This window comes from Leopardus geoffroyi, chromosome C1 (genome assembly GCF_018350155.1).
Source record: "Leopardus geoffroyi isolate Oge1 chromosome C1, O.geoffroyi_Oge1_pat1.0, whole genome shotgun sequence".
Classification (NCBI taxonomy): Eukaryota; Metazoa; Chordata; class Mammalia; order Carnivora; family Felidae; genus Leopardus; species Leopardus geoffroyi.
In genome coordinates this window covers 13,013,444-13,296,585 of record NC_059328.1, presented here as the reverse complement: position 1 = coordinate 13,296,585, position 283,142 = coordinate 13,013,444, and the positions used below count along the sequence as shown (strand labels likewise).

General features: G+C 56.4%; 1 protein-coding gene and 2 long non-coding RNA genes across 5 annotated transcripts; 2 read left to right on the top strand and 1 right to left on the bottom strand.

Annotated features, from left to right (window-relative positions):
* Positions 1-43,185: 43,185 nt before the first annotated feature.
* IGSF21 (immunoglobin superfamily member 21) lies at positions 43,186-274,792 on the bottom strand. Of its 3 annotated transcripts, none has more exons than XM_045475840.1 (10): positions 274,339-274,792; positions 172,552-172,664; positions 118,076-118,197; positions 78,655-78,773; positions 55,490-55,605; positions 52,337-52,811; positions 45,213-45,298; positions 44,650-44,842; positions 44,215-44,253; positions 43,186-43,421 (listed from the first exon to the last, which is right to left on the bottom strand). In XM_045475840.1, exons 1-10 carry the CDS (start codon positions 274,406-274,408, stop codon positions 43,348-43,350), a joined length of 1,407 nt encoding a protein of 468 aa, XP_045331796.1. In that variant the 5' UTR covers positions 274,409-274,792; the 3' UTR covers positions 43,186-43,347. The 3 variants fall into 3 exon arrangements, with proteins under 3 accessions (XP_045331796.1, XP_045331798.1, XP_045331799.1); XM_045475842.1 differs by lacking the exon at positions 274,339-274,792 and adding an exon at positions 190,682-190,763; XM_045475843.1 differs by lacking the exon at positions 274,339-274,792 and adding an exon at positions 172,750-172,769.
* Positions 115,496-117,601, top strand: LOC123597276. Its single transcript, XR_006712057.1, has 3 exons — positions 115,496-115,609; positions 115,760-115,914; positions 117,390-117,601. It is a non-coding gene; the product is annotated as an uncharacterized LOC123597276 (long non-coding RNA).
* LOC123597277 lies at positions 118,172-121,759 on the top strand. Its single transcript, XR_006712058.1, has 2 exons — positions 118,172-119,194; positions 120,329-121,759. It is a non-coding gene; the product is annotated as an uncharacterized LOC123597277 (long non-coding RNA).
* Positions 274,793-283,142: the final 8,350 nt, after the last annotated feature.

The following is a 283,142-nucleotide window of genomic DNA, read 5'->3' as shown; positions in this document are numbered from 1 at the left end:
ACCACACCGTGGGCCTATGGGGATGGCCGTTTTCCCCTGTAGGCCAGGACCCCGCTGGGTTTGAGTCCTGGCTCTGGAAGATAGGGGGCTGCTTAGTAAGGCTTCATGTCAGCGTTTGTAGAAAGAGAATGGGAACAGTCATACTTGCTTTCGAGGGTTAAGAATTCAGCGAGTTAATATAGGGAAAGCTCTGCAAATAGAGGCTGATAGGTAGGAAGTGTTCAACTAACGTTAACTACTGTAATGGTGGTGGTGGGGACTGCCACCCGTCGTTCAGAGAACATTAAGGCTCAGAGAGGTTGAGTAACGTACTTCAGGTGAACCAGCTCCTAACAGATACAAATGTGCCTCCACATCCGTTTCTTCCTCAACCCAGAAGGCGTGAGCATTCCCAGTGGCCAGAGAAAAGTTTAGATGGAGGAGTGAGTGGGAGTTCCCACTTCTCTTGGAAATGCTAGGAATTCTGCCCCCCACCAGGGTTCTGAGAAGTTCCTGCAGGTGTGAGAAGTGATTTTGGTTCTTTCCTGGGAAAAGCTGGGCCAGTGTGTGTGTGCGTGTGTGCGCGCGTGTGCACGTGTGCAGGTGCACCCATGTGTGATCGTGGTGGCGGGGAGAAGCTGTTCTTTGTTTCTCCGGAGACAGAGCTGCCCGGCCAGAGCGGGCTCGATGGCAGATGGCGGGCAGGGCAGGGGCCTAGCCGACCGGCGGACCGCTGCAGACCTTTTCAGTGTCTATATCTGGGGTTGCTGTGCCCTCTGGGCCCCTGGATCCCAACAGGGGCTGGCTCTTTGTGTCGGCCAATTTCCAACTGTTAGATGCACCCCGGGGTCACGCCCCCAGTGGGTGCCCAGGGCAGGCAAACTCATTTCAGTATTAGCTGATGTCGGAGAGGATTCGAAAGTGAAATCTGTGGTAAGGAGGGGCAAAAATTAAGTTCATCGAATGCATTTCAAAGCCAAATAAAAATGGCTTTTGGGTCCTCTCCTGTTTTTGGATTATCCTTGCCTGGATTCCCATCTGCCTGCATGGATTATCCGTGTCTGTGTGAACGGATGTGTGTGGTTCCTGGAAGGGCTGGGGAGGGTAGGGCTGTGACACCAGGCTCGGCTTCCTTGCCAGCGCAGGGCCCAGTGGGTGAGGCAGGTCAGCCTCTGTTGGCAGCCGGATTCTGTCTGATGGGCTCGGGCGAATGGAGGGAAATCAGGGTCCTTTGATGGAACTCCGGGTGCAGCAGCAGAGAGGGACTGATTGGAAGGAAGAGGCATCTGTTCGGAAAGGCAGGTTGGGGAGAAGAGAAAGTCTAATCAGGCCGTGGATGCTGAACTCCTCCGGGCTGGTGCTCGCCAGGGGGCAGGGGAAGGGACAGGAACTTCTCCAGGCAGAAGGAACTCCTTGCCACCGCCGTGGCGAATCTACTGGTGGGTGGCTCAGGGGGAGCGGAGAGGTATGAGCATTTACTCTGTGCCAAACAGCGTTCTAAGCACCCTGCATACATTTTCTCATTTAACTTCCAAAACAAGTCTATTGTTACCTCTGCTTCTCAGACAAGAAAACCCAGGCAGAGGGAGGCAGTTTGCCAGGGTTACAAACTGGGAAGTGAGGGATGCTGAAGGAGGGCTGAAGGCTGGGGAGAGAGGGGTGCTGCTAGCAGGAGGGAGTGGCTTATGCGGAGCCGTGGCGGCGAGAGGGAGCAGCACCGGGACAGAGAATGCAGCGGCAGAGTATGGGGAGCAGAGAGGCTGGGGCAGATCCCCGATTCCTACCTTGAAGGGAGGAGGACAGTCTGGGAGGGGCAAGGGGGAAGAACCCCAGAGCTGAGTTATACTCTGGGAGGACAGCAGGCTAGGAACACAGGTGGAAACTCCCCGGGCCCCAGCTGGCTGTGAATTCTCCCGGAAGCTGGGGACCTAGCTTAGACCTCCAGGGAAGGGGACAGCCCCAGGGAAGGGGAGAGGTTGAGGGAAAACTCCATCCCCCCAAAGCAGGGGCAGGCACGGCTCCCAGTGTTGTATCACTAGAAGGGGTCCTGCCGCTTTGCTGTGTCCCCAAGAGGGGAAAACGCTGGATCCAGGGATCCAGTCCTGGGATCTAAGCAGACAGGGAAGGCTCCCAGCCTGGTCACCAAGAGCCCCGGAGTTCGAGAGGTCTGGGGTCCAAGCCAGGTTTCCCCGCACATGAGCTCTATGATCTTGGGCACATAACCGAAGTTCTCTGAGCAGACTCTAGAACATCTGTAACACGGGGATGATAATGCTGTGGTAGATCTCGTTGGCTGCCTTCCCCAAATCCACTGCCCCCTTTCTTCTTCTTAAGGACACTCCTGTTTTGTTCAGGGATTGATCGCTCCTTGATGAAGCCCGTTTCTAAAGGGGAACAGACCCTATCCCCAAGACTAGGCATATATGACCCTATTAGAGTCATCAGACACAGTCATGGTTTCCAGTAATTGGTTAGGAGTCCGCGCTTAAGCTGATGAGCACCCCAATGGGTGGTCCTGGAAGACCGGAGGAAACATTTGGGGGTGGGGAGCGGCGGGTAGAGACTCTCTATTTCTCTGTCTCCTGGGTGGGAACAGGGAACCCTCTTGCTCCCAGTGCTGTGTGCAGTCATTGCACGCCTTTGAGAGAAGCCGGTCTAAGAATAAGTCCCACGCTTGGAAAAGGGCCGGGCTGAGGCATCCATAGACAAACTGAGCCAGCGCCCTGGTCGCCCTATACCTGGAACCCACCCAGCCTCCTGACCCCATTATGTGAAATAGAAAAGTCCTCATTGTTTAAGCCAGGCTGGAGTCTGTTTTCTGTTATTGCAGCCAAAAAAGAACGCAGGTGCATTTCTCCAGGTTGTTTATTTGTATTTTCATTTATTCAGTCAGCGAGTGTTTATTGAGCACCTACTAAGAACCAGACAACGTACTAGCCACTGGGAAGGCAGCGTCCCGCATGGGGCTTCCTCTCTGCCTGGGAGGGGCAGATTCAAAACGAGGTGGAACAGGGAAAATCTCAAGTTCACAAAACAGGCTGATATCTGAAAGGCTGAGAAGGGCATTGAGGCAGGGGCCCCACCACCATCAGAGACAATGACCAGAGCAGCGTCTCGGAGGAAGCCGCTTTCAATGTTGAGTAAGAAGGAGCCGATAGAAACCCAGTCATGGAAAGCCTTGTAGGTCACGGTGAGAGGTTTGGATTTGTTCTGGGGACACGGGAAGGCCTTGGAACATTCCGAACAGAGGGACGGCGTGCTCCGGGGTGCATTTGTAAGCGATCACTCTGGCCGCCATGGGGAGGTGTGACACTACCCGAGGGGAACGACAGAGGCAGGGAAGTCACGGACAGCGGCCGCAGAGGAGACAAAGGCGGACAAAAACATCGGGATGTATTTGGAGGCATAAACACCGCATTTCCTGGTGGACTGAAGGTAGGAGGCAGGAGAAGGGATGAACTGAGTCCTCGGGGTTTGGGTCCGAGCAGCAGGTGGGGGTGAGGATGTGGCAGAAGGAGCCGGTCTTCGGAGAAGATACCAAGAGGCCGTACCTGACGACACAGCAGAAATGTCTATTCTCTGCCTGCTCTGCATCTGTCAGAGAAGCCGGGCTGTGCCCGGCAGGGGATTTTAGGCTCCGCCTGCGAGGTGGGCTCCACAGGGGCCAGACCCAAGTGTTGGGCTTTTGCCACGACCCGGAAGGAGAAGAAAGAGGAAGAAAAGCCAGCAGCTCAGGGGGAGGGACTTGGGGACACGGGGAGAAAAGCCATACCAGGAATCCTCCGGGGTGGGGGGGGGCGGTGAGGACAGCGGAGAAGTTAAGGGTGGCTGCTGTGGTCCACGTGTCCTGCTGCTGGAGACACGCAAAGGATTTGAATTCTTTTGAAATGACCTTTGGGTTGCCGGGCTGGGTTCCTTCGGTCTTGGCCTTGGCGTGAGACTGGACCACGGCGGCTGGTATTTTATTAGGGTTACGGGCGTAAGCCGGGGCCAAGGGGTGACTGATATCACTATAGAGACGCTTCCCAAACTCGAAATGGGGGTGGGGGGGGGAAGCGTGGAGCAAACACCCCCGGAGCCCACACCTCCCGATCCTTGGTGGTGGGTGTAGTTCTGGGCTGACTCTGAAGGGGAGTCCATCCAGTTGTGCAACACCCTGACCTCCCCCTGCTCCTGGGAAACGTTGTCCCCCTCTGACACACACACACACACACACACACACACACACACACCCCCCAAAGCCTTAGCCTTCCATGTATAGGAAGAGGTTGTCCCCAGGAGACCATTTCTCTCCCTGCAGGTCGATTAAGATGAGGACCTTAGGCGCCCCTGAGTGGCTCGGTCGGTTGGTTGAGCGTCCACCTTTGGTTCAGGCCGTGATCTCGTGGTTCATGAGTTCAAGCCCCACATCGGGCTCGATGCTGTCAGTGCAGAGCTCACATCAGAGCCTCTGTCCCCCTCTCTCTGCCCCTCCCCCGCTTGCGCTCTCTCAAAAAGAAACACACATTTAAAACAAACAAACAAACAAAAAGATGGGGACCTCAGATCAAGGTGGAGGGCGGGGCTGGGAGAGGGAGGCAGCCTGGGCGTGTGTCTGAGGGGCAGAGCTGGGACTAGCGAGGGCAAGTGAGGCCTGTAGGCTCTAAAACGTAAGCAGGCACCCACTCTCGGGCCCCGAACCCGAGAGTGAGTACCTCCCTGGCTCTGTATGCCGGATGCCTCACGTGCCCCACCCCAGTCCCCGCCCTGCCGCCGGGAGAAGAGAGGCACAGGGAAATAGGCCCCCACTGCACCCCTACTAGTTTCTTGCCAGCTGACCTGGGGAAGACACACGTCTCTCTGAACTTTGGTTTCTCTGTCTGCAAGTCGGGGTGCTGATGCCTACCTCTTAGGGCCCTTGTAATAGTTTCTAACTAATGGGACGGCCCAGGCAGCAATCGAGAAACCCGGGAGGTTGGGATTATTTTCCCATTTTACAGTTGGAGAAACCGAGGCAGAGAGAGGTTAATTGACTGGCCCAGGGGTGCACGGCAGCAATCACGAAACCCGGGAGGCTGGGATTATTTTCCCATTTTACAGTTGGGGAAACCGAGGCAGAGAGAGGTTAATTGACTGGTCCACGGTGCACGGCCGCAATCAAGAAACCCGGGAGGCTGGGATTATTTTCCCATTTTACAGTTGGGGAAACCGAGGCAGAGAGAGGTTGACTGGCCCAGCGGTGCACAGCCTGAGAGTGGCATGGCTGGGCCTTGAACGCACACTCCCAGCAACTATCGCGTGAGGTTTCTCTCCCTGAGGCAGAGAGAAGGAGAGCTGGGAGGGACGGCCTATGCCAGGCAGCAGGGGACGTTGGAGGTGATCAGGGATGGGGTCCCCAGGGACGGGGCCCTCCCGAAGACAGGCTGGGGCGTTTTGTTTTAAATGTACGATTTACTACTATTCAGGGACAGTAATGGTGAGGTCACCGGATCAGGGGGTGGCCTCTGCTGGAAGACAGTCACAGATCCCCAGAGGAGGGGCGCGCCCCCCAGGCCTCAGGAGGAAGCCCCAGGGCGGTCAGAGGGCAGCCAGACAAAGGGAAAACACGGGCCAGATGCTTTATCATGGTTTTCGCAGGAAGGGATGGGTGAGGCAGGCCAAGCAGGTTTAGGACTGGCCAGTGGGAATCATTCCAGCAGACTCTGGGGTGTAAGGAATGTTTGCCTGGCACCTGGCCCAGGGGGATTGGGGCAGGGGTGACGTGTGAGAGCCCCATGAAGGAGGGGGTGGGGAGTATGGCTCTGGCTCGGTTGGCGCACGTATGAAAGGCACACGAGGAAGGGGCCTTGTTTGCTCCGTCTAGGAATCCGCTAGCCCTGTGGGGACCTGCCTCTCTGCTGTCGGCAAGGCCCCCAGGGCGTCAAAGCATCAAGAAACGAGGGAAACTGGAGGAAGTAATAACACATAGTTGACGCTCGTTTCTGAGCTGGGAAGCGCTTGCTTGTTTGGAGAGTACGAGAAGGAAAGAGGAGAAATGTTTGCGCTCTAGAAACACCTGTCAAACGAGGCGCTTAGCAGCTCCCGAGCATTCGTTAGGCTGAGCGCTGCTGGGAGGGGAGGGAGGCAGCCAGGGAAACAGAGGCACACGCGGCCCCAGGCTGCTGGTTCCGCTGGATCACAGCTTTGCCAGCCACTCACCGTGTGCCCCGGGCTGGCAACTTACGCACCCCAAACTTCACATTCAGGTCGGCACTGGGGTCGTGGTTCTGGAATCTGGGCCAGACCGCCTGGGTTCAATTCTTAACATCTACCGCTTATTAGCTTGGTGACCTTGAGCGAGTTGCTAAACCTCTCTGTGCCTCGATTCCCTCACCTGTAAGAAGGGGATAACGATAGCATCAGTCATACAGGTGGTTGTAATGCAAAGTTAACACGCATAAGGCATTTTATGCGTCTATGGGATACAAAGCCCACGGTGGCCCCACACGTATGTTGGTGGCTGTCATCATTAGCCGTGCAGATGGCCGTCACTGATTTGGATATTCATGGTGGCACCACGGGACAGGGTGGGGGGCGGGGGTGGTGGTGAGAATCCAATTTGGTGACGCATTCAACCAGGCGCAGAACGAACATTCCGTACATGGGAACTAACTTTACTGTTATCCTGCCGACACTTTACAATTAGTGTTGCCCTAGTAGAAGTAATTCAAGGGGCTTCTGTCCCTCAGTCACCCAAAGCCGGTGTCTTTGGACCGCTCTTTCCTCTTTAAAGGCTCCTTGGGTGATGCCCTGGCCTTTCCCACCAGCAGGACCCCCCCCCCCCCGCAGGAACCGCTCTCAGCACCCCCTCCCCTGCACCCTCCCAGAGTGGGATCGGAAGCACGGGCCAGTCAATTGCCTATTCATGCTCCTCGAGTCCTTATTAATGTAGAACCTTCCAGAGCCTCTGAGCTCTCATCAGAAAATGAGGAGCAGAATGCCCAGCTGGCCAGGGAACGGTGGGGATTTAGGAGAGATGGGAGGCACACACAATGCCCGGCGCCTGGCACATAAGAGCTTCAACACATGTTCTCTTGAAAAAAAAAGCAAGCAAGCAGGCAAAAGTGCTCTGTAAACAATGGTTCTCTGATTCTCTGCCAACAGAGGGATTGCTTCGCTAAGCAAGTGGAGAGGAGACATGGGGTCCCTCCCGGGGAGGTGAGGAAGGCACCCAGTTTGGCTCTGGTTGGGCATAGTGGGCTGCAGCCGGGCTGGGCCGGGGGGGCTCAGAGGGGGTGGGGCTGGGGCAGAGGGGTGCGGGCTGGGCCATTGGGGTGGAGGGGCTCAAGGGGGTGGGGCTGGGGCAGAGGGGTGCAGGCTGGGCCGTTGGGGTGGAGAGGCTCGGAGGGGTGGGGCTGGGGCAGAGGGGTGCAGGCTGGGCCTTTGGGGTGGAGGGGCTCGGAGGGGTGGGGCTGGGGCAGAGGGGTGCAGGCTGGGCCTTTGGGGTGGAGGGGCTCAGAGGGGTGGGGCTGGGGCAGAGGGGTGCAGGCTGGGCCGTTGGGGTGGAGGGGCTCAAGGGGGTGGGGCTGGGGCAGAGGGGTGCAGGCTGGGCCGTTGGGGTGGAGAGCCTCGGAGGGGTGGGGCTGGGGCAGAGGGGTGCAGGCTGGGCCGTTGGGGTGGAGGGGCTCAAGGGGGTGGGGCTGGGGCAGAGGGGTGCAGGCTGGACCGTTGGGGTGGAGGGGCTCAAGGGGGTGGGGCTGGGGCAGAGGGGTGCAGGCTGGGCCGTTGGGGTGGAGGGGCTCAAGAGGGTGGGGCTGGGGCAGAGGGGTGCAGGCTGGGCCGTTGGGGTGGAGAGCCTCGGAGGGGTGGGGCTGGGGCAGAGGGGTGCAGGCTGGGCCGTTGGGGTGGAGGGGCTCAAGGGGGTGGGGCTGGGGCAGAGGGGTGCAGGCTGGACCGTTGGGGTGGAGGGGCTCAAGGGGGTGGGGCTGGGGCAGAGGGGTGCAGGCTGGGCCGTTGGGGTGGAGGGGCTCAGAGGGGTGGGGCTGGGGCAGAGGGGTGCAGGCTGGGCCGTTGTGGTGGAGGGGCTCGGAGGGGGTGGGGCTGGGGCAGAGGGGTGCAGGCTGGACCGTTGGGGTGGAGGGGCTCAGAGGGTTGGGGCTGGGGCAGAGGGGTGCACATCGGCCTCCCAAAGCAGGAAGGTCTCTGCCCGGCAGCCAGGGTGGGGTCCGGGTGAAGATTCCAATGTCCAGGACCCAGGGTGACGCTGAGGCCCAGTCACTTCTGCATCCTGAGGTTGGCCAAGGAGATGTGGCTGCTCCAGGAAGGGACCGCGGGCCCCCGCACGACAGCGCTGCTGAGACAGTGGGCTCGGAGTGGGGACCCGAGCTGGGAGCAGTCACAGCTCCAGTATGGACAGGTGCCAGGAAGACGATGGTGAACAGACATGATCCCTGCCCGCAGGGCGCTTACCTTTCCAGCGGCCCTGAAGGAAGACCCTCTTCCGCCTGCCCCCTCGGCTGGGTGAGCTGGAGGGGAGAGACTGGAGGCGGGGAGGCCGGCCGGTGCTGGCGAGGGCCTGGACGGTGAGGGCGGCGGGAACGGAGAGAAAGGGCTGGAAAGAGAGGGCTCTAAGAGGCGTCGGGTGTGGAAGGAGAGAAGGAAGACGGCTGGGTTCCTGGGAGAAGGAGAGCTGGGGCGGAGGGCACAGGGCATTGGGGAGGATGAGTCGGGGGTGCGGGGAGGGTGGAGAATCCAAGGAGCATTTGCTGGGACAAGGCGGCGAGAAAGAGAGCGGCCCCTGGAGGGAATCTGCTGCTAGCCGCTCTGCCAGGGCCCAGAAGCGCCCTTTGGATGGAGGTGAGATCTGGGGGCGGGGCGGGGCGAGGTGGGTGGGAGGTGGGAGGGACCTCAGTGGGGGACATTGAACTACCGGGAGCACCCCGGCGGTGGAGACGCGGGCTCTGGAAAGCCAGTGCCTTCCTGGAACCCTGGGGCGTCTTCAGCCCCCCAGGGGCTTCTGGGAGTCTTTTGATATACATCAGAACTCCTGAAATGATCCAAAAGCGGCCCAAGTGGGAGGTGGGAGCATTACCAGGCTGCACAGTAGCCTGCTCGCCGCCGAGAACCCCCACTGTCAGCCGGGGGGCCCCCCCCGGGGCCCCTCTTGGAAAGAGAAGGAATTCTTCCTTGCCTGGAAGTGGGGTGCGGAGGGGCTGAAGGACTTCACGGGGGCGGGGTGGGGGGAAGACTTGAGGGGCCCTAGCCAGAGTGGGCCGTGAGAGAGTAAGGAGGGAGAGGAAACGGGACGTTCAGAAGCTTGGGGACCAAACTTTGGGGCGACCTCGAATGTACCTTGAGAGACTCCAGTAAGCAATATACTTACTTTTAATTACCTCTGGCGGCTAACGCGAGTTTTGGCAATTCAACGCGGCTCCGGGATCGAGCCGCAGAGGTAACAGGGGCAGCACTGGAGCCCTAGTCATTAGAACCACCCCCATTTATCGAGGGTTTTTGAGCCCAGAGACCCTGGGACCAGACTGCCTTGGGCTCAGCCCCCGGGATGCCTCGGTTTCGCAACCAGGAATGACAATACCACCGTTCTGGTTATCGGCAAAGCAAAGCACCCCACAATTCTGTGGCACACAATTCCCACCATTTTATTGTGCTTATGGGTCAGGGCTTTGGAGAGGGCAGGGAGGGGATGGCTTGCCTCTGAGATCTTGGTTGGGGAGGCGTGAATGGCTGGAGGCTGACCCCAGCGGGGGTGCTCCGGTTGGGGGGGGCACCCCAATTTGGCCTCTCCGTGTCGCTTGAGCTTCCTTGCAGCATGGCGGCCTCGGGAGAGCCGCGCTTCAGACGCCGAGACCCGGCGCCCCAGGAGCCACCGTTCCCACCGCCGAGGCAGAAGCTGCTTTTCTTGGGCTGACGGAGCTTTGAAAGTCACTCGGTGTCCCTTTCTATTGGTTGGAGTGGCTATAAGCCCGGCCGACTCAAGGAGGGGCAGGGGACACAGACCAGGGCTCTTGATGTTACAAAATCTGCAGTCAAGCTTTACAACGGCTGCAGGTAATTTCCGCACAGGGTTGTTGTGGGGATTCGATTAATTAGTTAATACGTGGGAAGCGCTCAGAGCAGTGCCTCGCATCCAATAAGAGCTCAGGAAGTGGCAGCCATTATGGTGGCCGCCATTGCTGTCATTGTCAGACGCCCCAAGTTCGCGCGAGGGAGGCAAAGGGGCTCAAGGTCAAGGGCTGGGTTGCGGCTTCCTTTAGCCTGAAGGTCCTCGTGCCCAGTGACTGCCTTCAGATCGCTCCCCGCTGGGTGCCTTTCCCCTTCCGCCCTGAGGCAAAGACGCTCTGGGAACCACTCCTGGCTAATGCACTCCATTCCAGAAGCACCCTCAGGTCTGTAGCACCATTGCTACTCATTTCGCATCATTAAAACCCAACCGTTATTAGCAACCCCTCAAGCAGGTGGATGGGGCCCGGCTCCAGTTCCAGCAAATGAACCTGCCTCTCGGCGGACGACTCTCGGATATGGACTTTAGTCGTTTGTCTTGGGCCTCCCTGGCCCAGGGATGGGGCGCTGGGACCCTGGCCTCAGCCTGCTGCTGGGGTGCGGACGGCACCGATTCCCAGCTGGAGAACCCGGGTCCCTGACAGTGGCCGGGGTAGGTACGACGTGTCCGTGTTACTCAGTCCCGCGGGGGCCTAGACTTTGTATCTGAGTCTCGGCTCTGCGGCTCCTGAGCTGGGTGACCCTGGACAGGTCCTTATCCCCTCTAAACCTCAGTGTCCCCAGCTGTGAAAGGGAAAGGGTATGGATTTCTGCCGGGGTGGCTTGCTAAAGTATCAGTTTCTCGGTTCCCACCTGGTCCTTCCCTTCCAGAAGGAAGGGAACTTTCTGGTGTGTGGACGCCTGGAGGAAAACAGAGCAGGGATCTGGGCTCTGGGATCCAGACAAAAGCCACAATGAGGCTAGAGAAGGCCTGGAAATGCAGAGGACGGGAGCTCACGGGAGGAGAGGACCCTCTCTCCCTATAAATCTAGCTTTTCAGTTCATCGGGAAACTCGAACGTGGGCGGCCGGGCAGCTACGCGGCCAGGCAGGCCCCCTCTTCTCTTTGGGGCCTCACCTCACTTGGGCAACCAGATGGCTGGCCTCAAAGGGGTTTGACCATCTTAAATCTCCAGCAAGACTGACTGCTCCTCAGCACCCCCCCGCCCTCCTCCCAGCCTGGCCCCCGGCCCTTTGCACAGAGCCGAGCGATGAAGAGCCCAGAGCGGGGAGTCCGTGCGGCTCAGTCGGTGAAGCGTCCGGCTCTTGATTTCGGCTCGGGTCACGGCCTCACGGTGGGAGAGTTCGAGCCCCACGTCTGTCCCTCCCCTGCTCATGCTCTCTTTCTCTCTCAAAATAAATCAATAAACATTAAAAAAAAAAAAAAAAGTCGCAGAGTGTGATGGCTTCAGCGTGAACCTCTGCCCTGACACTCCTTTCAGCCGTGTGCCTCTCTGAGCCCTGGTGGTGGTGGGGGGTGGGGGCTGGGGATCATCTTCCCTGGCCCCCATCACACAACGGATCCAGACTCGCTTAGCAAACCGGCAAGCCCCTCGGGATGAGGGTAAGGAGCAGGGACCCACCGAGCACGTGAACAAGGGGACGTGTCTCATGGCAGAGGCCACTCAGCAGGCTGACAGTGAGCAGAAGAGTCACCGCCTCTGTCCCCAAGCTGCTCCCCCCCGCCTCCATAGTCCCGGTGAGTCCCGTGGAAGCCCTGACTGCGGGGTTAGCCCCGGCTACCCGGCTCTCCTCAGCCCTTTCCCAGCATCTCCACTCACAACATCCCCGGGGGTCCAGGGGAGGCGCGAGTGACGCCCCAAGAGCCTGACGCAGACACAGGGAGAAAACAGGGAGCCCCGGACAGCGGCCGCAGAGGTCAGGGAGCGGGGCGGGGGTGGGGGGGGGGGACGCAGCCACCTAAAGAGCCCCTTACAGCCCCAGAGCAGCCCTCGCCACGCCCGGCTCAAAGTCTCCCGTATAAACGTGAACGTGATCCGGGTGTGACCGGCTTGCCCCGGTTTGCCTGGGACTTCCCTGCTTTTATTGAAGGTCCTGTGGCCCAGGCCAACCAGACAATCGGTCACCCCAACCTCGGAGCGTGTTGGTCTTCTGGCACGGACATCGTGCCTCAGTAAGGCTCCGAAAAGAAAACCAAAACCAGACCCATACACAAAGGCTCTGGGGCCTTTCAGAACGGGAGGCACCTGTTCCGACCAGGGAGATGGTGATCATGGAAGGCTCCCCGGAGGAGGCGACGTTTAAACTGGATGTCTGGGAATGGGGAGGACCTGGACACTGGGGATGATGAGAAGCGGGGACCCTGGGCAGTAGTCTCCGTGCGGGAGCCTGGGCTGATATCCACAGGCTGCTACTTTCAAGCTGTGCGACCTTGGGGTAGATGGCTTTACATCTCTGAGCCCCTACTTCCCTCATCTGGAAAATAGAAAGGGTCTCAAGGAGCATCCAGAACAGCTCCCCAGAGCGTCTGGCCCAAAGGTGACAATTTTTCAGCAACAGGATCGTCAGAGGGGCCGGTGGGGGACGTCTCTTGTTCCCTCAACAAGCTTATATGCGGTGTGGCCGAGCCATGCTGGCTCCCAGACCCTACATTCTAATGGGCGTCCAGCAACGAGGACAAATGGAGAAGGGCCAACATTTTGGACTGGCTGGACCCCAGGGGTGCATGGGGGGCGGTGCGTAGAGGGAATAATGTGGGGAGAAGCTGAGGTTCAGTGCAGGGCCTTAAAAGCCGTAGCCTTGATTTCTCTCTGTCTGTGTTGGGAAAGCAGAGAAGCGTTTGGAGTAGATGTGTAATCAGCCCTCCCTCCCTGCCTTCCTTCCCTCCCTCCTTCCCGAAATTTCGCGTGCCAGCCCCGGGGTTACCAGCCACAGTCTGTCTTCGTGAGGCTCACGCCTAATAGGGGAGGCAGACGCTAATCAAATAATCCCTCAAAGAAATGTGAACTTTGTGAAATTGCAACTCTGATTAGTAATAAGAGAAGGGGGTCAGGGAACACCTCTGGCAGACGCAGCCACGGGGCCAGACCCGGAGGAGGAATATGAGACCCAGAGCAAGGGAGGCTGGGAAAAGGACACCGGGTAGCAGGCACAGCATGGGCAAAGGCCCTGTGGCAGGGCGGTCATGGGAACACCCGGGGCTGGGGGGCGGGGCGCGTCACAGGAGATGGGGCCACAGGAGGCAAAGGCTTCGGGCTCTTGGAGGCCGCTTTTGGGTTTTGCTTTTATCTGGAGAGTACGGGAAATCTCAGGGGGTTTAAGCGGGACAAAGACGTGACCAGACGCGTGTCTGTGAAGATCATTCATCCAGTGAGGGGAACAGAGTGGAGGAAGCCGGACTGGAAGCTTGGAACCACTCAAAAGCAGAGCTGAGACCGGGACTGGGGGGGCAGGGAGTTTATCTGGGAGCGGCCCCTCCCCCCTCCCGCCCCCTCAGAACAGGAGTGACCAACCAAGGGGACAGGACAGCCATTGTTGGGGTGCCGCTCTAGGCCACAGGGGCTCCATCTTCCTGAGAAGGGAACCCAAGGCATTCCAGAACTGCCCATCCGCCCCTCAGGGGTGCTGGGCACGAACCCAGACACCCCAGGGTGAGAGGTGCCCGGGACCGACGGGAAAGACACTTCTGGAGCACACATCAGGGTGCAGTGATTCGAACCCCGCAGGCGCCCGCCCTCCACTCCAAAAGGTGAAATCAGAGAAGAGGAAAGGTGGGGGTTGGGGGGGTGTGGGTGGTGGCTGCGGGGGTCGTGGAGGAAAGTGACGGATCTCAAAATGCCCAGGAGGGGAGTCAACGGGTCACGGTGATGGAGCTGGGTAAGGGGTGCTGCCCGGATCGCGGGGTGGGGAGGGCCGGGGAGGGACGCAGGGAGGGCAGGGGGCGGCCGGAAGGTCACGCTGGAGGTGCCTTTGCGACATCCCGGAGAAGGTGTTGAGAAGGAGGCTGACTAGAGGGATGGGGGGCTCCGGGGAGAGGTCCCGGCCGGAGCCGTACATGCGTGAGTCATCGGAGGCCCGGCGAAGCCACCGGGAAGCGTGAGATCACCTGGAGAGAGAACGGGGCGGGAGGAGCCTCCGGCCGCGTCCACCTCCTTCCCCTCCCCCCCCCCAGCCTCTCGCCCCCGCCCGCAGCCTTTCCCTCCCCGCCCCCCCTGCCCCCCGGCAGCCCCTTCCTCCCCCGCCCGCCTCCCAGGAGGGAGGGACATTCCACCACTTGTGATTCTAATTGAATTTAATTGTCTCCTCCAAGTTGCGCTAAAACCCTTTCAAAGTCCCCTGAAATTAGGGAACATCGATAACGCCGCTCCTCGGGGTTTTAATCTGTGTCCTCCCCGAGAACGGTGATTAATTTTTTACAAGCTAATCATATCTCTTAGGCAGGCTGTCAGCAGAGGACCCGTCATCTCTCATCAATAATGAAGCGATCCGAGCTCCCGCGCTTCCCGCAGCCTCCTGCATAATTCACCAGGAGGGCTTCCAACAAAGAAGCGAAGGGCTGGGTCCCCTTAATCGGTGGCCTTCGTAATTAGGCCCGGGGGCGGGGAGGGCTGGGTGGGGCGGAGGGGGGGCGGGCAGGGGGTATAAAAACTGATCCAGGGGCCCACAGCTGGCTCCCCCTTTCACCGTGCTCTCTCTGCCTCCGTATCCCCCTTTCTGCCCAGCTGGCCCCCGCCTGGGGCCACCTCATCCATAGTCTCATGGCCCCTGCCCTCCCCACCCCTCCTTTCTTCCTGGCCGGCACACCACTGCACGCCCAGGCTTCCTCCTTTGGCCTCACAGCCAAGGTCCCGTTTGACAGATGAGTACGCTGAGGCCCAAAGAGAAGCAACTTGCTCAATGAAGGTCACAGAGCAAATCAGGGGCAGCGAGAGCCAGACCTACAGTTCAGGGTCTCCCCGATCGGTGCTCTCTCTGTCCCCCTCAACCTTGGGCCAGAGGAGTGGACGGGCCACCCCCTATCCCTTCCCCAATACCGTGTCTATCCTCGGATGCTTAAGAGGAATCTGCCTTTTTCTTCCCCACCCACCCCAGCTCAGGCCTCTCCCCGGGGCACGGGCCGCTCAGCGTGCCTTGTCCTCTGTCACTCGTGTGGTCCATCTCCGAGGACAAAGGTCAGAAGCAAACAGCGGCTGGAGACTGAGGTGGCAGGAAGCGAAGAGATCGCGGAGTTCGGAACAGAAATCACTTGCCCTTTCTCCTCTTTGGCGCCGTTGAACAGGACTGCACACGCTGGCCTGTTGGAGAGATTCCAGAAACCAGGGGGAGCCTGAAACTCCCCCCATGGGAACCGGATTTCTTGCCTCTAAGCCCTGAGCAAATGCCCCGCGAGGACCAGTAGCTAACGTGTTTTCCAGAGAAGAGAAGCGTCGTCCCGGACCCCCACTCAGGAGGCGGGCTCTCTTGTGTCATGTCTGTCCTGGGAAAGACCCCTTCCTGTGGCTCAGGCGACTGAGCAGATCCCAAGGGCCCCTCGGTCCCCTCCGAGCGCACCCCGAATCTGGGCCTCGGGCCTGACCTCGTGCCAAAGCGGTGGCCAGGCCTGCTCCTTGGGGACCCAAGTCGACGTGTCCAAGAGTTTGTCCATCACTCCCCCAGCTCCCCACCCCCCTGTCCCCTTGTCGCCTTTCCGGGTCACCACCAGGGTGACCAGTTGTCCGGGGTTGCTCAAGACGAGAGAGCATCTAGGGACGCCAGACTTGGTTTTCAAATCGGGCAAGTCCAGAGCAAACCAGGGTGACTTGGCCACCCGAGTGTCCCCTTTCTTCCAGGCACTGACTGGAAACGTCAGCGTCAGAGAGAAGCAGACAGGGCTGGACAGCGCGTTCCCTGTGCTGGCCACTCGCTCCGCCTCTCCTGGCTTCTGAGCCACAGTTGACTCATCTGAAACATGAGTAAGACTAATAAAAACCAAACAAGATTGCTCGGAGGAAGGAGCGAGAGGGTGTATGACTCAGCACAGCACCTGGCACACAGCAAGTGCTCTGTAAACGGTCACTCCCGTGACAGTGGTCCCTGACACCCCCCTCATCACGTCCTCTGTTGCCAGATCCTGCCACACTCACCGGAGTTTCCACTGCCTGCAAAATACAACCCCCATTGTCCTAGTTTGGCATTCAAGGCCTTTACAGCCTGGACAGCGAACCTTTGTTCCCCGCCCCCTCCGCCTCCTCCCCCTCCAACCCTTCTGTAACTGCCACCAGCAGGGACCTCAAAGGGCAACTGCCTGTTCCCTGACTGTATCTCACACTCTCCAGCTGTTTCCTCTCCTGACTCCCTCCCTGCCCACCCCTCAAGGCCCAGGACTAGGGCTGCCTCTTCCAAGAAGCCGTCCTAGATTTAATCACCAGGGGATGACATCTACATCTGAGTCCCCTTGAATCCACTCCTACCCCCCCTCCCCCCACCAACCCCGCAACCCCCCAGCCACTGTGTAGTCTCTACCTCTCAGGGCACTGGCACTTTCTTTTTTAATGTTTATTTATTTTTGATAAAGAGAGAGAGATACGGAGGGTGAGCAGGGGAGGGGCAGAGGGAGAGGGAGACAGAATCTGAAGCAGGTTCCAGGCTCTGAGCTGTCGGCACAGAGCCCGACGCGAGGCTGAGGCTGGAACCGTGAGATCATGGCCTGAGCTGAAGTTGGACGCTTGACCGCTTAACCGGCTGAGTCACCAGGCGCCCCCCCCCCCCCCTCCACCGCCCCGGGGCAGTTTCTGAAAGTAACTAAGCGTAACTACTACTAACTATCGCTGATATCTGTCAAGTTCTTTCTGTGCATCACTCCCAGTTCTTTGACTTACGTTAACTCCATTAGTCCCCGGATCCAAGACCCGATGAGGTGGGTGACATCATTATACCCAGTTTAGATGCAGAGGCAGAAGCCCAGAGAGGTCAAGTCAGGGGCCGAAGGTCACACAGGAGCTGAGTGGGAGAGCCAGGAGAAGTCCTTCGGGGTGTGGATCTGGAGTCTGGCAAACTGGAGTTCCGTTCCCACCTCTACGACCTTCCCCAGGAATGACCTTTGAGGGCTGTTCGCCCCCCCCCCCCCCCCCCCCCCCCGCCACCAAGGCTCAGTTTCCCCTTTAGAAATAAGGATCCTCAGGGGCACCTGGGTGGCTCAGTCGGTCGAGCGTCTGGCTCAGGTCATGGTCTCGCGGTCCGTGAGTTCGAGCCCCGCGTCGGGCTCTGTGCCGACAGCTCGGAGCCTGGAGCCCGCTTCGGATTCTGTGTCTCCCTCTCCCTCTGCCCCTCCCCTGCTCATGCTCTGTCTCTCTCTGTCTCAAAAATAAACATTAAAAAAAAAATTTTAAAAAAAAAGAGAGAAGGGTCCTCAGACCTACTTCACAGCGCGTTGGGAGGTTGGAACGGTTTATCCTCTGCCGGGCACAAAGTAGGTGCTCACGAAAACGGTCCCTCTGGCTGTTAGCTTGGCTTGAGTGGTGGCTTCTCACTGGCTGTCCATTCAATGACTGTTTCCTGGGGCCCAACCCAACTCAATGGCTGTTTCTAGGCCCTGGGTTGGGGAGACCAACAGGAGTCTGGCCTTCCTAAGGCTGGGGATCGTGTCCTGGCTCCGGGTTTCCCAGAGGGGTGTGCGTGCGCGCGCGTGTGTGACCTTGACAAGGTCGCGCTGCCTCCTCAGGCCGGAGGCTAACATCTGCACACCCACTTGGCCAGAAGGGGCAGTGAGGACAGAGGAGTGCGGCCTTGGATGGGCCCTGTCCCCTTCGGATTAAATGCCCCCCACCCCCGCCCCGGGGGGCCCAGCCTAGCGGGAGCTACCGGAAGTGGTGGCTTTAATGCCGGTCAGATCTTTGGTTCCGGGCGAGGACCCTGCATTTGCATTTAAATGGAGGTTTGCAAATCTGTAAATCTCCATTTCCCTACCGCCGAGGCCTAATGGTTGTTTAATCATGTTTAGATGAACCCCCCCGGAGCACTGGGGATTGGTGCCTCTTAAATCCTTAAGCGCAGAGACAGATCAAATGAGGGGCATTCGGGGCAGCCGGTTCTTCACCGCCAGTGGGGGGCGGGGGGATGGTGGTGGTTCTCTCCTCAGGCCTGGGTAGACCCTGACCACCCCGCCCCTTCCAGGAAGGCCTCCGGGATTGCGCAGATGGAGCCGTCGCCCCCAATTCCCACAGCCTTCCCTCTACGTTGCAAAGAGGAGAACCCGTGGCTGAGATGCGGCTTCAGAGGGACCTGGAATGGAAGCCGGACCGGCCCCCGGGGGGGATCTGTGGCTGTGGGCAGGGCGCTCACCCGTTCTGGGCACCCCCCGTTCCTATCTGGAACCTGAGGGGGGGGCGTACCTCCAAATCGTGTATGTGAAGCACCTGGTCAGTGTAACTCCAAATTGCCCTTCACCTTGAGGAGGGTTGGCCTTTGGGGGACTGCTCGACGTCTTGGCCACGGGCACCAGCCGCAACTTGTCCTGCCTGTCCCGGATTTCGAGTGGCACCTTGTGTCCCTGCTGAGGGCCTGCGTTCTCTGTGATCCGAACAGCGCCTGACGCTTCTGAGGCCCCGGACGACGTACCGTTAACACGACACAGCCACACGCACTGTCTAGCGACGGCCTGCCAGAACCCCCGCTCCACATGGGCCACTATCCCTTCTTCGGGGATGAAGAGGGGGGCTCAGAGAGGGAGAGCCACTTTCCCGAGGTCACACAGCTGGGATGGCGAACTCAAGCCGGATGGGTTTACCCCGCCTCCAGGGCTGCGTCCTGGGTCCTGTGCCTCCTTGCCCGGAGCTCCTCTTTGAAGGAGCTTTCGCCTCCAAAACTCATTTCTTTCTCCTGTGACTTGTGACTTCCTCGTGCTCTTTTTGTACCTGTTTCTGCAGCTCCTGCCTGGAACATTCGGGGAGGGGGGGTGCGGTGAGGGAAGGCTCAGCAGGTGGGCTCCAGGGCTCCCACCCCCTGTCCAAGCAGACAGTTCTGCTTCCTCTGCTCTACATTTGGGGACTTCCCTTCCCTCCCCTTCCCTTCCCTTCCCTTCCCTTACCTTCCTTCCTCCCTCCTCTCTCCCTCCCTCCTTCTTTCCTTCTTTCCTCCCTCCCTCCCTCCTTCCTTCCTTCCCTCCCTCCTCTCTCCCTTCCTCCTTCCCTCCTTCCTTCCCTCCTTCCTCCCTCCCTCCCTCTCTCCCTCCTTCCTTCCTTCCTCCCTCCCTCCTGTCTCTCTTCCTCCCTCCCTTCCTGTCTCCATACCCTCCTTCCTTCCTCCCTCCTCTCTCCCTCCCTCCTTCTTTCCTTCCTTCCTTCTTCCCTCCTTCCTCCCTTCCTCCTTCCTTCCTTCCCTTCCCTTCCTCCTCTCTCCCTTCCTCCTTCCTTTCTTCCTTCCTTCCCTCCCTCTTTCCTCCCCCCCCCCCGTCTCCCTCCTTCCTTCCTCCCTCCCTCCCTCCCTCCCCCCCCTTTTTTTTTTTACAATAGTTCTAGATTCACAGCAAAGTTGAGGAGATGGTACCCGGCTTGTCTCGATGCTCCCTGTCCCGACACAGGCACAGGCTTGTCCACCGGAGAGGCACGTTTGTCATGATTACTGAACGTGCACGGACACATCATCGTGAAGTCCACCGTTTAGTTCATTCGTGTTGTCCACTCTGTGGGTTTTTTTTTTTTAATGTTTATTCATTTTTGAGAGACAGAGAGAGACAGAGCATGAGCGGGGAAGGGGCAGAGAGAGAGGGAGACACAGAATCGGAAGCAGGCTCCAGGCTCTGAGCTGTCAGCACAGAGCCCCACGTGGGGCTTGAACCCACCAACCGCGAGATCATGACCTGAGCCCGAGTTGGATGCTTAACCGACTGAGCCCCCCAGGCGCCCCTCCACTCTGTGAGTTTTGACAAATGTAAAACGACACCCACCCACACCCGCTGCTACAGTCTCATCCAGAAGTTTCCCTGCCCTAAACATCTGTACCTGCCTCTTCATCCTGACCCCCCAACCCCTGCCAACCACTGATCTCTCTACTGTGTCCGTAGTTTGCCTTCTCTGGAAAGTCATACGGTTAGAATCGTACAACTTCTCCGACTGGCTTCTTCCACACAGTAATATGCATTTAAGTTTCCTTCCTGACCTTTCGGGGCTTGAGAGCTCATTTCTCTTTCGCGCTGAATAATATTCTGGGGTCTGGATGAACCACAGTTTGTTTATCCATTTATCCACTGACAGGCTTCTTGGCTGCTTCAGATTTTGGCAATTACGAGTAAAGCTGCCATAAATATCCATGGGCAGATGTGTGTGTGGATCTGTGTGTGTGTGTGTGTGTGTGTGTGTGAGAGAGAGAGAGATAGAGAGAGAGAGAGAGAGAGAGAGAATCTCAAGCAGGTTCCATGCTCAGAGTGGAGCCCGACGTGGGGCTCGATCCGGCGACCCTGGGATCATGACCTGAGCCAAAACTAAGATTTGGATGCCCACCGATTGAACCACCCAACGGCCCCTTGTTTGGCTTTTCTCTAAATCCCAGTTTGGGGGACTCTGTGCAGGAATTGTGTGGTCAGGACCTCCAGGTGGGGTGGGTTCCCGGCAGCGGGGGCCTGACTCCCCTCTCTCCCACCCTCGGCAGCCCCGTGTGCTCGGCCACTGATTGGAAGTGTTTGCCGAGCTAGATCGACTTGGTTCCACTATTTCAGAAACGACACAGCCCCCCCCCGGGAAGGGCGGAACCCACTCAGAGGAGCTGGCGCCTGGAGAAGTTTTCCTGAATAAGAAGGAAATACCCCTGTCCCCTCTTCCCCAAGTAAGGCCGCGCCCTCACCCTAGACCAGGGGTCCTGCCGACTGAGGTTGGAATCCTGGCTCCTCGCCCCCCCCACCCCCCCCAAATGAGAGATCGCGCAAGTTTCCGCTTCTCCACGCCTTGGTTTCCGCATCTGCAAAATGGGAAGAATGATAGTATGAAGATTCGGTGCGACGCCACCCGCAGGGCGCTTAGCACAGAGCCCAGCCAGCCCTTGTCCCCCCAAGCACTCAGTGGCGGTTGTCAGCAGTACGATTTAAAACAATTTTTTTAATGTTTGCTTTTGAGAGAGAGAGACAGAGCACGAGCGGGGGAGGGGCAGAGAGAGAGGGAGACACAGAATCGGAAGCAGGTGCCAGGCTCTGAGCCGTCCGCATAGAGCCCGACACGGGGCTGGAACCCACGAACCGTGAGATCGTGACCTGAGCCGAAGTCGGCCGCTCAACTGACTGAGCCACCCAGGCGCCCCCCTCCCAAAAATTTTTTAATGTTTATTTTTTGAGAGAGAGACAGAGAAAGACAGAGCATGAGTGGGAGAGGGGCAGAGAGAGAGGGACGCCTCAACTCGAGTATGGCCCCTTCTGTTTGGCCTTAACCTCCGCAGGCAGAATTAGGTGCCGCCTGCGTTCCCGCCCTTCTCTGTTCGCCTTTTCTAGCCCTTATCGCCACGGTGCCTTACGTACAGGTCACGGGCTCCTCAAGGGCAGGGACCCTCTCTCATTCCTAGCCTGGCATGGAGGCCTGGGGGCTTGGCACAGACTAAGCGCCCAACAAACTTCAGTCGTTGCTTGGCCGTGTGCAGCAGTATTCAGGGACGTTGTCTAGCTTAGCGGTTAAAGGCACAGTCGTCAGACCTGGGTTTGAATCCCAGTCTTACCCTTTATTACTTATACGAGCATCATTAGTCCTTTCACTCTCCGCCCGGTTCCCTCCTCCGGGAGGTAAGGGGCAGGACTCTGCCCGCTACATAGGGTTGCCATGGTCCCTAGGTTCATCCCTAGGTTGCCACGTGCTTGAAGCAGGTGACAAGGCAAGAGCTCAGTAAAAATGGGGGTTCGTTGAATCAACAGGCCCTTGGTCTTGGAGTGGAAGGGCGAACACTTCCCCCACCGTGTCTTCAGCGAATTTAATAAACCTTCCATTTTCTCATCTGAAACACAAAGACGGTGGCGTTACCGTGGGGTCCTTGCGCCGATTAGATAGTGAATTCACGCAGAGCACTCGGGCCGCTGCCCGGCCCACAGCAAGCCTCCGCTAGGACTCTGCCCTCCAAGAGGCTCTGCCCTTGCCTCTGCCTTCCCCTGCGGAGGGGGGGGTGCCCCGTGGCTCCCCTCCGCCACCTGCCTCCTCCCCCTCCCCGGGTCAGAGCCCACTGCCCCCCCCCCCCCCCCCGGCTCCGTGCTCCCAGCCTTGGGTTGTGCTCTGCGTGGCGGCCCTGACAGCTGGCTGGGGGTCTGTTTTATTTCTGCGCCTGCCCCTCCCCCTCGCCCGTCTGAAAAAGCAGTTAAACTTGTGTTTCCCAGAGCAGGCGGCCGTAATCTGTTGTTTGCCCATCTTACCCTGTGGAGCTGCCCTGCTTTGCTTAGGCTGGGCCCGGAGATTTGCATAATCAGTAGAAATGCATCTGGGAAAAGGGGGGGAGGGGGTGTGGGTGTCAGGCCGGCAAATTGGGAGCACAGCTCTGGGGGGGCCCCTGATGGACCTGGGAGGGTCGCTGGGTGGGCGGGAGATCCCTTTGCAGGGTCTTGTCTTCCTGTCCCTACTGGGCAGGACGGGTCTCCGTCTCTGACCCTGCTTGGTCCGTCCCCAAGGGCCAGGCCAAGGCTCAGAGGGGCTGCAGCTGTCTGCCGATCACCCCCCTCTCTGCATACGGCTTTCAGTGGCTCCCCAGTACCGGGGTACCATGTTCCCACCTCATCCTGTCCTCCCCCCCCCCCCCGAGTCCTTCCAAGAGGCCAGCACAGCAGAATGGAACGCATGCTTGGGATCCCAACTTCTGGGTGCACCACGGTCCCCTTTACGTTTCCCCAAAGCTGACCTGGAGACAGGGACTTGGGTGCGGGTAGTTTGTCTGGGAGGGGGTTGCAGGAGGCTCAGCGAGGCAGTGCGGAGGGGAGCCCGGGAAGAGAGAAAAGTCTGCCAAAGGCGCGTCAAGTGGTGGGTCATAGCTGAGGGCAGCTGGGCTCAAACTCTCTGGAGACCCTCTGAGAGCTGCACAGAACATGCCTTAGAATTGTCCCACTCCAGGTTGAGGAAGCTGGCCTGCTTGTCCGCTGGGGTAGGCAGCTCATCGATGCCACCCCGCACGACTCTCGCCTCCCCGTGTTCAGCCTGGCAGAGGCCTCATCCACGCCGACGCTTTGGCCGGTTCCCATCCGGCAAGGGCACTGTGTTCCCGTCACCTCGAACAGCTCCAAGGAGTCCCATAAACACCTGCTGGAGGAAGGAAGGAAGGAAGGAAGGAAGGGTCGGCGGAGTGGAAATCGAGTAGAGATCAGCCAGGTGAAGAGGGGGAGATCTCCAGGCAGGAAGAAGGACATCTGCCAGGGCCGGTGCGGCCGGAGTCGCCATGGAGAGCGGGGTAGGAGGTGAGACCTCGGAGACCCCAGGTGGCTCCCTGGAGGGGGGCTTTATCACATCCGCTATTTTTCGGGCCTTGATCAAAGCAGGAGGAGCTTGACAAGGTTTGCTCGGGAGCTGCCGCCCCTCCTTGTCCCTGCCTGCCCTTCGGCCCGATTCGTCTTCAATAGCTTCTCGCCGGGAAGCCTTTACCAATGCCCACCCCAGGCGCTGGCCACTCTGGGTCCCCAGGGACGTTATTCCAACTTCAACTATGACGCATCACACAATATGGTCCGCTTGTGATAGTGCTGGGCTCACGTCAGCTACACAGCTGGTGTTTCCTTCCTTTGTTCGCTCTGTTCCTCTCCTTTCCTGCCCTCCTCCCCCACTTCCTTCCTGCCCCCTTCTCTCCTTCCTTCCCTCCCCTTCCTTCCTTCCTTCCTTCCTTCCTTCCCCCTTTCTTCCTCCCTCCTTCCCACCCCCTTCCTCCCTTCCTTCCTTCCTCTTTCTTTCCCTTCCTTCCTTCTTTCCTTCCCCCTTCCCTCCCTTCCTTCCCTCCTTCTCTCCTTTCCTTCTTTCCTCTGCATTCACTGAACCGGGCACCCAGCTCCCCATCAATATCACCCTCCCACCCCCAGCAAAGAGGTGGCATGGGAAAGGGGAGAGAAAACAGTATTTGGAGCCAGAGGATTAGGAGTTTGGACCCAGCTCAGCTGCTTTACCAGCTGCGACTTCCTGTCAGCCTGAGCCTCAGTTTCCCCCCCGTAGGACGGTATGTGGACCTTACAGGACCAGCATAAGGAGAGGGCACAGCGTATGTAGCACCCGGTAGATGTCCAGCAGGATAAGCCTGCTTTAGTCCTAGTGAGAGGATGGGGAGGAGGCAGCCTTTCGCCTCTTTCCTCTTGGAACTCACGCAGCCTGGTGTCCCAGGGTGATGGAGGTGCCCCTTCGCAGATGAGGAGCTGGGCTGAACCGGCTGTCCTCCTGGCCTGGCTTGCGTCCCACTTTCCCTCTTTCGTTTGTGAAGCCAGTTAGGAGAAGACAGTCCTTTGTTTTGCTTTTTTTTTTTTTTTTTTTAATTAAATTGAAAAAGTTCTACGGGAATCTTTGAAATGTTCAGATCGGTGGCTTTTTAAAATAAAAGGGAATATAAAGGACGCTGTCCCAGTCTCTGGGTCACACAGGAATTGCATGGCCACACAAACATTGTTTGAAACGACAACCGTTGCCGCCATCCAGGGACCCGCTTTGTTGTAGAGAGAATCCTAGGGTTTGTTATAAGGGGTTTGCCCCCCGAGTCCTCTCTGGAGAGCACATCCAAGGAGCTGTGCATTTCGTGTCCATTAGAGTTTCACTTGTCCGATCAGGGACGCAATAAAAGCGGTCTCCGATGCTTCGCGGAGAGTGTTGGGTGAGGACGATTGGATAAAGTTAAAAGTGCTCTGCAAATGTTAAGGTATTGTTAGCGGTGGCTGGCATGCCCCGAGAAGGGAGGTGATTTTCCCAAGGTCACGGAGCAAGGGGGCGGAAGAGCCAGAGACCGCAGGGGAGCCTCCTCTCTATCCTGAAATTCCGAACCCTGCGTCGTTTTACTCACATTGTGTTCCTAGCGCCCCCACCCGTGAAGCTTGTTCATTCATTGACCAACGAACGGACGAATGCATGAATGGTGCTCTAACAGTCCCAAGAGCACGAGGGATCACTGTGACCCATCCCTCCAGGACCCTCCAGTGCCAGAGTGAGCATCCTGGACTGGACTTCATTGTCTCCTGCTTCCTCTGGCCTCCCGCCCCAAGGAGCAGCCCCTGCCCCCTTCCCAGGGCCCGTCTGTGGGAGACTGGGATTTAATCCCGCTTCTTCGGCCCTCCCCGCATCTGTGCCCTTCGCCGTGGGACCTTGCAGCTTGTCCCGTTAAAAGACGGGGGATACCGCCTCCCCTCTGGCCTTGAATGGGGCGATACGACTTGCTTTGGTGGCTAAAACGAGGCAGAATGGACAGGGAGCCTTACTCTGAGTCTAGGTCTCGGGTTCTGATCGCCCTTGGTCCTCTGGCAAAGTCTGAAGAAACACATGGCTGAGCGAGCCCGCCGACCCCAGAAGGAGGATGACAGACACGTGGGGGCAGAGCTGCTCTGCTCCGGCCACCACCACGCCCTGGAACCCAGCCCGTTGCACAGCTCCCAGCCGGCCTGCAGACGAGGGGGCTTGATGGGTGCTTTTTGGTGTATATCACTGAGACCGGGTGCTTCTTTGTTACACAGCGTAAGCGAGGCCAGAGTTCACCGACACACCGCCCACATTCTCCAAGTCCTCCCCAGCCTGCGTCAGTATTTACCTCCTCTGGGAAGCCTTCCCTGACCTCCCCAACCGCTTACATTCATTAATGCATTCGTTCGTTCCCTCACTAAACGCCCGCCCTCTGTCAACCCCAATGCTGGAAGCTGGGAGTAATGAGAAGATATAGGACAGTGCCCTGAGGATCTCCAGTCTGGAGGGGGAGACGCACGCCAGCAGATGTCATGGTCACGACCCCGATTATTAATGCTCTTAATATATTAGCTACCATTTGCTGAACATTTCCTGCACGGGGCGCTTTGTATCCATGACTTCCTGTAATCTTCAGAATAATTCCAGGAGACTGTTTTATACTCACCAGTTGGGGCGGAGACCCGGAACCCGTAGTTCTGGTGGGTTCCCCGGGGGCACCTGCTGCTTCTTCCAATCGAAAAGCCTTCCTGCTCTCCCCATGTCGGCCCTGCAGGTACATCCTGTCCCCTTCCTCTGACCTCTCTCATGACTCCCTGTCATCGTCCCCCAGCTTGGCATGGACTTGCTCTCTGAATGTGTCCCATGAGCGTCTTCTCTGCAGGTGCTCGGCGGCGGGGCTGGGGGAACTGTGCTCGTCCCAACCCGAAGGACGTGCACCTGGCTGGACCGGTCAGTTGCTCGCGGTAGTTATGGAGTTTGAAAAGGTCTGGGTGGCCCTCATGAGGTCTAGATCTGTTGAGGCATCATTATTGTCCTTAAAAAAAAATACTGTGGGGCGCCTGGGTGGCGCAGTCGGTGAAGCGTCCGACTTCAGCCAGGTCACGATCTCGCGGTCCGTGAGTTCGAGCCCCGCGTCGGGCTCTGGGCCGATGGCTCAGAGCCTGGAGCCTGTTTCCGATTCTGTGTCTCCCTCTCTCTCTGCCCCTCCCCCGTTCATACTCTGTCTCTCTCTGTCCCCAAAATAAATAAACGTTGAAAAAAAAATTTAAAAAAAAAATACTGTAATTATAGAGCACTTTCCAGTCTGTTGCTTTCTCCATGACTTCATGTCTTTCTTGCAGCAGACTAGTTTCCCCATCTGTGAAACTTGCCACGGTCTCAGACGGAGCTGGTAAGGCAAAGACCAGGGGTCCTTATCCTCTCTAACCTCCCTCCTCGGCAGGGGCTTGGAGGTAGGGGCTGCGAAGCCGGGAACTTTTCTGGGAAGTGTGGGGGTCAGGTGCAATCAGCCCCCACCCACCCCTGGCCGGAGCAGAGGGTAGAAAGGAGGGTGCCTCACCAGGCTCAGAGCCCTGAGTTCCAGCCCGGCCTTTGTCATGAAGCGGCCAGGGGACCTTGACAAGCCCCTCCCCGTTCCCTGCCTTGGTTCCGGAATCTGGGAATAAAGTCCGCTAAGCGTCGGACTTCAGCTCAGGTCATGATCTCGTGGTTCATGAGTTCAAGCCCCGCGTGTTCCAGCTCAGAGCCTGGAGCCCGCTTCGGATTCTGTGTCTCCCTCTCTCTCCGGCTGGTTGATTCATCAGGAGGACCCTCAGGTCGCCGCCACACTTGTGGTCGCGACCGACAGCGGAAGGACAGAGAGTAAAATCGGCAGACGGAAAAGGCACAAGGGGAAGTCCAGAGAAAACCAAACGCCAGCTTCCAAGAGCCCTCGCCCTGGGGAGTCACTCACGACGTGCTTAATTCCTCCGGCGACGCGTTTTGGCTACACCCGTGGAGGCGCTGTCTACCCGGGAAGCTCATCGTAGACTCGGTGCCCAGAGTTTTGGCTGGGGTCTCGTCGTGCAAGCGCCTTCTTTCGGGCTCGCTCCAAAATTCCAGACTCCCAGAAGACAAGCAGGCAGGACACGTTGTTTGCCCAGGGCCAGGCTGGCAGGGACAGCAGTCTCAGCCGGCTACGCAAACACCTATTTATTTATTTATTTTGAGAGACAGAGAGAGAGAAGTCAGGAGAGGCAGAGAGAGAGAAAGAGAGAGAGAGAGAATCCCAAGCAGTCTCCCCACCGTCAGCGCAGAGCCTGATGTGGGGCTTGAACTCACACACAGTGAGATCATGACCGGAGCAGAAACCAAGAGTCAGATGCCTAATCAACTGAGCCACCCAGGCTAACCGGTTCTTTCCTTTTTTCATCTTGTTCCAGAACTGCCAGAGACACATCTGTGTTGAAGGATGTGGACCAGCATCTCTCTGAGGAACATTCCAAAGGAGAGTGGAACATAGTCTTGGAAGGGCCGTTCTTGGACCCTCGTGGGGACACATTAGCGTCATAAGGGCTCTGACAAGTCCTGCAGGAAGGACACTGTCTCAAGTTTTTATGCTCAGGGAACTCCTTTGGTCAGAACCCCCACGGGCACCCTACAGAACAGTCCATGGCATTCTCTTGGGGTTTGCTAGGCGAGGAGGACTCGAACAAGATGAATCCCAGGTACGTCCACCAGACACAGCCTTGCCAGGTTGGTGGCATGCCATCCTTGCCCTTGGCCTCGGTCCCCCTTGGGAGGTGACCTTGAGGCCGGCCTCACGGTCTCAGCTCCAACCTCTCCAGCAAGTTTTTTGTTCCCAGATGCCTGAAAGTCCCGGAAAGTGCTGCCTGAGCCAAAATTCAAAAGACATGATGAACCAGGTTCATTTTAGGGCCGTGGCAACAAGCAGGCATGCTCCCCAGTGGGTTGCTTGGATAAATGAGTTAATTTTGTCCAAGCTCCAAGCCTCTCGAGAACTTTGGTGCTGAGGGTGTATATATGTGTGTGGTGGGGCGGGGGGGGGGGGGGGGTGGGGGGTGGGGCACGGCATGGAATGTGCTCTGGGGTCTTCTGGGAGCCGACAAAGGGGGGCTGCATACTCAGCCCTGCAATGAGTGGCGGTAATAATGGTGCAGGGGTCAGTCCCAGCCAGGGAGCTTGACAGGTGGAAAAGCCTTGGAAAAGCCCACATCGGCAGCTTTGCCAGGGGGAGCTTGGAGAGGGGCTGACTGGAGGCCTTGGCCCCTCATCTTGAGGCTGAGCCAGGCGGTCTGGGGCAGCAGAGGTGGGGAGAGGTGTCCTTCCGAGGGACCTAAGCACGGGCAGGGACAAGAGCAGGGCTTCTGAGGCAGACAGCACTAGGTTTGAGCCTTGCCGGAGCCCCGAATGAGCTGTGTGTCATTGGGCAGGCCCTTGGCCTCTCTGAGCCTGTTTCTTCATCTGCAAACGGAGACAGTCAGCTCTCTCTCTGAGTCGTGAGTGGGACGACTTGGGCAGAGCGCCTACATATCCCTGGCACACAGCAGGTGCTCCGTGGACGCCCTTTCTCTCCTTGTCCTTTGGGTCGGCGCCGAGACCGGCAGAGGCTGGTTTTTTTTCCTCTTTTAACTTTTAACTGAAGTATAACATGCACGCGGCAAAGTGCGTAAATCTCTTTTGTTTTTTAATTTAAGATTTATTTCAACTCTTCTGGGTCTGAACATGTAAAACCTTAAAATAAGCCTCCAATGATTTCCTGGATGGCATTAAAAATTGCTTTGAAATAAGACTCACAAGGAGTTGCAGAAATAGGACCGGGTTCCCCTTTACCCAGCTTTTCCCCGACGACAGCTTACAAAACCACGGGACACTGTGAAGCTAGGGAGTCGATGTTGGTACAATATTATCAACTAAAATAAAAAGTGCGTGTGTCTTACGTGGACAGCTCAGTGGGCTTTCACGGCCCTGACACCAGCGTCCAGACTAAGAACATGAACATGACCAGCACCCCGGAAGTGCCACTGTACCTCCTCCAGTCCCTGCCCCCTCCCGGAAGTGCACCCCTGTGTCTCCTCCAGTCCCCTACCCTCTCCCGGAAGTGCCCCCCCACGCGTCCTCCAGTCCCTGCCCCCTCTCGGAAGTGCCCACCCTGCCTCCTCCAGTGCCTGGCCCCTCCCGGAAGTGCCCCCTGTGCTTCCTCCCGTCCCTGCCCCTTCCCGGAAGTGCCCCTCCATGCCTCCTCCAGTCCCCTGCCCCCTCCTCCAGGGTAACCTCGGTGGGTCCTCCCTTCCTATAGCCTAGATTCGCTTTGCAGGCCTTTGAACTTTCTGTGCACGTGTTCCCGTGTACAACTCCTGCTCACCTTCCCGTCCAGGGGCTCTGCTCCCCCTGCGGCAGGTGCTTGGAGCTGCCTCATTCCCGCTGCTGTGCCGGCAGAGTTTTAGAAAGGGGTGGGGCGCCTGGGTGGCTCGGTTGGTTAAACGTGGGACTCGATTTCAGCTCAAGTCGTGTGAGTTCTAGCCCTGTGTCGGGCTCTGCGCGGGCAGTGTGGGGCCTGCTTGGGATTCTCTCTCTCCCTTTCTCTCTCTCTGCCCCTCCCCTGCTCTCTCTCTCTCTCTCTCGGTCTGTCTCTCAAAATGGATAAATAAACTTTAGAAAAGAAAAGGGGACAACCCTGCGTGACTGTGGGACAGAGCCCTGCCCCCTGTCCTCAGCAAGGTCCTTCGCCGCCCCGGTCCAGAGAAGCTGGCCAGATGGCCTCTCCTCCAACGGGTGGCGGTGTGGGCTGAACTGTGTTCCCGGTTCCCCAAATTCGCGTTCAAGTCCTAACCCCCAGTGCCTCAGAAGGTGACTGTATTTGGAGACAGTCTTTAAAGAGACAATTAAGTGAAAATGAGCTCATTAGGAGGGACCCTGAGGCAGTGTGACTGGTGCCTTATAAGAAGAGACTAGGGCACAGACACCCCTGGAGACATTCAGGGAGAAGGTGGCCGCCTACTAGCCAAGGAGAGAGGCCTGCACCCCCCGCGGGCACCTCGGACTTTCCGCCTCCATACGGTGAGGACCTGAATGTCTGGGATGCTGTGTCGTGACAGCCCCGAGCACACTGGCCGGGCGTCCACTCTCTGGCCATCTTCTCGAGCCCCTGGGCTGGTGCTCACAGATGACAGGGGCACGGGGCCTCCCTGCCGTCCCCAGGCCTTGCGTCTATAGGCCCCAGTGGAGGGGGAAGCAGCGATTTTATCTAAAGTCTCAGCTCGGCACAGGGGCCAGAGGAGTGGCACCCGGTCTGTTCCCTCGACCCCACGTGACATCAGGGCCACCCTGCTTCGGCCTCTGGAGGGTCCCCCGGGGCTGGTCCCTCGTTCTCTCACTCTGGCTCGCCCTGCCCACCACGCTCCTTCCTCTAGCTTCTCCTGACCCCACCAGGCTCCTGTCCTGTGCCCTGACCCTCGGGTCATCTCACTGTCTCGAGCAAAGGCAGCCCTAGGACGCCGGGGGAAATGCGCGCCTCTGGCTTTCTGTGCGGCTCCCCGGGCTTCCCCTTCCTCCTGTGGGATTAGGGCTGGGGCAGGGAGGCTGCCCCGCTGTTGGAGGAAGATGTGGAAGGCCTCCGGGGACCCAGGCGTGACCCACACAAGGTGGCAGGAGGAGGGTGCTGGGTGCAGAGGGGTCTGGCCCTCCCCCACTCACCCCCTGACCTGCAGGCTGGCAGGAGGCGGAGGGGAGCCTCAACGCCGCGGAGGGTAGAAGCCGGAGGCCTCGGAGAGGAGGTGACTGAGGCGGACGGTGGGTCCCAGGTCCCTACCGCGTTTGTGCGTGTGTGTTGTGGGATGTGGCGTGGGCGGGAAGGAAAGCGTGTGATGAAGATGTTCATTAGAAATGAGGCTGGTGGTGATTGACGGCGGGGCTTTGTCCCCTCTCCTACACGTGCTCAGGACAGCTTGCTTTTCGTCTCTTTCACAGACGGGCGTCCCACGGTACATCGGTCAGCTGTGGCCGTGCGACAAACCACCCGGAACCTCAGCGGCACCGAACAAGAAGCATTGGTTTCTTACTCACGGCCCATCGGGCTTCAGCAAGATTGAGGCTGGGCCTGGCAGATCTTGGCTTCCCCCTGAGGGCCGGGCCCGGGTCTGCCCCATGCGTCCCTCTCGCTCTCTTTGGACGCGGCTACCCAAGGCGTGCTGTCCCAGTGATGGCAGAAGGGCCGGTGGGAAAGCCTCGTGGGCAGGCACATTCGGAGGTGCTCGTGGCGTGGTCACCAGCATCCCTCTGGCCAAAGCAAGTCACGTGGCCATGTTGGACACCGACAGGTCGCAGAAAGGGAAGTGCGCATCACCTTGGAGGAGACGGGCAGGGAGAGAATGTTTTTTGCCCAATAATCTCATCTGGTACATTCTATAAACTTTAAAAATATTTTTAAAAGTTTATTTTGAGAGAGAGAGAGAGAGAGAGCGAGTGGGGAAGGGGCAGAGAGAGAGAAGGAGAGAGAGAGAATCCCAAGCAGGCGCCGCACCATCAGCACAGAGCCCGACACGGGGCTCGAACTCACGAACCGCGAGATCGTGACCTGAGCCGAAGTCAGACGCTTAACCGACTGAGCCACCCAGGCGCCCCTTTTCTATAAACTTTTGGACCAAAGAAGGCATTTTCTTTCCCCCCTCCAAAACTCACAAATGACTGGTTGGGATCATGGCGTTCAGCAAATCTTTCTGGAAAATCATCTTGGGGTCTTAGTCTGTACCTGGAGTGTCATCGAGTGACCCCGTGGCTGCTGCCCCTTATCACAGCCCGCCTGGCCCCAGCTTGCCTCTGCTCTCACTACCTCCCCTGTGGGCCTGACCCGGACGATGGACCTCATTCATCACCGACACAAGTTGTTCAGAGAGAAAGAGAGACTTAAAAAAAAAAGCCACTGGGGTTCGAATGCCGATTCTGCCACTTAGAGGCCACTTGGCCTGGAGAATGTTCTTTAGCCTCTTTAAGCCTTGGGCTCACTGTGTATGAAATGGGCATGACATTGGAACTTTTCTAAGCGTTTTTAAATTTTACTTTTAATGTTATTTATTTTTTGAGAGAGAGACAGAGCGCAAGCAGGGGAGGGGCCGAGAAAGGGGGAGACACAGAATCCGAAGCAGGCTCCAGGCTCCGAGCTGTCAGCACAGAGCCCCACGCGGGGCTCGAACCCAGGAACCGTGAGATCATGACCTGAGCCAAAGTCGGACGCTCAACCGACTGAGCCCCCCGGGCGCCCCGAGAACTTTTGGTCTTGTGAGGATGAAGTCTGCACAAGAAAGTAAAGCCCTTAGTTGAATTGTAGGAGCCCAGTAGGCTTTTGGTAGGTATGAGGTTACAGCAGTCACGCCCCCACACTGGGACCCACCATGTCCTTCCAGATAAGTCCTGTGATGCTAGCATTCAGCCACCGAGCTAACTGGCTCCCGGGGACTGCCCGAACCACTCCCTGTCCTCTTAACCCAGAGCACGGCCCCAGGGCGCCTTGACTGTGGCAGCCACAAAGATGCCTTTCCATGGGTTCTCGCCACCCGTTCAGGGACAGAGCCTTGAATGTCACCTCCACTTTCAAATCTGCCCCTTTCTGTGGGCACGGACCATCTGGTCCCGGCTTAGGATCAGAAAAGCTGCCCGGAGGCTGCCTGGCACGCACCTGGGCGCCGTGGGCAACGTGGCCCGCATGCCGAAGCGGGCAGCAAAGCCCCGGGCCCAGCCTGGCGCGGCTTGAATGTGCTGGCGCACTGCGGTAAGACCGCCTTCGACTTAATATATGCTAATTCGATTTTAATGGCATTCAGATTTCCAACAGTAGTGCGGCCTTAGCCATGGTAAGTTATAATCATATCTAATTGGTAATTCTAACATAACAAATTTCTTGGATAAATTATTCGTAGTTAATAGTCCCCCAGGAACAACCTCAGCGCGCGCGCACACACACACACATAGAGGCATATATTTTAGGGGAAATTGAGAAAAAAAGAACAAGGTGGAAGCAGGCTCACGGTGAGGCAGACTTATCTCAGACCTGGACTCTTTTCGGGACCTCAGCCAGAGACCCCAGGAAAAGTCTTCGGAGGTGTTAGAACCCGGGACCCTCGGAGCAGCTGAAGGCTGGGCGTGGATGTTGCAAAGTCAAGGCTGTTGTCCGACAGACTGTGCCCAGCCCCAGGAAGGGGCCACCAGGCTCAGGCCTCAGCCCCCTGCTGGACCCTGTCACTGGGGAGGCCCGCTTTGGCTGCACAAGCTCCTCCCCCAACCAGATCGGTCCGCCCTGCAGTTCTTTTCTGGCACGGATTCCAAGATCCACCCCCCCCCCCCCCGCCCCAAAGGAGCCAAGTTACTATTTTCTTTACCAGGCAGAAATAGCTCAGTTGGGTGTAATTCCAGAAAAAGGGATGGGGGGGGTGAGCCCACCCCGCTTCCCGTCTGCACTTTGTTGCCTACCTGCGGTAACCCCTGGGGAGCTGCCCGCGACCTCAGTTTTCCCAGCTGTAACATGGGTTGAAACTCGACATCCCTCTCTGTTTCAGCTGTCAGGAAGAGGCCTTTTCTCTGGTGTTGGGGTGAGGGGGCGGGCCCTATCGTAGCAGGCAGAGGGTCTGCCCCGGGGCATCCATGGAGAATGTTCTCTCCTGTTTCTTTTGGGCTGCCCCTGGCCACAGGAGAGGGTGGCATTCATCTCCCGCTGGCAGGGGTTTCTGGCTTGTGCCCGCAGAGGGCGGGTGTCAGGGCGGCCACGTCACCCCACCGAGGGGAAGCAGGAAATGGGGGAGAGAGAGTCACTTCTTACCCATAGCTTGTGATGCCGGGCAAGTCCCTTCTCCCCCTTGGCCCTCCCTTCTTGTCCTACTTACGACACGAGCACAGTCGTGCTCACCTTACGCGGCTGTTGCGTGGACTGACGGAAACAATGCCAGCTGGTAGATGGGCATTTCTCTCTCCTTTATCCTTTTTCCTTCTCCATCCCCTTCCCCTTATGCTGGGATGATCTGAGGGCACAGCATGACCTTGGGGGAAGGGGAAGGAACCCCACGAGGTCCCTTTTGTCTAGCACTAAAACCTGGAGACGGATGTTATCATCTGTGAGAAATGACAGGTAATATTTAATGAGCACGTACTACACGCCAGGCAGCGTTCTAAGTACTTTCTATATCTCCTGCCTTTTGGCCCTAAGGGCAGGTATGGTTATTACCCTCATTATGCAGACAGGCCACTAAAGCACAGAGAGGGTATGTGAGCGGCCTGAGGTCGCACAGCTAGTCAAAAGCCAAGCCAGAATGGGAACCCCGCAGAGTTGGGCTCCAAAGCTTACCTTCCTAACCACCGCACGGTACTGCCCCTTTCACCGGCCAGCTTGCGATCATTAGAATATTTAGGGGAACGATCTGCCTCGGTCCATTTCACAGTTGGAAAAACAGACTTTAAGAGAGGTTGAGCGGTTGGCCCGAGATCCCGCGGTGGGAATACGACAAAGCTACAGTTATTTTTAAAAAATGTTTGTTGATTTATGTTGAGAGAGGGAGAGCATGGGGGAGGGGCAGAAAGAGGGGGGGAGAGAGAATCCCAAGCAGGCTCCGTCCTCTCAGCATAGAGCTGGACGTGGGACTTGAACTCACGAACCGTGAGCTCATGACCCGAGCCCAAGCCCAGGGTTGGACGCTTGACTGACTGAGCCACCCAGGCGCCCTGGCAAGGCCTGCAGTTTGAATCCGCAACGCTTTCTACCCCCAAGGTCGTTGCATCCCTGGCCCTCACCGTGGATGGGGTGAGCTTGGACCGGGCAGCTCCCGGGCTTCTTCCCGCCCGGCTCCAGAACATTCCCGCCCCGGCCCTGTGCCATCCAACCCCGAGGACATCTTCCTCACAACGAAGCCCCTTTCTGGGTGACGTTCACATTCCAGCCCCGCCTGGTAGCTCTCCGCGGGCCTGGGCTTGGGCTGCCTCGGGGTCGGGAACTGGTCCGTTAGGCCTTGGGGCGAAGGGCTAAATTAAGCCCCTCCCTTCCCCCTCTCCTCCCCCCCCAAAACTTCCAGCGTGGGTTATCCGTGGTTTGGCGCAATGGAAAGATCACGAGTGCTTTATCCCGGCAGACGTGGCCTCAGATCTCAGAGCTGTGCCCGTGGGCTGTGTGACCTTAAGCAAACGACTCACCCTCTGAGCCTCTACCTGCCCCTCTGTAAGATAGGGGGACACCTGTCCACAGGGCCAGCGCGCCGGAGCGCCTGGCAGACGGTCCGTGCTTAACGCCTGTTGGCTGTTCTCCAGACAGAGGAGGCCACGTCGGCACCCCCTCTTGAGCCCCAGACCTGCCGGAAGTCACCCGAAGCACGGCCCTCCTTCGGCGCACTCAGGGTGTCCAGCGTCAAACTTCCCACGTCCCCCTGCGTTCTCATTCCGGACCCTTTATTCCATCTCTGGCTGTGCAGACCAAAGGACCTCTGGCTCGTGATCATGGCTCCCTCGCCCTCCCTACCCACCCTTCCCGGAGGTCTGCGGGCCCCTCCTGAGGCTCCTGCCCTCCCCCAGCCCCACTCCCTGGCCCCGCCCCTGGGATCGCCCAGGCCGCCTCCCCGGTGCTGCTGCGCAAGGCGTGTTGGTGCCTGGGCGAGTCCCACGGCGCCTCTGAGCTTTGTCCCTGCGTTTGGCAAGTGGGGGACAGACAGCATTGTTTCAAGGGCTAAAGCCTCCAGCCCAGTGCGTGGTACATAATCAAGGCCTCGCACACCCTTCCCCTCCAGCCGGCACCGCTGACCTTCACGGAACCTCTCCTGGGAGCTACTTAAGTAAGCACCTGACTGGCTTCCCTGTGCCAAGAGCAGGCGTCTCAAAGTTGACTAGGCCCACGAGCATCTGGGATCTTGTTAAAATAGCGCCTCGGATTCAGTGGGTCTGGGGGGTGGGGGTGGGGCCCAAGGCTCTGCACGGCTATCAAGTTCCCAGGGGACCCCGATGCTGCTGGTGCAGAGACCACACCGGGGAGCGCGGATCTAGAACTCTCCCCCGGCAGGACTCTCCCGTCTGCTTCTGAGCATCTTCCATGATTCTGATGCTCTCACCCCTGGCTCGAAAGTTTCGCTGGCTCCCTAGTGCCTTGTGAGGATACCAGTAGCTAACGCTCACGGAGTACTTCGGCCATGCCAGGCCTCATCCTAAGTAAGAGCTCCCCAGCCTTTCATCTGACTCTCTGGGGTGAATGCTGTGAACCCTGGCAGGCGCATTTTACAGAAGAGGAAATGGAGACACAGAGAGGGTAAGTCAAGTGCCTGTGTCACAGCAGTAGTGAGGGAACTGGACGTCGGGCCCAGGCCCGGTCTGTGTGCTTGGCCGCTCTGGGGGCCCCTCTTACGGAGTCGCATCCCCCCTGTCTGGGATTTAAGGGACTTTCCCTTGGGTCAGAGAAGGAAGTTCCTGCAGGAGGTGGGGTGTGGGCATCAGCTTAGGAAAGGACTCCTCCAAAATGCTTTCTCTCTGTGGCCTTGGGGACTCCAGGGTCAGTGGGATTCGAGGCGGAGGGGGGACTGTGGGCCCGGGTGGGGAGAGGGAGAAGATCAGGGGGCAGAGCCCGGGCGGTGGCCAGGGAAGCTCCGCCCCAAGGTCAGTGCAGCTGGCAGCCGGGGACTCCGCTGTGTGTGCTGACATTTCGGCCTGTCGCTGACAATTGAGCCCGTTTGACAAGAATGCATGTGTTTCGCGCATCTGTTTCCTTCCACCTATCACTTAGGGCTGTCGCTCCCGGAGGAGGCCCAGGGCGTAATTGCTGACATAACAGCTTAAGTGCTTTCTGGAAAACTACTCCCCGCTCTGGTCTGTGGCTCTACTTTCCTGGCTGGGCTGCAGGGTCAGGCTCTTTTGTTCCATCTCTGTCCCTGTCTCTCTCTCTCTCTCTCATTCTCCTTATTGTCTCTCCCTGTTTGTCTCTGTGTCCTCCCCGCCCCCTCCTCCTCTCTATCTATCTGTCTCCGTGTCTGTCTGTCGTCTATCTCGTCTCATTTCCATCCGCTCCTGACTCTTCAGCTTTCTCCTTACCTCATTCAATCCCAGCGTTGGTCTCTTTCTGTTTTGCAAGAGCCCAACTGGACGGGAGGGTCCTCTTCCAGAGTCTCCTCCAAGTGACCCCGTCACTGCCCCCTCCATCCGTCATCTGCAAGTCCCTCTGTGGAGCCTCCTGTCTCCCCAAGATCTCTGATCCCAGGATGAACCTGACCACAGTGTCCCAAGCAGGCTTCCTCGGTCACCAGCCCTCCCTCCTCCCCCCCCCCCCCGCCCCCAGCTTTCCTTTTTGCCAGGAGTCAGGGCTCCTGGCCGAGTCTCCCTGATGCTGGCCACCCATCCGTGCTGCCCTGGAGAAGGATGGGTGAGCATCCAGCTTGAGGGACCGTCTGGGGCTGTCAGCACCCCCGCAGGGGCAGAGACCCCCCCTCCCTGGGCCCTTATTTTTGGTTTTGTTTCCCCAGCTGTGTGTATGCTTGTACATCCCCTAAATCCTACAGCTTTTCAGGACAGCGACTCTGAAAGGCTGGGTTCCTGTCTTGGTGTGACACCAGAGCCCTGAGGAGGGGCTGTCCGCATCTCCCCGTGGACAAGGAGGCTGTGAGCCTGGGAAGAGAGGCCGGCGGTGTAGGCGGGTCTCCAGATCTGCTCCTGCTTGGCCAATGGCTCAGCCAGGGCAGAAGCGGGAAGGGGGACTGTCTCCAGTCTACGGAGTCTACGGAGGCACAGGGCAGAGGAGCCATCTCCTCTGCAAAAGAGCAGATGGTGACAAGGGACTGCCAGCAGAGCCGGCCCCGGCCCTCCTCCCCAGAAGGGGCAGCAGCGGGGTGAATGTCATGTGCCTCTCCCACTTCCTGTGACCCGAGTGATGGGGGCACCCCCGGTGTCCACAGCTTGAGAACCCAGGCCACAGAAGGGTGGCCCCATCTCGGAACCACCGCAAGAGACTGCGAGTGGCAGCCGTGAGCACTTGCCGTTGACAAGCCCAACTCGGAGAGCCCCACGGACCAGGAGGAGGTGGGCTGCCAGCCTGACTGATGGGCTGGGGGTGGGGGAATGGGAGTGGCCTGAAGGGGCCTCTGCACCTGCCTGGCTAGCCAGGCACCGCGATCAGTGGGCATCACGGGAGCCCTCTGATGGCACGGCCTGGGCCAGGGGGAAGCTCAGTGTCCGTCAGTGGAGAGACTAGACCAGCAGATAAAGAAATGAAGAATCCACCCGCCCTCTCCGGCTGGGCTCCGCCCTACCCAGCCCGCCTTCCTCCCCTTTGACCCCAGCTCGGAGAAACCACCATGTCCAGTCTGCTCGGGCCACGAAGTCCTCAAGTTCAGAGCCCAGAGCGGGCGGCCGCCCCCATCCCTCGTGGCACTCAGCTGGCTTTCTTCGGGCGTGTCCCCTGCCACTTTATGCAGTCCATCCACTTGCTGCTGAGACATTAATGCGCTTCAAGGGTCAGTGGAGGCCAACAGCCGTGCTGTTAATAGGGCAAAGCAATTCCAATTTCATGCCTACATGGGCTTCCCTCTATTAAGGCAAAGAGTGGGAACAAATCTTTTTTTTTTTTTTTTAATTCTTTCCAGAAAACAGGCAAAGGCGTTGTGTGACAGAGGCTTAGGTAAGATGGCTGGCAGGCAGCAGAGGGGGCAGGTTGGCTCATGTGAGACAGAACAGAGCCTCGAGGAAGAAGGAAGTAGGGTGAGGAGGCTGGTAGCACTATGTGGTTGTGGCCTGCTGATCCGGCCTGGATGTCCATCCCGATGAACATCTGACAGCCCCCAACCCTTGAAAGTCATGTGCTTCAGTGTTGCTATCAACCTGCCAAATGCAGGTAGGCAAATATTCACTGAAGGAACGGATCGCGTAGGTGGCAAAAAATGGCCCTACGTCTGCCTCTTGCCCTGTGTCCACACAGGATGCAATGGGACTTTGCAGCTCTTCTCAACAAAAAGTCCAGTCTGTTTCTCTGCCCCCTGAAGCTGGGCTGGCCTTGTGACTTGCCCTGAGTGAAATGTGGTACAGGTGACGGAGTGCGGGTTCCCCTGGATCACAAGAGGCCTGTGTGCTGTGGCTCTCCCTCTTGCTCCTCGGCCCTCCGTGGGCTGGCCTGCTGGAGGATGACAGACGGGACAGAGCTGGGTCATCTCAGTGAAGGTGACCCTCGACCAGGCAGCCCCCAGCTGACTGCGGATACAAGAGGGAGCCCAGTCTCCATCAGCCAAGCCTGGCTCAGCTCAGCAGCGTGACGAAAATAGCGAATGGTGGTTGATGTTGACGATTTGGGGATGTTTGTTATACAGCAGCATTGTGGCGATCGATAACTGATACAAGAGCCGTACGACGGTGTTCCTACTGAATCTGCAGCCCTCGTGCTCCTTGACCCATGGTGAGGACTTCATAAACATTTGTTGAACAAGTTGATGTACTTTTGGAAGTGCTGATGTAACCACTTGTCTCTCCCCCCAGTGCGTAGTGAATTGTCCTACCTCTAAGCTTTTGTTCATTCTGTTCTCTCTGTCTAGAATATTCTCTGCCTGGCCAGCCTCTCTCTTTCCTTCTGGCGTCCGTTCTCTTTGGTTTCCTCTGACCCATCTCTCCCACCCCGGCAGAGTGGATCTCTCCCACCTCAGTGTGCCAGAGCTCTGGGGAGGTGCTGAACACTCATCCCACTGAGTCACCTTGGTTAGTCGGGTAAATGTCCTCCCCTCTCTAGACCATGAGCTCCCTCAGGGTAGAGAGAACATCTTGCTCATCTCCGCAGCCTGGATGCCTAGGACAGGACCCGGTCCATAGCAGGTCTTGGAGAGGTGCTGATTCCTTCATTCCTTCCTTCATTCATTCACTGGCTCGATAGTTGTTAAGCACCTGCCATGTGTGAGGCTCTGGTCCAAGCACTGAGGACACAAAAGTGAATGATACAGACGTGGCTCCCACGCTCAAAGGCTGCCATTCTGGCCAAGGGTAGGGCAAAGGCCCTGAGGCAGACGTGGGCTTGAACAGTTTGAGGAACGGAAAGATGAGCGTGAACGGAGGGGGATGTGTGTGAATGAGACCGGGTCACCAGGTGGGGCTGCGTCCCATGTGGCTCGTAAAGGCTTTGGATTTATTTCCTGCATGGTGGTGCCTTAGTCCAGTGGGGCTGCTATAACAAAATACCACAGACTGGGTGGCCTACGAACCAACAGAAATTTATTGCTCACGGTTCTGGAGGTTGGGCATCCACGATCAGGGGTTCTGGTGAGGCCGCATTTTCCGGAGGCGGACTGCTGACCTCTCGCCGTGTCCTCACACAGTGGAAAAAGCAAGCTAGCTCTTGGGGGTCTCTTTCTAAGGGCACTGCTCCTATGTATGAGGCCTCTACCCTCATGAACTCAGCACCTCCTGATACTATCCCGTTGGGCATTAAGTACCAACACATAAATTTGGGGAAAGCAGAGACATTCAGTCTGTGCAGTTACTAGAAACTGCGGTTTCTAGTAAACCATTGGAGGGTTCTGACTTGGAGGGTGCCGTGGGGTGATTTCTGTTTAAAAGCATCCTTCTGGCTGCTGTGGGTGGGGGGCTGGGCAAGAGGGGAGGCTGAAGACTGGATAAGAAACCCAAGGTAGTGTCCCAGGCAAGAGGTGGCTTTGCGTAGAGGGCTGGCAGTGGAGAAGGAGGGTAGTGAATTCAGGATGAGAGTTGAGAGTCAACCCAACAGGCTGTCGGGTCGGACGTGGAGAGACGAAGGCAAGAGGTGGATGGATAAAAGCCAAATGTTTCACCAGGTCAACTGGGTGGATGGGGACCATTTTCTGAGAAGGGCAAGTCTGGAGGAGGAGCATGTACCGGAAGGCAAATCCAAAGCTGAGTTTCAGCCCCCAGGGAGTGGGAGGGGCGTGTTAGACACCCACGCGGGGAGGGGCCGATTGTAGCCAGTTGGATTTCTGAGTCTGGAATTGCAGGGAAGTTAAGGGGGTAGAGATTTGGGAGGCAATATGGAAATGAATAGAATTGGCCATCCAGGTCCTGACTTGGCCAGAGGCAAAGGGGCCGTGAAGACAGCAAGGGGGGCAAAGCCACGGCTTAATTCCCAGCCTGGCATGTCTGGGGTCTGGAGATTTGGAAGGGACGCCCCCCCCCCCCAATTCCCCAGCACAATTCCTGGGAGAGGCACAAAGAGCTCAGTGATGTCATGGGGCAGAGGTGGGGGCCACTCCTGGGGACAGGGCCTCCCCCCTCCCCCTCCGTCCTGTGCTTCTCCATGGCAGACACAATGCTCTGTGCTCTCCACTGCATTCCCTCTCCCAGGGTACACAGGAGACCCATTTCCCAGCCTCCTTGCAGTTAGCTGGGGCCACGGAAGTACGTCTGGCCGACGGGAGGTGGGCACAGGTGGCCTGTGGCACCACCAGGCCTGGCCCCTCAAAACACCGTGTGTGATCGGATGGGTTCCCCGTGGCTGCTGGAACACAGTACCACAACCTTCGTGGCTCCAAACAAGGCAAATTTACTCCCGTGGCGTCCTGGAGATCGGAAGTCCGGAAGAGTCTTTTGGCACTTAAGTGATCGCAGAGGGCCAGCTCCTTCGGGAGGCTCTCGGGGAAAATCTGCTTCGGTGCCCTCCTGGCTTCCAGGGCCACCTGCACGGGTAGGCTCCTGGCCTCTCACTCCAGTCCCTTGCTCTGGTTGTCACATCCCCTGCTGCAGACATTGACCTTCTCACCTCACTCTTGAAGGACCCTTGGGATCACATGGGACCCACCTGGAATAACCCAGGTGAATCTTCCCATCTCAAGATCCTTAAATTAATCACATCAGCAAAATGACTTATGTCGTGTGAAGTAACATATACATGGGTTCCGGGGATTAGGGTGTGGACATCTTTGGGGGACCATTGTCCTGCCTGCCGCGGCGAGCCTCCGGCCCTCCCCTCCCCCACCCTGGAGATTCCAGAGGCCCCATGTTCTAGTTAGTGTAGCTACAACATGCAAGAGGGCTGCCCGACCTGCATGAACCCCAAATAAATTGTTATTATGCTAAGCCAGTGAGACTCTGGGGTCACTGTGTTACTGCAACATGGCCTGCCCTATCCAAACTAATACAGTCCTCTGTGGGGTCCCCCCGATGACCCTCAGTCTTGGCTACAGCTCAGAGGGGCCAACCCCAACCCTCCCCAGGGTCTCTCAGTCCTTCCCTCTGAGCTAATAGCCGAATGGCACAGGGAATCTTCTCATGGTCGGGTAGAAAGTTCTGGAACCTCTACCACTGGCTTTTGCGTGATCGTGATTGATGTTGGCTCTGGCCAGGTGACTTGTTTTGGCTAAAAAAGCATTCATAGACACGACAGGCAGATGCCTTGCCTATGGCTGTGCGGTTTGGGTTGCTCCTTGAGCTTTGGTGAGCCGCCCTAAGAACATCAAATGTCGGAGAGCCACTGCCCCTGTAGCCTGGGCCTAGAGCAAACACCTGTGGTGGAGACTCGAACCCGACCATAGCCACGAGTCCAGCCCCGTCGACCTGTCGCCTGAAGCAAAGCTGCCCAACTGAGCTCAGACTAGACCAGCGGAACGGCTTCATCGTGAACACGAGCGTACTAATAAATGCGTGTTGTTGCGTAAATTGAGGTTGGGTTGGTTTGTTACGCGGCAGTACTGTGGCAACAGCTGACTGTTACACTCGGCCCCGAAGAGCCTTGCATTTCCTGAGAGTCTCCGGCCACTTCTCACATCTGGTCGCTTGGACCGAGACAGTAAGCCGCACCTCCGCTCCTCTTCCCGGAAGGAGCGTGCCTTCCGTCCCCTCTGTCACCTCCTCCCCAGGGCCTGTCTTGACACTGGGGACCAGGGAGTGCTAGTCGCTGCCACAGAACAAAAGATGAATTCAGAGCCACAGACTAAGGTGGGGAAAATTGTTTCGTTTTAATTAAACTGGTTGAAGAAGCCAAGACACAGACAGAAAGAGACGAAGAACAGACTGGAAATAGTTTAGAAAAGAAAAGAAAACCGATCGCGGCGAAGTCAGCGCGGGGTGGAGTGGCGGGAGCGGCGGCCGGGCCTTCACGTCAGCTCCAGGACCACTGTCAGGGCGAGCACCAAGGTGAGCCGGACGCCAGCAGGGCCAGAAGCGGAACCTGTGTCAGGGCGGCAGGGAGCGGGGTCAGGGTCAGGGCCGCGGACCCCGATGGGCGGGGCAGGAACGGATCCCGGATGGCAGAGCTTCAAAGGGGCCCCAGCAGAGTCTGGATTCAGCCACGGGATGCACTGGGTTCAAATCCAAGCTCTGCCACCCGTCCCGCCAAACTGGGCGTGACCCCTTCCCTGCCCCGGGCTTGCTGGACTGAGCTCAGGCTCCCTGGTGGCCACTGGGACCATCCAGTGGCGACCGGGTGTGGGGCCTCCATTGTGAAATGTGAGATCAGCCCAGTGTGGGGAGGAAAGGGCTGGTGGGCCAGGGAGCGGTGTTTGGGTCCCGTGGACCGGTGCTCAGGTTGGGCAGGAGCTCAGGGAGGGGGGTATAAGAGTCTCCAGCCGAGGCACCTGAATGTGCTCCCCGCTGCCCTGTGGAGTGGTCCCGAGCCCGGGGGCACAAGCCCATGGTCAATGGCGACACATCCTCTTAGGGCCAGGGCAGCTAAGTTCTCTGAGCTGAGCGAGCTAGAGTCATTGTGGATGGTGGCGAGGGGACACGCGAGGTCCCTGGAAACCCCCACTGGCTGATTTTGGGGTGCTGAGTCCCCCTTAGTGCCTCAGCACCCATTCCTGACCTCCCTTGACCCAGACTCTGTTGAACCAGAGGACAACCGCCCGCCTGAGGCTTGAGGCAAAGGCAAGGGTATACGAACGGGCCGCTGGGGAGACCGGGGCTGCCCGGACCCTTGCAGATCCCTTGGGTTTTAGCGAGAAGCTCTGAGGGTGAGGACGTACCATTGGAGTCTTCCGTTCCTCTTGGAATATTTGGGTTTTCTGTTGGAAAGGACGGAAAGAGAACCGGCTTGGGGTGACATTCAGAGCTCCGTAAAGGAGCCCTCCCGTTTCCAGCACCTGCCGTGTGGTATCGCGGGCGCCCTCTCGGGGCAGCCCAAAGCCCCTGTGCGGACGTGGCATTAGGTCTGCTTCACAGACGGAGAGATGGGGGAGGTCGAGCGGCTTGCCCCAGGTTGCCCGGCTGTGAAGTGATGCGTCCGGGATCCGAACCCAGAGATCCGGCTTCAAGCCCCGAACTCCGGTGCCTCTGTGTGGGGCATCCTCGCAGGCAAACTTAGGGGGCCCCGGGCCCCGGCCGCTCCCGGGTCCTTGGGACGGCGCCAGCCAGGGCGCCACCCCGGGTCGCCCTCCCAACCCCCGCTCAGGGCAGCGTACCAAATACGATGAGCCGGGTGTGTGTGTCGGTGGAGCCCAGGGGGTTCTGGGCTGTGCAACGGTACATTGAGCCGTTGAGCTCGGCGGGAACCCGCTCCAGCACCAGCTCCTTCCCGTCAAACTCAGCGCTGCCGTCCAAGAGGCGGCTTCCGACCCGCGTCCAGGTGAACATGGGCTCCGGGAAGACTTCGTTCTGTGGGTCGGGGGTGGGGGGTGGGGGGCAGAGTTGGGTCACAGGGGGAACCATTCTGCCAGCGCAGGAAGGGGTCCGAGGCATGGCCTGGCCGGGGCTGGACACACGCTGCCATCCGATGGGGCAGGAGTGGCTGCCCGGAACCCCAGCAAGAGAAGGACTCCAGGGCCGGAAAGGATGCGAAGCCCATGAGCCGGGTCTGCGCTGGGCTCTGGATGGAGAGCAAAACCTTGCCCTTCCTCATCAGAGGCCATTCCGCCTCACCGGCTGGGGGACTGAGGTCAAGGGAAGTGTCTTAGAGGGATACCGGTGACCAGTGGTGTCCCTGTCACCTCCCGCCACCCTTCCAGATGCTCGGAGTGAGGCCGACCTGAAATCCGTGGACCAGAATCCTCACTGTGTCCCCGACCCGGGCTCTGCTGGGTGTCATCATGATTTTGGGTCCTTTCGGGGCAACTGTAGGGAGAGGAAGGCCAGGTCAGAGAGGTATGCGTATATATGGAGGAGGGGAGACTGAGCGAGGAAAGGAGGCACGGGGAAAGCGGGAGAGAAAGTTCCAGACCAGCCGCGAGCATCCGTGGGGGGAGCTGCCACTGAGCCAGGAGCTCTGACGATGTCCATTCATCCATCCATGCCTGCGTTCTTTTTTTTTTTTTTTTTTAATTTTATTTATTTATTTATTTATTTATTTTTCAATGTTTATTTATTTTTGGGACAGAGAGAGACAGAGCATGAACGGGGGAGGGGCAGAGAGAGAGGGAGACACAGAATCGGAAACAGGCTCCAGGCTCTGAGCCATCAGCCCAGAGCCCGACGCGGGGCTCGAACTCACGGACCGCGAGATCATGACCTGGCTGAAGTCGGACGCTTAACCGACTGCGCCACCCAGGCGCCCCCCACGCCTGCGTTCTTACGCACACTCAGTCCCCGAGCCCCTGCAATCCGTCCGACCCTGAGACCTGGGATTCAGTGGTGGTGCACAGAGAGGGCAAGGGACTTGCTGAAGGTCACGCAGTGAGCAGGAGCCAGGACAAGACTCAGCTGTCTCCCTTCTGACCCGATGCTCCTTCTACTAGGTAATCTGCCCAGTGGGGTTTTTCTGGAATCCCTAGATTGGAGGTACGGGGGGTAGACAGGTGTGGGGGGGGGACCATCTCCTCCCGTCGGCCCTTGTCCTCCCTGCCTTTTTCCTCACCTTCTGTATCACTTCTTTCAAGGCCCTTTATATCGTGAGCTTGGGGGACAAGACGCCCGGGGCCTTGCCGTCCTGCGCACAAGAGAATGTCAGGGCTGGGAGAGCCACCGGGACCTCTGAGCCCGTCCCCTCAGGATCAGATTGCGAGTAACAAAGGGGCTTATCCAAGGTCACCCACGCGGTTAATTTCCCATGTTTCCTGGGGCTCTTTCCCCCAGACTCATTCAGTCATTCAACAGGCAATTAGTGAGCCACTCCCGTGCCAGGCTGTGGGCGGTGCGGGGGGCACGCAGTGTGGGCAAGCCAGGTGCCTGCCGGCTGGGAGCTCACACTTGAGTCGCGCACACGTTCCACGCACAAGCGAGTGCACAGACAGGAAACCAGTATGCAGATGCTCTGCTCACACGGAGGGTGAGTGCCGGCCAGAGTCTCCTCCAAGGAAGGTGACATTTCAGTTGAGACGCGAAACTCCTGAGGAGGGTTCGGGGGGGGGGGGGGGGGGGGGGGAGAGGAGGAGCCGGGTCCTGTGGGCACTGAGGCCGAAGGTCAGGGGGCATGGGGGAGAGGCCTCCCCAGCTGGAGGGAGGCCTCAAGGCTTTGGTTAGAGCGCCACACCCCGTGCCTTCTCTGCGAACATCTTCCGGGGGTGACGGCAGGAGAAAAGCTGTGTCCCAGGCCCTGGGGCTGGCCTGGACTCTCCCCGACCCACCCCTGCTTCCTCCCCAGCCTCTCCTTCCCCGCTCAGCTCTCCAAGTGGAAATCAGAGCAGCCCGCAGATGTGGGTGGTCTCCCTGGCATTGCTAAGTTCATTCTCTGAGAAGGAAACGAAAGGACTATTAATTAAACCATGAGCCAGGCGTCTGAAGTGCCACGTGGGGCTGAGGGACGCACGGGTGGGAGGAGTGGGGGCGCAGGGAGGGCTTCCGGGGCCGCCTCCGCCAGCCAGCGCCAGACGGGAGGGAGGCTGGGGCGGATTCCCGTCTAGCGTGCGTGGCCTTGGTTGGGTCACCGCACGGGGCTTTCCCCAGGTGCATGATGGGAACAATGAGAACAGCTCCGCCTGCCGGGCCCCCTGCCGCCCCGCCCCCCACCCCAGTGCTAGCGGCCGCCCCTTCCAGCGGAGGCCTAGCGAGTGAGGTTGGGAGGAAACCTCACATGCTCTAGACTCCCTGTTAGGCCTATCGCCCCATCCTCAGGGTGCTTAAGAGGCAGGGTTGCATGAAACCCATTTTGCAGGCCATACACCTGGCCCTCTGGAGGGCTGCAGCTTGCCGGAGGCCGCGCAGCAAGGAAGTGATGGGAGCAGGGCTCCATGGGGTCTTCCGAGGGAGGCCCCGAGGCCAGGGCTGGTGGGGAGGGAGGGGTGCTGTCTTTCACTCGGGCAGCCAGACTCTGTCCGTGGCTGCCTGAGCTGCAGGTTCCCAGAGGCTCCTGTGTGGAGCTGGCCCTGGGGGACGAAGGGGGGCAGGTGAGGGGTCTGTCCTGCCCTCACTCTGAGCGCCATCCTGGCCGCTGCTGACCAACCAGCACCTTGGCGGAAGACCCCACCCCCGCCCCCGTCACTGCTGCTTCCGATGCTGCTTCCACAAGCCAGGCCAGCTGCTGTCACCCTCCCCACTCACACCCCTACCGAGAGCCACCAGCAGCTCCTGGCAGTCAAATTCTGCCTCCCCAACCCCCACCTGCTCCTAGAACACAGCACTGAGAGTCTCCAAAAGGAATGCTCTGAGCCCCTGGGCTTTCCCTGCCCTCCACCCCCGGATACACAGAAAGAGTGGGGGTCCAGAGACCCAGGATTGGGGCCTAGCCTTCTGCTCTCTGACAGCATGACTTGGATGTATCAGTTCAACTTTGCTGGGCCTCAGTCTCCTTACCTGTAAGTGGGGGACAATAGGTTAGTACACTTTTTGAGGAGTTACTCTGAAAATGATAGTGGAGGACAGATGGGAGGCTATAACGTGAAATGGAAAGTGGTGTGCATCTGTCTAGGGGAGTATAAACGATCCTGATGATATAAGCTGCCCTCCTTATCTCTCCTGAAGATTCCATTGCAAGAACAGCCTTGTGAAATCTCATGGAAAAGCTCCTCTAGGTTTCCCCCAGGAATTCTGGGTGTTCACTAAAACCACCCACCCACTCATTCATCTCCTCTATACGTCTAGTTATTTGTGGTTCACCTAAACTGTGCTGATTACTGTGCAGGGCAATGCTGGGGCTATAACAATGAATATAACAGTAGCTGATATTTACTGAGTGCTTACTCTGTCTGTCACTATGCTAAGCACTGGATATGTACTGCCTTATTTAATCTTCACAACAACCCAGAAAAGTATGACTTAATTCTTAGACAGGTGCTTACTGAGTAATATGTTAGGGATCATTCTGAGCCTTGTACCATGTGAATGAGGCAGGTAGAGACCCTGCCCATACGGAATTTAAATTCCAGTGGGAGATCCAGGGAATAAGGAAACACGTAATATACCTGCAGGCTGAGCGAAATGTGATGCCAGAGAATAAAGTGAGATAAGCAGCTGATGGGGCCAGGAGGAAGAGGCTGTTTGAGATACGGTGTTCAAAGAAGGACTTTCTGAGTAGAAGATCTGAACAGGGGCCTTAGGGACAGAGGGCTTAAGAATATCTGGGGCAAGATTATTCTAGGCAGAAAGGAAAGCCGGTGCAAAGTCCGTGGTGGGCCCGAGCTGGGTGCATTCCCAGAAGAGGTAAGAGGACCCCGTGGCTGGAGCGGACAGAGCAGAGGGGGGTAATGTATGGATATCACTGGGATTTGGTTTTAAACGTAATGGCAGTTGTGCAGGGAAATGCACTCTTCTGAACACAACTTAGCGAATCCTAATGCGAATAGCTGTGTAGCCACCGTCCCAATCAAACTCTAGAACACCCCCATCCCTCCGGAAGGTTCCTTTATGCCTCCTCCCACCCCCCCCCCCCCACCCCCCATAGGTACACGCTGTTCTGACTTCTCTCACTGGAGAGTTTTGGTAAATGTTCTAGAAGTTTACCATATAAACGGAATCCCGCAGTGTGTACTCTGTGCCGTCCGGCGTGTTGCACACGGTATCGTATTTTCTGAGCTCTGTCCACGTGGTTGCGACTAACAGGAGTTCATCTGTATTGATGAGAAGTAGCTCATCGTAGGACGATAGCACGGTTTTGTTCTCCCACCTTCCCAATTACGGACATTCGGGTTCCTTACAGTTTTTTTTTTTTTTTTAATTTTTTTTTTTTTTCAACGTTTATTTATTTTTGGGACAGAGAGAGACAGAGCATGAACGGAGGAGGGGCAGAGAGAGAGGGAGACACAGAATCGGAAACAGGCTCCAGGCTCTGAGCCATCAGCCCAGAGCCCGACGCGGGGCTCGAACTCACGGACCGCGAGATCGTGACCTGGCTGAAGTCGGACGCTTAACCGACTGCGCCACCCAGGCGCCCCACCTTACAGTTTTTATTGTCGTTGTTGTGAACATTCACCTCCAAACGCTTGTGGACATAATGTTTCCACTTGTCTTGGGTAAACACTTAGGAGTGAAATTACTAGGTCATAAAGTAAGGGTGTTTTCATCTGGGAAAGCAAGTGCTAATCGTCCAACATGGTGGCACTGGTTTATGCTCGCACCGGCGACGCACGAAGGTTCTGATGGTTCCACATCCTTGTTGGCGTTTGACATTACCCGTTCTTTCAACGTTAGCCGTTCTATTGCTTGTGCGGCGGTACCCCACTGAGGTCCTAATCTTCATTTTCCCGAGGGCTAATGATATTATAAACCTTTTCATATGCTTATGGGCCATTCGGACGTATTCTTTCTTTCTTTCTTCTTTTTTTTAATGGAGTTGTCTTACCATTCGTGATCTGTAGTAGTTCTTTATATATTCTGGATACAAATCCTTTGTCATAAATCTGTAGGGAGAGTATTTCTTCTCAGCCTCTGTATGTATTCCTGAAGGTGCCTTCTTATGAGCAGAAGCTTTGGATTTTGACTCAGTCTCATTTGCCAGTGCTCAATTTTTCATTTGGTGCCTTTTGTGACCTTTAGAAGAACTCCCGGTCTACCTCGACGTCACAAAGCCCGATTCCTATGCGTCGCTTTAGAAGCTTTATGATGTTGGATTTCACATTTAGGCCCGTGATTCATCTCGAATTAATTCTTGCGTGTGCGTGAGATAGGGGACTGGGGTCATTTTGCCCTTAAGCGTCTCTGGTTGTTCAAGGCTGTCTGTTAAAACAACTTCTCCTTCCCCATTCAACAGCCTTGGGGCCTTCATCAAAAATCAAGATGGACTCTCTCTCTCTGGGTCTATTTCTGAATTCTATTCTGTTTTGTCCATCTGTTCGTCTACCATTGGAAGGGCTGGGGTGCGTATGTATGTGTGTCACGATCTGATTTATATCTTAAGCCGATCAATCAGCACGAAGAGCAGAATGGATGAGGGTGGGAGCGGAAAGACCAGCCTGGAGGCTGCGAAATCCAGGTGGGAACTGGGTGGTCGGAGAGGAAACCACCAGAAGCGGCAGATGTGGGGGCAGGTTCTTGAGGCTGGCTGAGACGCGGAGCATGGGAAAAGAGCAGGAAAAGCAAGCGACTCTGAGAGTTCAGGCTCCGCCAATGGGAAGAACGTAGTCGCCATCTACTGAGATGGGTGCTGGGACCACCAGGCATCCGTCTTCTTGTGGGGAGTAGTGTCTGAGCTGGGGGAGGACATCCCGGCAGAGGGAACAGCAGAGATCGCGGGGAGGCTCTGGTCCGCCCTGGCCTGGCCTTCAAAGTCCTGATCAGATGATTGGATTCTGTGTCCCGAGGTCACCTGCCCATCCTACTGTCTCCCTGCCGTGGCCAGAGAGCAGGGTGTCCTTCACTCTCCCTTGCCCCGCCCCCCAGCTCATAGCACTCTCCCCTGGCCACAGCCCCAGCAGATGGCACAGTGGTGAAGAATGTGGGCCTGGGGTCGGACCTGGCTGGCTGACCTCAGGAGAGTTACTCCAAGCCTGGCTGGCGCCCCTCGCTTGTGAAACGGGAATAATGACAGCGTCTCTCCCTGCCCCATAAGCTCACTGCACCTGTGCCAGGAGACCTTGTAGGCAAATCATCCTGCAGGGAGCCTGGCTCTTGATACTTATGAGCTTACAGTTATTCTCTCCATTCAACAGGTCAGAAAACTGAGGCTCGGGGACCTGAGGCCTGAGATCCCACCAACAGACGGCGGCCAAGGTTGGATGGGAAGCCAGCCCGGGGGTCTGTGTCATCCCCCCGATTTGGTACCTGCGTCTTGGCAGCCTTGCAGTGTCCCCCGCTCCCCGCTTCCCCCGGGGGTGCACACACGTGACCGCGCGTGCCCACTGCCTGCGAAGGGGCCTTGCCCTTGCTCCGATGGGGGGGGGGCGGTGGGGTGCACGCCAGCACGGCTCCGGTCAAGGGAACCAGCTGCGATCAGGGACCGGACAGGCGAATCCTGAATCTGCCTTGGGGTGCGGGAGGGCAAGGGGGTGGGGCAGGCCAGGGGCAGCACCCCCTCATCACTGCGATGTGAGCTGTGAGCTGCACACTCACTTTGCCAGCTGCTCTCAAGTCCTTGTCTGCTCTTTTCCCGTGTCGGTGGGGGTGGGGCAGGGCACCATCCCAGGGAAGCCGAGCTTCGCTTGGGCACGAGGGGCAGGGGACGGCTTTCCCGGGAGAAAAAGCGAAGGGGTGAGGCTGCTCTGCCTCCCAGCCCGGAGCAGATGGCATCCTGAGGTTCACATTCGCCAAAGGACAGTGGAAAGCGCGGGGGTCCGGAGAGGGTGGTAGGGGCAGGTTGCGGGTTGATGAGGTCCCAGCGCCTAGCACAGGGCCGGGCAGTAGGGGGAGCTCGTGAGGTCTCCGAGGAATGACACGCGAAAGTGCTCGGGGGCAGCTGCCCGAGACCAGGGATGTGGCACAGTGAGAGGCTAGGAGCGAGGCTCTGGGGCCACAGTGTCCACCTTTGAACCCTCCTCTGCTTAATTACTCACTCAGCAAACTTCTCCGACTCACATATTCGCGATACTGACGGACCAAATTCCCCTGATTTCTAGTGTTCCTGACCCCGTCCAGCAAGCTCTCCTGACCTCCCTGGGTCCACCCACGTTCCCCAGTCCAGCTCAGCAAACCTCCTTAAGAACCCCGGCCCTGATCTCTGGGCCTGCCCCGGACGCCTCCTTGCCCCACCCCTCCCCACGTCCGAGGTGGCCGGCGACCCAAGGACCCAAGGCTCCCCGCCCCCCAGCTCTGCAGGGTCCCCGCAGAGCGGCACCCACCAAGTCTTACCCAGCGTGACCTCTGCCTGCATGGGCATCGACAGCGCTGGGTGCTTGACCTCACAGCTGAAGAGGGCCTCATTGTCGATCTGTGGGTTGAGCGTCCAGGTGAGCAAGGCACGGACCTCCACGGTGCCGTCACTGCCCGGGGTGTGGCTGTGGCGCAGGAAGTAGATGGGCTCGGCGCTGTGGACCCAGCGCGGGAACTCGCGGCTCACCACCGTCTCTGGGACGTTCTCGGTGGTCGGCTGGAGGAGGACGCCGGGGTCCGGGGTCAGGCTGCGGGCGGGGCGCTCTGTGTAGGGGCGCCCGCCCCGGTTCTCGGCGTCCAGCAGAGACAGCGACCTCTGCATCTTGGTGTCATCTAGGTCACGGTGCAGGAGGCTGCGGAAAGGCCTGCTGTCCTGGAAGGGGCCAGAGCTTGCCTCCAGCGGCTCCGTCAGGGGCACGGCATCGATGGGTTCGCCATCGCGTTTGAAATAAACCTGAAATTACAAGGAGGGTGCGGGAAGCATTTCGTGACCGACGGGGGGACCTCAGAGGACCTGGCCACAGAAGGCCAGTTCTTCCAAGGCCGCCTCCTCCTTCCGGATGGACTCTCCCTCATTCCTTTCCCTTCAGCACCCCAAGTACTCCGAGCCAGCTCAGGTCGACGGGGACACACACAGCTCCTAGTGGCAGAGGCCAAGCCCACCTCTGTCCTTACCCAGCAGGTGAGCCTCTTGGAGCTCCCGTTTCCTTACCTGTAAAGGGGAGTAAGGACAGCTGCTCTGGGGGCTGTCGGATGCTTCAATGAAACAATGTACTGAAACAGGGGCCCAGGGCGCAGCCCCAGCAGCCACCTGGGCTGCGAGGGAGAGGTCTGTGCCCACCTGGGGACAGCATTTGGACGAGGGAGAAGGTAGGAAGGCGCCTGAGAGGAAGTGAGCCATCCGAAGAAGAATGACGAGGAAGGGATCTCCGTGGGCGCGTTTTGGAGGTTTGCAACCAGAAGGAAGGAAACAGGTGCATGTGTGGGAGAGAGCGAGGTGTGGGGATGGGGTGAAAGCAAACATCTTCTCGCTTTCTCTAATGGGGAACCCAAGTTCTGAGAGGCGGCATTTAATTTAATTTGCTGTCTTTTATGTTGGTACGTGTGCCCAGAGGCCTGTGGGGATTGGGTGTATTTTTTAATAAATCAGGTAAATAAATCGATGGGAGACAGGGAGAGAGGAGGGCAGGAAGCAGCTTTCTCAGGATGCTGGTGCAGGTGAGGGGAGGGAGGAGGGTGTGGGGGAGGCGAGGAGGGGGGCTGCGGGAGAGGGGAAGGGAGAGGAGGGGGGGATGAAATGTGGGACCCGGAGAATCTGTCAGAGTTTATAGCTCCAGCGAAGGATCTCATATGCACATAATAGCCTGCTTTGGGTTTTTCTTTCTTTCTTTCTTTTTCTTTTGAAAAGTGCTTCAAAAGCAGGTTTGTAATTTATACCAAAGAATTCTTTTAAGTTCTGATGTCCCAGGCAAACGTAAGATGCCTGGAATGCGGGGAATTAAGGATCTTGTGTGTGTGTGTGTGTGTGTGTGTGTAGAGAGAGAAATGTCTTTTACATCTATATGCAACTATATATATGTGTATATGAATATTGAACATTTTATTGCCATATCTTAAATGGCAGGAGCAGGCAGGGGTTGGGGGTGGGGAGTCTTCCTGCAGCCCCAGGGCCGTGGGGAGACTTTCTTTGTGTCCTCTGGGAAGAAGTTGTTCTTTGGAGAAAAAGACCAGCTTGTCCGATTTTAGAGAGGCCAGACCTCTTTATGGGCTCCAAAGGGGGAAACTTGGGGACCATGTCCTGCTCTCACCTATCGCTGGGGTTGAAGTTGCCTTTTTAATCTATCTGTCTCCTTGGGACCATGAGGTATGGGTGCAGGGAGATGGGCCTTACCAAAGCCTTATTTAAGCACCCCTGTCTACTGCCCCACCTGTGTCTCTGTACACCTGCTTACTGCCCCACTTGTACCTATGCAACCTTGCTTACAGCCCGGCCCCACCTGCGCCTGTGTGCCCCTGGCCACTGCCCTGTATTGGGTTTCTCTGCACCTGTTTACGGCCCTGCCCTGAGAAGCTGGGTCTATCTAGGTCTAGATCCTGGGGTGAGACTGGCCTGGGTCCCCAGGTAACCCCACTGCATCACGCCTATGAGACAGAGTCTGGAATTCATTGTCTCCCACCTTGAACTCTAACCCTACCTGCCCTCCGCTCGAGCCCAGCCCCTCACGAATCCTAGTGATACCTGAGACTCACAGTGTCAGGTGTATTATACAATTCTCTTGGAGGGAGCCTTCACAGCACGAAGTGTGTGGATTCTCAATATGGGTTCAGGAAATCTTAAGGGTTCCACACAGGTGCTTCAGGGCTCCATAAGGGCAACCTGACCTTCCTTCACTCTTCCTACACTCTGCGTGTATTTCATTTGGACCAAAGAGGTCCTGGTGCTCCTAAAAAAAAAGCTGAAAATGTTAATGTTGTCCACTCCCTAAGCCTCTTTGCAGAAACTGGGAAGCAGAGGGGAATCTTTCTGCTTAAGGCAGGGCAGGGGCTAGAACCCAGTTTCTCTATGTTAGCGCCCCCACCGCTTGAAGTGGCCATGACGATAATGAATGAGCTGGGCTGGCGGACCTCAAAGCAGTTAGGGTGGGTCGGAGTTGGTCCAAACAGGAATTCTCTCTCTTACCTTCCTTCCGGCCTTCCTCCCTTCCCTCCCTCCACAGTGGAATTGGAGCTGGAGGGCATGAACTTGAGTCCCACGTCCGTCAAGAACATTGTAGGTGACTCTGGACCCGTCCCTTCCCCTCTTTGGGCTTCATTTGTCCCCATTCTGTCCGAAAAGTGGGGCAGGGCTCTGCTTGATGCTGGGCTTCCCTAAGGACCCACTGTGCAGTTCTGGGACCCCAGGGTCCAGAAAAAGTGGGGTTCTGTGCTGGGATCTTGGGAGCAAGATCCCAAGGGTGGGTCAGATGAGTAGATGGGGTCAGACCAAGGCAGATGGCTCAACGCAGGGGCTCCCACCCTCTCCCCTTTATTCTGCAAAGTGGACGCCACGGTGACATCTGCAGCTGGACAAGTCACAGAGCAGGGTGGCCCGGCAGGGACGGAGGAGGAAGTGGGCACTCCAGAGGTACTCACCATGGGCGCTGGTTTCCCTCCGGACACAATGCAGACCAGCGTGAAGTTCTGGGCTTGGTAGCGGCTGAAGGGGGCGGGCATGTCTGCGGCCATCACTTCGATGGAGGTGGGGGGAGCTACCCAAGAGGGAAGGACAGCGAAACAAAGGTTTAGTGGAAGATTCAGGAGGAGATCCCCAGAGATGGGCCAGGTCCCGTGCTGGGTGTGGGGAGCAGGAAGGGGAGGAGGGTTGCATGACTCCAGGCGGTGTTACTGGCACCAACTGCAGTCGGGACGATGTCCCTGCCGGGCACACAGAGCAAGGAGCTGGGGATGGGGGCGGAGGGGCCCTGGGAAGTGTGCGGGGTGCAAAGCAGAGCCGCTGACTGTAGGTTACCACTTGCAGTGGTGCGCTAGGGCCGGTTCCTAGCAGCGCCTGAGACCCACATGTGCCATTTCCAGGACTGCTCTGGTAGCCTGAAATCGGCCACAGTAGGGAGCTTTACGCCACGGAAACTGGCCACCACCACAAACCAAGGCTTTTTGTGTGTTCTCTTCTCTGCCCCAGCCCCCCGAGAGGGGGTTTCCCAGCACACCACTGGTCATGCGTTTTCTTCTTTGTCTTGAGAGCAGTGGGGAGCCATTGAAAGTTTTAAGCAAGAGCAGCGCCACGATCAGGATTGCATTTTGGACGCTGAACACACACAGTGTGACTCAGGCTAGACGGGCTGTCCATTTAGAGCAGGGTGAGGGCAACAGAGAGTAGGTGGCTTTGAGAGGCATTTAGGGCCAAGAGCTGCCTCTTTCCTTTCTTTCTGGAAGTTGGTGTATTTTGGCTGGTCCCGCCTCCCACTGGCTCACTCTGCTCAGCAATCACTGGCTGGTGTGACAAAGCCAGGGCTCCTGGGTGGGCACTGTGGGGTAGTGGAAAGGACACCCGTGGAGCCATTGGGAACCTCTGGATCCAAATCTCAGCCAGGTCGCCAAACCTCCACGTCCTGGGGCAAGTTACCAAAGCTCTGAGCCTCAGTTCCCCAATCTGCTAAATGGGAGTAAAACTTGGCAGATGGATGTGAAGGAGGGGCCAGCTCCTAGGTGTGAAAGGGCTTAGCACATGGTAGGAAGCTACTATTCTTTTTTATTCTTTTTAATTTTTTTAAATATTTATTTTTGAGAGAGAGAGAGAGAGAGAAAGGGAGAGAGCAGGGGAGGGGTAGAGAGACAGGGAGACACAGAATCCAAAGCAGGCTCCAGGCTGTCAGCACAGAGCCCTACGTGGGACTCGAACTCATGAACCACATTCACGTCCAGAGCCGAAAGAGGACGCTTAACCGACCGAACCACCCAGGCGCCCCAGGAATCTGCTATTCTTCGGATTCACGCTATTATTGCCACAGTCCCCTTGCGTTCAGGACAGGAGCCAGGATCTGAGGACTTCACTTGGGAAGGGCTGTCCATTTTGGCTTACCCAGCCTGGGGTCAAGCGCGGCGGGGGAAACGGAGAGGATGAAGAGCCGGGGCCTTTCCTTCCTGCAGGGGGTTTTCACTCCAGGTAAGTTTAATTAAGCTCAACGAACATTTCCTGACACCTACTAGGTGCCGGGCATGGTGCCAGGCGCCCAGTGATAAAACAGAGAAGCTCACAGGCTGGGGGGTGGGGGTGACAGCCGCCTGGCCACTCTATTTTGAGGTCTGGTGAAAGGAAGCCAGGTATGAGCCATTCATTCATTCGCGCAGCCACCAGGCGCTGTGCAATTGGCAAGGGAAGCGGCATGAACAGGAAACAATGGGAAAACAACAGATGCAGAATTGTAATTAAGTGTAAGATTGTATAAAGCAGGTGGTAAGTGGGGTAGGAATTCCGCGAGGGGAAACATACACGGAGCGCTTCAATTACCCAGAAGTCCCAGGTTCTGCCGTGAACTTACTCTAAGACTCCAGTGAAACACCTGGGGCCCCACAGCAAGAACCCACGATGCAGCCAGGAGCTGTGCTAAGCCCTTAGCCTGGGTGAACGCAGGCAGTCCTCCCCATCAGTCCACGAGGTGGGTGTGTTTACTCCCATTTTACAGACGGGAAACTGAAGAGGTGCGGGAGGCCGTCCCCGGGGTTCACAGAGTCAGGATCTTAACCTGAGCGCCCCGACTCCAGAGCCCCAGCTCTGACAAGAGGCTGCGCCTCCGTGGTCTTTGGAAAGAAGAAAAGAGCTCGTTTCTGTGGGTGCCTTTAGCCCCACGTGTACACGTTTGAGCCACGGGGAACCCTCACGGACGCCTTGTGACCCAGATCCCTCGGGAGCTCTCCTGTGGGTGGCACTACTTAACTCGGCTACCCCGGAGATGAAGGGACCACGCCAATCCGAGCTTTGGCGTAAAACTCGGGCACCGCTCGTGGTCGTGTGCACGGATGTAAGTATACCCTCCAAGAATCCGACAGGCTCAGAAACGGCACGAGGCACCTTCGATATCTCTCATCCTTTCTCACTTTCATTGAGACCCTTAGAACCTTCCTTGATTGGACTGCTCTGGGGAGCAGAGATGATTCGTACAAGATGCCTGGGGTGGGGAGGGGGAAAGTCTAGCAGTTTTCCTTATTATTTGCATCGCTATTATCAGGAGGTAGGACAGGACAGTGGTTAAAAGTGTGGGCTGTATATCAGCCTACCTAGAGTTCAAAGACCAGCTGTCCCACTTAAAGGCTGTGTGACCTTGGGCAAGTTACCTAACCCCTCTGAACCTCAATTTCTGCCTCCACAAAAGGGGATTACAGGGTACCTGTGACGATTCAGTGACATAGTACCTGAAAGGTGTTTTAAAAGTGCACCCTGTACGTGTCATCGGCACTTATTAGCAGGACTCATTACTAACATTCTTTCTGGAGGCTCCCTGCTACTGGGCAGGAGAATGAAAGGTCTCTGCCTTCGGGGGCATTCACAGGTAAGTGAGAAGCCCAGAAGGTGCCACGGGGCACCTTCCAAAGCAGGAGTCACTCACCCCATGTGGCTGTTGTGCACTCGAAAGGCGTTTTTGAGTTCCTGTGTGCTGTCAGCGTAAAATACCCACTGAAGTTCGAAAGCCATTTTAAAAAGAATGTCGGGGCGCCTGGGTGGCGCAGTCGGTTAGGCGTCCGACTTCAGCCAGGTCACGATCTCGCGGTCCGTGAGTTCGAGCCCCGCATCAGGCTCTGGGCTGATGGCCCAGAGCCTGGAGCCTGTTTCCGATTCTGTGTCTCCCTCTCTCTCTGCCCCTCCCCCGTTCATGCTCTGTCTCTCTCTGTCCCAAAAATGAATAAACGTTGAAAAAAAAATAAATAAATAAAATAAAATAAAAAGAATGTCAAAGGTATCACTAATGTTTTATAGTGGTTATCTGTTGAAGCTATATTTGGGCTCTACTGGACTTCATATATTATTAAAATTAATTCACCTTGCAACGCTTTTCTCAATGTGGTGATTGGAAAACTTATAATTACATATGGGACTCGCATGGGGTCTCTGTTGGACAACACTGGTCGAGACCTTCCATTTTACAGGTAAGCAAACTGAGGTCAGAGAGGGGGAAATTTGCCTACAGTCACACTGTAAGTCCGCTGGCAGAGCCCAGACTGGCACCCAGCACTTCCAAATCCTGGCCAGGGTTCTCTGCAGAGCATGGGCGCCCCTGTCCCCAATCACACGCACGCGCGCGCCCACACACACACGCACCTTCGTGCGTGCCCACATCCCCATTCCGGAGATCTGCACCCTCGTCACGCACGCTGCCCACGCAGACCCTGATTGGGAGACGTGTCCCTGTCCCTCGTTATGTTTCCGAGCAGGTGTTAGCAATGTGTACAGTTAATCAAGCTCCTAAGACAATAACAGATTTCGGTTGTACGGCCGATGACACAGCAGAGCTGTAATAACTGTGGACGCTTATTTCTGCCTCCATTCCTTCCCAGACCCCAACGCCATCCCCACGCTCATCCCCACACCTGTCCCTCTTACAATCTCTGGCCAAGGTCACAGCAAGCAGCCCCCTATGTGTCCCCTGGGATTGGCCCCGCGGCCCCGGGAGCAATTGTCCAGCCAAAGGCAGATGGCCAGCAGCGGCCCAAGCATAACTTCCATGCAGCTTCCTGGACAGGAACAATCCCGAGGTCCAAGCTGGGCTCTGGAATCAGCACGATAAAGGAGGCCACCTGACTGTGACCCACGTGGCATAGAATGGCAAAGAATTCACCAAGACCCCTGGCTCAGCAGTCCCTCGCCCGACTCTTCCGGGCCAGGGTCCCGTGCACCCACCAGAAGTGTCTCATTCCTGTGGATCTGAGGGTGCGTCTTCAGAGGTGTCTGTGCTGAGGCAGGGCTCTCCCGGGGGGCGGGGAGCACCCACCTGCACCGTTTACCTGAAAGGACCGTCCTCAGGTGAAGAGACACCGAGCAGGTGTGTTTGGATCGGACGCATGGCTGCGGTCACGGCAGTAAGAGCCTGGATATGGGCGGAGCTTCAGGATTTACAAGCCACTTCCGGACACGTTAGCGCACAGCCGGCCCTGGGCAGTAGGAAGACCCCGCCCCCCAACCCCGCCTGGCTCTACACGTCCATGGTCACACAAAGACCACCACCACCGAACTCCCCCGGATCCCCTGTCCCCAAGTCCAGCCGGTCAACGTCTCAGTTTTGTCTGACTTCTTTGTCTTAAGCAGAGAGGGTTGCTGCTGGAAGTTTCTTGGACCCATTTTGTCCCCCATCGGGACAGGTAAAGTGTGTCTGCCCCTCCGTCTCAGCGGCCGCCACAGCCAACTTCTGCTGCCTCTGTCCCACGGCCATCCAGGGATGCCGTTATTTTCTCCTTCACAGTTAACATCGACACAGTGAGGTAATGGTCGGGTGATCAGTTTTATGAAATTAACTCTGAAATATTGCCTGTCTTTATCTTGAAAGCAGAACTTTGTTTTGGTCATCGTAACTCACTTTGAAGATAATGCGATCGTTCGCTGCTCTGTAAATTGTCTGGTGGCCTTTGAAATTTGGGAACACAAACCTGTCCTCATACAAACCCCGGCAGGCCCGCGTCTAACTGCATCTCCTAGAGTCCGGTTCTCTCCCCGCCCGTGGGGTCCTCTCCAGCGCCTGCCGGGGTCCCGGCTCCGAGAGAGCCACACCGAGGTTCCGGTGCAGGCCCTGCTACCAACATCTCATGGGACCACGGGCAAGTCAGCTGACCCACTGGGTCTCAGTCTTCCCATCTATAAAATGGGTTCAATAAAACACACCCTGCCAACGTTTCTGCTTCCAGGATTTTTGAGAGGAGGAGCAAATGAGGAAATGGACACAAACCTTCTATAAGCTGCACGAACAGAAAGGGACTATTTATATTACCCCTTTGACTGCCCACGCCCCTTCCTGGGCTGAGGGAATTTCTTTCTCTTCCAGGAGTGGCCCTTGTCTGGGGGAGGGATAATCCGTCCTGTTCTCTGGGTACCGCTGTGTGACGGTGCTGGGCACATTCCTGCTCTGAATGTCATTTATCATGGGGTGGTAATCAATTAGACGTGGGGAGGGGTGGGGGGGGGGAAGAGAAGTTCAAAATTATATTATTTGCAAAAAATCCATTCTTTTCTCTCAGCATGCCTGCTCTATTGACTGCCTTCCCTTCAATCAGCAACCAGTCATTATACCGAATTGCAAGGAAAAAGAAAGCCACCCTCTTAATATATAAAAGTGTCCATGCATGAATACAAATGTCCCTCCACGTTCCCTATTTTTAATTTCTTCCTTTTTTTGGGAGGGGGGTCTCCCATCACAGTGTCTTTCCATCCTCTCCACCGGTCTCTCCGGCTTCTACAAGACGCTGCTCGAAGGAGCACCTCCTCCAGGCAGCCACCCTGCTCCACACTGAGCTGCCCAAGGTTCCTTCTGCAGCTGGCTCACCTCCTCCGTGCCCTGCACAAAGCGATCCTTCTGCTGGTTAACTCTGCCTCATCCTTTAGGGCTGGCCTTAGGGACTGCCTCCCTCGGCAGCCTTCTAGGACCCTGCCAGACTCCGTCAGGGCTTATCCTCTGGGTTCCTGGAGCATTGTACACCTGTCGTTCTCACAGGTGCCTGTCATCCTGTCCCGGGTCCACGTCTGTTTCTCCAGGAGACTGTGCTCCCGGACGTCTGGAGCTTCGTCTTTTGCCCACCTAACCTCAGAGCTGGCACAGGCCTGCCGCACCGGAGTTCAAGTTCAATTCTTGTTTTGTTTGTTCCTTCCCTCCTTCCTTCATTTCTCCCGGCCCAGGCAAGCACAGAGCCCGTTTGTGGAAGGGATCCCTCGAGACCCTGGAATGCTGTGGGCCCTGACTTGCTTTGACCAAGGCCACCTTCCCCAGCACCATGCTCTGAACGCACTGAGAATTTGGGGGGAGGTCCGTGAACACCCTAAGCTCCTTCTAACCCCAAGGCCTCTGCATCTGACACCCCCACTAGGATGCAAGCACCATGAGGGCAGGGACGCTTTTTATCTGTGGTCACATCCCAAGGTCACATCCCGAGGGCCGGACACACAAGGATTTGCTCAGTAGTTATTGGTCAAACGAATGAGTCGGGGGGAGGGTCCCAAGGGTCGTGCCCCCCCCATCCCTGCCCCATTTGGAAGGGCTGAAGTCTCTGGCCCCGCCCAAGGCCCTCCCTCCTAGCAGGAACCCAAGAAGGAGGGAGACCCCACCAGTGGGCGGGGGGCCTCCAGCAGGAAAAGAGAGGAGAAAAGCACAACTCTTTGGTTTATGGGAAAATTAAATATCGAACTGAGGAGTAATAGCAGCCCAGGGAAAAAAAGGCCTGACAAAAAGCCCCCGAATGGAGCCACCATCAGCGACGACTCAGACAAACGCCGCGTCTGTGCTTCTAGGGGCGACAGCTGTTCAGCCGAGCCCACCACCCCCTCCAACTTGACACTGGGTAGAAACCCACGCGCCGATGCCTTCGACGGATGGGGACCTGGGTCTAGGGCGTTGCCAGTGTGGGTGGACCCTGCCCGGGACCCTCCCTGCCCCGGGGGTGGGGGCCTTTCTGAGCGGATGGGGTCGCCAGGGGACTTCTAGTGGCCGCGGGCATAATCCGTCCCCCCGCCCCCAGGCCTCCCCCCTCCGCGGGAGCTGGCTGGCAGCATCGGTTCACCTGCCTCGGCCCTCCCCTGCCAGCTGTTGCGGAAGATAAAATTAACAACCCCAACTGGAGGCTCTGGCTGACTGCTCTGGGGAAGCAGGGGGGGTGCCGGAGGGGGGGGGGCGCAGCCTGTGAGGCGGAGAATCGGTGGGGCTGGGACAAGCAGGACCCAACTCGGGTTACTGCTGACGGAGAAATAAAATCCCGCATGCACACGCACGCGCGCGCGCACGCTCCGACACACTCGAAGGGGCGGCGGGGACGCCAGGTGCAGAATCGTAGACGACGCGCTTAACCTGGTCGCTGTCACAGTGTGTTCCCCGGACCAGCAGCATCAGCCTTACCTGGAACTTGTACACTGCAAACTCCCGAGCCCTCTTCCAGACCAGCCGAAACAGAACCCCGGGGGCGCGGTGGGATCCAGGCTTCTGGGTTTTAAGAAGCCTTCCAGGAGATTCTAATGCGAGCTCAGTGTGAGAACCACTCTTTGACTCTTGTGAGCCCCGGTCTGCTCATCTCTAAGTTAGGGGTACTAAGACTCACTGGGGCCACAATAGGTGCTCGGTGAACAGAGAAAATTATCGCTGGCTGGGACAGCAAGATTCAGGCAGAGTTAGAGAACCTCTACTCGGCTTTTCCTGGACCCAGCAGACAGGGCAAGGGTAGAACTCTCTGCCCTGAGTCAAAGGACCTCAAAACCCCCAAGTCCCACCCCACAAGCAGTTCAACTTCAGGCTCATGCCTTGATTGGCTGCTTGGCAATGTTCCCCGTTTTTTTTTTTTGATTGGCTTCCTAGGCCACCAGTCCCGTGTGGACCCTCCCCCTGCCTGGGGTCTCCTGGCTAGAGGCAGCCTCTGCCCAGCAGCCTGTCTGCAGCCACCGTGCGAGCCGCGCCATTGTAGTTTATGTGGCAATAGAGCAAATGTGTTCAGGCCCATGATAGGTGCCATTTCTGCAGAGACGAAATCTATGGGGTGTGACATGAATCCGTTTTAAATAGCAGCAAGGCTGGCTATTCGGAGGATGTTTTCAATGTATCCCAGAGGTATATATTACACACATGGGCGATTTCACCAGGTGCCATATTTGCAGCTATATGAAAAACGCCTGTGGAAGCTTGCAGAAGCCTGGGGAGGCCCTGGCTGGTGGGGAAGCACGTTCGAGATCTGGCCAGGGGCAGTGGCATCCAGCTCAAGTTCTTTCTGCTCAAGTTCAAGTTCAGCCTGCTCTCTACTTTTCTCCCCCACCCCCACGCCCACCAGAGAACAGTGGGCTAGAGCTTAGAGAACAAGTTTGGAGGAAGCCCCCCCCCTCGCCCCCGTTTCCCCCAAAAAACCTCTGTCCTTTCCAGCAGAACTGAACCCCCAAGAACCGGGGCCTTTGTGTTCGGGGGCTCAGAACAGGGCTCACCCTTGGCCTTCCCCACTCAGGCCTGGGGCACTTGGCCTGAAGCCACCACCCTCCTTAGGCACTTGCTAGTTTCCTGGCCTCACCCATAGAGCAAGGGTGACTCTGGAGTCACTGGCCCATGCGGGGTGCTCGTGGGGACTGAAGAACATAGCAGGTGCCACCCCCGCCAAGCTCCCAGCAGGGCCCCAACTCTGCACCCCGGCCCCAGGCTCTGAGCTGTCAGCACAGAGCCCGACGCGGGGGCTCGAACTCACAAGCCACAAGATCATGACCTGAGCTGAAGTCGGACGCTTAACCGACTGAGCCACCCGGGCGCCCCAAGGATTGTGTCCTTTTAAAGAGCTGGGTGAGGCAGAGCCATGCGTCATTCCCAACGGGACCAACTCTTGGCTGGGGTGGAGGGGCTCGATTTTGGGGGGGGGGGCGTAGGTCTCAGAGACCCAGCACATGCCGCCTCACCAGGGCCCCATGGGCGGGGCCAGGGCCACTTACTCATCTCTGACCCCTCTAACCTCGTCCCTCACCAGGTTCCTTCCCACCTTGGTTCTCTCATCTGTAAAACGGGTCTGCCATAGTACCTGGTCACAGGTGTTAGTGCCTCATCACAGTACCTGGGCGTCACGGGGCCATCGTGAGGGTGAACCGAGCTCGTGCTTTGCAGGATGCCTGGTACTGGTGAGACCATACCCCCCCCCCCCCCCCCCGGCCATCATATGTGTGAACAGCAGCCTCTGTCGCTGGCCTGGGCCAGTGGCTGGCCTTTGCCTACACCACTCATTCTGGCCACCGGCCTGAGAGGCCCTCATGCTGGGGACACTTGTGCATCCTGCTGACCGGGGGCCCCGGGCGTGGGGGGCACAGGGCAGCCCTCAGCGAGCATGCGATGAGTTGATGTTTGCAGGGGTGACTGGGAGGAGGCTTTGCTCAGTGAGCATCCCCCTGCACCCAGAGTTGAGGGCCCGCGGGGTCCCCAGGCACACAGTGGGTGGGGGTGAGGGGTGGGGAGAGCACTTGACCAACATCTCCACTCACTGGTGGTCACTCTGGGGGCAGGTTCCGTGGTAAATGCTTTAATGCATTAGAGCCTCACCCATCCCAGGAAGTAGGGGTAGTTCTCTCCTTTGACAGACGGAAACGGAGGTTTTCAAAGGCGGTGTGGTCCGCCGCTAGTCGGTCAGCAAGGACCAAGGCTAGCTTTCGTACCGCATCTGGCTTAAGCCCCTCCGCCCAGGCTCACGACCCCGAGTGCACCGCCTAGCCCCGCGTCTCACATGCTGCGGGCTGTCTCTCAGGGCATCTGTTTCCTCTGTGAGGCAGTAACGGGGCTGGGCTGGGTCCCTGCTGAGGTCTGCGGCTCAGATCTGGGCAGAAGCTACAGCAGGAGGGCTGGAGATTAGAGAGGGGGAGACGGTCCTGAGCAGCTGTGTGTGAGGCGGTGGGACTGGTCAGCAGAGCGGGGCCGGCCCCTCCCTGACGGCGGCCCTCAGGAGTTGGGGCCTGTCCTCTGATGGGCCCGGGGTCCACAGGAGAGTCAGCTGGGAGGGTGTGGCGGGGGCCATCATTCCCAGCGAACACCTTCTTTACCCAAACTCCTGCTCTCAAACCCCAGGCCCATCCGGCTCCCATGGCCTCCCTGGACACACGTCCCTGGATTCCGGGCCCTGTTCTGGCCTCGCCTTCCCTCTCTGCCCGGGACCAGGCCTGGTGGACGGAGGGTAGGCAGGGCCTGCGGTAGCCTGACATGCCAGGACCGGGCACAGCGGCTGGCCTCATACGGGCTCGGGGACCAAGCTGCTGTATCCTGGCCCTACCACCTGCGAGCTGGGTGACCTTGGCCAGTCACCTCCCCGCACTGTGCCTGTTTCCTCATCTGTAGCGTGGGGATCATCGTATCTATGTGACAGGTTCTTCTGTAAGGTATTTAGACCCTGGCATGGCACCTGCAGGCACTGAGTAGAGGTCAGCCATTGTCATGACTGTCCCCTCCTTACCCGGGCCTTGGGGTCCCACCACACAGCAGTGCTCTCCATTTGCCAAGCTTTCCCCGCTCCTACAGCCCCACCTACAGGGCTCCTTCTGCCTGAAATGTCCCTGTCCTGTCTGCCCCCAGCCCGGCCTACGAGGCCCAGCTGTATGCCACCTCCTCCATGAAGCCTTCCTGATGCCTCCTCCTGGAGGAGACCCTCTCCCTGGGCACCCCCGCAGCTTGCAACCTAGCCCTCCCCTTACCTTCACTTGCCTTCTGCTCGGTTCTGGAAATCTGCGCTCTTCTCTGTCTCCCCTGTCCTTGGGTGACTCCTTCAGGGACTCCCCTATCCTGCAGGGACTCTGCTCTGGACGCAGAGACAGGGGCTGAGAGTCTCTGTTCATCACTTGCTAGCCGCGGGATCTCAGGGAAAGTTGCTTCCTCTCCCGGAGCCTCGGGCTCCTCGTCTTTGAAATGGGGATACGTACAACCGCTCTCCCACCGGCACCGGTGAGAATCAACCACGAGAGTGTTCGTAAAGGACCCGGGGCAGCGCCTGGCATGTAATAAGCCCTCGGTCGGTGCTAGTTTCTGCTGTGAAGGTTATTGTGATTATTAGGACTTATTTGCTTTTAAGATGATCACTCCTAGAGCGCGCGTGAGGTATTCCTGCCTCCTCAGGTAACAGATGGGGAAACTGAGTCCAGGGGCGCCCTGCAAGCTGGCGGCAGAGACAGGACCGCTGACTCCCAGGGCAAAGCAACCTGCGGAGTTGATCTCAGTGTCCCCTTCTGTACAGGGAGGGATTAGGTCCCTCCCCAGGAGCGTCTGTCCACAGGAAGCAGACCCCGCTCCAGGGGCCGGCTCACTGCCTCCCTCGGCGCCCCTGCCCTCTTTCCTAGCTCCGATACAGCTCTGTTAACACCTGTACCCTCAGACTCATGCCTGCTCCTTAAATCACTGGGCCCGAGGCGCCGCAGCTTCAACGGCCACATATCACTTGTAATTAAGGGGCCTGTCCCAGGGACGCGAAGTTTACCTTCTGCCGGAGACACTAAATCCTGCTCCCGGTGGTGGAGGGGATAAAGCATCGCACTGACCTAACACCTGTCAAGGTTTAATGATGCACCTGCGGGCCTGCTCTGGCGGGACCTGGGGGGGCGGCCAAGAGGGGCAGGTAGTAGGTGGAGTGAGACGACCCCAGAACAAGAACTGAGCCTCCTGGTCTGTGAGACACAGGAAGTCCAGGGAGCTGGTGAGGGTCTCAGGAGGCGGCAGCCACCTGCCTGGATGGTTCAGGGAGCAGGTGACTCTCTACCGCTTGGCTCAAGAGGGCACAGAGGGCCATTCTGTGAGAGGCTGCAGACAGGCTCCTTAGCCAGGCGGTCTGGGTTTGAATAACAAGCTCTGCCGCTCGCTTGCTGGGTGACCTTGGGCAAGTTACTTAACCTCTCTGGGCCTGTTTCCTCATTATCAAAATGGAAATGCTACAAGTCCCTACCTCCTAAAGTAGTGAAGATTAGAGGAATTAACATACTTAACATACTGGAAAAAATGTGGCATATGGCGGCTGCAAAATTCACCTTTATTCTAGTATGATCTGGCCGACCTACATGAACACGAATCTCTCTCAGTCGCTCCCCAAGGCAGGCACATGGTGGGGGCTTATGATATTGGGTGAAGCGGGACGTGTGTGCATAAGGAATCAATGGGCAAACGGTCTGTTTCCGTCAGGGAGAGGCCGGTCACGTCAGCTCCACGGCCCTACGGACAAGACGCGCAAAGCAGCACAGGACGCTTGGCTAAGCCGTCTGCTCCTTCCAGCCTCGTCTGCGGATCAGAGAGGTCACGCAGCTTTCCAAATCACACCCAGCGTGCACTTCAGAGGTCTTGCCTCCACCCCAGCCCAGGGCTCCGCGCCCCCCCCCCCCCCCCAGAGGAAGAAGTCAGAGAACATTTGGGTTCTTACTCTAGGCTTCTCTTTATCAGCAGGCTCTGTTTTCTCTTCTGTGAAATGGGGACACTGATCTTGCTGACTTCCCAGACGGCTGGAGGAGCGGCTGATGATGCGGCCCAGGTATTCCCTGCTGTCTCTGTTGAGAGGCTACGTGGCCCAGGCCCCTGTGGCAGCCCCACGGCCCCACACTCGGAGAGGAGCGGCGTCCCTCCGTCTTCCCGGCAGCCTCGTGTAGCGGGAAAAAGGGGGGCTCCTCCTTCCCGCAGATCTGAGTTCAAATCCCATCTCACTCACTGCTGTGCGACGTTGGGAAGCTTCCCTGCCCTCTCTGTGTAGGGCACGTAGTACCCACTGAAACTGAGGCAGCATAGGTCCCGTCCGGGGCGGGGAGACCAGAGGTGGGGCAGCGGGTAACAGAACGTGCTGGGCCTGTTGCCGAGTACACAGTGGGCTTCGGTCAAGGGCGTGCCTCCTTTGCAGGGCTGTGTTCAGTGAGGGAGCGACGGAGGGTTCTAGAAGCCTGTCCAGGAGGCGGTCAGCAGGCTTGGGCCTTTGGGGCTGACACTGGGAAGCGACCGTCCTTGGTAGATGACCCAGTTAGCTCCAAAGTGCTCCTCTGAGCCCCAAACCCATCTGTCTGGCCCCTCTCTGAACGGGCTCTCGGCCGGTGACCTGAGTTAGCTGCAGGCCTGTGGGTGGGCGGGTGGGCAGAGCAAGCATCCTTCCTCCAGGTCCCTGGCCAGGCTGAGGCGCTCAAGACGGCCGTGCGCAGTCTCTCAACATGCTCTGCGGTCCATCTTGGAAGACCCTGGCCGCGCTGGCCCCGGCCCTCTGCGCCGCAGCCCCACTCCAGCAGCCGAGCCCGGCCAGCTGTCTCAGGCCCCTGCTGCCTCTCGAGCTGTCCCCTCGGAAGCTCCAGCAATCGGGACGGAGGCCTGCAGACATCCTTCAGATCGCGGCCCCGGCTTCTCCACCCCTCAGCCCATTTCCTGAGGTCACCGTCTGCTAAGCGGGACCGTAGGTCTCCTTGGTGACTTCTCAGGGACCATCTCCATCCAGTGCCGGGTCCTGCCATCTCCTCCACATCTGCTCCCAGCTTTCCAATTGGTCCCCAAGTCCTATGGCTTCTGTTCGGAAACGCCTCGTATCTTTTTCCAACCTCCACGGCCCAAGGCCCGAGCTGACTGGTGGTGTCTCACCTGCTGCGGCTGCCCACCCTGCCCTCCGACCCAGGCCAGGTGCTGTCTGTATTTGCCATCTCGTTTACCCCTCACAACAGCCCTGTGGGAGTAGTGACCTTCACTGCCCCGGTTTCCAGAAGACGTAAAAGAGGCTTGGAGAGGACAAGTCACAGCGAGACTGGGGAGGGGGTGGGACGGGACCACAGCTGTGACTCCGCTCTTTCCTGCCCTCCTCTACCAGTGCGAGCGTGGGACGCCACGGCAGTCGCTGCCCGGTGTCACTTCCTGCGGCTCTGACTCCATTCCCTGGCCTCACTGACACTTACAGGGGGGAGGTCAGGACAACATGGGTGGGAAGTAAAAACAACGGTCCTGTTTAGGGGCGCTCACTAGGAGCTTGGGACACGGGCCCAAGAGGGGAGGAGCTACGGTAACCCCATTTAGCAGACAGGGAAACTGAGGCTCAGGCGGGGAGATAAACCACCTGCCAGTGTAGTGTGGTGGCTCAGCTGAGGGCTCTGGAGCCAGCCTGCCCGGGTCTGGATCAAGCTCAGCTGTTAGCTGGCCCGTGCCCTCGGGCCCCTTTGTTAGGGTTTCTGCTTTCACACTTGTCAACTGCGGAAGGTAATAGTGGGGCCTCCTTAGAGGGCTGTTAGGACAATTAAATGAGTTAGCAGGTGCGGGGCAGAACTGTGCCTGGCATACAGCAAATGCTCAATAAACATCTGCTGCTTTTATTATCGGGAGTTGCAGAACTGGGTTTAAACCCTCTGCCTGAATCTCAGGTTCATCCCCTTAAATACTCCCCAGCTCTCTAAGGGAGTAAACACTATTTCTCGTCAACCTACTTGGATAGAGGGCTCATTCTTCACCGGGGACCTCCCAGCCTTCTCCTGGTTCAATTTGGAGGATTTTGGTCACTCACTGTCACTTCTCCAGAGTGGGGGGGGGGGGGGAAGGGGTGGGGGAAGGGAGGGGGCTTGGAGGGGGGCCTGCATGGATGGACATTTGCTTGGGAGACGAGAGTGCCCAGGCCTGGTCCTCAGGACCCTGGGGGCTTCGGGAGTGGGACGTGGGGGTTTGCGTTTGCAACCCGTCAGCACCCCAAAGTCCTCTGCGGCTCTGGCTTGGATCCCAGCCCGCCACGTCTCCTCCCCCTCCCCCTCCCCCTCCCCCTCCCCTTCCCCCTCCCCCTCCTCTTAGCAGCCTTGCTCCCTGGAGCCTGTGGCCACTGCAATCGCCTGGGGCCAGTTCATGTAATTAGTGTAGGCCCAGCAGGCAGCTTATCCGCTCAGGCTCCAAGACAAGGAAGGAGCCGATCATTTCCCACCCGGCAGGCATCGTGGGCTATGGAGGGGGCTGCGCGGCAGCTCTGAGTCTCGCCTTCCAGCTACCCTGCTTGGGGTCCCCCAGGGATTCTCAGACCAGCGGCCTCCCTTCATTGACCTAAGCTGTCCCCTGGACCGCCATATACTCTGAGCAGGAGCTGGATCTGCCTGGGAGATACACATCTCCCCACGGCCGTCCTGCACGCAGGCAGGCTTCCCGAGACGGGGTCTGCAGACCGCCGCCTGCTTTTCCGCTCGCGTCCTTCAGAGAGAAAGAGCTGTGTTTCTCCTTTTTGCTCAGGCCTATGGCAGCCACACCAGGCCTTTGAGGGGTGCAGGCTCAGATCCCCCATCACTTTTGGAGCCGTGGACATTTCTCCTTCCCAGGTCAGGAGAGGTCCTTGACACTCCAATTATTGGCCCTGGGAATGTGCTCCTTCTTCCAGAGAGGAGCACTGGGTTGGATGTCCAGAGAACAGAGTTCAAGCATCTGGTCCCAGAAAGCAGAGCTCCAGGCCTCTAGAAATCCTAGGTTCTGGCCTGACCTCGTGGAAGTGAGCTCAGCTCCATCACCCACAGCGTGCCACAGTCTCCTTTCCCCTGAGAGCACCGGCCAGCCCAGGGTGAGCTTCTTGTCACAGGGAAGCTTGAGCAACTGGCCCCAGGAGGACTTCCTGGGGACTCCCCACCCCAAGTCACACAGTAGGGGAGCAACAGAGCCAGACTGGAGATGGCCAGATGCCTTTAAAAAGCATCAGAAGTATGTAAGGACAGACATAGAGGTCAATGGAATAGGAGGGAGAGTCCAGAAATAAACCCTCACATTTGTAGTCAATTGATTCTTGGCCAGGGGGCAACACAATTCAGTGGGGAAAGAAGAATGTTTTCTAAAATGGTGCTGGGACAACGGGTCACCCACATGGAATTGAGGGAGGCCGACCTCTCCTCCACAGCACGCACAAAAACTCCCTCAAGATGGATCGTACACCTAAACGTAAGAGTTTAAACTATGAAAACTCTTAGAAGAAAAGCAGGGGTGAATTGTGACCTTGGGTTGGGCAGAGGCTTCTCAGCTGGGAGACCCAGAACACAAGCAACAGAAAATGAGTAGATGGAGTGAACCTTATCCGGACGAACACCCTTCGTCCTTCACAGGACGCCAGCAAGAAAGGGGAAAGGTAACACACCAAAGGGGAAAATGTACAGAAATGTGACACGCGATACGGCCCTCGCATCTGAAATAGAGGACTCTTAGAGCGTGATGATGAAAAGCCAAACCACCTGGTTGAAACGAGCAAACGATCTGACGGTATTTCTGCAAAGCAGATCTCCGAAGGGCTACCAAGCCCCCGAAAAGACCATCAACACCATTAGCCATCAGAGCAGCGCAAATCGCATCGCAATGAGAACCGCTTCACGTGCGCTAGGACGGTCGCCTTCAAACAGACAGGCAGCAGATGCAGGTGAGGATCTGGAGAGACTGGGACCCTATGCCGCTGGAGGAAAAGTCAAAGGGCACAGCTGCCTGCCCGCCCTCAAAAGGCTATGCACAGAGTTCTCACTCGATCCAGCAACTCCGTGCTTGGGTCTACCCCCCCCCCCCCCCCCCGGAGATCTGGAAACTATCCGTTCACACCAAAAGCCTGCACATAAACGTTCACAGGAGCATCATTCATAACAGCTGGAAGGTGGAAATGTCCATCAACTGGTGAACGTACAAACGGAATGTCAGGCATCATGCAACGGAATATCATTCAGCCACGACGAGGAACGGGGTCCCAATACGTGCCCCAATGTGGATGAACCTTGAAAACCTGACACTAAGTGTAAGAAGTCCCAAGAATGACAAAAGACCACGTTTTGTATGACCCCATTTCTAGAAAGTGTCCCGACCAATCCACAGAGAGACCAAGCAGATGAGTGATTGCCTAAGACCGGGCGAGGGGTGCAGGAAGGGGAGTCATTGCTGATGGGTACGGGGTTTCTCTCGGGGGCAGTGAACATCTTCTGAAATTGGTTACGCGACTAAAAGTGTTTGCAGAACTTGGTGACTATGGTAAAACCCATTAAGTTGTATCCTTTAAACGAGTGAATTGTACGTCAGACGAATGACAGCTCAACAAAATAATTTTTAGACAAAAGCACACCGAATGCACGTAATAAAAATTTAGTAAAGGGGCGCCTGGGTGGCTCAGTCAGTTAAGTGTCCGACTTCAGCTCAGGTCATGATCTCCCGGTCTGTGGGTTCGAGCCCTGCGTGGGGCTCTGTGCTGATGGCTCAGAGTCTGGAGCCTGCTGCGGATTTCATGTCTCCCTCTCTCTCTGACCCTCTCCCACTTGTGCTCTGTCTCTTTCTCTCTCTCGAAAATAAACATTAAAAATTTTGTTTTAAAAATTCAGCAAAACATACCTAAACAAACAAACAAATAAATAGCAAGCAAGCCATGCAAAGTTCATTAGCAACTGTTCCCCGGGATGGGACCTGTGTCCCCCGGCCCCACGTTTGGAAAGCATCTGGTGTGGTCTGGTGCCATTGTGGTCTTGGGTGCCAAAATTCTACCTTTATCTGCTGACCTCATTTGGAGGCCTACGGAAGACAGACAGGGATCCCGAGGTAGAATGTTTTATGAATGCTTATTAATATGTCGTGACTTCTGGTAGAGCAGAGTGGTTAAGCACGTGGGATGCCCTTACCCTTGCTTGGCCGCTGGCTAGCTGGGTGTGCTGGGCAAGCGATGTACCTATCCGTTTCGTCACCTGGCGAAGAAAGGGCAGTACCCATCTTCCGGAGCTTTTGAGATGATTTGATACGTTAGTCTATGAAGACCTTAGCACAGTGCTTGGCGTGGCAGTAAGTCCTCAGTGAAGGGTGACCTAGGTGGTCGGGAGGAGAGTGTCGCCTTCAAAGTCAGATGGCGACTCCTCCACTCTGCCCCCTCCTGGCTCAGTTACTTTTGTGGGTCAAATGGCCTCCGCAAAAGATGTGTTGAGATCCTAACCCCCGGCGCCTGTGGATGGGACCTTATTTGGAAACAGGGTCTTCGTCGATGTAACTGAGGTCAGGCGAGGTCATACTGCCTCAGGGTGGGCCTTGATCCAATGCCTGGTGTCCTTATAAAAGGGGAACACGGACACCGAGGCACCGACCCATGGAGGAGGACGCCCCGTGAGGACACAGGCAGAGAATGGAGGGACGCATGTACAAGTCAGGGAGGGCCAGGCATTGCCAGTCACCGGCAGGAGCTGGAAGAGGCAGGGAAGGACTCTTCCCTAGAACTTTCAGAGGAAGCACAGCCTCGCCAATGCCTTGATTTCTGGCCTCCAGAACTAGGAGAGAAGATATTCTCAGTGTCCTGATACCCCTCAGTGTCCTGGAGCCCCCACCGCCTCAGCTCTGCACCCCGCCGCACTCCCTTGACATCTGCGTTACTAATAGCCTTTGTGTCAAAGGGGGGACGTGTCCCTTGGGGGCTCAGAGTGGCTGTCAGGCTCTCCAGCTCTGATCTCAGGCAGCCTGGCGGGACCCCCGGCTCTCTTGCTCCCGTGGGTGAGCCCCTTAAACTCCCAGAGGCTCCTTCCCTCGTCTGTGAAGCAAGGCGGGGGGGGGGGTGACTGGGCCCACCTTGGAGGACCCTCGTGAAGGTCCCACGATTGGGTTGGACACTCAGCACACAGCCACACATTCCATGCTTGACGGGAAGCGGCCTTGATCATTAGCCGTGGGTCCAAGGGGTGGCAGAGAAACCTGGCCTCCCGCTCTTCCGGTGGGAACAGGAGAGCAGCGTCTTTTGGCTTTGGTGCGGGTGGGGGTGGGGTGTCCGGGCTCACATTTAATTGATTGTAGCATCGCACCCTTAACATGCTCCCCCGCATCACCTGCACCCCCAAGAAGAGCCGCGGCAATCCTTCCGTGACTGTGTATAATGCGTTCCTGGGGCCCAGCACGCGACTTTCAAATTGGCTTACAATTTATCTGCAGCTCGGATAAAAACATTTTAATGACTGTGTGCGGCATGAACCCTCGGTGTCACCCACGGGGCTCCCAAATGTCTTTTCCCACCACATAGCGGGGATGTTATAGGCGTGAAATTACAGCCGCTCTCGCATTTTGATCTGCACCCCGAGGCCTGTGGAAACGGCGCGTTAGAATGTGCTAGATGCAGAGGCAGCCTGGGTGCGGGCTCTCCAGCACAACTGCTCCGTGCTTTTGATGCACGTGGGGCCGTGCAACGTGCCCTGCGCCTCATCTCCCTCCCCCACCCCCCCGCCGCTGTCCTAGGAAGCTTCCCTTTGACCCCCAAATTGGGGAGGGGGCTGTCTCGCCCCACCGTTGGCCGCCACAGTCCTTAGGGTCCCTTGGTGCATAAAGGAGACCCCAGCACTCACTTGGAGGGAGGGTCTTGGTGCATGTGTGTGTGTGTGTGTGTGTGTGTGCGCGCGCGTGTGTGACCAGAAAGGGTCTAAGGTATGTCACAGATGGGCCAGGACAGTGAACAGATCGTAGCGTTCGAAACTTCCCTGAAACATATTGAAAGGGGAGGGTCAAGGAGGAGGAGGGGGGAGTCACACAATTTTCAAGTCTTTCTAATTGTGCCTAATGTTTAAAAAAATTTTTTCAATGTTTTCATTTATTTTTGAGAGGCCCAGAGAGACAGAGTGTGAGCAGGGGAGGGGCAGAGAGAGGGAGACACAGAATCCGAAGCAGGCTCCAGGCCCTGAGCTGCCCGCACACAGCAGACATGGGGCTCGAACCCACGAACGGCGAGATCCGAACTGCTTAACCGACTGAGCCACCCAGGCGTCCCTTATTGTGCCTGACGTTTAAATGACATTAGGCCTATTTGTCGTGAGAGACGCTATTTATTGAGCACTCGGAACGTGCCAGGTGCTGGGCTCAGAACACTCTCTTCTGGGGATCATCTCATTGAATGGCCCGACCTTGGCCAAGCCACTGCCTTCTCTGAGCCTGGGTCTGGGCAACGGACGCAGTGTAGTTTCTGCCTCACAGGCCCACGCAGCTGCTGGAGCCCCGGAGCTGCCCCCGGGGGGGACATCCTCACACTCAGCCCCCTGTCTCTCCCAGCCCACCCAGGACCTTCCCGACCTTGGTGAGCCAAGGAAGGCATGCTGCTCTGGGACGGGGACAGCCACAGCCCCGTGGGGCCCGGGCAAATCCTTTCCCTTTCCCCAGCCCCAGTCTCATCCTGATCCCGCCCGAGGGGCTCTTGTCAAGATCAGGCAAACCCCTCCATTGAGAGCACTTTACAATTGGCAGAGCTGGCTGAGTGGGAGGTGTGGCTGTCGTTATCAAGGTCGGGGTATGTGCTGGCTCCTCCCCTAGGCCTTTGGGAAGAGGCCAGGAGGACGGGTAGGCAGAGGCCCGCTGTCCTGCCACTCCCAGAACCGGGGCAGACCTGGGTGCCTTTGCAGGGACTCGGCGCACGAAGCTGTGAACACTCCGTTCTCAGACTGGCTTGAAGCTCCTTGGAGTCATGAATCGTCGACGAGACTTCCAGGGGCAAGAAAGAAGCAGCCACCGCTGTGCCCAAGAAGGGGCAGGGCCCGCGACAATGACCCTAAAGATGCTGAGGTCTCACCTGACGAACCTTGTGGCTGCCTCGTCTGGGTTTGGTGCTTTGCAAACTTTATTTCAATAAGAAAAAAAACCTCACAACCACTCTGGAGGGTAGCCACCCTTATCCTTATTTCACAGATGGGAAACTGAGGCCCAGGGAGGCTAACGAATGCAATGACCGATCTGGGATTCAGCCCGAAACCTGCGTGTCCTAAACTTGTATAAAGGGATTATAAGATCTCCTGGCTCCCAGGGCTGTGGCCAGGATTCCGTGAGACAATGTGCATGAAGCCAGGAGCTCACGCCCCGTCAGGCACAGGCCAGGGATGGGCAGGAGCTGTGTTATCAGTTCAGCTGCAGGCTTAGCGAGCACGGGGGTACCTGCCGCATCCGGGGGACAACGGGGCAGGGGCGACCGCTAACAAGCACAATGACCTCTGAGCAGTGGGTCAGTCCGAGGACTGACCAAGATGGGTGAGTGCTATTTCGGGAAGAACCCTGCCCGGGGAACACCCTGAATTTCCAGGGGTCAGAGCCTTTCCCTGGGTTGGGAGCCACTGCGTGGTCCTGCCCCTCCCGGGTCCCCACTCCCCCACCCCCCCCTGCCCTTGCCAGCCTTCAGCCTCCTGTTCAGTAACTGGGATCACATCATCTGTCTGCCCCATCCCAGATGGCTGCCACCTTGCATCGAGAGGACCCCAGAGGTTCACCGTTCCCTGCTGCCCGGACAGTGAGACCGGAGGAGAGAATTCTCAGCGGGCTCGTGCTCGCCAGGAGTATACTGCCTTGCTCAGCCAGGACCATCAGGCCCGCCGTGCGGTTCTGGTCGGCCCCACGAGATCTCTCTGTGCCTCCGGTGCTCGCTTAGCGGACGGGGTGACAGACTCACAGATGTCAGAGCTAGGAGGACGCTTAGGACCGTCCGGTTACACCCCCTCACCGTATGGAGAGGGGAACTGAGGCCATAGAGAGAGAGCACACCTGCACAAGGAGCTCTGGTGAATGAAGGAGGGAGCGTAGGCTTCCTGGAGGAGGTGGCTTTTGAGGATGCTGTCCTTGCTCACATAGAGAGAAGCCTCACCTGGAGCATCTACACCTGTTTTCAGGGGCGCAAACGGGGGTGTGGGAGTCCAGATGCCTGGCTTCTGGCCCCAGCACCGAGCTGCTATCACAGGAAGATTTTGCGATCCTGGCTGGGTGACCTCGGGCAAGTGGTTTGCCCTCTCTGTGCCTCCACACCTGTGTGTGCACCTATGCACGTTTTACGTTTGCATCGCGCACTGGATACAGCTCCCCAAGGACCTCGTCCTATTGAAGGAGCGTGTCCATTACCTAGCGCATAGTAGGTGCTCAATAAACATCCGATAAATAAATGGTTACGTGCATGTCCCTCATCAGACTGGGGCCCCTTGATGGTGCAAACCGAGTTTTGTTCTTCACCAGATTCCCCGGGGGCGACCAGCCCTGGGCTGAGCACCAAGACGTCTCCTTCAGGGAGTCGCCGCGGCCCCGCCGCGGCCCATCCCCCAGGAAGCCAGAACACCCCACGTGCCGCCGCTGCGGGAACCAATGTCCCTCTGGAGGTCTGGCCTTTGGAGGTTTTCCATTTCCCCAGAAGCTGTGGCTTTCCACGGGGCCTTTATGCTCTCACTGATTGCCTGAGTACGACAAGCTTTGTTTCCCTGGTAAATATCATTTGATAAGAAAATCAGAGAACCCTGGGGCCCGGCGTCAGGGCCGAGTCCCTAGAATTCTGGCAAGCAGAATCGGAGAGTGTGGCTGACGAGAACGTCAGCACTGGCAGGGGCTCCTGAGACCGCTTGGAGCCAGGCCCTTGATTTACAAGGGGAGAAACCGAGGCTGGGGTGGTGGACAGCGCCACCCAGAGACGGGCGCTGGCATTACTATCCGCGTGTTGCAGATGGAGGCAGACACAGGGTCAGAAGGCGGCGGGACACCCCGAAACCCAGTCGTGACACCCACTTTCTCACTGGTCACTTGATGCTTCAATGTCCTGGGAAAGGCCGTAGGAGGTCTAGCGTCAGAATCACTCTCCATAGCAGGTGTGTATCACCTCCCCCAGGGAGGCTCCCAGATTGTCCTGTCCCTGGGGGGGGGGGGGCTCGCCCCCCTGCACCGTCCCCACAGGCACTTCTATGAACGTGGCTCCCCACAGGTGCCCCCACAGTGCCCAGCTTCTTCCTCCCCGTGTCCTCATGGGGTCCCAGGACCCAGAGCTGGGGGTCCATGAATGACCCAACAGGCCTGCATCCCGCCCCTGCCTTACAGAAGTGGACGCTGAGGTCTGCTGCCCCTCGGGAAGCCCTCATTCCTCCTTCAGTCCCTCAATTGTCCCAGTCAACGTGTCAGTTGTGCCCCTCCAAAGTGCCCAGGCCATGAGGATCTGGGGACGAGCCACAGCCCTGCGTCCATGAGGTCAGGGTATATCAGTGCAGGTCGGAGAAGGGGTTCCTGAGAGGAAACCTTTGGGTGGTAAGGCCACACCTGTCACACCTCGGCAAGGCCAGTCTCCTCTCCCCTCGGAGGCAGGAGTGGGAAAGAAGACAGCCCCCCTGTGCACACGCACATGTGCAAAGCTCCTCGCTGGGACCCTGGGGCCAGGGCCCCTGTGCTCACCCATGACGTTGAGGAAGATGTTGCCCGATGCCAGGACCACCTTCTCTCTCGTGGCGCGGTCGTAGATGCCCACGTGGCACTCATAGGGACCGTTGTCTGAGATGCGGACTTCGGGCAGCCTGGGGGAAGGCAGAGGGACAGGATGAGGCCCCATCGTCCGGGGCTGGAAGGCGCAGCCCCCCAAAACAACCCCCAAACCCCACCGTTCAGCCTCGGATCAACAAACGCTTCTGGATCGATCAGGTGCGCATGCGCTATGCTGGGGGGAGCAGCAACATTTATGGAGCACCGACTGTATGCCAGTCCCTGCGTTTTATTCTTCAGGAGGTGAAGGGGGGGGGGCTGTGTTCAGCCGGAGTTACACCTGTGCTTCCATGAACGGCGGATGGTAACAGTGCCCACACCTAGAGGGCCCCGAGTATGATGGGCGTGTGATACAGGCTCAACACTGCCCTAGGGCATCACATCACTCAGCCCTCCACAGAGGATCGCCATTCCCGTCTCATAAGCATGGAAACTGAGGCTCCAGAGGGGGCACGGGTAGCCCCCCCCCTCCCCCAGCAATATGGCTTATAAGAGCCGGGATGGGAATTTGCATTCCTCTTCCCACACTGCCTTTGCTGTCCCTTCACGCCCAGTCTTGGGGGCTTGAGAAGAAACACAGCCAACTTCTCATCTCCAAGGAGCCCCTGTCCTGGGGGACAAGGAGGCAGGGAGGCAGCCGCACTGCCAGGCACGTGGAAAAGGGGGGGCCTCTCTGAGCACAGAGCAGGGAACAGCTGGTCCTGCCTGAGGTCGTCAGGAGGGAGCCTTGACCTGGAGGCTGCCCGCTGCTGGGTCAGGGAAACCTGGGGGGGGGGGTCTCTGGCAAGTGCCAACCTTCTCTGGGCCTAATCATGAGGCCAAAGGATGGCCTCTTCTGGCCACACCTCAGAGGAAGTGGGGTCTCTGTCTCAGAGGTCCTTGCACCACAGCACGACACAGGAAGACGCTCACGGTCAAGGTCACGGTCACGGCAGCCGTAGTAAAGGGCCAGCGTGGCGCCCTACCCACCAAATTGGCCTCGCGGTCTGATCAGAGAGGCCCCGTCCGGGGAAGGCAAGGGCGGTGGCTAAGAGCACAGGCTCTGGGTGTGGGCCTGGGCCCCGCCCCCCCCCCCCCGAGAAGGGGGTTCCTTCAATCCATCTCTTTGTTCCCACCCCCTCGTGGACACATTTCCACCCCACTCAGCGAAGCTGCCTGCTGCGATCTGCTGCTGCTGGGCAGTCTAACCTCAGATTCCCTTTCTTCCCTTATGGCAGCTGCCACCCCTACCCCCAGCTTTGCCTCCGAGCTCCGGTTCCCTCCTGACTCAGTGTCCCCCACCTCCCTGCACCTTGCCCCCCACACCTGGGCTCTCAGCCTGGGTTCCATGCTGCTGGCTCCGCTCTGAGCCAGCACGCATTAGCATAAACAAACACCTTCATTTACATAGAATACGCAGAGGTTGACATCTGGTCTACCGACTGTCATAAAAGGACTCAGAGAGAACAGGAGCTTCTCACCAGGGAAACTTTGCGGGGAGAAGGCTGCCCTCCTTCCCTCCCTTCCGTGCTCAGGGGGGCACCGTGTCAATGGAACAGCGGGGGCCTGTCTTCCCTTGGGAGCGATTTCCTTTGTTTGTAACCCGGCTAGACTGGAAAAAACAGCCCCTCTACGGGCACTGGTGCTGAGCCACAGTCGCCTGGAGTGACATATTTAGGTGACACTCATAGGGATCAGTTATAGGGCCAACCTGCTTCAGTGACTTGTGTGCAGGCAACACGCTCAGGGGACAGCCCCATAAAGACACAGGCTCAGGAGACGCGCGTAGCTGGCAGCCGCCCAGGTGATGTAATAAGGTAATAGTGACATGGCGGGCACGCAGGGGGAGACGCGCAGGTAACCGCCATGTGGGGGACACACGCAGATGCGTTTATGTGACAGCAGCACAGGTGACATGTTTAGGCCATTGCTCCACTGATGGCATGCTCAGGTGACAGGAACATAAGCGGTGTGTGTGGGCGACTCATGTAGATGACACAGCACAGGTGGTCGAAGACGTGACGCCTGGACTGGCGCCTTGCGAAGAAAGCGGCTTCCCACTTGGGACTGTTTACAGACTCGTGTGGTCCTTCACGGGGCTCCTTAGCTCTCCCAGCGGGTCCCGGTCCTGCTGCTGGGCACCACCGTCCATCTCCGCCACCACTCAGGGACTTGAGCACGTCCCGGTACTGCTCTATCTCCTAAATGCATCCTGGATTGCATCCACTTCCCTCCAGCCCCACGGCCACCATCTTTGTTCACCTGCAAGGAGGGCCGGATGGCCAACTGGTTTTTCTGCCCTCCCTAATCTTCCTCAGATCCGTTGTGCGGGTAGAACCCAGATCTTTGCAAATGCAAATGGAATTAATGGCACTCCCCTACCTAAAGTCCTTGGGAGACTTCTCTGGGCTCTTCAGATAAAGACGGGAATCCTTATCTTGGCCAACCAGGCCAGCGTGGCTGCTTCCTGCCACATCTCCAGCCACCTCTTAGCCTCGTCCTCCTCTAGCTACGATGGCTTTCTCTCTTTCCATTCCTCTCATGTGCCAAGTGCCTTCTTAAAAAATAAACTTAATTTTGGAATCGTTTTAGATTTACACAAAAGTTGCCCAGACAATAGAGCATTCTCGCCCATCCCTCACCCGATTTCCCCCATGGTTAACCTGTTCCAAGACCACGGTATAGCTGTCAGACTAAGAAACCAACACTGATACGTCACTGTTACCTCAAGCCAAGACTCCTTCCGGATTTCCCCAGTTTTTCCACTAATGTCCTTTTTCCGTTCCAGATTCCCATCCAGGACCCCTCAGAGGTGACCCTTACAGGTGCATTTAGCCCAGTGCCTTGTTTGATTCAGAGCTTTTTTGCTTGCAATGCTCTCTCTTCCTGGGGCTGCTTCATGTTCTTTCCCTGGCTGTATCCTTCAGATTACAAAGGAACGGTCGCTTTCTTAGCCACCACCCGGACCAGGTGGCTGTGGGGGATTGGTGGCATTGGTGGCCCTGATTAATAGTCTCCCTGCATCCATGCCTCTTGCAAACAGCCTCGATAGTTTCTCCTACCTAGGAGTGGAGTCTCTCTCCCTATCCTTGGCCTTATGACTTGCGGGTCATAAGGTCAGAAGTGACGGTGTACAAATTCCAAGCCTAAGTCTCAAAAGAACTCTCTCTCTCTCTGTAGCCCCACCTCCCCCTCTCACTCTCTCTCCCTTTCCCTGCTTCTTCCTGAGAACAAGCCTCTGATGTGGACAAGAGCGCATGGAGACACGGAAAGAGACCCCAGCTGGCCCAGCCTTTCCAGCCAAGGTCACACTCAGGAGTGAGCCTAGCCAACCCCGACTCATGAGCAATCATTCATGGTTGTTGCTTGACGCCCATCCAGGCTTGGGAGGGCTTGTTATGCGGCAACAGCTAACTGATACAGCAGTACTGGTCCAAACTGTAACTCGATGACTTTCCTCTGTGACTCTCGATCACCCTCCTCCCCTGCCACGCACGGTAAGCTCTGCGAAGGTAGGGTGTGCCCCTGTCTGGGTCGCCGGCATGTCCCACGGCCTCGTGTGGCACTTGCCATCATGATAGGTACTCAGTCAACATTCAGTAAATGGGTGGCCTGGAGCGAGCACGGAGAACCCCGTCTCCCCCTGTGCTGGAGAGCAGGCGTGGAGTCTAATTCTTAGCCGCGGACCCCAGGGCTTCCAGGGAGCTGCTTTGATTTGGACCCAACGCCTCATCCGAGCTTGTGCGCTCAGTGCCGTCCTTCTAAAGTGGATTAAGCAGCCCAGAGATGCCCTCTCCCCAGATTTGAGCGGCATTGATCTGCATGCTGCTTTATAAAAGGCCTTGCACAGATAGCGGGGCCCCGAGGGGGCTGGGGTAAGAACACCAACTCTCATCAGCGTTGGGCTCCGATCAATAAACTATTAATAACTGCAGAGGTTTCTGGCAAAATCAGTGTAATGCAGTTTAGCGGCTGGAGTTTACCAACACTGACAGCAGCTTCGAAAGCCACGTAATTGTGTTTTTGAGAAACTGGAGACCCAGATAGTGGGGGCCCCGCTGGCTGTCCCCGGGGGCCGCCAGAGTTCGGGTTAGGCCATGCAAGGGCTGGTCCCTGGGGTTTCTGCCAGGCCGAGGGCTAGCACGAGTATGTGCGCCTACTGTGTGTCATGCCTCGTGCCGAGGCTAGGCGCCGAGCGGCCGATGCAGAGATGCCAACGACTTGGTTCCTGCTCCCCCGCCTTTGCCCGGGCTGTTCCCTCTGCTTGGACCTGTCTTCCTCTCTTGGCCACATGGCAAGCCTCTAGCCATCTTTCAGAGCCCAGCAGGTGGGTCTGACTTTCCCCACCTGTGATCTCACCCCATCAGAGAGTTGGGTTTAGCTCAGAGCTGACACGGCGCGAGAGACCAATGGGCTAGAATCACTATGTACCGCAATCCTTAGGTTCTACATCGAATGCCACCTCTTCCAGGCAGGCTGCCCTGACTGCCTGCTCCCTGTGCCAAGGCTGCATGCCTGGGGGCACCTACCTGTCCACAGCATGCTACATTGTTACCTGTTTGTCCTCCCTCCCAGGGAAGCATAGAAGCTCCTTGAACGTGAGCCTGGCCACGCGGTGGGTGCTCAGGGAAGAGCCACCGTACGGATGAAGGCAGCGGAAGCAGTCTAGGCCAGGAGGTAGGTGCCCTCGGACTAGTCTGGACTCTGCACCCAACTAGCTGTGTGAGGTTGGACAAGCTCGTTTGGCTTCTCTGAGCTTGGATTTCTCCATCTGATAAGTGGGTGTGATAATACCTGTCTTGTGGGATCACAGGGTAATTTTCTCCCGAGAGGAATTATGCTAAGCCTTTTACCGCATCTTACCGATTCCTCGACAGGACCTTGCTATCACGCAGTACACAAAAGTATGCCCAAATATACGAGAGAGCAATCATCATCTTATTATCTCTACCTTGTACAGATGAGGAAACTGAGGCACCCACCCAAGAGGTACCAGGACCGAGGCCAGAGAGTAAGCAGGCGGGTGCCATGATTTGGAACCAAGAGCTGTAGACTTGTCTTCGGGCCCCATCGCCCCACCCCTGGCTGCTCCTCGGATCTTCCTTTACCAACTGGCAGGTGAATCCAGGCTCCCTGGTTGCCAGGATTCGTCTCCACGGCTCTACAGTGCGTTTCTATTCTGGGCCCTACCACTCTCCAGGTAATGAGAACCATCTGCTTCCTCCCTGCTGGGAGGAACAGGATGGCCTTTTATTTTCCTAAATTCCCTTCCTCCAGCTTCCAGTGGGCCCCTTAATTCCGCTGACGGTGGCTCCCTGAACAAGTTGTACTCACATTCTCCACACCTGACCCGACTTCACAGCCTCCGCTCGCCTCTCCTTTGCGCGCTTTGTCTCTCCACTGGGAAGAATCCTAGATTCTCACAGAATGGAGGTGGTGGACGTGGAACAGGGGGCAGGACTGGGAGGAATCCGAACGCATCTCCGAGTTTCCCTGTCCTGTATCGCTGGGGAATCATGTGATCGGGCGAGGGACTTTGGCTGACAGCAAAAGGAAGCCTGAATGAATGAACTGGACCCAAGAATACTTAGAGCAGAGCCTGGTGGGTGGCAGGGGCTTGTCAGATTCTTCCCCCTCCACCGTTAAATGATTACATTTTTAAAGTGTATTTATTTATCTTGAGGGAGAGAGGGAGCGAGCAGGGGAGGGGCAGAGAGAGAGGGAGAGACAGAGAGTCCCAGGCAGGCTCTGCACTGTCAGCACAGAGCCCGATGCAGGGCCCAAACTCAGATGCTTAACCAACTGAGCCACGTGGGTGCCCCAAATGATTAAATTTTTAAACAAATTATTAAGTGCCTCCCAGATCCCAGGCACGGTTTGCGGTGTTGAGTGCCAAGCAGGGCATAAACGGCCACCGTTTTCAACAGCAACACTGTAACAACATCCTTTCCATCCAGCCTGCACCTATGCCTCCCTGCTTCTTGGAAGAAAGCGCTGGACATTACTGCAGCTGCCCTAGGATCAAGGTCATCATGAGAAACATCAGTCTCATCTCGCCACGTCCTAGGGGTAGAGCAGCGTGTCAGGTTAGGTTGACCCTGTACTACAGGTTCCTGGGATCTGTGCCTCTTAAAAAATATTTTTTTTCATTTATAGATTTATTGTGGTTTAGGGGCGCCCGGGGTGGCTCAGTCGTTTAAGTGTCCGACTTCAGCTCAGGTCATGATCTCACGGTCCGTGGGTTCGAGCCCCGCGTCGGGCTCTGTGCTGACGGCTCAGAGCCCGGAGCCAGCTTCGGATTCTGTGTCTCCCTCTCTCTCTGCCCCTCCCCTGCTCATGTGCTCTCTCTCTCTCTCAAAAATAAATAAACATTAAAGAAATTTAAAAAAAGATTTATTGTGGTATAATTGACAAACAAGAAGTTGCACAAAGGCTACATATTCGATGGGTTTTGACCTATATGGACACCATTGAAACCACTCGCACAATCAAGATAAGGAACAGCTCTAGCACCCCCCCAAAGTCTCCCTGTGTCCGTGCGTAACCCCCCAGCTGCCCAGCCCCAGGCAACCACCGATGCGCTGTTACTGTAACTCACCTTTCCTAGGATTTCTGGTCAATTGGTTTTCTCTGAGAAAAGTATGCATGGCATTTGTGCAGGTGCTTCTGGCCCTCTCTTGCTCTAATCTTCTCTCAGGTGAGGGGGGGGGGTTACAGGGCAGGTCACAGACACCTGGTCACTTCTCTCCATTCTGCCGGTGCTGCTCTGCCCGGAACCTTTCCACCTGTCCACGCTTCTGCCAGCTCTCGCTGCCCGAGGCTTCTCCAGGCCATCTCCTCCCTACCCTGCTGCCAGAGTGACCTTATCACACAGCAAGCTCTGGCGGGTCCTTTTCCAACTTCGAACCTTCCCCCGGCTTCCATCCACTGGAGCATCAAGTCCAAACTCAGTGACACTGACACCCTCCCTGATCTGGACCCAGAAAGGAAGGAGGGAGGGACGGGAGGGAGTTGGGGGGAGGGAGGGAAAGGAGCGTGTGGCCTCCCGTCTCTCGCCAAAACTCCCCAATTAAATAAGAAGACTTGTCAGGACCAAACTTTTATAATCCACCCTATTTAAAAAGCATTTTGTAATTCAGATGTCTTCATTTATATACACAGTGCCTCATTCTGGGCTAATGGAGCAGATTCAGGTAGCGATTGGTCCTTTGAGGCTTTGCTTTAATGAAGAGAGGAGAGAACCTTTTCATTTGTGTAACCATTGTTTGCATGGAAACGGAGCTTCTAAGGAGCCGGGAGATACTTCCTTCTTGCAAGTAGGTTAAACACCCTCCCTGCAATCTGATTAGCCTAGCGCCTGCCTCAGCGCTGCTCCCTGTCACCCCTGCTGGAAAGATCTCAAGTGAGAAGTAATAAAGTTTCACTGTTCGCACATCTGCCACGCTTCCCCCATTGGCTGCACAGCCCCTGAGGTCCAGACCTTTTGTCTCCCTCCCTCAGACACCTGCTTACTCTCCAAGTTCAGGGCCGTGCCCCCGCAATGCTGGGGCAACTGTTGTAGAATGCCCACTGCATCTCTGTGGAGCCTTGAGGCAGGGCTAATAAAAATGGCCATAAATTCTCTGGCAGCCATGGGGGCTATATTGGGATGTTTGCTAGTAAGACACTTGGAAAAGGTTTGCTGCTCTCTGGAAAAGGGCGGGGGGGGGGGTGGTGGGGGAGAGCAGGGATGGGCCCAGGCCCCCTCCCTCGCACCTATGCAATTTGCAGAGCCTGGCTGGGAGCCCGAGGGCAGCTCAGGTCTGTCTGTTTGGCCCAGTGGCCCAGGTGAGCACCTGCTCAGCCCCAGCCCCAGCTGCTCCCCCTTCCCAGCTGCTCCTGCTGCTTCTGGATTTTCCTTCACCACCCTGGGTGGCTGCGTGAACCCCTCAGTGCGAGGAAATGGACTGGCTACCAGCGGGTGGGGTAGCGTTTGAGGAAACCGGCAGACCCGGGAAAGCGGCCAGGGACAGGCGAGAAAGCGCCTTGTCTTGAGACGGGATCCTCTACGGAGACTCTGGGAGGGTGCGGGGGCACAGGCCTCAAACCCGAACGTACTCAAGACTCCCCGGGGGTCTGGCTCAAATGCAGATTCTGGTAGGTGTGCGCCGGGCCTCAGAATTTCCAACAAGCTCTTAGGTGACCCTGTTGCTACTGGCCAGCAAACCCCAAGTCTCAGGTTCTCGGTCCTTCTCCAACCCCAGTAGGTCCATCCATCTGTTTGATCTTACCCTCCCCCACCAGACACACTGGGTGGTCCCTTCCATCGGTTCCACCAAACCCCAAATGCCAGAACCTAGAGCTTGGAAGGCCTTGACACCTGTGTGTCTGCAGTGAGTACTGTTGAGTAGAAATTATTTGAGGACAGATTTTGCCCCTCTACGTGGGTCCTTTAAACCACCAAGGGGCACCTGGGTGGCTCAGTTGGTTAAGCATCCGGCTCTGGATTTTGGCTCAGATCATGATCTCATGGTCGTGAGTTTAAGCCCCTCGTTGGGTTCTGTGCTGATGGTGCTGAGCCTGCTTGGGATTCTCTCTCTCTCTGTCTCTCTCTCTCTCTCTGCCCCCCCCCCCCCGCCCCACTTGCACACTCTCTCTGCTCTAAAATACAAATAAACTTAAAAAAAAAAAAACAACCCATGGGGGCTGCCACAAAGCTGGCCACACACAGAGCATGGCCTCTGTCCCCCTCATTCTGCCCTCCCGGACCACATCCTGCACCCACTTCCTGTCCTCCAGCTGCTGAGATGACAAATTCTCAAGCTTTCCTGGCCCCCTGCAGGGGAGTCTAAACTCAAGCTCACCCTGGAAAGTGGAACCCAGACCGTAGGCTGAGATCAAGGCCAAGTTGTGTCTCCTTCCACTTGGTGGGAACTCGGCTAAGTGGTAAGACCCGAGCCACCTGTCGTCATTAATACATTCCCGGGGAAGCTGCCCGTGGAGAGAGACGTTTCAACCCCAGTTGCCTCCTTTCGGTCCATTCCTGGAGTTTCTCCTCCAGCGAGCCCTCGAGAGGAGCGGACTGGGGAGACGTTTGCCCTGGGCAGGTGTGGAGCCACAGGGACTTCACAAGCAGAGGCGCCGGTGGAGGAAGGAGACTCTCCTCCCTTAGGCGGTGGGACGTGTCCCGTGGGCACAGGGTATACGAGGAGGAGCCTGGGAGTTTTGCTCCAGATTTCCCAACGCATCCTGGTCTTCACCAGGGCGACCAGCTAGCCCTGCTACGTCTAAGACTCTCCCCTTTTAGCACGGAAATACCCACGTCCCAGCAGTCCTTCAGCTGCAGGCAAATCAGGCTGCTGGTCGCCTTATATTTGATACATGAGAAAACTAAAGACAGAGGAGACACCTGCCCCAGGCCAGACAGCAGTCAGCAGCAGATCAAGGATGGAAAGGCCAGCCCGCCTGTGCCTACTGATCCAAGAGGGACCCGGGAGGGAGACGGGCCACAGGTGGCCCCTCTGCAGCGTGCCTTGAGGATCGTGAGAGCGTTACAGACCCCTGGCATGGGCCCAGAGGATCGGCTCCGGAGCCGCGGCCGCTCCCAGCCGGAAGCCTCAGTGAGTCGGGGGCTCAACGAGCCTGAAATACCCGGGGCTCTTTTCGTACCGCAAAGCTGGAGAGTTTGGGGCCAACTTCTCCTGCCCCCAAGCAAGCAGGAGAAGGACAAGAGTCAGAATTGCTGTTTGGGGGCTGGAAGCCCGCAGCACCCCGCCCCCACCTTCCGGCCATTCCCCAGCTGGGGAGCCAGTCAAGGCTTTGTCCAGCCTCAACGTGGTGGGCTTACCTGAGAACATTAGGGCTGGAACCAATTAGGGGCGAACAGGCTGTCTTGAATGGGGGAGGCCCAGGGACCAGGTGGCAGGGGTGGGGGAAGGAGAGGGAGGCAGCATGGGAGGGGGGAGGAGAGGGGGTTGGGACTGCAGGAAAAGCCCCTTCGCTAAGGGCCAAGCCCCTCCCTCAGCACTGAGAGTTTCATTACCTTCTTCCTTGTGTGTTTTCCCCTTTCTTTCCAGAAACTGCCTGAACTCTTTTTTTTTTTTTTTTTTTCTTTCTGGGGCCTTTGAAAAGCCATTAGTGATTTCTATCCCCCTTTCAATCCGAAAATGGTTTCCATCATAAAACTGCTCAGTGGGTGCAAAACATCTGTGGCTCCCAATCAAATTGCTGGCTGGGAGGGAGGGATAATGGGGAAGCAGGGCAAAGGGTGGGGGGAGGAGGAGTTCCAGAACATGCCAGCCCCCTTCGGCCCTGCCCCCAGCTCGCCTCCCCAGTCCAAGGAGCCTAGAGGACCCACCTCAGGCCCTGCCTGGCCCCAGACTTTGCGGGTTGGCAATCCCGGCCCCTGAGCAGTTAAGGAGGTTTAACTGGGGCCCCAGCGCTGCAGGGGTCTGGCCGGGCAGTGGGCAGTGGAGGGTGAGCCCCCAGGTGAGGCCCCAGGCGGCCCCTCCATTGTTAATCTTCCTCTGCCCTCCCCCTGAGCTGCACCCCCCCTACATTCTAGCCTCTCATTCCCTTTCCTCCTAGACTGGAAGGTGCTGGGTGCTCATGCCAATCTGGCTCAAGCTCCTAGGGGCGCATGACCTCAGACAGGTCACTACCCTCTTCTGGATCCGGGCTGTGGGGGAGCCTTTGTTCTGAGGCTCATATGAGGTCTCTGGGGAAGGCCCCTCACCCTTGCCCAGAAGAGTGCTCCAAGGATGGCTGCTGTGACTTCCCAGGGGCCACACGGCAAGTGACCTGTTTCCGAGGTGCGAAAACACCTCTCAGAAATCAGATTTTATCCTCCCACGATGCATTCGCCAAGGAAAAACCGCAGAGCCTCGCCTGGGATCCTTAGACTACCCAGACCCTGGGAAGTGAGTAACTGGGACCCTGGATGATGACAGATGGGGGCTCACTGGCCGTTGCTGCTCTGGCCTCCTTGACCCCCGGTCGGTGGAAGGTGGGGGTCGCTGCGCCATCCATCCCTGCCTCTCCCACCCCGTTCAGCCCACTCCCACCCCTACTCCCGCTCTGTGGACCCCATTGTCCTGACTCTCTGGTCTGCCACCTCCCCCTCCCCGGGCCTCCCCTTCTGACCCTCCCTCTCTCCTCCCCCTCCCCTTCCTCTCCTGGCCTCTCTTCCCCAGCCTCTAGCTGCTGCCATGGAAACCTCTTCCTCCTCCAAGTCCTGATTGATCCATTTCTCACGGTCAGCGCTCAGCTCAGGGTCTGGGTGGGGAGGCAGGCAAGGGCGGGAGGGGCCAAAGGTTCAGGGCGACGCTTCTGTCCGCTTCACCCCGTGCCCCACCCCAGGCCCGGCAGGCACAGGGTGTGGGGTAGGTGCCGCCTGGAAAGACATTGGACGGTGGGGAACCAGAAAGCAGGCAGTGAGCCAAAGGGACCCCAGACAAAGGAAACTGGGTGGTGAGCAGCTAGATGGGAGGCGGAAAGGCTGGTGCCACATGTCTGTGCCCGCTGCCCCCTTTCTGTCCCCGTGAATGCTTTGCTTTTTTTTTTTTTTTATGTTTATTTATTTCTGAGACAGAGAGAGACACAGCATGAACGGGGGAGGGGCAGAGAGAGAGGGAGACACAGAATCCGAAGCCGGCTCCAGGCTCTGAGCTGTCAGCACAGAGCCTGACGCGGGGCTCGAACCCACAGACTGCGAGATCATGACCTGAGCCGAAGTCGGTCGCTCAACCGACCGAGCCCCCCAGGTGCCCCGTGAATGCTTTGCTTTTTAACAGAAATTTCTGCCTTCCTGCTGGGCGGTGGTGAGACCCCAAGCCCCTTAGGATCGAGCTTGCCTTCAGCAGGAACAGGAAGGCGTGGGACGCGGCCTTTCTCAGGCTCCCCACACTTCCTGGCACCAGTGATCACTCTGGTCTTGTTCAGTGAACACGGCCGACCCCCGCTGTGTGCAGGGGCGGGGCTGGACCACTGGACCAAGGGTTCTAGGGAACGGTGCACGCCTCGTCCCTGCACACCAGTGGTTCATTGCGTTGAGTGACCCGGGACAAGTCATTGTCTGTGCCTCGGTTTCCCCATGTGTAAAACCCAATCCTCACAACAATCCCACGAGGCGGGTATTCGTGCCATCATGCCGATTTCACAGATGAGGGAACCAAGGCATGGGGATGCTGTTTGGAACGTGTTGGTGCCCACCCGGCCAGACGATGTCAGAGACGGGGCCCGTGCCCTGGCAGCTGGGCCCCAGAGGTGAGGCCCCGAACCCCCACGCTCATCGCCGTTCAAGGTGAGAGTGACACAGGCTTCAGCAAGGTCAGAGCCGGGGGGAGAGGGGGTGGCGGAGACAAACCCGCGCAGACCCCCTCCAATACGGGACCGGAGTGGCCCCGAGGCCGATCTCTTCAACCACGGTTTGACAAAAGGATCAGAAAAGAGGCTCAAAGACATGGTTGTTGACCCCTAGACGGGCAGGCAGGCGGTGCACCAAAGCACTGCAATTCACAGAAGCCTTGTCTGCCGGCCGAGCCAGCCCGGCCCTCCAGGGCGACCGTCGAGCAGCCCAGCCTCCTACAGGGAGATGACTGGAGGACATATTCTCCGGGGTCTGAGATGGACACAGCAGCCAGCCGAAATTTTCATTTAGTCCCTGCAGCCGCCCCGCGGGATCAAATGACGAACCGCTTAGCGGATCAGGACACTGAGGCCCAGAGAGGCCAAGCAACTTGTCTAAGGTGTGCGGCTAATGTCTGGAAGAGCTGGGGCGGAACTGCAGGTGTGTGGGGCCCCAAGTGTCCATCAGGAGGATGAAACGCGAGACAGTGGCCTGCAGCTCCCCTTCTCCTCCGGGATGGCCCCGGGGGTCGCTTCAGAGCAGGACCAATTACCCCGGTTGAGTGAAGAAAGCCTTAACTTTCCCTGCAAACCTGCAGCCAGGCCTGGGGCCTTGCAGGAGGCCTAGCCCATCCAGGTCAGCTGACGGGCGACCCGGGCCGAACCCGACTCCTGCTGTTTCATCAAAGCTGAGCTAAAAACAGCCTTGCTTTGCCGGGGGAGAAATTGAAACTCCCAGCCTCCTCTTAAGGCTCTTAAACAGGTCAGCCCACCAAAAAACCCAATCCTTCAATCTGGGTTCTCTTAAAAAGTAGGGCAGGCCAATTATGTTTTACTGTCCTGAGCATGTGGGGCTGAGTGCGGGGAAGGTCAGGCCAGGGCGCCTGGGGCTGCCGGCAGATGGGAGACGGTGGAGCCAGCCAGCCTCTCCCATCAGCCTCTTTGTCAAAACAAAATTAAAACACCCGGACTCTTGCTGGCACCGAGATCCCATCCAAGGTAATAGGTATTTATCTTAGTGTGCGCGGCTTTAGGCTCGATGCCATGGGGATGTGGAAACTGGAAGGGATCTTGTTCCCTGCTCGGTCTCTCACCCCAGTGCCGTGTCTCCCACACAGAGGACATTCTAGAAGTATCCGTTCATTGGTACACTCGCTCGATGTGTTCTTACTGAGGACCTACTACGTGTCAGGGCCTGACGGAGGTGCTGGGATGCAGCTGTGGACGATACAGACGAAAACCAGGGTCTTCGAGGTACTGACGTCCCAGATGAGGGAGACCGGCCACAGACAAAGCCATTAAAGAGGCAGCATGTGGGTGGTGATATGTGCATGAAATAGACAGGCAGCGGGAAAGAGTGCTGGGAGCAGAGGTTGGGGCTTACATTTTAAGTGTTCAATTGCAGGGTGGTCGGGGGAGGGGACACTTGAGCAGAGACCAAAGGACGGGAGTGAGTGAGCTGTGTGGGCATCTGGGGGGAAGAACAAATGTGATTGGAATCACTGCACTGACACCCAGGGCCACAAATTTTGCTAGGCACGGTTCCATCCATCATCTCCTTGTGACTTCCTTGGACGGACTTTACAAGATGAAGGATGGTATGCAAATTACCAATGAAGTAACAGAAGCTCAGAGACAAAGTCAAAGACAAAGTGTCCTCTTCACGGGCTTACCTTCCGTGTAAGGAAGTTAACAGCTACTCGCTTTTCATGGTAAGAGAACCCCTGACAGCTGAACGCATGGCTGCCTGAAATAAAGACTACATTTCCCAGCCACCCCTGAAGCAGTGGCTCAACTGGCCATGTGACTACATTCTGGCCAATGGGCTTTAAATGCAAATAGAGGTACTACCTACAACTTCCTGAAGGATCCTGGAGAGGGGGCGTGTCCTTCTCTTTCCCCTTCCTGGTCCTCCTGGCTGGAATGTGCTCCCAAGAGCTGGAGCTGGAGCAGCCTTCTTGGACTTGGAGGCGCCCTTGAGAATGGAAGCCAGTCACAGGGGAGCTTCAGGAGTGAAGCAGCCTGAGCCCCTGACACCATGGAACACTCCCCACGCTCTGGACAGGCTACACGGCCTCTCAGGAAAAAGAAGAATAACCTTTGATCTAGTTTAAGAAGCATCTACTTTGGGTTTTGGTCGCATGTAGCCCAAACACATATTAACTGATTCAGTTTCAGACAACAGAAAGTGGGTGGATGGTGGGGAATGAAGACAGGATGCCCTTGTTTAAATCCAGCCACTACTGGATTGGCAGTAGATTTCTAATTTGGAAATAACTGGTAAATTATTTCTAATTTGGAAATAACTGGTAAAAAGGCCACATCATAAGCTTCTTTTTTTTACATAAATTTTTTTAACGTTTATTTGCTATTGAGAGACAGAGAGAGACAGAGCACGAGCAGGGAAGGGGCAGAGAGAGAGAGGGAGACACAGAATCGGAAGCAGGCTCCAGGCTCTGAGCTGTCAGCACAGAGCCCGACACGGGGCTCGAACTCATGAACCATGAGATCATGACCTGAGCCGAAGTTGGACGCTTAGCCGACGGAACCACCCAGGCGCCCCACATCTTCAGCTTTTTAAAGAAAAGTCGAAAATGAGGATACGGATGTGCGATCTCTTGGTTTTCAAAAGTTTGCCATTGATGTAATTAAAACTTTTTTATTTTTTATTATTTTTTTTAATTAACAAACTCCCTCAGTGTTGGTCAAACAACTTGTTTACTGGCTGGCTTTTACTGCCTTTTACTGTGTGCCCCCAGTTTGTGAGCGAGACCCCATGGGAGGAAGGACTTACAGGAGAAACCTAATGGGCAAGCGAGTGGCAGAGCTGGGACAGCCAGGTGCTTGCTGGAGCCTACCGTGAAAGGGTTAAGGTGGCTGTCACCTGCATGGGCAGCGTCTATGAGCCTTGCTGAATTTGAGTCCTGGAGTGGGCACCAGGGATCCCCACCAAGGCACACACACACACACACACACACACACACACACACACACCCCTTCTCAGTGGACACAAAGCCCCAGAAGTGAGCACTGTCTTGGCCGGCTGGCGCGTTTGAATGGACACGTCCCTCTCGGCCAAAGGCTCCTCTATCTGCCCCTTCTGCTAACTGCCAGGGTAAGGAGGAGATGTGCTCTTGGTGGTGGTGTTGGAAAGTGAGAATGAGGAATGGAGTAACTGTCCACCCGCCTATGAGCATGGGGGGAGGGGGCAGGGGCTCTCCCTTATGCCCACAGCAACGCCACGTAACGGTTGCCTCGACCCAGGACAGTGCCGGCAGTGGGGTGTGGGGTGGTCCCCAATCCCGGCCTGGGAAAAGCCATCTAGAGTCAACACGTCCACCCCCTGGCTCTGGGGAAGGCCTTTCATTTTACAGGTGGCCCGTCCTGGGCATTCTCCAGACCCACAGCTCATGCCCGTGTGGGCACCGTGGACACCAAAGATAGTAGAGGTCAGGGGGCGCCTGGGTGGCTCAGTCAGCTGAGCGTATGACTTCGGCTCAGGTCGTGATCTCATGGTTCATGAGTTCAAGCCCTGCATTGGGCTTGCTGTTGTCAGCTTGGAACCCATTTCGGATCCTCTGTCCCCCTCCCCTCTCTGCCCCTCCCCTACTCGTGCTCTCTTTCTCTCTCAGAAATAAACACAACATTTAAAAAAAGGGGCACCTGGGTGGCTCAGTCGGTTGAGCATCGGACTTCAGCTCAGGTGATGATCACGCGGTTCTTGAGTTCAAGCCCCACATCAGGCTCTCTGCTGTCAGCGCAGAGCCCGCTTCAGGTCTTCTGTCCCCCTCTCTCTCTGCCCCTCCCCCATTTGTGCGCTCTCTCTCGCTCTCTCTCTCTCTCTCTCTAAAAATAAATAAGCATTAAATGGGAATGCAAACTGGTGCAGCCACTCTGGAAAACAGTGTGGAGGTTCCTCAAAAAATTAAAAATAGGTCTACCCTATGACCCAGCAATAGCACTGCTAGGAATTTACCCGAGGGATACAGGAGGGCTGATGCATAGGGGCACTTGGACCCCAATGTTGATAGCAGCACTTTCAACAATAGCCAAATTCTGGAAAGAGCCTAAATGTCCATCAGCTGACGAATGGATACAGAAATTGTGGTTTATATACACGATGGAATACTACGTGGCAATGAGAAAGAATGAAATATGGCCTTTTGTCGCAACGTGGCTGGAACTGGAGAGTGTTATGCTAAGTGAAGTAAGTCCTACAGAGAAAGATACCATATGTTTTCACTCTTATGTGGATCCTGAGAAACTTAACAGGAACCCATGGGGGAGGGGAAGGAAAAACAAAGTTAGGGAGAGAGGCAAACCATAAGAGACTCTTAAAAACTGGGTTTTTAAGGGGTTGATGGGGGGTGGGAGGGAGGGGAGGGTGGGTGATGGGCACTGAGGAGGGCCCCTGCTGGGATGAGCACTGGCTGTTGTATGGAAATCAATTTGACGATAAATTTCATATAAAAAAAAAAAATACAGCAGTGCTTAGAGCACCAGGCTCTGAACTCCAACTCCTCTACTGACGAACTATGTGACCTTGAGCAACTTACCGCACCCCTCTGCGCCTCTGTTTCCTCACCTTCAAATCTGGGACCATAACAATACCTTCCCTCTGGGCTTTTGGGCTTTTGGAAGGACTAAGTGAGATAATACGCGGACAGCACGGAGCCCACTGCCTGCCCCGATGTTTACACTGCCTGGAAGTCACCCAGCTGTCCTCTGCTGCCCCTTGAGGGGCCTGGGGAGGGACGTGGACTCACACCCAGGGCCTGTGTGGGGGAAGGAAAAGGACCGGGGGTCCTGGAGCCGCCAGGGTGCGCACAGAGAGAATGTGGGGAGGAGGGGACTGCCTTTGACCCCACTCAAGACCAAACAGTGAGAATTCACTTTTTCCAATGAGTCTGGACGTTCGAGGCTTTGTCCTGGCGTGACTCTGGTGGTCCTGATTCTCGGAGCTAAGGAGTGGCTTAGTGGCCAAAAGCACAGGCGGGGGCCTCTGAGAGAGGTCACCTGTGGTCACCTCTCAGCTCTGCCACCTGGAAGCACCGTGACCTTGGGCAGGTTGCTTACTTTATGCATATGCCTCCTGATCTGTGAAAGTGCGTGTCTGCCTTGTCAGGGACCGTGGTGAGGAGTGCGATAATAGGGCTGGGAAGGATGGAATGTTCTCTCCCTGTTCTTAGACCCTGGAGTAGAGGGGTGGGTGCCAGTCCTGGAAAAAATTGGCATGAATAAGACTAACCACCATTTACTGAGGAGGTACTGGGTCTAAGCACCACACTCATTCTACCTCTTAATCGTCACAGAGACCCAGAGGGTCGGGCACTGTACACATGGGAAACCGGGGGCTCTGGGTTACAGGACCTGCCTCAGGTAGACACGTCATCAGTCCTGCAAAGCGGAACGAGGGGTGGGCCCTGCCCGTTGATGTTAACTCCATGAGCCAATCTGTCCACCTGTGTCCCCAGCACCTAGCACTCTGCTAGGCACGTATAGGTGTTCAATGTCTATTTGTTGAATAATAACGCAGAACACACAGCACTTAGCGTGCCAAATACTTCCGCCTAGTGGCTCCTCGAATCTTCTAACAACCCTGTGGCTGTTACTATGCAGTTACTACAGGATGCACGTTTATCATCTCCGTTCCACAGCTGAGAAAACTGAGGCACAGAGGGGTTAAGCAACATGCCAAAGATCCCGCCGAAACTCAGTCTCTGGCTCTGAGGAGGAGGGGACAATGACAGCTCTGCTCTGACAGGGCCCACGGTCTCCAGGGCATCCCACCCCCACTGCTCTGCATCATTGCTTGGCAGAGCCCAGGCCTGGTGACTGGCACAGGCGGCGGACCCCAACTGGCCCCTGTCATACTTCTGTCTCGGGCTGACTCTGGGCCTCGGTTTCTGATCAGGGACTCTGACTTCCAGAAAGAGAGCCTGAGAGGCCGGCAGCAGTGTGGCCAGACTTTATGTTTCCAACCACAGAAACACTGAAAGACTTTTCTGTTCCAGGCACTATGCTGGGGGCTTCTACATAGGATCTTATTAAATCTTCGGTGCATCTATCTATCCCTTCACCAGTCCATCCTTCCATCTGTTTGTCTGTCCATTTATCCATCCACCCATCCATCCATCCATACACCTACCTCTCCACTCATCCATCCATCCATCCATCCATCCATCCATCCATCCACCCACCCACCTCTCCATCCACCCATCCACCCATCCTCCCACCTCTCCATCCATCCATCCATCCACCCACCCACCTCTCCATCCATCCATCCATCCATCCATCCTCCCACCTCTCCATCCATCCATCCATCCACCCACCCACCTCTCCATCCATCCATGCATCCATCCACCCACCTCTCCATGCATGCATGCATGCATGCATGCATCCATCCATCCATCCATCCACACACCTCTCCATCCATCCATCCATCCATCCATCCATCCATCCACCCACCCACCTCTCCATCCATCCATCCATCCATCCGTCCATCCATCCATCCATCCATCCATGCATCCATCCACCCACCTCTCCATCCATCCATCCATCCACCCACCTCTCCATCCACCCATCCACCCATCCTCCCACCTCTCCATCCATCCACCCATCCATCCATCCATCCACCCACCCACCTCTCCACTCATCCATCCATCCACCCATCCATCTATCCACCCATCCATCTAACAAGTCTACATTGTGTCTACCATGTGCCACTCAATGCCCTTGATGTGGGCACTAGCACTCCCATTGTACACATGAGGAGAGGCCTCAGGGAAGTTATATAATGTGCCTTGCTGCTGGGTCTATCCAAGTTAATCTCTGGCAAGAACAACATTATCAAACCCTGGATTCAAGTGTGGCCAGGCTTGCTGGCTGGAGGCAGAGTTTCCCTCATTCCTTGGTTCCAGGTGGTTCCAGGTGAGCCAGCTTGTGTCAGCCTAGGGTGTGGACGGATCAGAGCAAACATCCCCCACCACTGAGGTCCCTCTCACACGGTGCTTCACACTCCTCTGCCTTCACTCCAGCCACTGGATGCCTGCCTGGCTTTTGCCCCTACTGTGCCCCCAACTGGAAAGCCTTCCTCCTGTTTCTTTGGCCATTTCCCACCAAGCATGGCCTCTGATAAACCGCCCAAGCCCCTCACCCTCCTGTGCCTCTGTCAGCCAGGCCAGGTGGATGCTTGGGGACTCCCAGGGTCCCCACCAGGCTATGAGTGCCTCCCACAGTTCAAGAAATGTGTCTCATTGCAGCTGGAATTCCAAGCCGCTCTCCCGGGCCTGATGCATCATTGGCGTCTGTGCAAAAGCTTGCAGAGAGATAGGGCGGCAGAGGGTGAGGACCAAGGCTTTGGCCTCAGATCGCCCCAGCTGGTCATGGCTCTGCCAGAAGTCATTCTCTGTGTGGCCTCAGGCAAGGCACTTGCCTTCTCGGATCCCCCATTTCCTCGTCTGCAACGTGGGGTCCATGAAGGATGACCCTCACGCGCGTATTATGGGGCTTCCACAAGTTCACGTACACAGAGGCCGGAGCAGAGGGCCCAGCCCACAGTCGCGGTCACGCGCACTCAATAAATGTTAGTACCGTTATCACTATTAATTAGGTGTGAATCATCTTTGTCCGTGACGGATTGACCTGCTACCCTCCAGAGAATGAGTCAAGTCTCTAAAGGTGGAACGTGGCAAGAGACAGCAGCCAGGCTGGGCTGGAGGAGGAGGAGCAGGCAGGCTGAGGCTGACTAGACAATGTCTTTGTTAAAAAAATAAAAAATAAAAAATAAAAAAAATCGGGCTACGTTCACGGGAAGGCACATGCATGAGAATAGGTTTATCAAGGTGGTTTTCAGTTCCACTGTAATTTAAAATAAATAAGTCAATTTAATGTGTATAGAGTGAGTTATGCCTTATTAGGGACACGGTGAGCTGAGGAAACTTGGCCAAGGCGAAATTTGAGAAATTGGCCCCGGCCGCGAGAGTAATTACGGCAACACTTTAGTGCAGTCCTGCCCGATGATATTTTCATTCTGTCTAATTTATTAGTTTATTAGCTTTATGGTGAACGTAGAAAGTTAGACCACAACACGGGTCTAATTTGATCAGAGCCAAATTTTCACGTCTTCCCGAGATGGCTGTAATAAGGCAAGAGACCCCTGCTTCGGAACCATTTCCAAGTGTTCCGGAAAGATGCAGGGCAGAGTTCCAGGCCTCTGGGTACTAGGGATGCAAATCAGGAAGCGACAGAGGACCCGGGTCCAGGCAGAGCGCAGACCATCTGGTTTTTAAATGCCAGCGCCTCGGCTCTCCGGTCATGTGACCTCAAGCACTTGGGATGCGTGGGTCTCAGTTTTCCCACCTCTGAAATGGGACCAATAGTGATTCCGACCTGAATGGTAACGGAGAGCCCTGTGTAAGCAGGGCCTATGTGGGGTTGGTCACCACTGTCTCCCTAGAGCCCAGCACCATGCCTGGTCATCACAGGCATTCAGTAAAGGTTGCTGGGTGAGTGTGGCAAAGGCTGACGTCCTTGTAAGGTGCTTAACCCATAATCCTCACCCCACTCCTGCTTCAGGTGCTTTGTGCCAGTTCTAAGAGCTTTCTGAGCTAATTTAAGCCTTGGAAGCATTCTTACAAGGTAGGTACTGTTATTATCGTTAGAGGGGGGGAAACTGAGGCACTGTCTAGGGTCCCATAGCCAGGGTGGCAGGGCTGGGATTCAGACGCCAGGAGCCTACCTCTAGGGTGACCCTATCATGCCATCTCCTGTCTTCAGGGTTCCTTATGTTTTGGCTTGATTATTTCTAACAAAGACTCTGTTCCATGACACCCTGGGGGTGTCAAACTCGAACCCTTTGATTTGGAGCCCAAACCCCGCCTGAGCTGGCCGCCTCTTCCCTCTCCAGCTGCCATGCTTTCTGCTTCCTCTCTCCCTCCGAACTCCTCCCCAGGCCCCCGCTTCTCTACCCAGGCAGTCTCCGCGCCGGCCCCACCCAGCACCCAGTAGGTCCACTCAGTTCAACAAACGCCTTTGAGCCGCTCAGCCTGCTGGGCCAGCCCAGGACAGTGTGGGGAGGGGGGGCATGGGGATGGACAGCAAAGCTTCTTGCTCTCAAGGAGCCCATGCCCAAGTTCCTGAGCACCTACTGTGCGCCAGACCCTGAAGAGGGAACTGGAGATACAGAAAGGGAAGGGATGGTCCCTGCATCTTACATATGGTCTAAGGGGCTTCACGGATGGGGTTGAGTATCCTGAGATGGGGAGGTTCTCCTGGACTATGAAATCACGCGTCCTTATCAGAGAGGGGCAGGACGGTCAGGCTCAGGGAAGGAGAGGTGATAACAGACGTTATCTGGGAGCCACGTTACTGCCACAGGGGGACCGTAAGCCCAGGCATGTGGACCCTTCGAGAAACTTCAAAAGGCAAAGAAACAGGTTCTTCCCCGGAGCTTCCAGTAGGAACTGACCCCCGATCTTAGCCCAGTGAGACCCATTCCAGACTTCTGACCCCCGGAATTGTAAGATCCTAAATTTGTGGCGTTTTAAGCCCCTGGGTTTATGGTGATTTGTGGCAGAGACGGTAGGAAAGGAATGTAACAGCCACATGGATGGGGTTAGTTGCTATTGCGTTAAAACCCGACCAAGCGAGATCTCGTTGCATTTCCCAGCGGCCACCCTCCCGGGGGTAAGCGGGTGCTCACCCCATTCTATAGATTCAGTTGACTCGTTTACTTAACAAGTGTTTATCGATTGCCCAGGAGCCTTCCAGGTGCTGGGGATGGAGAGGGTGAGCAAGAGAGCAGAGGAGTCGTGATCTCTAGAGGACGAGGGAGACAATAACCAGGCAAACCTATAAGTAGGTATCACAACACCGGGAAGTTACACAGATATATTCTATGGGGGGGAAAAAAAAGGCAGAGTAGAGATGGTGATGGGGATGCCATGTTAGTAAAGGTGGTCAGGGAAGGCCTCTCTGCAGAGGTGACAGCTGAGCAGAATCTCGGATGGACCGGAGGAGGGTGCCACGTGGACATCTGGAACGTTCTAGGCAAAGAAACTGATCGCAGTTGCTCACCTGGGTTTGAAGACCAGGGAGGGCCTACTGAATTTGGCCTGGGCAGGTTCCCAGGGGCAGAAATGTGTGAGTTTGGCCTGGAAGGATTGTGGGGGATGTGACAGGCGGGGGTGGTGGATGCCGTTTCTGCGAAGTCAGGTGAGGGAGAGGCACGGTGGCTGCTTTAAGAAATGGAGTCACCCCTGTGGCTGGACCAAGGGCAGGAACACACAGGATGTAGAGCATCTAGAACTTTCCTTCCCTGCTGGTGGCGCTGTGAAAGGGGCAGTGTTGTAGGCTGAACTGCCTCTCTCCAAAATATAGGTCCACATTATAACTCCTGGTACCGGTGAATGAGATGGTATTTGGAAACAGGGTCTTTTGTGGAGGTAACCAAAGTAAGATGAAGTCATATTGGGTTAGGGCCCACCGGAACCCACCCTAATTAGCGTGGGCCCTAATTTCTACTGTCCTCAGCCACCCAGCTTGTGGTATTTTGTTACTGCGGCCCGAGCAAATTGATACAGGCTGCTTCCGCTGAAGTCGAACACCTGCCTTCCCTACCTTCCCGAATCTCCTCTCCTGGGGATGCGTCCGAGAGAAGCCCAACTCTCACGTTCAAAGTGACTGCCCTCATCAACACTAGAAGCAACAACCCCAACGTCCCTGCGCGGAAGGACGGACCAAGAGACGGTAATCGATCGGCGCCACGGCGCGCTACGCAGCAACGAGAAAGGGTCACCCGCCGACGCGCGCAGCCACGCAGACGAACCTCCCAGACGTCACGCCGAGCGAAAGGAGCCGGACGCCGCAGGTGTCGTTCTATTTACGTGCGAAGCAGGGGCGGGAGAAACTAGCCGAAGCTCATTCGAGAGTTCGAGTCCTGTGTCCCTCTTGGAAGAATACCGGTGGGACGCTGGAAATGTGCTACGTCCCGATCTGCGCCGGGGGCGGGGCGGCGGGGTACATGTGTGTGATTCCCTGAGCTGGACCCTCTACAGGAAGCACTTTACTGTGTGTATGTCTTCACGTAAAAGGGAAAGAAAGTGATGGGGATCCCCAGGGTAGGGCCTCAAAAGTTTTACAGAGGCCTCTGGAGTTGGTTTTGCTGGTCTCCAAGAGGCTGGGGATAGAGGGATGCTGAGCAGAGGGCGAGGTGCAGGCAGCCGTGCGCAGGACTGGGGGCATTTAGTGGCACCGAGAGAGGATTGATGTGTCCAGGCCCCCCCCCGCCCCCACCACCACTTGGCCCAGAATCAGCTGGAGCAGCTGGCAGGGCCTCATGTGCCTGTCCCCACCCCGCTGGCATCACAGCCTGGGCGAGCAGGGGAGAAACAGAGCAGAGAGAGGTAATGATGCAGAGACAGCCCGGGCTCTCTCCCTCCCCTGCCAGCCTCTCCTTATCAGCTCGCTGCTGCGCCCCGCTCGGTGCTCATCAGCTCCCTCCCTCCCAGGGCGCCCTGGGGTTTGCCATCAGACCTCTGCACCCGCCCGCTGGCTGCTCTGGGACCCGGCCTTTGTCACGAGCCTCCTCCACGGGCAAAAAGGCCTTCGGCAGCTGGCTAGAGGCAGGGGATGGAACACCACCCCGCGTGGGACTGAGCATCCTGTCACGGGAAGGGTGGCAAGTGCTTGGCCCCACAGCCCCGTAGCCCACGGCCCTGAAGGAGCAGGCAGCTCTGTGCCCCCCATTCTGGTCAGCCTCACCCCAGAGCCTGGCCCCTCCCCAGAGGCTGCGCTCAGATGAGTGAATGAACTCACAGGCCAGTGGTGGTGCGGTCTCGTTCGGAAGGACAGGGGCCCCGCCTGTGGACTGCCTGGGTTCAAATCCCGGCACGTACTTAACCTGGGGCAAAACATTTGAGTGCTCTCGGCCCCTCAGTTATCCTATCTGTGAAATGGGACCAGCAGCGACATTTTCTCCAAAGCTATGAGTTTTTACCAATAACGTGCATGGGCTTGGCACCCAGACGGCCCCAGCCAAGTGCTTGCTGTCGTAATTAGTGTGGCGGCTACAGAGACAAAGGCCACAAAAGTCACCTTTCTGCTTGGGAACCCTTTGAGGACCTCAGACCCACAGACAGAGTCTGTGGGCATCTCAAAGTCTCATGAGGGGGAGAAGCTGGGGGTGGGAGCAGGGTTCGGTGAGGGTGGAGGGTGGCAGCTCAGGGGTCACAGCAGAGAGAGGGGCCCCTCCCCATGCTGGCGGGGCCCTGAGGCAGAGCCCAGACACAGCCTAGCTGCAATGTGGCAGCGTGAATGCGGGGTGTCGTCGCTATCTGGCACCAAGGGGGACCCTAAGCCTGAGCTCCAGCCATTCACGGCTGCCCCGGCCCAGCCTGACGCCTGCTTCAAATTCTGGGCGGTCCCCTGCAGGCTCCATGGGTCCCGGGTGTGGATCTGGGCTCTGCTGGGTCCACAGATCTCAGAGGGTCATCTCGGCCATCCCCCTGCCTTCTCACCGCACTCATGTCAAGCCAGAAAAGTGGGCTTTTTCTGCCCCTTGTCAGAGTCTCCAGAGGAGGGCCCCCAGGCAAGGGGGGAAGGGGGGAGCTGGGCTTGTGGGTGTAGAGGAGACAGCACCCTCCAGGCAGAGAGTAAGCACCCAGGTGGAGGCTCCAGGTGCTGGGCCTCTGACCCCTCCCCTCCCACTGCCTCCAGACCCAGGCGGCTCTCATACACTCGCTCCGCAACCCTGGCATATGGGCAGCCTGGGCATGGAGAGCCCCCGCCTGCATGCCTCGGGCCTCCTGCCCATCCCAGGGCCCCACACGCGGTACTGGAATGGTCTCTTTTCATGGCTGCCTGGGCCTCAGTCTCCTCATCTGTAAAATGGGGCACGAGGCACACGGCCTGTCTCCTGGGTGACGTGAGGCTGGAATGAGAAAATCCATGTAGACTGTTCACTCTCTCTCTCTCTCTCTCTGAAAATAAATAAACTTAAACAAACAAACAAATAAAAAATTCCTACAACCTGGGCATCTGGGTGGCTTAGTTGGTTGAGCATCTGACTTTGGGTTTTGGCTCAGGTCATGATCCCAGGGTTGGGGGATCAAGCCCTGCGTCAGGCATGGAGCCTTGGTGAGATTCTCTCTCTCTGTCCCTCCCCTGTTGATGTTTTTTCTCTCTCTCTCTCTCAAAAAAAAAAAAAAAAAAAAAAAAAAGAATTCCTACAACCCTCCCCACTGCCAAGGGTGATGGGGTCCCGTATCCCCATATGCCAAGACTCCTGGGGCATTTACAGAGCACTGGCTGAGAGCCCAGTGGCCTGCTTCTCCCCTCTCATATGGCTCGGGTACTCACCTGCTGTGTGACCTTGGGCAAGTCACTTAACCTCTCTGAGCCTCATCCTTTCACCTACAAATGGGGAGAGTAATAGCACCCCCCGCCAAACTGAGGATTTGCAAGTCAACGTGTGTGAAGTGCTTACAGCAGTCAGAGCTTGACAAACACTGGCCTTAGCTTCACTATTAGTCCTCAGATCGCAGGGCTCTGGCGGTATCATCACTCTCGTGGGGGAAGCAAAGGTCCAGGGAAGTTAAATTAAAGTGCTCGAAAGCCCCTGGCAGGGTTGGCGAGTGGGGGTGGGGGGGAAGAGTTATGACTGGCTTTGGTCCCACGGTCCCCACAAAACACTCAACATGCCCAGGAACATTAACTTAGCAGGGGAAAGAGAAAAAAGAAAAAAAAAAAACAAAAAAACAACACACACACACACGACCAAACAAATGCCCTGTCAAGGAAGGAAATATGTAATCAATTAACCGAGCCTCCCCAAACCTCTCCAAATAATAATTAGGACTGTCAGCCCAGCTCACAAGGAAACTGCCATTGCAAGGGCCCGTCGCTCCCCTGAGAATCCGGACGTGAAAACGCAGGGCCCATTGGGTGCCGAGGAGGGATCCCGGCACCTCTCAGGACTCTGGGCTTCCTGTCTCCCGGGCCCCAGCCTTGGCTGTGCACGGAGACCAGTCACCCTGCGGACTGGGTCCCCCTCCTGTTCCCACCGAGAGTACAGCAAGGAAGCGGCAGGTAGGGATAGAGCTGCGAGGGATGCCCATCACCCAGTGCTCCCTCCTATTGGTGCGCTGGAAAAAGGACGTTGGGGCTCAGAGAAGCCGAGACCCCGGCCACTGCAGACGCGCGACTAGGCCCCCGGGCTCTTGTCTCAGCGCAGGGCTGTGGTCTAATAACCCGACCCTCTGGCCGGGAGTTCACGTCTCTGTATAAGAGGTATTTATTGGTCGCTGACTACACAGGTGCCTGGCATCGACTGGACACCGCGGGAACAGAGGACAGCTGGAAAGACCAAGCAAAAGGGAAACCACGTATGCAGATACATAAAAGAGAGAGTTGCACTGGAGAGTAGTCAAAGCCATGAAGAGCAAAGAGCAAACAAATGGCAACAAAGGCCTGGATGGGGGGAGCCCTTCAGATGGGGGATCAGGGAGACATCTGTGCAGAGGTGACATCTGGTCTGAGACCTGGGATGGGAAAAGAGTGTGCTTGGCAGAGGAAAGGCCTGAGCAAATGTCCTGAGGTAGGAAAGGCCGAGGTGACCAGAGGATGGCCAGGGAGCAAGAGGGGTGGGCCATGAGGCTGGCCATGTGGTTGGGATCACCTGGGATCTTGTAGTCCTGAAGCTACAAGAAGCCAGGATCCTCTCCCAAGCGAGTTGGAAAGCCCTTGCGGGGCTTCAAGTAGCAGGTGCCATGATCTGAAAGCTCCCTCTGGCTGCTGGGGGTAGAAGGCACCTGGGCAGTGAGGGGCCCAGAGGCGCAGAGAAGGGATGCAAGTGTCGGGAGCCGGGAAGAAGAAGCTAGCACTCGACTGGACGCCAGGAAGCCTGGGTCCTGGCTCCTTCATTGCTACTGGACTGCGTGACCTGGAAGAAGTCACTCAACCTCTCTGGTTGTCTCTCTGGCTTTTTCTGAGATGAGAAAGACCTCCCTGGCCCGCAGCCTTGTTGGTGCTACTCCATCATCTCGGCTGTGGTCGGTGTTACCTGCAAATAGACTCGTGTCTATTTCCTACAAAAGGCCAATGCCCACCCCACCCCCACCGCCGTCTTCTCACTTAGTTCTCTCCCTGGCAGGTGTTGGGTGACACCTTCTCCCTGAGTCTACAGCCACCCAGGGAGCCAGCTGGGCACGCTTCCTCCGTTCACTCATTCCCTCCCTCCCTCCCTCCCTCCCTCCCTCCCTCCCTTCCTTTCCTTCCTTCCTTCCTTCGCTCACTCACTCATTCATTCCTCCACTCATTCCTCCTTCCTCCCTCCCTCCCTCCCTTCCTCCCTTCCTTTCCTTCCTTCCTTCCTTCGCTCACTCACTCATTCATTCCTCCACTCATTCCGGCACCTGCCATCACTTCCAGCCTGCTGCGAGCTCAGCAGTGTGCACACGTCTCCTGCCGTCTCCTTGCCTGACTGAACTTCCAGGACCCTTAGGCTCACCAGACCTTCCATTCACCGTCAATCCCCCCCAATCCTCACCTCCTGAAACAAAATTACCTTCCGAGGCACAGAAGATTCTCCCAGAACCTGGGAACTTTATTAGGGCTGCAATAATATATTAAAGAGGAGGTCTGAATCACCCGGAGCAAAGTCTAATGTGAAGAAATACCGCGGCGACAAATACTTTGTTCTGAACCGTTTACTAAATTAAGTCTTTCCTGGACATTTTTAGCCTTCAATTTTTTTTAATACCAGTAATAAAGTAGTTGCATAATTAGTAATAAAGCTGACAGCCCAGTTACTGATTTTTTACTTAGAAGGAAAAGGATAATGTGTGTGTGTGTGTGTGTGTGTGTAGATAATTTCTAACAGCCCTGGTTGTCTGACTGCAGATATAGAAATGATTTGCTATCTCAGCAACTCTGCCCCGCGGGCTGGGGTCGGGGAAAGCTGCGCTGAGCTCTGTGGAAACGGTTGTCTAGGCGTCAGAAGATGAGCTTTGGTTGCCCAAAGCTGTGTGACCTTAGGGAAGTCATCTACCGTCTCTGGTCTTTTGGTTTTCTCACCTGGAGAATGAGGGGGTTGGGCTGGGTGATGCCCGAAGGCTCCTGGCAGATCTGCCCGGAGTCTGGGAGGGGACGGTGACTTTCAATGGCATCTGTGGGTCCTACAGTTGTACCTCTTGACCGAAACCTCTCCCCCGCCTTGTGTTTCCATCCACCTACTTGCCATCTTTGCTCAGGGGTCTCGCAGACATGCCTCACCTGGCCCAAACAGAACTCGGGAATCCTGTACCCATCCCCAGCCCTAGCCGGTCCTCGCTGGTCTCCCCATCTCGTCTCGGGAAGGAGCCCCTCCACCTACGTGCTCTGGCCATGGTCCTGGAGGCCACGCTCAAGCTCCTGTCCCTCTGACGGCCTCCACTTCCATCCAGTCCATTGGGTTTCCAAGCCCTTCCCCCATCACTTCCGCCCCCTTGGCCGGGCCAGCCCAGCCCCTCACTTCCTCAGCTCCCTGCCTCCACTCCAGCATCCTCCCCGGCAGCCCAGGCAGATCTTCCCACAGCCCAAAAGTAGAAACGGGATCAATCTCAATGACTCCTCCTCACTTCCGGAATACAATTCAAAAACGCTAATGACCCAGAATGTTCTACGACAGCAGTTCTTAAACTTGCCTGCCTATGGGAATCCCCTTGGGGAACTTTGAAAACCTGATGTCTGTGTCCCCACCCTCTTGCCCTCAAGGTTCTGATTCAATGCTGGGGCTTGGCCTGGGGGTCAGGAGTGTGCAAAGCTCCCTGGGTGTTTGTAATGGGGCTGCAGACCGCAGAACTGGGGTCACCTGGGAGACAACTAGAAACACAGCATGGCAGGGCTCCCCACACCCCACCCCTCCACTGAATTAGACCAAGCAGGGCCTGTGCGCAGTCAAGTTCAAGAGGATCCATGAGATGTGGCCTCATCTCCCACACTCCCTGCAGTGTCCTTTGGCACCCCAGCCACTCGGCTTCTCTCTCCTCTTCAATGACACATCAAGCTGGCTCCCAGCTCAGGCCCTTGCTCTCCTCCTCTGCCAGAATGCTCATTCCCTGACCTTCGTGTGGTGGCTTCCTCTCTCTTCCGGATCCCAGAGAGACCTCTCCCCCAGCCCCTCCCTGTGTCGCAGCCCCGGGAATGCTGGCTCCATGGGCACAGGGACCTTACCTCCCTTGTTCACCTCTGTCTCCTGATGTCCACGGTCACAAAGAAACACTTTTCAAACGGCAAACGAATAATCAGGGCGAGCCGTACCCGAGGTGGTTGAAACGTTATCGCGGTGCGTGGGACACGTCATTGGAACTATCCCCTGCCTCCCGCCCCAGGGTCTGTGTGATGTGAGTCTGCAACTCCTTGTGGTTGATTGTGGGTGGTGACTCTGGAAGGCCCTTGGTAAGGACGGCTTGTTCCCGGAGGAGGGGAGGGTTACCCCAGAGGCCCCCATTCCACCGGCACAGGGGCTCAGCCCCATTCACTGGGGAAGCCCCCCGGGGAGGAAATTTCTGCTTGACGGGGAAGCTCTCCCAGCTCTTTGGCTAGTCACCCCCCCCCTCTCTGGGCTGAGCTTAATCCCCATAAATAGGGTCTGAGATCTGCACTCTATAGGTTGTCGTTAGGGTTTAGGCAAATGATGAATGGGAAAGAGTTTTGCTGACCGTTTGAAATAATAACTCCACATTTAGATAACCTGTCAGATCGTTCATTTAACAAATCTCTACTGACATCCTGTGCTGGGCACTGACGCTATAGAGATGAAGAAAGGAATGTTCCCTATTCTTAAGGGACAAGACCCATCCTGGGTGATTGGAGGGGCCACAGGCGGGGCACCCTCTATTGCAATACCCCAGTGCATCACCAGAGGGCAGCAGACAGCTTTGCAAGCATTTCCCTCCCCAGGGGGACCGACCTCTGAGAGAAGGGCGCGTCCTGGGAGCCCCAGGGGCCTCCTCACGGGTCTGGGCGCAAACACAGAGTGGGGGCAGCGGGTGGAGGTGGCTGCCCAGGGCTAGCTGCCCGCTCGGCAAGGCACATCTCGGTCCCCCGCATCAACTCTCCACCAACCCCAGACCCAACGTGGAGAAGTGCTCCTGCCCTTGTCAGGGAACAAGAGAAAAGAGGGTGGGCCCTCCAGGCCGGAAGAGAGGATCCTGGGGACGCTTGAGCTGAGGACGCGTCTGTGGCGAGAGGGCCTCGGGGCCTGGGTGGCTGGGGCGTCTGTGTGAGCCGCCCAGGGCCCCCTGGCGCGGGAAGAGCTGCGATGCGCCGCCCAGCGTGCTCCCGGAGCACTGCCACTGGCAGGGCACTTCTGCCGGAGGGAGGGGGCTGGGGGCGGTGCCGGGAGGGCTGTGCGAGGCCTTAGGAGCCCGGCTCCCAGAGGCCAGAGCAGGACTGGCCAGGGCTGGGAAAGGAGGGAAGTGGGGAGCTGCGTGACGCCCAGGACGAGGGGCGGTGGGGGCGGGGGCGGGTGTTGGGAGGAAGGCCGCAGGGCAGGGGGAGGGGCCTGGGGGGGGGGAGGGGGCAGGAGGCGTGTCCCGCTTGGGCCGGGGAAACATGCAGGTTAAGCGGATCTCTCTGCGAGTCAGTGGGATTGACACCAACAGCTGAGCAGACGGGCGGCTCCTGGAGACCCACTTCTGGAGCCGGGACTGGGCATCACTTGGTCTCCTTGGCGGGGGCATCCAGGGGCCTGGAACTGCCAGGCAGCAGCTATTTTTAAAGTGGAGACTGACTCTGGCAGCTTGCTACCTGGAGGCACCAAGTATCTTGGGTCACAGATCCAGTGTGTGTGTGTGTGTGTGTGTGTGTGTGTGTGTGCATGTTCATCATGTGCACGGGGTGATGGACACATCAGGTTGCATGTCCTTACTAAGTTCGTCAGTCTCGAGTGCCTGGTGCTGGTCCTGACCACTCACTCCGTGACTGTGTTGAACGAGCCTGCCCCCGACGGCCCAGAGACCCAATCTGGCCTGGTGTGTGAACCCAGACTTCACCATGTGTATGCTGGGTGACCTTGGACAAGTGACCACACGTCTCTGTTCTTCTGTGCCACCACCGACTACAACAGGATTCCATGAGTCTGAGATCTGTACTCCCCGGGATGGTTGTTAGAGTTAAACCAGATGGTGGGTTGGAAAAAGTTTTGCTGTTTGAAACGATAATTCCACATTTGGATAAACTGTCAGTCTCTTGATTCGACAAACCTTTACCAAGGCCCTGGGCCCCCCTCGTAGGCCCTGTGTGCCAGGCACTGAGGACCTAGAGATGAACTAGGGAGGGTGCCCGCCCTGACAGACAGGCCCAGGAGGGGAGGCTGAGGGCCCTGCCTGTGGGCCTGACACGGACACGGGTCCAGTAACTCCTACTCTGACTGGTACACTGGGGGCAAGAGGCCTGGGGTTGGGTCAGTAGGGCTCCTTTGGGGAAAGTGCCAGGGGGCTATAGGGAGGGCACCTTGCTCCTGGGCCCCCTTGTTCCCTAGCCAAGGCCCCGTTTTCTGAGAAGATTAGCACAGGGCCACGCACACACCAGCTGTTTTCGTTCCCCTGGTAACTGTGCCAGCTGGGCATGGAGGTGTGACCCGGGCTCGGGAACTGGTCGGTGCCTGTGAGGTCACTGGCTGGTCGACTATTTTGTCACCTTCAACCTGAATGAGCCTGGCCCCCCGGGGGCCTTAGGACAACCATTTGCTGGCCACCGGCTATCAGCAGGACCTAGACGTGTCTGTGCCTTGCCTCTTCCCCCTGAGTCCTCTGGCCCCAGTCTGCATATCGGAGCAGGTGAAAGGTGCTGTGTGGAACATATGCTGCCAGAAACTTTATCCGGAAGACTTTTAAAAAGACGGATTCCCCGGGCCCCGCTCCAGAGGCCTTGAATCAAATTCTGTCTTGGTGGACCTAGGAATTGGTATTTTTAAGCAACTCCCAAGGCGATCCTAATGCAGTGGTCTGGGGGGGGGGGTGCAGCTTGGTGCTGGGGCTGAGTGGGGGTGGGGGGGGGTGAGGAGTGGGGATGGGGGGAGGGAACCTTGCAGCCCAGGCTCGGAGCGCGGGGCTCGCGGCTGGAAACGCCCCCAGTGGCCGGGAGGAGAACCCCTGGGTTTCAGATGGGACCCGGCTCCCGCTCGGGCTGTTCAATCCAGATGCGGATAAGAGGCATGATCTGTTCTGAAAAAAAAAACTGAAGAAGAGGGCTCAAGGTTATCCTCACAATGTCACTCTGACTCTTTTGCATTCCTAGAGGCTCACTGGGTAGGAGAGGGGAGAGGGTTTCCAGTGGGTCAAGAACGGGGCGAGACCTAGCACAAGCCCGGCACGTGAGGTACTCGGCGCGTATTTGCCGAGTGGTCAGATGAGCGAACAAATGAACCACCGTTTCGTGTGCTATGTGAACCCTGGCGCAAAAAGATGCACGGCTCATGATAACATGCAGAAAAGGACAAGGACGCGATGGGACTCAGACTCTCAGATCAACCAGGGCCCGACGGCCCTTTTCTCTGTACGGAGAGTGAAGGAGGAGCTTGCCCTGCACCTTCGAGATGAGTCTGCAGAAGGGCCAGTTACCTTCCCAAAGGGAAGCAAGCCCCTCTGCTCTTTGGATCAAACCGTGCATGTGTCTAAAAACCAGCACGGTGTTCCGTCGAACAGATCCCGGGGGCCTCCTCTCCTCTGCGGTCTCTGCCTGCCTGCTTCGAGTGGTCCAGTCCTTAGGTCCAGCACCCCCCCTACCCCCACGCTTTTGCCCAGGCAGTGCCCTCCGCCTGGAGAGTCTGCTCCCCGCTCCTCTTTGTCTAAAACCTACTTCTGCTTCTAGGGCCACTTCAAACGCCACCTTCTCTGTGATTTCCCCGGTCTCTCCAGCTCTGATTCATCACCGCATTATATCGGAATCTTTCCTATGACAGCCATCACTTTATTACGCGAATGGTTAGCTATTTATCTCCATGTTTTATCTCCCCTTTCTCTCCCTTCACTCCACAAATATTTATTGTTCCTCTCTAAAGGCCGGGTGGGGGTCTGGGGTTACTGAGATGGAAAAGACAGAGCGGAGCCTTGGGGGAGCTTCTGGGCAAGTGGGGGTGGGGGCAGGGGGCAGGCTTTAAGCTCCGAGGAGGCTGGGGCCGCATTCTGACCGCCTCTGGGCGCCATGCCCCAGCTCTGTGCCTTGGATGCAGCAAATGTTCAATACGCGCTGTCTCGAAGTCATAAAGGAAGTGGCATTTCTTCCCGCGTCCTTTCTCCTCCAGGGTCTTCTAGCATTCACTTGATTTCTCCCACATCTCCCCCCTCTGATAAATATGAATCAGGGAGGTATAACCGTGTACTCGCGTTCTCCACGAAGCCCCCAGGCTCCTCCCCACCCACCCAGCTGTTCTCCGCCTCCTGCTGTGGCTCCAGGGGACAGCGCACGGGTTCACGGGAATGGTAAGCAACCCTCGGAAGGAGAGCTGGCTCTCTGGCACCCCTTTGCCTCCTGGCCCCTGCCAGTCCCATGCCCTCTCCCAGCTTACTCAGACTTGGGAACTTAGTCGTAAGCAGAGGCTCATCTGGGGAGGGCTTTGTCTTCCTTCACGGACATCTCCAACCCGCCTTCCACTTGGCAATGGGGGTGAGCTTTACAAGATACATATCACAATAGACCATGACCTCTGGTTGCTTCAGCGGCTTCCAGGACACTGAGAATGAATGCCAGCTTGCCCCCTAACTCCGGTCACCCGGCCGTCCAGTAGCCCCGAGATCACGTCACACTTCCTCACCTCAGGACCTTTGCACCTGCTGTGCCCTCTACCTGGAATGCTCCCCCTGCCACCCCAACTCTGCCAGTGACTTCTTTTTGTCCCACAGATCGCTGTTTCGATGTCACCTCCTATGAGACACCTTGTAGCCCGCCTCCACATAGTCCGTTATTCTCGTCCTTCTCCCATCCAAGTACTAACCAGGCCCGACCCTGCTTAGCTTCCGAGATCAGACGAGATCGGGCGCGTTCAGGGTGGTATGGCCGTAGACTGTTCTCGTCCTTCTCTATCACGTTACCTGATTTCTTTCACACACTCATCGCCAGCTGTCAATATTTTCCCTCATTCTTTTAAACGTATTTTTATGGTCTGTCTCTCCTCACCCCCTACACCGTAAACCTCACAAGAGCAGGTCTGATTATGTCTTGCTCACCATTTTATCCCCAGCACTGTCCCTGACATATAGCAATTGCTCAATTCCTTGGTGATGAATGAAGGACGAAAACGTTAGAGAAGGCACGGGGGCCTGAACTGCTCCCTCCTACGTTCATCTCGCAGCAGGGACAGCTGCGGTGGAAGAACGCCAGAACTCACCCACTCCACGAGCATCTACAAACTGTCTTCAGTGTGGTGGGGGTGGGGTGGGGGTGGGGGTGCTGGGCTGGGGAGACAGTGGGGAAGGCCACAGACCCAAGCCCTGTCCACGGGCTTCGAGTCTAGTGGCAGAAGCAGACTTTGAACTCCTAGTTGTCAGGGCCGGGAGTGTATGGGGGGGGAAGCACCCTAGGGTATCCGACCCAGTCTGGGCGGTCAAGACTGGCTTCCTGGAGGAGGTGGGGTTTAAGCTGGACCCGAAAGGATGCTCAGGGCCTTGGCAAAGGGAGGTGGGCGAGGTGTGGGAGGGGCAGGAGCGCACTCAACTCCTTGAGTCTAGATTTCCTAGACAGCGAAGGCTGCTTGGAGCTCCTCACGACATCCTGAGCAGACGGAACGGGACAGGGGAAGCAGTGGATGCTGGGGCACGGGTGGGCGCGTTCTGCAGGGATTAGTGAGCTTTGCCCACGCGGTCTTCCCCTCGGTGGGGGGATCCATCCATTTGCTCCAGCTCTTCTTGGTCTGGTGGAACGGGTGAACGGGTGAACGGGGGCCGAGGCAGGGCCTGAGAGGGCAGGTGTGGAGGACGGCCATGTGCAGGAAGCCAGCTGGGGGGACTGTCACCCACTCAGGGCGGCCCCTGAGAAGCAGACCCTGTGACCAAGGATTCCGGAGCCAGTGGCCTATTTGGGAGGGTGTCCCAGGAAGCCAGGACGGGAGGGAAGAAGCCGATACAGGTGCATCCCGGAGGCTATTGTGGGCAGCCTCTCAGCCTCAGTCCTGCTGGGGAGCTCGAGGGGACAGCGAGCACCTGTCTGAGTGGTCCCAGCCAAGGGGCAGGGGGGCCAGGAGATCCATCCAATATCTCCCGTCGGCCGAGGCTGCTCTGGGGATGCTAGTTCTCTGGCACACCCGCCCCCACTCCTTGAGCAAGCTGAGTGGGGCTACGGCTGCCTGAGAAGGCTGTCGAGGGGTCAAGGGTGTGAGTGGGTGCGGACACCTGCCACATCGCCCGCGTCCCTACTGGGATGGCTCCTTCCCATCCCTCAGGCCTTGGCCAACCATTTGGATGGCACCCCAGCACGAGGGTCCTTCCTGGCTCTGCACCCCGCTCGCCCCTCATTCAAATTCACACCTTTGCGGAATATGTGCTGAGCCATTCACTTTCGTCTCACTTCCCTTGTTTACTATCTTCCCCCCCCCCCACGAGAGTTTAATTCCCCGCTGGATTCCCCAAGACACCTTCTACCATGCCAGGCTCGTATTAGGTGCTCAATTAAAACGTCCTCGCAAGGAACGAATTACTGCCAATTCCAAGCTGGGAAGTTCTGGATTCTGAGGCTCATTCGACAGACATGTGATAGATGGGGCCTGTGGGGCACTGGGAGGGGCAGTGACTTGTCCAAGGTCATGAACCGGGGTGCTACCCCGGGCGGCAGAAGCCCCGTCACCCCCACCGGATGCCCGCCCCTCCGGGAACCCCACCAGCGGGCGGAGACGCTCTGGGAGTCCCTGGGGCTCCTTCCGCTGCCTGAGAATTGCTCTCTGCCAATTCTTGGTCATCCAGGCTTCCTTCTCCCCCTACTTTTCCCAAAAGCTGAACAGCAAGCAGCTCAGATAGCTGTGGAGCTGGGACTCTTCTCTAGTTGAAATGCATTAATTTGTAAATATCTTCATTTATATGTAAATGCGGAGTCCCCGCGCCCCTCCGCCAGCCCTAATGGGGCCCTGCAGCCTGGAGACGCAGCCTCCTTCGGCACGGCTGCTCCGGGCTGCCGGCAGCTCTCCGTGATCCGATTAGACTCTTTCCTTCCCTTCTGCTTTCGCTTCCCCCAGGCTCCTCGTTGCGCTCCACCTGGGAGGCCACCGCCGGAACCGAGGCTGGGGAAGGAAAGAACACTGGCCACGAGTCAGCACTGCTGTGTGACCTCGGGCAAAAGTCACCTCCCTCTCTGGGCCTCTGTTTCCGTCAGGCGTGAAATGGGCAGGGCAGCAAGGTGTGGGCACAGGATGAGGTGGCTTGGGATCCGATGGGGTCTGTGTCGTTCCAGCAGGGAACCCTGGGCCTCGCCGAACTTTGACCCCGTCTGTAAACCAGGGCTAGAGAAAACAGCAAATCTGCCTGCGTGTACAGGGTTGTTCGCGGGGATTCGCAGAGATTCAGGGCGTATAAGGCGCCTTTATGAGATGTGAGGAAAGGTGGGTTTTTTTTGTTTTTTTTAATGGTGGAAGAAGGAGGGTTTTTTCTGGGCAAGATCGCTTAGCGACTGAGGCAGCGTTTTACGTGAGTTAACGCGGGGACCCTCCCAAGGCTGGAGCGAGCTTCTTACTGTTGTCATTACCTTCTAGAGACTGGGGAAACTCAGGCAGAGTCCCCAAGCCCGGGTGACACTAATGCAAGGTGGGCGGAGGGGCAAGGATTGGAAACTCAGGCCGTGGGACAGAAGTCTCCCTTAAACCCCACAAGGATTGTACGAAGCAGATCCTACGAAGTCTGTTGACAGGTGAGGAGACTGACACAGAGAGGGGTGAAGGCCCTCGTCCAAGGTCACTCAGTCGGGAGTGGCTGAGCTGTGTTCTGGGAGAGGGTGGGGGGTCAGGGCTGCTCTGGTGGTCCCGGGCTTCCTTCTGGGCGTAGGAATCAGATGGAGGGGGGTCGGAAATGATGGGACAGGCTGGGGGGGTGGGGTGATGGTAAGCACGTGGGGAGGGCGCAGAGGGGGTGGGGGTCTGGGAAGCGTGGGGGGTGATCTGAATGTGCACTTGCCCCAGCATCATCTGTGGTTCCCAGAATAGTTGTTTTCTTGTCCAAAATGAGTTTTTCATCTGGACTGTAACTGGCTTGTCTTAGGTGTGCCTTAATACCTTAAGGTGCCCCAAATCCTTTTTGGAAGCAGGTCCAGGGGAAATCATAAACGTCAATAAAGGCATCGGTGCGGCCATTTGCCCGCCGCCTCGTGTCCCTTCGCGCCCACGTGCTCACCAGACCTCCCCCCGCAAGGGCGGGCTGGTTCTCAGCTCCTGGCACAGAGCCCGGAGAGGAGGGGGACCCAGAAAGGTCCCCCCTTCCAGCTTACAAAGTGCGCAGCAGACGATCACCTGCCAGATTCCCCGTGCCGGGCTGGGTGAGCCCTGGGCAACCTTCCCGTCCCGTTTTCTTATCTTACCCGCGGGGAGACTGAGGCCCAAAGGGACGAGGAGCATACGCAGGGTCACCTAGCCAAGGTGCAAATTTCACTGTGCACCTACTATGTGCCAGCCCTGCACACTGCTGCCTTCTGCCTGGGCACTGGGCAATGCATTTGCCTGTGTTGTGTGGAAAAACACACATACACGTGTGTGTGTGTGTGTGTGTGTGTGTGTGCAAGACTATGCCCGTTCAGTGCCAGTCTTTAGCTTTGCATCAATGCAGCGGGACTCCCACCCCTCTCGCGGAGCCGTCCGGCTTTGGGGTGGATTCGCTCTGCTACGGCGGGGGGGTCGTCGGAACAAGGTGTCCTGCAGGAAGGCGTGTGCTTGAGTGGGCCCTGAAGCCTGGTGAGGCGTTTACCAGGTCGCCAGAGGGAGAGGCACACTGGGAAATGAGCGTTAAGGGTCCGAGATGTAAAATAGGACCGGGGCCTTTGGAAAGTGCACGAGAAGGGCGTGGGGGCGTGGCACCCACACACCTAGAACACGGCAGCGCATGGGATGGGATCTGCTTCCTTCTGGAAAGAGGGTAGGGGGAGAAATATTAAGTATCTCTGTCCCCGGGGACTCTTCCTCCCCAACCTGCTGCCGCTTCCGACCTGGGGTCCAGTTGTTTAGGGTCGGTTTTGCTTGCCGGGCAGGGGCCTGTGGGGACTCAGTGTCCCCACCTGGAAACTGGGTTTGGAAACCCCACTTTGCGGGACTGCTGGGAGGAGCTGGCTGGGGAGGCCGACGTCGAGGGGCACGCGGCAGAGTGGGGACGTGACCCCTTTCCTGCTCTTCCTTCCAGGGCACGTCCCTCTAGGCGCCGGGTTCCCTTCTGCAGCACAGCCCCCAGCCCTGCCTTCCAAGCCCATGGAAGGTGATCCAGAGAACCGGCAAGAACATCGCAGGGCAGATAGGAAAGGGCTGGGGAAGTGGCCCCCAGCCCTCGGCCCCTGGCCTCGACCCCTAGTCCCTGGCTCCTGGCCCCCAGCTCCCGGCCCCCGGCCCCTGGCCCCCAGCCCCCAGCCTCGACCCTTAACCCCCAGCCCCCGGCCCCCGGCCTCAATCCTTAGCCCCGGCCCCCAGCCCCCAGCCCCCAGCCCCCGGCCCCTGGCCTCGACCCCTAGCCCCCGGCCCCCAGTCCCCAGACCCCGGCCCCCAGCCCCTGGCCCCCGGCCTCAATCCCTAGCCCGTGGCCCCCGGCCCCCAGCTCCCAGCCCCCAGCCCCCAGCCTCGACCCCCAGCCTCCGGCCCCCGGCCTCGATCCCCAGCCCCCAGCCCCCGGCCCCCGGCCCCCGGCCCCCAGCCCCCAGCCCCCAGCCTCGACCCCCAGCCCCCGGCCCCCAGCCTCGACCCCCAGCCTCTGGCCCCTGGCCTTGATCCCCAGCCCCCAGCCCCCGGCCCCTGGCCCCCGGCCCCCAGCCTCGACCCCCAGCCTCTGGCCCCTGGCCTCGATCCCCAGCCCCCGGCCCCCGGCCCCTGGCCCCTCACCTCACGGTGGACTGGTACACCAGGTCCTCCCTCTTGCGGTAGTTCTCCATGTACGAGTAGTTGGTGGAGAACATGGCGTCGAAGGTGAAGATCTTTTGCTTGATGGTGCCGCCGTCCGTCACCTACAAGACAGCACAGAGGCAGCTACAGGGGAGCGCTCGGCCGGCCTCACCCCTTTCCCCCAGACAGAGCGCGGATGGACGCAGGGACACTGGAGATGCAGAGCCAGGACGCCCGGCCCCCGGGGACCCTGGGCGAGGCCGCCAGGAGACACGTCACTGCCATCACCAGAACGCTCCCAGGTCATCCCCACTCTGCTGATGAGTAAGCCGAGGCTCTGGAGCAAAGTGACTTCCCAAGGTCCCACGCCGGGAAGGAGCACAGCTGGCTCTCCTCTCTGACAATAATTTCTGGTAAATTCTGTAAAGGGTAGGCACAGAATGGCAGGGGAGCCCAGGCAGCCCCCGTCTGGGGATAGGGTAGTCACAGAGGGCTTCCTAGAGGAAGGGATGTCTAAGTTGCCTTCTGAAGGGAGAACAGGAGACAGGCAGCCTGGCAAAAGGTGGGAGAGCTCTGTAAGCAGAGGAGACAGCAGGAGCAAAGGCCCTGTGGTAGGAAAGAGCAGGTATGCTCAGGGAAAGAGGATTGTGCTCGGCGTGCCCGGTAGGCAAGGGAACTCAACTGTCCCTGCAGGCAACGTGGAGGGGGTCACCTTGGATTCCATTTACAGGTTCCTTCAGGCCGTAGGGTGAGGATGATTGGAGGGGCCTGTCTGGGGGCAGGGGGCTCTTAAGAAGGCTGGAGAGAACCCACTCTACTGTCACGGGGCGGAGGGAAGAGGACAGCTTGGGGGCTCCCTCTCCTCCAGCTACCCTGGGGACGGGAGGGAGGTCACGAGGCCCCCACCTCCCCAAGCACACGGAGGCCCAGAGAAGTCAGGGGACCTCCGGAGGTGACAAGAAAGCCTATAATGGAAAACAAAGGCTGTTCCGGTGCCCAGCTGCTAGCGGCTGATTGAAAGCCGGACCCAAGCGTCCCGCGTTCCAGCTCCCCGCCCGCCGCATCCTCTCGCCTGCGCTGCCTCCAGCTAATGAAAGTGTTACTCCACAAAGCAGCAAGGTATGTGTTGTCACTGTTTCAATTATTTATCTGTTTACTCGGCTGCAGTTTTCCCTACAGTTTTCCGCCTGCGTCAGCAACTCTATTATAGACCGGGAGCTTGCAGCCTCTCGCTGCTCAGCTGGGCTCCGCGCTAACAGCCTGCGACCAGGGAGGCCTCATGCCTGGGCCTGGAGAAGTGGAATTAACTCCCCGCGGCTCTGCATGCTGGAGGCAGGGGGGGCCGGCTGGGAGGGCTTTCTCCAGGGGGCTGGGCTGGGGGGGACCCTGGAAGCTGCTTGGATCTGTAGCCTTCCTGGGAGCCCCGGCCTGGGTGCGGCTGGGCCCCTCTGGGCACATCTGGCTTGGACCACATCTGTCTGGCCCAGGTGGTGTGGTTACTGGCTTAGGGGACACAGGTTCAAGGCAAGCTGGCTAGCATTTATGGAGCGCCAGCTGTGTGCCAGGCACGGGTCACATCAGTGCGTGTCACCCCCACTCCCGCCACGGTCTGCAAGCTCATGAGGAGTCAGGAGGCCCCTGACAGTCCCGGGACCCCCAGGGAGCCCCATGGGCAGGGTCAGAGTGATGATAAGCTTCTGGAACCCAGGGTGCAGGATCAGCGTTGGGACTCCCCTCTGCAGGGTTTCTGCTTACCCCTTGCCAAGCTCAGGTCTCTCTGACTCTCCTCTGGGCTTATCTTCCTTCAGCTCATACTTTTCACTTATTTTCCCCTCTGGGGGCTGTGTGCTCCCCTCTGGGGGCTGTGTGCTCCCCTCTGAGGCTGTGTGCTCCCCGCTGGCCTCTTCCGCAGCACTGGGCCCGGCTTCCCAGAGAGGGATGGCCGAGACTGAAGGACCAGGGAGGAAGAGGAGCCAAGAACCTTCAAACCAGGACCCTCAGTGGTGGTGGGGAGGAGGGCATGATATTGCCCAACCCCCAGGGGACAGTTGGCCACGTGTGGAATCATCTTTGGTTGTCACAACCCGGCGGGGGCGCGGGTTTCGTACTGGCATCTAGCGGCAGAGAGAGGGGATGCTATAACCAGCCCACGATGAGCAGCACGGCCCCAAAGGTGATCTGGCCCCCCCCCCCCCCCCCCCCGCCCCGCCATGAGAAATGTGCCTTAAGCCCTTGCTTCCTGCCGGCACACAGGGTCCCTGCGGAGGGAACGGCAGAGACAACAGGTGGCCCGTTTTGCAGATGAAGAAACTGTGGCTTGGAGAGGAAAGGAGATTTAGCCACGGTCCCACGTGGGGCTAATGGCAGGGCTCTGGCTCCCACGGGGCGGGCCCCCAGGGGCTGAGGACAAACCAGCCCCCCCTCCCCCCCCCCCCCAGCCCCCACGACCCTCCGCTGTCAGCAGGAGGATGCCCGGAGCCCAGCGGAGGTTTGAGGAATTTTCTCCCGAAGTCATAAAAGTGGAAGGCGTCCTGCCCATTTGACTTGCAGCCTTGCCTCTTCTCTCAGGTACTGCTTTTTATCTCCTCCTAAAATGCGGCAGCCCTTATCGTCCCAATCTCGAAATTCACTCCATTTCTTTTATTATACAAAGGAGAAAAAAATCTGTCGGTAAAACTGTCTCCACAAATTTATTCGCCGGGACTGAGGGTTTTATTACTAGGAAAATACACCTGCACCCCACACGTCCACACATTCCCACACACCCCAGATAAAGCACGGAAGAATTATCTGAGTCGTAAATCACTGTTTCAGGCCGAGGGACAGGGGAGTTTCAAGGACGCACCTAGTTTTCCTTTGGTTTTATTTACATCTTTTTTTTTTTTTTTTTTCCCCTGGGGCCAAGTCTGGGGCCTTCCTGTCAGCCTAGGAGGAAATAACTGCTTCCCATTAAAGCAGCCTGGGACAGCCAGAGCCCGAGGCTTGTGATGTCCCTTCCCTGGGGCTCAGGGAAGGCTCTGGAAAGGGACTGCCTTGGAACACACCGTCAGGCCCCAGGCCATGGGCCAGTGGCTATTTGCAAGGAGGATATTCTGTGGTTCTTGGTGACAGCAGTCCCTGAGGTGAGGCTGGGTGGGGGGAGAGGGGTTATCACAGGCCATGGGTGGGCAGCGGGTGTGATGAGTGACACCTTCTCTTTAATTCTGGAAACATGTTCCAGGCCTAAGACTTTCAGGCACTGTTCCAGGCCCCGGGGGAGAGGACGAACCACATTTCAGAGGTGGCCGCAGTCCGTCTGGTGGGGATACACAGCCCACAAGGACCTGAGACAGCAGAGCCAGGGAAGGCGAGGCTGTAGCAAAGATACTTGCCAACTGTGACCTGACACCCATGGAGGGGCCAAGGATTCTTCTGGGAGGAGGGGTGATCACAGAAGGCTTCCGGGTGGAGGTGGGCCTCTTCAAAGGGTGCTTAGTCCCAGCCTGGTGCTCCCCGCTTGTGGGAGGCTTTCGGGCAAAGAAGCAAGGCTGATTTTCTCCACCCCCAGTCAAATTCTTGATTTCTGTTACTAACTTTCTGCGCCTCACCTCTTCAAGCCTCAGCTTCCTCATCTGTCAAATGGGACAATGCAACCTACCTCTGTCCCTCTCAGGAGGATTAAATGCGATGACATTTGTAACAGCACCTGGTGTGTGGTCATTTTTACGCACGCTAACACTTTTCCGGGTCATCCCTGCTTCTGGGTCCCTTCCCACCATCCAGAGCTAGGGCTGGAAGGCAGAACAGTTCTTACTGGGAAGTCAGAGGGTGTAGAATGTCAGAATGTGACAGAAGGGGGCCCGCCTGGCAAGCACGGACTGGAGACCTGGTGGGCAGGTGGGCGCGTAGAGCCGGGGCCCAGAGACTTGTCCGCACTCATGAGATCAGCCCAGAGAGAAAATGAAGGACGCTCCGAGCAAGCACCCGGAGGCAGGCTGGTCCCTGGGGCTCTGACACGCTCCTCTGGTGCCATCGTGGCTTGGGACCGTGAGATCACGGCAGGCAGAAGACGGCAAGGCTGGTGGGAGCAGACAAGGTGCTGTCCTGGAAGGCCAAGGCCCAAGCAATGTGTGCGTGTCCCCTCCCTGGAGGATGAAATGCTTGAGTGTTCATTCGCTCCTGCCACAGGTTTTCACTGAATCAGTAAAAGGTCTTTGCGTGTGAGCTACTCCTAGAACATAAACCCTACGAGGGCCAGGCCTTTATCTGTCCCGTTCGTTGCTCTGTCCCCAGAGCCCGGAACACGGTACTCGCTCAATAAATATTTGTTGGATGAATGAATGAATGGAATTGAGTCCTTACCACGTGCCAGGCACTGGGGTACCACGAAGAACAAGGAGAACACTCCTTGCCCCAGGGTGGCCCGCTGTGTCCACACCCCGATCTGACCGCGGCTGCCTGGTGGGAGCGGGCTGGTCCAGCCGGGAAGTGGCCTCGGACCGCCCACGAGGCAGCGATCCAAGGGGGACCAGCAGGAACCCGAGCTGTGGTTTCTCAGACGTCCACCTGCTACAGGAAAGCATCCTCCTTGTGCAAAGGGCCCACTTGGACCGCAGAGAGGAGGCTGTGCACACACTTCGGCAAAAGAATCCGAGTCCGAACTGGCATGTACCCGGCCTGCCTGTACTGCTCGGAAGGGACGTAGGAAGCAGAGACCCGGGTTCTGCCTCCCACAGGCTGGCCTCTGCACTGCTCCCCTCTCTGGGCCTCAGTTTCCTTAAGTGCTCAACGAGGACATGTGCCGGGTGACTTCTGAGGACCATTGCTACTCTGAATGCCCAAATGCTCTGGTGCTAGAACAGCTCGTCCTGGAGACCACAGCCACTCCTGCTCTAGCCTTGCCCTCCAGGGCTCGGCAGCCGCCCACAGGCCCCGAGGCAGCAGACCCTGTCCCAGGGCGCTGGCCGTCCCCCAAATCCGGCAAATCTGGCTTCAGCTGGGTTGGGTTGATTTTCCAGCGAAGCCACCAAAGTGTGGCAGACGGGCTCAGTCCAGCCCGTCGCACGGCCGGCCGGCTGGGATTTTTCATTTGAGAAACTAATGCCTCCAAGGACACCTCCTCACCCACGTCCCCGGGTGCCATCATCCGGAAGAGAGAGAAAAAAAAAAAAAAAAAAGAAAGAAAGAAAGGGGGGAAAAAGCTCACCTCCCCCCCCTTCTCTTTGTGTTCCACCAAACCAATTACAGGTTGGAAATAGCTGTAATAAACTTGATATCCCACTTATGGGCCAATCCCGCCGCGGCTGGAAAGTGTAATAGTGGCAGAGAGCGAAAACTGCTGGTATATTTTGCCGGAGCTGTTTAAATTGCCTGCCTACATTATCCCGGCTCCTCTTCAGCCGGGAAGGAATTTGCTCTCCTGGAAATGGAGCAGCTAAGGTCTCTGGGGCTGGGCAGCGAGGGGGGGCGGGTGTTGTCGCAAGGAAGGTTTTAATGAACTGATTAGACGTGGAAGACGGACGGTGCCTGGGCTCTCGAGATGGGCGACCCGGGTTCGAATCCCAGCCCAGGCAGCTTCCAGGCAGAGCCCTTGGTGTCCAACGGGCAAGGGCCATGCCAGCCCCGGAAGGCTCTTGTTGGGGGGAAAGGGGCATTTGGTCGGACAGCGCAGGTGGGCGGAGTGCCGCGCCCACCCTGAGCCTCCTCGGGTCTCGGGTCTGCCGTGGTCGCTGTCCCTGCCTGGCTCTGAGCCTCAGTTTCCTCATCTGTAAAACGAAAGAAAGACGGTAGCTGAACCCATGCCCCAGAGTTGTCAGAAGTACTCAAAGAAAGGGAAGAATAGATGTGAGTTTACTGCTCTGTTCCTCGTACTGTGACAGGCGATGAGCATTCTAGAAACTTCTGCCGTGAAGCCACGACCGAGAAGCCCCTTCCCGCCTCACGCTGCGGAGGGCAGGGGCACAGGGCTCCCGGCTTCTTGGTTGCCATGGTGACTGGGGTCGGTCATCTTCCCCTAGATGACCCCTGCCCACCTGCTCTCCACCGTGGGTCTGCTCTTCAAGCTCCTGGGCCTGAGAGCCGGGCCAGAGCCACCCCAGGGAGGGCCTGGGGGAGGAAAATGCTGGATTCCCAAGGACAGAAGTGGGGGGGACATCCTCGAGCCAGGCGCCACCTACCTCCCCGCATGGCCTGATTCCACCCCTGCTCTGTCTCCCTGGTGAGTCCAGGCTTCCGGCAGGGCCGGGCTCGGGGTAATTGGCTTCCCCCGTGTGGGTGGCAGATCCGGCTTTGACAGAGACAGCTGGTGTCATAAATTGCTCTGTCTCATCTGGTTACTGTGGGATGGCAGACAGCAGCTCAGGGATGGGGAGTGGGGCGGGCCGAGGGCCCGGGGGGCTGCTGAGAATGGCAGGCAGGAGCGCGGCTGCTGGCTTCGTGGGCTCCACACTCATGGACAGGTGCTCGTGCAAGCGTGAGGACGTGTGTGTGCCACTGGCGTGAGCCCAGGGCCGGGTCACGAGGGTGAGCCCCGGTGCAAATGAGGAAACCTGTGGTTTGGGGGTGGGGGTGCGTGTGCGTGTCGGCAGGGCTGAGTGTGCAAATCCGTGCGCTCTGGGGCTGCATGTAAGGACGGGCGCGTGTGCGGGCATGTGCGTGTGTGTGCTGTGTGTGCAAACGCGAGGGTCTGTGGATGTGCAAGAGTAACTGTGTGTGTGCGCGTTCAGGGTTGTGTGTGTCGGTCTGTGGGTTCGTGGAGTGTGTGCACTTGCCTGTGCACGAATGATGCCTGCACCCACAGCGTGAGAGTTTATACACCCTGTTCCCTGCCCTGGGCCACGGGGATAGGGGATGTCGGCTAGGGCGTGCGCGTGCGGCCTGTCCCTTTCTTTCTTTCTTTCTTTCTTTTAATTTTTTAATGTTTATTTTTAAGAGAGAGAGAGGGAGGGAGGGGCAGAGAGAGAGGGAGACCCAGAATCCGAAGCGGGCTCCAGGCTCCGAGCTGTCAGCACAGAGCCCGACGCGGGGCTCGAACTCACGGATGGTGAGATCACCACCTGAGACGAAGTTGGACGCTTCGCCGACTGAGCCACCCAGGCACCCCCGGCCCGTGTGTTTCTGAGAAATGCCAGCCTGGGAGGCACCAGCACGCCAGCCCGGGCCCTGGGCAATCTCCCAGCCCCGCCAGTCAGATGCAAAACCATAGGTCAGGGCCCAACCACCTGAGCCCTTCAGACTCCACCAGGCATGGGCTGCTCTCAGACTTCCTTCCTCTTCTCCTGTGTACCCCCAAACCCACACTGCGGGGCTAGTGGCCAAGAAGCTGGGGAGACCGGGAGGACGCATACAGATGCACAAAGATGCTCAAACTTCTGCGCACAGCAGAATCACCTGGCCAGGTGGGAGGAGGGTTTTAAAAATGTCAATTTCCTTGAAAGCCCACCCCAGAGGTTCAAATTCAGTGAGTCCTGGGCGGGACCTGGGTTCTGCATTTTTTTTAACAAGCCCCATTGGGTCGGTTGGGTGCAGGGGTTGGGGACCACAAGAGGGAGACTCTGCCCTAAGCCCCTGGCACCTCCCCCCACCCCCAAATAGGGCCTCTCTGCAGCTTTCCCAGGTGGCTGTCAACTACCAGACCTTGGATGTCCTGGGAGGCCCTGGCAGCAGGAGGGACCCTTGACTGCCCCTCTAGACCCTTTCTCTACAGAAGGCTAACCTGAGGTCCAACCAGGAGAGGGACATGCCCAGGGTCACACAGGGAGGAGGTGGCAGGGCCGGGGCGGGGGGAACCAGGTCCTTGGCTTTGAAGAACCCCCTCTTGGCCCTGCACACCTCTGATGCTCGCAATCCAGACCCCAGAAACCACGCGTCCCCAACTGAGTGCCGTATAGCTGTGGTACCGGGGACATTCTTGTCAATCGGGGTGTCATATCCTGCTCCCTGCCTCCTGACGATGAGCCCCAGCATTAGAGATGGCGCTGGGACGGAGGAGGGAGGAGGGATTGTCCCATCTCTCTCTCCCCGAAGGTCACTCCTCACTTCCTGCCATTAGCGTTCATTCCTCCAGCTCAAGTGACCTCAGCTTCTCATTGGTCTATTTCCTTGTTGGTTCATTCAGCGCTTCGTGGGGGTCGGGCCTGTGGCCAGATCGTGGCATCAGACAGGGTCCTGGTCCTTAAGAGCTCACAGAAAGGGCGGGGCAGGGGCATCGCAGAGAGAAACACAGGCAACCTGTGCTCACCCGGCCTTGGCCACAGCAGCCTGGAGCGCAGGGGTGAGGGGAGGGCTCGGGGCGGGCCCCGCACAAGAGGGCGCGCTGAGCGGTGCCTTGGAGGATGGGGAGAGTCTGCGGGCCAGACGAGAGGCGGAACAGTCTAGCCCTGGAGACGGCCAGGCAAAGGCACCAGAGCAGACAAGAGTGACCGAGGATGCGACCTGGGATCCGTGGGGTGCGGTGGGGGCGCAGGGACTTGGAGCCTGGTGGGGGTGGGGGCAGAAGCAGGATTGTGGAGGGTCGTGCTTCACACAGACGGAATCTGGGTTCGGCAGTCGAGCCCCTCGGTCTGAATCTCACCCAAGTCATTTCACGTCTCCCTGCCTCAGTTTTCTCTTTATCAAATGAGGATAAATAGTAGCGCCACCCTGTTGGTGGCTGGAGGACGAATTGACGTCTCTGGGTAAAGTGCTTGAAGAGTGGCTAACGTACAGTAAACGGTATAATTGTGCGTTAGCTTATCAGTGGCAAAATGCTCAGCACGGTATATTGTACATAGTAGATCTTGTTTTTGCTATGATTTCGTGGGAGGGAGACAGGGAGCCACTGAAGGCTTCAGGCAGGGGAGGGAAAGTTCCCATCAGGGTCAGAAAGCCCCTCTGGCTGCAGGGTGGACGACAGATCCAGGGGCCAGTGGGTCTGGACTTGGGAAGAGGCCTTGAGCGCAAAGAGAAGCGACCATTTCCCCCCAAGCCCCTTTTCAGGGTTACAACCAGGCTTTCGGGTCCCACAAGCCAGTGGGGCCGGCGTGTCCTGTCTGACTCCGGTGTCTGTGTATCTGTGTGGGAGGCTGTGGCCCCACCCCCCTGCCTGTGACACCCGTGTGATGTCCCCCAGGGGCCACGCTCGGCACTCGGTGCTCCCACCACCCCCGGGGCTGCCCGTCAGCGAGCACACCTGTGGGCTGATCGTGGGGACAGATGCCAGCTCGTGGTCGTCTGGCTGACCACGGCAGTCAGGAGGGCCGCCAGCCCTCAGGGAGGGGCCCCGCCGTGCCAATCCGGCCTGTGTCAGCACCATCAGCTGCCCGCGGACCGTGGACGTGGCCCATCCGCTGACTGTGCCAGCCTGCCCACCTGCTAAACAAGGGCGGAGTGTGCCAGTGAATACTGCTAGGCTGGCGAATCCTGCCCACTGCCATTCGCGCGTGGCCTTGTGGGCAGCCCAGGCCCGGTGGAGCCTGTCCTTCCGTCCGTCTGCAGCAGCCCCGTCAGCCCCAGCAGCCTGCTAGAGAGAAAGAGCACCGAGCAGGGAGCCAGGAGGCCTGGACCCCGTCCCTGCTCAGCCACTCACGGGCAGTGGATGCTGGGAAATTTGCATTCTGTCTCCGAGCCTCAGGTTGCCCATCTGTTAAATGGGGTGGAGAAGGGCTGATCTCTAAGCTCGCTTCCCGGTATTCCGTGCAGGTGGGGCTGGCAGTGGGCAAATGCTGGGTGGCAGAACCCTGCACTTCAGCGGTCACACCACAGCCGATCCAGTGGTGTTCATTTATCCCTTCCTTCAGTAAAGACTCGCCGTGTCCCCGCTATGTGCCGGAGGCTGTTTTAGGTGCAGGGGATAAAGCCGCGAACGACACCAAGTCCCTCTTCTGCTGGAATCCGCACTCCAGTAGGAGGAGACGGATAACAAATCAAACGAAGGGAGATCGAAGACACGTATCAGATTGGGATATGTGTCGTGCAGACAACGCAGGGAGAGTGACGGATGGAAGGAGTGGGGGCCGCGACAGATTAGGTGGCTGGGGCGGCCCGTTTCAGGAGCTGCCAGTGCAATGAGGAGGCAGGGTCAGTCTTGCTTCCCACGTGCTCCCTGTGAAGTCCTGTTTGTTCAAGCTTCTGGCTTCTCATTTAATCCCTACGACACCCCTCTGGGCAGTGCTGCCTGCATTTTACAGATGGGGGTACAGATCTCAGAGAGGTGAATGCATTTGCTGGCGTGCCCTCAGTCCAGACCCAGCCCGGCACCTACAACCCTCGTTTTATTGCGTCTTCACAACTGATTTTCGCTTTCCCGAAGACCAGTCTTTTTTTTTTAAGTTTATTTATTTATTTGGAAAGATAGAGAGTGCGAGCGTGTGTGCGTGTGTGCACGCAAGTTAGGGAGGGGCAGAGAGAGAGGGAGAGAGAGAGCATCCCAAGCAGGCTCCGCACTGTCGGCGTAGAGCCCGACGTGGGGCTCGATCCCGCAAACCGTGAGGTCACGACCTGAGCCGAGACCAAGAGTCGGATGCTTAACCGATTGAGCCGTCCGGGCTCCCTCAAAACCAGTCTTAATGTTTGCAAAAGGCTGAGTGACCTTATACAGATCGCTGGTGTCCCACTCCCTGGCTTTGTCCTAGGGCTTCATGTCTTATCCCCTCTAGTGTTGGATCGTGAACATTTCAAACATACAGAGGAGCATAAAGAATTTCAAAGTCAACAGCCATACACCTGCTACCTAGCTTCCACAAGGGCCGTCTGGCCACACCAGTTCATCACACGCTGCTCCTTCTCCTCCTCCCTCCCCATCCACCTGCCTGTGTTCCTGCCGGGCATCCGAACATCGAGGACAGCAGTGCTCTCTACCCCTAAATGCTCCGGCACACACATCGTTAAGAGTTCAATGTTTACGTACGGTTCTCTCTTTGGAGGTTTCAAACTTGCGTGCAACAAAACGCACAAATCTCAACGATAAGCGGCATACATCTAGGTAACGCAAACCCCTCTCACGATGTCGAACGCCACCATCATTCCAGAAAGTTCTTTCTTCCCCTGCCCCGCCAGTCCTCTCCCCTAGAAGGCGACCGTGATTCCGAGATTTCTCACCCCATGTATCCCTGTTCTAGTATTTCATAGAATGGGATTACGGCACGCGGTTTTTAGCGACAGCTCTTGGTTCCCGGCATATTTCTGAGATCGAGTCATGTTACTGCGTGCACTCATAGTCCGTTCCTTTTTCCTTGTTTTAAAATTTTTTAATGTTTATTTTTGAGAGAGAGAGAGAGAGAGAGAGAGAGAGACAGAGTGTGACTGGGAAGGGGCAGAAGGAGGGAGACACAGAATCCGAAGCGGGCTCCAGGCTCGAGCTCACAAACCGCGAGATCGTGACCTAAGATGCTTAACCGACTGAGCCACCCAGGCGCCCCACAGTCCGTTCCTTTTTATCACAAGTAGTATTCCGCTGGAAGAAGACACCCCCATTTGTGGTCTCTTGTCAGCAGACATCGGCAGTTTCCAGCCCAGCTCTACCAAGCTTACAGCATCCGCATTTGCGGCTTTTTAATGGACCTATGCGTGTATTTCACCTGCTACTGCTTTGCTGGCCAAAGGGTCAATTTGATTCAACAAGCGTTGCCTGAGAACCTACTATGTGTTAGCCCCCCGCTCCCCGCCCCGAGAACCTACTAAGTGTCAGTGACCCCAGCCTGGGCAGGGGTCTTGGGCTCTGAAAGCTCTAAGCAGGCACAGAACGTCAGGATGAATGGGACCCAGTGCAACAAAGACCCTGGAAGGTGCTTCCTCTTGGCCCAAAACGCAACCGGAAGCCGGCGGGCAAGGAAGCCTAGTGATGCCACTGGTCTTTTGTGCCTCTGGGCACAAAGAAGGATGGAAAAAGAGGAGGTGAGTCCGGGAAGATGTCCACAGAGGGACAGATGGCATGGATGTCAGTCTAGGGATCCAGCAGGCTGAGCCCGAGTGGCTGCCTCGCTTGGGGGTTTCCATGAGATGCTGCACCTTATCTGGCTGTCTCCCAGCCGGGTAGAGCAGGGTCCCTGTCCCCTCCGCTCCCCTCATTGGACGGCTGCTGATGAGCACACGGAAAACAGCACTGTCAGAGAGATTCCCATAGACTGTCACGTTTCTTCTCAGGGCTGCCTCACGTCTGATCACCGAGCTGCACCCAGCGGAAAGACGGGGCTGGGCCCTTCCCCGCTTTTGCATCCCAGCCGGGCCCTGTGAGGTGGGGAGGCAGGGGAGCTGAGAAAGGAAGGCTGGCTCTCCACTCCCTTGGCTTGGGGCTTGGAGACTCTGAGCCCCAAAGCAGAGCCCTGGGTGGACATTTCTCCCCATAACCGCTCCCGGGATAGTCTTCTGGTTTTCCATGGGAGAGGCTGCCCACCGTGGGGTCAGCCCCACTGTGTGCCGTCCATGTTCTCACCACACAGGGCCCTGTCTTAGACGGCCTCGTGCTCGGCTTAATGCTCTGCTGTTGCCTCCTTGAAATTTGAAATTTGTAACCATTTTTGAGGGAAGGACCCCACATCTTCCTTTCGTACCAGGCCGTGCCAATTAGCTAGTCAAGCCTATGTCCAAGCGAGCAAGAGTCTTCTGGGCCTTCCCTTGGCCCGATTCCTTAAACTAGACCAGGACTCCGCAAATCTTCCGTACTCGTAGATATTCTAGAATTTTCAGGCTCTACAGTCTCCGTCACAACCAATCAACTCTGCAGTTATGGCAGGAAAGCAGCCACAGACCATCTATAAACAGATGAACGGCCGTGGCTACGTTCCAACAAAACCTTATTTGTAAAAACAGATAGATGGTGGGCTGGATTTGGCCTGTAGGTCATCGGTAGCCGAGCCCTGGTCTAGATTGTGAGCCTCTCCTCTCCTTGTCTGCCTGTCTGATTCTGGCTCATTCTTTTTTTTTTTTTTTAATTTTTTTTTTTTTTTTAATTTTTTTTTTCAACGTTTATTTATTTTGGGGACAGAGAGGGACAGAGCATGAACGGGGGAGGGGCAGAGAGAGAGGGAGACACAGAATCGGAAACAGGCTCCAGGCTCTGAGCCATCAGCCCAGAGCCCGACGCGGGGCTCGAACTCACGGACCGCGAGATCGTGACCTGGCTGAAGTCGGCCGCTTAACCGACTGCGCCACCCAGGCGCCCCTTTTCTAATTTTTTTTAACGTTTATTTATTTTTGAGACAGAGAGAGACAGAGCATGAACGGGGGAGGGTCAGAGAGAGGGAGACACAGAATCTGAAACAGGCTCCAGGCTCTGAGCCGTCAGCACAGAGCCTGACGCGGGGCTCGGACTCGGACCGCGAGATCATGACCTGAGCCGAAGTCGGCCGCCCAACTGACTGAGCCACCCAGGCGCCCCAGATTCTGGCTCATTCTTTATGACTCCACTCAGAAGCTTTCCCTAAGGTCTTCGGGGATTATTCAGCAATCCCTCCCACCCCTACCGCCACCAGCACCTGTACATATCTATTTACTGAGCCTGAGCTAAGAAACAAGCTCCGTGCTAAGCACGGGGGCCATCGTGGTGAGCAAGGAAGCATAGCCTCAGCCTTCACGGAGCTTTGTGGTAAACGCCTGGGGAGTCCTGCCGAAGGGCGGGGCTGGGACCAATTTGTTCAATACCGTGTATCTCCAATCTCAGCAGAATAATGTGTTAGCAACAGGAGTGAACCGATACCCAAATGCATGGCCAAATGCTTACAATTCTTTCCTTTGAGTTGGACCGCTTGAGCCCCTGGATCATCTCTGAGAGGGACCTAGTTGATGTCTTTACCAGAGAGGTTGAGCAGCTTGCCCCAAGACACACAGCAGCAGGCTAGCGACAGAGGTGGGATTCAGACTCTTAGGTCAGGACCGTTTCAACCATCGTCAGGGGCTGGACTTAGGCACTGGTTTCCTAACAGAGCCAGGAGGGCCACACGGGCAGCTATTATCTCCGGTCTCAAGGAAGGACATTCCTCTCCCCACTGGGTGAGCAGGAGGGCTGGATTATTTCCTCTGAGGGAAAGAAAATTGAAGTCTGGTGCTGGGTCTTTATTACAAGGAAACTGTCCAATAAAAATCACCCAGTATATTAAAAAGAAAAATCTTTACCTGGTGTTGAATGAACACTTGGTGTTATTACATCCCCCCAAAATCCCATTTGCTTTTCATTATAGGTCTGGTTGTGTTTTGTTTTCTGGTCCCCAGAGAGCAAGGATTTCACCGGCCGGGTGATTAAAAAGAGGAAAAAAAAGGGGCGCCTGGGTGGCGCAGTCGGTTAAGCGTCCGACTTCAGCCAGGTCACGATCTCGCGGTCCGGGAGTTCGAGCCCCGCGTCAGGCTCCGGGCTGATGGCTCAGAGCCTGGAGCCTGTTTCCGATTCTGTGTCTCCCTCTCTCTCTGCCCCTCCCCCGTTCATGCTCTGTCTCTCTCTGTCCCAAAAATAAATAAACGTTGAAAAAAAAAAATTAAAAAAAAAAAAAAAAAGAGGAAAAAAAAAAAAAAAAAGGAAGTGGGCTTTGGAGTCAGACCATCTTGGGTCCAAATCCCAGCTTGACCATAGAGTCACTGAGAAACTTAGATCGTTCATTAACTTCTGTGAGCCTCAGTCTTCCTGTCTATAAAATGGGGATATCGCTCCCTTTTTCCCAGGATTGAGGCAAGGAGGAAAGGGTGATGTAATCGATAGTTGCCACGCTGCGCCAAGCATCTTATACAGGAGACGGGGCCCCTGATCTCAGGGAACGTACATTGTACTGAGACACCAATCGTGCCCACAGACATCAGAAAATCAAAAGAGGAAGGGGCGACCGGGTGGCTCAGTCGGTTAAGCATCCGAGTCTTGATTTCAGCTCAGGTCACCATCTCCCGGTTCTTGATTTCGAGCCCTGTATCGGGCTCTGCACTGACAGTGGGGAGCCTGCCTGGGATTCTCTCTTGCTCCCCTTGTCTTTGTGCCCCTCCCGCGCTCTCTCTCTCTCTCTCTCAAAATAAATAAACTTAAAAAAAAGAAAGTCAAAAGAGCAAGATGATTTTGAGTGATGCTCGTGGCTACGAAGCAAACCAGCCCCAGCGAGGGGCCAGAAGGTGACCTGCGGATTCCGTAAAGGCCAGAGGCAGCTTCTCTAAAAGCTGAGTGATAAGAGGGAGACAGCCTTGGAGAGGCCAGGGAGCAGAGAACGCCACGCAGGGGCCAGAGCAAATGTAAAGGCCCTGGGATGGATCAAGCTTGCTCTACGAGGGAAGAGAAAGGCAAATGGAGGGTGGAAATGGGGTGAGTAAGGTGGAGAGCGGTGGACCCTCTTCTGTTCAGGGAGCTACCTGAGGCCAGATCACATAAGACCTAACAAGCTGGTGTGAGGAGGTTGAATGGTTTTCCTGCTGTAATGGGAAGACACAGGAGGGCCTTAAGCAGGGGAGTAATCCGACCTGATCTACAAATTTAAAAGATCCCCCCGGGCTGCTGGTGGAGAAGGGACCGTGGGGCCTGGGGATGACGCAGATAGCAGGTGCCATCTGAGGACGGATCGGACAGAGGCCCTTGATCCATTCCTTTGGTGGTGTCGTTTTTTCCTGCATATTCCTGCCGTCTGAGAAGTTTCAATGTACACCTGAGGGCCGAATGGAGAAGGTCCTGAGGATCTTCGGACCTGGGGTAGTTTGGGATGAAAGTGCCTATTTTGTCCATTGGCAAGACTCAGAAGCTCGGGAAGGCCCCTCCCCGACTCCAGGCAGCCAGGCTCCCCGGCAAGAGATCCAATTTCTTCCGAATCACACATTCCGACACCAGAAAATGCAAGAAGCCACTGGCGTGGTCACACAGGCAATGGACCAAGCAGCCTCAGTGTCACGATGACACGACAGCGATAATGACAAGGGCTGAGACGCGCTGCGGCCCACGAGCTTACTCGGCGCCAGGCACGGTGCTCAGTGCCTAAGTCACTTGCTCAGCAGGTCCCCCTCTTCCCACCTTGCAGATGGGGAAACTGAGGCCTCAAGAGGTGAAGTGACTGGCCCAAGGTCATGCAGCAAGGCTCTGGCAGAACTAGGCTTGGAGCTCAGGCTGGAGGGGCAGCCGCACTGCCCGACCTGTCACTCAGACCCTGGGAGTGCGTTCACAGCCTCACCTGCCAGTGTCTCGGGAGGCCCTCCTCTTCCGTCACAGTGACTCGCCGAGCAAGGGCCCGCCTGAGTCTCCGTCACTCATGAAGCAGAAAGAGAGTTAATGTGCTGACGTCATCAGGTGACAGATACCCTTAATGTCAAGACCACCCTTTCTAACTGACGGAGGCACTCAGAGATGGAACGGAGTATGTGCATCGGGTGGTGAGCTCCCCGTCGGTGGGGGCATGTAAACAACAGCTAGAGGATGCTTGGTAGAGAGCCCCCGAAAGTCCATCCTCCGTCCCTATGTCTGTGAAGCGGGCAGAGAAGTCGTGTCTCTGTGCCAAGAGGCACTGTTAGGAACCCCGCCCCCCCCCGCCATTTGAGCTTCTCTTGGGCCTGCTGTCTGAAGCCCGACTCCATCCCTGCTTCTCTCCACGCCTCACCGGCCCACTAAGTGAGGCCTGAAAATTACTTGCACGGTCAGGTAAATATTACAGCAGTCAAAGGTGCGGCTTTGGTGGGGAGAATGATGTGTAATTTGCAGAAATGTTACTAGTGCATCAAATTACGCACGCAGCCCAAGAGTGGGGAGCAGTGATTGGCAGTTTCAATAGCGCCAGGGTGGGTAGTTGGGTGGTTTCTTTTTCTTCCCTTTTAAAATGGCTGATAGACTCTGATTCACGAAGGAGCCGGCGGCGCACCCCCTCTGGCGGTGGAGTCTGCCCCGAGGGCAGGAAGCCCAGTTTCCACCTAGCCTGGCCCGCTTCCAGGGCGGCTCGCGCTGTAATCGCCACGGTCATGATCATAAATCTGGTCACTGGTTAGTGGCGGGCGCGGAGCAGCCTCAAGGGGGACCTGGTTCGGGCCCTCTCCGCGGGGGAGGGGGCCTGCCTCTGCAAAGCACCTACTAGGTGCCAGCTCCGTGCTGATGTGGCCCCTCTTGCTCCCGGCTTCCCTGGAGACGAATGAAGCATGTGCCGACTGTTGGGAGACTCTTGGGGGACATGAATCATCTGGGGACCCGCCCCCCCCCCCGGTCCTCTTCCCGTTCTTCCTAGAGTATCTGGAGCCGGGGAAGAAACAAATCGGGGGGACCTAGTCGAGTGAGTGGACTTTCTCAGAATTCTTTTCTCTCTGGATTGAACTGAGGTCTTCAAAGGAGCCACTTCCCCGAGCTTTGCGGGAGGGAGGAGGTGAGGTGGCCGGGCAGGGGTCCGGAGTCTCTTGATTTTGGTTCCCTACAGGGCTGGTAATTCAGCCCCCAGGAATGCCTGGCACACAAAGAGATGGGCAATGAAGCTGCCGCCAGCCAGCACAAGACATGCAGCCAGCCTCAGCCTCGGAACCAGAGTCCTTGAGGAGGGAGGGGGGAGATGCCCGAAGGGGGAGGATGGCGGGCGAGCGCAGAAGCAGGATCCCTCTGGAAGGTGAGTGGCCGGAGGCGCACAGAGCCAGAAATATGCTTCTGAAACGCTGGGAAGCCTCTTGGTTTACGTAGGGGGGAAACCCAGCTCCAGGGAGGGGAGGGGACGAGCCTAAGGTCACACGGCAAACGGCTGCTAACTCAGTGGCTGTCCTTGGCTTCTTGGAAGCCCTCTGCTCTTTCCCAACGGTCCTGGGGCCCTGCCGGGAGGTGAAGGCCTGGGACCGTCCGCGGAGAGCAAGGAGGGAGTCTCCTTGCTGCCGGGTGATGGGGAGACACATCTTTGACTGGGGAGATTCAGCACCTGCCCTCTGGGGGCTGCTGGTCTGATGGCACACATGTCCTCCCCAGTCCTGGGGAATTGCCAGACCGATGGGGGAAACACAGCTCTGACTCTAATGGAGCTCCCAGTCTGATGTGGGAGACAGAGCTCTGTGTTTGGGGAAGCTTCCAGGCTGAGAGGAGGCTTTCTGTCCAAGGCCGCCCCTCGGCTGAGGGAGGCCTGCAGTGAACGCTACCTGAGAGCTTGGTGATCGTCCTCCTCCTCCCGCTCTTCCTCCTCCTCTTCCAGGAAGTCCTCCTCAAGACTTGCATCCCACCCTCGACACATGATGTAGGCGGCCTGGATCCTCCTTTGTCCACTAGGAATGGACTGACAGTCACCCCAAAGCCTGGGCCAATGCCCCAGCAGTCCCTCGGGGTGCCCTACCTGTCCTAGGCGTTCCCCTGGCCTATCACCCCAAGTCCCATTAGCATGAGGCGGCCTCCCCCACCTGCGAATGATGTCAGAGCCCATCAGAAGCTGAAGTCACCCTCCTGCCACCAGACCCTCCCTCTGCAGGGTGCCCAGGCCTCACTGTGCCAGAAATAGCTGCTCCTCTCACACTCTGACATGTTTATTTACAGCCCATTTGCTCCTGGACTAGGAGGTTCGGGGGGGGGGGGGAGCTGGGGACATCAAGAACAATCGACCAGCTCAGGAAAGAGACCGCCCTGAACCGACACAGGTAAAGGATTCAGGGTACACAAGGCCCTAGAGCAATTGCAACGTGAGGCAAACCTGCGTGCATTTCAACCTGTAGAATCTGCCATCGACAGGGCTAAGGGGGGGGGGGGGATTCCTGCCACGTGTGGCCCAGGTGTGACAAATGACTTTCCTCCACCCAGAGCGACCTGCGGGACAGTTGTCCAGCTGCTTCCCTGGCCCCTTCTGCACGAGTCCCCCAGGACTGAGGCTAGATCCAGGCTTGATGTCTCCTGGACTTTCATTCTGCTTATAGCTCCGGGAAGAAGTAATTCATTGTTTGTTTTGCAAGTTGGTGACAAGTAATTTCCTCTCCTCCCAAGCCATATGGGTGGCCGCCCTAAGCAGGGCTGGAGGAGAGACAAATCACAGCCCGGGCCTCAGGACCTCCCACCTGAGTGCACATGGTGTTCTGGACGAGCCACAGGCAAGCTGGGAGCCCATCTCTGCTTTTGCTTCACTCCCTAGGGACCTGGAGTCCCTAATCCCACCCCCTCCCCCTTCACCACAACCCCACAGTACGTGCACCCACTGGGCACCCTCTACAAAACACCAAAGAAGGAAACCTCAAAGAGGATCATTCAGGCAGCAGGGAGGGAAGCTTCGGAAGCTTTGAGGATATATTCCAGAAAGAGGCCTGAGATGCGAGCCTGGAGACTTGGGTCTCAGTGCCGGCTCGCTGCTGGTGGGCTGGAAGACTAAGGCTGTTCACCTTGTCCTCTTCAAGTTCTACTTCCTCAACTGTGAAATGATCAGCCCGGGCAGAATTAAACCAAGGACCAGAACAAAATTGCTTCGTGGGAGGGGAAGGGGATTCCTTCTCCCACCACGGGCAGTGCGTGTTTGGGATCATCAGCAGGTGGGGGGAGGCGGACAGACAAGAGGCCATTTCTGTGTTCAGCACACATTGATCAAGCCCCCACTCCCTGCCAGGTGCATTTCTGGGCGCTGGGGACAGAGCAGTGAACAAAACAGACAAAGACACCCCCCCCCCCACTCCGCTAGCCCCGGTTCGCGGAGCTCACGTTCTAGAGCAGGGTCACAGAGTTTTCTGTAAAGAGCCAGATTGAAGCTATTGGAAGCTTAACAGGCCACATGGTCTCTGTCACAACTACTCACTTCTGCTGTTGATCGGTGTAGACAATACAAAATGTGTGAGCATGGCTGCGTTGAAATAAAATATTCTTTACAAAAGTGGGTCGTGGGCCATATTTGGCCTACATTCCATCTATTCCTGAGGCCTGTTCCAGGGGACCCACCCTGGAACATTAGCTCTTCTGTCTCTGATGATGGAGCCAGACACGGCCCAAAGAACAGAGCCTCAGCCCTGCGAGAGCTCGTGCCTTAAAAAACCAGCAGCTTCCAGCTGCGGGACCTGTGCTCCCTCCCCTCCCCTCCCTCCTCTCCTCCCTTCTCCAAGTTTCACAAAGGGGCTTGGGACCTCCTTATCCAACCCCCCTATACACTCTCCCTTTGAGCCCAGGGATGTCCTTTCCCACAGTGGCTGCCGTGGAGAGAGGGAGGTAGGGAATACAGAAGACCCTCAGAGAGTGGGTCCCGAGTGGGAGGCCAGGCCAGGGTATGTAGGAAGCTCACAACAGGCCAAGGTGCTGGGAAATTACCTCCTCCAGCCTCTTCCCCTGTATTCCCTGACTCCACCCTCTCACCCTTGCCCAGCCCGGAGCTTCCTCTGCTTCTCTGTGGCCAAGTCTCACCTCTTACAGGATGCCCACCCAGGTTGAGTCTCTTGGATCAGGTCTTTCTTGTATCTCTCTGAATCAGCCGGCCCTCCACACACAGTGACATTTGTTTCCTGATTACATGAGTGCCCCACCTCGGCCCTTGTTCCCATGAGGGTGAGGGCAGTGTCTGTACCACCAACAATCAGCCAACACACAGAGCATGTGAGCAAATACAGCCAAGAGGACAGACATCTGCCTAGCTCATCACTCCAAAAAGTGCTTACTGTTATAACCACTGAGACTTCCTGGCCATTTGTTATATACAGCACTGTCACCACAATAGGTAGCTGTCACATTTATGGTTACAAATTTGGACGCTGGAGTCCAATTCCCTGGGATCAGTTCTTGGCTTCACCAAATACTAGCCGTGTGGCTTGGAGCAAGTCACCTAGCCTCTCTGGCCCTCAGTCTTTTCATCTATAAGGGAAAGGTAATAATACAACTCACCTCATAAAGTGTTGGGAGAATTAAATGAGATAGGTCATGTCAAGTGCTTAGAATCGAGCCTGACACGTGGCAGATGGTCAAGAAATACCAACTCGATACTGCCGTTCCAGAGCTGGACCAGAACCTGCAGGGATACATTTCCGGGCCATTCCCACTTCGGCACAGTCTGATAGAAAGGGACTCCCACCCCCTGCCGCTCCTGGCTCGGCCAGAGTTACAGTGAGTTACTAAAGATTCTTTCCTCAGTGGCTGCCTCGAGCTCTTAATCTCTGCGGCTCAGGAGAAAAGCCTCCTGGAGGAGACGCCAGCCGAAGACGCTCCAGCACCTTGGACAGAGCCGATTGGTTGGGCTTCCGTCCACTGGCTCCTCCGCCTGGGAGCTTAAGGAAGGAGCAGGCTTTGCCTCGGAAACGCACACTTCGGTTGTGAGATCCCCGGCCGCGTGGACCCAGTGCCAAAAAATCTGCGTGAAGAGCAGAGAATTCGGCCAGCAGCTCAGCGTGGGGGAAGGCAAGCATGTGGACGTCAGGCAGGGCGGAGGACTCGCCTTCCAGCTGCCTGGTGGGCGCGGACATCGGCCTAGAAATAGTGATGAGGCAGCGTGGTAAAAGGGAGACTCAGCATCCTGAGGAAGCGGCCGCTGAGCGTGTGTGTGTGCGCGCGCGTGCGTGTGCGTGTGCGCGCGCGCGTGCGTGTGCGTGTGGGGTGGCGAGGAGCTGTGTTCAGGTCCGTGGCCTGAGCTGGATTTCCGTGCACGAGTCTGAGACGAGAAGACAGCTGTCCGAATCCCGACTTGCCAGGTGTGGAGGCTCGCAGGAGGCGCACAGGGACACACAGGGGAGAGAATCTGGGCCTGGCCATGACACCGGCCCCACAGTCCCCATCCGGAACCTGGAAGCCAGGCCTCACTCTGTTCGGGAGGGTTATACGGTGCTTGCCCAGTGTGTTACATCACCCGCCAGCGGGGCTGAGGGATCACTCCGTAATCACCCACATCGATATTTCTGCAGCGAAACGTCTGGACGGAAACACTAAGTGAGATAAATAAACACCATAAATAACCTCCCATCGGCTCAGGCTGGGTTTTGCCACCAAATCAGTTCGAGTCGGGTCCAGTCTGGCCACCAAATGGATCACCAAAAAAAAAATTTTTTTTTTTTTTTTTGTTTTGAAAATCTCAATTGTCAGATCTTTTCCGATTTCTGGGTTGCCGGTAAGAGGTTGCGTTGTGGATTCGTGAGAACAAAGTAAGAATGAAGGCATGGTTTTCGGCGGCCCCTCCGTTGAGTCCATGCGTGAGGTCGTCCACCAGGAGGTCAGCCCTGCTCACAGGCTGGCTGGAATGTTCATCATGGCCCTAAATCATGGGCGTGGCCTCCTCCATTTGGTGGAGAAAGGGAAAGGCAAGGTTGCCAAGGTTATGGGAGCACCTGAGTCACCACACCTGGTAAGAGGAGGCAGGGGCATAAAAGAAGCAAGATGTACTCAGAGAATCATCTGGAATGACGTGCTTAGGAAGAGAGTTCATTCAGTATGAACTAAATGGCTCATCAGCTGAATTTGCACCCTGTGGTCTGTTTCTGTTTGTATACAGAGTAAGAGAAAGACGAGGCCTTGAGGACACCTGACCCTTTTCCCAGGGGGCTTCCTATCATGATGTCCTCCTGGAAAGAGATGCCAGCGGACTGATCCCTCCTCTGGGCTCGCTCTGTCCATGCCTTCTCTCCCCACTTCACAGCTGGAGAAACTGAGGCTCAGTGCACAGTGTCCTGTCTGAGGGCCCGTGTTGTCTTACCGTGACAAAAATCGTGGCATTCGAATGCGCCACATACGGTATTATGAATAATGACGCTTATGCATTAGTTGAGCACTTATTATATGCCAGGCCTGGTTCTGTGTGCTTTATGCGTATTATCTCATTTAATATAAGCTGTGGGGCTGGACTGGAAGCAAGTTTGCTAAAGGCGCTTTATAAATGCTTGGATTCTAGCTGGTGGGTGTGAACAGGACGCTCTTGAAGCTGGAGCCAGATCAGAGATTAGACCCCAGGAGACAACGGGGCGGGGAGAGGGGAGAGGACCGCCCCCTATTCAGAGGGAGGGAGGGCAGTGCAGGCTCCTGGCAATGTTAAGATAAATGAACAAGGAAAACAATCACTTTATTTAAATGAAATGAGGAATATTTGGTTTCACTCTGTAAGAAGAAGCAGTTAAAGGGGTTTTATTTTATTTTTGGCCCTAATAATATTACAATCTCCAGGCTGGTTATTATCTGTCACTTTCCAGAGAAGATTGAAAAGAAAATAGTTTTATCCCAGGCAATTGCAAACCGTTCCGTTTGATGAGTTGTTGTTCCCACTTAGAAATTACATGCGCCGGTGTCGGGTGACCTGGCCCGGCTGGGTGGCTTTGCTTAACTGGCTACAGAAGAGAGGGAGGGTGAGGACGGTCTCCTGCCTTTTCCTTTTTGACAGGAGTCCCCAAATTGCAGTGTGTGTGAGAGAGAGTCCCGGGGATGGGGGATGGGCAGGCAGGGAAAGACAACGCAGCCCCCGGTGGGACCTGGGAATCTGCAGTTTTTCACCGGGGCTCTGGGGGCTGTGGCTCTGGGCCCTACTTAAGCCTGCCTGGCTGGGACTGGGTATGGCTCTGAGAGACACCTAGAAGATGAAGATTTGGTAGCTGCCAGAGCAGGAAACGGGGCTCAGAGATAATCTGATACATTCACATCATGGGTAGAAACCAGAGCTCCACGGTCCCATAGCAAGTAAGAGGCTGAACGGGGCCAGAACTCGGATGCTCAGGGCCACACTGGTTCCACGACACCATGACGCCTAGACGGGAAGCAGGGGGACTGGAAGAACCCCAAGTCCTTCCTTCTCTTTCCTCGGGTTCATCTCAGCAGGAGAGTCACAAGTGAGGACAAGAACCCAGTTGGGAGAGCGCAGCCTATCCTGGGCATCAGATCAGGGCCATTCCCGAGGTGGGCTTTCAGCAGCGTCCCGCAGAGGATGCCAGCATTGGGTTCTCTGTACTGTCTACCCCCCTCCTCAATCCACACCTCTGCTGGTGTCTCGAGGGTGCTGAGCCCTCCTTTGATGTCTTCGAGATGCAGAGGGCAGGGAGGGGGAAAGGAGGGCTGTGGGCTGACCTGGGATGGGAGGGGAGGGGGCTGACTAGTCCCCTTGCCGCATCACTCACTGTGTGGTTACAGCTGCCTACCGTCGCTCCGGATACAGACCCGCCATCGGAGCCCCCCGCCCCGGAGAGCACAACAGGTCACGAGGCCAGGTTTCTGCCAGAGCTCTCCTGAGATGGAATGGACTTGGCTCTCAGCCAAAAAAAAAAAAAGACCCTCCCTCAACACGCGATTTGGTCCTCAAGGCAGTGAGGCAAGTTAGTACTCCGATGGGACTTGCGGTGGTTTCTGGCTTCCAACCCGCTCTAGGATCCAAAGCTCGCGCACGTCCAATCGGGAACCATGCTGCTACAGACCCAGCAAACAAACTGTGCACCTACTGTGTGCCAGACACGCATGCTAGACTGACCCCATGAAGTCCCCAGAGTGACACTGACACTGGAATTACCAGCCCCACTTTCTGGATTACAGACCTGGCTTGAGTCCTGCTGACCTCAGAGAGCCAAGCTTCAGACCCGAGAGCCCTCTGACTTGGTAGCAGGTGCCCACCCACTCCACACCCACGGCCACGTGCCCAATCTGCCGCCCCCCTCACCACCCTCTGCCCGGCCCGGGTGTTCGGCTGCCCAAATAATAGAGTGTCCCCACCCCAGAAGCTGTCCTCAGTAATGGCAGACAGGTGCCCAGAGCTCCCCTCCCCCCGACCCTGGCTGGGGAAGGGCCACACTCTGTGCAGCGTCAGCATCGCCTGAGAGGTGGTTAGAAATGTGAACTCGGCACCCCGGCCGGGACCTAGACAACCGGCATCTCGGGCGGGGGGTGGGGGGGGGGGCGGGCGGGGCTCCAGACATTTCCTTTAAAAACCCTGTCAGGGGATTCTGGCGCACACCTAAGTTGTAGCAGGTCCTGCCCTACAGCGTCTCCGGAAGCCCCTTGGGGTTGGAGGCGGCTGTTGAGCCTCGGTCCCCAGCTGCTCGATAGCACCCTCCTTACCGGCCGGCCTCCCTTCCCCGTGTCACGTCCCCACTCTCCGAAAACGCTTCCTGGGTCACCTCCGGAATAGAGGAGTCAGAGTCAAATCTTTGTGTTGAAGAAGGAGCACCGCGGTTCAGGCTCGTGAGGACAGACCTGATCCCCAGCTCCTTCTAGGGCATCTTAGAGGCAAAGGTGAGGAGAGGCCTTCTGGGTGCTGGGGTGGAGGGTGAGTTCTGAGAAGTGCCAGGTCCTCCTATTCTGGCCCCAAATACCCGGGTCCAAGACCCCCGATGGACGTTTCTTCTCTCCCTCCTCCTCCTTCACGTCTGACATTTACGGGGCGTTTCTTCTGGGCCATTCTGACACGTATCATCTCATTTAACTGTGACAACAATTCTCTGGAGTAGGCGCTGGGATTAGCCACCTGATAGGAAGGGACTGAGGCAAAGTGAGGTTGGCTGGCCTAGGGTCCCCCCCGCCGGGAACTCCAGACAGTCTGACCTCGTATTCGAATCGGCACGAGGAAGCAATGATTCGACAGGAAGTTGCCTCTGGCTGCTTCTGGCCTGAAGGCAAAGGGATGGCCCCAATCTTTTCACCTTGGCCCCATATACTCACCCCTCACCCTCCACACATTCCCTCACGCAGGTGACCTCAGTGAGCATCGCGTGGTCAAAGCCCACGCTAGCCGAGACCAGCCCGTGTACGCGAGTTCCAAGCATGAGGCAGAGCCCCCGCCAGCGTCCCTGGGCCTCTTGGTTCATGACAGGCCTTAGGTCCCAGGACCAGCCACTGGCCCTTCCCTTGACATGGACAGGGAGTCACTTGGGAAAGCACATTGCACTTTTATCTCCTGGGACCACTTCAGCAGCCCTCCTTCCCGCCCCTTCCCTGATTCTTCCCTCACCCTCTCTGTATTCCTCCAGCCCAGAGAGGAAAGGGAACTAACATTTGCTACGAACATTCCAAATGCCAAGCACCATACTAGAAGCTTCTTTTAAACCCACCCTAAAGCGATAAGGGGGCAGGTATTATATCTATCGGAGAAGGGAGGAGACCGAGGCTCAAAGATGAAGAGATCTGACCAAGGCCATACGTGTGGCATGTGACAGAGCTGGACCCTGGACCCAGGTTTGTCTGTCACCAGAGTGTGCGCATTGCCCGGAGTGCCATCGTTCCCTGCCACGCGTGCACGCAAATTCCTTCCCGTCGCTACCCCTCCGCTTGAGGGCTTGAGCCCGCCCTTTCCTACACGTGCTGGGGCCTTGTCTCTTAATCCCTTCCCACCTTCACCACCAAACTCTCCCAACCACGGCTCCTTCTCCCCAGCCCGTGGGGATGGCTTCCCCGTCCTGAACACATACACACACACACACCCTTGAACCCTGACTCTCTGTTCTTCCTATTCTTTAACATGAAATGTCAAAAGAGAAGGCCCTATCCAGCAGCACGGGGGAAGCTAGAAGGTTCTGGGAAGATGAAGACACAGTGAAGACAGCTCATGGGTGAGTCTCCACCAGGAGCTTCATGGCACCGAGCCCACTGGCCTTTCTCAGACCACCTCTTTGTCCCCTAAAGTTAACACAGATGATTTCATTAATGAAAAGCTTCTCTTTTGTTCCGTGGTCTTGGGGGCTCCTGGGAGATGGTGAAATACCAGCTTGTATCGAACACCTACTGGACGTCGTGAACTTTGCCAGATACTTTCTCTCTAATCCTGGCCATTGTAAGGTAGGTATGGATCTTCTCATTTCACAGATGAAGAGACCGAGGCTCAGAGCGGTCCCCTTCACCATCCCGGGGATGCCCAAAAGGAGAATCAAGAATGCAAACTCAAGCTAGCCTGGCCCCAGAGCACCTGGTCTTTGCAATAAGCCACATTTTCTCTCATAAGCTTGGCCTCGGCAGTGCATCCCGGCCCCTAGGGGATCTGGCAGATACCCAACTCCGGGGCGATCTTTTCCATTTTGATGTTTTATTTATTCATCCTAAGACTCGGCAGCCAGACCCGTTTCCTTTCTTTCAACAGTTATTACTGTTTTACCTGCTTTCAAAAGGACCCCACCAGGGGCTGCAGGGAGAAGGAGGGAGAAAGGGGCTCTGCCTGGCTCCGTACCCCATGGAACTCAGACGAACACTTAGGTTCGGGCACTCTGTGGGATTTCGTCGCAGAAAGCTTCTCCAGATTCATGAGAAGGGGAGAGACGGGGACGACTGAGCCTTTAGTAGGTGCCAAGCACTCTGCACCAGAAACCTGACATCACTATATACCCAGTCCTCACAAAATCACATGGAAAGACGTATCTCCCTACTTTATAGATGGGGAAACCGAGGCTCAGCGAGGTGGAACAAACTGCCTGAGCTCACACGGCAGCAAACGTGATGGCCAGGACTCGAATGCAGGTCTGAGCTCTTCCTGCAGAGCATGCTCCATACCAGAGGCTTCACTTCACACGTGGGGAAACTGAGGCTCGGACACGCCCAAGCTTAAACTGTGACAAAGATCAAGGCTAGGTTTCCTAGCTCTCTCTGCCATCCTTTCTGCCTCTGCCCAAGGCACCACAGGCCAAGATATGGAACCCCAAAGACCACAGGGTCCACCTGGCCCTTCAGGGTCATTAAGTCCCTTCTCCCGCCTCTGGCACATTCTCCTCCTTAATCAGCCAGCCTTGATAGAGAAAGGGAACAATAAGTGTGGTGGAGAGAAATCCTTTCAATACCCAAACATCCCCTAGAAAGGATTTTACAGACAGCAAAGCCCAATGCAAGGAAAGAAGCTCCCTTCCCCCTCCATCCCTTCCGTCTTTGCTTCTGTATCTTTGGCGAATGTGTTACCTTAGGAAGCTGGCAGGCTCAAGGCAAGTCAAGGAGCGTGGCTGTTCTGGGGAGACTGGAAACCACCAACTGAGCTGCTGCCTCCCTACACAAAAGTCCCTGGATTTTGCAGGAGAGCCGGACATGCTGATTTACAAGTTGTACAAATACAACTCAGCAGTCCTTATAGCCCCAGTTCAATGAAGAGTGTCATTCACTTGTGAGTGAGTGGGAGACTGCCTCACAAAACGAACAGGTGAAGGGTTCACGGGGAGGGTCCAGAGGTCTCCTGTGCCCTCTGTCCCGGGATTGGGCAAAGAGATAACAGGGGCTTTCCTCTCAGCTCTTCTCCCCTCCCCTTGGCCTGTCTGAATCCCCCAGGGCTTTAGTTTGCAGACTGACACACAGTAGGCCCTCAATAAAAGGCTCACTGGCCTGTAGGCTCAGTGCCTCTGCCGCAGAGCAGGAAGTGAGTGTTTGTTGATTGGAATTGAGCTCCATGAATTAGGCATCGTGAAAACTGAGATCGGGTTCTCTATTTCTCCTCCATCCACACCTCAACATAGGTCTCTCACCGTAGTCTAGGAGTCTAGACTGTCACTTGGGAAAGATGCTTGTCCTGGGTGCCTATAGTGTCTCCTGGGGGAAAATTAGATGTCCTTTATATAGATAAAGTGTAATGTGTGGCCATTCCCAGCAGCTTTCATGTGCATTCTCTCCTCTAACACTGTTAGGAAGTCCTTCCTAAGGTCTAACTTCCATCCTGTTTAGTTAGGATCTATGTATTCCAGGAAATGTAAGCTAGTGCACCCAAAACTGGGATGGCAACTATTGGTCAAAAGGAATGTGGAGATTAAAATAAAGTGTGCCTTCTTTTTTTTTTTTTTTTTTAAATAATAACTTCCTCTACTTTTAGCAGCTGTTCAGAGTAAAGTGTATAATTTGCTTGACTGCCCCGGCCCATCGGCTTATCACTGAGGGCCTGGCAACTCCAAGAGGGGAGGATTATGCAAATAGAAATCAGCTTTCAAGAAAGTGGGCTAATCCAATATTACAAAGAGGGCTGAGTTGAGAGGAAAAGGGGAAGCAACTGAGATGGGTGAGTTACAGAGATAGCAAACTGGTTCCTGGCAGGGTGTGGAGCCAACAGGCTGACAGGAGAGAGGGCCCTTGCTGGCCTCTGAGCTTGGGGTGTAGGAAAGGGGACCTGGTCTCCATGGGGCTTAGGCTAGTGGATGGAGATGCTCTTTATTAAATTATTTGTTGCTGGGATGGTCCCTTCTCCCAAGTTTGGCCAAATGCCAAGAATTAGGTGTGGTATCAGGAGGCCTGAAGCTTTCCCACTGAGCTTACTGCATAAAGGTGACCCAAATTCACCAGGTGGAGCAGACTGAGAATTCAGAAGGTCAGACCAAGGCCTTTCCCTCCCCCGTGGGAAATATCCGGGAGCACAGGATACCTCCAAGGTGATGTCTGAGGAAGGCCGCTCCTCAATGAAACATGGGAGCCGGCAGCACCGTGGACAGCTCCCAGCAATGCCTTTAAGAGCCTGGCTCCCTTGGTGACCTGGGACCCTGACTTAGGGATCAGCCCTTAGGCTTTCCTTTGGGAAACTGGAAGTCTATTGTACCCCAACCCCTTGTGGCTTCAGCGGTGGGGGCAGACAACTAAACAGGCAATTCAGATTTGCTTTGATAAGCGCGACGACTTAGAGGAAGCGGAGGGGATCGTGGAAATGCAGAGCTGAACATCTAACCCAGATTTGGGAGGGGAGGAAAGACTGCCAAACCGAAGGATGAGTCAGAATAACCCTAGTAAGAGAGAAGAGTGAATATGTTCCAGAGAGAGGAACAGCACGGGCAAAGGCCCAGAGGCAAGGGAGGCAATGGCTTATTGAAAGAAGCTCCCTAGGACTGGAGGTCAGGTGGGAGGGTCTGGTGGGGCTGGTGGAAGATGAGGTGGGGAGGTGGGCGGGGGACAGATTCCATAGGGCTCTCTGTGGCCTGGAACAGAGCTGGACTCCATCCTGAGGCCAACAGCAGGCTGCTTCAGGGCTTTAGGCGACGAAATGACATGCTTAGATCTGCATCTTGAAAGTTCCCTCTAGCTGCATGGATTGGGGCCAGGCAAGCCCACACTACTGGGCATGTCAGGAAGTGACAATCATTCTGACCAGGGTGATGGTGGAGTGGGCTAGCGGGTGGGGCCTCAGGATGGAGGGCAGCGGGCACACTGGACAGAGATTTAAGAATTGGAATCGGCAAGGCTTAGACGGTGCGGAGAGTGAGGAGGAGGGGGCTCAAGGATAAGTGTCAGTGTGTGTGAGCGTGAATAAGAAGAGAGAGGCAGAAAAGGGAAACGGGGTGGAATCAAGAGGGAGGTACGGAGAAAGAGAGGTGGAGTGACTTAGAACAGAGATGGACAGGGAAATGAGAGTGAGGAGCACAGGGAAAGGGGAGGGTCAGGAGAGAGTGTGGGGCATGACAGCACCATCAGGATTAGGATTCGAGTCTTTATTCTGTCACCCGTGTGTCCCGCCATGGCGTCTGTCCATAATCACAGCCTTGCAGCAGGACCACACAGAAATGCGGGCAATGTTGGGCTCGACAAAAGCTACTCTGCTTGGATGCACAAGGGAACCCCCATAAGCCCAGCAGGGGCACCACTCTGGGTGGGCACGGAGCAGGTGGCCAGGGGACCAAGAGTGGAGTGTGGCTCTTGATTGCTCAGCCCCCTCCTCCAAGCCTTAGTTTTTCACTCTGTAACATGAGTGTTGGGACAGTTTAACCATTCTCTACAGCAGAAAGGGCTAGAGACTGAAAGACCAGTCTGAACAGATCCAAGCCTGTCATTTGTCCTGGAGTCAGTATATTTTACTTTGTGGATTCAGAACATCTATCACTTGACAAAACCTAAAGGCAGATGGGCTCTGAACTAACTTCTCCATTTTCTAGAAAGTCCTGGTCTACAGTGCCAAGGGCCCAGTGTAAGGACGACAAAGTCCCTGGCTCTAAATATGTGCTGGATAGATGGGTGAGTGAATGGATGGATGGGTGGGTAGATGGGTGGGTGGATGGATGGATGGATCAATGGATGGATGGATGGACAGACAGATGGATGAGGTGAATGGACGGTCAAACACCTGAATGATCACCGTAGTCTTATGGGCTCTAGGCATGGACAAAGTCCCTTTGGAAGACTGCAGAAGTGTGACAGAGCCACTGGCCTTAGGCACCTATGTCCAGGAGTAGTGTAGGCATCTGTCTATTTGGTGGTTGATGACAAATTCCAAGGCCATCAGCTACAACCATGTGACACACACTCCTTTGGGAGTAACACAGTTTTCAAAGGCACCTGTTAGAACAGCAGGGAAAAAGACAGCTGGTAAGAGGCGCTGGGGCCCAGGCCAGGTCAGTTTAGGTGGTAGATCCAGATCTGGTGAATGGGTGGATGGAGAAATAAATGGGTGGATGGAGGTCCTTGGGAGGCTCAGAAAGAGGGACATGAAGACCTGTGAGCTTCAGATAAACATAAACTCTACCAGCTTTATGAATCCCATGCTCGTGAGCCCAACACGTTTCTCTCCCGCTTCTTAGCTGAGGCGTTAAAAGCAGAAACACAGGTCATCTGCCTGGATCTAGTCCAGGTTCCAGTACCTACCAGAAGCATGAACTGGGCTGAAGTACCTATGCCTCAGTTTCTATATCGACAAAATGGTGACAATAACAGAACTCACGTCACCAAGTTGTTGCCGAGATTAGAGATTGTCTATGAAGTGCACAGCACAGCTCCTGGGACATAGAAAGGGTCCCCCGATGTCATCAATTAGCCCCTTAACCCTGCCTTTCCCCCTGCAGGGCCTCTCTCCATTTTGCCCTAACTGTTCCTACCCTTCAAAGCCCAGTTTAAAGCCTGCATCTTTCAGGACACCCTCCTTGACCAACCTCACTCCACTGTGTCATTTCTCTCCACTGCTCTGCAAGCTCCTGAGAGGGGGGGGACAGTCAAGGGGTCCTTCGGCCTCTCCGTAGAGTGTTCAGTGGGAAGCACCCAGTAACTATAGACCTGTCCTGTCCAGGGGAGCTGAGATGACGGCCCCAGATCCTTCAGTGTCCACACCTCCCCCGTGACTTCTCTTCAAACATAAAATGCTAGTAATAAAGTCATGTTGAACTGGCCTGTACCTTTAATTGGTGCTTTGGCAAAGGACGGATTTCCTGCTAAGCATTAAAAGGCTTTAAAGTTCTCCTTATTGAACTACCTCTGAGAGCCCATGCTGGGTCCCAGGGACTGGCAGGATCCAGCCTGGAGGTTCCCTGGTCAGGGCCAAGGAGAGATGAAGGGGTCCCTGTACCTGCCGCAAGCCTCCTATACCTTCTAAATTTGATCCAATGCAAACAACAGAAGTCTATTTAAGGATGTTTGCCCGCCAGAAAATAGTGCAGCCCCTCAGACAACTCGGGACGGTTCGGGTTCACTGTGGTCCCTCTGATCTCCAGACATGGTGGCAAGGATACTCAGCTGCAAGGCCCCACGGACCCTGTACAGTGGATAAAGTGGATAAAGTGGGGGGACGGGTGAAACAGGTGAAGGGGAATAAGAGGCACAAGCTTCCGGTTATAAAATAAGTAAATCTCCAGAGATGAAACGTACAGCACAGGGAATGTAGTCAGTAACACTGTAATAACTTTATAAGGTGACGGGGGTAACTACTGAGCCTCTTGTAACGTATATAAGTGTCAAATCACTCTGCTATATACCTGAAACTAACAGAATATTGTACATCAACTATACTTCAATGAAAACAAAATTTAGGGGGTGCCTGGGTGGCTCAGTCGGTGAAGTGTCCGACTCCTGATTTCAGCTCAGGTCATGATTTCACCATTCGAGGGTTCGAGCCCCGCGTCATGCTCATTGCTGACAGCGTGGAGCCTGCTTGGGACTCTCTCTCTCTCCTCTCTCTCTCTGCCCCTCCCCTGCTCACACTCTAAGAAAATAATTTTTTTTTTTTAATTTTTTTTTTCAACGTTTATTTATTTTTGGGACAGAGAGAGACAGAGCATGAACGGGGGAGGGGCAGAGAGAGAGGAAGACACAGAATCGGAAACAGGCTCCAGGCTCTGAGCCATCAGCCCAGAGCCTGACGCGGGGCTTGAACTCCCGGACCGCGAGATCGTGACCTGGCTGAAGTCGGACGCTTAACCGACTGCGCCACCCAGGCGCCCCTCTAAGAAAATAATTAAAAAAAATTTTTTTTTAATCTACAAAGCCCTATGTAAGATATTGCTGCCTCCTCTCTGACTCGTGTTCTCTTTTCCCTCTGCCCTCCATGTCCCAGGCACATGTCTGATCTCGGGACCCCTCCGTACGTGTCCTCCCTGCCTCTCTTAGATCTTTGCATGGCTCCAATGTCACTTCCTAAAAGGCACCTTTTCAGACTATCCAATCTAAGAAGCCGTGGTTACTTTCTGTCACATCATCCGAAATTACCTACCCCATACTTATCACCGTCTGATATTTTCTTGCTAATTGATGAATTAATGGTCTGTCTCCCCACCCCACCCCTCCTAGAGCAGGGATATCATTTGTCTTATTCACCATTATATTCCAGTCCCTGGCATAGTTCCTGGCACCCAGTAGACACTTTGTAAGTGTTTGTGGACTGGGAACATTAATTTTTATAGCTCTGTGAGATGGGAGTTACTATACCCGCATAGCCCAGGAGGAAACTGAGGCCCAGAGAGGTTAACAGCAGTAAATGGCAGAGCTCAGATTTCAACCTGGCTCCAACTCCACGGACATCCTCTTTCTACACCATAATTGTTGCTTCTTTCGAAGGTATTTTAATTACGTGGAGTTTATGACCCAACACAAAGAAGGGTGTCTACTCTGTCTTCCATAACTTCTCTTTATTAAGTCCTTGCCCTCATGGGTTCCCGGTCTGATGGGGGAGACGGGGTCCTTTTCTCCCAAAAGAACACACAGTCCGAGGCCGAAGGCAGCATCCCAGCTCCTGAATGAATCATCAGAGCATTTACAAAGCAACATGTCGGTGAGAGTAAACGGACAGATGGACAGAGCACGTGCGAATTTACAGGGCACCTAAAAAGTCTCATCTGTACAGACTGAACCGAGAGAGAGCAGGAAAAGGAGACATAGAGGGAAACAGCCAGAGGGACAGAGAAACGGTGACAGAGAGACACGGAGACAGAGAGCGCTGTGAGCCCTGGGGTGTCCCCTCCCCACCGTGAGGGCAGAGCAGACCGTGTCCTGGGCGAGCCTGCAGAGGATCACACGTTGCCGAGGCCGCCCTGGCAACAGAAGTGAGTCTCCGGACGCAAAGGGAAGGTGGTCGGGAGCCGGGGTCCGGCGGTAGGCTCGGACCGTCACCAACGCATGCGCCCGCGGGTTTCCATCACGGCACCGGCTGCCCCAGCCCCTCCTCTGTTGCCCAGTGTGGGAAGGGGAGGCAAAATCTACGATGAGGACACATGATGGCAGGTTTTACTTTTGTAAGGCTGGAACTTCTCTTGCCACGTGGCTCTGGGCCCATTCCCCGGTGTCAGCCAGAGAGATTTAGGGGCACAGGGAGGGGAGAGATGGGCCCGGGCTTTGGAGTGGCGATCGAGCTCTGCCGGCCAAGCCCTCTGAGCTCAGAGAGGCTGCCCGGGACACCCACATGCGGCTCCCCCTGCCCGGACCACCTTTCCATCCCCCTCACCATCTCTGTCTGGCGAATCGTCGCTCACCTGGATTACTGCACCAGCCTCCAACCTGGGGCCCTCACCTGCCCCGGGGCGCCCCAGCCTCCCCCAATCCTCCTTCACTGACCTCAGAGCAGACGGCATTCAAATAGGACGGCGGGGATGCCCCCTTTGCCCCTGGGGTTAAGTTCAAGCATCTTAAATAGATACAAACTGACCCAGGCCCCACTGACCCCTCCAGCTGCATTCTGCTTCTTTGCCTCTCCCTGGCTGGCTCCACCCCAGACGGCCCGCTTTTTTCCAGGAGTGCCACGCTTCTGCACCTCAGGCTTTTGGCTAAGTTCTCCTCACTCTTCATACCTTAGCTTATGCTTCCCTCCTCCAGGAAGCCAGCCTGACCACTCGAGTCTGGGCTGGGGGGGGGAGGGAGGGGTCCATTGTACGTCCCTGTCATTTGACAAGAGATTCTGGTCCATGCCTTCTCCATCTCCCAACAGGGTGTCAGCTCCTTGGGAGCAGAGAGAACGTGTCTGCCTTGTTTGGGATCCTATTCTTAGCATCTGGCACCTCGTGGGCACCCAGAAATATTTGTGAAGTAAGTGAGTGACTTGGGGGTGTTGAATAGTGAATGATTTTTGTCCGGAGGACCTTGCACGGGACAACGTACCATGTGGCATCATCGGACCTTGTCTTACCAACACCCCTGTCCCAGGGACCATGGCAGGCAAAAGTGAACATCCTAAATGAATTCTCAAGGCCCCACGGGGGAGGCTGTCTGTCTGCTTCGGTAGCATTTGCTCAGCCCCCTTACCCTCTGACCTTCTAGAAAGCCACAACAGCAAGCCGCCCTGTTCTAATGGAAATTCCCAGCACCGCTTTTCTCTAAAGGCAATCTATAAATCACGCTGCAGAACGGTACCAGCCCCGCAGAAGTCAGCCTCTGACCGTCTGCCAAACCCTCCCCCACGTCCTGCAAAGTTTGGAGATGTACAGAAGGGTTTATCCCAGAGCCTGAGATGAGCTGCAGCGTCGCCTTCAAAGTCAAGTTAGCCGGCATCGGCGGGACCCCCGTGCGCGCAAGGCCCCGCGTGGGGAGCACGGAAGGGACTGAGCGAGGGAGGAAACGCCAGCTCAGCTTGCGGGAACCCCGTAACCCCGGGGAGCTGGCTGCCTCCCCTTCGGGCGGTGTCATGTGGGCATCTCTCTCCAGGGCTGGGGAGCGAGCCTCCCTGCGGTGCGGGCACTTCTATTCTTGGGCTTTTCCATCTGTTTATTTCTCCCGGCTCCTGACTCTTATCTGCCTGGGCGGGCAGCGTGTGGGGAGGTCCCAGCGCTTGAAGTACTTACTAAAGACGAGTGTGGACGCCGAAGCCGAGACGCCAGGGGCCGATCCCACTTCTGTCACTTACCAGCTGCCTGGTCTCGAGCACGTGTTTGCTCCTGAGCCTCAGTCCCCATTCTAGAAAGCCGGGCAAGGGCGGTGCCTACCCCCAGGGCTGCAAGGAGGACTGAATGAGCCAATATGTGTGAGGCACTGAGCGTCTGGCCTAGAGTCAGTGGCCTGTAGGAAATATTAGCTTCTCTCTTTCTATTGGCCACACACTTCAGCAAACACTGGCCAGAAACATGTCATTTTTTTGCCCCGTAACACCCCACAGGGGGGCTATTCTTTCCCTCATTTTCCAGGAGGGGCCGGTGACCTGCCACCAGCCACGCAGGCTGGCTCCCGGCTGACAGTTCGCGGGCCGGAGCCCGGGAGCAGCCGCGTGAACTCCCTCCCGCCTTCCCGTCATCTCCCGGGACCCACCTCCACCAGGCGGTCTGGAAGCTCGCTCTCAAAGGCGATGCCCTCTTTCGCTGCCACCGCACTCAGGATGACAAAGACAGGCAGCGGGTGGGGCTGCGGCGGTGGGTGCCGGGCGGGGTTTCGATGAGGAGAAAGAGGTACAAGCTGGAGTGCCAAGCTCACGTCTCCGGAAGCCTGACAGAGCCGGCTCCAGAGTCAGAAGGACTTGGGGTCGAGTCCCAGCCCTGCAACTTTGGGGAACTCACATCACACATTTGAACCTCAGTTTCCCTCTCTGTACAATGGAGCCGCTCACAGCTCCTGCTTCGGGTGGCACACAGACAGCTCTTAGCTTAGAGCCCGGCACGGATTGAATAACCAAGGAGTTTCTTGAGAGGGGACTCAAGGAGGGGGGACTCAAGGAGGGGGGGCTCTTCCTTGAGTCCCAAGGAGTTTCCAAAGCCAGCCTCGGCAGCTGATGGATTTGCTAGAATCTTCTGAGAGCCTGGGGTGGGGGTTGGGGACTGAGCCCAAGGGCTGCCTGGGACGCCAGGAGGCTCTCAAGCTTGTGGCTTGTGTGGGCAGGACAGCTCTTCGGTGCCACGTGGGAGACAGGCTGTCCCAAACCCACACAGAGGTTTGGTGTGACTTAATGAAAGTGTCCAGAGCATGGGGCTCGCTGATTAGGGCCCACGCTGAGTCGGCCCTTTTGCCTTCTCAGTGGGGCAATGGGTGGGGCCAAGTCCACGGCGTCCACAGCACGACGTCCGGGGTGGGGGTGGGGGGGTCAGACTGCAGAGGGTGAGTCTGAGGGCAGGACCAGGGCTCTGCATGGATGAAGGGGTTGTCCGGTGGAGGTGAGGGGAGATTTCGAGGTACGTGCTCCTGGGGATGTGAGATGCGGGGAAGCGGGAAGGGGGCCATCTGTGCAAGATGAGATGGGGTAATTAGCTTAGAAACAAGAGCGAGGAGACAGCAGGCAGGAAGTGTGAGGCCTGGGGCCACAAGAGGCCAGCCGGGCTGGCAGTGCAGCCCGCTGGGGACCGAGATGCCAACAGTCTCTTAGAGACATGAATTCAGGAGCAGGGGGCGGTGGGGGGGGGTGGTGGGGGATGGCGCAGAGCATGGTCCACAGGTGCAGGGGGAAAGCCTGGGACCAAGGCATGTCGCTGCTCCAACTCACGCCCCTCCTGGCCGGGAGTAAACACTAGAACTGAGACCCTGTAGTTTTTTACTCCAGGCCAGTCCCAGATCCAACGGTAAAAAGAGGGACGACAGGCTGGCCCGTTCGAGGCCAGGTGTTAGTGTAAGGGCATCTGTCTTCACTTCATCTGCGAGAAATGACCAGTGCGTTTCACAGGTCTGGCTGCCCCTTGGGGGTCAAGGTTAATTACTCCTGCCCCCACGAAACGGGAGAGTCATCAGTCAGGAGGCAGCCTGGCCTGAGGGTTAATGGGGTTTGAATCCCGATCACGACCGAAGGGGCTTTGGGACCTGGAGGGATTTCTTCCCTTCCTCGGGTCTCTGTTCTCAACATGTCAGTGGAGAATGTACCCTGACCCTCTCATCCTGCCAAACAGTGACAAGAGTCATGGAGTCATTGAGGGGACAGAGACTAGTTCGGTGCCCGGCACACAGTAGGCACTTAACACGTACCTGTTCACTGATGAATGCAATATGTCTGAAAAATACGCGGAAGGAAGAAATAAAAATGTCAGGTGGGGAGACTGAACGCCCAGACAATACAAGGAAAGCCACCACATGCTTATTAAAGAGAATAAATGAATTCATCTCATTTGTAGGATACAAGATAAAGCCCGTAGAAAAATCAATTGCACTGCATTCTTACATCCCAGAAACCCACAGAAAATCCGATGAAAAAGATTCTATTTATAATAATAAAAAATAAATACTAAGAGTTCTTTTAATTGGGGACACAAGATATTTGTGTAAAGAAATTATAAAAACCCAATAGAGACTCACTATTAGGAAAACCATCAACATAATTCATTACATTCGTAAATTAAAGGGGAAAAAAACCATATGATTACTTCAATAGATCCTTAAGAAGCATTTAATTAATTTTTCTTTATAAAAACTCTAGGTAAAATTGGAATAGAAGTGAACTTCCTTTATATGACAGTAATAGTATTTATCAGAAACCAGCAGCAAATATCATTGGCACTGTGAAAATAAATGCAGTCCTATGAAAAACATCAATAAGAGAAGGAAACATTTTTACAAGCATTCTGGAGGTTTTAGACACTAGACTAAGGCAAGAAATTATAATAAGTTTTATAAGTAATGCCAGGCACTGTCCTAATTTATTAGGTAAAGTGCCAAAGTTAGGGCACAGAGAGATTTAGTCACTTGCCCAAGGTCACACCATTTCAAAGTGGCAGCGTTAGGGTCTGAACCCAAGTGATCGGGTCCCAGATATATGCTTAAAAAAAATTTTTTTTTAATGTTTATTGATTTTTTTTTTTTTTTGAGAGAGAGACACACACACACAGAGAGCAAGCGGGGGAGAGGCAGAGAGAGGGAGACACAGAATCCGAAATGGGCTCCAGGCTCTGAGCTGTCAGCCTAGAGACTGACGTGGGGCTCGAACCCACGAACTGTGAGATCATGACCTGAGCCGAAGTTGGACGCTTAACCGACTGAGCCACCCAGGTGCCCCCCAAATTTTTTAATGTGTATTCGTTTTATTGAGAGAGAGAGAGAGAGAGAGAGAGAGAGCGAACCCATGAGTGGGGGAGGAGCAGAGAGCAAGAGAGAGAGAATCCCAAGCAGGCTTCACTCTCAGCTCACAACAGGGCTCGATCTCACAATTGTGAGATCATGACCTGAGCTGAAATCAAGAGTCAAACACTTACCCGACTGAGCCACCAGCTACCCCTAGGATATGTGCTTTTTTGTTGTTGTTTATTTATTTATTTTGAGAAAGAGAGAGTGGGGGAGGGGCAGAGAGAGAGAGAGAGAGACTGAGTCCCAAGCAGGCTTCCCTCTGTCAGCGCAGAGTCCAACACGGGGCTCGAGCCCACAAACTGGGAGATCATGACCATGATCAACAGTCATATGCTTAACTGACTGAGCCACCCGGGCACCCCAGACATGTGCTGTTATACATCACGAGACACTGTCTCTTGGGTGTTAGAAAAGTTGCTGTTATTTGCAGATCATATAATTGCAGAGCTTAAAAAAAAAAATCCCGAAGATTGAAATTTTTTTTCAAAAGCCTGACAAGTCAGTAAGACGTCTGCATAAAAGGCAAATATGTCCACATCACAGTTTCCCGAATTCCACCAGGGGAAGAACGTCTACAGCAGCGCCCAGCACCCTGCCTGGGACATGGTGGGTTCCCAAGAACTATTTGCTGAAAGCTGAATCAACAGAGAGTCTGCCGTCATCTGGAATGACCAAACTGGGTCAGCGACGCAGCTGGATTTCTCAGAGGGATCCGCTGAAGGACTTCCCTCCAGCCTCCAGCTGGTCCCCCTCCAGCACATGCTCTTAGATGCAGAGGAGCCCTCCTCTGGGGTCCCCGCAACAACCCCCTCAAGCCAGTGAGGCCGTCCCTGTCCTGTCTCAGCCCGACAGCCGGGCAGGAACACGGCACTGTTGTCCCTGCTGGAAAGCAAGAGGGAGGGAAAGCCCAAGTCAGCGCTCTTAATCCAGCGGGCCAGGCCCCCTCCCTTTTCCCCACCGATGCCCAGGGCGTTCTTCGACCCTTGGCAGCGCATGGAGCGCTGTCCTTGAATCTGCCCCATAGCCTGTGTCCACGGAAAGGCGGAGGGCCATCGTAGGAACATAGGAAAGCTATGCCCATATCAAGCTAACATAGGAAAAGCACTTCCCGCATGCCACATTGGCAACCGCGCGACTCATCACCCAAGCCAGGATACTTTTGAGACTGGAAGAGGGATGCTCTTAACCATTGCCCTCAGATAGCCAGCACAGCCTGGACTGTTCCAGGCAAACTGGGGCGCAGGGCAACTCTCACTGCTCTTCGATGAGGTCGGAGCCCATTCGGCAAGCGCGGATGTGGAGGCTGAGAGGTTGTGACAGCGGGAGAGGCGGAGCCTGGAACTGTCCTCCGATCTCTCTGCCTCCAGCATCCCTCAGGCTCAGCGGCCTCTCCACCTCTGGTCCACATACTCCTTGGGGGCACAGGCTGTTCTTCTTTGACACATCAGCAGACACAAGGTCTTGAACATCAGGAGATCGAGTCGGGTCAGCTTGGACTTCCGGGGGTGTTTACGGAACACTAATAAGGCTGGGGTGGTGGAAGTCTGCAGTGGGGAGGAGGTCAGGGAGGGGCGGGGCCAAAGCAGGGCCCCGGGAGTTTCATTCTAACGCTAAGGAATGACTCGAGCTGGTTCTGTCTCTAAAAGGGCACTCTGGCCACTGTGCGGACACTGGACGGGGCAGGGCGGGGGGTGGGGGAGAAGCGGGGGAAGATTAGAAGCAGGGAGTACAGTCAGGGGCTGCCGATTCTTGGTGGGGATAGAGGCTTGGGGAGAGAGGGGTGGCCAGGACATAGGAAGAAACATGTGCATTCAGGGCAATTTTTTGAATGGAAAAGTGGGAGGGCTGTAGGATGGGGGTGGGGGGGGAGGAAAAGGAAGGGAGGAGACAGGAGAGACCCCTGGGTTTTTGGCCTCAGTAACCAGATGCCATCTACTGAGATGCGGAGGAATAGGGAGGAATAGATTTGGAGGAGAAATCCAGAATTTTCCTTCGGCCTTGTCAGGTCTGAGATGCTTATCCGGTATTTGTAAGGCGGTGTCGAGAGGCTCTTTTGCTTAAAATTCTTCGAGTGTTCCTTGAGGCTATCATCCAAGCTCCATTACGTGGGACCCCAGATGTGGAACGTTCTTCTTGAGTCCCTGACTGCCACCAGCCCCCTCCCCCTGCTCCAGCCCTCCATCCTTCACCAGGGCCTGATGGGATTCCAGTGGGCCGCCCTCTGGGCCTTGCACCTGTCCTTCCTCAGCTCGCCATTCCCTCTGTCCCCTCCTCCTTCCAGAACGGCTCCAGACCAGGGTGGGGGCCCCTTGCCTGTGCCTCTGTGACATCCTGTCTCTCCCAGCACAGGGTGAGCCAGGGACCTCACCCCTGCGGGGCGCCCGCGTCCCGCACAAAGGGATATTCATCGAATAAACAGGGTCAAAGGGAGATGTTTCAACCACTTAAGGAAATAAGCAGCTTTCTAACACCCTCAATTATTTTGGAAGCACCTGCTCACATATAATTAATGTGCCGATTCAAGTGATTATTATCGCCATTAAAGCGGGTCCCCCAAGCACCACTACTCAACACTTGTTTAGACACATCTGAATCCCTCCACCGCCTGCAAAATAATCACAATCGTCGAACTCAGATTTCATCTCCTGAACTAGAGTCTCCAATTCAGACTTCCTGCTCCTCTGGGCTGCCCATCTAACCTCACTAGCAGGGTTCCCGAGGGCTCTGCGCCACGGTTCGAAGAAGACCCCTCTTCCTCTGGACGGAGCCACCAAACACTTCCCCACAGTCGCCAAAGGGACCCGGGGCAGCCGCCCTGAGTGAGCGAAGAGCCCGGGGTGGGGGCAGGTCCTGTCCCCTCCACCTGTCTGCTCCGTGCGTTGGTCTCCGGGTGGGGGAAGTGTGCTGCGGCCTCAGCCCTGCGGGTGGAAGCTGTTTTCCCTGGGGTCCTCCTCTTAGGTTGACGGCCACTGCACGGCTCTGCAGACGGGCCCCGGGCTGTGTCACCATGAGAACAGCCCCAGGCAGCCTGACCCGGACAGCGCCCACCCAGCCCGCCCTCTCCGAGTGGGGGGGGGGGGTTCCGAGCTTCCCCAAAGGGGATCCAGACGGCCCCCGTCAGTCCCGTGGACCAGCCCTGGCGCTGAGAGGGTCGGGCAGTAGGGGAAGTCAGACAAGCTGGTATACGAACCCGCTCCACCTTACCGTCTGGGAGGCCGGGGGCCAGTTACTTAACGTCCCTGAGCCTCAGTGTCCTCAGCGCTAAAGTGGACAATAGTACCCACATCCAGTGGTTTCTATGGGCATTCAGTGAGGTGACTCTGAACGGCCCTCACACGCCTTGCCCTGTGCCACAGGGATGGCGTCAATGGTGATTAAGGGGGAGAGACAGGCTCCCCAGGCCACAGGGGTCCAGCCCTTCTGAGGGTCCAGCCCTCGGGTCACCTGTCACTCTGGAGAAGTCCCTCCCACCCAGCAGTATGGCATTTCTGCCTTCTGTGGAGCCTTCCAGAAGGCATCGCTCTTGGAGTCAGATGGCCGGGATCGGAGCGTGACCGGCCATTCTTCGGTCGCACAACGGCTACGGAGCCTAGCGTCAGGACCCCAGCTCCGAAATGGGAATGACGGTGTTCGGGCTGCAGGGTCCGTCCTGCCCTCCCCCAAGGCTCCCTGAGTCTCTGAATGCCCCAAGATGCTTCGTTCACGGGAGCACAGGAAGGTGAGCCTGCAGAGGACACAGGGGCCACAGCTTACGGTGACAGCAGGGATTCTGGTTTCCATCCTGAGAACAACAGGATGCTTCCTTGATGTGTTTCAAGCAGGGGAACACGGACACGGGCGTGTCTTCAAAGGCCTTTGGCTGCACAGTGGCCTTCTGGATCCGATCTTACCAATTTCCTTCAGGTTCTCGCCTCTTCTTGGCTCCTAGGGGTCTGCCGTTTCGTCCCCTTTGAAGGTTCACTTAAGGGTGGGGTACCCACACGAGTATGATTCTCAGAACACCCACAATCCACGGCTCTCCTGGGGAATCTAGAACTTTCTGGAAAGCTGGCGTCCCACACTTGATGCGGATGCTCCATCCCTACCTCATCATGATGTCACTGCTGGGCAGCTGGACTTGACACAGCATAGAATATTCCAGAGCTGGAGTGAACGGCATCACCCTGCTCTGTGCTCACTTGGGCCACAGGAAGCCCAGAAATCCTTTGTATTGCATTTCTGACCGGTGACCTTTCTAACATTTGCTTAGACGCTTCCAGGCCTGGGGGACGCTCCAGTCCCCAAGACACCCCATCCAAAATTGATAAGCTCTTAATTGTGAGAAAATCTGTTAGCTCATCCACTAAGAGTTTACTTTTTGTCCCTCAGAGCCACATAAACTATTCGTTCATTCATTCACTCACTCACTCACTCACTCATTTATTCATTGTCTAGGTTATGTGCTCAGACACAAAGACAAAGGACACTGGATCCTTACCAACAAGGGGTCCCATTCTGGGAGAAAGACATTCCACTATTATAATTAATCACCCCATTGAGAACTCTCGGCTAGCAGATGCCAGTCCTTTTGGGGGGCAGTTACCACAGTGTCCAAGCATTTATTTGATGACCTTTCATGTACTAGCCATTGCCCTGCTTAGCTGCAAGCGTCACACAGACAAGGCTATGTTGTTCTTACTCGGTGCTCTATTCCCAGTGCTTGGCACAAGGTGTCCAAGAAATATCTGCCCCATCGATGAACACATGAGTCCAGCGCGTTAAGTCACGAGGGAGGCTTCTCGGCATGTAGAGAGCATCACGAGACTCTAACTCAGCCTGGTCACGGTGACTGAATGGGGAAGCAGCTGGAAGGGGAAAACGGACTGGGGGGAGGGAGGTTGCTGGGAATGACCTTGTAGCTGACCTTCAAAGGCAAGTGGAGTTTGCCAGATGGTGCAGGCAGAGGGCAATGCAGCACGTGCATGGGCACGGCGGTGGGAGAGAGCGTCCGCACATTCCAGAAACTGCAAATGGGCCTTAAGATGGGAGCGCTGGGCCTTAGGATGGGAGCGATGGGAACTCGGTACGAAGCAATGCTGTAGAAATCAGCTAACACAGCTTGAATCACGAAGGACCTAGTAGGCTGGGCCAGTGACCTTGAATGTGATCCTTAAGGTGATGGGACGCTCTCGTAAAGGGCAGGGTCAGAGGTGGGAGTGCAGTCACGTATGATCGTATGATCGGTGATCGGCTGTGCATTCTAGAAAAGTGCCAGGCTGTGCCTGTCTGCAACAGAGAGACTGTCTGATTGCCCACGGGTGTCTCTGAGTCCCCTGGTAAGAGGGCACAGTGGCCCTTCACACGAGCCTGACACATCCAACTAGGAGATGGGCCGAGGAGGAGAAGGAAGGACTTGAAGGGGAGGAGGACCCCGGGCTGGTGTTCTCGGAAACATCCCTCATTTCAGTCACATTACTTTCTTTCAACGGTGGGCGGGAGCACAAGTTTACCTTTAATCCTTCTGTGACAAGTTAAGTCAGCCCCTTGTCACTTAAACCCAGCAGGGCCAAGTCACGCCAAGCCTGCTGGAAATCACACTCTGGGCCCAATATAGCACCCAGCGTCCACAGGCTCAGAGGCCCGACAGCAGGTCGGGGCCTCTCCACCTCTGAGGAAGAGTGTCCCAGCCTCACCTTGAGAGCACCCCGAGCAAGAAATGCCAGCCTCTTCCCCCAGCCTAGGGTCCCCTGGGGGAAGGAGAGAGGCTGGTTGCAAGGCGGGGAAGGGGTAACACATTCTATCCACATCTCACTTCAACCCTTTTATTTTATTGATGGAGATCCTGAGGCTCAGAGAGGGACACTGGTTTTCTCAAGGTCACACAGCAGGATGTTTGGTCCCGGAATCCCCCTCTTTTCTCTTCTGTGCACTTGGTAAGCAGGGGCAAACTCCCCAGACCAATGCGAGAGTTTATTCCTGGGGGAGGAGGGGTCCAAGTGTGGCCCAATAGAATGTGTTGTCAGTTGGGGGTCCCTCTCGACACTTTGGGAGCCAAACGCTCTTATCAGTCTTGTATGAAAGTCTCCAGGCAGAGAAATCGGTCTCGTTGCCAGTATCAGAAACCTGATCTTAATCCCCCAAAGAGGATGGATTTCTCTGGTCAAAACACCTTCCCTTGTGCCAGGGAGAACAGCGATCTATTGCCAAGGCCAGCCTTTCCTTTCTTGCATCCTTATCTCCTTCTCCCACCCGAGGGCATCTGTGCACACGTCCAGGCTGACTGTCCTGTGGCGTCTGGGCTGAGCCCACCCGCCCGACGCCCTTCCCATGTAAGCTTGACTACGGACAGCTCCCTCTTCCCGCCAGGTCCCCGGAAAGCTCGTGGATCACGGGCTCTTTGACGCACCCTTGGAGCCCCTTGGTCTCCTAGATCCACCCTGAGTGGCGGCCCTGATGACCCAAGGGTGGAGATAATGACGCCCTGCTCATTTACACTCACCAGCACCCAGACACCTGCTACTGTGGTCACAGGGGGATGGCACAGACCCCTTTGAGAATATTCAACCCCTTTCCTTCCCCCCCCACCCAAAACGCACATCACATTTTAGGCATACTTTCTGGGGTTTCAAGTAGAAGCCCCAGAAGCTCATCTCCCTCCTCCGTAGGGATCCAAAGATCCCACATAAGGACGCTGGCCCGGAGTCGGCCAGCACCACAGCGCCTACTGGAGAAGCAGATAAATAAAACTCAGCAACAGACGCAAAGGCCGGATGAATAACTAAAATACCAAGTGATACCTCTCTAATGGAAGTGGGTACAAAATGCTATGGAACTTCGCAGGAGGATCTCTTAATTCTATCCTGGTAGGCGAGGTCAGAGGCCTCACAGAGGAAAGAATGAGTAAGGCTTGGCCAGGCGGAAAGAGAGGATTTAGTAAGCTAAGTGCAGCCCTATTTCCCTGCTCCGTGGGTGAAGGAAACTGGCTTGTCTGCAAGACATCTCCTTTGTTTCACACAAATCCCTGTGAGATGCTGGGGAGTGGGGGGGGGGGGGGGGGGGGGAAGGCGAGCAAGCCTATTGGCCAGAGGAGGAAACAGATCTTTACAACTTAATGAAGCTGGACCCGAAGCTCTCCCCTGGGGGAAGCGGGTCCACCTCACCCTTTCTCTCTCCAGCCCTGAGTATCGTGCCCAGCACGGAGCAGAGCCTCAGGGAGGTTTTGTGAACGGCTTCCACCCCAAGGCCACTGAGTTAATCAGTTGGTAGAGCCGGGATCTCTCCCCCAAACGCCAAACGCACCGCCGAGTTCCTCCAGGATCCCCCGAACACTCTGGGAGGGGAGCAAGTCTGGATTGCAAGGCTCGGCAAGTTTGGAATAGATAACGTAGCTGGTAGCTTATGAAAGACCTACAGACGGAGAGGGACCAGATAGAAGCAATTGTCTTTATGTTACTGCAAAGGTTTGTCCAGAAGGTCAAGGTCAAATCCCCTGAATGGTTGAAACCTCGAGGCGTGCCACAGCTAGCCTCAGTGCTTCCTTCAGCCCACTCCCGGCAGGCTTCTGCCCCACTAACTCCAAGGAGACTGCTCTTTTCCAGGCTCCCAGTGGGCTCCATGTTGCAAATCCATGGTCATTTCTCTGTTCTTGTCCTAAGTCATCTTGCTGCAGCATGGGACACAGCTGGCTCTTCTCCCTTGGGATCTGGGACATCCACTCGCCTGGCTTTCTTCACATCTTGCTGGCTGCTCCTTCCAGCCTCTTCCCTAGTCTCCTTTTCTCTAAATTTTGAGCTCCCCGGGACCCAGCACTGTGTGCTCTTCTCTTGCCCGTCCCCCCTCCCCTTCTGCCTGTCATCTCACCCAGGCCCACCGTTCATATCTGACGCCACCCCCCCAAGTGTAAATCTCCAGTCCTGACCTCAGTCCAGAACCCCAGACTTGTGGCCCCAGCGGCTGCTTGAACAACCCCAGCCCCACATTAGGGGCACTTGTAACTTAACACAAGTGACAGAGAATCCCTTCCAGCCTTCTCCTCCCCTCCCGTCCTTCTGGCCTCAGGAAATAGCACCACTCCCCCCGCCCCAGCTGCTGGAGCCTGAAAGCCGGGAGTCACCCCAAATGCTCCTTGCCTCCCTCCCGTCAACACGTTAGCAAGCCCATTAGATTCCACCTGCAGTTTATGGAAGAACTCCATTCCTTCCCACCGTCTCCACTGCTGCCATCCTAGTCCCCACCCAAGCCACTGTCACCTCTTTCCTGTTACAGCTGTAACAACCTCCGCGTGGCCCCTCTGATTCCAGTCTTGCTCCCCTACAACCCATCCTCCACCCAGAAGTGACCTTTCAATAAAGTGAATCAGGTCCCGTTACTTTCCTGCTCCAAACCCTCCAAAGCTGCCCTTGAAATTAACTCCAGACCCAGCGCCCTGGGGCACATGGCCTGGCGTCAGTGGTCCTGCCCGTCTATCTGTCACACCTTATCTCTTAACTCCCCACAACCGGCTGCATTCCAGCCCCTCGGTGGACTCGCTTTCTGTCCCTTGAACACGCGAAGCTTGTCACCAACGCATGTTCTCTTCTCTCTGCCTGGAATGTTCCGCCTCCATCCCTTAGCAAGGCGGGTTCCTTGTTGCCTTGGAGGTCTCAGCTTAAATGAACCTTTTCCTGACCACCCAATCCCATTCTACCCCACCAGATTATTTTCATTATATGCACTGCCCTTATCATTACCTGCCGTTTTTCCTGTTCGTTTATCTTTTTACCTCCCCCTGCCTCTAAGCTAAACCACAGGCGTTCGGGATCTTGCTGCCCTGTTCCCTGATGCACGCCCAGTGCCTAAGACCATCCTGCTTAGTAACTACATGCTGAATTAGTGTCGAATGACGGAATGGGGCAGCTAGCTCTTATCAGAGTTTACCATGCACCAGGACATGGTCCCTGGCTGGGCCAAGGGCATTACAAGATGCTAGAGTGGGCAACCCCTGCCCCTTTTAGAGCCAAGCCATCATTGAAGACCTGGGATTAGGGGCCGCAATAACTGCAATTCACACTCTTACCTCTAGGGGGAGCTTACGGTTTCTCCATCACTCCACCCCCAGAAGCCTGAGCTTTGGGGGGAAAAGGGTCTGGGATGGATTCAACCTGTTCCTGAGGGTGGAATAAAAGGATTGCAATGGGACTAGACTTGGAAATGTGTTCTGACTTCCTCTTTATGGGTGATTAGAGTTGTTCTATAATCAGCTGTCCTTTGGCAGGCCCTCCTTCCACTTACGCAACAGGGGTGACGAGATAGGGCATGGGGCATTCTTCATCAGAGGCAGCCTGTCCCTCTGGAAGGCCAGAGGCGAGGGAGGGGGACCTAAACAAGGCAGTTCGGACCAGCTTGGCTCCGGCTCTGTGAAGAACGTGTCTTGCTTTTCTTACTCCCTTCCTCGTCCAGATTCAGGAGCTGTAAGATCAGGTTGTGGGTCCAGGGCGGGAACAAGGAAGAGCCAGGTTGTGGTCCAGCCCACTTCTCCAGGACTTAGGTCCTCCTCTACCCATCATCAAGAGTGCACCTGCCTTCTTGCCCTTGCTGGTATCATTGGACTGTTATGTCCCCTTATGACCATCACTTTCTATTTTGGTTTCAGACAACAAAACGCCGTCAAGGACTTACACTAGGAGAGAGCCAATGCCAGTAATACCCTTTTGAAATAACTCTTTGCTTCAGGGAGAGAAGAGCTAAGATCCATTGAAAGGGCTTAGCTATGTGATGACAATTTCCAAGAGCTGAAATCCAGTGAGTTTGCCAGCATAACCGCACAGAAACAAAGAGTCTACCATTTTACATTGTCTCTGCCTGTCTGCCTGGGGAATGTAGGTGGTAGGATGGAATTCAAGGGATCCGATGATCCTTGGTGATCTTCTGAAAAGACCTGCCACCCTCATCTTATGACTTTCCTTTCTCGGTCCCTTATCCCTTAAGCTACCACGAGACATGGGAGGACAACGGCCACCGTTTATTGAACAGGTGCCACAACAGAGCCAAGCCCTGGGCTTGTTTGGTTGCAGACATCATCTCATTGAAGCTTACAACGTAGGGGCTTGCATGCCCAATTCCACATGAGGTTTCTAGAATGCAGAAAGGTTAGGTCACTGCCCAGACACATACCCTGAACTCATATGCGCGTATGCTGACGCCTCAGCCCTCTATCTCCTACCTTACCCTTCCCAGTCTCACGGTCCAGAGCAGCCACACCCCTACCCCGGAGGCATCGAGCAGGGCCCCAGGGTGGGAGCTCGCCCCAGCCAGGTAGCATCATGGAGGAGGCATTCATACCACAAAGCAAACACCCAGGCACACGCTCCCCACAAGGTGACAGAAGTGAGATACGGGGTTCCTGAAAGTGGTGCGTTATCACTATTAACCAATCTCCTTCTCTATCTTGCTCTGTGGCTCTCTTTTCTGTGGCCTTGTAGCCTGGGCCCAGCGCAGCTCTTGGGAACAGATTGTGACAGAAAGGGACAAAACAAAGGAGAGATGATAAAAACTTGTGAAAGGCTAAGCTCCCATGATTCTCTGTGGCTGTTTAATGGATTTCTATGATATAAACAGACCTTTGGCTTTGCCTGCTGGGCAGCTGACCTCCAACTAAATGAGTTTAGACAGTATTCCTTAATAAGAAATGTTCCTTTTTTTCCCACATCCACAAAGCCCCCTGAGCATACAATGACTCACACTCCCCTGCCAACAGATACCGTCGGCCGCACACATACGCCCACCTGAAACAGAAGTGGGCCACGTGGCACGGTCTATCAAAACGTGCACACGCCTTTGTATTCACAGCTCTATCACTTGTGCACGTAACAAACATTTATGGCTACAGTGGGGGGAAAAGGCGTGGCCTTTGCACTTGAGGTGCTCGCAGCCCGGTGGACAGATGGGTGCTTTGGCACAGAGAGCTAAGAGCTGGGGTGTAGACCCGAAAAGAGGAATCATGGAAGAGGGAGCGTCTAGAACTTTCTGCAGAAGTCAGGGAAGGTGACATGAGCGGAGACGTGGTCTCCATGGACGGCCTTCAGATTCCTCGTCTGAAGAACAGGCACAACAATAGACCCGACCTCACAATGCCAGCATGAAAATGAAATGTGGTCACGTATGCAGTGCCTGGCACGTAGTGAAGACTCAATAAATATTATTGGCTAATAAGCCACTCAGATTAGAATTAGCAGCATTACCAAATGAGTCCCCAGTTATAGATGTAAATGGATAGAAATGATTAAGTAGAGGAAATTATCAATCATTTTTTTTCTGGAACCAAGTCCTGACTTTAATACTAGGGTAGTTTGCTTTTTAGATGACAGCCCCCTACTGTCCAACTATGAAATCGCACCCCTGCTCTATTAGCCACTGAATATTTCTAGGGAAAAAAAGCATGAGCTGCAGAGACGGAGCCTGGGAAACTCAAATCTGGGAGAGGAAGCCATGAAAAAGCGGGGAAAGCATGAGGGGGTGGGGAGAAGGGCTGTGAGGCATCCTAAAGTTGGACAGGGCTTTTATAGACAGCTAGGAAACCCAGTCAGGTGCCTGATGACCTTCATGACACCTTCTCTTTGTTTTCAAAGAGGTCTTTTGAGAATGATGGTCCCTCTTCCCATCCCTCCAACCCTCCAACCATCCCTCCACAATCTAATGATGGCAGGTTGCAGAACAAATAAAATTCATTTTTCTGAAATTCACTTTAGAGCAAGTTTGCCTGGAAAACTGGCCCCGTGAGCAGTGGCTTTTCCCTTGCCGGGAAAGCACAGTATATTCCAGAAGCCTCAGAAAAAACTACAAATAGCCATAGTGGATATCCAATAGAACTTCCTGTGATGATGGAAATGTTCCATACCTGCTCTGTCCAGCACGGTAGCCACCAACTGCATGTGGCTAGTGAGCTCTTGAAATAGGGCTAGTCTGAATGAGGAAATGAATTTTTAATTTGATTTGATTTGATTTGAATTTAATTTAATTCAGATTGAATAGCCACATGTGACTAGCCATGGCTGCCATATTGAATAGCCTGGGGATCTGATCACATATATTTTTTTGAATCTGTTCTATAGTTTCGGCATTTCCCCCCGGCTATGAACTGGGAAGATTATGGGGCATAGTGTCCAAGCTGCAGGCCCTGGCCCCCTCCTCCTATCCCCTGCCCCCACCCCATGCCTAAGACATCCACATGGCAAGATCTTCCCCAATGTCCAGCCAGAGATCTTGTGAACCCCAAGGGAGTGATCCCTTTTGCTTCAGGCAACGTCATCAGCTCTGCCAATCTACCCAAAGCATCCAACCCATTCATTCCATTTCCGAAAGCTCAGGATGATTCCATTGCTAAGATAATGTCTTTAGGACCAGAGGGGAGGCTGCTGGGCTTTCACAGGTCTTGGGCCATTTTGTGCCCACTGGGCTGAGCGGGCAGTGGTGGCCTCATCACAATGCCCTGCTTTTCCCTTCTAAAGAGATTGGAGACACGGCCCTGGCTGGGCCTGTGTAATCTATTCATTTCCTTCCAAGCCGGGCTCTGTAAGCTCATTCACAGAGGATGGGCAAAGGAAGCTGGGGAAGCAAACAGACGTACAGAAAACAAACAACGCTGGGCAGCTCCCTGCTTGGTGGGGGGTGGGGGGCAGGAGCTGCCGGGAAATGGAGGTGGGAGAATAGAGATGTAGGGACTTGTCTGGAGGGGGGGGGGGATTCTGACTGGAGAAGGAGAGCGGGGCTCCCATTGCTGTTTCTTTCACGTCCTCCAGAAGCCCCACCCCGCATAAGGAGCCTTGGCTTCTGCAGCCCCCATCTTGGTAAGCTCTTATCTCTCTCCATTCAGCTGGCTCCCTGGGAAAAGAGGCGATCGGTGAGGGAAGGCCAGAGTGGCAATAGGCAGAGAGAACTGGAAGCATGGAGCCAGTTCCCTGGAGCTGTCCCCACCCACCCCACCCCACCCCCTTGCCCTGCCACCGGCCTCTGCCCCCATCCTCACCATCACAGACAGGGCATGCGGGGCTCCCCTGGTCCCAAGGAGAGTTCCGAGTCAGCTGAGCCTGCTACCTCAATCCAGCTACAGAATCACAAGGGCCCAAACAGTTGGCTCCAGTGGGCAATTTGCATGTGATTTGCATACATCTGCATATACCCTCCCCACTCCAGAGGCACCGAGTCAAAGGATGTGAAATGAAGGAAAATAAATTCATTAGTGCAGCCTACCATAGCCCAGCACACAGGGCCCGCCACCGTAAGAGACGTAACTGATTCTTAAGGCAATCAACGTGATCGCAGTCTGGGGGGCGGGCGGGGGTGGGGGGGGAGAGATGGGGGCGGTGGCGACGGGGGAGTCCCAGCACGGTGGGGGGGGGGGGTTGCAGAGACGGGAAGGGAAAGCCCGCGTCTCCCTCATCTTCAGAGAACATAGCGCGGAGCCACGTGGAAGCCTGCGCCCGGTTTCCTACACCTGGCCCTGGCCTTCCTGCTGTCCCCACGTCGGCAGCCACCTCTGCAGGCAGACTTTCACCACCTACGCAGAAAAATTCCATTTCAAACAAGAGTGAGGATGGTTGCTTCGAGGGCTGGGGAGGCAACGAGGTGTCGTCCACTGGTGTTTCCCTGTCTGCAAGCTCCCTCCCCCCTTCACCTCCGTTAAGCGGTCCCATTGGGTCTCGGCGTTTCTCGCTGCCAGCCGGGCGGGTCTTTCACGTCCCCTCATTCCGATCCCATCTACGGATGGTTGGGGGAGAGACAGTCCCATCGTTAGCAGTGAGCTGCAGTTAATTTAGCACAGTCCTTCTGCCAGGTGCTAATGAGATGCTGGCTGTGTGTGTCAGCCAAGCAGCTCCCATATCATGTAAATACGCCTCTTAGTGATTCAGTTCATGGCACTATTTAACATATGCCTTGACTTTCTCTAGGCCTGTTGATCTATCCAGGATGGAAATCTTATCTAAAGCTGGGCCCCCGAGGGGTGTCGAGAGCATCAGGTTCACACCTGTGGGGCCCAGGCTGCCTGGAGAGCTTAGTTGGGGGGGGGGGCGGCTAGGGGCAATTTTAAGTGGGAGGGGCTACAACGCGACCTTGGAGAACAATGATCTTGGTTAAAAGGAACCCAAGGCAGAGTCAACAAGACAGCAGCGACCAGCAAGTGAGGAATCAAAGACCAAGACTGCAAGAAGGAACAGCAAGGACAGGAGGGTCCCACCAAAGACTGGCGCGAGAGCAAGGAGATTGAGGAGCGGAGTTCTGGGTCAGGGCATTGAATGGTGAGTGTGCCCCAGTGGGATCCTCGAACACAGGGTTTCCGAGCACCGCACCGTGTAAAGGGGTGTAAAGGGGCAAAGAAACCAGTTCTAGATGCGTGATTATCAAACTGCCCGTGCCACCTGCCCCCCACCACCCCATCAGCTCTGTCCAGCCCCCACCCCATCAGCTCTAAGGGCAATGCTGCAGACAGAGGTTAAAGAAGTGTGGCTTTAGATCGGGAGTTGGTGGACGGACCACGGCCGGTGGACCCAATCAGCCTACAGCCTATTTCTGTACAGCCCATGAACCGAGACTGTTTTTTTTTCTTTTTCTTTTTACCTCTCTTAATGGGTGACAAAAATAAAAGAGTATTTTGTGACATATAAAAATTACATGAAATTCAAGTCTGAGTGTCCATGCATAAAGATTTATTGGAACCCCGCCATGCCCTTCCATCGCCACGTTGTCTGTGGCTGTTTTCACACCAGCACAGCAGAGCCGAGTAGTTGTGACAGAGACCATACGGTCCCCAGAGAGGAAAATATTTACTATCTGGACCTCACCGAAAAGTGTTGCCAAAGCCTGTTTTAGATCACGGAAGGGGAGTTCTCTGCCTAACCTGCCCCCAAGATGGCGGTACTTTGCTCTGTGCAATCCTGACTGTGCCATTGCAGGAACATCACTTCCCAGTGGACCTTCTCCTGAGCCCGGCCAGCCCTGACTCCCCGGTGGCCAAGGGACACCGGGCTGGAATGCCCCGTCCAGACACGAGGAGGTTCCTATCGGCGGCTGGAAAGGCCAACACTTGTGCCCAACACCCAGAGCGGGTCCTTCTGTGGCCAGCAGCTGGGCCCTGGACCAGTGGGCTTCTCTGTGTCTCTAACGGCACCCCCTCTCAGACCCAGATCAGGTGCCAGTCACCAGGATAGTCCCATACGTAACTGAATTAGAAGGCAGACCATCTCTGTAATTCGTTTTAAGAGGGCAGGATGCCATGCTGCTGTTCTCGTTCCTCCGCCAAGAGGACTACCCAAAGCCCCCAGCCTGAAATCCCAACCTCCGATGTTTCTTGGTTGTTACACAGCAGTGTTCTTACTAACTCATACTTGGTACTGCTGGGGTCTCCTGAGCCAAGGGGCAAATTAGGGACACAAAGGAGACCAGAACGAGATAGTTCCTGAGGACAAAAAAGAAGGCTGAACAAAGTGGTCTTTCAGGAGGGTTCGGGCAGAGGATGGGAGCCTGGCAGAGGGCACAGGACGACATGGGGCTGCGTTAGGACTGAGGACATGGCCAAGCCTGCAAGGGTCTCCAGAGGGGCTCTGGGGACTCTACCTTCAGTCCTGGCGGTGGTATAGTGGGGACAACTGTGATCACTTACCCGGTACCACACGATCTCACGCATGCGACCATCTGTCTTGAAGTTACACTTCAAGGTCACGGCATCACCAGCCACCACGGGTGGGAGAGGTTCAATGTTGACAGTCAGGTAGCCTACAGGAAAAAGAAGAAAGGGGAGGTGAGGGCATGGGAGGATTGGAAGGGCTGGGCTGACCGGGGAGGGGGGGAGGGAGCTGACCCGTCTGCAGGGGTGCTGTTCACACTGGAGCCTGTGTGATCGGTACCCGCCCAGCCTGAATGGAGGTCATTGCTCTCCTCTTCTTTGTCATTGGTGTCTCCGTCCTGAGAGCCTGTGGATCCCTCTAGTCCTGAAACACTTCTTGGGATCAATTTTCCCTTGAAAGTAGGACCTGCCGGCAGCTGGAGGTAATGCCTCAATGGACTTCTACAAGATGCCCGGAGAAAAGGTCCTGCGGTCAACCACTATACCCCTTTCCCCCCTTTTGCAGGGTCTTGATATGCATTAGCCAGTTAAGTCTCATGGGAAACAAGCCCGCCGAGAAGCATCTAACCCAGCATTTCCAAACCTATTTGACTACGTGTCTCTTAGCCATCCCTGAAGTCCTCAGCCTCCCGTGCAGTCAGGGTTCCATGGAACCCACATTGGGACATGGTGCCCGAGGTGCCCGGATCCCTCCATTCCCAGCCTTCTAACCAAATCACTCCTGATGAAAGGGGAAGAGCTCCCTGAGGAACTTCTGTTTGCTTCCTGAACCCCCAAATCTCCCCCACCCCCGCCAAATCTCCCATCTCACACACTTTGCCATCCAAGAGGAGAGTTAGTACCCCCTAAAGGCCAATGGTGGGGAGGGGTGGTTATGAGCTGACCGCCCTGGGAAGGAGTCCAATCCTCTGCAAGCACCAGGTGATGCGTCTCGCCCACCAGCTGCCCCTGGAGCCCCAGAAGCTAGGACTCTTAACCTGGTAGCCACACCCTGGGGAACACTCCTGTCTCCACACCAAAGTCCGGCTCGGGGGAGGCCTCTGACCCTCTCCGCTGCCTCCCAGAGCCCCATCCCCAAGGGCCAAGCCCCATTCCAGCTCGCCAGGGGGCCTCATTCTCAGGCCGATCGCCCTGGCCCATCTGATTGGCTTCCCGCCGGCTGATGTCCGGCCATTGATCTAATGGATCAATCCAGTCCAATTGTCTTAATGAGAAAACTAGCCAGGATGGGTTCAGGGATTTCAATTGTGCAGGCAACCTGAGCGGATCGAGCCCAGGGACCTGACCCCTGCCTGCAGCTTAATGGTTACAACACTCCCAGGGGGCCGGGGGGTGCGGGGGGGCGGGAAGAAATAAGAATCGACCTCCGCAGGATCGATGGGGAAGCTGGAGTCAGAATTGACCTGCGTGGCACCAGGCGTCAGGTCCCAATGGCCAGGGTGAGGAGTAAGGCAGGGGGCTCACCTCTAGGGAGCCTCAACCTCAGGCCGGAGGTCAGGCTCCCAGGAAGCCCCACGGAGCTTGCGTGGTCTTTGCGAGCAGTGACTGGAATCAACTGGAAGGATCAATGCCCCCCCCCCCCCCTTTCCTCATTCATTCAGCCCTAAAGTTTGCTCCCACTTGCTCTGAGCAGGACCGTGATCCAGGAAGCAGGCTGGTTCTAGCAGTGCCCTGTCCTCTAGGCGCGCACGGTCTGGGGACAGTTTCACAACACGGTCACACTCAGTGGGCGGGTGACAGTGGGGGCTGTGAAAGGAGGGGGAAGGAAGCCTTCCCAGCCTGGACAATCGGGGAAGTCCCCAAGCCCAGCTGGGTTCCAAACCACGACAAACAAGGAGGCTGCCCTCAGGAGGCGGAAGGCCCAGGACAGAGAGGACTCTGGGCAAGCTGATCCCGAGCAGGAAATAATAACGGGTCACCTTTCCACAGCACCTACTCTGAGACAGACTCCAGGCTAAGTGCACAGCACGTCTTCACTCAACGGGCTGTCATGGAATTCCCAGGAGAGAAGAGCCCGCATTCCTCCCGCTTTCCGAAGGGAAACAGAGAGGCAAAGTAACCTACCGAGATCCTGCAGCTCTAAGCGACAGAGCTGGGACTCAAGCCCCACCGTCTGCTCCATTGTGACCGCCATGCTATCCACACAGCCTCTCTAATGATGAGGAAGGAGAGGAAAGGGTCGGCAGACCCTTCCCAGCCAGCACAGGGGAGGAGTGGGAGATGCTGCTAGGGGGCCGAGACAGGAGTCTAGGACCCGATCCTGTCCGCTGATCGCTCCCTGGCCGGGGCCGACCCCTGGGCTCACCTTTCCAGCGTGGCTGCCCTCCTTGGGAGGGGTCTCACCTTTGAAACGACGAGCCAGATGGCTGGGGAGTTCAAGAGCAGAGAAGGGCCCCCCTCCCACCGCAAGGAGGTGGGAAGGACACGTTCTCGGATGGGTGAATCTCGCAGCCGGCCTGCGGTGAGTGCAGATGGTGTGTGCGTGTGAGGCAGGCCAGGGCGGGATACAGGTGCCAGCTTGCAGGGTCGCCATTTGGTGGCAAGCCCCGGCGGAATTACAGGTGTGAATCGGTGGGGATGGAGGGGAACACGTGAAGCTTGGCTAACCAGGGGTCGTGTGACAGGCACACGGCGAGGTATAGCCGGTGTCCGGGGCAACAGGGCTCAGGGGCGTGCAGGGTGAGAGCAGGGAAGAGCCCTCTGCACAGCAGCGGGGGAAGGGGGTGGGGGGGTGGGACTCCCGAAGAGGAGATTTCGAAGGGGAGCACCTGGGTCCAGGGAGGGGGGTGGTTCTGACACCTTAAGACAGCGCAGGGAGCGTAGACAACAGGGAGCTTCTGATAAATGTTTCAGGCAACAGGATTTCTATTCCCAGCACTGCGTTAAAACAAAATGGAGCACCCTTCTCTCCTTCAGGACCTTTCTCTTTTCCCTTCTTGTGTCTTGCCTTCATTCGTGAAAAAGAAAAAAAATTGGGAATCTGTTCAGTACCAGGCACCGCTCCGGGCCCTAGAGATACAGTGCTGAGAAGAGACAAGCCCTGCCCTCCAGGAGCTGAGGCTACAGCAAAGGAGGCTACAGTCAAAGAAGCGAACGAGGGGAAGGAAATACGGCCGGTGCTGATAAATGCCATGAATCAAGATAAACCAGGGTAAAGCGGCCCCAGGGAACAGAGAGCGGGGCAGGGGCCCCTCTGGACAGGGTGACCCCAGGAGGCCTCTCGGATGGGATCCAGAATAAAGGCAAGTGTGAGCCATGGAGGTCTCTAGGGGGAAAGCATTCCGGATGGAGAACGCCGCGTGGGCAAAGGGCCTGAAGCTGGAGTGCGCTCAGGGTGTTCACTCAAGGTGGGCCCGGGTAGGAAATCTGTTCATAACGTTGTATCCCCGGGAGCCCATCTTTGATTCAGCACCTTGCAAGACTAGAACCAGGGTAGGGGCCGAGGGGAGACAAGTGAGACAGATGGCTCGGGAGGCACTCACTCCCCTTCTCCGCAGCCCCCGAGTCACGCCTGCCTCCCCTCCTCCTGGCCTTGGCCTTGCTAGAGCCCTTTGCAACAAACACCAGGAACAGGTCTCTAACCGGAAGCGGAAGGGACTGTGGCTCCCATTCCCCAGGACCCCCTGCTCGGAGGGCGGGGGCGGGGTGAGAGCGCCGAGCCCAGCCACACTGGGGCTCCGGCCACCGCGCAGGGACTACAATCTCCCTGGGCCCGTGGCGCTTTCTGGCCCCCATTCAGCTCTAGCAACAACCTGTGCAACATAAGATGCCGCGCTGGCTGCGTGTGTCACGCTGGAGTGTAATTGTCTGTTTGCACATCTGCCTCTCCTTCTGGAATGCGAGCTCCATTAATATCAGTAGAGTATTAAAATGAGATCTGACAAGTGCTGCTTTTGGAGGTTTCTTACGAGCAGGTGGGGACGATCCCGCCACGGCCCCGGGGGGATTTCTCTGTCGTAAAGAAGGAACTGAGGTTCCGGGTTGGTGGGGCGGGGGCGGGGGCGGGGGCGGGGGCAGGTAGGGCCTTGTCCAGTGACACCACCACCTAAGCAGAAAAAGCTGGGACCCAGATCTGCCCCCTTTGGAGGCCAGTCTCTTACCCCTGCCTCCTGGGGCTACCCGGAGCGGAGTCGCGTGACCTGCTGAGGTCACGTGGGGTTTCGGGGAGGGTAGCCCCGATTCGCCACTCCATTGACTGTGTCTTCACAGAGGCCTGGCTCTCAGATGGGGCGGGACGGCCAATGCAGGGGCCGGAAGGGCACACAGGGAACCCAACGTGGAGCGACGGAAACCGCGAACGGGGAGGCCTGGGCTTGGGATCAGGGAAGCTGGGCGGAGGGGAGGGCCCACTCCCCCCAAGGCTTGCCATCGGAGCCTCATAACGAGCTGCAGGCTCCCAGGTGGTTCCTGTCCAAGGCCAGGACGAGCCCTCAGGTGACTGTGGGCTCCAAGCCTCAGGTCTGGAGGGAGGGTCGCTAGCTAGGCAGAGAGGGAGAGCCGGGTGACAAGGCAATTTTCTGACACCTGTACCAGGAGAGGACCGGGTCAGTGGCGATCAGCACCTGCACCACAGGTGAGAACTCACCTTCCCAGACACAGGCACACACAGGAGGGTTCATGGTCAAGGAGGCTTTGGCAAAAGGAAAGCACAGAAGATCTCCTTTAGACCCGGCTAACATCTCTCCGAGGCTTGCTGTTCCACAAGATTCCACCGCTTTCCGAATGCCTTACATCGGTTCTTTGTCTGAAAGTTCCTCCCTCACTTTCCTTGCTTCTCCCGCCCACACGCCTCCAGCAAATTTGAAGTCAGTTATCCAGTTCAAGTTTCTTGTTCTACCGCTCAGTAGTGACCTGGGCAAGTTATGTGGCCCCCACGGGACTCAGTCTCCCCACGTGTAATGTGCAGATGGGAATCATCACAGGGTTCTAGGGCTTTGTTCACCACCCACAGCCCACCTAGGGCGGGTGCCCCCCGACAGGGTGAGGTGACACCATGCTTCTTGGCCTCCCGGACCATCATCCTTCTCACTTCCCACTGTCTGGCTGAAGAAAGATGGTCCCGGAGAGAGGTGGGAAGAGCGGGGTCTGATATCTGGAAGTTGGTCAAGGAATAAAGGATTTAGAGATGACCGGGGATCCGGAGCCAGGAGACCCCCATGGCACCCTTCTCCCGAGGCGGAGGACAGAAAAGCAAAGAGAGGAGATCTGCGAAGGCCCCCCTACTGCCAGGACCCCTCCTCCCCACCTCCCCACCTCGCCCCTGCCGCCACGGCCCAAATCGGGCTGGTGGGAAGGGAAGGCTGAGCAGGCAGGGGTCAGGGGAGAGGGGCTCATCCACCAGCCAGGAGGCAGGGAGCACAGTCAAAAGAGCCTAAAAGACCTGAGTTCTGGTCTCCACTGTGCTGCCCACCAGCTCTGCGACCTCAGGCAGGCTGTCCCTCTGTCTGTACCTCAGTTTCCTCGTCTGCGAACAGGGATGAACCGGATCTTGGAGGCCTTCCAGCTCCAATCAACCCCAAGTCGGATGTGAACCGAGCCCAAATCTTGCCGCCTTGGTTCCTGGTACAGCTCCACACCATTTCACCGAGAAGTGAATCCGTCAATTAATCCGCCACCGGCTAAAGACAGAGCTCTGTCTTTCTCGGCATTAAATTTGCCACCCATCCGCCCTTTGCGTGAAAGCCCCCGAGCACAGTATCAAGAAGCAGGATCAGGAGGGGAGCCGGATTCATCCTAACTAAGCAGTTCATTATCCCGAATGCGGCCATCACTCTCCCCCTCTATCTCTGACATCATTTATACCGCTCCTGTTAAGATACGTTTAGCAAAATCACAGGCCATGTGTAGGCACCAGGCGCCCTCCCCAACGAGGTGATGACGAATAGCTCCTGCGTCCGGTAACTCGCCTTGTGATATCCCAGCGCCCCTCCTCTCCCCTTTCCCAGCTCAGAGGGGACGCTTCCAGAAGGCCGGCTCACGTCTGGCCCCCTGGAAGGGGTGCAGGCCTGCCTTGATGCAGCGGAAAGAGACAGAAGCTATATCAGGGTGACCTATGTGGATGTTTCAGTCTGCCCAGGTCGAGAACTTTCCTGGGACGAGGGCTTTTAGCACCAAACCACAAGGTGGTCACGTGAGTTATAATTCCACCACGGCCCATGGCTGGCCTGGTGCAGCGCTTAAACCTCTCCCTACCTAGTTCAACAGCGAGGGCGACCATACCTCCCTTGACCAACTCGAGGACTGGCAGAGTAAAGGCTAACTTGTCCCTGGTGCTCGACCCCAGAGGGGCTCAGCAGACATTGGTGGTTAACGGAGTAGCGTGAGGTCGGGGTCTGGCTCGGACTTCCTTCACCCATTCATGCCCTTCTAGCATCCTCCACCAGCAGCCAGGCTGCTTTCTCTAGAAGGCACAGCTCTGGCCTTCTTAGGGACCTCAGAGCTTCGAATTGGCGCATAGGAAATGTTGCGGATCCTCTCGGGGACATCTGGCACACGCCTAGTTCAAAATCCCCATCCAGGCCCCTCTGCGTTCTGTTCTTCCTCAAGAGCAGCCCCGTCCCTCACTGCTGAGTCCTAGCACAGATGGTCCCCTCTGTCCTGAGCCCTCGCTCTTGGCTTGGGAAATTGCTATCCATCTTTCCAGGATTAATGGAAATCTCACCTCCTCGGGAAATCTTTTCCTGACTCCCCAGGCTGTCACAGTCCCCAAAACACCCCTTGTCCCCTACTGCTTAGATCACGGAACAGGACTTGTGACGGCGTAGTTGGTGAATGGTCACCACGACGTGAGGCCACGGGCTGTAACCAGGTGCCGTGTTACCTACGTGCCTGGAGCAGTGCCTCCGTCGGAGTCTCTGTTGGGTGAAGGAACAGATTAATTCTGGCCCATGCCCTGGACTGTTCCATAGAGTGGGTGCTGTGTCCAGGAGGGCTCTCGTGCCAGCACCTCTTCCCGGTGGCCTTGTGTGACACAGCCTGGGCCAGGTTGTGTCACCTAGCTTCAGGTGCCTTCTGCACCTGCCTCTCTGGCCACATTTGCCCCGACAGGCACTGGTGCCGCCTTAGAGTACCCAGGGGCCTCTCATGGAGGTCAGGCAGGAGGACTCTGTCCAACAGAAGAAATGAGCCCTGGGCGGTGAGTGGCCACCCCATCGGTCACGGGAGGATGTAAGGCAGACCAGCCGAGTCAGCAGGCCGCACAGTGGGTACAGCAAAGAGCACAGGCAGCACGAGCCCAGCAGGATCCGTGCGTAATGGCCCTCGCTGAACCGCCATCCGGCAGGACCCCAGAGCAGCAAACAGCGTGTGTCCACTTGAGGGGGGTGACGGCCAGAAGTAGCAGGCTCGCTGTCAGGGGACAGCGTGACTGGTGCATTCTGAACAGCGTCCCACTCCTCCTGGGGGCACTGTGCTGAGCTGGTGTCCCGTGTCCCTTCCTGCCAGCAGAGGTGACCGGGCACCTTGCAGCAGGTGGGTCAGGAACTCCGAACCTAGGGTCCTGCGTTACCGCCTAATGCACGCTTGGATGTCCGCAGGCACCTCAAACGAACCAAACGGAAGGGATGCTTCCCCTACTTTTCCTTGGCTCAGGCAAGGCCTGCATTCTCTACAAAATGCATCCAGAATCCAACTCCCTCACCCCTCCACCGCCACCCCCTGGGCCCAGTCACCATAATTTGTTGCTGGCCTACTGCAATGCCTCCCAACTGGGATCCCTGCTCCCACCTCTGCCCTCTCTGATTTCATCTCCCCTCACTCTCTTCCTCATTCCTCCACCCCCCGCACAATGACCTCTGCCCGCCCCTCAATACTCCAAGCATATCCCTACCTCAGGGCCTTTGCACTTGCCGGTCCCGCCTCCCCAAACAATCTTTCCCCAGGCACCCACATGGCTCAATCCCTCCATTCTGCTCTTTGGAGAGGCCCTTCCCAGCTATCTTATATAAAATCTTATCCCTGCCATTCTCTTGCTCCTTACCCTGCCTCATTCTTTTTTAAACATTTATTCCTGCCTGATACACATTTATTTGTTTGTCTACTGATCTTCCCCTCTCCCACCCCCTTACCCAACCAGCTTGGAAGCTTCATGAGAGCAGAGATTTTGTGTGTGCACGTATGTGTGTATTTCAATCTTTTCTTCCTGGTGTTCAGATTGGATGGTTTCTATTGATCTATTTCAAGTTCACAGACTTTCCTCCGTCATCTCATTCCTGCTACTGAGTCTGTCCTGTGAGGTTTCTTTCTTTTTTTTTTTTTTTTTACCTTTAGTTCTTGTATTTTTCAGTTCTAAAGTTTCTGCCTGGTTCTCCTTTATATCTTCTATTTCTTTGCTGAGACTCTCTATTTTAATACTTGTTTCAAGACCATTTGTGATTGCCTGTCCCAGCATTTTTACAAATAGCTACTTTAAAGTCCTTGTCACATACCTTCCAAGACAGGTGCCATCTTATCAGTGGGGCCTGTTGATTGTCACCTCGTGTGAATTGAGACTTTCCCAGGTCTTTTGTGACTTTAGTTTGTATCTCGGACATTTTCAGGATTACCTTATGAGGGTCTGGTTTATGGACGTGTTTATACTCATTCTTTCAGGGGTACTTTAAATTCCAGGCTTCTTCCCCAAACCGCCTGCAAGGATTTATGTGCTAGATTTTTCAAACAGGTGTCCATCCATTGTGTCCAGGTCTCACAGTTGTGTTAGCAGGAGGTGAAAGGAGCCTCAGCCCAAAGTCCTTGACTTTGTGGTGTTTAATCACAACTTTATCCCTAGAAACTGGAACCGTTCCTGGCATCTTAATAGGAATTCAATAAATATGTGTTGAAGGAGCCCCAAACTGAGCAAAAGCAGGTGATTGGTGCTGGGCAGGTTTCAAAGCATATCTGTAATTATTATCTCACTGGTCACCATAGCAACCCTGTGGGATAGCATCCCCATTTTACAGGCGAGGAGACAGAGGCTCTGCGATACAGAACGACTTCCTCGTGATCACCCAGAAGCTGGCGTGGCAGGCCGGCCCTCTGACTCTGAATCCAGTACTCTTTCGCTATCCCTCCTGCAGAGCCCCCTGCCCATTGCCTTCCAATGGTAAGCAAGGGGAAAGCAGGGGTGAGGAGGAGGGGCAGGTGCCCAGAAGGACACAAGAAGCTTTGCTCCAGGCCGGCGGGATCAGACACCGGGCTGGGTCAGCAGGACACAACACCTCCACAAGGGGCAGCAGGATGACTGGTAGCTGAGGCCACGTTCAAGTTCAAAGCCAGCAGAGGATGCGAGGAAGGCCAGGGGAATGTGTCTGATAACTTTTCCAGGACGGCGAGAGACCCGAGGCCAGATGGATGAATTTGTTCTATCGCATCCCTGACATACAGCCCCCGATCCCAGCTCTGGACAGTCACCTTGGCCCCGAAGTGCCTGTTTTGTGTCACTGAAGTCATCACTTTTTGAGGCAAAGTAGCTAGAGAGGAATCAAAAGCAGTGCCCATCGGACCAGGAGCTCCCTGTGGGCGGGCAGGGACTCCAGGACCCCTCTCCCTGGGGAGAATCAGCCTGGACTCACCAAGACGGGACTCGGAGCAGACAGGCAGTCGGATGCTGGCAACAGCCCCACCAGCTGGATTTAAGACCCTGCTGGGGGGTCGACCATGGGGGTCGGGGTCACATAAGTTCCTGATGACGCCCTCCCCTCTCTGTGGCGCTGGGATTTACCTCCATGTGAAAGGGGGAGCTCCGTGCATCACCACTCATGAAGAAAAGAGGTCACCCCACCTCATGAAGATAAATACCACAGCGTGGCACTGGTGACAGCCTCCCTGGGCTCCCTGTGCCGCGTAATTACTAGCATAATAAATATTATTACCGCAAAACAATTATTGCAACCAGATCCTTCAGGCAGGTACAGAGGGTTCCGTGAAATACATCTTCCGTGCTGGGATAACAGGTGCTCCCAGCCAGGGACCGGGGTGAGGGGTGGCTCAGAGGGCGGAGGGGGCCTTTTAAGAAAAGAAAAGCCTCTGAGCGAAGAGGAGAGGTTCACAGCTCACCTGTCTCAAAGACGGATCAATTCTTCTCCAAACTGTCTCTGCCCCGCACCAGTCCTGCCTTGGTTTACGCCCCTAGAAGCCCAGGACCCTGCACAGCCTCCAGCCATGGCCCTCCAACGCAGCCCCACCTGGGGTCTCAGTGATGTCTCTAAAATGCAAATATGACGACGCCACCTCCCTGGCTAATGCCACGCAATTTCCCTACCCCATTGCCTTCCAATTCAGGATCAAGTTCAGACTCTGTCATGGCCAACCGGGTCCCTAATGATCTCGCCTCTCTCAGCCTCTCCAACTCAATCAGTCTCACGCCGCGTCTGTGCCACCGTGGAACCCACCCACCACCCCTTCCACACCCCCTCAGGTTGTTCTTTTCGCCTGGGTTGCTTCCTCTTCCTGGAATGCCCGTCTCTGAGTTCATTTAGGGAAATTTGTCCATGCCCTTCCAGGTTCAACGCAACAGTCGCCCCTTCCTTGATTGATCTGAGTCTGATGTTCCCTCTTCTGAGCTCGCGGACCCTTGTAAATGTCTCTGTGTGTATGTCTCTGCCGTCAGACTGGGAGCTTCTTAAGGTCGGGGACCTGATGTGCTTCTCCGGTTTCCTGCATGATGTTTGGCACGTGGTGGGTGTTCAGCTGGCATGCTGCACAGAGGAGGTAGTGAACGAGCCATCGCACGGACATGGCATATGACGGTGCTTGCTGGCCGTGGTGCCCTGGACGCATGAGGATCATGCTGCAGCCCGGTGTCCTGATGTCACACACTGGATCCAAATCCTTCGTCGTCTCCCCGCTGCCTCTGGGATGAGGTCCAAACCTTTTCCCCTCACCCCCCTGGCCTGCCTCTTCCTCAGCTCATTGCTTGTCCCTCTGCCTTCCATAGGCTGAGCCTCAGCCATCGGAATCACTCAGTGCTCCCCATATATACTAGACATCGTGGGGCTCCTGGGTCTATGCACCTGCCATCACTTTACCCTCACGGCTTCGATAGAGCCTTCAGGGCTTAGCTTGGACATCACTTATGCCAGAGGCCTCTCCTGACACCAGCCCCAACCTCACCTACCCCACGCCCAGCACCCCAAGCCAGAGTTAAGTACCCCTCTCCTACCATCTACCATAGCCCTAACACGTTTGGCTAATCTGTCTCCCACTACCGCGGACTGTGAGCTCCTGGAGAGCCAAAAGCATGTCTCATGACCTGCAACATGAGGGCTTAGCATGCTGCTGGCTACGCTGTTGGCATGAAAGGCATACTTACTGAAAGGATGAATGAACGAACGAACGAACGAACGAACGAATGAATGAATTCATGGCCGAACAAATAAATTCTACAGCCAACTTCAGCTGGCCTAGCCTTGGCCATAACATCCGATTCTGTTGGGGCTGAAAAGTTTTTGTTTTTCTGCCTTAATGGGCTATGGGTTTCTACCCTAAATTTAGGCCATGGAAGAACACCTGGGGGGGGGGTCCCTACCCTCAGTCTCCTGGTTCTCACCTCCCCCAGCTCAGCTCTGAGCCCCCCCAGCCTTTGCAGGGAGACGTGCCTGCTACTTTCCGGCATCCATCCCTGCCCCAATCTCCAGGCTCTTGTGAAATATTCCCACTCTGTGATCTCCAGCCAGCTAATCAAATTCCCCTCTGTCAGACGCAGTAGACGCTCAAAAGCCTCGTAGTATTAATGTATTATTCATGACGTATGCATTATTTACCATTAGTTTGTTTATTTATTATTAATTTGTGTTTCATTATTGATAATGACGTGGTTATACTATTAATAAGAAGGCTGGGGAAGGCTGTGCTGTGACCCTCTGCTGACGCCTGACGCTGCTCCAATTCCCTGGCGAGCCAAGACGGGGAAGGGGCCGTCTTTCTTCCCATTTTGTGGATGGGAGAACTGAGGACAGAGAAGGGCAAGATTCGTCCAGTCAGTCGCCTTGTCTCTGAGCTGTATACCAGGGAAGGTGAGGGGGGCGAAAAGCTTCATTAGGCGGCGTGTCCTCAGTTGACAAGAGGGCCACGGGTCTGGGTTCCTGCAGGAGGCTGATGCTGGTCTCCGTCTGGAACCTCGTGCTCTGCTCGTCCCAGGCTCCTTCACCCGAGTCCATCCGGGGCGCAGAAGCTGTCTTTGCTCTATCTTGTACACGGCCCCTGCTCTGCGTGTGTGCGTGCTCCCCAAACCCTATCCCTCCTCCCCCGAGGGCTCATTTCCCAGCCTCCCTTGCGGGATGGTGGGGCCATATGACTGAATCCTGGCCGTGGGGTGTGGCTTCCAGGCCTGGGCCCTAGGAACGGCCTGTGCCACCCTCCCCACCCCCTCTCTGTGCCAGCTGCCTGGACGGAGGGGGCGCCGAGGACCTGGAGAGGGGCAGAGCCGTCAGGCGGAAAGAGCCTGGGTACTGGAATGACAGCATGGAATGACGTCCTCCCGCGGTCCCCGATGGACAAGGATACGAATGAGGAATAAAACGTCACTGTGTTCAGCTGCTGAGATTTTGTCACAGCAGTGACTCTACTAATACGTTCCACTAATATCGTGCACACAGTAGGTACTCAGAAGGGTCTCAGTGAAAACAAAGCGAACGGGCAGATAAAGAAATAAGCCACAAGATCAGTCGATGGTTCTGGCTACATTGTCGTTGAGCTGGGCTCCCAAACCACAGATTACCATGGGGAAGTGGCCTTCTTGATCTTGAATCGGGGCCCTCCTGTTCTACAATGGATAAACTGAAGCCCAGAGAAGGGAAGAGCCGTGGCCAAGGTCACAGGAACAATCGACAAGTAACTTAAGACCAGGACCCAGGTCTCCTGAAGCAGAGTCCTGGGGCCCTTCTGCCAGCCCATCGGCTTCTTTCCAGCTGTATTTCATCTGACAGCCTGCTGTGCCCTCTGGAGCTTTCTCTGCATCCTTGGGGGCGGGTGGGGGGAACCACTGTTTCTCTATCCTTGGGTCAGGCCAGCATCCAAGAGCAGGTGGGCCTTCCGGGAGGCAGAAGGCTGTGATGCGGGATGCCCACGAAATGCCCGACGAGCCCTGGCCACCTTGCAGGGCCTTTTCCGGGGCCAGGGCCCTCCCGGGCAGGGCTGGCTGTGCAGCCGACAACGCGGAAGCCACAGGCCGTGGCAGGAAGAAAAGGAAAACAGCTTCCGACCTTGAAGCCAAAGCCCTGGCTTGTTCTGCCATGGACACACAGGGCAAGTCCCCATGCCTCCCAAGGCCTCAGTGGTCTCTTCTGAAAGAGGGGCTCATGGTGCTCACTGCTCAGGGCAATGGTGACATCAAAACGCCTTCTTTGTATGGGGATACTTATCCTCATTTCTGAGGGCTGGGAGGGCCGGGGACAAGGCAGATACAGGGAACTGATTGCCGTGCCCCTCACGAGGGGCGGGTGCAGGTGGGGACCGCCCGGCCATCACTCCCCTACCCTGGCTGCCCGGCTTCCCCACGGGCTCCCCTCTGGCACCGGCAAGACTGCTCAAAGGACTTTTCTAGAAAGCTTTGGGGCAGACGGCCCAGTTTGGGTTGGCCGTTGGGGCTAAGCCTTGGGAGCACAGAGGCTGAACAGGCACCGCCCTCCCCCACCTTGTACCCTCTACGGAGCGCCGCCTGGCAGACTTGTTTCCTCCAACTTCCTTCGAGAGCACGAGGACAGACTCGTGAGCCACTGGGAGGCTTCTCTGACTTAGAATAAAATTTAAAATATGGAGCACACGTTATTAAGGAATATTTTAAAAGAAAAATAGTTATTACTCAAGGAACATAGTCTAAGCTAGGTTATAAACTGGGCTTAATCAGTAAAACGAGGCAACTTAATGAAAAAAATTACAATTTAAAATAGGCCCACATTAAATAATAATGCCTCAGAAACACAGAGGTCCTTTAGCCTATAAGAATTAATTGTTGGACTCGGAAGCTAAAGGCATGATAAAGGAATCCTTAATTTTTGGATCTTTTATTTTTTCTCTCCCAAAAAGGCATCTTGCATTACACTAGACTTCCTTCACTTTGGCACCCACGGATCTGGAGATTTGCAAAGGGAATCCCTTCCATGGCCATCGTCTCCTCCCATCTGTGATTCGAATGGTCCCGATGAAGTGTGGCTTTGCTCGCTGGATCTGCGCGGGTGCTACATAAACTCACGTGACAGAGTTTCGCATTGATGATTTAGGGGATGGGTTCACTTGGCAGAATCAAAGCCCCCGAGTTAAGGCTCTTCAAGCAGGGCGACTCAAGTCGTTAGGGCGGTAGCCTTACCGGTCCATGCGACCTCCAACCTTCACTCTAGAAACCACTAGAAATGGTCCCATGGGGGCGCCCGGGTGGCTCAGTTGGTTAAGCGTCCAACTCTTGGTTTCGGCTCGGGTCATGATTTTGCGGTTCGTGGGTTCGGGCCCCGCGTTGGGCTCTGGGCTGGCAGTGCAGAGCCTGCTTGGGATTCTCTCTCCCTCTCTCTCTGCCCCTCCCCTCTTCACGTTTTCTTTCTCTCTCTCTCTCTCTCTCAAAATAAATAAACTAAAACTTAAAAAAAAAAAAAAAAAGAAATGATCCCATAAAGCAGAGTGGTCTCAACCAGGGGCAATTTTTGCATTCCCCAGGGGATGTCTGGCAGGGTCTGGTGATCTTTCTGGCTGTCACAACTGGCATCTATATGTCGTGGCCAGGGATGTGCAAACATCCTTTAAGGCACAGGAGGAGCCCCGCAATCGAGAGCCGTCCGGCCCCAAACGTGCCTCCAACAGCGAAGGAGAGCAAACTTCTGGAAGGTAGGAATGTGCACTCAGAAGTTTGCAGGCACGAGAGCCCGAGAGAGCCTGCACACATCAGAACCAGCTGTCTGAAGCTGGGAAGGTGGATTCTTGAAAACCTCCCCCTCGACATGACCCCGGCACCCGCTGTGCCCAACGCCTCTCACCCGAGCTTCTTTACTACCGAAATGGATCAACTCATTCCATCAGAGCATCTCTCCTGCCCTCCAGAACCTATTTGGATCGTGCGATCCAAGCATCCCAGGAGAAAGTTCTCTCACGGTCACCCTTGGCCAAGTGCATTTATTTTGCAAAGCAAAGGAGCCCAAGCTCACAAAAGGGAGAGTCTTCAGGGCTCCTGCCTCCCAGGGGAGCACTCAGTGCCTCCCTCCTCGCCAATCTTGCTCTGCCTGCTTGGCAGAAGCAATCTGGTCCTCATATTAATACTTTATTAAACGCACGCGTCGTGCAAGATACACATCAGCCTATTACAGCTGTTCAGTTATAGAGTGCCTTCTTGTCACCCGAAGGCTATTCGGGCCTGATTCGCTCACCATCTAACTTCTTCCTGCTTCAGGCCAAGGGACAGATTGAGTGGGGGGGTGAGATGGGGAGGAAGTGGGTCGGTGCGGGGTGAGCCGGAGATATTTAGTCCCGTCCTCCGAGGCTCCAGGCTTCCTGCTTCCCAGGGAGGACAGAAAGGCACGGGACCTCGACGGAAGAGTTGCACGAACCACGTCCGGGGCCAGATAAAATTCAGGAATGAGCCTCCCATGATAGTTCTAGCTCAACTTACCCAAGAACAGCAAGCCTGCTGGGTGCAGGCATTGAGCAGGCCAGCCAGCCCTTCCGGTAGCAACGGGCTTGAGGCGGACCGCGAAAACAGGCCGGCATCCTGCTCTGTTCCTAACTCCATGCTCTGGGAATTCGAGGCTCCAGTCTTCGTAATCCATCGAGCAAGAATCCCGATGCCTGCCTCCCGGGGTTGGAGAGAATACATGCACAGCGCTAACGTATCACTCAACACGCGGCTGACCCTAGCACGGTCGGCACGATTTTATTCCTTTTTAGAAGCAGGATTTATGGCAAAATGCACCAATCTCAAGTGAGCAACTCGATGAACGTCTTCATATCACACGCTCACGCAACCCCCCCCCCCGCCCCGCCCCGGATCAAAACACAGAACGTTCCCAGCAGCCTTGGAAGTTCCCTCGCGCTCCTCGCCAGGCCCCTGCCCCCACCCCAAGGGTGCCCTCTGTTCTGGCTTCGCCATCACCGATTAGCTTTGCCTCTTGGCCCTCATAGAAATAGAATCATGCAAGACGCGCCCTTGTGTGTCCGGCCACTTTGTCTCAGCACGGTGTGTGTGACATTCATCTATGAGTTGCATTTATCAGTAGTTTGTGCCTTAAAAATACGATCCCTGGGTAATATTCTGTTGTATGAGATACCGCTATCCATTTACCCATTCTACCACTGAGGGATGTTTCAGGTGGTTTCTAGTTTGGGCAGATTATAAATAAAGCCGATCGTGTCACTGAAATATGAATCTTAGCCCCAGGGGACAACCGGCCAACCCCTTTCTTCCCAGGGAAACTGATCTCTGTCTTCAGCCAGGTCCTGGTGGGGAGGCCCACCGGTAGGTAATGAAGGACAAAGGCTGCCTTCAACGTGCCCACGCAGCCCTCTGGGACCTTTGCCCTTCCTCTCAGGGGCACTCGGGATATCCCGCGAGAATGTTGGCCACTTAACTGCCTTTGATGGGAAGGGCTCTTCCCGCCCCTCCTCCCGCCACCGTCTCCTAGGGGCCCATCAAAGCCCATCTCCGACCCCTCCCCAAAGAGATGGCACTGCGTTTGAAACCGCTTTGCTTGTCGCACGCAGACAAGTCCTTCTGTGTCTCATCCTCGCACAAGCCTGTGGGGAGGCCAGTGTCCCCATTTTTCAGGGAGGAAAACTGAAGCCCACGGATTCATTCACTTGCTCACTTACCGGACAAATAGGTATGAGACCCCTGTTAGCTGCTGGGCCCACGCACCTGGAAAGAGCCAAGAATGAAGCTGGTGGGAGACGCGTAAACGCAGAAGCGCACCTCTTGGCACATTCTCTCCCCTTCTGCCTCCTTCAGCCCCGGGCGCCCTTGTATCCTCCCAAATCCTCCGCCTGCTTTCTGCACCATTAGTCTCGGCTCCCGGTGAGATGAAATTCTCTGTGGTTGCTTTTCTCCCCCCTCGACCCTTCCGTAATCCACAACAAGCCTTAGGAACACAGAAGCGCCTAATAAATGCTCTGAAGCGCACGAAGGAGGGTGGAATTGTTGACCTGACGGTGTAATTCTGAATTTCCGAGTCTACGTTAAGAGAGGCTTGCTCACACCCAAAGAGCCCTCCCACAAGTAGGTGTCGCGTGTGTGGGGGGCAAAGCACGTCAAGGTCCAAGAAGGACCCGGCATGCCCTTGCTGGCTGAAGAGGGGATATGCAGATAGCCTACAGGGGCAGAGAGCAGTCCCCACGGCCAGCCACCGAGCAGACACAGACCTCGGTCCTACACCCACAAGGAACCGAACGCTGCAGCGAGCCACACGTGATTGGAAGTGGATTCTCCCCCAGAAATCTCCAGACGACAGCCTGGAAGGCCACCACCTTGTGAGGCCCCGAGCAGGGAAATGAGGCTAGCCCACGAAGACTGCTCGCCTACAGAAATGTGAGCCAAGAGACGGTTGTTGCTTTCAGCCGCCGATACGACATGCTTGTTTGGGACCACGGCAGCCGGTGGCTTCTGAAGCGCCAAGCAGACCGCACCACTCCCCTGCTCCAAGGATTCATGCAGCTCCCAGCTCGCTGGACAGTGAGAACCACGGCCTTCTTGTGGTCCGGAAGGCCAGCACAGCTCCCTTGCGTCTTACCACACCCTCTGGCTCACTCCGTTCCAGCCACACTGGCCTCTTTGTTTTGCCGTAAACACCCCAAGCTCGTTCGTACCTCAGGACCTTTGCACCTGCTGTTTCTTCTTCCTGGAACGCTATCTTCCCAGACTATGTGCATGGCTTGCTTACTCATTTCATTTTGATCTCTGCTCATTGTCGTGCCCACTGCCCGTCCCCCCCGCCCGCTCTGGAGGCCTTCCTTGATCGCCCAATCTAAAATTCTCCAAAATGCCCACCTAACTTCTCTCCTATCCCTGAAATTGCTTCACTTTGCATAACCCTACGTCTCTGTCCGACACTGTGTTTTAACTTATGTGGATTTAGTAACAATTACGGATACGCTTCTATCCCTGCGGACCAGAACGTCAGCCCCACAAGGGGATAGGCTTTGTCTGTCTGTTCACTGCAGTGTCTCCAGCACCGGGGACGGCATCTGGGAATCATCACCACCATAGAGTACTTACGGTGAGCGAGGCGCTGTATCAGGTGCCGTTTACTACTTTCAGGAAAACGACGAGTCAACACGACCATCCTTCGGCATTACGACAGATTATCCTACAGACCAAGCTTCCAAAAGAAAAATCCCACAGGCACGATTCTCTGCTTGCTCATGAATCCTCGACAGCTTCCAAGGTTTTCCCTGACTCTGATTCCGGGCTCCCTTTTGATTAGAATCCTGTGTATAGGTCACCTTGAGTCAGCTGTCCCGGGGGCACAGCTGGGACTCTTAAGGCTTCAGCAGATTTGGAGGCAAAAGGCTCGGGAGGCACCCCTTGGTGGGGTTCAGATCCCAACATATGAATTTGGGGTGGACACAAACATTCCTTCCATAACAGCGACACCGTAATCATCTAACACTTTTCCCGACGAGCCCAGAGAGGGGGAGCGTTTCTAAGTCCTCTTGGATCCTGTATTTCCAACCTCAGTCTGTCTCAAACAACATCGCAAAGGGGGTTTTGAACACCGAAACTGAAACGAGACCGGCCTCGTGTTTTATTTCCAAAGCCGATTCTCGGGGTTAGCTCCCTTCACAATGGGCTGTTTGAGTCAGCCCCCTTCTCCATCCTTCTCCCTGTCGGCAAGATAAGAAGGGGTCGGGTTAAGATCAAGGATGACAAATGTCCCCTGGACGCATGGGATGTTTTTTTTTTTCCACGGAGAAGGCAACTTCCCACTGGGTTCTGGAAGAAGAGACCCAGCCTGCTCTTATCAATATTTTTATCTTTTTTTTTTTTTTAATTTTTTTTTCAACGTTTATTTATTTTTGGGACAGAGAGAGACAGAGCATGAACGGGAGAGGGACAGAGAGAGAGGGAGACACAGAATCGGAAACAGGCTCCAGGCTCTGAGCCATCAGCCCAGAGCCCGACGCGGGGCTCGAACTCACGGACCGCGAGATCGTGACCTGGCTGAAGTCGGACGCTTAACCGACTGCGCCACCCAGGCGCCCCAATATTTTTATCTTTAATGACTTCTCTCATCGGTGACTTCAAGAATATTTGTTTATTGCAGAAAATAAATAATACCAGTAACAGTAAAGAAAAAAAACCACTCTGTCCTCACAGAGAAAGGCATTGCTGATAGTTTGGAATCCTCACCCCCACCCCCCATCAACATTTTAGTGGGACTCAGTGACATGGTGTCATTGGACATGTAAACCCAAATTGTCTCATGCCCAATAATGAGGGTTAAGGTGTTTTTTTTTTTTTTAAAGTTTATTTATTTATTTGGAGAGAGAGAGAGAGGGAGAGAGAGACAATGCAAGCGAGTAGGGGAGGGGCAGAGAGAGAGGGAGAGAGAGAGAATGCAAGCGAGTAGGGGAGGGGCAGAGAGAGAGGGAGAGAGAATGCAAGCGGGTAGGGGAGGGGCAGACAGAGAGGGAGAGAGACAATGCAAGCGAGTAGGGGAGGGGCAGAGAGAGAGGGAGAGAGAGAGAATGCAAGCGAGTAGGGGAGGGGCAGAGAGAGAGGGAGAGAGAATGCAAGCGAGTAGGGGAGGGGCAGACAGAGAGGGAGAGAAACAATGCAAGCGAGTAGGGGAGGGGCAGAGAGAGAGGGAGAGAGAGAATGCAAGCGAGCAGGGGAGGGGCAGAGAGAGAATGCAAGCAAGTAGGGGAGGGGCAGAGAGAGAGGGAGAGAGAGAATGCAAGCGAGTAGGGGAGGGGCAGGGAGAGAGGGAGAGAGAGAATGCAAGCGAGTAGGGGAGGGGCAGAGAGAGAAGGAGAGAGAGAATGCAAGCGAGTAGGGGAGGGGCAGAGAGAGAGGGAGAGAGAATGCAAGCGAGTAGGGGAGGGGCAGAGAGAGGGAGAGAGAGAATGCAAGCGAGTAGGGGAGGGGCAGAGAGAGAGGGAGAGAGAGAATGCAAGCGAGTAGGGGAGGGGCAGAGAGAGAGAGGGAGAGAGAGAATGCAAGTGAGTAGGGGAGGGGCAGGGGAGGGGCAGAGAGAGAAGGAGAGAGAATGCAAGCGAGTAGGGGAGGGGCAGAGAGAGAGGGAGAGAGACAATGCAAACGAGTAGGGGAGGGGCAGAGAGACAGGGAGAGAGAGAATGCACACGAGTAGGGGAGGGGCAGAGAGAGAGGGAAAGAGAGAATCCCAAGCAGGCTCTACACTGTCCGTGCAGAGCCCAACTCGGGGCTCAACCCCAAGAACCGGGAGATCATGACCTGAGCCGAAACCAAAGGTCAGGTGGCCCCGTGAGGGTTAAGTTCACGTGTCAACTTGAAGGGGTCATGGGGGGGCCCGGGCTAAACATTATTGCCGGGCACATCTGAAAGGGTGTTTCTGGATGAGATTAGCGTTTGAATCAGGGGACTCGCAAAGTAGATTACCCTTCCGGGCGTGGGTGGGCAGCCACCACTCCATGGAGGCCCAGAAAGAGAATGGAAGACAGAGGAAGGAGGAATTTGCTTCCTTATTGGCTCTCAGGCGCTCAGGTGTCTGGACTCGGACCGAATCACATCACTGGCTTTCCCGGGTCTCCAGCACACAGACGGCAGATCGTGGGACTTCTCCGCCTCTGTTTCTCTGGAGAGCCCTGACTCACACAGATTCCTAGACCCAAGAGTGGGGTCTAGAGGGAGAGAATCTTGGGGATGAGTTTTCTGGCTTGGTTCTGGGGTTTCCGGAACTGGCTCTCTACTCTGATTAGATGTGCAGATGCTACTGACTATTTATTTCTGTCTTCGGCGGTTGGAGCTGCTCTCACAGAATATCCCAGACCGAGGGGCTTATAAACAACAGAAATGAGTTTCTCACAGTTCTGGAGGCTGGGAATTCTAAGATCAAGGCGCTGACACATTGAGGGTCTGGTGAGGGCCCCTTCTTGCCGCGTAGATGGGCTCTTGTCTCCGTGTCCTCGCAGGGTGAGGGAACCCTCTGGGGTCTCCTTCATAAGGACGCCGATCCCATCCATGAGCGCTCCGCCCTCGTGACCTATCACCTCCCAGAGGCCCCACCTCCCCATGCCATCACCTTGGGGGTTCCGATCCCAACATACGAATTTGGGGTGGACACATTCAGTCCATCACAGCAACACCGTAATCATCTAAAACTTTTCCCAACCAGCCCAGAGAAGGGGGGCTCTCGTAAGTCCTCTCGGATCCTGTGTTTCCGACCTCGAGCTGTCTCAAACAACATCGCAAAGGGGGTCTCGAACGCCTAAACTGTAAGGAGAGCACTTGCAACTATGAAGGAGTTTCTCCTGCAGGCCCCACCCCGCTGCCCAGCTCAACAGGGAGGCAGGATATGGCCTGAGAGGTCAACTTGTCCATCCCCCTGCCTCCAGGCTGAAACCAGGCCACGAATTGGATGCGAGCCCCATTCCTCTAGGATTTCCCCCTTCTTTCCGTTCTTGCCCCACCTGCGTCTTTGTTTTCAGGACTGAGGGAAACCGATTCTCGTGCTCCCAGGGCAACCGGATGCGGACCGCTTTGTCTCCATGTTTGCAAATCTGAGCGACTCTTCTCCGAGACCCGACCTTCCCGGGACCTCCTCCCTTTCACTCCCCTCCGTCCCTGAGCCCGGGCTCACAGATGTCACACCAAGCAGCTGGCACTCAGAAGGTAAGCTGGCAGCCACATAACACTATCAAGTGGACACCACCCCCCCGATAGGGGGACCTGGGTGTCACCCGTTGCTTGGAGGTCGTCCGGGTCCTGGCTCACGTTAGGTGCCTTTCAGGTGGTTATGAATGAGAAGCGACAGCAGCGGGAAGCAGACCACGGCGGCTAAGGGCCCGTACCCTGGAGCTCGACTAGCTGGGTTCGAATCCCTGCTCTGCCTTGGGCAAGTGACCGCGCCACCCTGAGCCTCGGTTCCCCCATCTGTGAAATGGAGACCACAGCAGTCCTTCATAGGGTCAGAGGAGTTCATGAGTTCGTATTCTCAGAGCAGTGCTCGGTACCTGGCTAGCCCTCCAAACCACAGACCTTTTACGATGGTGTCGTTATCATGGGCTGAACCTTGTCAGACACCTTGATAACTGCTTTATGGACTCTCCACAACCACCGATAAGACAAGAGCTGGTCACAGCTTGCAGACAAAGGACACAAGGCTTAGAGAGGCACACGCCAAACTGCGGCCCTCCCAGGGTCAAATCCTGCCCGTCGCCTGTTTTGGCAGGGCCCACCAGCTCAGAATGATTTTTAGGTTTGTAAATGGTTTGCATTTTAAATGGCTACACAAGTACCCACGTAACATGTTTGATTTTACCTCTCGGCCTGGAAACCTCTCTGGCTCTTTCAGAAAGCGTAACCCCAGGCTCAGAAAGGGCTACAGGCCGGGGGTGGCATTCTGAGTCCCAAAGGTGTCCCTTTTCAGACAGACCCTGCTGTCCTGGTTCTAGCAGACGTATCCCCCCTCAGCCCATGTGAAGGAGATTCAAACACCTTTCACTCATTTACTCGTTCAATGGCTGTTTATCAAGGCCCACAGGCAGAGCCAGCCACGGGCCTGTCCTCACGGGCCTCACATCGCTCGACACCTAGGGCCGCCTGTGGTGAGCCTTGCCATACCCGAGCTCTGGGGTCTCTACTGAAGGATTCTGGGGTCTCTACTGAAACTGGATTGACCAGGAATCTCCTCTGGTGGCTGATATGTTATGTCATTCAGAGAAAGCCCCCCCCGCCCCGAGAAGCTCAGGGATTTCAAATCCCACCATCGCATGCTGGCCCGACGTATTCTGTTCCTCCCCAGGGCCCTAGAATCCTAGAGAGCATCAGGAGTGGTGTCCCTCTCGTACCACCCGACCCCGCGTGGGGCCAGTGGGCCAGGCCCAAGGTGCCTCTCCCTGGGGCGGCCAGGGCTTAGCGGATGCCTGCTCTGTGCCCTCATTGAGTGTCATTGTTGACATTCCTCCCTTCCCTTGACTTCGCCGTCCAGCACGTTCTGATGGTGTCGATCGGAAACGGATACGCCGATTCAGGCAGGGAGGAAGGGCCACCAGAGTGTAATCAGAGCGGTCGTCCAATCATCGAGGGCATGATAAAGGCTCCTGGTGTCCGCCGTGGGCCAGCTTCCTGCGCCAGCCCCTGCCGGCCCGAGGAGAGTGAGATAGCATCGCTCAATCTACTTTGAATACATGGAGAGCTATAATAGGCTTATGAAAATATGGGTGTTTACAGCCTTGTTCTCGTCGTGGGAAGACTGACGTTGGGAAAGTGCACGATAGAAATCTGACATGCTTGGAGGATGTGAATGGAGTTAAAAGTGAAACGGGCAGGCGGGAGGCAGTGGGGGGGGGGGGGGGGCGGGGGCAGGTTCGGGCGGAAGGAGCCCGGCAGGCCCGGCACGGGATGTTCCAGTCGCTTGGTGCTCCCCGGGACTAAATTGGCCACTCCTGAGGTGGAAAGAGGGAGGGGAGGTCAGGGGGAGGGAGGACTGAGGTCACAGATTTAATATCTGGCTCATTTGTAGGTGGGTTTAATCAAGATTGGAGGACGGAAATAAATGATTCCACTTACGCACAGGGCACAGAAACGGGCGTCAGGTGCTTTGGAGCTCTTACCGCTGGCTTCCGGGAGGTTCTACGCAGAACGCTGAGGCTCGGATGTAAAACTTAAAATCTTGGGAGTGGGATGGGGGAGGGAGGCCTGTGAAGAAGGGCCGATCCTCATGGTCTAGTCAGGGGCAGAGGGGGCCAGGCCCCAGGGATAGATGCCCCCCTTACTATTTCCCTGAGGAGGGACAAGAGCTGGGTCCCAGCCCCTGGATATCCTGGATCAAGTCTGATGTCCGTCACCAACGTGCAGAAGGAGCTGGGACCAGAAGTCTGTTGGTGTGGCTTAAAGACCTGCTGGGAAATTTCTGGTCGAAAGATTTCTCTAGCTCTTTAATATTCCAGGGATAATTGTGTCCCTAGGTAGGAAAGCCTTCCCTTCAGCAACAACCTTAAAATGTTCTTGCTGCTGGATCAGTCCTCTGAGCCACAGTTCGGACGCCACCATTTCTCCTGCTCCACAACCCTCACTGGCTCCCCAGTGCCCTGGAGGCTGAAGTCTGCACTCCTCAGCCCTGCCAGATGTCAGTCCAGCTGCCCCTTAGCCTCTCCTCCAGGGAGCTCCGTCCCCCTCCCAGTACACGCTCAGTCCCTGACCCAGCCACCCGGGGCCGCTCAAGGACATCCCTTCCTCCAGCATTTTGCTGTTCCCTTTGCCCAGAATGCCCTCCTCGTCCTTCGGTATCCTTCTGGGCTCCGTTAATTGGTCCCTTGAGGGCCTTCCTAATTTCACTTCCCCTTGGTGTAAGGGGAACACTGTATCTTTGCTTCCATAAAAGCTCGTCTCTCTGGCAGGGTCCCCGTCTCATGTAAAGACTATCATCTGTTTACCCACCCATGCCTGGCTTAGAGCAGGATGAAGCAGCCGAGGACGGGATGGGGGCCCCATCTCAGCAACACCCTTCACGGGGCCGTGCTAAGGTAGATAAGGCCCACGACACTCCGAGCAGGGCCAGTTTAGTGGCAGAGGTCACCTCCAAGGGCACTAATGATCCCCACTATTGGAGTGAGGAAGGTCTGGCCGAAGGGTAGCAGGTGGGGCAAAACGTGTCCCCCAGAAGATATGTGAATGCCTTTCCCTTGGCACCTGTGAATGCGGCCTTTCTTGGAAATAGGGTCTTTGCAAACGCCGTCAAGATGAGGAAGGGCCCGGACCCAATATCTGGTGCCTTTATAAGGATTGGGAAATGTGGACACAGAGCCACGAGGATGCCATGTGGCGACGGAGGCAGAGACTGGAGGGACACATCGACAAGCCAAGGACTGCCGCAGACTGCCGGCCACGCCAGAAGCCGGAAGAGGCAGAGGGAGAATTCGAACCCAGGTCCCCTGCACGGGTCCCCCCCACCCCCAGTCCCATGGCCAACAGAGTCTCGGGGGGTCGCAAGCCCTGAGGGGGCGTTCCCCAGAGGTGCCCCCCACCCCCCCTGCCATCATCCCTCTGCAGGCTGTGCGATGGCCCGGGGGGGGGGGCTGATTCCCCAGGAGCATGAGCCCAGGAGGCGGGACCACCTCACCTGACGAAGCAGGGAGGGGGGCGCAGCTCCCGATAAAACTTTGCCCATTTGTTAACATGTGTTCCAAGCCCAGATTACCGGGCGCGGAGCAGACAATGCAGGCGATTAAACAGCGCTTTTGCGAGCTCAGTGGCTGTGATTGCCAGAGATGACAGATAGTGAAGCAGTGGAGCAGGATGTGGGGGTGCCCGGGGGCGGGGGGGGGGTGGCTGCTGGCTCCCTCAGGCTCCGTCACCACCACCACAGGCAACGTAACAGAAGGCACAGTCCCCATCAGGCAAGGGCAGCATCGCCAAATCAGAGACCCAGAGTCGCCGGGTCCGGGATGCTGAGGGCTCTACGGTCAGAGGACGCTCCATGCGACCGTCCCGCTGGGAGATGTTTGGAAGGGTGGTGCCCACGCTGTGCTCGGCAGACCTGAGCGATCTGGGAGGGGCCGGGGCATGAGGGAGTCCAGTGGCAGTCACTGCTGTGACAGGGACACTCATGGAGGTCTTACTCGGGTCGGACACCCTGCCTGTCTTATCTAATCTTCACTGTGTGAGAGGACTTCTAACATTATTCCCATTTTACAGATGATGAGACAGAGGCTTGGAGAGGTCAAGTTATGTAAACACATCACCTGGCCAGCCAGTCAGTATCGGGGGCAGCACTTGAACTCGGGGGCACCTCACCGATGGGACACAGAGTCCCCAAACTGCTCTAACTGGAGCAGGTCCCCTCTTACCTGTTTGACACAAAGTCGTGCATAAAGCTGTGTGCTCTGGGAGGACATTGGTCTGGTTCATGTGCCTCAAGTAAAGTCCTCGAGCCCTGGGGCCCCCGCCCTGGAGCCTCGTCCCTCCCTGCAGCCCGTGCCCCGAGAAAGTTGCTGCAGGGCCCCTCTCCTCGATGCCAGGACCGTCGGTCCCCTGTTGGCTACTGTCCCCGTCTGCCCCTCTGCCCTGTGTGCCACCTCCTGGTGCCCGCTGCTCCCTCTCTGTCCAGCCCTTGGGTATTGCACCTGGATTGCATTCCTGATCTCTCCAAGATGCTCCTCTCTCAGGGTCCTCCTTGCCCCCCCTACCCCCCACACAGGCCACTAGCTTGCATCTGGCCCCACGCCTGGGGCATCCCAGCCTCAGTCCCAGACCCACCAACAAGAGGGATTGGGCAGATGAGAGGGAGAGAAGGGACTGACAGGGAGACCCATCCAGCCACCCCACCTGTCCCACGGAGCCTGTGTGTGTATGTGGCGAGGGCAGAGGGACCACAGAGGCCTTCCCACTGTCATTTTATGCCAGTTCGTTGCAAACCACAAAGCCTTTTACGTCCATGATCTCCTTAGATCCTTGCAACACCCCAAGAGTTAAGTGGGGCCGGGAGGGGGGGGGGTGACCGGCCTCGGGTCACCCAGCTATGACGCGATGCCCAGGCCTGTGTTCCTCCTGGTACCTTTGCTTCAATACTCTGCCCTCCCTCTTGACCCCCTACATTTTATACGGTTGGCCTCACTCCCTAATTTTAGAAATTTTCCCGGCCCGGAAGGACCACTGGTTTTGCTGCAGCATGAGGAACGCGCCTTATCCAACATCACAAACTCATCTGGAGACCGTCTGTATTTTTCAAGCCCTGGCGGGGTGGGTTGTCCGTGTTTTATAGCTAGGAAAATAAAAAAAGGAGAGACAAATGAGGAATGTCCTCCCCCAGTAGCCTGCGGACCTGGCCCGCGCTCTCCTGGGTCTTGCCCTGGCAGCCACCTCCCTCCCTGCACAGGTCGGGGCCACCCTCCCGCCCATTGGCAGTCCAGGAGAAAAACGGGAGGCGAGACACCTGCCCCAGGGCACTGGAGCTGGCACCCAAGACTGGGGCACGTGCGACGCCCCGGAGCCCGCTCTGGGCGCTCTCCCCCAGCCTTGACCTCCACGGGCTCTTACTCTGGTAAACAGACACCCTCCCCACCCCGCGAAGTCGACCCTGACCTTGGCCCACGCACGAAACGGGACATTCTACTCAATCCCATGTTGATCTTGAGATACCTCGTCATCAATTGTCAGAAGACAGCAAAACATCATCTACGCTGAAAAACTGAAATTTTGTTAAAAACCATCTCTGCGCAAATGTCTGGAAGGGGTTAGGAGCCTCCTCTGAGCCAAATATTTTAACTTTGACTTTTTAAATTCTCATCCCCTTTTACAGATGGAGAAGCCGAGGCTTGGGGAGGTGAGCAGGTCTGCCCAGGAAGCACAGCTAAGAAGCAGCCACCCCAACAATAGCCACGCCTGCTAAGAGCAGATCCATCTACTGGGCATTGTTCTAAGCCCTCTGCTTTCCTCACAGCGCCCCCCTTTGAGATAATCTTGGTTATTTCCCCACTTGCTAGATGAGGTAACAGGCTCAGAGTAGGTAAGCCACAAACCCAAGGCCACACAGCTGGAGCGGCAGAACCAGGACTGGAACCCAGGCAGGCTGCCCAATCCAGATCCTGGGTTCAAGTACCACCTGGTGTGGTCCAAAGCCCACCCTCTTGCCTTACACCCAGTGGCCTCTCAGGAAATTCTGCAGCCAGTCTGGGATTCTGAGCATCAGCTGACATCAGGCAAGCTCATTCATTAGAACACCTGGCTGGATGAATGGCCTTGCTGAAGGCAGCGTTTGTGGGGGGACTATGGGTGCAGGAGGATTCCCAAGGTCCAGAAAGGTTAAGTAACTTGTCCAAGGTCACACAGCTTACTGTGGGCTGACGGAGACCTGGAATCCCAGGTCTTGGGCTCTCACACCTCCTGCGTTCAAGGGATCCCTCCCGAGCCCACGGTCCCCCAGGCTTGCCATCCGGGGCCACACCACCTCTTTTCTCTAGGCCTCGCTGCCCTCCAGGTGCTGACGAGGCTGGGTTGCCTGCCCATGACCTTGGGAAGGGACAGGAGTGGTTTTAGCAATCTAAACACACTCCTTCCTCGCATCAAGACACCCGAGCACTGAGTGATTTGTATGCTTGGAGCACGTCACCTCCTTTCAGGAGACAGAGAGGCTGCCTGAAAAGTCATTTTTCAGCATTTGACACAAAGTCTCTTTCGCTCTCTCGCGAAGCCAGATAACCATCAGCAGCCAGGCCGATTAGAAAAAATATATACTTGGTACCGGGAAGCTGGGGAAAGAGAGGAAGCCAGCCCGTCAGTCTTCCTTCACTCATTTGGATGGGACGTGGCACGGCTTTCCCACCCGGCGCTGCGGCGGGGGCAGAAGGTTATCTTCCGGACAGATCGGCGTCCTGGGAAAACAGCGCCTTCCTGGGGTGGTGGCCCAGGCCTGGGCTTGGGAATCACGAGGACAAGAGTTCAAGTCCCAGCTCTGACGCTTCCTAGGGGAGTGACCTTGGGCGAGTCACTTCCCCTCCCAATGCCTCAGTTTCTCCCTCTGACAAATGGGCATAATAACGGGGCTGTTATGCGGCTCAGGTAAGATAATGCATCGCGAGCGCTTGCATCAGAGTCTGGTGAATAGTGAGCCATCGATAAATGTCAGCTCTGATTTGGATCGTTTGGCGGGGTGGGGGGGGGCAACTTTAGGACCCGTGGAGCCCCGTGCTAAGCTGTGGCTGTGAAAACAGGCCTCAGGCTCTCTTCCTGACGTCTAAGTGTATTGGCTGTCGATCTCTGGGCCATGCAGTGTATATCTCAACACACTTCTGGGCCTGGCAGGCAAGGGAGAGAATCGGACCTCACCAGGCACGGTGGGTGGGCTCCACGGCCAGCAAATGGCAAACAGAGACCAGTTCTCTCTCTTCCCCTTGTGTGCCCCACCCGCACCCCCACAGCAGAAACGATGCCCTCTACACTCAGCAGGGACTCAGGAGCTGTCCAACACATGGCCCCTCCTCCCTGCGTGCAGATCAAATCGAATCCCGAAGGTCAATATAGAATCGGTTCGGTGAGCATTTAGTAACACCCACATCTCTCCCCTCGCTCCCCCCCCCCCCACCACCCCGGCATCTGTTCAGCCCGCTGGCACCTTTCCCTGGGATCACGGGACAACCTCCTTCCTGCCTCCCTGCCTCCAGCCTCGCAGAGCAGAACGCTCTTGCCAGCTTCGGTCCCCACCCCAGTGTCTGTGTCAAGGGGAAGGCCACCCCAGGAGAAAGCCCCAGCCTCCTCATCTGAGCTCCCCTTGCCCACCTTCTCTCTGGACGCACCTGCCAGCCTCAGCGAGTGCCTGCAGTTCTGGAAGGCTCTGAGCTCTCACGGCTGCTGGCAGGGCTTGGCACCTGCTGCTTATTCCTTGTGCGGCGACCTTCCCTCTCCTTCCGCATCAGCGCACTGCCTCACCTGTCACCTTCTGTGGGAAGCCTTCTCTGCTTCGGGACTGGGCTCCCCGCTGGCTCCCACGGTCCCCTGCGCTTCCCCCATGGACGGTCTCCGTCTGCGTGCCTGTCACCCCTCCAGACGGTCTCTCATTCCAGGCTGTGTTTTCGGTTCCTGGCACACAATTGTGCTCAGCAGCTACGTGTGGAATGAGAGAATCCACGGGGCACCTACTATGTGCTGCTTCCCGTGTAAGGCACTGGGAACACAGAAGAACCAAGCCCAGCACCTTGCCCGGGGGAGGTCAAGACTGAGCACCAGGGTGGACGCGACTTACCAACAGAGAACGTCAAGGTGCAAAGAGAACAGAATTCGTTCCAGACAGACACAGGCAACAGGGCAGGGGCAGCTCGGCACAGGGGCTGACACGTCCTAACGGAGTGAGGGCGTCTGGGGGGGGCTTCCCAGGGAAGGTCCCTGGTAGGTGCTGAGGGATCCGGAAGGTGAACAAAGAAGGGAAAGGAGGGGTCCCCGCGAGCCTCCCATCTATCCTTGGAGCCCCGCCCACCTCCAGCCTCCTCGTGCTGTGCCGCTGGAGGCAGGGGGCGCCCGGCCCTCCACGGGAGACAGTCTGGGGTTGTGCAAGAGCGAGCCCTCGCCGGATACGCTCCTGGGTTCGAGTCCGGCCCTGCCACTTTGTCCCCATGTGACCTTGAGTAGGACGTTTAACCTTCAGGAGGTTCCGTGAGATTGGAGTGACGTTATTATCCCCCTTCAAGAGGGGGCGTCCTGGGTTGATCAGGGCCCCCCAACATTCGCATCCACCCAGCACATCAGAATGTGGTCTTCTCTGGAAGTGAGGTCTCTGCAGAGGTGATCAGTTACAATGAGAGCCCTTACTGGAAGAGGAGAGACAGACCCACAGGGAGAGTGCCATGTGGCAGTGACAGAGAGGGGCGTGTCCACAAGCCACGGGACGCCAAGAATCACTGAGGACCAGCAGGGCTAAGGAAGGATCCTTCTCTGGAGCCGCTGGAGGGAACTCGGCCCTGCCAACGCCTTGATTTCAAAGTCTCACCTTCATGGCCGTGAGAGAATAAATTTCTCTTGTTTTTAGCCACCCGGGTCGTGGTAATTTGTTAGGGCGGCCCCGGAAAACGGACAGGGTGGCCCTGCCAACCTGCCCGCTGCAGCTCAGTGCACAGCCGGCTTCTTCCTAAATTCTTCCCATCATCTTACACGCGCTCCCGGTCCGCGGACTCGGAAAACAAGCCACAGGATCGTTCCTTCATCGAGTCAGAGTCTCCGGGTCAAAAAGTATCTCAGAGGCTGACTCCTCGAGTTCTCTCCCGGTTCCTGAACGTCCTCTAAACCACGGCACCGTGTCCGTATGCTCACAAATACCCTCCCTGCGTGTGCCTGTGCACACACACACACACACACACACATTCAAATCCTAACGGGCAGTATGACCCTAGTCCAGTTGCTGAATGTTGTTGGTCCTCAGTGTCCCCGCTGCGGACCGGGCTGTGGCCTCTGTCCTCTCTGGGTCCCAGGGCAGCCACAGGACAATGGTCCAGGGGTGGTCACTGTGACTGCAGCGGACATGGCTTTTCTAGAGACTTCACAGATATGTAACCTCACCGACTGCTCCCATCGACTCTATGAGGCGGTTCTCGTTCCCATCTCGTGGATGAGAAAACTGAGGCACAAAGAGAGGTTAACTGACAAGCCCCGGCAGAATCAGGATGCAGCTCCAGGGGCCTGGCCCAGGGCTGTGCTCACCCCACAGCACTGCAGGAGCCCCGGGCAGGTGACACCATCCTCCTTTCACAGAGGCAGGAAACAGGCCCCAGGACACTCAGCTGGTGAGTGACAGAGCCGAGGGGCAAACCCAGGCTTGCTCGGCTCCAAAGCAAGTACTTGGATGGTGGGGGCTCTTCTGCCGCCTGGAGCCTGGGGAGGGACAGACAGACGCACAACCGATAGCAAAAGGGACGCCCGTTGGCCCAGGACGCAGCAGGGGAAGGGACGGTGGCACCCGACTCTCAGAACAGGCAGGTGCCGCATGCCCGGGGTCGGACGCGGCCAGCGCCTGCCACACAGGCCTTCTGCCCTGGCCCCACCCATCCCCTCCTCCATCCCCAAGACCCACTGAGGGAGCCAGAACCACCTCCTGTCCTGCGACCAGAGGCCCAGGTTGCAAACGGCTCTGAGCATCAGGACACGGGAGGCGGGGACCGGATGGAGCCCCCAGCAGATGCTGTGTTCAAAAGAGAATCACAGGAAAGCAGTGACAAATGGGGAACTCAGCACAAAAGCATCTAAATGATAGGAGAAAAACAGAGCCAGATGGGCCTGGCCTCCCCAGCCAGCAAGGCTGTCACAGGCCAGCACGGCTCAGGCCGCCTGTTCCGGCACCACTGGCAAGGGCCCGCCCCGTGTGTCCCCTGCCCAGCCGGCCTTTGTGGAGAGCATTCCCTTTGCCTGGAATGCCCCTCTCTGTTTATTCCCTCTTCCACCCCAGAGTCTTTGGCAGACCCTAGCACAATCTGCTCCCGCTCATGGAATCCCGCTCTGGTTCCCGGGACTTCCGTTATCCCCGTCTGTGTGTGATCCACGTGCAAGCTTATCCTTTGATCCCACGGCTCCCATGGGCACAGGACATCAGTTCTCAGGGCAGGTCTTTCCCACCCGCTGCCTCCGAGGCCCCGATAATAACCCGGCCAGATGTGTTCTTATTCCCACTGGACACATGGGACCCAGAGAGGGCAAGTGACCGGCCCGAGGTCACACAGCTAGAAACCGTGAGAGGCAGGACAGGACGTCTGACACTTCCCTTGCAGTCCAGCGCTCTGGCCAGCCGAGAGGAGTGCTTGGCACACAGCAGGTGCTCAGCCAGGAAGGGGAGAATGAAGGGGGTCGCTGAGGTTGATGCAGTCCCTCCCTTTTCCCCTCAGAATTTTCTCCTTCTGGGCTCCTAGAGTTTCTCGGGGTCACCCCGCAGCCTGAAACCTTGTTGCGGGGAAGGGAATAAAGAAGGGGGCTTGGTACACATGCTACACCCACCTGCTACAGCATCACCCCCAGTGGGCCAGCCTAATGCCACCTCCCCCCCCACCCCGGCAGATTTGACCGCTACCCGCCCAGGACAACCCCAGCTCTCCCCTCAATCACAGGCCAAGATCACCCCACGATAAGGGCCAGCTGAGAGCACCCTTGCTTCGGGGAGATGGCGTGATATCCGGACATGTTTTACAAGCTTACAAATCCGCGATAAGAGCTGGCCAGTCGGCTGGCTCCAGCGAGATAAGGAGATGCCCACCTCTCCCTCCCTTGGCCCGCTGAGCACCCACACGGGGAGGAAAGATGCAGCCAGAGCTAACATGTGGGGACAGCCTGCTGTGGCCCCCACGCACCCCCTCCCCAGCCCCCCAGCACCGGCCCCGCCCCCAGAGGAAAGGGGAGGAGCTGTCTGCTCCTCCCTGAGATCGCCCGTTGGGGGTTTGGGCAAATGTCACCGCGCACTCACTGGGCGCCGGGAACCACACGCCATCACTTGCTTGCCTCCAACAAAGCCTAGGGAGCCCTTGTTGGGCTCCAGGATACAGACCATGAGACCATGAGAGCTGCGTGCAGGGGGCCTTGTAGGGGAGTGCAGGAAGTGTGGGAAGGAAGGCAGGCGGAGGGGAGCGGGCTGTGGTCCTCAGCTGGCCCCCTGGGGGCTCCGGAGCTGAGATGACCCTGAACTGAGGCAAGAGGACAGCACCCTTGTGTCCCATCAAGCAGCCACTGGGTGGGGGATGAGCCCAGCTGGACCCCATGCCTCTCTGGGCTCTGATCCTAGGGTTCTCTGTCCCGATCGTCACCGCGGTGATCCAACAGCAGCACCAGCGTATCTCTGACTCTCGTGGGGACTCCCACCCCTCACCCCTACGGCACAGGGAGGCTGCGGGGGCCACATGTCCCCAGCACCACAGGCCAAGGATGGCATCAGCTTGGCCAACCAAAGAGCAGTGGTTCCGGATAAAGTCCCGAGGGGCAGATGACCCAGGTTCAAATCTCAGCTCTGACACATTCTAGCATGCATCCTTGAGCGAGCGGCTTCCCTGCCCTGTGCCTCAGTTTCCACCTGGAACTGAGAACCGTAAATACATCACCTTCCTCTCGAGAACCGGAGGAGCCAACCTTCGTGAAGCATTCAGCGCGGTGCCTGGCACGTGGGAACCCCACCGTGCACCAGCCATGACCACCACCATCGTCACCTGGCTGAGGATGCTGCCAGTGGGTGGGGGGGAGGGTCTCCACACCAAGTCGGTCCCCATCCCCGCCCCTCTGACTGACGACCTCCAAGAAAGCCCAAGTTCCAAAATGTCACGGTCATTAACTTACCTTCTCTGCTTTCTCTTCCTCTCCACATATTCATATTTTACTTTGTGAGGATGTGGTAAAACTCCCCACTCCCAGCTAGCGACCCAGCCTTCCCTGCAGTGATCTAATCAAAGGCCATATTTTACCAGCATGCACTAACCCAAAGGCCATATTTCATGGGGGCGATCTAATCAGCAAACTGTATTTCCAAGGTGGAGATCTAAACCCATGGGTATATTTCATGGCTTGAGATCTAATCACGGGGCAATATTTCCTAGCGGGGATCTAATCCCAGGCATATATTTTATGGTTGGGAGATCAGAGATGCTCAACGTGACTTTTTACCCTTCTACATTAAAATATACGTATATTTTTATGTTTCGGGAAAAGGGAAAGTATCCTAGCACGCCCCAACTTTGCCAACAGTTAGGTCACTGCTAATAAACGGTAGGTTGTTTTTTTGTTTGTTTTTTGCCAAGTGGGGATTTTCCCGGCCCTCTCTGGTGTCACCAAAACCTCTTGGGACGTTAGTGGGTTGGCAGGTTCCTCTCGCATCTGGGAAGGATCCGTCTCACCCCTCAGTGTCCAGGCAGCACTACAATTCCTTCCTTCATTCATCCATTCACTCATTCCTTCAACAAATGCTGAGTGCTTGCTGGGTGCTTTGGAATCACTGATCCAGAGGGAACAAGATATATATACCACCTGCCTGGACTCAATGTTTGTGACCCCTCCCTCCCAAATCTCTATGTTGCAACGCTAACCTCCACAGCGATAGTATTTGCGGGGTGGGGGGGGGGGGCTCTGCGAGATAATTAGGTTTAGATGAGGTCCTGAGGTGGGTTTCCATGATGGGATTAGAGTCCTCGTACCGAAGAGAGACCAGAGCTCCCTCCCCCATCCCTGTCTCTGTCACTCAGGGACTCAGAGAACACCGTGAGAAGGTGGCCGAAGGCAAGCCAGGAAGAAGGTTCTCACCAGAAGCTGAATCGTCTGGCACCGTGGCCTTGGAGCCTCAAGAACACACAGCCTCCCAAGCTGGCTGGGCCACCTCCCTTGCCATCAGAGACTGCTGTACTGGGAGAGGCAGATGCGCAGCACACATTAGGATCTGTGCCCTGAAGATACGGAGAGAGAGGCTGTGAGCGTGTGGACCCCAGACCCAGCCGGGGAGGCCAACCTCGGCACGCGCCCTGGGAATGGCGACCGGTGGGGGAGGCATAGGAACCACCCAGATCCCCCAGATGACACGAGGTGGGGTCAGGGAGACCGGGAGAGGAGGGAAGGGAATTCTAGGTGGTAAGAAAGGCATATGCACAGGCTCCGAGGTCAGGTGGAACCTGTTCGATCCGAGGGACAGGAGAAGACCACTGGCTTCTTGAGAGGCAGACGGACCCATGCTGCTGGGATAATGACCCAGGCCTGACACTTCTCAGCTCAGGCACCTGGGGCCAGCGATCCTCAGCTGGGCTGGGCTTCGGTTTCCTCACCGGTCAAGCAGGATAATAACAGTACCTACTGCTGAGGATTTTGGACTCTTTCCTATAAACAAAGGGAAGCCTCCCGACGATTTGGGGAAGGATCAGATTAGCATTTTTCAAAGGCCCTGCTAGCCGCTGCTTGGAGAATGGATTCCAGGAGGGCAGAAAGGAAGCAAGGGGCCCAGCTAGGATGCGACTGAACATTCAGGGGAGAGACGCTGGGCTCTGTGGCGGAGGAGGGGGATCAGGGGGGCGGCCCCGAGGGACATTCTGGAAGGCTCTTTACAGGCTATGGGAGATGTACGGAGAGCGACCTCCAGGCAGCTGGCTTCGGGAAGGATGCAGGAAGGGTGTAGAGACAGTGAGACTAAGATCCTACAACCCGTCTCCTCAGCGCCCAGCAACTCCCTGCTCTGAGAGAGTCAAAACCCCTCGCTCCTGCCCTGCCCCGAACCTCTCTGCCAATTTCCAGAGAACCAGTCTCCCGGGTAGAGAACAGAAAGGGGACGGGGGGAATAAAGGCTTCTGGGGAGCCTAGAAGTTCTCATTTAAATATCACAGCTCATCACCCAATTCACTGCCAGCACGTTTACGCCGCCAGCTCTGCAATAAACTTTGGACGTGCATAACGCTTTGCCATTTTGCAAAGCGCGTTCACGTACTTTACGTCACCTGATTCTCACGACGGCCACACCCCCCCGCCCCCTGCCGGAGACAGGCCTATTTTATAGATGGAAACACTGAGGCTCAGACATGGGAAATGACCCGCCAGGCTATGGGGAGACCCAGCGAAATGGCCACAACGATAACAGCGGCAAGCCCTTGCTCCGTGCCTCGTGCTGTAAAGACGCTTTTGGACATTTCGTTCATTCACCCTGACAGCAACTCTGTGAGACAGGTATTATCGTGAATCCCCATTTTCAGAGGGGGAAACTGAGGCACACAGAGGCAAAGGTATTCGCCTGAGGTCACACAGCCAGCAAGTGGAGGAGGAGCTGGGATCCTGACCCAGGACGTCTCACCCCGAGATCTGTATTCTGCATTCTCACAACCAGGAGGGAGGAACTCAGCTTGCCCTGCCCAGTGTCCGTGTAACAGTACTTCAGCTGCCCGTGGGCTACACGGCTCGTGTGTTAAACGCCTGAGAAAGGCCACTGGGAATCACAGACCCGTGTGGGTTTTGCTGCTGCCTGAAGAACCCCGGGGCAGACACGAGCCATGTGTCGGTGTCTCTCCTCGATCACTGGCTTTTATTTTTGGAAAGCGCGTCGAAGCTCAGTCAGGGGAATATTTCCTGGAAGGTTGTAGAAATAAGCAGCCAGCTTCCAAAGCCACAGCTCAGGGAAAGACAGGACGGGGACTGGGCGCGTACCTGGCGTGCCGCTGGCCCCCGATCCCGGGTGCAGGGCCCAGACGGGCCTCTCAGTCCCACCCATTCGTCCAGTTTGTGGGGACACCTTGCTCCCTTTCTCCAAGGGTAACTGGGGGGTGGGACCTCTCCAGGCTTTGGAGCTGGACAAGGAGATGGCTTCTCACCATTTCAGAGCTAAACTGTAAGATCAGATATGTTGCATACAAGACAGGACACACATTACCTGCAAGGGATAAATGGGGGCCGACTGCCACAGGGGGCTAGGCGAGGAAGCGGGCGGCGTCCCCCCGCCCACCCCCGCAGAGAACACACAGGTCCAGATGACCCTTTGGCCTGTGGCAGGACCCCAGCAAAACCTTGGGCTGGTTCGTGAGACGGGGGAAGGCTCCCGAGGCCCCGATCCTCTTATCTCGGGGGCAGCCTGGTGCGCCCTCCCTGCAGAGCAAGGAAGCTGACAGCCTGTCACCGGGCTGCAGCCTGTGTACGGTGGGGGCCCCGAGATGCGTCTCATTTGAATCTCGTTCGAGGAAAATGATTAAAGGTTCAGAGGGATTAATTTACAAGGAAAGATTAAAGGAACTAAATCTGTGTAGCTTGGCTTAACCATGACCGAGATTGGGGACTTTGGGAACATTTCCAAATATTTGAAGAGAGTGTGGAGTAGAGACCCTGGGGAGGGGGAGCGGAGAGGATGGTCTGGCCCAGAGGAAGGACGTGGGGGCAAAGGGCACCAGAAACAATGACAGCGATGGAATTGGACTATCTCTCATCATCTCCAAAACAACGGCTGACGTACGTGCTCATTGCGCGTGAAGCCGGAGCTAGGAAGCTTGATGGCCGTTACGTAATTTGATGGGCTACGCCCGGCGTCTGCTTTTCGGAGGGGGAAACTGAGGCACAGACAAGCGGACAGTTACTTGCCCGAAGTCACACGGCTGATGAGTATCAGAACGTGGACCCGAGCTGGCCTTATTCTTTTTTTTTTTTTATAAATTTTTTTTTTTCAACGTTTATTTATTTTTGGGACAGAGAGAGACAGAGCATGAACAGGGGAGGGGCAGAGAGAGAGGGAGACACAGAATCGGAAACAGGCTCCAGGCTCTGAGCCATCAGCCCAGAGCCCGACACGGGGCTCAAACTCACGGACCGCGAGATCGTGACCTGGCTGAAGTCGGACGCTTAACCGACTGCGCCACCCAGGCGCCCCGAGCTGGCTTTATTCTTAACTATTACTCCGAGTTACCTTGGAATCACCTGGACTATTATTCAGCAGATCCCTTGTTCCTTGCTCTGTGGGCAGCACATACCTCCCCACCCGTGAAGCCAGGGCATGGTCACGCGACTTGCTTTGGCCAGGGGGGTGGTAGGTGTCCGCAAAACCTCTTGCACTTCCGCCTTCCCCACGGGAAGAGCTTTCCCCAGGAGCCACTGCCCCCCTCAGCGGGGACCCCAGAATGAACCCACGTGGGGCAAGGCAAGTGCAACCTGGAGCCTAGCCCAGCTGGACCCGCAGCTTAAACAGAATCGCCCGAGGAGCTGGTCCAGGTGAGCCGACCCCCACCCCCGGCCATTGATCCATGGTTATTGGGATCAGTTGATGGTTTGAAGCCTCCCGAGTCTGGGGCTGGCTATCCCACAGCGGCAGCTCTTACGGATCTCCCGAGAGTCGGATGCTGCTCCAGGCCTCCGGGGACCAGGACTCGCACCAGCTCCCTGGGCTCATCTCTGACCTCGAGCCCGCTGGTACCGTACTCAAGATTCTCTTGGTTCCTATAACATTCTTTTTACCGTCCTATGTCTTGCTCGCTCGGCTTCACTTTTTCCCGGCTGTATTGAGGCCTACCTTACGCAAAGTAAAACTCGCCAATTCACAGATACGACCTGTTCTCACGGAGTGTGCGATCTAACGGGGAAAAGGGGAGCCCCAAAGCTCAGAGCTGGGTGGCTTGGCTCCTAGGTCGGTGCCCTGCCCCCACAGCTCCCGTCAGACCGCCAGGGGAGGAAGCCTCTTCAGCCAGCCAGCAGGGGCCCAGACGGGGAGCCACGGAAGATCAAGATCGCGCCTCAGCTTAGGAATCACCTGGCTGCCTCTCTCAGGGGCTTCCGAGCTGCTTTTAAAACAGCACACAGGGTTCAGGTCACTCTATTAGAAAAGGGATATTACCTGGGGGACCGCAGGTCAGGTGAGGAGGGGGCGGGGCAGCTTCCCGCAATGCCACGGGCCCAGGATGCAGCGGGTGAAGAAGGGTGATGGTGAGTCTGCTGGATAAGATCACGAGCACTAATATGATTCATGGGAAGGACGAGAAATGAGGGCATGGGGGCCGGGAGCACGGGTCACGCAGATGGGCACAGCGGTACGTCCACAGGCAATTCTGCCAGATGGAAAGGACTCCAACCCCATACGGCACACTGGCCCCGGTCCCTCCTCTCTGGACTGGTGACCCCCCTCCCAGGCCGTCACCGAGGGGGGCAGCTTGGTGGGGGGATGAGAGGAAGGATTTCAGGCATGAGCCCCATGTTTCATTCACTCGTGCGTGCGTGCACTCATTCAACAATAACGACGAAGACAGGCGCACGGAGTCTTTTCTCGGGAGACTCTCGAGTTACCTGATCACAGCTCTGACGGCTGCTCTGAGGGAACATACAGGTGTCCTGTGACAGCCTGCAGCAGGTGGACGGGACCCAGGCCACCAGCCCAGGGGAAGCAGGAATGAGTCGCCCTCAAGAGACACTTTCTGGTAGAAAGAAAGCACGGCCTGCCAGACGCTCAGGGCTTTGTCCCCCAAAACAAAGGGTTTAAGAACATTTCTCATGTTGTTTATTTTTGAGAGAGAGAGGGGAAGACAGAGTGACCGAGTGTGAGCAGGGGAGGGGCAGAGACAGAGGGAGACACAGAATCGGAAGCAGGCTCCGGGCTCCGAGCTGTCAGCCCAGAGCCTGATGTGGGGCTCGAACTCACGAACCCTGAGATCATGACCTGAGCCGAAGTCGGACGCTTAACCGACTGAGCCACCCAGGTGCCCCAAAATAAAAGGGTTTGAAAGGACGGTAAATGGGGGTGCCTGGCATGGCATAGACCAGGAGGAAGGGGAAGAAGTTAGGAAGGCACAGTCCCTTCCCTGGTGACAGGGGAGCACTGAACCCACGGCCAGCGTAAGAGTCACAGGTGGGGAGTGAGGCCCAGAGACCGGAGATCGGCAGGTTCCATGGGGCAGGCGCTCTACCAAGGCTCCCGACTCCTGATCACCACGGCATCCCCAACTTTCAAAAGAGCGCCTAGAAGCCTCTGAAACAGACAGGGACTGAAATGCTGATTCTGGAGGAGGCGGGAGAACTAAGCTAGCTCCTCACGGCTCACCCCTCCCTAAATGCACCTCCCACACCTTGGACTTTCCATACTTTGTTTTATCGAAGGATGCTAGATCTAACCGTGGTTGCTTTGGGGGCAAGCTTGTTGGTCTTTCTGGGAGCCTCCCCGAAGGGTGTGAAACATACGGAGTCGTGAGGACCTAACACTCCAACCTGCCAGGCACCATGATTGTTGTCTGGTACCTACATGTGCCAGAAATGCCTCATTCATTCATTCATTCATTCACTCACTCAGTCACTCAACAAACATCTGTTGGGTACACACTGGAAAACAGGCATTGCTCTATATACTAGGACACAGACTGAATGAAACACAGCCTCTGCCCTCAAGGAGCTTATACACAGTCTGGTGGACCACAGTCACATAAACACAGACAACATGTGTTATATATGGTGTCTCTCGTATTCTAGGTTTCTACCTGTCACACAATGTGATATAAGGAATGAAAAGGGCTACGGGGAAAATTTGGCAGGGTAAGAGGACACAGAGGAAAAGGGGTGGGTCAGAAAGGACCCCGCGGAGGCAGCAATGTTAGAGGAGAGACCCCCAGGAGGTGAGGGAAGCGGGAATAACACAGATACCAGAAAAAGAAGGTTCCCGGCCAACGGAGACAAATGCCAAGGCTCTGAGCCTGCAGTCAGCACCTGAGTACCAAGGAAGTCGGGGCAGCCGATGCAGAATGAGTTGCTCGTAATCATCATTATGATGACTTTCGTTGTTCACAGTAAGTTATTACTGTCCCTTAATATAATGTGATCTGGACCTGAAAGATAGGGTCTGAGCTCCCCAATCCTCACCACCCTCAGGTGGTTCTGGCTTCCTGGAGGACCCCCACCCTCAGGCCGAGCCCTCCTCACCGGTCCCCCCCCTGGGGGTCAAACAGCAGCCCCACCCCGGCCAGGACCAGCAGGCAGTGCCCAGAGCCCACGAAAATGTCCCGGCTTTGATTTCTTTTACAACGAGGGCGAGGGGAGAGAACAGAATGATAATGAATATATAATCACGAACCCAGCCTGGGTCATATTTGCCTTTATGGCAATGTGGCCACAAAATACACATTTTAAGATGTCTTCTATGAAGAAGGTGCCCGCGGCTACAGGACTTCCAGGCAGGCCTGCGAGAGTCCCCATGTGGCTCCTCTCTGAGGGCGGGGTGGGGGGGTTGGACACCTGTTCCACACTTGGCCGCCCCCAGGCCGCCCCTCTTCCCCTCCGGGACCTCGGACCAGGAAGGCTGGAGCCCAAATGAACTACCTGTTGAGATGCCACGAGTCTCTGCCACCTGCCCGGCCCCCCTGACAGATGGAGCCCCCGCCTGGCGACAGGAACCCGAGACCGATGGCCTGATGCCCCCAATGCCGCTCTCATGTTTCACTTCTCCGAGCCACGGGCAGCCGTGTCTCTGGGAAAGCCGCTGCCTCCATTTCTCAGTGAGTCCCCCTTCCTTCCCCTTAAATCTAGGGAAGCGGTGATTTAATATTAATATTTATTCATGTACTCAATTCTTTCCCTGTTAAATAATTTCTCAGCTGTCGGAGGCTTCTGAAGGCTAATTTAAAACAGGTGTCACGGTTATCTAACTTATGCCCTGGGATTCTCAGAGAGGAGGGGTGGGGGACCTGCATCCCCGCACACCCCCCACCCACACGGCTCCGCCTGCCACGAGGGGTCTGGGCAACATGGACAGACCAGTCCTCCTTGAGGCTGAGCCCCCGGGTGGGAGTTGGGGGGCGCCCACATCACTGGGGGGCTGGGGAAGGTGACAGACACCAGGGCTGGACTCTCCAAGGGAGGGGGCGCTGGTGGGAAGGGGGTTGGAGAGAAAGAGAGAAAAAGGGCTTTCGGGGCCGTGCTGAACAAACGACGCACATAGAATAACAATAATAGACTAATAGCTAATCCTTGTACTGAATTTACTGTGTGCCTGGCACCGTTCCACGCATGCCACATGTATTAACTCATTTAATGCTTACCCAACCCCAGTGGAGTGCCGAAGCATCGTCCCCATTTCACAGGGGAGAAAACTGAGGCAACGACGGACCGGTTAGGTAACTCATCTGATATCACACTCCAGTAAGAGGCGGATCGGGCATTTGAACCCAGGAAGACAGACGTGAGGTTGAAATGTGAGTCTCCCCCTGGGTGGCCAAGAGGCCTCTCTCTAAGCTTCTACTTGCCTCGCTGCAAAAGTGCGGGGCGTTAGGAGGAGGGTAGAAGGCCTGGCCCTCAGCAGGCTGCCGGGAAATGGCTGGACACATAGCAGGGGTTCAGGCGACAGCCTCGCCCTCTCTCTTTCCAGCCGGCGTCCCCCTCTCCTTTCCGGCTGCTTTTGCCTTTTCCCAACAAACTTGCCACTTCAAGGTTGTATCTGTTACCGCTGATTGAAACCTAAGTGATCTCTTTCGAAATTGGCCAATGAGAGCTTGCCACACAAAGGAGGCTTGTCCAGCGGCCGTGGCTCTGTTCACAGCCCGTCACCGAGCTGCAGTTCCTGGCCTGTGACTCTCCGGGAGGCTTTTCAACCATAACCCCTTCCCTCGCAGCTAAACTCACCGACCTCAGGGGCTCCTCCGTCCACACATACCCCTCCCCACCCAGCAGGTTCAAATTCAGACTTTCATTGTCTCCTCCACCCACCAAGAAGCTTGATTTGCTGGAGGACATATTCTGAAGACAACAGCCGTATGGAACCTTGCTTTCCAAAGCACATGGGCCATCTCCCCCCGTCCAATCTCCAAGACGCAGGCACCCTCCCTTGCAAAGGGTCATTGCTCTCCAAGCGGAGGGAACTGCCAGCGGGAGTGAGGGGAGGGGAGTAAGACATCACAATAAGCCCTCGGGTGCTATGCAAACCTCTGCAAGTTGAGCGAACGCAGACCCCATCCGTGAGTGTATGTACCCACGAGAGATGAGGGGACAGGGCAAGGCAGTAATCCGCTGGGAAAAACACTGCATCCCAGCAAACTTGCAAGTTTGATGCACATGTGAGGAAAGTACACACAGATTCATGCATCTGCACCAATGTGCGTGTGCATGGACGAACGCACACGCACACACACGCGCACACACACACACACACAGTTCTTACCAGCCATCTCTGGGTACACGCTCAGAGCTCTGTTGGACTTTTGTGGGCAGAGGCAAAACCTCAAGCCCTAGAACCCTCCTGCCCTGGGGCCTGGGCCCTTCAGAAAGTGCCCACTGATGGGACTGCTCCTGGTTCTTGATCCTCGGGGCCACCAGAGCCCATGCAATCCTTAGTTTATGGAAGGATCTGTTCCCAAGGTTCACTTACAAGTCAGCTTCTTGGATTAAGCAATACATCTTCCCAGAGAAACAGTGTCAGCGGACGCAATAAACAAGGTCACGGTGAAAAAAGCACAGACTTTGAGAATGGCACACTTCAGCAAATAATTGAACCACTCCGCTTCCTCCTCTATAAAAGGGGGGAGAACAAAAATATCCACCAACCTCAAATGGGTTGGAAAAAAAACACGACATAATGCACGTCAAGTGCCCGGCACCCAGTAAGCACTCAATAAACCGTGGGTGCGGCCACTGGAATCACTGTAGCTGCACCGCTGTCATTGTTGATGGCTCTTAGAGTCCCAGGATGCCCCCCCCCCCCAAGCCCTCACAATGCCAAGGGCAGCTGACAAAGTTCTGTTGGTGCCTGTGGTCACCAATGACTGAAAACAGTGTCCTGGGGAGGAATTGTGCTGTGTTCTAAATTCTCTGTTGGGACTCCTCCCCCCTGGCCAGGAAAAGGAGGCATAGTCCTCCAGAACCTTGGGGGTGGGGGAGAAAGGTGGGGGGTGGGGTAGAAACTCCCAGACATCAGTTACATGTAAACCCTCCATATGGATGGAGAGAAGAATTTCTCCTTGGGAGATTCATGCTAGCAGACCATCCGCCAGGAGGTGCTTCAATCTCGATGACATACCTGGGAGGTGGGCATCATTACCCCGTTTTTCAGATGGGACCACTAAGGCTCAGGGAAGCAGGGTCAGTGAGTGTCTACCCCTTAGAGCTGGTAGAGGCCAGGCTAGAATTCAGGTCTGTTTGGCTCCCAGAGTCCGTGCTCTCAGCTAACACTCTTGAAAATGGATCCCACACGTCTGGGTTTTCACAACTCAGGTATTTGCAAGCTGAGGATGTCCCCCTGTGTTCCTCCTGCGGTTGTCTGACCAAACGAAGAAAATTCTCTTTTCCAAAGCAGCTCCCCGGGAGACACTGCCTTGAAAAGCCTCCTTGTCCCCTCCTTTAGACATAGTGCGTAGCCTGGGGAGCAGAAGCCTGCTTCCTAACCAACCCGTTGCTGCGTGCCCATCATTTAGGTCTTTGAGATATATATATTTAATGTGTATTCATCTTTGAGAGAGAGAGAGAGAGAGAGAGAGACAGACAGAGCATGAGCAGGGGAGGGGCAGAGAGAGAGAGGGAAACACAGAATCCAAAGCAGGCTCCAGGCTCCAAGATGTCAGCACAGAGCCCGACGCAGGGCTCGAACCCACAGACCGCGAGATCATGACCTGAGCCGAAGTCCACACTTAACTGACTGAGCCACCCAGGTGCCTGGGGCCTTTGATATTTCTGAGTCTCATTCTGCGGGTTCCTTGGGCCAGGTCAATCACCAGATCCTTCCTTCTCCACAAGATGGGGGACGCATGCCTGGGGGGTGAGCCCACACCCAGGGGGTGCTCAGGGACTGACAGAGAGCCCACGTCCTACAGATTCACTGGTCTGGTGGGCAGGATCTGGCAGCAGGAGCAGGGAGTAGGCAATGGCCTCCACCGGGGCCCCCGGCACCTCTGCTGCGAGAGGGCTGGGAGAATTAATATTAGCACAATCATTTTAATCAGGGCGTGATTAAGAGGCACATGCATAATTCACCCAGCTCTTCCCTCCGCCTTGCTCTTTGCTTTCGGAGGTGGAGGGAACGTGGCACTATCCACCTCATCCGCCACTCACTCCTTTGTGCTGGGAGGAGAGGACCCCCAGAGAGTGGGCCACCCTGGGAGGGAGGATTTGGACTTGGAGCCTCTGCTCCAGGGACCGCACAGAACGGACGGAAAACAGAGACCATCTCTCCCGGGTTCTCTCCAGGATACTTCTAGCCCAAGGGAAGGATGGTGGAAAGGTTCTAGGCTGACCCTCCTGTGTTCACCTTGGCCTTCTACACCCCGCCCTCACCCCTGCTGTGTCTCCGGGGGCTGCTGGTTTACTCCATGGTCAACTTCCCCTCATCCTCCAAGACTCTCTTCTCCCTCCCTGCCACCTGCTGGGACTAACTCTACTTAGCACTTCCCACTGGGTGAAACAGGGGGCCCTATTATCTGTCCCGGAATCACCTTCTCCAACCTTAGATTTCACCCAACGCCAGAGCTAGAAGAGCCTGTCTGCATCAAGCAATCCGATCCCTCCAGACTGCAACGGGGAGACCTGCCCCAGAAGGGCAGGTGACTTACTTGTCCAAGGCCACACAGTACATGTGTGGCAGAGCCAGGGACAGAATTCTGACTTTTGGACTCCCAAGACAGAGCGCCTTACCCAGACTCCAGGCGGGGGCGCACACAGCCATCCTGAGTGTCTGTTTCAGGGGTGGGGTGAGTGCTGGGGGTTTGAAACCTGGCTTGGCCGCGGACTGTGTGACTTTGGACAGGCCCGTCATCCTCTCTGGGCCTCGGTGACATCATCTGCAAAATGACCGTCGTGGGACGGGGTCCCACCTCAAGGGGCTTCTCCGCGGGTGATGAGCACGCCGCAAGCATCTAGCCCCGAGCCTCACAGACCAGAAGGGCTCAGCGGAAGATACCATTCGGCTCCAGATGGGCCCCCAGGAGCAGATCGGGACGAGGACTCGAGCGCATGTTGTGTATTCGAGGGGCGATTCCCGGGAGCACCATCGGAGCCCTGGGGAAGCCAGACGAGCGTGTTACCAGGCGGCTCGCCGCTGTGGGTGACTAGGGCTCAGTCCCCCGGCAAACGCTGGGAGCCTCAGAGTCACCACGCCCCAGGGGAAAAGGCGGTGGGGTACCGCGTGGGCAGAGCGGGTCCTGCCAGGCACAGAAAGCCCTCGGGCAGAGAAATGCACCAGCTGGTGGCCCAAGCGGGCGGCGTGTCCTGAAGGGAGCAGAGAGGGGGACGGAGGGGGACCTGTCAGGCCGCTAAGCAGTTTCCGCCTCACCAGGGACGGGAGGAGGGACTCCTGGCTCGGCTTATCAGGACCTTCCCTCGCGCCTCCAGACCCACACGCTTCCCTCACTTCAAAGCCCCCGTTCTGTCCGCGGCAGGGAGGACAGTAACGAAGCACGGAGGTTCGGGACCGGATAGAAGCACACCGGCCCATCGGTGAAGATGCTCACTCACCGGCTGGGAGGATTTGGGGAACGGGTGGGATCCCTTCCCCCCAGCGCCTCAGGGGCTCCCTGGGGGCACCGGGGAGCCAGTCCCGATGAGACTCAGGGCACGGGCGCAGAAGGGGCGCGGCACGGTCCCCACCGCCCCCGGCCTGCCTGCCCGCGACGGGCGGCCCCTGCGGGAACGAGCCCCGCACAAAGCCACGGGACAAGCGGGGCTGAGCTTCCTGGAGCGTCCACGCACGCGAGCACCCTCTTTATGTTCGGGTGAACGCAGAGCAGGTGCATCCATATCGTGGAAAACGACTCGGCAGTAAAGAGGGAGGACAGCGGATACTCACCGCCTACCGCGACCTCTCGGCCGTATGCCGAGTGGCTGAGGACGCAGACCGTCGGGCGCTGTTTCCAGGAGGTTCCAGCACAGTGACTGGGAGCAGGGAATGGCTGGCGGGGCCTGGGGTGGGGACACAGGGGCATGAAGGGACTTGGGGGGGGGGTAGTGAGGGAGTCTTTCTGTGTCTTGATTGTGGTGGCGTTTATGCGAATGCACACACTTGTCCAAAGTCCTGCCACTGAGCAGCTCAGGTTGGTGACGTTTCTGTAGGTAAATGAGTCCTCGAAATAAGAAAAATAAATAAACCCAACGTATCTCAGAGTGGGATGACTTGGGAATCAAGGCACACACCCCACACGCCCTCGACTAGTACAGAAGGCACACAAACCTCGGGATTCAGACAGATTTATGTTCAAATCCCAGCTCCGTCCCCCCGCAAGCTGTGTGACTTGGGACACGTCCTGTCACGTCCCTGGGCCTAGATGTTCTTGTGCCCACGGTACTGCTGTGGACTGAACTGGGTCCCCTCAACACTGACACCAAAGCCCTGAGCAGCCGCGCGGCCGTCCCTGGCGAGAGGCCCTCCGCAGGCAATGAAATGATCGAGGGCAAAGGAGGCCGTGGGGTTGGGTCCTAATCCAACAGGACTCGTAACCTCGTAGGGACACGGAGAGACTTCTGCCCCGAGAGCACGCAGAGGCAGGGGCAGGCGGCCACACAGAGAGAGGGTGGCCATCTGTGAGCCTGGAAGACAGCTGTCCGGAAACTGGCTGCACTGGAGACCCTGAGGAAACCAACGTCTGTGGCGTTCCGCTAAGGCAGCCCATAAGGTCCCAACTACGGCTAAGGGACCCAATCCTGCTGTGTCGCCGTGAGGGTACCATGAAACTATGTGTTCATAAGTGCCTTTGGCCAGGACACCCCTGTGCTTATTTAATACAGGGTGTCAGGGGGATACTGCCGGCTCAGGGAACAGGAAACCTCAACTAGACCTGGCTGAAACAATGTTGCGAACAGATGACCTCACATAAGAAATCCTGAGTGACGGGACTCCTAGGGCTGACTAACTCAGTGGCCCAGGCCCTCAGCGAGGTCCCAGGTCTCATTACCTTTCTTTCTTGCCCTCCTCTGCCTGTTAGCCTAATTCCCCTCATGGCTACAAGATGGCTGCGTCCACTCCAGCCATCGCCGGCAGACACAACCCTGTCCTGGGAAGAAGAGGGTCCGCTTCTCCCAACTAGAAAACACTTGATACATAGTAGGTGTTTTACTGATTGAATCCGACTCTCTGAACCCTGAACTCTGTATTTTTAGGTCTTGTCCCAACTGGGTTGTTTGGGGCCGGCCAGCAAGGACTCAAGGTTGGCTGTCAGAAACCCACCGCTCTGTCTTGTTCTAGAACCCCTCCCCAGAAGTGGTCATTGGCTCCCTTTTGGCCATAAGGCCCCATCCCTCAGCTAGACATCTGGTCCCCAACCTCTCTCTCCCACCTCACCCCCACCCCCTGCCCTTTTCTCACATCCTTTCGTGCTGGAATAGGGTTCCCCAAACGCGGCACGTAGGTTCGGCTACGCCTTTGCCCATGCTGGGCCCTCTAACCGTGCCTTTCCTGTGACAGCATCATATAGCACCGCTTGGCGGGTACTTGCTGAGTGCCGAGGCTTGTGACAGAGCCTACGTGTGAGCACAGAGCTGTGCGGCCCCAAGGCCCGAGCCCTGAGCCATGGCTGTGACGCCTTACATGGCCGTGACGTCTGCTCTGCTCTGTTGAACCTCTCCCGGTCCCGTCGGCAGAGAACGGTGCTCCCCAGCCCCACTCAAGAAGACCCAGCCCCTCTCCTGGCTTAGAGCCCACACACCCCCCAGCCACCCAGCAGACGGCCTACGGAGACAAGCAGCAAGCACCCGCACTGTTTCCCCCAAAACTCTGCAGCACCAAGAACCCCATTTACAGTCCCTTCCCCATCCCCCGGTACTCTGGGGTCGGCAAAGCTGGGTCCCCCCACCAGATAGGCACAGCACATACTCCCTGGCAATACGCTTGTCTTCCCTGATTGTCAATCAGAAGTAACTAGAAGTCTCTGGGAGACCTTCCCCACCCTGGGCTGGGGACCGCGGTGACCGGGGCAAAGGTGTTCCTGGCCATAAGCAAGGACACTCACCACCGTGGCCGCCTGAGCCACCGCCCTCAGGACTGTGGGAATAGCAATGGAGGTGGATGGTTTCCCTGAGGTCTTAACGACAAAATGCAATTAGCTCTTGAACCCGTATGCTGCCTTTGTGAGTGGGGAAGAGCGGGAGACCCCCGCACAAAGGCTGGGGTCTCCGGCGGTGTCGGAGAGAGGGCTGGCGGGGGGTTACGGGAAAGCAAGAAGGAAGAAACGTTATCTGGGCTTTGTCTTCAGCGGCTCCTGGGCGGAGACGGAAGTCCCCAAGCATGGTGACAGGACTTCGGCTCTCTGCTCTCCCCCCGCCCCTCGCCCAGCACTAACTCCGGGCCAGGCGCCCCCAGTGCTCAGCCTGCCTTCGGACATGCCTTCACGTGGGGCCCTGAGCCCTCCGTGGAGGGAGGTCAGAGAGGATGGCTGAGTACACAGCAATCTTCCCACAGCCAGCGCTGCTCATTAAATATTAACACTGTCTATTCGCTTGTATGTGAGTGCACCTGCCTGGTGAGCAAGCCGTTCTCTCGGCCGCAAAGCCATTGACAAGCCCTGAACTCTCCCTTCCCGCCCTCCCGTCCTGCCTTTATAACCCCCACGGGGCTCCTCGGGGCCCCTGAGCTGTCCACCGGGGCCTGCCCCCACCCCAGCCCAAGCCCAAGAGCCTCGTGTTTCTTACAGACCGCCTCCAGGCAAGGCACGGAGGCACGGTTCAAATCCCAGCTCTGCCACTCACGAGCGGGGTGACCTTGGCCATGTTACTGGACAGCTCTCCTCCTGTGCAAAAGTGAGGGTCCGCTGTGATGACACGTGTACGGGGCCTGGCATCTACTAGGTTGATTCCGATACAGTCAATGCCTTTTCTCTTCCGTCCCCTGCCGGTCACACCATAGGCAGGGTAATTGAGAACAAGGAGCGGGGAGACAGAGGAATGGGGTCTCCTGGTGCATCCAGCTACGGCGACATCCTGGGGACCCAGGGGTCCAGTTCTGGGCCAATCCCTCTGTCCTCAGGGTGGCTCCTCCCAAGTGGCAGTGACTCGGAGCACAGGGAGGGGTTCGGTGCTGCTAAGAAGCCCTGACACAGAGTTGAATGATGCTTTGATATCACAGCGATTCGTATTTATGCAACAATGTGTGTGTTCGGCGTGCTGCTAAGTCCTTAAGCTGCCCAGTACCAGCCATAAAAGCCTCCATATATCACCCTGAATTCCCTTCCTGGGTAGTTTAAGAGAATGAGAGGTGACTTAATGGCAGTGTTTAAGGGTTATTATATATAAGTTAACGGCCAGATGCCCTTCCACGGCGGGCAGAGGGACACGGAAGGGGCTCCGGCAGGAGCACCAGAGACCCTCACTGGGGTTCAGAGCGTGGATCGCATCTCCGCCCCGCCCCCGTCCCAAAGGCAGCATGGTGAACCCGCTGGGCTCTCAAGCTCTCCACCAGCCCTGGGAGACATTCTGGCCCACGATGCCGAGCGGGTGGGCCTCCCACCGGGAATGGGAGCTTCAGAAGGAGAGCAGATGTTCCTACAATACAAGGGATAAAGATGTTCGGCCAGCTTGGAGCAGGGAGAGCGAGGGACCTGGCCCTGGATCCGCAGGCAAACAAAATAATTCTGAGTGGTACCCAGGACCCCCACGGACGGTGAGAGCGTTCCCCGTGCCCCCGCCCAGCTCCTCCCGCCACGGGGAATGGAGGGAGCGGGGCCCTTCCTCTCCTGGGTATCAGCTGGGGTGGGGGGCAAAGGTGGGACCCAGCACATGCTCCCCGCACCAGGTCACGAGGGTGGAGGTACAAAGTGAGCTTCCGGGTGGAAAGGAAGGGGTCCTTTTCGCCTAAGAAGGGAGCCGAACGGGGCACACCATGACCCCGCGCTTGCTTAACCAAATCCACTCTCCGTGGGGAAGGAGGGGATTCAGCACGACAGATGGTTATGGTTTGGGGCACTGGACCCTGGCATGGGGACTGCTTTCCTGACAGTCACCCCTGTCTGAGACCCCTGATGCAACCGGCACGGGGGTGCACGGAGTGAACGCAAACACCCTGGGCTCTGAGCCGGGCTGCCCTACCTGTCCCCTAATTCGACGGTAGGCAACGATTTGATCTTTGTGTCAATTTCCCCCTTGGTCCAACAGGACCATGTGACATCCACTCTGCAGGTTGGAAGCAAGAATCAGAGGAGATAAAGTGCCAGGCACTGGGGTTCCGTCTCACGGTGTCGCTGAGCCACCTCCACTCCCCTGTGGTCCCTGGGACCAGTTCCGACCTTCCTGCCCATGACTTTGGCCACCCCTTCCTCCAGGGGCGACAGACACACCCTTGTCGGGTCCTCAGTGGCCGGTGCCAGGCTGTGCCCTCCCTTGCGTTAGCTCAGCCGCAGCCGGGACGCCGAGCCCCCATGCTGAGCACTGATGCGCAACTTAGACATTTGCTCGCTCACGTGGCTGCTTACTCAGCAAGCAAACTCCATCAAACACTCGTGGGGTCGGCTTGCTTCAGGAGGAGGGGGTTCTGTTTCCCCCAGAGACGCCCCCACTCCCATTCTTCTTCCCAGACCCCTCCCAGAGTGGAAGGAGACGCGACCCCTTAAGGGTGATCCCCACCTTCCTGCTTCCTGCTCGTGGGCATCCCGGGCCCTTCCCCTCGCACCTGCAGAAACCCTCCGCCACCTTCAAGGCTCAGATGTGACCCCTCACATCCCTGAAAGCCTCCCTTCCCCATTTCAGCTTTGGAGAATAGCGGGGCCCTGCCCAGGTATTCCAGCTGCCCTCCCCACGCGCCCCCTCCCAGACCAGGAGCCCCCGGTCACCCAGACACGCCCTTCCCCGTGCCCTGCATGTCCTGGCTGCTTCATCAACAGGGATTGTTCCTCACAAAGGAAGTCGCTACAGCTACAGCATATCGAACCTCCGTTATTGGGCCAGACACAGAGCTCCATGTTTTATAGACATCACCTCATTTTATCCTCAGACCTGCCCTGCCAGCTGGCGATTAATAGCGTCATTTATGCAAGTGAGACCCTGAGACTCAGCAGAAGTGACTTGCCCAAGGTCACTCTGTCCCCGCAAAGCACCAGGACTTCAGACCAGGTCAGAGTGACTCCCGAATCTGCCACACCCTTTTCCCTGGGCCACGCTCCCTGGGATGACAGATCAAGGGGACAGGCAAAGAGAACGCTCATTTTTCTGGATCAGTCCTGATGTCAGACACTCATATTCAGGAGTTTGAGGAGGCTTTACAACACGGTAAGGGAAAATACACAAGGTCAGATATAAAGACAAACAGAAAAAAAATGGAGGACTGTTACGGGCTGAATGTTGTTCCCCCCAGAATTCATATTTGGGGAAACTCTTACCCCAAGTGCTCTAGAATGGGACTAATTTGGAGATGAAGTGATTAAGTTCATGTAGGGCCATTAGGGTGGGACCTAGTTCAATCTGACTGGTGTCCTTAGAAGAAAAGGAAAATGGGAATGCGTGTGCGCGGAGGAAAGACCCTGTGAAGGCACAGTGAGAAGGCGGCTATCTGCAAGCCAAGGAGAGGCCTCAGAAGAAATCAAAGCTGCCCGCACCTTGAACTTGGACTTCTGGCCCCTAGAATTGTGGGAAAATAGATTTCTGTGGTTGAGGGCACCTCATCTGCAGTATTTTGTTATGGCAACCCAAGCAAACTAATACAGTCTCCTATTACGAATAATAGCCTTAATATATAAAGAGTTCCTAGAAATCAATAAGAAAAAGACCAACAAGCTAATGTTAAAAATGTTCAAAGAATACGGCAGGTATTCACAAGAGAAGGAAATACAAATGGCTCATAAACCTATGAAAAGGTGCTCAACCTCATTCATGATGAATTAAAACTGCAGCGAGATGCCATCCTTCTCTTATCAGGTGGACCTGATTTCCAAAGATCTGCTAACACCCCTTTGGCAAGACCGTGGGGCGGGGGGGGGGGGAGATAAGGAGGGACTGTTCCACGTGGCTGGCAGGAGTCAAAGCGTGCAAGCCTGTAGATGGCGACTTGGCAGTATTGAACGGAAAGAATGAAGGAAAGAAAAGGAAGAAAGGAAGGGAGGGAAGGAAGGAAGGAAAGAAAAAGAAGGGAAAAACCTGGGTCCTGGAGTCAGTCAAATCTGGGTTCAATCCCAGCCCTGCCGTGGTTTACCTTGGGCGGTTACTGACCCTGTCTATGCCTCAGTTCGCCATCTATAAAGGAACGGTGGCAGTATGTTCCACACAGATGGGGCTGGTATGGTTCCATCATTGTCACTGTCACGGTCCTTCTGTGTGCCATCACTGGGTATTCGTGCCGGGGGGCTCCTCACTTCTTTTCACCTTCTTGGCTTGTTTTTCAGTAGAGTGATTCCCCAAATCAGTAACTACACTGAACTGGTAAAAATAACGTCTATCACTCTGCTTCCCTCTCCGTATAAATGGACTTTCAGGAATCAGAAAACTTTTCCCGTGAGACCCTCAGCCCCGATTTGGGGTCCGGAAGTTATGATCTCCACGCTTAACCCCAGGAAGCGCCCCCGGCCTCGCCTCGGGTGATGAAGTCAATTAAGACCTTGGTGAACACTTTGATTCCTTCCCCCTCTCCGCGCGCCCCCCCTCCCCCCCCAAAGGGGCAGTGGCTGGTGAGGACACAGTTCCCCACAGCAAAGCTGGCTGCACGGGCGGCTTTGGAGGGGAACTAAAACCGTGCCGGCCCTCAACACAGACGCAAAGTGGATGGAAAGCAGGGGGGGCTGGTCTCAGGAGCCTTGCCTCCCGCTGGGGAAACTGAGGCCAGTGTGCGTGACCTGTGCAGGCTTGTCCAGAGCGAGGGTTCACATAAAAGGATCTCCTCTCCAGTGCCAAGGAGATGATGCTCTAACAGAGACCCATCTACCCTCCCACACACCCAGCTACACCACCCCCCTGCATCCTTGTCCTCACGCATCCCCTTGGTAACTCATCCCCCATCATCCACCAGCCCAGGTGTCAGACCTCCCCGCCCCCCGGGGCCATCAACACCAGCAACACGCTAACAGCCACGATTTTCGGAGCATTTACCGCCCACCTGGCACTTTTCTATCCTTTCCTCCTTTATTTATTTATTTATTTGCAACAACCCTACAAGGTTCGTCGTACTATCCTCGTTTCACAGTTTGGGAAGCAGGCTTGGAGACCTAGAGCGGTCTTGTCCAAGGTCAGCAGGTAGTCACCAGCGAGCTCAGAGCTCAGGCGGCACCCGGCCTCTGCTGCGATGCCGCCCGGCCCCCTGGAGACGGACCTCTTCAGCTCAGGAGTCACCCCAGAGTGACAGCCTCCCCACGTCCACTTCCTGCACGCCCACTTTCCAGTTACCACGCCGACAGGCCCCTCCCCCAGCGGGACACCATCAGAGGTCCTCTCGAGCCCTCACCTTCACTGCCTTGGCCACCCCAAGTCCAAAGCCTGCTCCGTAGCCCTCCCGCCTCCTGGATCCCACTTTGTGCCATCATTCCTGGGGCGTGCCCCCCTTCCATCAGCCTCGTCTAAAGGGTCGTACCCTCAGATCGCTAAAGCCTCTGTAATACAGGGAAGGGAACACACATGTACCGAGTGCGTTACCGAGTACTATGCTAGGTCCTTATTATATATTAATAAATCCTATAAGACGGGTCTCATGACTCTCCTTCTACAGCTGAGAAAATGGAGGTTCAGAGAGGTTAAGTGACCTACCCAAGGTCACACAGCACTCAGACGGGAGGCTGGGATTGAACCCCACGCCTGCTTCATCTGCTTGGTCCTGAAGTCTCTGTGCCTTTGGCCGCATCGCTTCGCCCCTGGCCGCGAGTGTTTAATGAATCTTTGGCCACTTTGCACAAGGACAGAGCCCGTTCCCACCCCCGCATTAGATGGCTGTAGTGCGGGTTGGGAGCACATCTGTCCGGCATCTGCTTTCCTTTCAAACAAATGTTTTCTTTTAACACCCGTTTCATGGCTTTTCTAGCCGTTAAAAACCCTGGCAGGCCTCTCAGCCAGGGGACTCCTGAGGGGCTCAGCCTCGTTTGTTCTCCTGTCACCGGCAGGGCATCTGGAACAAGTGTTTGCAACGCGAGCAGCTGCCTTGGCTTCTGCCTGATAAGCCCCAGGAAGGCGGGCTGCGAGGAAGGTGAATACGGCTCTTGGGGACTCGGGTAGGACCACGGAGCAGGTGCCCGCAGGCGCAGAGGAGGGAGCACTGCGCCGGAGTCGGCGGGCCCGGGCCGGCACCCCAGCTCCAGATTCATCACTGCACCACCTCAGACACGCTGCCTCAGTTTCCTTACCTGCCGATTACCGCCTGCTGCCCACGGACGGCGTTCAGTGGATGTTGGCTGTCCCTCCCTCCTGACGCTTCGGAGGGCCCCGGGGACTGTGGGTGGGAAACGGAGGGCAGAGGTGGTGGGAGCAGAGCCAGAACCTGAGGCTTTGCGCCCACCATCACTTCCTGCTGTCCAGCTGGGTGCAGTGGGCGCAGGAGGGCACGGCCACCTCCCAGCCAGCCAGCACAGTCGGCTGCCAGGAACGGCCACCTGAGCCCGGTAAACCTCACACCTGGCACTTTACAGTTTAGGAGACTGCATGGTGACTGCTTTTGCGGTCTTCGCGAGGGTTCCGTGCGAGTGTCTAGGCAGGGACTCTGATCCTGGATAGAACGAGGGAGCCGGAGTTCGCAACGGGAAAGCGACTCGCTTCGTTCCCTCTAAGCCACAGGAGCTCACCGAACATCAGGCACTTCCTGGGCAGTTAGTTCCTTATTTAAGCGTCCCCAGACCCCGTGAGTATGTGCCACGGGACTCCCATCTCATCAACAGACACATTATGACGTGGGGAGGGAAACAGGCAAGGTCACCGGGCTAGCACGTGACAGAGCCAGGTAGGTGTGCCCTGAGTTGAACACCTGTGCTTCTCCCCAGGAAGCTGCACCCAGGAGAGCAAGCCCAGACTCCTAGGAATTAAGTAAGCATTCTCTGTCTCTCTGTCTCTGTCTGTCTGTCTGTGTCTCTCTCTCTCTCTGTTGTGCGAGATCTAATCACGCTAACACCTCTCATTTATTGATCACCTACTATGTCCTGAGGATTGGAAATGCTTCACGTCATTTATTCTTTCAACACAGCCCGCAAAGTAGGTTTAGGCCATTTTACAGATTAGCCTGTTGAGGCTCAGAAAGACTACAGAGCTGGCTAGGTCTCAAGGCTGGTTTCAAATGCCAGCGTCTCCTTCCAAGGAGACTATTCCTTGTCTTACCAGGGACCTAGTCTCCAGTTCTCCTTGTTGATAACACTTCTGAAGCCAGTTCAGCAGAATTCCCGGTGAGAAGAGATTCCTTCTCCCCGCTGAGCCCTGCCCTTCTCAATTCTCGCTCACACTCTGCCCAGCCTAGAGGATCCGTAAGTGCTTCCGAATTTGTCACCTGGAGACTTGGGGACCATGTCAGGAGTCAGATGCTCAAAGCGGAGGGAGGTGAGAGACGAGGCAGAGGGAGCCCACAGAGATGCCACAGCACAGTATTTCATCCGCTCCCTGTTTAGAGTCCTGCATGGCTCCCTAGTGCCTGCCCTCTCCAGATTCCCAAGGGTACCCTGCCTTGGGACACCCTCAGCAGACAGATCCAGCCTGAACCGGGCCCAATTTGCTGCTCATTCTTTCATTGGGCAAAATTTGCCTTGGACCAGCAGAGGGTCCCAGAGCCACACTGGACACACGGCCACAGGGGGAACAAACAGAGCAGCCTGTACTCCACGGAGCTCACACCTGGATGGTGGATGCAAAACGGGCAGTGACAGCACCACGTGACAGACACTACGATGTAGGTGGCAGGGGGCAGACAGAGAGGCCGTCAGACCCAAGAGTTCTCCAGTAACCCAGGGCAGGGACCCTCAACCAGGCCCCAGCACCCCCCTAACTCGGGCAGCGCCCATGTCCCAACGCGCCCCACACCCGACACTTCCCTCTCCTCCAGGTTCCACCCGGGCTGTCCCCTCTCCATCTCTTGATGGTTCAGGATCTCCACCCTTCCGGAAGAGCTCTTCTAACCACACCACCTTGCAGGTTTCCCACTGCCCCTCATCCATACTCTTCGGCACTTGGCCAAGGCTCAGAGAGGGAAGAAGTGAACAGTGGGGATGGAGGCTTGAGCCCCAGGGCCCTGCAAAAGGCAGAAGGGGCGTGGAGGGGGGTGGGGGAGAGAGGACAAGCCTCCAGTAGAATTCCAAAGGCAGAGACAGAGGGATGGCCGGCGTGACCCCTGCACAAGGACAAGGCAGGAAGGCAGGAGGCACAGCCCTGGGATGGGTCGGCAGACACCTGGGCCCGGGTGGGTGGGCAGCCGGGGCTCAGACATCCCATCAGAAGGATATTAACAAGCCGTCTATCCAATTAGGAGCCAGTAATTAAAATTCATCTTCCTTCCTACTGCACAGTATTAAACCACAAACACTTCATTATATGCCTCTTACCTCGCCGATCTGCATAAATGGGAAGAAACACTTACCAGCGGCAACCCTAATTAATGCCCGGGGTGAGCTGTGGCTTAGCGGCCCGTTGGCAGCTTCTGCTTGGGCCGAGGGCGAGTCACGGGCAGAGGGTCCTCGGGCTGGGGTGAGGTGGGGGACAGAGCACAGGCGGAGACACTGAGGGACTTCCGACATACCCCTGCCTTCAGGGAGCTCTCAGTCAGATGCAGGAGGCACCCAGCTTACCCTTAGGAAGATCTCAGTCTGCTGAGAAAGCAATGACCCCACCTTAGGATATGCCCCATCCGGTGGAGAAGACAGGGTCCTGCCTTTGGAGAGTCCCAGGCCTCTGCCCTCAGGAAACGTCTAATCTAATGGCAGAGACGGAGTTCCCGCTGCGAGCAAATGCCTGTTCAAAGGAGGAGACCCAGCTCTTTCCCCAGGGAGCCTAGGTCGGCTGGGGGAAACATCCATCCAAGAGGCAACCTGAGCAAGTGGGAAAATCACAGGGTGTGGAGGCCGACAAAGCGAACACGTGACCCCCGGGAAAGTTACTTAACTTCTTTCAATAGCAATGTACTCATCTGCAAAATAGGCACCTAGCATCCCATTCTAGGCTGCGCCCCTGGGGGAGGAAGAGGAAGAAGGGCCCAACTGGCAGGCAGCGTCCCTGAAGGTGAGTCTCAGTGTTGAGTACCAGGCCCGCCGAGAGGCAGGAAGCCGGGGCGCACACACGCCCAGAAGACGACGGGAGACCACGGACGGGGGGGGGGTGAGTCCCCCTGCCCGCGGAGTGCCCGGCTTGGGGGCTGCCCAGCAAGGCCCTGGCGCCCTGGAAGGACAACGAGAGCTCACCGCCCAAGCTCACTGTGCAGAGGACTCACCGCGACCAGGTTCCTGCTCAGCCCAGGCCAGGAGACAGCCAGCCAGGCAGTGCCGGAGCTCCCGAGACCAGGCTAGAACCTTCCACACCCCGGAAAGTCCTTGAGGGGCAGAGAAGGCTGGAGGGCTGGGGAGTTCCAGGCTAGGAAGGCACAGCCGGAAAGCCAGGAAGGTCTTTTTGAATCTGAATGTTGTTCTGGGCACACCCCCTCCAAGGCCTCAGCCCCGCCCACCCAGCCCCTCCTAGCCCCACACCCGCTGTCCCTCAGGGAGAAGGACCCAGGATGCAGCAGACCTCCCTCAGCATCTTCATTACAGGGGGTCCTGGGGCGGGGGTGGGGGTGGCCTTGCTCTTGTCTTCCCCCAAGAAACAGCACTCAGGCTTGAAGCCTGGTGGGCCTGGATTTAAATCCCAGCTCCGCCCCCCCACCATGGGCTGTGCATCCTTAAGCAAGTTACTCACACTCTCTGAAAGTGTTTCCTCCTGGGCAGAGAGGAGGGGACGGGACGCAGAAAGCAGGAAGCGGGGTCAGGTGCGAACAGCGCTTAGCCAGCAGTGAGCGTTCAGCCCACCCGGTCTTCTTGCCAACCTGGCTGCCGCCTCTTATAGGTCGGTGAGAAAGAAACCACCTTTTTTCTCCCCACCCAGGCAGAATGGTCCCTGGCGGTGCACGGAGCCCGGCCCCTCCCGCCAGGGTGGCAGCCGGCCTGCCCACTTACCCGGATTAGTTCCCAGCTGGGTAACTATTTACACAGGCTGCCAGGCCAGTGGTACATCGTAATTATATATTATATGTATTAATACTTCACCTTTCACCAGCACGGCATCTGGGCCCGTCAAAACATGAACCAACATTAATCAATTAAGCTTCCAGCCTCCCCGACCGACTGTAGTTATTAGCTTCTCTTTCCTCCCGGAGGGGGCTGGGGGCAGGGCTCACCCAAGGTTACGGCCCGGCCCTGGCTTGCCCCGCTCCGGCCCGCCCCCCACCCCCCGCCACACTCCAGGCTGCACCCCGGGCTGCTCATCGGCCCCCAGGCCGGTCAGTCTTTCCTGATTTCAGGGTTGCTAGGATGACCCGTGTGTCCCTATCCCTTGCTTTTTGGGGTGGAGCTAAGTCCCTCCGTGAGGGACCCCAGCTCTTCGAAGAGCCTGGATCCTACAGGCCCTGTGCCCTTCCCCCTTTGGGGGCCCAGCAGAATCGCCCTTGAAGTGGGGGGGCGAGCTGGCCCGGGGCGGGTCTGCTCTCTCCCTCTTTGCTACAGTTACTGCCGCATGAATCCCGAAGTGCCAAGCTCATGGCACACAGACGCCAGACTCTTATTGCCATGGCAACCGTACAGAGCCGGTAGGTCCTGTTAGCCCCATTTTAGAGATGCGGGAGCAGAGGCCTCGAGGGGCTAACGGTCCACCCGAGCTCACAGGACCCCAACGTGGCAGAGCCGGGACTGAAACTCTCTCTCCGGGCCGAGCCCTGTGCTGGGTGCTGGGGTAAGGGGTCAGCTCTGTCCTCCAGGGGTCCCGCTGTCGTGAGGAGGCAGACGACAAAGATAAGGGATGAAATCCAGGCACAGGCAACGTGCCGTGGGACCGGGGAGCAGAGGGAAGGGAGGAGGGAGTCAGAGCAACGGCTTCTGGGCTAGAACTTGAAGGATGTGGTTAGGGTGGGGTACGTTCCAGGCAGGAGCACTTGAGCTCAGCCCCTTAGGCCCAAAGAAAATGCCTCTCCCCTCCCCGGTGCTCACTTCTCTTCCTCTTCTCCCATCCCCTTTCCTCTCTTCTTTTCTGTCCTCTCCCTTACTTAAGGGAGGGACTCCTGGAGACCCCCGAGACCGGTTGGAATCTGCAAAGGTCCTGGAGGGCTGCCTGGAGGAAGGGTAAATCTAGCGGCAAAGGTCCTGGAGGGCTGCCTGGAGGAAGGGTAAATCTAGCAGCAAAGGTCCTGGAGGGCTGCCTGGAGGAAGAGTAAATCTAGCAGTCCTGATCTCTTGGCTCTATCAGCCTCAGCTGGGACCTGCAGGGAGCATCTGCCCGACCCCTGCCCACCACCAGCCCCTCACAGCTGGCCCTCCCTGGGGACAAAGTCGCTCTCTCAGCTCTCCCTAGAAGGGAGGCATTCTCAGCACCAGGTGCATCATGGTCAGAAATGCATGTACGCTCTCTCAGGGCAGGACCCAGCACAGAGTCAGGGAGGTGACAGGGCTGACCCTAGCCTCCCCCGTCCAGGTATTAAGGTCCGAGAAGAGAAGCCCGTGTGGCCTTCTGCTTTCCTCCATCCCTGAGCAGAATCTGAGGAAGCTGCGGGTGTGGGGGCTTTGAATGGGAAGGTATTTGCGGGAGAGGGAGGTTTGGGCAAAGATATAAAGTGGAAATTGGGGCTGGCAGGCCTTGAGGGCAACGGTGTGCTCAGAGTAAGGGAGAAAAGCACAAGGTCGGATGCCATCAAAGTCCACCGGAAGGAGAGCCCAGGCCAGGAGGCAAAAGCAGATGGTTATCAGGCAGGAGATATGACCGAGAGAATCAGGCCAAGGGAGAGGCATTAGGGAGTGGTGGGGACTGGGGTGAAACGGGGAATGTGTGCTCAGTGGGTGGGAACAGTGACCCGAAAGCCGTCGGACCTAGGAACCGACGGGCACTACAGTTCGTTCACCACACGGCGGTGGAAGGGCCTCCCCTTCTCTGGGCCTCAGTATCCCCATCTGTTAGATGAACACACAGGCCTGATGCTACGTGAGGGCTGCTGACCTGTCAGTAGCCAATGAAACGGGATAAACGCTGGCTCCCTGGGTAAATGGGGGGTTACACAGACACCGTGTGGGGTGGCGGAAACCGGACCTCACGCCCTAGCCAGCCCGGACCTCTGCCAGCCCGCCATCCCCTGGTCACCCCTAGCTGCACCACCCTAGAAGCCTGCTTCACCTCCCTGACCCTCATCTGCGAAAAGCGGACGGGACACGAGGCACTGAGGATTAGAGAAGGCAGCGTGCACGCGGTACCTGACTCAGAGGCAACACTGCCCCGTCCATCCCTCCCCGCGGACCTTGTGCACGATGGTGGCCATTTCCCTGGTAGCCGTGCCCCGTTCCTTCCTCCCCAAAGCGAGCTCGGCCACCAGGGCCTGGCGGAGTGAGGGCAGTGTGTCCAGCCCCAGGCTGGGGACTTTGATTTGCGGGGACCGGGCCACGGAGGCCGGAGCTGCCTGGAGTCCACCCCATCCCTCCAGCTGGGCCTGTCTTGCCGAGGGAAGGCGGGAAGGCGTGCTGTCGGCAGGCGGTCGTGGACGGACAGCTCGAGGGAACGAAACCATCGATAACCGTGACGTGGTCTGTTTCAAAGCCAAAGCAGCACCCGGGGACGGTCCCCACCATTCTCCCGGCCTCCTCACCACTGGCCGCCTCTCCAAGCCAGCACGGCACGATGGGAGCAAACTTCACCATGCCCCTCTCCCTCCAGGGCCACACGGCCCTACTACTGCCACTTCTGGGGGAGGGGGCCTTATGCCCCCCGGGGGCTCTCCCCCAGGACCCCCAGACCCCGCGCTGTCACGTTGCTGGAGATAACACCGCAGCTATCGGGGCACGTCTGCCCCGTGCTACCTCGAAGCTATGGGACGGAGCCGTGCTGGGTTCTTGCGTTGAGTGATCTCTTTAACCCTCGCCTTAGCCCCGTAAGACACATCCTGGGGTGGCTGGGCCCATTGCAGTTTGGGTCTGTGCAGGCGCACACAGCCGCTAACTGGCCGAGTGACACTGCAGGGGACCCCAGTAAAGGCTCCCGCACGGGGTCTTGGGAGCTGTCCTTGGTGGGTTCTGAGGGGATGCTTAATGAGCAGAACAGCACCTCCGTGTCCCCTGCGTGGCCCGAAGCCAAAACACACGATGATGGAAGCCAAGTCTGAAATCTACACCAGAGAAACACCGGCGACGACTCATGACACTTTGGTGGGTCCCAGCCAGCCTGCCGGGCTCATTCGAGCAAGATGGCCTTCAGACATCACCTCCAGCCTGCAAAGCTACAGATGCTCGGCCTCACTCTCCAAAGGTGGAGACTGAGGTCCAGGGAGGCCAAGCAACTCACTCAGGCTCACACAGCATCTAAAAGGCCAAAGTGGACCGTGAGCTCCAGACCGTTTCGAACGGCATCCGTGGCATCTGCTTTCTAGACACCCTCTGTGCAAACATCACCTCCCCAGCGGAGCTGTTGCGACCCCGCCCGGGGCCCCTGAATTTTACCCCCCCCCCCCCCCCCCGCCGATGCAAAGTCTGTTTGCTCCAGTAGAGTTCAGCTCTGGGAGGGCCAGGGACACTGTGGGCGAATGCAGAGCTGGTCCTCAAACCAAATCCGTGGGATGATCGAGTAAATCCACTCATTCATTCATTTGACAAGCACGTGATGAGCACCTATTATGTGCCGGGCCCAGGCCCAGGCACTGAGGATAGAAGCATACACAAAAAAATCCTTGCCCTCCCTGACCCTCCAACCTAGGGGGAGAGACAGATAATGTAACAGCGAACAGGTACGTGGGTGGGAAACGTCACGTAGAGACAAGGTGAGGAAGAACAATAAAGCAGGTCAAGGAGACAGGAGTGATGAGCAGGGTGGCCACACATCCCGGGGTAGCTGGGCCGACTGTGGTTTCAGACCTGTGTCCGGCGGATAACCATTAGCGACCCCTTTCACCTTCACACTGTCCCGTCTGGATGGCAAATTTCTACGGCCACCCTTGTGATAGGAAACACTATCAAGCTATCTTTGATTAGGTCGTGGGGCAGAAATGGCTCGTGTCCACCAGGATCCAGACAGAAGTGTTTCCCAGCCGCCCTGCAGTTAAGGAGAGCGGGTGACTGGGTTATGGTGAACGGAAAGAAGTCCTGAGCGCCGTCTGTCACTTCCAGGTCCTTTCTGTAGGAAAGACCTTCTAGGTCTTTCTCCTGAGTCTGCAGCCGGCTGAATGCAAAGCATCTGGTGGGGAGCCCCAGGAGGCCTGGGGTGACGGGGCGGGCGGGGGGAGACAGAGACACAAAACAGAAGAGCCTGGGATCCCTGAACCACTGTTCAGAGGTGAGTCATTCAGGGGAGCCTCTGAGTAAACCTCTGAGTAGGTATAAATGCTCTTGACTTTGCCTGAGCAAGAAACACACTTCCTGAGTTAGGTCACTGGAGTTTGGAAGTTTTTTATTACAGCAGTTGGCATTAATTACCCTGACGATTATAAGCCGTCAGTGAAGGCCTCTCAGAGGACAGAACATGGGAACAGAGATCTCAGGGAAGTGAGGGACTGCATAGCACGCGCAAAGGCCCTGGGGACTCAGAAGCCCCAGTGACGCACAGTGCTGAGTCTCATCCTTCACCGTCTGGCCACATCGCTTGGATGATACACCCTGCCCACAAATTTGTCTTCGCCGGCATGAACCGGGACAGGCACCGCCCCTGCTTTGTCCCCTGCAGGTTCAAGGTGGAGGGGCTGATGTGGTAGCAGCTGCGAGGGGGCTTTGAGGGCAGGCCGCTCTTGCCTCAGCCTGCAGACCAGGCGCTCTCCATTTTGAATGGCCCAGAATGTACTGGCATCGTGACTTCACGTGTTCAGTCCGTGTGGAGGGGACACCTGTCCCAGGAAGATGTTGCTGGCCCTGATGGGATGAACTAGATCACCCGGCCGACTCTGAACTCCGGGATGTCAGCCCCCTGGGAAGTGCTGAGACATCAACTGTGACCCTTCTGGAATCCAGGGAGAAGGGAAGGCCCAAATGGTTGTGCACCGCCTGGTCCTGAACTAGGCACTTGTGTACCTGTCCCCACCCAGCCTCCCACACAAGTCTGCAAGGAGGCCAGCATTCCTGTCCCCACACTGCCTCAAACGCCCGGAGCTAAAACGGAATCCTGGGACAATTATCTCCAGCGCTGGGCACAGTGGCTGGTGCCCAGCAGAAACCCAGCTTTAAGCCACCTTAAGTATCTCGAGATTTCCCCCCACGCCCCGGTGCCGGGCGTTATAGATGGACTACCTCTAATCTTCCCAATCTCCCATATGGCAGCCATTATCCTCCCTTTCCAGATGAAGAAACTGAGGCTCAGAGAGGCCCACGTTCAGACTGAGTGGCAGCAGGGGGACTCGACCCCCAGATCATCCTGGGTCCACAGCCTACATTCTTGCCACTGAGTAACGGACACGCGTATCGCCACGGGCATTTCCCATCTTACAGATGAGGAACGGAAGGGGAGCATGACTTACCCAAGGTCACGCAGCCAGAAAATGATGGAGCCAGGATGGGGAGATGGGAAAATGAAGGCAGGTTCTCGGCAGAACCCTCACAACGACGCCCAAGATCTCCATGACCCGCCCACATCATTAGGGCAAGCTGTGGGGGCTGGCCTGCCACCGAGAGCCCACGGTGCGTGGACTCAGCTATTTAGCTGAGTGACGCTGGGGAGGCAGGTCCGTCCCTGGGCACCCAGCCAAGGCGGGGGAGGCAGGATATATCGCCCCTTATTACTAGCAACATTAGCTCCCTGATTCGCGAGCACTCACGGTATTGACGCTAATGATTAGCACAGCAATGAGCCTGAGCCTCCGGACCGTGCCGGAATGCCCACCCCCTCCCTCTGTGCGTGTCAGCCTTGCCTGGCAAGGCCCGCTCGAGTCTGTCCCTCGCCCTGAGGCCTTAGGGACCGTCCCACGCCCCGTGGTCTCCCCTGAACCCCAAGTGCTCCCCACTATGTCCACACACCTCCCCGACAGGCTCACCGGTCCTCAGCACCGACCGGCACAGGGGCTGTGCCATAGGCCGGGCACATGGGTGCGGGCGCCCGTGGGTGGTACACAGCTGGCCGGGCTGTGGGTTCAGGTGAGGCGGGCTGCAGGGGTGCTTCAGGGAGCGCACAGATCCCTGAACCCTCTCCACGCGCACGGCCCGTCGTGGGTCCCCGGGATGCTGAGCGTGTGTCTTGTTGCCGTAAGAGCTCACGGGCACGTAGTTCAGGCTTTGGGTTTACGCGCTGGCTTTTTTTAATGGGCATAAAACATTAACTCGTTTGCACAGGGGCAGATGGGCCACTCTGTACTTGAATAGAAACCACCTCACTCACTCAAGGATAAAACGTTCATTCTTCAAATGATACAGGCTTGTTTTTCTCTACTTCCTTGTGTATTTCCCTATTCCTCCTAAGCAATGAAATAAGCTGGAATATGAGATTTCTTGCTCACTGTGGCCTGCACAGCTTCACCCGACCAACCGCCGCTGTGTACCTTCTCCGTGCCAGACCTTGTGCCAAGCACCGGGGACGCAGGGCGGGGAACGGGGATCGGGAATCCTGCCCTGATGCGGCTTATACTCAGGTGTGGTCACAGCCAGGATTCTAGAGCTAGACTGCCTTCGAATCCCACTTTGAGCACTAACTAGCTGTGTGGCCTTGGGCAAGTTACTTAACCTCTCTGGGCTTCAGTGTCCTCAACTGTAAAATGGATATACTAATAGTACCTCTCTCACAGAGCTGTTGTGAATTTAAGACGAGTCAGGTGTATACATGCCTAGAACAGTCCTGGTACGTAGGAGGCAGAACATTTTCAATAATAATAACAAACTCTCCGGGGAATCAGATGATCAACAACAGAGAAATGACCAACAAAACACTAATGATAGCAAAAAGCGCCCTAAAGGATGGCCCAGATGTGTTCATAGAGGAAGAAAGTGGGAGAGAAAGAGAGGGACAGAGGGAGAGAGAGAGAGAGAGAGAAGGCATTTTGGTGGGGTGGCCGGGGAGGACATCTAGGTCTTTTTACTGAAATTGAGCCCTGCAGAAAGGGAAGGAAGCAGCCGTGAGAGAAGATCCTGCTACAAGTGATCCAAGCAGAGGAAAGTGCAAGTTCAAAGGCCTGCAGGCTGGACAGCTCCTAGCCCGTGGAGAAGAAAGCAGGAGGCCAGAGTGGCCTGAACAACGTCAACATACAGGAGAGGGAGACAAGGTGAGGTCAGAGAGGGCGGCCACAGCTGGAGGAGGCAGGGTAAGGAGTGGGATTTGGCTTCAAGTACAATGACGAGCCTTGAAGGGTTTTAAGCCTGGAAGCAATCTGATCTGATTTACATTTTAATAACATCTCTCTGGACACCAGAGGAGCTGAGCGCTGGAGGGTGAGGGGGGGCAGCCACGGAGACCAGCTGGGGAAGCCGCGGCAGGTGCAGACCCATGGTGGCCTGGACCAGGGGTACCAGCCACAGTGCACAGAAGCAGCCAGACTCGGGATGCGCTGGGGGAAGCGTGGCCAGGACTTGGTCTCTGGCCGGACTGGGAGAATGAGAGAAAGAGAGGAATCAAGGCTGACTCCATTTTCTTCGTTGTTGTTGTCTTGACATTTTTAGGAGACACACATTTTATTTCTGACCCTGCCATGAACTCGCTCTGTGATCTCGAGCATGTCACCTAACCTCTCTGAGCCTTGCTTTGCTCATTTATTAATTAGGGGTGATGTTATCTGGGCCCTTACAGGGCTTGCTATGAGGATCAATCAAGATTAAGGCACAGAGATGCAAAGGCTCTGAACAGAGAAGCAGAGGAGGGGGCTTGGGGGTGGCGGGCAGGGATGTTGGGCCGGATTCCGGTCTCACCTGGGACCCTCGGTGGCTCTGACTTTGGCCAGAAACCAGTTCTAGGTCCCTCGCCCAGCAAAGGAGGCTGAAACGGAATGATCTTCTAGCTTAGAGGACCCACCCCGGCCTGGCCCCAAAGCAGGACTTCTACCCTGCAGGTACGGGGAGGTGGCAGGAGTGTGGCCGGGCTGGCGGGGGGCGGGGGGTGGGGGCAGCCTGGCCCTTCACGGCTGCCATAGCCCTTCCTTGCCTTGGAGCCAAGCTCTCTGGAGGGACTCTGCCAAGGTCACTTGCCAAAAAGGAGGGAGGGGCAGTCTCCAAACCTGGGATCTGTCTTCCCTCACCGTTTACCGGCCACTGGGAAATGATGGAGGGTGAGGAGGAACTATCATTTATCATACAGGCCCCCTCTGCCCAGTATGGCTCCCAATCCTTAAACACTCTCCTTCTGTCCATTAGATGGGGGTCTAAATGGGATCAGAGAACGCGAGAAATGGCCCAAGGTCACACAGCAAAGCCAGGTTCCGCTCCAAGCCCTTGCTTTGTCCACCGCCCTAGCAGCAGCCACACACATCTGCACTAAAAGACCAAGCTGGGCTTCTGTATCTTTCTGCCCGGGTGGGCTTGGGCAAGAGACAGAACACAACCTGCAAATATTTACTGAAGGGACGAACAAAGGAGTGGCTGAAGTCCTTCCCACTTCTGCACCCGCCCCCCCCAACAGAGCCTTGACCTTGGCAGGGGAGCCCAAGGGCAGCCAGCAGGGGGATTTATCTAACCTCCGTCCTCAGGCTAGCGAGTGCCCCTGCAGATTATGAACGTGCTATGTTCTCTGCCCTGAGAAGCCGACATGAGAGATGCCATTTCATTAGGCCCTCCCCACCCCTCTGTTTGGATTCCAAAACATCTACATAAATTATAGCCCCAATATTTATTGTTTCTGGGTTGTGCTGGCAAGAACGTGTGTGCACTCCGTGTCCTGGCGGAGCGAAGGTCACCCCTAGGACTCTCTCCCTGCCTCAGTCCCTGTCCTGGGGCCCAGGGCCTACTGGGGCAGCAGGGAACCGGAGCCTCAAGGGGACTGGGTGGGGGTGGGGGGGTGCTGGGGCACTCAGGGCACCGGGGAGGGAGGGAGGCGGGGTTTATGGTGGCTTTTCACATGGTTGGTTTTACCATTAACTTTGAATGCCTTTGTGGGTCTATAAAGTTCCCCATGGTGGTTTATAGGGAGTATGAATCGACAAAATTGGTGGCAAAAACAGGGTAATGGGCGGCTTTCAGACACTCACACGAGGGTCAAGGAACAAAGGCAAAGAGGCAGCATCTTGCCACAAAAACCATTCCAATGATAACTTAAAAGAAAAATTCACATAATTTCCTTTATGTTCTCGCCCCCAAATCCCGTGCCTCCGGGCACAGAAATGGCCGGCAGGATAATCACCCCAGAGTTAATGGTGGTCATCTCCAAGTGCTGGTATTTTCTTTTCTGTGCCTTTCTAAATGCTCCAAATTATTTCCAGCTTTCGGGTATTACTTTTGTAATGGGAGGAAAAAAAGTGGTCTTTAAAAGTCAGATAATCCAATGCAGCAGGAAGGAAGGTTTTCTCAGGCACCCACGATTCACTCACAGTAATAACCCATCCCTGGGGCTCCTATTCGGGCACCTCATTTTGTTCGCAACACGATTCTCCAGCTTGAAAGATGGGGAAACCGAGGCACAGAGATCGAAACGTCTTACTCAAGGTCACACAGAAAAAGGGGCCCAACGGGAACCAGCACCCTTCCCCTCCCAGCACAGCCTTCACCCTTCTCTGTCCAGGCTCCCTGCTGGCCCAGGGGCGGGAGGCTGCAGCTGGCAATCCTCAGATGGGGTGAGGGGCCCTTCACTTTGGAGGGCCCCTGGCATTCTCCCTGGGTGGTCCGAGAGGCTGTTTAGCAGAGGTTTCTCTGGTCAGACTCGTGACTCTGGTCACCTAGAACCTGGTGGTGTCTTCAGGGGTATGGGGGACGGGATCTAGATGCTTCCAGAAGGTTCCAGACCCAGGCTAAGCCAGGTTAGGTTTGAGCAGAGGCAGACGCTGGGTGTGGAAAGAAAAGGGGGTCAGATGCCCTCAGGGATGGGGAGTGGCACCAAATCAGCTGCTTCAGTGCAGGCAGCTTAGGCAGGGAGGAAATGGGGAGCAGCCCCACCTCTGGGCAGGGTCTGGCTGGAGGAGGGTGCAGAGGAGGTGTGGCCTGTGGAATTGACCGGGGAAGACTGGCACCCCCAGTCAATTCGGGCTTCCTGGGCGTCCCGGTCCTCCCCAGTCAGTTCAGGCTTCCTGGGAGGTTGCCCTGTCCCAGGGAAGGGGTGTGACGTAGACCCTGGGCTGGGGGACACAGACCTCCTCGTATCCAGCCCCCCTTCCTCTGCATGCGTTCTCCCAGAGACAGCCATGTGAAAACATCACGGACCGGACACAGAATGGACATTCACGTTCTCTTTAGATTGAAATGTGGTAAGGTGCTGGAGGGCTGACTCTACCTTCAGGGGGCTCCCACTCTGATGTGGGGAGACAGAACCCCTGACATCATAAGTCTTAGTCTGATGGGGGAGAGGCAGTCCTCCCTGGGGAGACACAGACCTCCCTGGGGAGGTCCTGAGTCTGATGGGAGAGATACAACCCTTCCCTGGGAGGTCCTGAGTCTGATGGGGGAGACACAGATCTCCCTGGGGAGACACAGCCCTTCCAGAAGAGGTCCTGAGTCTGATGAGAGAGATACAACCTTTCCCTGGGAGGTCCCGAGTCTGATGGGGGAGACACCACCCTTCCCTGGGGAGGTCCCGAGTCTGATGGGGGAGACACCACCCTTCCCTGGGGAGGTCCCGAGTCTGATGGGGGAGACACAACCCTTCCCTGGGGAGGTCCTGAGTCTGATGGGGGAGACACAGATCTCCCTGGGGAGGTCCCAAGTCTGACAGGAGAGACACCACCCTTTCCTGGGGAGATCCCGTGTCTGATTGGGGAGACACAGCCCTTCCAGAAGAGGTCCTGAGTCTGATGGGAGAGATACAACCCTTCCCTGGGAGGTCCTGAGTCTGATGGGGGAGACACAGCCCTCCCTGGGGAGGTCCCGAGTCTGATGGGAGAGACACCACCCTTCCCTGGGGAGGTCCCGTGTCTGACTGGGGAGACACAGCCCTTCCAGAAGAGGTCCTGAGTCTGATGGGAGAGATACAACCCTTCCCCGGGAGGTCCCGAGTCTGATGGGGGAGACGTGTCCCTCTACCATTTGAGAACTTCCAATCTAACAGAGAAGACCCTTATCCAGAAAAGGGTCTTGTAGACCCTTTAATGTAGACACAGAAATGCAGGCACGGGCCCGCTGGAGTATCTGTTTTACTGAGTTCCCGAGGGACTCAAAACCCAGAAAGAGGGAAAGGCACAAAGAGCATCCAGGAAGGCCTCCCTGAGAAGGTGATTTCTCCGGCCCCTGAAAGTCCAACCCAGCTCTGCCAGGCTCTCTGGTGATGGCAGCTAACAAGAGTGGCTCCCTGTCCCCCAAGGAATTCACCATGTGGAGGAGGAGGTTGTTGGACACTAACAAGGAGAGCAGGGATTGGACACCCATGTAATGGGTACAGGCCAGGTTAGGAGTTTGGACCTGACGCCTGGGCACTGGGGAGCCATGGAAAGTTTTAAGCAGGGGGGAGAGTGATCAGATTTGTGATTTGAAAAGATCAGCTGGGCTGCCAGGAGGAGGAGGGCATGGGGAGGAGTAGAGAGGCAGGAGACTCAGGGACTGGCCCGAGGGCCTGGTGGTGGGGGACGCTGGACAGAAGTCCTGAAGCTCTGCCCCCTGAGCCCCACCTGACAGAGGGGTGATAAGGTTCCATGACTGCGTCTGCACAGCTGCCTGGCTGGACTCAAGGACGCAGGCCCAGGGTCCTCCTCTGTGGATGCCTATTGGTCTATGGGAGCCCTCACAGCTGGACAAGGATATCCCAGGGTCCCCCAGATTGGGAGAGCCAGAGAAACATCAGACCACTGCCTCTGGTTCCCGCATCCAAATCCTCAGGTCCTGATTGGAGCCTTCAGCTGCCAAGGCCACGGGCCACCCCTGCCTGCTGGGCCCTCCATCTGGTTGGGCATTTGTCCCACTGGTTAGTAAAGGCTTCAGACCGGGCCGTGCAGGGGTCAGGCCGAGGCCTGAACTGACCCATCTGGGAGAACAGCTAATAAGCCCCCCAATTTGCATATATGCAAACAAGGCTCCACCGTCGACAGAGCAGTTAGCATTGCCTACTGCCTGGCCAGGCCACCAGGGTTGGCCGCAGTGCCTGGGATCTTATCTGTTGGGCTCGGAGCCTGGCTTCTTCTCAGCTGAGGCCTGGCTGGGCGGATAGGTGATCAAGTCCCAGAATGGGCCTGATGCTCCCCTCCAGAGGGCAAATGAGCCTGTGCAGGGCCTTCTGGAGAGGGGCAGGGAGGGCCCAAGGCTCTTGGCCTCTTATCTTTTATTTTGGGCACAGGGAGAAGGCCATCTTGGGACTGAACACGAGATGTGCAACCATCCCAGCTCTGCAAATATGGCAAAGGGGAAGAAGCTGAGGCTTTGACTCGGAGAAGCTTGAGTTCTAATCCTTTATACCATTTGCTGCTGTGCAACTCTGGCTAAGTTAACTGACCTCTCTGGGCCTCAGCAGTTTCATTTGTAAAATGGAGGCCATGCCTCCCGCCAGGCTCTTGAGAGGAGTAAAAGCGTCCTCAGAGGGGTGCCTGGGTGGCTCAGTCGGTTAAGCACCCAACTCTTGATCCCCGCTCGGGTCACGATCTCACCGTTTGTGAGTTCAAGCCCCACATCGGGCTCTGTGCTGACATTGCAGAGAGCCTGCTGGGGATTCCCTCTCTCTCTCTCTGTCTCTCTGTCTGTCTCTCTCTCTCTGCCCCTCCCCGGCTCATGCTCACTCTCTCTCAAAATAAATAAATAAACATTTAAAAAAACCAGTCCTTGGAGGGGAAGTGCTATAGGTATAGAATCGTTGCTCATTAAAGGGCATCCCCTTGTCACCAGAACAAGAAGCATATACTTGGTTCTCTCCAGCTTCTCCTCCCCTCACTCCGCTGGGTTTTGTTTCGCTCGTCTCTGATCTCGACAGTGTTTTAAATTGTGCGTAAAGCATAGTTCTACCCTGACGCCTTTGGAAACTGCCCGTGAAGCTGGCTGGGAGCGTGTCCCCATTTCACAGATAAAGACACTGCGGCCCAGAGAGGTGAAGCAACTTGCCCGAAGTCATCCGGCAGCTTGGCAGCAGGAAGGGGCATTCGGTCTCCAGGCCCCTCCCTCTCGTGCCCTTTCTGGTCACGGCGGCTGGCGGGGAGCCGCGGCACCCACCCTGCCCCTCTGTGCCCCGTCCTCCCTGCCGCCTCTCTCGCACCTCTCAGGCCGTCATTCTGCCCCCACGTTCCCTGTTCCAGGCCCTCTTGTCGCTGTGTATGCCATTCTGCTGACTGCCTGCGGAGGACGTGGCGACAGCCAGTCCCGCCCAACCAGAGAGCGGGAAGTTACTCCTCGTGTCCGACTGCAATTTCTCTTGCTGTAAAACCAACTTGTATCCTTTTTTTTTTTTTTTTTATCTTGGGCAGATGGGGGAAACTTTGGCTCAGCATCCCCCTCATTAAATAGCCATTGTTATCATCAAAATAGAAATGAAACAAAGCAGGCCTCAAAGCTCTCGGCTCCCTCTCTGCCTGTCTCTCTCTCTCCGGCTTCCTCACCAGGGGACGCCCTGACCTTGAGGTCCTTGATCCTTCCTCCCCAAAGCCGGTTCTCATCACCCTGGATGTTCGTCTTTTCTCCGAGGTCCCGCTGGCCCAGCATCCTGTCCCTCATGGTGACCCCAGGAGGTGGTGGGGAGGGGGGAAGCGGGGGGAGAGGAGCTGAGGGTCCGGAGTCCTTCCCGTGTGCGCTGGAAGCCACCGTCCCTCCGTGTCTGCTGGGTCCCTAGTCTGTGCAGACGCGTGTCAAGGGCTGCGAGGAGCAGACAGTGTGTGAGACACATGCACACATGCCCCCCTTCCTTCCCTAAAGGACCACGGAGCAAGGACGTGTGGTCTCTGGCCTCGAAGAACGGATGGCGAGAAGGGACAGTCCGCAGAGGATTATAATCCCGGGTGTAAACGCCAGGAAGGGAGGACACCTGTGGGAGCACAGAGTAGGGAATCCCCTCCCCGGGCAAGTGTAAATAAAAGGGAGGTCAAGGACCTCTGAACGGAATCCGGAGGCACACCCTGGCACGAGCCAGGTCAGGAGGAAGGGAAAGGCAGAGCAGGCAGAGGGAACAGCAGGAACAAAGGCACAGAGACGAGACGAGACGGCAGCACGCAGCGTGTCTGATGAACTCATTACGGGGGCGTTCGCCCAACGGCACGGGCACACACAGGTTCTGTTCTGTGTTTTACCAAGACTCACGGAATCCCCTCAGCCGCCCTAAAGGTAGGTACGACGATGGCTTGGTTTGGGGTCCCCCAGAGGTAGACTCAGAAAACAGTTCAAGTGCAGGTGGCTCCTTTGGGAGGTGACCCAGGAAAGGCCAGTGAGAGGAGGCAGCCAAGGGTGGGCGTCTCATTACGCCGGCCCCCGGCCTCCGTGGGCGCCTAGAGCTCCATCCTGCTGGGGATCTCTGGGAGCTGGCGTAGAAGGTACATGTGCCACATCCACCCGAGAGCAAGGACGTGGGGCATCCACCCTGTCCTGATGCCTCCTGTCCATCCTGGGCCGAGGGCGGCTTTCGGGGACACCGGCTCTCTGCACTTCTGGCCTGCCCTGTGCCCAGACCAAGGGTGCGCCTCCCAGGCAGAGGATCCCTGTTCACAGTGAACAGAACTTGGCTCTCGGGGAGGGGGCGTGGCTGCTACCATATTAGCCCCACCTCATACAGGAGGAACCTGAGGCCCGGAGCATGCAGGTAACCAGAGCCGGGTGACAAGCCAGCACCCTGTGGGGCTCAAACCCGGGGCCTGCAATCCTGAGCATGAAGCCACGATGCCCAAGAGCGGCCTACTCCTGACAGGAGGCACAGAAGGCCAAGACTGCTGGAAGGAGAGGGGGTGAGGTCCATTGCCTAGGGAGCCCTGAGATGTTCCAGGCCCTAGGGAGGGGCTGGGGAACCCCAATGACCTCAGTCAGTGAGGCCCAGACAGGGGCTCTCTGGAGCCCTACGTTCTGAGGCTGAGTTAGGCTTTCTTTCCTTTGGTTCAATGGCCACGTTTTCCCAGCCCAAACTAGAATTTCTTGTTAGACATGGCTTCCCCGTGGAGAAGGAAAAGTGTATTTATTCATGCAAAAAGTCTTACAAAGGTTTAAACATTAGCATGCATTTGATTCTATATTTCACAAATTGTCTTTATTGAAAAGAATTAAAAAAAAAAAAAACTTGCCACTGGGGCCATCCCGGAGAATCTAGAAAATACAGTCTCTGTACCCTGGAGGGACGAGACTGGGACCACACAGAGAGGTGCCAAGGTCAACGGTTATGGACGTGGGTTTTGTAGTCCCAGCCAGGACCGATCACACGACAGGTGCTTCTCGAGTGCTTGATGATGAAGTGTCTGGGTCTGAATGTTACCCTCCCACAGATTCTGTGAGGGGCCCTCACTGTGCCTCAGTTTCCTCACCTGTCAGTCCTACAGTCCACGGAAAGGGGATTTAGGTGCCATAATTCAGAAAAAGCCTTTAGCAGGAGGCTGGCTCATAATAAGTGCTCAGTTAACAGCGGTGGCAAGAGCAGGAACACACTAATGGGGTGAGGAAGTGGATGCTGGGCTGGCATCCTGGGCATCCCCACTGCAGAGGAGACCCCACCATGGCCGTACTGGGCCCACATGTGTAGACCAGAGCAACAGCGCCCCAAAGAGATGTTCATTCAATGAGAGCAGGGAACTGGTGGACAAATACCCCAGCTTCCACATTTGTAGGCAGGGTGGGCGGGGGGGGGGGGGGGGGGTCGATCCTGAGGTACGTGCCGCACAGCTTCTCGGCCGGCCTGGCTGCATCTTGTACTGTCTTCCTTCCTTTTCTTGTCTCACTCCTTTCCTCCCTCGCTGGTGTTTCCTGAGGTCGCTCCCAAATAAACTACCTGCACCCGAATCCTTGCCTCAGGCTCTGCCTTGATGGGAACCCCCAAAGCAAATGATACAGCCCCCAGCACTAAATACCTGAGAAGTGCACGACACGCAATACCGCCCTTGTTCCCGCTTACTTCTCAGGCCGTCCGGGGATTGAGTGCGATAAACAGCAGGACAAAGATGAGGAATAGAAGAAAGCGAGGTCACATGTCCTGGGAGGGATTATTATATTTCCGCGGTGAGATAAGGGTCTTAAAGCTCACTGATTCTGCAGCCGGCGTGTGGGGCTCAGGCACAGTCTCTGCTTCTATTAATCCCCGCTCGGCCCTGCCTGTCACTTAGGGCCCCATTCTCCTCAGCCTCAACCCTGGCGCAGAGGAACGCTTCCCCGAAACAGATCTAAGCGCATCAACCTCGCTGCGGGACAAAGAGGCCCTTCCACGCTGGGGACCCGGGGGCTTCATTCAAGGCTGAGCCCTGCCACTTGCCTGTAGCAGGTCCCTCCCTGCTCTGCGCTAAACCTCCCCAACCTGAAAACGTGGGGACAAGAGAGCCTCAGAACAAGGGGGAAGAGCCAGGAGCTAGACTGCTGGAGAAGGAATCCCAGCTTCGTCACTCACTCGCTGTGTGGCTTCAAGTCGGTGACTCACCCCCTCTGTGCCTCGGCTCCCTCATTTACAAAATGGGGAAAATAATAGAGCCTAACTCCGGGGCTTTTAAATGCAGGTTAAACACCTTAATATTTATAAGGCGTTTACAAGAATGCCCGGCACACGGTACGTACTATGTAAATATTTGTTAAATAAACACCTATACTGTTTACCCCAAAGAGTTGTGGTGGAATCACAAGATGATAAATATGTGAAAATCCCTTGTACATGGTAGAAATCCACGCAAATATCTCATAGTTATGAATTCTCTTTCTATCTCCATTTCCCCAAAGGGGCTTCCCTCCGTGGGCTTTGTAGTGCAGAACACAGAGAAGGGACTTTGAAGTCCCCCGGCGGCAGGTAGGAGATACGGTGCTGTCCCCTCAGCCGCCGTGGGACCTGGAGCACGTGGCCTCACACCTCAGAGCCTCAGTTTCCGCCTCTGGGGTAATAATGGCATCCATCTCTTAGGGTCAGGTGAACATGACGGGGAAGACAGGGAAGGGAGCCACCTGCCCCAGGGTCTGCCCCCAAAGGGCCCGGGCAGCGCGACCTTCCTTCCCCAGATCCCCGAAGGAAGTCACTTGGCATCTCTGGGGTTCAGCTCCTCCAGCCCGAGACGCCAGTTCACAGGCTGGTGGGAGCATGGGTGAGACTGGTGCACGTGAGAGTTTGAGCCCAGGCCTGGGGGAACGGCATATGTTCAGTGCCAGCCCCGCTTTCCTCCAGGAAAATCGGTTGATCAATCTAAATCACCAAGAATCCCCTAATCTCCCAGGCATGGCCGTGGAGCTCTGTGTAGGATTTCTCCGCCTCGCCGTGATGGACTGAGGCCCTGTCGGAGCTGAGCTGTCTAGCTGAGCGGGCTGGTGGGGAGAGGGCCAGTGCAGAGCTCAGTCTTGCTGAACATGGTCCCGGGGGAGGACCGAACTCGGGTGCCTGGAAGTTTCAGGAGCTGTGGGTCCATCCTGAAGGTGTGGGTGCCGGAGAGGCCTTCGGGGTCAGGGGCAAGTGACGAGCGGAGGCCAGCACCCACGTCCGTCCTCCACGGCCGAGAGAAGCCCAGAGATGTTTGTCAAAAGGCTCCGGTTCCCGTGTGCCCGGCCTGGCCTGGCCTAATGTGTTTGCCTAAATGCTTACGTCCCAGATAAGAGGCCCGGGAGATGTGCAGATAGTGCCCGTGAGTAATTAACCCTCCCCCTTGGGAACCGAGCTGGCGTCAGAGTCAGACCTATGCAAGAACCGGACCAGAACTGGAAGCTTCTGAGGTCCTGTCTACAGGAACCAGAACATCCCTCCCCAGTCAAAGGGAGTTTGAGACGAGTGCCCCATCCCCCCACCTTGCAGATGGGAAAATGAGGCCCAGAGAGGGCCGGGGACCCCAGAGTGGAACCAAGTCTCTAGGCTGTCAGCATAAAAGGCAACTCCCCAGAAGATGTGTCGTGGAAAAGCTACAGGTGGGAGTTAAGAGAGCCACAGGTGGGAGAGGAATCTCCTTCCATCATTCATTCATTCGTTCATTCATTCGCTCATTATTCAACAAAGAGCATCTGGCGGGACGCTGTCCTAGGTGCTAAAACCTCTCCCACTAGTTGGTAGATGCTGGAAGGTAATGGACCACACCTGTCCCGCTCGCTGCCCTCTCCCCGAAGCCTAGATTGTAATAAGAGCTTAACAAAGGTCTCCCAGATATGGGATTTATCACACTTAACACTCACCTGCAAAGAAAAGAAATTCTTATTCTCATTTTACAGTGAGGAAAGTGAGGCTCTGAGAGGTAAAGGGACAGGTCCGTGTGGTCATTATGAATTCATTCAGCAAGAAATAAATCCTGGCTGTGCACCTACAATGATGAGCAAGCAGGCCAGGCCCTTCAGGGGCTCCCAGCCCAGCAGAGGAGCGGGCTGTGGTCAAATAGCCAATACCCTGACCTGACCGTGTGTGAGTACAAAGTGAGATGGGGGTCATGGGAGGAGGGCCGTTACTTCATATTCTGGGCTGTGTGGATCCAAAGTCAGGTGGAAGAGGGAAGGTCTGAGGATGAGAAGGTGGCATTTGTCAGCCACAGAAACTGGGGGCTCAGAGAGGTGAGGTGACTTTCCCAGGGCCACACAGCGGGTGTGTGGTGGGGCTGGAGTTCAAGCCCAGCCGCTCTGCAAACCCACTCTCCTTCCACCGTATCCGGGAAGCGGGAAAGACCCGAGACAGGGTTTGGAGCAGAAAGGGTGTGCTGGTCGGCAGAAGCCAGACGGGGTTGGAGGCCCGGGCTCCCCGTGATCTGGCCGACGCAGGGCAGAGGCCTGGCTTCACCCCCAGCCTCAGTGAATGGACGTCTTGAAGCCAAATCCGGCTTTCTCCTCCCCCTCCTCCTCCTCCTTTATGGAGACACTAATTTTAGCCAGCCACAAAGTCAGCCTGAGCTTTTAAAAACGGACTGATTTATGCTTTTCCTTAATTGCTCCAAAAGAGCGCTTTGCATCTAGTGAAAGAGAGAATGAATATAACTCTATTTAGGTTAAAAATTTAAAGCCAAATTCTCACTGGCCTGGCAAGAAGAGAGAAATGCACTTAACCCTGTCTCAGTGGACTCCCCGTCGCCCTTCCTCTGTCTGCTCAGAGCCTCCCTGTCTGCTTCACAGGCCCAGACTCTGCCAGGAGAGAAAGCAGGGAAACACCGGGGGCCTCACCATGAGGCCTGGAAACACCAGGGGCCACCCAAGTGAGGGCAGGGTACTTTTTAACGAATCCCTGGGGAGATCTGCAAAATCTGCCTTCCAGTAAGCAGTCGGGGCCCAAAATCCACTGCTGAGGCAAAGTTCTGCAGTCATTTCCCAACTTGGGGAGTCAGTGCATACCCAGGTCTACTTGGCCATCGCTCTGCCTGCCTGCTGAGGCTTCCAAGGCTCTGCCCAGATTCAAATAGTGACCCTTCCAGAGGATTTCTAAGAATTCCATTCAACTGAAAACCATTTGCCACTTATAATGCTGAGAGATGGGAATCTAACAGTTGACAAGGCAGGAATGCCCCACAGGACTGACCATCAATCTTTGGATTCCTAGTCATAGGTCAGTGTGGTTTGACTTGTTAATTATCATTTCATCTATCCATGTACCCACCCACCCACTCATCTACTCACCCACTCACTCATCCACCCATCCTTCATCCATCCATCCATCCATCCATCCATCTCCTCACCCACCCATCATCTATCCATCCATTCTCCATACATCCATCTTCCATCCATCCATCCACCCACTCACCCATCCACCTACCCTTCATCCATCCATCCATCCACCCAGCCACTCATCCACCCACCTACCCTTCATCCATCCATCCATCCATCCATCCATCCCCTCACCCACCCATCCATCCACCCATCCATTCACCCACCCATCATCTATACATCCATTCTCCATACATCCATCTTCCATCCATCCATCCACCCATTTCTCATCCATCCACCTATCCTTCATCCATCCATCTATCCATCCACCCACCCATCCACCTACCCTTCATCCATCTACCCATCCATCCATCCATCCACCCATCTTTCATCCATCCATCCATCCACCTACCCTTCATCCATCCACCCAACCACCCACCCATCCTTCATCCATCCATCCATCCACCCAGCCACTCATCCACCCACCTACCCTTCATCCACCCATCCATCCATCCATCCATCCCCTCACCCACCCATCCATCCACCCATCTTTCATCCATCCATCCATCTCCTCACCCACCCATCATCTATCCATCCATTCTTCATCCATCCATCCACCTATGCTTTATCCATCCATCTATCCATTCACTCACCCATCCTTCATCCACCCATCCATCCATCTTTCATCCATCCATACATCCACCTACACTTCATCCATCCATCTATCCATCCACCCACCTACCCTTCATCCATCCATCCATCCACCCATCCACCTACCCTTCATCCATCCACCCAACCACCCACCCATCCTTCATCCATCCATCCATCCACCCAGCCACTCATCCACCCACCTACCCTTCATCCACCCATCCATCCATCCATCCATCCCCTCACCCACCCATCCATCCACCCATCTTTCATCCATCCACTCATCCATTCACCCATCCATTCACCCACCCATCATCTATCCATCCATTCTCCATACATCCATCTTCCATCCATCCATCATCCATCCATCCATCATCCATCCATCCATCCATGCACCTACACTTCATCCATCCATCCACCCACCCATCCATCCATCCATCTACATCTTTCATCCACCCATCCATCCATCTACCCACCCATCCACCCACCCATCCATCATCCATCCACCCATCTTTCACCCACCCATCTTTCATCCATCCATCCACCCACCCATCCACCCATCCATCCATCCATCCACCCACCCATCATCTATCCATCCATTCTCCATAAATCCATCTTCCATCCATCCACCTACACTTCATCCATTCATCCACCCATCTTTCATCCATCCACTCACCCATTCTTCATCCATCCATCTACATCTTTCATCCATCCATCCATCCATCCATCCATCCACCCATCTTTCATCCATCCATCTTTCATTCATCCATCCATCCATCCACCCACCCATCCATCCATCCATCTTTCATCCACCCACCCACCCATTCTTCATCCATCCATCCATCCACCCATCCATCCATCCACCCATCATCTGTGCATCTATTCTCCATACATCCATCTTCCATTCATCCATCCATCAATCCAAATATTTAATAAATGCATTCTGTGCTCACAGAATTCTGTTACAGAAATTAATAAGACAGGATAAATAAGATAAACAGGAACTCTATCCTTATGATTTCAGGGAGTAAGTGAGGAAGGTAAGTAAATGGGACAGTTATTAAAGCAGAGACAGCAGCCGGCTACCAAAATTCCATGCACGCACACACGTGCGCACACACACACACACACACGCACAGTGGCCCTGCCTCACAACACGGAGCTGACTCCAGGATGCAAATGCCACCTCTCCATAGGCAACATTTCCCAGATGCTTCTCTACTTTCTCTTTCCTTTCCCACTGGCTGGAAAGGACTACGAAGCCCCAGGAGACGGAAGGAGCTTGGCTCCCTTGTCTCCACATGGAGGAAAGCCTCCTGCCTAGAAAGATGCCTGCAGCGTCTGCTAAAACCAACTTTCTACCGAGCTTGTGCCGTGAAATCCGGGGGGCTTGCTTGTTACATCATCAAGTGCTGCCCAAATACAATAACATCTTACAAAGCACTTTTCTGTAGGTGAATGAAGGCATAGAATCACGTCATTTGATTTTTATAACCACAGGTGGTAGGTAATTGTTGCCCCCATTCATGGATGAGAAAACCGAGGCTCAGAGAGGTGAAGTATCTTGCCCAGAGTCACACAGCTGGTAGGTGGTGGGCCGGGATTTGAACCCTGACATCAACTTATTTTATGAGGCAATATGTTTCTCATTGGGAATACAGACAGGGAGCCACAGGGTGGGACAGGAGGGGGTGGAGTCCTTGTCTGCCTCTGGGTGAAGAAGCTGGGACTGGGTGTTTATCCCTGAGCCATCAGTATGGTTTCTGTTACAAGACACATGGAGAAACACACACACACACACACACACACACACACACACACACACACATAACACAAAAAATCTGCCCCTGGTGGGGCACCTGGGTGACTCAGTCAGTTGAGCGTCTGACCTCAGCTCAGGTCATGATCTCATGGCTCTGGGGTTCGAGACCCATGTCGGTCTCTGTGCTGACAGCTCAGAGCCTGGAGTCTGCTTCAGATTCTGTGTCTCCCTCTCTCTCTGCCCCTCCTCCACTCATTCTCTCTCTCTCTCTCTCTCTCTCAAAAATAAATAAACATTAAAAAATTGTAAAAAAAAATCTGCCCCTGGTGTCTCCCCTCCCCAAGCAGGGACAAAAGCTCCCCAGGCAGAGCCTCCTTCCTCTGGCAGTTGCTATCTTTCAGGGGGGCTTTTCTCAATCCATATGAGGAGCCCCCTTCTTTCCTCCCAGGACAAGAGGAAACAAGGATGTAGACATACCAGGTTACCGCCCCTGGGAGGCATAAGGTTCCTCCAAAGGCCTAGTCCAGTCTCTGGCAGCCCAGGCAGACCTCCAAGACATCCCCATTGGCCAGATCAAAGCCGTCAGAGATGAGCCCCTCCGTTTAGCTATCTGTAAAATGGGGCTAATAATGGTGGCATCACAGGGACTCTGGAGGGGATTAAATCACATAGTAGGCAACTGATCATTCAAGGAGGGAGAAACACAGACTTTGAGAACGTTCTAGCTCGCAGGGCCCTGAAGGATCTCATGGGGAAAACGAGGCCCAAAGGGAGTAGTTGTTGTTTGCCCTGGGTGGAACAGAAAGGTGGGCGCTAGGAGTTATCCTGACTGCTTTGTTTCTTTCCACCTTTTCCTCGGCATCCCTGGCTCCTTCCTACAGACGCTTCTTGTCCTGGTGTGGAGAGTGGGACTAAGCCGGGTAGAGAAGGAGAAAGAAGGTGTCCTGAATCTAAGCCTCTAGTCACAACTAAAGGCTGGACCTCATGGGCTTTCCCACGGTTTTGGCTGGGGGAGGTCTGGTGCTCCAGTGGGAAGGACACAGGCTTTGGCCGCCCGGAGATGGGGTCAAATCCCAGCATGGCCATTCGTGAGCAGGCCCCTTCCCCTGCACCTGTCCCCCTCAGTGTGTGGGGACAAAGCACCCATCCTGATGGCCGTCACCTGGAGGAACGAAAGCCATGCGCTCGGTGCCAGCCGTGGGGGGTGCTCGCCAGACGGCACCCCTGATCGCCGCCCAGCTCTGTCTTCTTCACAGCTCACGCCTGCCCAGAGGTGCTATCCCGGCTCCCCGCCTCCGGACCTTCGCCACGGTGTGAGCGTGGCTAGGCTGAGCGATGGCATCACAGCCCCATCCGTGCCCAGCAGCTGAACCACTGTCCAACCCAGAGCCCTTGGCTCACAGGGAGGGGCGGGAGGGGAGCACGCCTATGGCAGAGAGCCTTGGGAAGAAGGCAGGGGTCCCCCCCTCTACTGACTCAGAACTGCCTTCCCACCTCCCAACCCCTGCCTTTTCCAATGGTGCCCCCCCACCCCCCAGCAGGTCCAAGCCCCTGTCTCTTCACTCCCTACTTCCCACCCAGCCTGGAGAGTGAGGCATTCTCCCTCCTCGCTAATAAGATTAAAACGTATCTCCCTCTTACAGTATCGATTCATAGCACTGATTTACTGTTACTTCTCAGCTGCTACAAAACGGATGCGCGGGCTGCCACCTTAATCTCTATCCATCTCTTCACTGCCGGGGAATAACTGCTAATTAATACCTTTTTGCCTCCTGACACCCGCCAGCTTTGAGGGCCATCAATACTCTGGCCTCCCTGCCCCCCAAGCCCACGTGACCCCACTGGCTCAGGCTCCAGCCCAGCCCAGCCCCAGCCCAGAGGTGCTCTGGGGTCTCAGGGGAACAGGAGAAGGGGCGTGAGCTTCCCAATCCTCGACCTCCACGAGACACGGAGGCATACGGCCAGCGGGCACAAGGCGGTGGCTAACTCAGGAGGGACAGACCCAGGCCACCCCTCCTCAAACCACCCATGAGGTTTTCATCCAGTCTCAGGTTCGTCACCCACAGAATGGAGAGAGCCACAGACCCACCTCCTCCATGGGCAACAACTCAATAGGAACAGGTCAGGAAGGTGCCGAACGCAGGCCTCTGCCTCCTGCCTCATTGGGTCTCTGGCCCGGGTGGAAGGGGGCACGGTCACGGACCAGCTGAGTCGGCAAGTGCTGGTGGCGGGGAGTGCGGGTGGCCAATTCCTGGTTCCAGAGAGCAGGGTCCAGAGAAGGCCCTGTCAGGAGAAGGAGTCACACACAAATGTACGGACTGGCCGGGAGACACAACTCGCCCTGCTTCTCCTCTCCTCCTTTTCCAGCACCAAAGGCCACCTCCTCCAAGAAGCCATCCTTGACCACCCAACCTAGAGAAAGCACTCTGCTCCCAAGCCCCGCACTATGCCGGGACCCTGTGGGATTCTCCTCACAGCACGGCACCATCCGGAGTGAGGCGACTTATCTGCTTGGTCATTTCTGCCTCCCCCACCGTGATGTCAGTCCCAGGAGGGCAAGGCTCTGTCTTGTTCGATGCCATTTTTTCAAATGGACGGTAGGAGGTCAGTAAGTATTTAATAAATGAATAACAAGTTCCCCAGTAGCATTTGCTAGCCATCATCATCGTCACAAGCAAGATTACTACGTCCTTCTTCCTCGAATGAAGATCTGATTAAACGCCTTCTCACCTTTCATGGGGGCATCCCATCGTGATCTCATGGTTGGTGAGTTCAAGCCCCGAGTCGGGCTCTGCGCTGACAGCACAGAGCCTGCTTGGGATTCTCTCTCTCTGCCCACGCCCCACTCGTGCCTGCTCTCTCGCTCTCTCTCAAAATAGATAAATAAGCTCAAAAAAACGAAACGTCTACGAGGTGTAAGACCCTCTCAGCAACACAGATACCATCACTCCCATTTTACAGATGAGAAACTGAGGCTCAGAGCACTTCATGCCTCGCCCCAGATGACACATCCAGCAGGTCGCTCAGGTGCCATTCAGAGCCAGGTGGGCCACACTCGAAGCACTCCACCTGCCCCCCTGATACGGCCCAGCACCTCCCATCAGGACGGACCCTGAGGGCTGCTTCTCTACCGGAAATACCCGGAGTCCGGGGCTTTCCTTCTGGCCCCCGGATTGAAACCGGCAGCCTGCTGAGAGCAAGCCGTTCCCTGTGGTCACCGGCGGCCAGCCTGGGGAGGGACGTCAGCCTGATCTTGGATTCGCACAGGGCACACGGGGAGAACCAAGAACAGAGGCCCAGGTGCCTCGAACGCGCGAGGAGCTCTGGACTTGCCCCTCCCCCTCTCCGCACCAATCCCCCCCCCCAGGGGCACCTGTGGGACCAGATGGGGTCGGGGATGTGTGAACACCCAGGATTACGGCTCGACATCCCCCCAATCTGTCCTCGCCTGCGGGATTCCCCTTTATCTCGTAGACACCTGACAGCCGGGCTGGGGCCCTGCTCGGCGAGGGAAGGGGGTGGGGGGGGAGGGTGGCAGCTGTCTGTCTCCTCTGGCAGCGAGGGGTGGGGGCGGGGAGGGAGAGGAAGCCCCAGGACTGAGCCCAGCAGATGTGCCAGCGGAAGCCAGCACGGGCACTTTTAATAAAACATAACGAAGCGTGGGATCGTAAACTATTTCATCTAATTCCCGGTCTCACGAAGGTGGGGCAGGCCCGTTGGGCTGGCAAAGGAGACAGGTTTATGGGGGGGTGACCTGAGGCTGGGCTGGGGGACGGGCAGGCACAAGCCGGGGGCAGGAGCCCCAGGCCTCCTGGCCAGGCTCAGGGTGGCCTTTCCCTAGGCCTTCCTTCCAGCTTGGGTGGACACACGTCAGCCCTGGCCTCCTCCTGCTGGCGACCGGGGACCAGTCACTTGCCCGTTGGCCTCCGTTTCCCCACAGGTAGAGGGAAAGGAGGGTTGAACCTAAACAGGAAAGCTCCAGAACCTTCTCCAGCCCTGATGGTTCCCTCCATCACGCAGAACGGGCAAAGCAGGGCCCCCCGGACTCGCATTCCGACCCACATTCCAGCCTCCCAAAGCCAGGGGTACCTCTGCGGCAGGCTGGGGTTCCACGGAACACAGTTTGAAAACCACCCCCCCCCAGGCCCAGCTTCTCTCCCAGAACCTCAGTGTGGGCCCTGCTGATCGTGGGGCTCCCCCGGTCACTGCCACACGCACGTTGGCTCTCTCTCCACGTTAGCATTTACTGCTGTTGGCGATGAGGCATCTCCCATGTTTGCAGGGCCGGGCCGGAGGAGATGTCCGGGTACTCGGGCCCTGCCCTGACCCCGCAGCTCTGCAAGGTAGCCGTGGCTCCTTCCAAGCCTCCTTCCCCCTCACTGCAGTTATGACGCCCTGCCTCTCCGCGAACGCTCCTCCTCACGGGTGTGCCAGTCGCACACTGCAGAAGGGAGGGTCCCGGAGGGCGGGCTCTGTCTCTACTCTCATCGCTCAAGAGCCCAAACTGTCAGGCGGACGGACGGATGCTCAAAAGGGAGTGAGGTCTCCCTTCCTGGCCCGAACGGGTACCGCTCCGCCAAGCCTAACGGGCTCACTCGCATTTCACAGGGTCTTTGGTATGAATTCCAACAGAGGCTGTAAGCTCCTGGAGGGCAACCGTATCCTCTCTCCAGATCCCACAGCATCTGTGCGGCTTTTGTTAGTTCGGTGAACACTTGCCGGTGCCTTCTCTGCACCAGGACCTGTGCCAGATGGGTCACCGATGGCCGGCGTGCCCCCCCGCCCCCAGTGCTGTGGACACAGTAGATACGCAGAAAATGCTTGTGGAATGAATAAACAAAGTGACGTGCAAGTGAGACCTGAATAATGAACAGGGCTTAGTCCAAAGAAGGAGGTGGGTTCCAGCAGTGGGAACAGCATGTGCATGTGCAAAGGCCCTGGGGCAGCTAGGACCACCGTGTCTTCAGTACCGAGGGGGACGGCACGAGGATGGGGGTCTCGGTCCAGCTTTCTGTCTCCTCGGTGGTTCCCCTCGGGTGGCATCCATCTTCCGCTTTCCAGAACACCACACGATAGGTTCTCGCCGAGGCCACGCTTGCTGGGAGACGGGAGGGAGGGGAGACCAGCTGCAGACCCGCCCACCGCCACAGACACATCTCCCTCGTCACCTCCAGGCCCACTGAACACTCATGTGCTCAGACCCACACACTGTACTAAATATAACCGTCACATATGCCTCTTCTGTCTCCTTTCCGAGGGAAATAACATTAAGTAAAGCCCTTAAAATTTTAAAGAGCTGGGATGCGTGCTCTCTGCGGGGAGCTTTTAGCGGCACGCTGGAAAGAAAGAATAATAATAATGGGGCCAGAAACAACAGAGTAGAGCCTGGCTGCCACCCCGTGACCGCCAGGGCACGGAGAGGCCAGGCCCGTGGCCTTCACAGTCATCGTGCAGCCGTGCGTGGGGCCCGGGCCCAGCTCTGGCTGCAGCTGGAGTCCCCGAGCCCCGGAGAGCTGTGTGGGATCAAGATGGGGGGTCTGGAGAGTCCCGGAGGCACAAAAGGAAGGGATCTCTGGCAGAGAAGCAAGAAAGCAGAGAGAACAGAAAGCGGGTAAAAGGCGAGACAACCTGGGCTCAACACAGCACAGCCACTTAGTAGCTGTGTGACCCTGAGCAAGTGGCTTAACCTCTCTGTGCTTCAGTCTTTGCTGCTGTAAGGTGGGGGTGCTAGGGCGCACACCTCCGAGGGGTTATGCAGATGGCACAGTGAACAGTTGACACAAGCAGGAGCTTCCCATGGCGCCCGCACGCAAGTAGCAAGCATTCAGTACACGTTTCCCACTAATACCACTTGGCAGGTGACGTCCAGGAGGCCCAGGCAGAGAGCCTGGACCTGACCACACAGCTCTGTTGACTTCAAGCCCAGGAGTCTTTCCCTGGATCCACGTAGCTGAGAGAGGCCACTTTGTAACCAGAGGCTGTCCCAGGTTAACAGGAGGGGGCATCTTTTAAAGAGATCAAGCCAGATTAACACGCGGCTCTGTCCCCACCCCTACCCCCCACAGCATTTGCCCCCTAGCTGTAGGGGGCAAATGGCCCCATGGGGGTTTTCAACCGGAAAGCAGGCTCCTCCTGGCCACTGTGAGTGCCAGGGACCTGGGGGTCCGGACTGGGAAAATCTGTCTCGTCGCAAGACTAACCCACTTCCGGCAAATGCACTCGATCGATCCCCTGGGTCATCTCCGGCCTCGCTTCTTTCCTGCAACTCATACCCCTTCACCACTGTCTCCCAGAATCTCCCAGGTGATCCAGGCCCTTTCCAGCCTATGAATCTTTGTCCCTACTATTACTTTCTCCTAAAATCTCTCCATCTCCTTCTTAGCCCGGCAAACTCCTACGCATCCTTCAAGACCCAGTTGGGTGTCACCTCTTCTGGTGATATAGAACTTTCCCCCAAACCTCAGACAGATTAGTTATCCCCTGATCTGCATTCCTGCAAGGACTTGGCAGCTATTTCAATGGTAAAGTCTCCACTGTTATAACCACAATTTATTTGTTTGCCTGCCTCTCTGCCCCGGGAGGCTGCGAACCCCTTGAAGTCCAGCACTGGGTCTTACTTTTCCATGTAGTGCCAGCCTCAGCACGGGGCCCAACCCAGAGCAGGCGCTTAGCAAATGGCAGCTGCACGGAATTACAATGAGGCTGTGAGTGTGCACCCCACACTGAGTAACCAGTGGGGGGCCCCTCATCATTCACATCGCTGGTCCTTAGTAAACTCCACTGGATGCTTCCAAATTCCCAAAGGTGGGAATTTTAGGGTAACGACACGTCTTAAAGGAAATATTTTGGACATAGATGAGACCCTCCTTCCCAACCCTATTACCCATCCCAGAATCTGAGAACTGGAATCGTCCAGACCCACCCCTTTGTTTGACGGACCCAAGACTCAGAGGAGGGGGTAAGCCAGTCACACAGTAAGTTACTGGAGGCATTAATATCAGATCCCGTGGCTCGTTAAGGCTGAGGCTCGTGCCCCTTCGACCCAACTGGCTTTCTCCACCGCGGCTCGTGACGATGCTGGGTCATATGGGGAAGCTTTTTAAAAATTCAATAGTTCCATGTTATTTTATTTTACTATGAAGTAAGAAAAAAGTATAGACTCACCATCACAAACCTAGACAGGGTATCTTTACATGAAACAAGTCAAGAGAGAGGAAATCAATTCAAATGTGATTGTGAGAGAACAACAACGTAAACAATGGCAGGGATGGGATGCAGCGACGACGAACATCGCGAAGGGGGTGACGGGCTGGGCAATCACTGCCGAGAGAGGTTCAGAGCCAGCCGGCCAGGAGGCACCAGCACCCAGGGAGTGAGGACCCATGGGTGACAGAAACTACCTCTGAGACCCCGGGGCCAGCCCAAGAAGGCAGAGTGACAGACATCCTGGGGCTAAGGTGGGGGCCGTACGGCCCGCACAGAGAAAGACCCAGCCTGCGGGACACGGCCCCAAGCTCAGCTGGAAAGCCAGTCCTCACCAAAGCCCATGTGGACAGTCAGGTAGATGAGAAGGGGCCAGAACGAAAGAACGTCACTCTGGCCAACGTGGAAACCGAGGCCTAAGGGGGCCGTTGGTGAAGCTCTTCTTGATGAATACTTAACCCCAGGGAGCGACCTGTCCCCTCCCGAAGGGTGACTCTGCCGTGGAGCCAGTAGACAGGGCTGAGACCGACCTGCGCCTAGGGGCAGGGGGCGCCGAGGGGCTGGCGGACGATGGCAGTGTTGACAGATGGCATGCTGGCGAGGGGCAGGGGCCCTCCGTCTTGCCCGGAGCACATTAGAGAATGAGCCAGGGAAGAAATTGCCACTGGTATTTGTCACAGCAATTTCAGCAAAGCGCCGAATGTGTAAGCGTCGCATGAATTTCAACTGGCAGAATTAGTCCCCATCAAAGTCATTCTGAGCAGTCAAGGTAGACGGGGGAAAAGGGCCAGACAAAGGAGAATCGAGGGGCCTAAAGAAAGCCACCTCAGCCAACCGGGAAGCTGTGAGCTGAGGGGGCTGTCGGTGGAAGGTTTCCCAGGAAATAGTCATCGGATTTGAAGCCAGGTAGGTGCTCCTTGAACTCCAGCTACGGCCCGCAGAGAAGATGTCTCTAAAGGTGGCGATGGCACTTTGAGCCTTCGGGTGAAGGATGAAGATCCGGCTGGGGGTCCAGAGGGCTAACTCACTCACTGTTAACGCTCCCCCCGCCCCACCGCTCCCCCACCTGCGAGGGTAGAAGCCGCCTCCGGTGAGAGAGGCTGGCAGTCGGAGGGCACCTGCCTTTCCACTCGGAAGCAGGGAGCTTTGAGCCCGTTCATGACGGATGTCGAGCAGGCTGCCCACGGTAGGAGCCAGTGCAGATGGCAGGAAAGATGACCTAAATGGATGTAAGGAGAAAGCACCTCTCCGTGGGAAATAGGGTGGAAAATAGACTGGAGAATGACGAATCGGTGTGCCCTGGGGTGGAGTCATCAATCAGCGAGCTGGACCAGGGGACAGGGAAGTGTAGGGACACTGAATAGTCTAGGGCAGAGATGACGCATTGCAAAGGTCGACACCCGCAGTGGAGAATGCGGGCAGTTTCTCTTTACAAGTTGCGACATTGTCCCCGCATTACCTGCTGCTTCAAGCCCAGGTGCTCCTGAAAAGCCAGTTCCCCCATGCTCATATGCTGCTTTTCAGCTCAGGAAAATCCAGCATCCAGCCCAGGATTGGGCACAAGGATGGGCATTTTATTACTGCCACGGTCCTTGGTATACACAGCCACCCATCATTAGCACCGCACGTGGTCCCCTTCGTGGTCACAGCAACGCTACTGGGCAGGAAGCACAATCCCCACTTTATAGATGGGGAAACTGAGGCTTAGCGGGATGGTGCTAGATCTCTGCTCTTTGCACTCGAGCTCACGCTCCTCCCTCCTCCACTCGCTCTGTAGAGACACCCGCCTGTTTGGGCTTTCAACTGGGTTTGGCCAATGGGCGGCACCAGGAAAGCACTCAAAGACAAGAGTGGGGGGGAATGGTGGGTACGTCTCCCTCGAGCTCCCCTCTGCGTGGCCCTCTGCAGTCTACAGGTGGTAACGGCCACCCACTGCACCAAGCCCAGAGCGACACCATTCCCTGCTGTCTGCCCCAACCCCCATGTACACTGTCCCCTTAATAAGCCCGCCTCCTCTGAGACTCCCTGCTTGAGCTTGGTGTTTCCCAACTGGCACCTGATTGATGTGGAGGGAAGTCACTCCTCCCAAAGTCACAGAGCTCACACACACACACACACACACACACACACACACACACACACAGCGGCTCTGGAACTTGAACCCTCCTCTGCCTGCCTCCAAAGCCTGCGTTGTCCCATCTGAACGGGGGCTGCTCCGCGGCTGATCGTGCACACCCGCCACCTTTGCAGATTGGCCTTACCCGTGTGCCACCTGCTCTGCAGCGTATTCAACATTTTTCTTTAACTCGACTCATTTTTTACTTAAATAAGCCGTTTTAAAAAGAGAGAGAGAGAGAATTTAAATCACTGCCCCAAATGGCAAACCAGACTTCCTCGCCTTAAACAGAGGGTAACTGAAAGAGAATTACAATGAAAACAAAACGCTGTTACTACAGCTCTGGCTCCCTTGGGCTCACTGAAGGTTTGTTGCCCCAGACCTGTTTTTGTTGGAAAGGCAGATCAGCACGCGCTAGAGGGCATTAAAGACATGATATCATCAGCCTGAGGCTTTCTCCTTGGCACCACTGGAAGGACGGGATGAGAAAGAGACAGGGGAAGAGACCCTCCCTCCCCGATTCCTTGTCACTTGTGGCCAATGCGCAGGCCCCACCTGAAGAGTGGCCCCAGGTCCGCTCGGTCCAGCAGAACTTTCTGTAACGACGTCCCACCTCCATCCGTCCTGTCCGACTCGGGAGCGCTTGAAATGTGGCTGGTGTGACTGCAGAACCCAATTCTGTTTAATTCAGTTACATAAAAGCGGAGACACTCTGTTTAGTTGTAAATGTAAATGTCAGTCCTCAGTCACAGCCACGGCCACGGGCCGCCGAGTCGTGAATAGTACAGTCCTAGACGGTAAGCCCCAGGGTGGGGGGAGGGGTGGCAAGAACTTGCCTGCTCATCCTGCTCTGGATTTCTAGAACAGCACAGGGCTTCCTTCCCCCTCCCCCAGGATGCGATCAATTACCATTGGCTGCACCAGTGACGGAGTCAGTGAGTGAGTGAATGAATGAACGAATGAACGAACTACGTTGCATCCTGCAATGAAAGCGTGCCCTCTCTGCAACTCAAACCGTCCTGGGAACCACTAACTCTTCCCCATTAGGCACCCTTCCAGCCGGGGCTTGCCTTTCTCCGCTGACCAGGCCCCTCTGTCGGGCAACGGGGGCCCAGGGATTCGCCTTCCCAAGCCTCTTCTCCTCTGAGCTGGGCCCCAGCCCACTTCTCTGCTGCCCCAGCGAACAAAGAAGTCTTTGTGATGTGGCTGCTTTTGTCGCTCCCCACCCCCCACCTGGCTCCCTCTGCCCCCCCAACCCCCACCCTGTGCCCCCACCTGCAACATTAGGTGCCTGGTGACAATGAACAGTTAGTTTGTCACCTGCGCGTATTAACCGGGCACCCGGCCTTGGGTTATTGTGCCACCTGAATGCTCTCTTGACAACAACCTGTGTGCCCGGGGCAGCGAGCACCAGCTCCAGGTGAGGACACCGTCCACCCTCTGGCCGTGCCAGCCCTTCCTCACCCTGCGGATGCTTCCGAGCCCCCCCGCGTGGCCCCTCCCTGCCAGCCCAGCACGATGCCAGGGCAGCCTGTGATGGACGCCTTCCTCCGGGGCAGCGTTCAGGAGATGGCGCTGGGGACATAAAGGAGGCGCCAACGACTGGTGACAGACAACCCCATCGGAGGGGCACGAGTGCCTCTGCAGAAAGAGAAACAAAAGGGCAAAGGGAACAGCTTGGCAAGGGAACAAGAAACCCAGTGGTTCAGCTGCTTCTCTCCCTGGCGCCTCCCAAGCTGCTCCCATGATTTATGAGGCTGGCGGGGGGGGGGGGGGGTCGCTCCCACTGGAGTGCCGCCGAGATCCCCACCTGAGTCCGGGGGACCCTGATGCTTCCCCACGGAAGGCTATGAGGGTGGTGGGTCCACCTGACTGAGCCCCCGGGATGGCCCCCAGGACTCGGAGGGAGAAGACCAGTCCCCCACATCACACACAGGGTGTGCAGTGACATTCCTCTCTGGCCTCGCTTTTCCCGACTTCCAATGGGAGGAAGGAGATCGTGCACATAATTTCTCAGCTCCCTTCTGGCTCTGATGCTCTGTAATTCCAAGCCTGAGGACTCGTTACGTGGGGACACCTACAATGCACCCCCTCAGCTGGGCACTGAGGCTTGCAAACACTTCCTCCCCTTCACGCTCGGGGGCGCTGCGCGAGCCAGGCCTCATTAGAACAGCCCCTGCTCACATGCCTACCATGTGCTAGGCACCGTGCGTGTGGACCCCGCGTAGTAGGTGATTTACCCTGCCCAGCTGCCCTCACCAAACCAGGCCACAGCGACGAGCTGCGTGTTCGGCTGGAGAAATCAAGGCTGACAGCAATGAAGGGGTTACCTGGGTTCACATGCTGGAGGGGTGGTGGCAAGGGGAGGTGAACCCTGGTCAGACTCCGGAGCCCATGCTCCCTGGAGATCTAGAAGCTTCTCCCCATCACTCTCCGTTCAGGCCCAAGGTACATGCTCCGCCTAGGGGCAGCCTTGCCATCTCGGCCATAACTGCTTTTCCCCCTCGCCAGGTCTGGACACTCTGGGTGAGATAACAACCCCTAAATTACGGCATCTCATCCTTTAGGCCGTTGCGTCTTTGGGGGCACCCAGAACAGCCATTTATAACCCAGTGGAGGTTCCAAACAGTTGCCAGCTTCAGGTGGCCCAGAAAAACCAATTCATCTTCCTAGAACACTGCCCTGGGAGTGTCACTTTTCTCTCTTCAACTGTTCCCCACAATCCCCGGGCTCAAATCCAGGCCCCTGGCCCCGGGCACGCGAGCCTCCGCCAACAGCTCCAGCCAGGTTCATCCCTAGCTTCTCGATGAGCACCTTCTGCTCAAGGGAGGTCAGCCGGCTCACTGCCTCCCACCCCTCACACACCTACACAGCACTCTGACTCCCTCCCCCACCCTTTGGAGGAGCTCTTCTCCTGCCCGGGATGCCCTCCTCACCCACCCAGAGTGTTTCAATCCCTCAGAACCTTCCTGGGCCACTCCTTTAATCCCCAAAGATTTATCCTTGGTATCCCTGTATTGGCCATTTATTATACACGATCGTTTATTTTTCTCAAATGAGTCTGTGTCGTGTGGGGCTGAAATTCCTTGAGGGGCGTCTCTGCTGGTCCAGCTTGAGGTGAGGGCCGCCGCTCGATTAATGGAAGCGGCTGGATCCTCTGACTTGGCTCCCACATCGGCCTCCAGCAGAGGCAGAAGAAAGTGTGAGCCCACTTGGCCTATCAGAGGGACTCCAAGGCCAAATGATCCTACCCCCGGGGGTGGGGAGGAAGGGAGGCGCCAGCGGCTGGGGACCACTTTCAGGCCAAGTATTGTCATGCATTGTTTTACTCAGCCTCACAACACCCTCCACTTTCAAGAGACAGGAAACCATGACTCAGAGAGGTGGCGGCTGGCTCAAGTGTGCTCTGCTGGGAAGTTGTTGTGCTGGGACTTGAACCCAGTTCAGATGGAAACCTAAGTCCCTTAACAGCAGGTGGCTGTCCAACAGAGGCAGTGATCGAGGGAGGACCGGCACGCCCGGCGCTGTGTCGGCCGATGTGAACAACCTGCTCCGGGTTTGCAGGGAGCTCTGATCCGGACTTTTGCCAATTTCCGCGGTGTAAATGCTCCTGCCGTGGTCACTTTGAAGCCACAGGCAGGATCAGCTCAGAGTTGGAAAGAGACGTGCAAATCAACGCCTGGGTATGGATCCCGCTCTGCCCATCACCAGCAGTGGGACCTTGGACGAATCACACAATCTCTCTAAGCCTTGTTCCTCATCTATAAAATGGGACAGACTATCACCTCCCAAAGTTGCTGGGATGATTTAACAGGACATCGCACGTGAACAAGGCTGGCACAGGCCTGGACACATAGGAGCGGCTCAAAGCATGTTTCTTTCCTTCCTTCCTTCCTTCCTTGGTTCCTTCCGTCCTTTCTTTCCCCAGCTCCCACCCATCACCAGTCAAGGGCCGCCCTCCCACACACACAAGGAGAAGCCAGAGGGAACAGGGAACCCTTTGGTCTTCCTACCACATCCCCCTGTTGGCTCGTCCCCCAGATGCCAGCCGTGATGCCAGTGTGAGTGATGGTGAGCAGTGCTGGACAATGGACACATTCTCACACCAGGACGTGCTTCCAGAGGTGACCGGTCAGGGCCGGGAAACAGGCCCAGGCCTGGTGTCTGGACTGAACCTCAGGCTCAGTGGGGGCGGGGGTGGGGGTGGGGGTGGGAATCATTCATTCATTCAACAAACATGTCTTGAGGATCTGCCCAGAGCCAGGCCTTGTCCAGGGCTGGGGGAGCAGGGATGCCCGCCCTCAAGAGCTCTCAGTTTGGTAGGAGACCAACTCTCAAGCCTCTCCAGTCCCAGAGGAGGGTCCTTCCAGCCGAGTGCTGCCCAAAGTGGCCATGACAGCACCCAGTCCACAGTGCATGCTCTTTGGTCCATTGACTGGTCTGTTGAGTGGCCTGTCCCATTCCAGAACCCAACACACTGGGTGGGCGGAAGGTGAGGGGGAATGGAAGGAAGGCTGGGCACGCAGCCACCAAACCCAGATTCCACTCTTGCCACTTCCTGTCCCCATCTTTTCACTCCCCACGCCTGTTTCCCTGTTCTGTGGGCACAAGAGTAGCTGCCTCTGTGTCTTACGTGAGGGAGGACTCGATGACATGATGGGTGTGGGAGCATTTTGTCAACTCTCAAGGACGACCGGCAGGCTGGAGCCCAAGCCTCCAGCCCTTTGATTATCCGCGAGAAAGGCAAGAGTGTAGATCCACGAGCAGAACTGGGCCAACGGAAAGTTTACCTGTGAATCCAGCCTAAATTTCACACGCTGTAAGCCTTTCCATACATATTTCTGCAAAGAGTCTGTTCAACCAGGACACCCACGTCTAAAGGCCAAAGATGGTTTCTGCATCTAAACAGCCAAGTTTACTGAGCACCCACCATGGGCTTTGTGGGGAAGATTCACCAGCGAGCAGACCCGGCCAGGGCCCCTGCCTTCATGGGGCTTCACAGGGTTGGGGAGGGGCGCTGGCCATGCCTTAGGCCTCCAGGGAAAGTCAGGGCACAGGTGGTGGGATCAGTCACCCTCGAGCTAGGGGACCATGAGTCATCTTCAGTGTTACTGGCAACTATGAGGCTCCCCATGCCTAGGGAGGGTTTTTTTTTTTTTTTTCAAGCAGCCGAAACCAACTCTGGATAACTCAAGCCCCAAAAAAGTAACTTGTGGAACATTCTGGAAGTTCACGGAACACGAGGGCAAGCCGAAGCTCCAGGTGTTATAAGGACCCACGCCCTTTGTGCCATAACAGCCCTGGCATAACCATGGTTCATATTGGTAATCATCAGAGCACACAGGACTGAGCCAAGAGCTTTGCATGTAATGACTCATCCCATCCCGTCAACAGCCCGGGAGGTAGGTCCTGTCATTATTGGCCTCAGGGAATTAGAGAAGTACAGTTTCACGGGGCCCCCAATGGCAAGGAGTACTTTCTGGTCGTTCTCAGTCTTCCTCTGTTCTGGATTCAAATCCCTGGGAGAGTGTCTGATGGGCTCATCTGGGGATGCCTTACCTGTCTATGCCACCTACCAATATGGCATACCATAGGGAGGGGCGGGGCGCATGCATAATTCCCCAAAGCAAATCTAGTATGTGAACGGTAGATGTACAAAGGACCGACAGATCAGATTCTTTGCCTGGGTGCCACCATGTCCTTTCCTGTTCCTTTGGGCTGCGACTCTGTGCACCTCCAGTCCCATGGATTTATTTGCTCCAGCCATGAAATCCTGGCCAGTAGGTCTTGGTGATCATGGGCCCCCTCTGCTACTGGACCCCAGTGAAAGTGTAAAGTGGGTCCCAGGACTTCATCCCCCACCCCCTGTTCCCTCCCAGGAACCTCATCCTGAAGACAGATCGCCCTTAGGAAGTGATGGCATGCGTTTTGCCACCACCGACATTTGTCGTTTAAAACAGAAGGCTCTGCATCCTCTAGCAAGTGGTAGAGGACTGTTGTATTCCTTCTCCCAGTGATGAAAAAATAAATAGTTTCTCCTCTCCTCCGGGAGCAGCAGTGTCTCTAGATTGCTTCAGACCTGGGTTTGAAACTCCCAGTTGTTCCACTTAATAATAATAAAAAAAAAAAGATCCTGAGCCTCATTCATTATTTAAGAAAGACAAGAAAAGAAAGAAGGAAAAGAGAGAGAAAGAGAAAGATCCCGGGCCTCTCGTCTTCATCTGCAAAACACGGCTCATGACACTGCCTCCCAGATTACTGAGAGCATTTAATGCATCAGGAACATCTAATAGGTGTGCAAAAAATGGTAGCTATCCGTAACATCACTCTCGTTTCTCCCAGTCCTCAAAAAGACTCTGGGGAGACCAGTCTTGAGTTGAGCTAGTCCTGCCACGTACAATCTCACCTCCAGCTCTTTGCTCGGCCAGGTTTCCCCCCTGGCACATTTTCTTCCTTAGCCCTTGGCTTATTCATGTCCTCTCTTTACTTCAAGGTCTAGCTCGAGTTCTCCTTCCTCTCTGAAGCCTCCCCTTGACTGCCCCAAGGAATCACGCTTCCTCAAGAACTTCCTGGAGGGGATGTCAATCACTTGGACACATGTCCGCCTGGATAGCTATTAGTGTTCCATGAACTTGCCCGACCTCTCGGCCCGCGGGGGTAAGGGTCCCGGTGTTACTCTTTTCTGACATGCCCTGCCCACAACGGATGCCCATTCACTGTCCTGATGATGGCGAGGGCTTTCGGGGACAATCCCTTCCGCCATCTGTGCAGAATAACACTGGCTAATTCCCTCTCAATGAGGATAACATCCAGACAGGGAATTGCATACCCTGCAACCCTCCACGTGGCCGGAGCTGAGAAAGTGCCTGACGGCCATCCTCACCAGCAGACATCAGAGCACAGAGGGAAGGAGTCAGTCCTGTGTCTGAATCGCTCATTCACTTATTGACTGGATGGCCTTGGACGAGTCACTTAACCTCCCTCAGCCTCAGTTTCCTCATCAGCAAAACGGGGCTAATTTTATCTTCCAGCGTGCTAGTAAGGATTAGACAAGACAAGAACGATGAAGCTCAGGGCGGAATGCTGGCACACAGTGAGCCTTCGGTGGGGGTCAGAGGTACAGCCCCTGCCCTCTGAGGGAAGAAATCAATTTTCCGCTAAGCTGTGAACGCCAAACATGCAAGGGACTCTCTACTGTGTTCAAGGTCATGTTCCCAGTGCTCAGCACTGTGCTTGGCACATAGACAGTATACAATAAACATCTGTTGGGCACCCGAGTAAACACGTCAAGCGGTCTGGGGATGCTGCAGATGTGGGTAGGGTGATAAGGCAAGTCAGACACCTGCGTGGATCCCAGGAAACCCAGCTAACAGAACTAACCAGTCTCTTCTTTGTTTGGCTCTTTGTTTGGCCTCTGCCTTCCAATTCATGACTGCTAACCCAGAAACCCGAGAAAGTCACTTAAAGTGCCCCAAGAATGCATGCGACAGATGTTCTGCAAAGTCGGGTTAGCCGGGCCAACCTAAGGCATCACCGGTGGCCGGCCGCCCCTGCCCAAGGGATTCTCTGTGCCCCACATAGAGGGAACATTAGAAATAAGGAGGGAGCCTGGGGCTGGGCCAGGTGGGAGCTGGTCGGAGCCAGATGTCCTGCCACCAATAAATCTTAAAACTCTGAGCCTCAGTTTCCTACTCTGTGAAAAAAGGAGCTTAAACCCATCTTGCAGCTGCATGAGGCCTGTGAGGCGGCTAGCACGTGCGTGACACGCTGCAGCTGATGCACACAATCGTGGCTATTGAAAAACCAGAATCCCAGCCAGATACTAGGAAACGAGCAATCTCAGGCTGTTTCGGGAGACTCTCGTGTGTAAGGATCGCGCGATGTGGACCCTCCTCGCCCGCGTGAGCCCGGGCAGCTCTCCTTTTGCGCCTGCCATCTTGCCCCAGGCGTTAGGATTTCAGAGGGGGTGGGAATCAATTCCTACTCTAAGAGGGTCCTCCTGCTAAAAACAAAAACCAGGAGTTTCAGAACCACTGAATAAATGATCGCGGAAGTCGCTTCCAGCTCCGACATTCTCTGCGCTCAAAAGGCAAAAAATCACTTCAACCTCTCAGGAAAAACTCTAGTTTGCAGCTGGGGTGGGAAAGGGGTGGGGTTTATGGCTGTGGGGTGGGGCCAGGCTGGGGGCGGGGCGGCTGGGGGAGCAGGGGCGGAGCCTCCGGCTCTCGGCTCGGCCCGTCACTGCCCTGCGCGGGGCTAAGAAGGAACCCAGCGGTGCCCGACCCCCCGCCCCGCGCCCAGAGTGTTGGGTGGGGGTGGGGAGGAAGGATAAACACTTAAAAGTCGGCACAGCAGCTTTCGCGCGCGCAGCCCCCGCAGTCTCAGTGCTGCGGCAGCCTCGGCCCTCCCGAGCCAGCCCTCCCACCCACCCACCTGCTGACATGCGGCTGCGGAGAGAGAACGGCAGGGCCGCTGGCTGGGACCTTTGGCTCGCCCTACCTGGGCCTGCCTACCCACTACAATTCCAGGAGAAGTTCCCGGGGCCAAAGGAGGCAGCACCAAGAACCACTCTCTTCCCTACCTCCACCCCCCCATCCCCGGTGCCCGCTCTCCCGGGCCACTGCACAGGGACAACCGCAGGACTTCCTTCCCAGAAGTGCCCAGGCAGGGGAAACTGGGGCCCGAAGGCTTGAAGACGCCTCGGGGCGCTCCTGGGTGATCCGGAAAGCCGGAGAAATGTGGGTTTCTCCAATGCAGAGTCAGATATTGGGGGGGGGGGTAGTTAGGGGCAGGGGCTAATGGCCCAGCCAGGCCTGTGTGCAGCGGAGTGCCTTCTCCCAAGGCACAGACTCACCTCTGCAAAGCTGAACGCTTTTGTCTGCGATCCTTAGGGGTACAACAGGGAAGGGGACACTAGCCATGCCCCTACCTAACAGAGACCGCCATCGCCTTCCCCCCGGCCCCTCCACACCACCACTGGCTGGCGTGTTTCGGAATGCCTGCCCTGGATTCTACCCTCTCCGCCCTCCCAGGCGGCCCCTGGCAGGTGGCCCGGCTAAGCCAACTGCTAGGTGCACGGCTTGCGGTCGCATCCCGGAAGGGCGCCCTCCTCCGGCAAGAGAGCCTCTTACATCTCGCGCTGACCCTTTTCGTACCCCCGCCCCCTCGTGGGCACAGAGTTGGAACCGGGAAAGAGGGACCCCACCCTCGCGCACGCTCGCTTCCTCTGCGGAGGAGAAGAGGGCCCCCCGGCGGCCCAGGAACCCTGCCTGCGCCCCAGGCTCGGAAAGTTTCCCGTCCGTGATCCGAGTCAGCGCTCCTCCCTTCACCCTGAGCAGCGAGCTCTAGGCCACGCCGGCTCCCCCGGCCCAGACGCGCTCACCCGCGGCTCCCGAGCCCCCCTGCGCCCTGCAGCCTGCAGAGGCGGGCAAGGGGAGCGGAGACGCCAGGACGCCGGGTCAGCTCTCCGCAGCCCGGCAGCCCGAAGAACGCTGCTCTCGGGCTCTGGGGAGAGCTCGCAGGGTGGGGTCCTGACGGAGCCGGGTTTCCCAACGTTGGCTTAAACCATCAGTCCCCAACCCCACCCCTGCCGCGTCAGTTCTGCACATTCCGGGGTGGGGGAAACGATGCTCCCCTCCTGCCCCCAACCCCCAATCCCTTCTCCCTGCAATGTCCAGGTGAGGGCTCCAGTGCCTTTCAACAAAGCCCAGTGCCGAGCGCTGGAACCGGGACCCCCCCCCCCATATAACCTTTCCCTCTAGAGGCATCCGACGGAGGGAGCCCTCACCCCAAAGTTGGGGGGAGATTCTGATCCACTTTGGAAAGTCTTTTGCTCCAAAGGGTAGGGGACAAAGTATGGGGCTGACATTTCTTCTGGGTCACACACAACCCCTCCCCCTCTCTGCCAGCGAGACCACCATTCAGGCTCAAATTCTGCAGCCTCTCCCATCCGCAGACCCAGCACTCTCCGAGGACCTCGTGGGCGGGGTTATTTTAGGGCGGGGGGGGGGGGAGCACCCATTCCTGGCAGGCACTCTCAGAGCCTGGCGAGGCACCTCCCGGCAGGGCAAGGCAAACAGAATTGAGTTGGGCTAGGGGCTGAGATCCTACTGGCCACAATGGCTACTTTTTGGCACCCCGCACCCCCACTCCCCACCCCCTTCATGGCTGTGACTCCAGAGGGGCCGATTCTGGGCACCCAGGTTTAGCATTTGGTATTGGCTGGGACTCGAGGACGCGGACCCTCTGGTCTCCGCGCCCGTGGCTGTTCGCTGGTCCCGCTTCCCCCCTGCTGGGCTCTTAGCCCGTGGGTCGGCTCACTGCCCGAAAGGTGCCGGGGTCGCCAGGATGGGCTCCGGTAGCATGTAAGACCCGCCAGGCGGCGGCGCCGGGCGCGAGGCACCGAAGGCGGCCGCGAGCCCCGGACCCTGGAGCTGCGGAGCCAGCATCTTTCGCTCTGGGGACCCCGCTCAGCTTCCAGCCTCTCTGAGCTGGTTCAGCCAGGACCAAGTCCTTGCGGGACACACACCCGACTGCTCACACCTCCTGGGCTCCTGGGCGCGCTCCATCGCACGCACACACGCTCTCGGACCACGAAGCAACACAACCCCCACGCGCCTGCACCTCCACACATCCCACATACACGCATACTCCTGCCCAAGTGTCACACCCCCCCCATCCTATGCACACACGCCTCCCCCCCCGAAATAGTCATCTGCTGCCGCACACCCCTGAAGAGACTCACACACTCGGGACCCGCGAGAAACGCCACACCTCACATACTCCCCACCCTTTAACACGCTCACACATACAATGACACAAGCTTTCACACTTCACACCTCACCGAGAAGCCGGCACCCGCTCACACCCCCAAATACTCTGGCTCACTCTGGCTCACACGCACACCTTCTCCGTGGAACTGACAGAGACACTCAAACAGCCCATCTGCACACTCACATCTCTAAATACACTCCCGCACCCTCTGCGCACACAGCTCCTTCCCGGACACCCTTACCCACAGACGCAACAAAGGCACACGCTCGTACACACACACACACACACGCGCGCACACACACACACACACACACACCCTGGCACAGACCCGCGCGCGCTCTCCTCGGAGGACACCTCCTCCCTCCGTGGCCGAGCCGACCGACCGCGCGGACCGCCACGCCGGGACCGGTGCTCGCGCCGCGAGCCTCTCCGGGGCGCCCCGGGCCCGCGCCCTTCCCCGGCGGCCCGCCCCCGCGCGCGTCCCCCACCCCGGGCTCCGGCCGGGCGCCCGCGCACTCACCGCGCGCCAGGTCCAGGATCGCGGCGAGCAGCAGGCAGACGCAGCCGCGGAGGCTCGGGGCGGCTCGCATGGTGCCCGGGAGCTGGCGGCGGTGGCGAGGCGGAGGCGGTGGCGGAGGCGGCGGGTCCCCTCGCCATGGGCTCAGGCGCGCTCCTGCCTCCGGCCGCCGGCCGCGACGGTGGCGGGCAGCGCCGGGCGCCGCGGGGGCGCCCCCATGCCGCCGCGGCCGGGCCGCCGGGGCGCCGGGCTCCACTCGGCTCGGGCTCTGCGGGATGCCGCGCGACCCTGCGCTCCGGGCGTCCTCCCGGCGCGCCGCGGCTCCCGGCTCCCCCGGCTGCGCGCGGCGCCCACCGCGGCCCCGGAGTCGGATCGGCGGCAGCGCCGGAGTTTGGAGCCGAACCGCGCTCCCTCTGCCTCGCGCTCGCCTCTCCCGGCGGCGCGAGCGCCCCCCTCCCCGCGCCCTCCCTCCGCCCCTCCCCCTCTCCCCGCCCCCCGCCCTCCCTCCCTCCCTCCCTCCCCTCGCCGCGCTCTCCGCTGTATTATACAGACTTTTCTTTAATCCTTTCTGGGCTGTTCTGCTCTCGTCCGCTAAGCCGATTTATTGCAGGGAGAAGGAGAGCTCACCCCCTCCCCGCCCCCCTCCCCCTCCTCCCTGTCTCCCACCCCCTCTCCTTACCCCAGGTTCCCTTCCTCACTCGCAACTCGCCGCGCAGTCCTTAGCTTCGCAGCCCTCCCCCAGCTGACCGAGCACCCCTGCCCTCCAGAAGTCGGCTCCACCCGGTCCCCCTCCACTTAATCCCGTCCCTGGGCTCACCCCCCACCCCCCACCCCCAAGCCTGATGGAGGGAGGCAGCCTCCCTTGAGAGCAAGCCCTGCCTCCCCCCCCCCCCCCGCCCCCTCCCAGCGGAGCAGGCAGGGTGTGGCCCCAGAGGACTGGCCTTGCCACCTATTAATGCTCTCAGTGGGAACCATTAGGGGCATCAGTCATCTGAAACTTCCCAAATTATGGATGGCCTCCCCCAGGTACCGGCAGGAATGTTGTGTTTTCTCCTTCCTTCCAAAAATAGCTACATTCTTGAATCCAGCCAGGAATGGTTAAGGAACTGGTTGTTTCCTCCTGGCAGAGACCACATTTTCACCTTTTTGGCAGGCCTGACACTTCCCCAGGCCCGAGGAGTGCGGTTCGGGATTTGTGTATCTTCTCTCTCTCTCTCTCTCTCTCTCACACACACACACACACACACACACCCACTGAGCCTCAGGCCTGGCTATGAGCCTTGAGGTCTCCTGGGAGGGGAGAGGTACTCCAGTTGTTGGAGTGGGCTGGGGGGGGGGGTGTGGAGGTTAGATGGGGAAGTTCTGAGCAAGGAACCTGGCGTCTGGCAGGGAATTTCACCCCTGGCAAGCTGAGGCCCAGAAAGGTCATCACAGCCAGGGGCAGAACTGGGGCTCAGAGTCCAGGCCTCTGGGCTCTTGATCCAGTGTTCTTTCTATGACATTCTATGGAGAATTTCCAGCTGCCATTTCTGTAGAGAATTCCCAGCTTTGTCAGGTTGCTGCATAAGGCTTTTGCTCTGTTTACCTGGATGGGCAATGGGTATACAGCCAGGTATATCTCCAGCAGGCCTTCGAGGGAGTGTAGGGAGTGAGATGGGCAGTAGGTGGTTGCTAAGCTGTCTCTTAGGCGAGCCTCTCGCAGCGATGCCCCATGGCAGGGAGCGGCTCCCTCCATCTGCCCTCTGGAAGCCTCACTACAGGGCTTCCCAAGCCAACCTCGCTGCAGCTCACGCCTACCCGCCCAGGGGAAGGAGCGATTTGCATTTATGAAGATCTGAAAGCATACGTTCACCTGACAGGCTTTAGAATGATCCTCTCAGTAAAATAATAATAATGATCGTAATAAACCCTTATAAATAGGTGTTTGATTACAGTTTGTCCCTACGTGGGTATTTTTTTTTTTTTTTTTTTTTTTTTGAATCAGACTAATTGGCTGCCAGGCTGATTGGGCTGGATATGGCTCCAGCCCCGGAGTCTTAAGACCCTTCTCCCTTGGCTGGCTGTTCTTTGCTCTGTCTCGCCCCCCCCCCCCAGGTCTCCCCTTCTCCGAGTTGCTGAGAGTCAGCTTGAGGTCACCTCAAGCCCCCAAACCCTCTTTTTGGGCTGGCCCAGCCATGCCACGGGGCACAGTCCCTCCCTGCTTTCTGCCTTCCCCTCTACCTCCCCACCTCTGGCCTAGGAAAAAGCCAGGAAAACCCACTCCCTCCCAGGTGCTAAGCCCTCCCATGGAAGAGCCTTCCAGGCTGGGGAGCAGCATCCATCTGGGAGGATCCTCTCGTTGGCATGTTGCCGTGAGTCCCACGGGCCATGAATGCCAGGCTTCACCGTGTGGGTATTCCTGCTCTGCTGGCCCAGAGCAGATCGGAGCACAGCCAGGCAGGTGCACTGGCAGCAGGTGGCCAGGTGAAAGCCTGAATAGGTGGGGTTTCCTGTCCGCACTCACTGTGGGCCCAGCCATTAGAGAGGGGATCCAGGGATCAGTGGGGATCCAGCTCCTCTACCGGCCTGGGTGATGCTTCTTTCCAGCCCTGGCCCATACCTGCTGGGAGAGAAATCCCCAGGGAGCAGCATGAAGGGGGTCCGGAGTCACCTCCGTTATGCCAGCTGTGAATGATACTTGGAAAGAGGCTGGAAAGGAGGTCTGAGAGCCAAGGGAGGGTTGCCTCCTCGGGCCAAGGATTGGGCTGGGGCAGAGTGGGAGAGATTTCGATGAACCCTCCTTCAGCCCCAGAACTTCCAAATCATCTCCACTCTCTTGTAACATCACCCTGTATTATAATCTCTCGTCTTCGTGGCCAGGGCCTGGCACACAGTAGGCTCAGAATAAATATTTCTTGGATGGAAGGGTGGATGGAGGGGTGGATGGATGCATGGACGGACAGACGGACGGACGGACCGATGGATGAAGACAGGGCACTCTGTCTGATCCGCTCTATTCCTTAGCTCCTCGGGCACGAGGCTGGCACTTAGCAGTTGCTAGGAGGCATCCTGTGGCAGTGAATCTTTTCAAAGAACCAACAGCCCCCTGGGTGGTTTTCCCAAAAGGGCTGGGCTGCAAAGTGTGTGTTTATTACCATATGGTGATTGTTCCTAATGATCCCGCTACCTTTGCACACCTTCTCCTGGGGAAGCCCACTCCTCCAGCTCCTGCTTCATAAACACAGTTTAGGAGCTTTTCCTTTCGCCCCAGAGAAAGGCATATCTGAAGCACCGAGAGGCACGGTTAGCAGAGGGCACAGGGTGACTCACCCAAGGCAGCCCCAGGCTTTTAACTCACTTACCGTCCCTCTGTTCCTGACTCTTAATGGACTGGCTGCCAGCACGAAGCCTCCACTTTGCAGTCCTGGCATTCGGACCCATGAGTCACGACGGGACATGCCTCCTCCTTGGGCCCTGGGCAGAGCAGGAGCCCAGAAACTTCCCCCAGCAGCCACCTCCCTCTGTCCATGGTTACTGATCAAGGCTCTCCCAACAGAGGGCACTGCAGCACAAAGCAAATTTCTCTTCTCCTGACCCTAGGGAACAACCCCAGAGGTCAAAGAGACCCCTCTGTGACCTCTAGCTTGTTTATTTCCAGGAGCGAGGTGGGGGGGGGGGGCGGGAACACGGGCGTATCATTTCCTCCCCCAGCCTGGCTTCCAGGGGGATGGGCTCTCCTGGTTTGGGGAATGACACTGCATGGCATTTGTAGTAACAGTGAGGGTGGTAAGCATTTATGTAAGTGCTTCTCTTAGCCAAGCACCCTTAAAGTAATCAGGGAGCATAAGAATGCTTACAGTAACATACAAAGTGGGTTCTATCATTATCCATACTTTACAGATGACAGAACTTAGACACGAGCAGGCTAAGCAACTTGTCCAGGACAACAAGGTTCCTTGTCGAGCCGGATGTGAACCCAGGGAGAGGCCACAGCGCTTCGAAGCCCTTCTGGGCCAAGTCACACGAGTGCACACGAGACACGCGTAGGCGCACGTGTGCACATGCACACACACCCCCGCACACACCCTGGGAGCCGGTACTTGGCTGGGAAATGAGATGCGTGAGCCCAGCGTATTCCACCTCCCTCGTCCCTCATAAGAGCCCTCTGTGGCAGCTTCATTTATGCCCAATTTATGGATAAGTAAACTGAGACTCAGCGGTGAAAAGAACGCTCTGAAGCAGCCAAGGTAGAGGGATGCTGGGTTCTGGGGACAGACATCTAGGGTGGGCCATCCCCAGCCTCCACCCCAAGATCCACACATTCTCTCTCTCTTCCTCGCCCCACCCCTCCTCCCTGCCCGACACACTCATGCCCGACATCCTCAGGCTCCTTCCTTCCTTGCCCTCTGCCTCTCCGTGCTGCGAATTAAACATCCATCAGACAGGACTGAGTTTTTTATTGTTTGTTTAAATTAAACACCACTGAAAGTGACGCCTTAACACCGGTGACCCAAATCGATATGGAGTCAGTGGCTCGGAATGAACTTCAACGCTGTGTCCTTAATGCACCTCAGCCCCACCTGAACTCTCAAACGCCCGCCCTAGCAACTCTTGCCCCAGGTGGACCCAAGAGGGTTTTCCATGGGGAATCTGAGGCTATGGGTTGCTGAACGGGCTTCAGTATTAAAAGCTCAGAGACTCGAATGAGCAGGGGCCTCCTGAAGGAGTGAGGGACAGGAAATGCGGGCCCAGGGACCCGCTCAGGCAGAGAGAAGGAGGCCAATGGCTGGGTCCCCCAACCATTTGTTTTGCAAGTTTGCAATAAACATTTCTTGAAATGCAGCATATTAGGTCAGGCCCCGCCCCCTTCTTGGAGATTTACAATTCACATGAGCATATTAAAGGCTATGAGAAATCCTGCAGAGCTTTTCAGTTTTATTTCCTTGAAACCCAAACTGTTTGGCCTCCGAAACTTCTTTGCATAAATACCTATAAACATCTCATAAGCAAGAGTGGTGGAGACCTGGGATGGATGGAGGGAGTTGCTGCTTCCGTCCTGGACAGGCGCCCTGGGTCGCCATCGTAGTAATGGTGGCACTCATAATCATAACCATAATCATACGAAGGACAATAACAACCACCCCCACGTGATGACATTTATTGAGGGCTTACTAGCTGCCAGGTGCTGTTCTAAGTGTTTTGCTTGAACTAATTTATTGAACATTTTCCATAATCCTATGAGGCAGGTTCTGTTTTGAACCCCAATAGAATAAGACAAAGAAACACAGGCACAGAAGTGAAGCTTCTTGCCTAGATCACACTGCTTTTATGTATTTCTGAGACTATAGCCAACATGAGGATGAGGACCACAGCTGATTTGTCTCCACATTTACTTGTGTCTGGAAGGTGTCAGGTGTTCATGAAAGCGTTGGATAGATACATGGAAGGGAGGAAGAATGGATGAATGGAAAGATGGATGGCTGAGAGAATGATTGGGTGGGTGGATGAATGGATAGCTGGAGGTGAGAGTTATTGAGTTATGATGGACGGGTGGATGGGTGGGTGGATGGGTAGATGGTGGATGGATGAATGGATGGATGGATGGATGAGTGGATGGGTGGATGGGTGGATGGGCGGGTGGATGGGTGGATGGTGGATGGATGAATGGATGGATGGATGGATGAGTGGATGGGTGGATGGGTGGATGGACGGGTGGACGGGTGGATGGGTGGGTGGATGGGTAGATGGTGGATGGATGAATGGATGGATGGATGGATGAGTGGATGGGTGGATGGGTGGATGGATGAATGGATGGATGGATGGATGAGTGGATGGGTGGATGGGTGGATGGATGGGTGGATGGGTGGATGATGGATGGATGAATGGATGGATGGATGGATGAGTGGATGGGTGGATGGGTGGATGGACGGGTGGATGGGTGGATGGGTGGGTGGATGGATGGATGGGTGGATGGGTGGATGGGTGGGTGGATGGATGGATGATGGTGGGTGAGTGTGTAGAAGTTTGATGGGTGGATGAGCACATGGATGGAAGAATGGATAAATGAATCAAGATTAGAAAGTATCAGTAAGGGGGTGCCTGGGTGGCTCAGTCAGTTAAGCGTCTGACTTCAGCTCAGGTCGTGATCTCACGGTTTGTGGGTTTGAGCCCCACATCAGGCTCTATGCTGACAGCTCAGAGTCTGGAGCTGCTTGAGATTCTGTTTCTCCCTCCCTCACTGTCCCTCCCCCACTCATGCTGTGCCTCTCAAAAATAAATAAACATTAAACAAAAATTAAAAAAAAAATAAAGTATCAGTAAGATTTGACTTTCTCCTGTGTCACTGAATTTGCTAAGTATGAGAGACCCGGACTAATGGGTATCAGTCATAGTTAATAGGTGCCACCAAAGGTAGTCAGGCACAGTGGCTAAAAGCGTGGGCTCTCGAGTTGGACTGTCTAGACCCAAATCTCAGCTTTGACACTCAAGAAAATGACTGTTGGATGGATAGAAGGAAGGGAGAAGGAGGGAAGGAAGGAGGGAAGGAAGGAAGGAAGGAAGGAAGGAAGGAAGGAAGGAAGGAAAGAAGGAAGGAGGCAGTGAGGAAAGGAGGGAGGAATTGCTGTAAGAACCTGAACCCATCATCTAACCTCCCTGTGCCTTGATTTCCTCATCTGTAAAATGGGGATGGGAATAAGAGTACCAACCTCACTGAGTTGCACTGATTAAATAAGGCAGTGCTTTAAATGCCGTAAGCACTCAATAAATATTAGCTGTCACAATTATTACCCACGGAGGCAGCCACACAATGCTATAGTTACCCCGGTGCTGCGGTTCCTTCTTTTCATCCTTAGCTTCCTACGCTCTGAAGGAGAGGGGTGGATGAAGACTCCAGGGTCAAGATCTCGAGGGATTCGCCCGATGGTTGCCGTGACCACGAACCAAAGAAAAAGGTCAGTGCAACCTGGATCTGCGATTCACTTCTGTTTCATGACATTCTACGGCATCAATCCGTCTATTCTTGCCTTTGGACTCTTGAGTCCACGGTTGTCAAGTTGGTGGTGGGATCTTCTGAGGTCACCCTTGGAGCCGCCCCTTTCCTCTTCTCCTTGCCAGAGTGCAATACCATCCACAGACAACAGGTGGCGCCATCCAATATGTGATTTGTTCCATTTTTACAGCCTTTAAGCTTGAGGGCCTATATTCCGTCAAAGGAACCTGCTTCCTGTTTTGCCAATTTGTTAAGCGTTAGTATATTCACAGTCAGGCACGCTGTTGGAAAACATGTGCGCTTAAACTCCCTAGTGAGTCATGATTGGGTGACGGGTCCATAGTACTACAGATGAGGAAATTGAGACCCAGAGCAAGATGGTCAGCGCCCTGCATTCTCACTGCTGGAGGTGCATGCGGTCTGTACCACACGGTGAAGTAGGGTCTCTCCAGGTGATTCACTTGTGTGCCTTGTCTTCCCAGGTCATAACAAAAGCATTTCACTTTCCCCCTTGGCACCTCCAATGCCATCGTGCTCAGGCCTGGGTTTCATGGTTCCAAACGGGCCAGGAAGCAAACAGGGAAGGTCCAGGTAGCTAGACTAGTCCTTCAGGAGGGCCCGGAAAAGCATCTGTTGCAAAAGTGCAACAGATTTTGTTAATTACAAAGCCGCCTGATGACAACTGATACTTTCCTCCTCTTCCCATCAGCCTCCTTTGTTAGTGTCTTGGGAGTTTCTAGCTCCCCAAACGTTTGAGAAAGTCCCAATTTGACTCACACAGTATAGGAAGCCAACTTCATGACTCTGGGCTTCTGAGTCCCCACCTGTAAGCCGGTTAGCTCCCTGAGGCTCCTGACAGAGGAGGATGTCTTACTTGGGCACACACTCACCTCCGCCTTCTTTCTTCTCTTCGTCTTTCTTTTCCTGTGCCTTTGGCGGAGCTAGCTGGCACTGAGCTGGGCCTTGGGAGACGGGCTTTCTGGAGCAGGTCAGACCTGAAGCCCTGGAGGATGCCTATGAGTTAGGAACAGACGTTTGAGACAGAGCCTCTGGGCGCAGTCATCCAAACACACGGTGGAGATTGCGTCCCCGGGAAGCAGCAGGTGATCTAGGACGGCTGGGGCCCGGGGTGTGAAGGGAGGAGAAACTTTGAGGCAAGGCAGGCAGGGTCTTCGTCGATCACAGAAGGCAACGAATGCCAAGGGAGAGCAACGGAAACTGCTCTAAGGGCCCGCAGTGAACACAGCGACCGTCTCCCCATTTGGAGGTTCTGCGACTCTATACTGACCAGTCCCTTCCCAACCCCCAGAGGGAACGTTATCATCATCGGAGCCTCAGCAGCTCTGCGGAGGTGTTCTCCTTCCTCCTGCTTCTCTCCCCAACTACTGACCGAGGAAACAATCCCACCGACCCCTCAATCCCCTCCTCGGCCTCGTGACTCCCTGCCTTTCCTGGGTTGTCTCTCTTCTGCCCGTGCCCAGCCTCCCGTCCTTCTTTCCATTTACTATGGCAGGAAGGCGGCTGGGAAATCAGGCTGCTGTATTGCCCTGGCCCTGGAAGATACTGGGAAGCACAAATGGAGAGTCCCCCCTCAACCTTCAAAGCTATCTGTCCCTTGGAAGGGACGCTGATGGCTAATGGACCACGGGAAAAAAAAGCTTCGTAGGATTCCAGGAGAAGACGCCCAGGCACTGGGGGCGTGACAACCCAAAATGGCACAGTTCCCTGGACTTTATTCAGCACGTAAAGTGCAACCCCCACCTATCCACACCCACCCCCAGGTCACCTGGGCACACTAGGGTGACCGGCTGGTTGGGACGGCCCCCTGAAAATCCTT

Bases quoted from the DNA above. Each gene is read 5' to 3' on its own strand.
- IGSF21 (XM_045475840.1), bottom strand. From the start codon at position 274,408: ATGCGAGCCGCCCCGAGCCTCCGCGGCTGCGTCTGCCTGCTGCTCGCC. The intron at 118,198-172,551 runs GTAAGTGATCAC...GCTGTCTTGTAG, and splicing joins GTGAGATCGTGTGGTACCGG to GTGACGGACGGCGGCACCAT. The intron at 78,774-118,075 runs GTGAGGGGCCAG...GCCTTCCCCCAG, and splicing joins GTGTACCAGTCCACCGTGAG to GCTGCCCGAAGTCCGCATCT.